This window comes from Scleropages formosus, chromosome 10 (genome assembly GCF_900964775.1).
Source record: "Scleropages formosus chromosome 10, fSclFor1.1, whole genome shotgun sequence".
Classification (NCBI taxonomy): domain Eukaryota; kingdom Metazoa; phylum Chordata; class Actinopteri; order Osteoglossiformes; family Osteoglossidae; genus Scleropages; species Scleropages formosus.
Window position 1 is genome coordinate 25,117,368 of NC_041815.1, and position 288,358 is coordinate 25,405,725.

Below are 288,358 nucleotides of genomic sequence, written 5' to 3' on the forward strand. Positions count from 1 at the left end.
TGCTTCTTAATAGCAGCGTTCTACAGTATGCGCCAGCAAATTAGGTGATCAAACAATGTAAACACGCCCCAATATCATGACAAAATGTCAAGTGTTGTAGGAAGTGTGACAAAAATTTAGGGGTTTTTAAACTGAGAACATATTTTTCTTGCTTTAAAAAGGTATATATGTGTGTGAGTGTATGTACTGTATGTATACACACATTATTCAGTTAGCTGATACTTTTCTTCAAAGCAACTTGCAAGGTTAAGCTATAATCATTTACCCATATATGTACTGTATATGTATATGTATATAAACATGCATACATACACACTTGGCTGTGTGTTATACTGACAAAAGTATCTGCTGAATTGATAAGTTTTATATTAAATGTAAACGTAAATTAAATAGGATGTTATTTTTCTTATATGAGTCTTTTGATTTGGTTTTAGTGGGGGCGTGGGGGCACAGGAGCATGGTGGAACAGTGGTGCAGCGGGTTGGACCGGGTCCTGCTCTTCAGTGGGTCTGGGGTTCGAGTCCTGCTTGGACCGCCTTGCGGTGGACTGGTGTCCTGTCCTTGGTGTGTCCCCTCTGGCCTTATGCCCTGTGTTGCCGGGTAGGCTCCGTGACCCTGTATGGGACAAATGGTTCAGTGTGTGTGTGTGTGTGTGTGTGAGAGATTTGGTTTTGACTATTTCAACACCAGGAATGTTGAGAACTGTTGCCATGAACTCCAGGTCCTCAGATTTAAAGTTCTTCTTATGTAACATCACACTTTTGAAAAAAGTGCAGACAGATCATTTATCATGTGCTGTTGTGAACTTTTGGGAACGTATAATTATAATGTAAAGAAGGATCATAATTGTGAACTGTGTTTCTTTGGGAGACACTGGTCACTACTTCACTGATCTGACTGCCATAAACAGCGCAGGGTGGCCACGTTAGCCGCGTTATAAACAACCTCAAAGCTTGACTCAGATGCAATCCATGGAAGCCCACCAAAGACACACTGCACTTTTAAACATGTACATTTACTTACACAGCAGAAACTTTTCTCCAAAGCGACTTCCAACGAACTCTGTGTAGTGTTATCGGCCCACACACCTCATTCACCGTGGTGACTTACACTGCTAGATACGCTACTTCCAATGGGTTACTCATCCATACATCAGTGGAACACACTCTCTCTGTCACACACTATGGGGGAACCTGAATAGCATGTCTTTGGAGTGTGGGAGGAAACCAGAGCACCTGGCGGAAACCCATGCAGACACGGGGAAAACATGCAAACTCCACACAGACTGAGCAGGGATCGAGCCGATGTCCTCTTGCAGCACCCAAGTGCTGTGTGATGGCAGCACTACTAGCTGTGCCACCGTGCCGCTCTTGTAAACCTAAAACCTCTGGATCAGGACGCCTCCCTGTCTTGTGGAGCAGGATGAAAGAATAGCCGTCCCGTGATGACCGAGACTTTCAATTTACATTCATTACTGTCAGTCCTTGAAACGACTCATGTCGCACGTTTTGAAAGAGGCATGAAACAGGGCTGTCATGCATAATGTCTTCCAAAAACCAAAGTCATGGGAATTTTGAGATTACGAGTGATGGGTTGTGGTGTGGTTCTGAAGTGACAGCAAAAATATACCAAGTAAAAATAATACTCTGCATTTCACGGCCATACAGTCTGTATGTTATGTGTTATACGAATGTAACTTGGTGCCGGAGTGTCAGGGTTCTAGGTCTATCTACTACGTACAAATGTATGTTTTCAATGGAAAAATACTGTCTTTCTCTAGTGTAGTCCTCTGTATTAGTGTTGGTGGTAGTTAATTTTGCTAAAGGCCACATCTGACCAACATTTTGTGTGGGTGTGGGTGTTTTTTTTTTTTTTTTTTGATGGTGCCAACTGAGATGCTCAGTGTGAATGTTTCTGTACTCTCACGCATGTGGTTCTGAGAGCACTGCAGTCTTGCACAACAGATACATAAGATTACATAACATTAGTGTGTCCACTTTGGAATCGCTGATAGTTACTAAAGCCACGTCAGCAGACATAGGAGACAGAGGGAAAGTGTTTGTGTTCAGACAAACAGACAGACTTGCACACACATATATTCTCACCCAAGGGCTATTCCACCAGAGAGAGCAGAAAACACCTAGAAATTGTTTTACAAAACTTGCTTCCAGTATCATATCCTGCCCCAGTACATTCACATGCAATTAAAATTGCCAGTTTTATAACAGCACTTTGAATATTTAATGATTGTAATTTCTTATGTTCTAGACAACAAATGGAGTGCACCTACAGCTTGTTTCTGCAAACACTAAACAGGCCCAGAGGGGAGCACGGAGAGACAATGGATGAAATTCCAAGACATCTGAAGATGAAAATTCATTAAAAAGGCGACAAACACCATTCAGACTCCTCAACTCATGCGACATCACTTAGCATTTCTGTATTATTTCTATGGAGCGCTATTTTTGCTAATGTATATTTCATGAGTATTTCTCTCCCTGTGCAGATTTGGCTCCGTGCAGCCTGCAAAAATGTTGATATCAGTGAACAGCATCACAAGGTTGGTCAGTATTAGAAAGCAGTACTTTCATATAACTTCACAAATTATTGTACATGAAAGGAAAATGCCCTGGTTCACTAAGTTGGAACTTCAGAAATGAATATCAAACCTCAACCTTGTAATCATGAGACTAATAATAATAATAGTACTGGTGATGGACCACTTTATGCGCCATATATAGATATACAGTATGTGGTGTATACATGTATATATATATATATATATATATATGTATATTTATATGTGACAGAGACTGACAAATATCAAGTCCAGCAGGAAAAGATAGCGGGGTAAAGTGCTGGATTTATTTTGTGACATTGTTTTCTTATGTAAATATGTAAAGCAGGAAACACACTTTCTGCTGCTGCGTAAAGCCAGATATAGACTGCCCTGCTTGGCCTGTCACCAACTCGAACCTCACCATGGCAGAGCTTTGATAACGGGTCTTTGGTGCAAGATGGAAACACACCAATACTGCCACTTTTTTATTTTTCACTTCCATGTTCCACAAACACGATAAGAGTCTGACATTTAATTTTGTAAACCTGTAACGGGGAGATGCCGTCCCTGTATTTACTCCATGTGATTATATTTACTTACAGCAACACTAGCGCTTAAAATAGCACACAGCGAAGGGGGAAATATTCTGCTATAATATTGGGCATAGAACATTTTCGAAAAGAATTGTCACGACTCCGGATGCGAGAGGCTGTATAACGTGTAAAGCGCTCAGCTTGGAGTTTCCACGAATAGCGAAGGCGCTCAGTGGAACCGAACTCTTTATAGGGGAGCGGAACCCAAGTTGAGCGCAGATCCGTGTGAAACGTGCGGGGAGCCGCGCTCGCAGCCAATGCAGTTCTTGGTCCATTTCGACGAGGGCAGTATTAGATTGCGTTGCAGCCCGAAGTTTGCGCGCCGCCGAAGCCGCTTCGTTCGCTGACGCCGGGAGCGGCGCTGTCCGCGGTGCTGAAACGGGGGGGCGCTGCTTGACTGCCGTCGGCGGCGCAGGAGTCTCAGCTGATCGCAGTCACACACACACACACACACACACACACACACCTCTGCCAGCTCTCCCGGCCGAGGGTCCGAAGCGCGGCTCTCCGAACACTCCCGCGCCTCTCCGCTCCCGCGACGGACGGGGAAGTGTTTCGGCACAAAGGACGTCGTTCTCCGATCCGCCAACACACTCCTGAAGACATGTGTGCGAGCGGAGATCGCGGGCTGGATCATGCGCTCCTCTCGCTCCTCGTCGTTCTCTGCGCTCTGGCAGCGGGCGCTCGAGGTAAGCTTTAATGTCGCGAATGAGAGTAACAGTACTGTAATGTCCACAGAAACACGTTCCGCCGTCCGTGCGCGTGTGCGACCCGGACCTGGCCTGCGCTGTCGGCTATGCGGTCCCGAAAACAGCCTGCTCTCCGCGCATCTCGTGAAAGCGTTCCTGATTTTTGGACATCCATGACAGACCATAGTAAGAGGCATGTATTTGTGCCGAGACCGGTGACAGTTCATCGCAGTGGCTCTTAAAGATTTGCGAAAACGTCCCTTCCCTTCCGACCGATGCGCACTTTGTCACCCTGCTACTTTGACGCTGTCCAGCACTGGCGGTATTTCAGTTCATGTTTCAGAAATAAGTTAAATATAGTGACCGGAACGGTACGGACTGGGAGTGAACCCACCGACTCTCTTAACATATTTACTAATTTTCTATAATTGCACTTGGTGACATAAAGAAAAATTAAACTTTTTTTTTTTCTTTTTTTTTTTTTTTTACTTCAACAGGTTTGTCTTAGCATCATTGCCATTATGGCAGTATCATCTTCGTACATTACCTGATGCTAAAAATTGCATTACTCTGTGGTGATTATACTCGTGCGGAAAATGTTTACCGAGGTCAGCTCCTTGAAAGTATCTAATCATAGCAAGAAAAATTTGGCCTGATTAAGTGAAATGCACAGTGTCCGGTATGGCATTTTGAATATGTTTTTCTCAATAAGTAATTGACTTTTCGGTGAACAAACAACTGGATGTAAGTTGCGTGTTAAGGTGAAGGCTGATCAGTGAGAACTCGATCACTGAGAATCCTACGCTGATTGTGTCCTGCGGTTATAACCCTGCAGAGGGTCCCGGGTTCGATTCCAGCCTCAGGTCCCTCAAGTGCGAATGAAGTTTACATTGTCCTCCTCTGTGAGCTCCAGGAGAACTGAGGAGGTGTGATTTTTCTCTTCTGGAAGTACAGGGGAGCAGTTGACAGCAGACTGTGCGTGAAACAATCTTTTATGTTTCATTTCTAAATATTAATATATGCGACTCTCGTGTGTAAAACCTAAAAACCGTTTTTTTTTTTTTTCTGTGCATGTGCATAAGTATCTGTTTATATAAGGTAGTATAAATGTATGTCTGTGTATAACTGTGTCTGTGTGTGTGGTACAGCATAGCTGTTTCAGCCAGTTAAATTTTTTACTTCAACAACACGCTTTTACTTTTATACTTTTTCTATAAAACCACCATATGTTCTGAAGCGTGAGCTGGGACTAAATTAGCGGACTGAGCAGTGAAATTATTCAATGATTTATGACTTGATTTTACTTTTTTTTCCCCTTCATTTCCTTTTGAGCTGCAAGGAAATGCAAACTTTTACCGTGATTTCTACACTCTTAGTCCCCATTCCTCCATCGAGGGGTGGTTGTTTTACTCCATCAGGCGGGATTTTTAAAAGTTTCATTATTATGGGGAAATCTGGATAAACTCTGTGTTGTGTGATGCTTTTATTGGCTTCGTTTTACAGTTTAAATCACCTGCTGGTTCATTCAGCTGGAACAGTGAATATGAAATAGCGGCTGTTTCCATAATGTAATTACAATACAGGCGTACTATTATACAGCCCTGTCCAGTTTTTACTGCATGTCAATTTAATTTACGTTTATTTTCACTCCGTGCATCTTTATAAATCAGGGACACCTACACTTATGAACAAAATATCATTTTAATTAGTGCAATTAATGATTAGTGAGTATAAATTATATGTTTAAGCATATTTGGTTTAGTTTATCCTAGTGTTTCACCATTCATCCACACTGCAGTGTTTAAAATCCCCTGGACACATAAATGGATAACTCTGTTTCGAAAATCAAATGAAAGTCCAGCGGTGGATGAAATAATGGAAACACCATAATGTAAAAGGACTCATTTAAGTCACTAAAATACAATCACAAAAGTGCCATGATACAGAGAGGAATAATCATTGCCTGGATTGCAGAGGCATTCATGACATGAAAAAAAGATAAAGTGCAAAAATGTTGAAAATCACGACATTATGTAAAACAAGAAAAATGCATCTGAAAAGAGAAATGGTGGCTGAGGGTCATGAACATGAATAGACAGTTTACTTAACAGTACAAAATCCAAAAAACAATGGCTACAGAAATCAGCGCAGTATTGACTCAACACCTGTGTGACACTGTCAAAAACTGCATATTGGGAGCTTCTCCTACCCTCTCATACCTGGCTGTTGCACTCGTCCATGGCCAGCGTAGAGACACTGTCTGCACCCCTGAACTGTGGAAAAAGTTATGCAGTGTGATGATTAGAATTTTGTTCTCTACAATATTCAGATGAATTTAATTTTGGAGGAAGTCCAAGGATGCATTCAACCCACATTGTCTATTACCTAATGTTAAACAGAAAGGAGAATCTGTGATGTAACTGCTCTACATAGTCATAGTCAAGGAACATGAACCCATGGTAGATGACCAGGTACACTCTATGTGCAGTTTCCTCATGATGTTTTAATATTCCAGCATCATAATGCTCACACACACACTGTAAAACAGGCTCCAAAGTAGTTTCATGAACCCAAGCATGAAGTCAGATGGTTCCCGTAGCTCCTCAGATTTCCAGATATAAATCAATTAACCTGTGAGGTATTTTCTGTAGTGAAGACAATTTCCGTTGCCATCATTTTCACTATAACAAAAAGCATTCCATTTCAAAGGATGATCAAAAATAAAATATAATAATATAATATATTCCTTATAAATTAAGATTCTCCTAATTTAAGATTAACATAATCTTCAATGTTTCCATGATTTCGATCACTCCATGTAACTTGGATTCACCTCACTGTTTCATTGCCTTTAGGATGTTGAACAATCAGAATAAATCCATTAAAAGACTTGCCAAAATCTGTATAAAGTTATTGTATGTTATGTTCTTTCAATTCAGTTCAGCTACTTTATTTTGTACCAGCAATTGGTCTCTTGCATAAACCTACACAATTTGTTTGCTGCCAGAGGTGGAATTACGAACTTCTAGCCATAAACACTGCAGGGAAGACTTCACATTTTCCGACTGAATAGCTAAAAAATACTTTGGTGCCAAGACAAATTTAGTCAATTTTCCTTTAAAAGCATCTAAATTCAATCTCCTTAATACTGTAAGCGCTCGAATGTTGCCAGTTCTACTAAACTGTGCAGAAAGGATTCAATGCACTTTAATGAAATAAAACATATCGTTATAATCCTATAAAATATCAAATTCTTCTCAAGAAAGATGTCTGTGTGTGTGTGTGTGTGTGTGTGTTGTCCACTGGAGAGCACTGTGAAAAGCATCCTAAACAGAATGATCCAGCATTGCTACGTAATCTTGACTTTTCGCTCTTGGGGTTCACGTCTTTCTGTCCCGATTGGTCACCATCTGTCAGGCCCGCTCTGCCTCCAGCGTTGCACTTTATTGCCGACACACCTTGGAAAGCACTCTAACTAATGCGCGGATCCATCAACAGGGCCTGGGCACCAGCAGTGACTTAAAGGCAGGAGTGGCCACAGATTGATGACATCGTATTGCTGTGTCAGATGTGGGTGAAGGTCAATAGGCTGATTTATGAATTCCCCCTGCAGCCTCGGCACGGACCGAAGGTGGTTGTTAAAAAGCAGGAGTTGCTGGGATATAAACGCTCTCCATGTTTCTTCTGTACCCTGAGAGGGGGAGCGCAGAGTATGCCTGCAGCCATCCCCGTTTCCCTGCCCCCCTTTTCATTTATTAGTGCCAGAGATGGAGGACGCTGGCGTCTCCTCAAAGGGAGCCTTGGCAACCTTCTGCTCTGAAGTCCTCAGAAAGCCTCAGCCCCCTTTCCTGGCTAGAGAAGCTAAAGACACCATACTGTTTCAGCAAAAGAAAAGGCATAGAGGAAGTGAGCATTAATACACGTCTTCAAAGTTTCTCCTTTCACATAGGCCAGAATATACCAGAATTTACAACTGCAGTTATTAAGCGAGGCAGAAGCACACGGAGGGTGGACTCATAACTCTGATCCTGTGTTTGGTGGCGTGTTAAAGTGTATATTGGCCTATAAAAGTGTCTTGGTGACACTTGTGTAGGGATACCAGTTGGTTACCTATAAAAAAACATATTTTAATCCTGCTTATTTTTTAACGATAGGAAATATACATATCCAGAAGAAAATCTCTAAAGAAATAATACTGAGCAGATGAGGGCACTGCAGGTGCACCGAGCTCCTCTAGGATGGTGTACAGTGGCTTCCAGTTCTATAGGTCTAGTGTGTTTTTTCTACACTTCTCACTTTGTTGTTTGATTGTACAAACATGATAAAATACTTCTTGGCTGTATGAATTTTAAATAAGGCCTATTTCTGCCATTGCATTTGACTACTAATATATTCAGCTTTATGTTGCAGACCAATTAGGCTACTTTGTCTCATTTACTGTCACTATTGTGATATAGACTCCGTGGCCCAGGCCTCCTTAATGTTTGCTATAAAGGCTTTGTTCCATAAAAAAAAAAAAGAAAAACATATTATGTTGCATAAGACTTTTTAATATCTTGGGTAGACCTCTTAGGATATTTATGAAAGCACAGCACTTCTTTGCATGAATGTGGCAATTTACTGCGGTATTTTCTATTTCTGTAAAAATATTTTTGGAAAGTGTTCTCTCTTGATCAGATTTTATTCATATTACTCGTGGCACCTTTATATCCTGTTATCGGTTTGTACTCCAACGGTTCAGAAATAAAACACTGTCACACATTTTATTGATTGACGGTCCCCTCATTTGTCAATAGATGACAGTAAGAAATCTGTGTCGTTTGTATCCCTGCTCGCAATCACACAGTCACCACACTAACTTTTACACTCCTGTGCGCAACGATATGTTGATTTCCTCACAAAAACATCTAAGCTACACAAAGATTCCCCAGCACTTTGCACAAGTAGAGACAAAGTCAGTTATGGGCAAAATGACAGGGAAAAATGTTCTGTGCTCTGTTAAAGGGGCCTGCTAGGTGTTTTATGGTGAAAGCACGAAATTGTATAGTTACACTGTTGTCAGTCCTTTGTCGAATTTGAAAATGCACTATGAAAAAAAATCCATGTTTGCTTTAATGAAATTCACTGCAAGCACACGTTTTTAATTAGTGGGTTTCGGGTCAGAGACGGTTATTACTTTGCTTTTCGGCGTGCTGCTGACAGCCCGTTTTAAACCAGTTAATAATAATGGATAACTTTTCTCTAAAGTAAACACTATTTTCCTTTCTATTCTGTTTCTCAGCATGGACACCCAGGAGCGTTTCCGCTCTGGGGTGGGATGACCCTTGCAGAAGGTAGTCTCGGCCGCGGAGTGCTCCCAGCCCTCACGTTTTTACCCAGCATGCTTTGGGCTGCCCATAGTCCCTGTTTCCGCTTGTGAGCCCCAGACTCAACTGGCTTCCTCTGCCCACTGTACTGGAGTCTGCTGTGTCATTATGTGCTGTGAGGAAAGAGGTGCACACCGCAGGCAGTGACGTGCACCCACCCTCCAGAACACACAATCTAGGCCTCTTCCCTCCAGGTTCCTGCATAGTAATATTTATGAGCCGTTGAGAAAAGGACGTCTGGGCCAAGATCGACTGTTTGATGCTGTTTTTGTCACCCCCTTGTTGACCTGTAAAGACTGAGGGCTGGCGCAGGGAGGGTAAGTACTGCCTTTGAGCGCGGTGGCTAGTCTCAGTTGGCCCTCTCTCCCCTGTACGATTAAGGCCCAGATTGATGACCCATATTGGAAGGGCTCCCGGGCCGATTCTGGCCGGTGCCTCCAAGGCCACGACGTTGACGGATGGTCTGACTGGGCATGCGGTGAATGGTGGTAAAAACATGGCTGTCACCTGGGCGTCTCCCGTGGGGCTGGGCTCCTCCTCTGCCCTGCCCTGCCCTTCCTCCCCCCTCCCCCCCTCCCTCGCAGCACAGACACAGTGCTTGCTGGCTGTAGCTGGGACTCCATACTTCGCAGTGTCCAGCCCTGCCAACACTTACGGTGAAGAGTCGACTCCTCTGGACTAATCTGTCCATGTGCCTGCTGCGATGACATGCCGAGATTGCAGGACGACCTGGAGGCAACAGGGAGGCATCAAAATTGCAGACACCCAGATAACCTGTTTTCCAGAGCAAAAACCTCCCAATTCTAACATCTCATAAAGGGGACATCCCACATGGACATTTTATAAAAAGCGGAGAAAAACTGCAACTGCGATACCCCGTGGGCCTTCTTAATTTACCCGTGGTTCCTGTACCGTGGTATTCCTTGATTCCAGAGTAATCAGTTACTCCCCGGGAGAGACACCAGAGCCATGGAGAACTGAAGGTTGTAGATAGTGAAGAGGCAGTGCTCAACGTGTGGCTGAGTGGTGTTGGGGAGGCTGTTTGGGAGGAACAGGGGGAATTCGCTACACTGAACACATTGCCAAGCACTTGCTATTGGAATTGATTTTGGGCAAATGAGTATAGGCATAAACCTCAGGCGGATGCTGGAGCATTGTGGACAGTCTAATTGTAAAAAGTCTCATTTCAACACTCATGACATTTTTCCCCCCATTTTCTTTCCTGCTCTCATTTCCCCACGCTTGCAGCTGACCCGAATATGCCACCCTGTGTATTCTTTTGTAATTATTTCGGATGTATTTTCCACCTGAATAAGTCTAAGAGAGCTAGAATGAACTGCGTACGGAAAAGACTGCCTCTAAACCCTGGACCTCTGCAAAAAAAAAGTTCACGGGCAAGTTTCACCCAAAATATTTTTTCCCCTGAAATTCTGCTGGAGCTTCAATCCTTGCTTCTCCTTCAGATCTCTTACTTCAAGGCTGGAGATTCTAACTCAGGAGCATCGTGCCTATTTGTTCCCATACCATGTGCTCTCTTGTAACCCCTTGGATATGTCTCCAGCCTCTGTTGTTTGATTCACCATGTTCCAGCCTTGTCGAATACATATCAATTTTTTAAAGGGCTTTGTACAATGTTTTAAGCAGCGCTGTCGTTTATAGTTAAACATTATGTGGCTTTCACCAGAATATAAGAAGAGATCTTTTGTGATTGTGATGAGATGTGCCTCATATATCCAATGGCTCATTAAAACAATTCCGAGTTGCTTCTTGCTTGAAGGAATTTTTCTTGACGCACTATTGCTGGTAAGCACATTCCGCTAAAGATGAAAGACGGGGGAATAATGACGACTATGGTGGGTGGGGGGAAAGGGGTTTGTTTTTTTCTGTTGCAGGGCCTCAAAGAATGTTTTTTTGGAGATGTTTTCAAAAACAAGAATTTATTATTGTAATGGATAAAAATCCATCTAGTTGTGTGGACATCTATTCGAATCGACCGAAAGGCGAGCGTGTCTTCCGATTGGGTTCATTGTTCCCGCTTGTCTCCTGCCCCCTCCTGCTTGGATGCCGTCTGGGATGAAATTATTTCCACCCCAAAAAGCAATGGATGATTGGAGCTCTGGCACAAACAAAAATCAGGCTGATATTGTCTGGAAATAAATATCCGCGTCAGGCGATTTTTTGCGGAAGCCCTCGTTCTGTTACAACATGGCGTGAGCTCGACACTCAGAACCGCTGCATTTGAAAATCATCTTAAATTTTTGTTTTTGTTTGAGCCGACTTTACGCACACTTGCTTTGAGCCCCTGAGAGGGACATCGGTGCCGCCGGGAGATTACACTCATCATTACTGGGTTCTTGTGATAAGCGATAACTTTCACCCTTCCCCCCATCCCTGCCGCCTCTGCCAGTGGTTGCGGAGAAAAAGCAATTTGCTCCTGGGGATCCAACGCAATCAGTACTGCTTCATAGCATTTGCGGTGGGAGGAGTGAGGAGCTGAGGACATCCCTTTAATTAAATGCCTTGCTCTCGAGTTCTGACGATCATATAATTTTGGAAATAGAAAATGTCCAACACCTGTTTTTTGGATTACTGGTGATTAACCTATTCCAGTGTGCCTGCCGCACTCATCAAGGGCTATTCGGTACTTGCATTTCATCCTGATTGTTTTCCCAAACTTCTTTTTAGTTGAATGGTTGGCAATGGTACTAAATGCATCTTTTCACACCTTTTGTGTGTCATCCTGTTCAGGTGTAGGAGCACTCCTGCATTTCTTCTCCAGCAGCATTGCCTCCAGTTTGCTCGCAATTCCCTGATTTTGCCGCTGTACGAAGTGTAGGTGAACCCTATGGGCAATGTACCTTCATAAGTACGGTTATTTATACCCTTCACTGAGCTCGTGTTGCAGTAACATCACAGTCTCGGGTGTCTTTAAACTGTCTTTAAACTGACAGGACAGGGTTTGGGCAGCTTGGATTTTCCTTTCTACTCCTGCCGGATAGCAGTGATTCACACTCTGGGCCTTCATGGTGTCTGGTATCACGTATGTAGAAAGGTGGGCTTTGGTGTTCACCTTTCGCTCATATTGACGAATATGATGCAAATTCCCCAGTGCATTTTCAACCCAGCAGAGTATGTTCCAGTTCTCCAGCTTCAGCAAATACACCTTCAAAGCCCCTCCCTCGAAAACCTCCACCACCTTGCCCCCAAGGTGCCTGGCAGGCACAGTGTGAGAATCTCCAGTTTTGCTTTCTTTACATGCTAGGTGCACTACTAAGGATGCAACCAGCACCCAAGGAGGCACCCCCTGATCATCCTCTGCTGAAAGCACGCTATTGAACTCTAAAACAGCATAAACACAATATGTTGCTGAGAGAAATGATGATGATGATGTAGTGGGGGATGTCTGCTGACTGGATCATGCAAATTAAGGGAAATCTGCCACATACAAGCTGGCTAGCATGTGTATACCTGCCTGCGGTGCCAGCCTGGTGATTATAGTCCCTTCACCGCAAACCCACCATCCACAGAATGTCCACACCCAGGGCTTAGGTCCTCACCCCACAGAGAGGAGCCATTCCACTTCTGCTTGCACACCCGAGTGGATATTAATCACGGATCAGAAACAACCCAGCTCTGAAGATTGAACAGCATGTGGCATCCAGCTCACACCAGCCTACACACCCCACTTGGACAGACTTCTTTTGTGTCCCCAGTTTCACTGCCGATGCCATGGATCATTAACACACACACACACACACACACACACACACTTTCTGAACCGCTTGTCCCATACGGGGTCGCGGGGAACCGGAGCCTACCCGGCAACACAGGGCATAAGGCCGGAGGGGACACACCCAGGACGGGACGCCAGTCCGTCGCAAGGCACCCCAAGCGGGACTCGAACCCCAGACCCACTGGAGAGCAGGACCTGGCCCAACCCACTGCGCCACCGCACCCCCCGGATCATTAACAATTTTCTACAATGTAAAATATTACCAGGGGTTTTTTTCTTCTGTGAAATAGTGGCTTCCCCCTTTTTTCCGAAGGTCTGCAGGACCAACTGTTTGGGAAACTCGAGAATTAGTCTTTTCCATAGGGAAATTTCAAAATACCAGTTCACCTAAAACACATCTTTACACTCTGCGAAGAAGTCAGAGCACCTAGAGGAAACCCACACAAATGTAGGGAGAACATGCAAACTCCACACAGACCGAGCGGGATCCCATTGAAACAAAGTCCCATTGCATTGCCCAGGAGCTAAGAGGAAAAGCACTACCTGCTGCACCGCTGTGCTGCCCCCAATGACTGAGTTTCTGACACTACTGGCAGTTTCCTTCTGGTTTGTTGATAATTTTCCAGCGCATTCAAATGCAAGCTGTCCTGTAAGACTGCATTGTGGAAAATATTTCCCCTCTAATACAAATTTTCCAAAGTGTTCACTGTATTTCAGGCTTTTAGACGCAGCATTTTTATGGAACACACAATTATTGCTGAATCAAAGCAAATGTTTGCAAATTCCTTCCAGTTAATAGAATTTAGTCTTTGTGTTAGCGGACCACTTTAGGGAAAAAAGCTGAACCGACAGACGTGTCCGATGATTCTTGTTTTGTATTCACAGGGGCCTCGTCTTGGGGAAAAAAACAGCAATAATAGAAGCTGTTCTTGCGCCCGCTTTGTTATCCAGCAGACACCCGCAGGACTCTCCGTTTTTTTAGCGTCGCCGAAATCCCCCTCAACGGCGGTCAGCACGCCAGAGATAACGGGGGGAATTGTTTTCACACTTCCGCGCTGCAAATGCCTCTAGAAAATGTGACATGCGGGATGAGGCCCAGCCATTTGTCTGGAGTCTGTCTGAAGTGGAGGTTGGGAGTGGGGGGACACGGAAGGGTGCGGGGAGGGGTGCTGAAATGCCTTTCTGCTGCCAGTAACCAGTCAGACCTGGACCTTTTTCCCATCACACTCTGCACTTGACATTTAGCACAAAACTGCAGAGTTCATATAAAGGACTGATGGATGGTTTTTTGCAGGGCAGGAAGGGGGGGGGGGGGTGGCTTGTGCCAGAATTCTCTGCCCTAAAAGGTATGTTCAATCATATAGCGGGCTCTCTCCCGACAAGCATTGTAAACAGGTTTCAATATGTCCTTTCCATTCAAAACATGCACTAATGTCGGTGTAATGATGGAATGAAAGTACGAGAGCTCACCTCCTATGACAATTGTTATATCAGAGGATACAAATTCCACCTCCTGATCACCCCGACAACCAATGCCATTCAACCCCTCTCCTGGTAATTTGAGCATCCCTTAATAACTGCCGAGTGGGATTCTTTGTGTTTGAACGCGTTCTTCCTGCAACCTCCTTGTCTGCTCATCGATTCATACGTTTTAAACACTCCAGGCACGCTGTCTAAGGGACTCACCTGTAAGTTATAACCTAAATTACTTAACCATGTCTCTTTTTTGAGAATTTAAGCCGGACAGAGTTGGGTGGACAAGCTGTCTATGCCAGTCAAACAACACTAAAACTGATTCAGAGGAGTATTTGGGATTTTTTTCTATGCTCTTTCTGGCTACTGATACTTGTTGGAGACTGAAATGTACCGGAAAAGGAATGGGCAATAAATCAAAGTTAATGCCCCCAACCCGCACTGACGACGCTTGCCGAAATGGATTTTAGATTTTTACAATTTACGCCATTATGTTGTTTTTTTTAATGCACTGTTTGCTTTGTTTAGCAGTACATTATTCACCGACGTAATGAATTAAGCCTTTCTGGCCAAAAGTGGACATAATATCTATTAGGTTTATGCAGGTCTGAACATGTGCTGACCATCAATAAAAAAAGAAATGCAGAGGGTAGGGAGAATTGATGGTGAAATTCATGGAAAGTGATCCTTTAAACCATTCCGAGGTGCCTGACGTTTTTATGGCGCTAGACATGATCCCGGAGCTTATTAAAATGCGACGTGAAGGCCGCCGGGCGTCGCGCAGTAAATTCCCACGGCAGCCCTGGGCTGCGGATCCGACGCTAATGAACAGGCCGTGCGAAGCGCCGGGTGTCACGCTCCCAGGAGCCTCGGACTGTGTGGTAATAAAGATGAATAATGCAGATCTGGGGGGCTGCTGGCCTTACCCTGAAACCACCCTCAAAGAGTCCCAGGGAGTCTCACTGAACCGCCCAGAGTTGCCAGAAATGAAACCTGCACAAATCGTAGAGTGATCTCACTGGGCTAACAAATACTTCACTACCACCAGGGTCGGGAGGGGATTCGTGAGGTCTCCATCCTGGGGTGCTGCAGTGCTGTTCGCTGCTCTCATTGCAGTGGAATTCCTCCGAAGGTCAGAATCCATCAATAAAGACTGATCCGACAGTCATTCCAGTTCTGAACGGACACAAAAGATCAGAAGCAACCAGGCACCATTCGAGCATCTGTTTCAGGAGATGGTTTTGCTGCGTGCTCAGAACATTGCTGGGCTTGCTCGGGGCCCATCTGATTTACAATCTACCCCTAATGTGCATCTGATCAAAGTATGTTTTAGCAGTTTAGAAGGTCATTTAGCACGAACTCTTTCAGCCTCCAGACTATCATTGCATCCTGCCTATACAAATAATCACCATCAGAATGCTGTTCCTAGATGTCATCAAGTCTGCACGTTATAGGTGTGGCAAATTAACGACACTCAGAACAGATCGGGAGGCAAAAATAGTAGAAATGGCCTCTGCAGGGGAACTCTTTGGAGAATGTAGTTCCATAAGTAGGGTTATTTACACCTGACTGGGGACACATTAACTCGGCAGGGGAAATTCTATGTCTGAACAGATGGAAACGGTGCTCGCAGCATGCCGGCTGCACTGCTGTAATGACAGACGCCTGCAAGAGGAAAGGATTAGCACTGTGCTTTTTTGACATCAAAATGCATTCTGTTCAGCGCAGTCCAGTTGGTCGTTTTCTGCATGGCCTCCATGCAAAGTGCATAGCAGAATTTGTGGGAGGCAGAAACAGAAAAAAATAATTTTCCATCATTTTCATCTTGTAAATTAGAGCCAGCGGGATGAATTAAAGAAGTAAGCTTAATTGCCTTGATATACACATTAAATACAGTGGGTGGGAACCTCTTGTTTTGCATTAATGATTTATTAATGATTGGAAGGCAATACCCTTGTGTGAAGGTTTTCAATCACAGGAGAAAAAGACTGTTTTTGCATCTGGTTGTTTTTTTTGTTTAACATACTCCTGGTAAATGGTAAAAAAAAAAATCTTCAGTTTGGCATCTGAATGGCTCTGGAGCGCATTCTTCCCAGTTTATGGCCATTGCCTTCTTTGTTCATAGTTACAAAAGTTGTTCACTATCCTTCAAACACATGTACTGTAGGCTCGGAAAAGTAAAAAGAATATCAGAAGAAAGCACAAAAGTATTTCATATGCTTCTTGTTGAACATACTGTAGGTGTGTAAACCACTTGTCCAACAAATGTTTTGGTCAAATTCTGACTTTCATCAGTGTGTAGTACAACAAACTACCGGCCATATCATTTACTGCTTCCTTAACCCGAGTTACTCCTGGTCAGAAAAAACAATCACTGTTTACTGTCATAAGAGAAGCAGGAATCACGGACACTCGTTTGCTTCACTCACACTGATTTGACCTTTTGTCTTGAAGGCCGAGGCCTACATGTCACACCAAAGCCTGGGTCTATCCTGAGCTGGACAGCCCATCAAAGCAGATCCAAACCTGGCCATGCCACAGCCACCTTACCCAGTTTTCCTTGTGGTAGAAAGCTACCATCCTGTCAGGGTTTGACTTGAAATCTTCGCCAGGTTTACCAGTGTGCGAGCAGTGCAACAGTGCCTGTCTGCCAGGCGGCAACAGCTGCCAGAGAGGAAGCGATCGCGTCTTAATGAAGCTACGCTGTGATGTCTGTCACATCGATTATCTATTTCAGCCCAATGCGCTAATCCGTAACTGTGTTGGCAGCCAACAAAGCAGCCTTTGATCGCGCATTTAATAAATTGCAGTATAAGCGCCTGAGGACACTGCTGCGGTTGATTTTACAGGATTACTTTTTAATTGATGATTTACAGCGCTGTATATGCTGCCCTTTATTTGACCGTTAGTGAGTGGTGCACGGCACTCCTGGTGTAAGAGTTACGTTAGGTGCCATGGTTTGGTGTTGTGTTTGATGTCCTTCTGGCTCGACCTTGAGTAATGTGCTGCTACCTGGGTGTGTGAAGCATGATCGGGGAAACAACCACCGTAGGGGCTTATAAACGAGAGCATTGCCCGTGGGAGCAGGAAGCAGGTGATCGATGCATTGCTGAAATGCAGCCACACATGGGAGTCGGTGGGCCATTTGACGGGTGACTCAGGTAATGTGACATCCGGTAGAGCTGTCAACCTGCAGAAAACTATCACTCCATTTTGCCTGCTAATGGTTCCCAGGCCAAGAGTGTCAGGAACCAGCTTGTGCTAAACAGAGGTTTTTCTGAGTTCGCTGCCAGAATCCTTTGTGTAACTTCAGTCTCGCTGCGTTGTTTCATAACCTGACTTAAAACCCACTGTGAAGGGCCTGTGGCCGCAGAAGGTACTCATTTCCGTATTGATTTCTGGGCAGAGAACATCAGATCAGCGCTTCTCTTTCAGCCCATAGCTGAGGCCAGGTCTCTGGCGGGGCTCCTAGCTGAGAGCAACGTTGGTGTTTTGGGACTGAGGGATTGTGGGAAGCCACGACCGCAGGTGCTGTTCCAAGTGAGGGAGGTGGGAGGGCTTCTATCTCTCAATGTAAGATATTGACATTTGATTTTGTGTTTGTGTGCACGTGTGAGTTTGCACACTCTTTTTTTGCAAAGTCTTACCTTCTACTTCCAACAGAAAGACTTTTCGCATTGTTCTCATTTGGAAAGAATGAAAAAAATGATGGTCTGTTGATGTGTTTTGCAAATGACCACAAATTCTAGACATTCTGGAAGGCGATGCACACATACACACACACATCATCTGAAACCACTTGTCCCATACGGGGTCACGGGGAGCCAGGGCCTAACCCAGCAACACAGGGTGAAAGGCTGGAGGGGGACAAGGACACACCCAGGATGGGATGCCAGTCCATCGCAAGGCACCCCAAGCAAGACTCGAACCCCAGACCCACTGGAGAGCAGGACCCAGTCCAACCCATTGCGCCACCACACCCCCCGAAGGCAATGCATATAGTGTAAAATGTTTTCAAAATGCCAGATGCTGTTTTACTGTTATGATGAACCATTATCAGTTTTTGTAAATCTCAGTTAACCAAGCTTGCCTGTCATACACACTTGTTTCACCAGTAGTGTAAAGAATCAAAGATGCCAGTGTGTGCCCATTCAGGGGTTTTCTAATTTTGTTTCAGGCTTTTGAAGCAAAGCAGTCTGCGTAGATGAATTTGATCTGAACAAAACCTCTGCTTGTTTTTTTAATACTCATTTCATACAAACATGAACTTGGAAAGCATCTCGTTCAAGTGACATGCTTGCATGCGTTTTAATTCTCCCGTTAATTTGAAGGGAAAAAAACCCTGCCAGATAATGGATAAATGGGGTGCTTAATGAAAACAGACACATGAGAAGATGAGAAAGGGAGATTTGTTGGAGAAATTTCTCTGCTTGCATCCGCTTGCGGTCATTTGGTGGGTTTTGACTGAACGGAGAAGCTTTTACGTAGTCAGCGTATCTCAGTGTTTGTGTCTCGCAGCAGCAGCAGCACGACTTGCTCAGGAGAATGTGGCACAGCGGGAGCATCTCTGCCTTGTTTTCCCTTTACCAGTTAGAGTCTTACTTCTCAGAACGGCGCTCCATCGTGAGCAGAACCAAGGCATGTTGGTGCTGATCCCTTTCTCCAGGAGACCCTATGGGGAATCTGTCAGAGAGTATGACCAGAGGGGATCTCCACTGTTGCCTGTTTCACAGCCTTTTGCCATGAGGAGAGCCAGCCTTCAGGTGTCAGGATACCTTTTGCATGATGCCCACTTCTTAAATGTTGACTAAACCCATCCCCCTCTGGTAGGAACTGCCGATCAATACCAACTGGAAGACGAATGCATTTAGGCTATCCACGTACCTGTTTTCCGAATGGCCCTTCCAAGGGGGAGAATGAGAGAAGGTGGGAGAGGAAAAAGTCACATACGTTTTGTTACACAAGTTTGTTTTACTGCTCTTCAGTCGTCCTTGGACTGCATTGCTGTGGGGAGGTATTTCTACTTTATAATTAGTCTCGATGGTGAAGAATATCTATAATCACATTTCATTAGGGAAGTAGCCTTTTGTAGTGGTAATACTGCCAGCTGAATCCGTCTAACTCTGCACTTTCTTCTTTTTTAAGGACTCACCAACACAATGTAAATGTGAGCACTTGTGCACAGTAATTATTGCAGAGATTATTGTCTGGATATATTCCTTGCAATATCTGGTAGGAACACTCGTTCTCTCGAGACATTTCCGAGGCTATCATGGTAGTCATCCTTTACCTAATGGACCGGAAAATCTTTTGTTTAAATGTAGTTTTTCCTGAAATTTGGAGCGCCTCCTAGTTGCTGGCTGGCTGATTGACAAAGGCTTTAATGTTGTATTTTGTTGAGACCTGTGAAGACAGCCATCCAGACGAAAGAGTTTAGAAAAGGTTAAGTTATATATTTTCGGCAGAGTGTCCAAACTACTGCAGGATCTCAGGTCTACGCTTGTCAGGATCTGGTCCTTGAAGTAATAACGGCAGGGGAGGCGACCCCTGACACTCAGTGGAAATTCGGGGTCCATGCAGTTCAGCTCCCGGGGAAATTGCCCAGCTGCTCACAGCGGCCCTCCCGGCGGCTTTCGCGGAACCCCCATTAAACACTGTGTCCTTTTTCGCACCGTGGCCGCAGCCATGGAGCGACACTGGCAGAATGCAATCTACCGCCACGCCGCCTTAATCACGGCCGGGGCGACATTTGCCCCTCGGCTGCCTGTGGTGGCAAACAGTGTGAGCTGCGTTTCAGTTCAAAAACACGGTGCAATAAAAGTTCTCGGCAAACGACTTCATGGTAAGGGTAGGGCTGTAGCAACACGTCTATTTGCATTAACACTGACGATATAAAATAGAAGATCTATGACATTGTTGGTTTATTTTCTGTTGTGATGATATAGGAGTATTCAATACATGCAACTTATGACAGCCAGAATTTATGACTGCTGTCTTATCAACTTCTATTATTTTCAAATCCCAGCATTTACTCATAACGTATAAGGACAAGCATATAAAAGACATTGGCTGGCTGTGCTGCCAAAACACACCCATATTTATTCTTGTTTGGGGCTCAGTCAGTCTTTGAACGTCTAGCAGCAATTGAATTTTGTCTACAGGACTTTTTATTTGTGATTCCCTTTAAGTTACTTTTTTATTTACAATGACTAGCAAACAAAAATATGTGTTCCTGGTGGTGCTGAAAAGAAAACAGTGGAAGATGGCCGATTTATAAATGAAAGGGAAAATAATACTGCAACATGACAAATTAAATTAGACTGTACTGTATTTATATTTCTTTTTATTAATTTTCTTTATTGTATATTAATTTATTAATTATATTTATATTATTATGGTACAATAGTATTATTTTCACAAAAATAATGTGCAAAATTACTAATTGTTTATGTGTACTGACGGTTCATACATAAAGGGATTTGCGACTTACTGTATGACAAAGTCGAGGTAAGGTTAAATTGTCGGAACGGAACCCCGTTGTAAGATGAGGACCACCTGTATGCTGTGGTTTTCTGCTGACCTGTCTAGGTCACATCTGACTTGCCTACTTTAAGACTTGGAATTAGTTTGTGGGGCATGGAACACACAAGCTCAGCAGAATGAGATAAATAAATGATGGGACTGTTTCCAAAGTCTGGGGGTGGGGCTTGGTTCTGTGCAGGTCCCAGGCTAATGCGAGGACTCGAATAGGAGCAACGAGACCGAGACTATCCTTCTGTTTTCAACTGGCTGAGTTGAGAAGCCATTTCACATTAAGGCTGCCACGAATGGAGGCAGAGACTCGTTTTTTTTTTTTGATTCGACCAGATTTTGCCTTGGCATATAGAAGGCTGTGTCATGTCTCATAGCAGACTGGCACAGACTGAAACACACCATCGGGATCCTGCTGGTAATGCAGCTGGATGGTGGAAGTATAAAAGGGCCACTGGAAACATGATGGTTGAGGAGATGGGCTTGTGATACATTTGAATTCTATAGGGCACTGTTACCCCACTTACACCCCTCAGCAGCATACTTCACCAGAGCAGTTTCAGTAAGCATCCAGCTGATTCAGTGAAGCTTATCTTAATCCTTATTGTTTTATTATGAAAAATATGCTCAATCATCAGCTAGTCTTGATGACATTTTAGAGTGCATTCCATTACTTACTTCTTATTCTTTAGATAACTGTTACTGATAATGTTCTCACACTCAAAGGAAATTAAGTTCCCCTGTTATGCATAATGCCGTAATCCACGTTATTGTAGCTTTACATACAGCGCACAGGGCAGCTTCTTTCTGAGCACAGTTTGACCTCTGACCTCCAGCTGTCCATTCATTATCCATGACCACTTGTCTAGTGCAGAATCATGGTACTTCAGAGCCTCAGAAGCACAGGGTATAAGGCAGGGTACACCTCGGACAGGACGCCAGTCCGTTGCAGCACAATCAATCACTCACACTATGGGACAGCAGACACCTCAAACACATGTCTTTGGACTGTGGGAGGAGACCAGAGCATCTAGAGAAAACCCAACTGAACATGTAAACTTCTCACAGATGGAACCAGATTTGAACCATTATCCCAGAAGCTGTGAGGCACCAGTGTTACCCACTGTGCCACCAATATAAGTATCTAATTATCTAAGTAATTTTTTCCCTAACGGTTCAGAATGGACTAGCAAAACACCAAAAATGTGTATGCACACAGGAAGGTGCAATCTCTCCCTTCATCACTTCCGTTTAGTTTTTTGCAATCTTTAGTCATAAAATATTTAAAAATCATCATTCCTAAACAAAAATAAACACTATAAAATCCATTTAATAAAACCGACCAATATAAAAACTCCATGACAGGCACTTAAATACCGAGTCACAAAGTATTTCTTTTGAGGATCATGAGGCCTTCCACCTAACCGCCCATCAGGCTGTTCACCGCAGGGGCTGGAATCCGTTTCTCTCTTGGTCCTTAAGCTCCTGGTGAGGTTGAAAATTTATTGTGTGAAATTTCACACCAAGCAAAGTCTTCTCTGCCCCAGCCTTCCATGTGGAGAGAGAATGAGCAGGGAAAACAAGGTAAATGTGGTTAAAACACAGGACTGACAGTTTGGTCCAGCACTTTACACACCCCTTCAGCCTCCTGTCCTGGGAGGTAACTTAAGAGGAGGAAACAGCTCTACCTTTGTAAATATTTCATAACTCTCTTAGACAGCCTCTCAGATTTTTAATTCATGTTCGGCACCTGAGTGAAGTTTAACTGCCACATGTGTATGCATTTAACAGCTATGGGAGGCTATGAGAGAGAATGTCATTGGTATCAATCTGTGGACCTCGCGGTCCTTGTAAAATAACGAAAATAGTGGTTTTGAAACCCAAACAACATAGACATTAAGGCTGGCAGAGAAATTCTCTGTCGCATGTGCTCTGAATCGGATGGAAGAAACAATTACGGCTGCGAGATGCCTTTGTACGCCCTGGTGCTTTTACCGGCTCGGCACGGAACAACGGATCTGAAAATGAAATGGATTGGCAGAAAGTTCATCCCCGCTTTCAAGTGCTCCCCTGGATCCTCTTCATTCATTCGGTGTCCCTTGTGTCCTCAGCAAAAACCCCAGTCATTGCCATTAATGTTTATTTTCCTGTCTTTCTAATCTTTTTCCAAGAAGACTTTTGGGATCATCTTGGGATTATTTGTAAATGAGCAGCAAAGACCGACCCGCAGCCACTATTCACGGCTTTAGTGACATGGCGTGGCGCTCTTCCAATCGCTCTCCTGCCAAAGGATTATGGGGGAGGTGGCGGAAGGGGGACGTCTGCGCCTCTTATGTTGGAATTTCCATGTGCTATAAACCTTTTTACCGAGCAGCTCCTCTTTCTCTGAGGACCTGCGGAAAAGAATAAAGCAAAGTGATGGATTTCATACCAGTAGAAGTAGAAAATCTCTAATGAGATTACAGCGTTTGCGTTGCCAGCATGCCAGGATGTCTTTTCATGGCGGGGATTGTGTGTCAGTCCCTCGGAGCGGGCAGGTTTTAATCAATTTGTGAGTGGCCGAGAGCAGTCTTCCAAAAAGGCGGACGGCCCAGGGGCTCCGTCCAGGAAGAGGAGTGATGCGAAAGGAATGCGGCTGAATGCTCGGTGTGGGATTGTTGGTCCCGCAGCCTTCCTTTGGGGACTTGTTCTGCTCGCCCCGTTTGCCCTCGCCCCGCGCTTTCGTTTGTTTGTTTGTTTGGTGCCTTTCGTGCGCCTCGAGGGCACTGCTGTTTCGTGACCTCGCACAAAGCTGTCAGGGAGGTTCCGGTGGAGCGGTCGACCGCGCGACACCCGTGACCTCTCTCTCTCGGGAGTGACAGCCTCCTGTGTGAATAATGTCTCCGCTTAATTGGTTTGGGCTAATGTATGCCTGGACGTTTTTTCTGTTTTTTTTTTTCCATAGGATCTGGCGCATTTAAATGTGTCCAGGGATCCCGATGGCACAGTGAACAACTCCCACACCCAGCAGCGGACGTGTGGCTTGAACACAATTATCTGAAGTTAATTAACAGACCTCCTACGCTAATCATGACTGTCACTCTGTGCGTGCGGCCACTTCGAGCAGTGCTGGCGTATGTTATGTGCGTCTAAACCTTTATAAGCATATCTATATGCATGAATCAGTGCTGACTGTAAAGACTAGAATAAAGTATTCAATATAATTATATATATAATATATATACTGTTATATATTATATTCTACATCATTAGTCTATTCAGGTACTCTCTGGGTAATTAACGTAAATATACATGACATCTCAATCTGAAAAGGCAGGAATATTTTTTTCTTGATTCTGATGGGAAGGATCAAAAACTTCTATCCAGGTATATTGTGATGTATAAGTAGAATCTACTGATATGGAGGTACTGAAGCGCTTATTCATATACATTCCTGGTCAGGAGGAAAATTCAGAAGGTTGTGAATAGTTTCTGTTTGCTATTTTATCTTACCCTTGTCTTATTGTCTTATATCTTTGTTCTATTTTTTGCAGGATGACAGAACAGAGCCATCAGTAAATAAAATGTGTTTCATCTCTGCCTGTTTGGCTCTAAAAAAAGGCCTGTCATACACAGCACACAACCACCAACGTGTGATTAAATCACAACACTTTTTAAAAATCTTATTTTATCCCATCTTTTTCTCATTCTGCTCTTGACAGGTTTAATTATAACCATCACTGACTGCTTTAACAATGTCTACACAAAGCGAGCAGATAAAGAAGTTTTATGCATACGGCCATAATTAATGTCTACATACGTCTATACAGTATATGGTTTATTTTTAGCATTGCGTTTTTCGATTTACATATTCTTGTAGAGTTTTACATACTTGATGTGATTTCACATCAACTTGAAATGTCTTGATGATCCTGTTTGTCTACTAAACATCTGGTGCTTGTTTGTGATTTTTGCTAGTCATTAAGTCCTTTCAAGCTTTGAGTTTTTCCTTTGTAATTTTTTTCTCGGCAGAAGCAAATAAATATTTCACACATTTTACATATCGTGACAGGATTTAATTTCCTGCTGTGTGAGACCATGTAAACTCTATACAATCAAATTATAGAATATAAAATTAATGTGTTAACATTGCAAACATCTATAGTTTCACACTCGTAGCAGTTATTCAGTTCTAAAATGTGTGCTTTACAATAAGAAGTGTAATAAATGTATTTGGTCACCGGTGACTGATTCGTAGCTGGTCAGATAATGAGCGACACACTTGGTCTGCATTGCTTGTACACAAGATGCTTATTTACTCTTGTTCAATAGCTTACACCTGTCTGTGAAAGGGTTAACTGGTTGGTGCTCACATGCACAGTACATGCAATGTCCGTGTTCCCCCGAAGAACCCTGCTTCTTTATCTGGTGGTCGTTTGGGCCAAAAGGTCACGCAGTGACCTTTTCATCCAGAAAGAGCCCCTTGCGGAACCTTATAATGGAGATCATACGATGCGACGTGGCTCTCGGCCCATGTGGCCCATCCTAGTCGCCGGAGACCAGCGAGGTATGCGAAGCCCGGGCACCATGACTGTTTCCCATAGTTTGTTCTTTTTCTCCCAGAGTGCCGCCGGGTATGTGAAGGTCAGCTCGGGAGGGGGGGTGCAAACCTGGGACTGTACTGAAGCGCTCAGTTCGCAGGGGAAGCGGGAATCAAGGCCCCACTCCAGTCTCCGGCCTTGACATTTTCAGCAAATAAGAGGACGTTTCCTGGGATGATTGCACTCTGTTCCTCTGAGCTTTTTACTGATCTTTTGTTTAACGCCAGACAGCTTTTTTCATCCTTGCCTGGCTCAGGGCTGCGATTGTTTCCATTTCCAGCCACTGATTATATTACGTTTAATTTTAATTTGGAGGTCTTGAACACACAGGTCAGTAACAGATACTATTCTGGAGACTGTGACTAATTTCAAGTTTGCTTGAAGTCCCCCGTTTCTTCCTTTCATTGAATGCACTTAACTAAAGTCTATTCTTCACTCATTCCCTCAGCTTGTAACTCCACGTTCTGTTTTTTGGGACAAATAAGTAAGAATTGGGCACCTGCTGGCATAGTGGTCAGTGTGGCCTGTTGTTTTGTACTCTAAAGGTTTCTAGTCGGAATTCGACGCCTGCTGCTGTACCCTACATAAATGCACTAACCCTGAATTGCCACACTAAGAAAACCCGGCTGTGTAAAGGGGGGGGGGTAGGCAACAGGTAGTGTAGCGCATGCGTAGAACAACATATCTGAAGGACCAAGGTTTGAATTTCAGCTCTTGGTGTGGTACCCAAGGTACTTACCATGATTTGCTCCAGTGAAAAATGCTCAGTTCTTTAAATGAGTAAGGAATTGTAACAAGTTTAATGTACGGACATAGCTTTCTAAGTTGCTTTGGAGAAAAACATCTGCTATATCAATAAATAATTAATGTATTGTCTTTGGCTAGGGGGTGCGGTGGCGCAGTGGGTTGGTCCAGGTCCTGCTCTTCGGTGGGTCTAGGGTTTGAGTCCCGCTTGGGGTGCCTTGCGATGGACTGGCGTCCTGTCCTGGGTGTGTCCCCTCCCTCTCCGGCCTTACGCCCTGTGTTGCCGGGTAGGATCCGTAACCCCGTATGTGACAAGCGGTTCAGAAAGTGTGTGTGTGTGTTGTCTTTGGATGAAGGTGCTGCCTGTGTAACAAATTCAGCGAAAAAGGGAGAGTTAAGAAATGTCCATTGGCCTTGTGCCTTTACTCCAGGGGCTTTGTTTCTGAAGCCCCCTGTACTGTCTCCCTATTACTGAGACCATGGGGGATGCAGGACACTCACTTGGCCATTGTGATTTCCTCACTTGTTAGTAATTATACATCTACCTGTCATTTAGATCTGCTGAGTTATGACTTTTAATTCACAGGCTCTTTGCTGCCAAGAAAATAAGTCCGAAGTTTCCTTACGATGACAGCTGTGGTCCATACCCACCTAGAGAGCAGGTGGTCCTGCTGTGCTTCTGACTGTGCACCCTGGGGGCTATGCTGGAGGAAACACTGTACATGGGGTTCTTGACAAAGATGGGGTTCTTAGACAACCACGTCTCTCTCATGTCAACCGCTGGGCGACTGGTTAAGCAATGATCTTGACGTGAAACGACTGCTAACAGGGAGAGGGAGATGGCTTACACATAGCCAGATGGTAAGAGAATGGTGAGAAATGAAAAAATAGGCATTTTGTCATATCTGTGGAGATGTTCCTTGGTGAAAGCTGTAGCACCCCACTGAAGTTAACATATGGGTTTCTGGGGGTCATAGCTAGCTTTTGGACAATCTACAGATTTATAAATGACAGCGTTGTGTCAAATCCTCAGTTACAGAGACCAGCAGTCCTGGGAAGCAATCCAGCAACAACACCGACTGAATTTGTCCTACTGTCTGATGAGCTTTACGGGAGGATGTCAGGCTGTTTGTCTACGCTCTGATTTGTGCACCAGACAGACCAGTGATGTTGTTTAAGAAAAGACAGCATCTCTCCACAGGGCCAAACACTTAAAGAATGACAACCTGCAGATCTTCAGCATGCCATTGGCAGACATGAACCTGATCAGATGTAACAGGCAACAGTATATTCTGCCGTCAGGTCTGCCAACCAGGATAGGCCTATCAATTCAAAATCTGCATTCAGTACAGGTGTCACCTACGCACGTGGTTAGTTCTTACATGACAGAGCTCATCACCCTGTTACTTATAGGGGGCAACAGAAGAGCTTGCAATCCAAGGACTGAGGTTTGAATCCTCACTCCTGTTGTGGTACCCTTGATCAAGCTACTTGGGTTGAAATGCCCTGGTGAAACTTACCCCATCATTTAAATGGTTAAATAATTGTAAGTAGCGTCATATACAAACCTAACATTACAAGCTGCCCAAGACAAAGGTGTCAACTAAATAATATTTAATAATTTGTTTATTTGGCAAAAAACCTTAGAGCTGATACAAGTGTGAAAAAAAATACCACATTCAAGATTCATAGATCATTGCAAGAGTAATTATAGAACAATAAACAAAAATTGAAATGTTGATCAAGCATAATCAGATTAATTATACCTTGTTGGTAGTTGCATAAAGAGTGATAGACTGGGGCTGGAAAACAAAACAACATCAACTACATTTGGTTGGACTGTATAATTGCTACACTATTATTAAGATAATTAATAATTAGCCGATGACTTTGTTCAAGCAACCTACAATGGTAAATGTACTGCACTAAGCTAGTTATAAGTATCTACTCATCCACATAACGAAACAATGCAACCCTCACACACATAAACTTCTTTAACATTTATAGTTAGTCATTTAGCAATTAATTATTTAGTCATTTATACAGCTGGGTAGTTTTAATGTATTGGTTTATGGTAAATACCATGATCATGTTACTACAGCAGAAGGTGGGATTCCAGACTGGGTCCTTCAGGTCCAAAGCAGCAGTTCTAACCAGTACACCACCTGGTGCCTCTTTTGGGGGCCATGAATCCAGATGAAGTGATTATCCAACTCATTTTGGTTGGTTGGTATTGGTTGGTTCAGGTCTCTCACTGTGTCTGGTGTGAAGTCCCAAGGCCTCAGTAGCGTTCAGGTGGCATGAATCTGCTGGGTGGAGTCGAGTTTGAGTGTCCTCTCGTATCCCATACAATGTGCATCGGCAAAGTAGCTTTTAACTGCAGCAAACTGTTGAACAGGCAGTGCAATTCAGATCCGGAGTAAAGCAAAGGAGATATGGTGTCGGAGTTTCCCCTGGAATAGCGTAAGTGCAATGGATGCACCTGAAATACAGAATAAATTTAAAAAATGTACCTCGGCCTGTGAGTGCCCCAGTAATGTCTTGTATATTAATGGTTCTAGGCTGAATTAAGACAGAAATGTGGCAAGGATGGAGCCATTCTTTGCCGGGTTGCGCACAGGTCAGGTGGCAACATTGAAGCGTCAAGGTTTTGCTGTGGTGTGATAATGGTGCGCCTCATGTCGACGCTGTGAACACGTACGACACCCCGAGTAAAGCATGCGCACCAGTAGGTGGTGCAAATATCTATTTCACACAAGGTGCCTTTTTTTATTGAAAACCAGAAAGAAGTACAGCGCATGTTTGGTCTTGGTGTTTCTACTGATACACGGGCACGTATTTATGAATGCGCGCGTGTATATAAATATATATTTGTTTCTGAGAGGATGTGAGGAAAACGCATGCTGCTTTAACTGCAGTGCCTTGCTGTTCTGAATGTTAAAAGAGGCCGTGGCTCTAAGCGTGTTCCCCTTCCCCGCTGGCAGTGCTGAGGATCATCCACCAAGCTGAGTCTGTGCTGAGCGAAAGCTAACGTTAATGGAGGGCTAGCGGCGTCCCCTACCTGGGGCAGTCACGCAGTTTGGTTCCAGAGATCATGCTGGGTGTAGTCGAGGGGGATACCTGTGGCACGCGGATCCCGGCACCATTATGAAATCAATTAAAAACGACAGTTAGTTTAAATGACATTTAAATAGAGCCCTGAATCCCAGCCTGATGCAATTAAATGGCTCACGAGCATTGGGGATGCTTGGCGCGGGTACTGGTGGCGGATACTGAGACGAGACACTCCAGGCGTGAAGGAAAACTTGTTTCCCTGCCTCCAAGGTTCACAAGTAGCACTGGCATTGGCACCCCCGAGAGTAGGCTGGCTGTCCAAGGTGGGGTAGGTGGGGTGGTCAGTGGAAGCAACAAGCAAATGCAATAAGGGCTAAAATAGTGTTTTGCTTCTGTGGCTTTATGGGTATTGGTGAATTTATTTATTTTTTCCCATTTTTTTCCCTTGAGAGGTAAAAAAAAACTCACACTTTGAGCTGTAGAATTTGAAAATCTCCTTTGTATTCCACATCTGTCCCAAACGATTTTATCCACCCGCCACTGTAAAAGCCCCGATACAGTCAGTCAGTACCAATTTCTCCATAACAGCATAAATGTCTGAAACGTGCTGCTGCAGTTGACCGCAGAAGTTTGGGCGTGGTCTCTGTGCTCAGTTTGCCTGCTTGCGGTTGCTGTCTGTGTCTATTGGTAGGCGGGATTCTGGGCTAAAATTTGCATGTCTGCAGAACCACTTCAGACTCCTGCTCAGTCAAGCTCCAGAAACTTCGGTAGGTATGTAATAACATGGTTGTACTGACCTTGCCACATCTCTCACTTGTCACGTAGGCACAACATGCTTATGTTTATTACAGGAGCTGGCAAAATTTAACCCATTGTTCTGGACAAAATGAACAAATCTGGTTGTTCACTTAGTTTTTGCTGACCTCCCAAAGCTCTCACACTAGCTTTGTTAAATTTCTGATCTATTCTCTTCAAATTGTGGTCTTCTGGAAAGATGGGTTTCAGCTGCTATGGATCCAGATGGCACCTGGGGAGCGAGAGGGCGGAGTCGTGCTGGGTTTCTCCAGGTTCGGTGGCAGGTGATTGGCAATCTGCGGCGGAGCGGAGCCATGGCCAATAGGCATGGCGTTCCGTCCAGCTTGACTGCGGGGTCTCATGGAAAATTACTTGTATTACAAATTGCATTTGCGGGAGGTTTAAACAGCTTTTTTTTTCAAGTGAGTTTGGCTAACTTCTGAAGAGCGGAAAGCAGCCTGGCTTATATTATGGAGAAGGCCTATCAGCTGCAAGGCAGAGCAACGGAATGAAATGACTTGCTTCAGGCTGACTCATTGTGCTTTTCTACCCTTATTATCTTATTATGGATTACCTCCATGTGTGCAATGCGCTGGGGATTGAGGTTTGATGCAGAGTGGCGTTAATGCGTGTTTGTGTGTGATACTGATAGATTAAATTTGGCAATACCGGTAAAAGATGGGAATGTGATGCGTGGTGTTGAATAGACATAGTGCTAATGGAGTCAGGAAGGCCTAAATCATCAGTCAAACCATTCTGTCGGTGTCATTAACCTTGTCCCAAAAAAAAAAACCACAAAATAACTAAATAAAATGTATTTCTGCAGTCAGTTTTCATGTGTGCCAGTGGATGTTGGTACAAGCAATAAAATACCAGAGAAGTTACATATGGAGTAGAAGAAGTTTCAGGAATAGCAGGTGGTCATGGATAGAGCAATCACCATCCAGGTTCAAAACCCTGCTTCTGCTGTTCTATTCTTCGACAAGTTGCCTGAACTGATGCAATGAAAATTAGTATTGCGTATATTTAATGAAGATATAATTGTAATTACTATAAAGTTGTTTTGCAGGAAAGCATCATCTAAATTAATAAATAAGCACAATAATAGCGACAATAAGGAAAAACAAAGCATGCGGCTCTGAATTCAGTTTCCCCAACCTTTGCCATGTGGTGAAAGACGCCTTTCATTATCCAAGTTGCCAAGAGTGCACTTAGTTTGTGGATTTTTAAACATCTTACCACCACTTTTCTAGTTCAGAAAATTCCTTTCATTGAGGCAGACACCAAGTCTGATGTGCCAGTCAGCCAGCCAGGCCATAGTCCAAGTAGACTTACTGTGCAGGCTTCTTAAGCAAACCAAAGGGTAGGTGCAAATCAATAGAAAAGGACTTAAAATAGACGTGGCAGTAGTTCAGCAACACCGCCCCACCACTGTAAGATGTCTGCTCATGCTGATAGCGCCATACTTCTATGACTTCCACCACCCTTTGCTTACTTCATTTGTATGGCTCATGGTTAACGGCCCTGCTGAATGTAAATTAGCTCTTGCGTAAAGAGCTATGAATAGGTCTTGGTTGAATTTTTAGATGCTATTCTCTATTTTTGCCAAGTCATGTAAGTTGAGTTGTTAGCTGGAGGTCTGGTGGAGCTTGCTGTTTCATGTCCTTGTGGCATAATTCATACGCATGTCGATATGGAAACGGTTACAGGTGTAGTGTCTGCTGATACCTGTGTGCTTCAATGGGCCTTCAATTCACCGGGCCTTCAATTCACCGCTCTCAGGCAAGTGTTTGGCTTGGATAAGTGAGCAGATTTTCCACACACTCTTGGACAACCTTATCTGTTTTTCTAGTAAATTGTTATGAGGCTCTCTGGAGCAGAGAGGCTCCTCTGGCAACTGCCCGTCCAAGGGCGATGCGAAGGCCAAGTTATCTTTGCATTTCATGCTACATTTCACGTCGCCCGCCGGACGGCGTTTAGCCCCCCACTTAGCGGAGAAGAGGATGGTGGGAGTCAGAGCAGAATGATGGGTGATTGCAGACCGCCTACGCATTATGCCATGCATGTGCCCATCCCATGAGACGTGTTTAGGAGGCACTGGCCCGTCTATGACTGCGATGTCCTCTGTTTTTCATCAGTGGTCCAATAGTCGGTTCTCAGCGTCTGCACCATGCGATGGGTTGCAAGTGGTGCTGGGGGCCTTCCTTGTTGGAGGCCAGTGTTCATTGTTTTCCACTTATACAGTCAGCAAGGCCCTCAAAACCAATTTATTCCCAGACAATTTCCCTCGTGCTGGAGGACAGCGCCTCCTCTGATTACAGAGCCTCCTCCACTTTGCTGTTTGCTGCTTCTATTTTAATCTCGTCGTTTGTCTTCGGGTGCCTCGGCTGTCACCTTAAACAAATGAAAAGGAAAGCCCGCTCTCCTTCCACCCCCCCCCCCTTTATTTATTTACAGCATATTGAGTCGACTAAACCAACAGACAATGAGGTTGGAAGGTATAGCGTGCATGTATGTTTTTTATTATTCAGGAGCAGATATTAAACAGAACCACTGGGGCACATCTGAAATCCAAAGAATTGTTTCCATGGTGATTTGGGGAAAAGAGTCAACCAAAGGAGAACCAACAGGACAGTATAAATAAACTGGCAAACTTCTCAAAGTTAACAAGGCACTGTGGGAATACTGTCTCACTCGCAGTAGTAGGGCAATAGTACCCTGGATGTTTTTATTTTATGAGAAGAAGATGTTGACTAGCGAAATATTGGCTTCATGAAAGTTTATTTGTCCGCGCCTCCGTGAAAAAGTCCAAGTTAACCATTGCTTTCATTTTTTAAAAAAATTGAACTTAGTATGAACAAAGCTTTTCTTTGCTGCAAGGCAACACTCATAATGTGGAAACTTTGAACGCCTTGGTGTAGTCAAATGGCACCGAGTTATGTCAGATTCGGGACCTCGGTGGATTGTCGATTTTAGCGGAAGAGCCATTCACCCGTGACACTTCAAAGAAGGTCAAATCTATTTATTTGAAAACCTAATACATTCCAGTTCCGCAGTTGGCTCTTTACTGCTGTGCCCCTCTGAATATCAAGGTAAACCTTCCCCCTTGATGTGCTTCCAGAGAAAGGTGTCCTCCTTACGGTGAGGACTCAGAGGCCGCGAAGAACAAAGCCAAGTCTTTCCGGAGAAGCCACGGGGGGCGAGGGGGCAGGGGGCCCTGCAGCGATATTTTCCGTTTGACAGCTTGTGGGGGGACAGGTGGACAGGCTGGAGAGAAGCAGTTCTATCACAGTGTCCATCCCCTCATCACAGGTGCCTTCCCCAAACACCCTTGGGCAACGCAAAATTGGAAAATGGTTAGGTACAAATGTCTCTGCGTTCTACCAGCTCCGCTGTCCTTGTTTCTGCATAATGAGTAAAGAGTGACATCAGCTGCACGTCCACCAGAACCGGACAGAAAAACATGGCCACCCATATTGATGGTAGCAGGCAGAGTCGAGATAGCGTTTGAATCCCATCTCCTGTTGCAGTTCCTTTGATCAAAGTACCTCACCTTGACTGATGCAGTAATAATTACCCTTTTCTATAAACAGATATACAACTGTAAGCCACTAAATGGACAACCTTAACACTGTAAGTCACCTTGGAGAAATGTTTAAGGTAAAAGTAAATTTTTTACCTGAAACAGCGGGCAAATTTCCTACCTGACAGCGGGAGAGTGTTTACCTGGAAGTGGTGGATAAACGCAGACTTTCACCGTGGAAAGGCACTTGTGAAGTGGGGAAATGAGAAGTTCTGACATTATTGTTATTTTCAAGCTGATCGTGAACAGAAAGTTTATTCAGCTCCGACTGCTCATAAGTTTGGGTGGCAGCTCGAACACGTGTACGATGGGGGAATCTATCCCCTCCGCACCCAGGGCCACGCGGCATAAGAGAGAGCCGAGCACTGAGAGACTAGCAGCTCTGTTTATTAAGCAGCTCGACTTTTGTGGGTTTTCCCTATTCCCTACGTACCGCCCGTCTGAATTATGTACAGCTTTACCATGGAAACCTGTTATGCTTCAAAGCGAACGCATGCAAGGCCTGGGAGCATCGATCGCCACGGATTTATGAAGCAGCTGACAAACACACGGCGGTCCCCAGAAATACATTGTCTGGTTGTTCCTACAGTGATCGGCGAGTGTTTGACAAGTCCTGGAGGAATTGGCAAGTGTGTGCCTACTTGAGGATGCAAGTATGTATTGAGATGAACAAGCAGAGCAGTCTGCCCCCTTCGAGTCCAGCTGTCTTGATCCACCCACCGTTTAGTCACCACTACCTATTGTAGGTCCCCGAGACTCTCCATTATTAGCTAATGTCAGCAGAAAGGCTGTCTGTCATTATATGTTTAAAAGTAGTAATGTGAACAATTAAGTGTTTTAAAACAAGCCGAACAAGAGCAACTGCTTGGACTGATGGTTCACTCTAGGCATAAACAGGATTATTAAGAGAGAGGGTAAAGTATCTCTTTGCACTGTAAAATAAATCAATCTAGGATAATGATGACATGCTTGGAGTTAGAAAGCAACGCTGTTTTTGTCTGTGTTGCAGCAATTCAGGGATTTCAGGGTGCGGGGGGGCACGCATATCGAATATTTTCCCTAGAGATGGTTATTGATTTCCCATCTGCCCCAAGTCAAACTAAATACCCGAAAGACTGGAATAAAAGAAGTGATTTATGTAATATTACTGACATCTCTACTTTTATATTCTTAAAAAATTGTGACTGTGGAGAATAGGTTGCATAGCAAAACTGCGTTGAGCTGTGCAATGTGTTGATGCAATTTATTTATGTTTAAGTAAATGATGTGGGTCGAATGAGCTCGAGCTGCAGGATTCCATGTTTGTTAACAGTGTCCAATTATAGTAATGAGGATTCTATGGTTTCATTAGAATTAAATGTACATGTGAATATTTTACACACAGAATAACAGGCAGATTCAAAAACCTCGTTGTTTGTGAGCGATTACGATAATGGAGCACTGGGGACGAAATGTCTGTTTGTCCACTTTTAACCGCGATTGCCTTCGACAGCCGATGGTTAAAAACGCAAGCAGCTGCATTGTGTTCCCGGAGCAGACGGCCATTGTTGGAGAAAACACCAATTCACATAATGGCGATGTGGCAATAATGGAGAACACGGTGCAGGCCTGGAGGATGAGATGATGTCCGTTATCGCCCAGCGCTTACCACGGGCTTCGTGAGGAGTCTCGGGCCGGACCGAGACGCGCCGCTATCCTCTGCTACATCTCATTTAACTTTAATATGTATGTGACTATGGTGATTATCCACAGGCCAATTTCAATAATTTATTTAAACACTCTTCCTGTTAAAATGGATCTGTAAATTAATTAGCAAGTTTTGAGCGTATGAATATTTTAACCGCCAAGCGACAAAAATGTTTGGCCTGTGTTGAACTGGGTCAGACCCGCTGGTTAAACGCCGCATGGCATTTTTGAACGATGACACATTAGGGGGTTAAGTGCAACTAGACAAATCGGTCCATGACTAAAATATTACTCAAGATTGCGTCTCAGGGAGTCGAGCGGAAGGACAATCCGACTGCGGATGAGCCAAGGATGTGTCGCTCAGCCCTGTCATTTTTACTTGGTTGCATTGTTTTTCTCAGAGCACCCAACGTAATTGCTTTGAACGTAAGCAAGAATGCATAGAGAACAGATACGCCAAGCGTGAATAGAAAACAACGTTCTGCTACGTTTTGAGACGTAAATGACATCGGTTTTCGATACAGGTTGCGTTTAATCACTTTGATTAATTGGCCATTGATAGCTAATCACGTAATGCTCTGGTGACTTTGACCGGGGCAGAAGCTCTAACATGACTTCATTAGTCAGAGAGGCGATTTGGCACAGGTGACAAAGCGAATCAGCCTGTTGAATTTTAAGCAATTTTTCATCAGGAGAGCAATGTCTCTGTGCCAGAAGCATGCGGGAAATGGGATCGAGTCATGATTTATGTGGGATGATCTGGGCTGACCGGTACGGGATGGGTTTTGGAGATCACAGTCTGGCTGATCAGAACGCTGGAACTCTTCCTTGAGCACTTCTGTATAAAACTCAGACTGCCAAGGCGTTCTCTGGTTTGCTCCAAAACATGCTATCCATTGTGGGAATGTTGTGTCTTCTACCAAATTATTTAAATCCTTATGTAGAATTTTTTTTTTTTGTTGTGTTAAGAACAATAAGTCAGCGCAGGGGTGCAGTGGGTAACTCCTTCTCCTGAGCTGTGATTTCAGAGGTAGGTCAGAATCTGGCTGTCTCTGTGTGGTTTACTGTGTTCTCTGTTCTCTCCGTGTTTGTGTGGGTTTCCTCCAGGTGCTCTGGTTCCCTCCCACAGCACAAAGACATGTGCTTCAGGTAAACTGGGGACTCTAAACTGCCCTATACTGTTTGTCAAGGTGGGTCCTCTGCGATTCCACATTATCTGTTCTTTTCTCCATCCTCTCTCCCCTCACTACGTGTTTCCGGGGTGTAGTCTCAGGAAAGAAGCCTCATCCCTGGCAGCAAGTCGTGGGGCCGTCTGCTCACGCTTCCGCTAATTGAATCTCCTCTCCCCAAGTGGGCTCTGTGGACTGTCTGGTCTCAGGGTGATGGTATTTGAAAAAAATACCATAGGGAGGGAGGTGTAGCGAGGGGTCAGGGGGAAGAACTGTGACCTCTGTTCATCAGCAAGACAAGAGATTAGCAAAGGTTAATGATGTCATAATGCAACATCACGTTAATATATTTTCACCAACTTTTCAGTGGATTTTCCCACCTCTTTAACTTTTGCCCTTTTTCTCGTCCTTTTCTCAAGGGTGCGGCGTAGCGACTACATTTGCAGTGATATGGAGAGTGTTTGACATCAGCTGCAGGGGCCCAGGGACCAAGGGCAGCTGAAAGTCAAACTGCCCACTCAGGCAGATGGGGGAGTCGGACATTCGCTGCTCCAAATTGCCCCTTTATCCATAAGAGGAGCAATGAAAGACAGAGATAAAGTAAACTGATGGTTCAATTAGCTGGAAAAAAAGCCAACTGCAAACTGGTGTCATGTGGACATGGAACGTGACCATTGTGGCAGTTGCTATGGAAATGATGCCACCCCCTTGGTGGTCTCCATAGATGTGGTGGCCTGTTTTTCTTTTGTTCTGTTTCAGTTAGCAACGCTAGGATGAGTTTGTCAGTCTTTCCCCTGCTGCCCCCTGCAGCTACGCCATTTACTTACTTATGTTTTCATATACATCATAAATAACACATCTATTATGCAGGATAAATACTTAAACTTCTTTATGTTTTCTTTTTGCGACTTTACTAGGAATTTATGCCTTCTAATTGTAGCAACCCTCCTGGATCGAAAATTAGCAGCCAGAATAATTAATGGGTATCAGTATAATCTGTGAATGTAAAATCTGTCTGCTTTAGAAGCCTGTAAAGGGACTCTTTGATTGTATTATACATATAATTAAGCGAAAAACTGTCAAGTTATATTATTATATGCAAAATAAAGCTCGACAAGTTTGTTTCTTGAGTTTTAAGAGTCAGATATTAATATAATACAATTTATTCTTACAGAGTAATCTGTTCTGAAGACAGACTCGGAGTGCCTTCAGAGATTACAGATTAAACAAACAACACACCTGAAACAAATGACAGTTGGCTGTCAAACACATGTAAGACGAGTCTGGAAGATTTAAATAGAATAAATAAGCCCCACTATTGCTTAGGACCTCATTCTCCTCCCGAACATGGTAAGTTTGACATTATTTTCACATTGGACTTCTATGCAAATGACACAAAAAGACAAATGTTGTGAAATACCACATTGAGATGAAACTGAAAATATCAAACATGCTTCAGATGTTTTTTTCATAATATTTCCCAGAACATTTGTGAAACGAGGGTGCTCCGTGTAACATTCTGCCTGCGAAAGATACAGCTAGATGGCTTTGTTTATCGGTCAATCAGACAACAAAGATAAATTGTATTAAAATGTTTGCTTATAATACCAGGTCACTTGTCACCCTTGTCGGAACATTATCCACTTCTCCAGGCAGCGCTTCAGCAGAAATATTTCTTTTTTTTTTAAAATGCCATGCACATAATTGCACTGAAATCTTGAGAAAAAGCAGTCAGCTTTTTTATAGAGAACATTATGAACTCCAAGGGTAAGCGCTGCAAGTTTGTTTGTTTTTTTTTTCTTCAAATCACTTCAGCGAGGGAAAGAGTTTGTCTAATTTGTCCACGTCGTCACAGCGAAGCGCTTATTTGAGTTGTACGCTGCTGACAACAGTTTTGTCCTTTGGAATGAAAATAGAGCGTTCATCTCAGCGTGATGCTTAATATAGCATGGAGGATGGTGAAGGAGAGGAGCAGCCAAGGCTGACGGGCCTGGAGCCTGCGGCGCTCCGTCTCCCAGCGCGGAGTGCGGCGGAGTCCCCGCACACACCCTGCTGCTCGCAGACAACCTCTCGGGGACACACTCGCGCACACACGCACATACGCACACACACCCTCCTGTGGTACAAGCAGGCACGTTTAACGTCGAGATCCGCGGCAGCAGTACAGCCTTTGCCGCTCAAACACACACTTAATGGAACAATGGCTCCAGCGGAGGGAACAGCCGCTTCTGCCAATCTAAATGCGGCTCAACATGCGACGTTCGCAATCGCAAACTGTTGCCAGCGTCTCGATGAGCCACCCTGTTAATTAGTAAATGCTGTGAATAAGAGCTCACTGATTACAAAAAAAGAGGTGGGAACGGATTTGCCCTCCATTTCCTTGGCAGGTTGTCATTAATATGAGGGCACGAATGTGTGTTGAATTAATACTCCGTCAGTACAGACGACAGCTCCCTGGCTGGAGCTGCTACCTGTGCCCTTGCTAGATTAAGTAGCACCTATGTTTTATTCAGGTCGCATCGGTGTCATTGTGGGCCCCATTGTCTGCTGTGATTAGTCCTGGAAGCCACCAACACGAGGGTCGGGACATGGGAGGTCACCGTGGGTCAGACAGAGACGAAGCTCGATTGGCTTCCAGTTTAGCCCCCGATCCCTTCCCTCTCGTACGAAGAAGTTGATACCGTCCTGCCTCGTGTCTTGTTCTATCTCCACTGTGTTGCTTCCTACGTACGGTGCTTGTGAAGGCCCACACTGTGAGGAGAGTGGTGTCAAAGCAGCGCAAGGGGGCTGGAGGTACACGGCATAGGCTCAGCCTCCGCCATCAACAGGACTCCTTAGGGGTGCTGCGCTGCACCTGTCACCGAACCCGCCCCCAACCCGAGTCTGGCAAAACCGAGCCCCCCCCGAGCACCCGCTCCATTGCCAGCCGCGGTGACGGCGCCTGGGATGCCGCGCTGCGAGTTGGAGGTGATTGGGGATACTCGCAGTCCGCAGCTGGCTCCTGTCCCTCGGGGAGCGAAACGGTCCTCGGGGTCTTCCGGAGAGAGGGGGCTCTTGAGAAAGCCATCTGCAAGCACAGATCGCCTCTGAAGAGACCATTCATCAATGTGACTGGAGTGCTCCATCTCCAACCCCTCAGGAGAAGCTCTGAGGCAGTGGCAGCAGAGCAATATGGCAGCCCTCTGACATCAATGTACGCATATGGCCATGCAAAGGATAGGGTAGAACGGCATACATATATACTGCACATATACATGCATTTACTGTACATAGTACAAAGATACACTGGTATATAATGACCTATACAGTGCACATATACATACAGTATAGTATACATTTACACAAAGATACAGACACCTTGAGCAACTTGGTAAATGACTGAATGGCATGACCTGAACAGAAGGGTGAAAGTGAAACAACACACAACTGTCATACATCTCTGGAAAATGCTGCTGCAGAAGACATGATATCCTGCTCAGAGCTGTTAACTGAATGCTGAATGTGGGGGAAAAAATAGTTTCTGGGGAACTTGTACTCACACTTTTCAGCGGTACTGTACATGCATACATTACAGATCTATTTATATAGATATGTGCGTGCATGTGTGTGTGCCATACATACATAAACATAAATACTGAAATGATCTAGGGGTGGTAGAGGGGTGATTGGACTCACGCCAGACTGATTCGCAGAAAGCTCATTTGAAGAGTGATGTAAAACACAGCAAAAAATGAGAAAATTGCAAAACCGATTCTTAAACTAACAGAACTCCAATGCTAATATGTATGTTATTGCTTGTACTTTTAAAAAATCAAACAAAAAGAAACCAAATTGGCTATAAGTGCATGGATGTGAACAGGACAAAGTCTGTCTGCTGTCATTGTCTTCACTGGTCTTACTGCTGCTATCCGAAAGACCATACAGTGCATACAGAACCCTAGCGCCTCCCAGTTACTTCCTGACTACCAGCTGTATTCCTTCTTCTTGCTTTAAAGTATGTTAAACTCAGTGATGTTGAATGTGACAGAACCAGATCCAGGGTATCTGAAGGGGGTTCTAATTAACTCCATGGTCCATAGTTGAACTTATGGCCCTCCTGTCCCTCTACTCATTCCACATCATTGTGAATTCATGTCCATTATGTATGTATGTATGTATGTATACATCTATTTAGACAGTATGTACACACGTACATAGATATACACAAGCACATACTCACCGTATATTTATGTACATTTGTACATACATAGGGGGGCGCAGTGGCGCAGTGGGCTGTACCAGGTCCTGCTCTCCAGTGGGTCTGGGGTTCGAGTCCCGCTTGGGGTGCCTTGCGATGGACTGGCGTCCCGTCCTGGGTGTGTCCCCTCCCCCTTACGCCCTGTGTTGCCGGGTAGGCTCCGCGACCCCGTATGGGACAAGCGGTTCCGAAAATGCGTGTGTGTGTGTGTTGTCTTTGGATGAAGGTGTACATACATACATAAGTGGACATAAATTTCTTCCGTTCATAGCCCCCATTTTAATATCTTTCATGCTTTAGGCTGAGGCCCAGCATAGAATCCCAACTTTTTATAAACCATCTGCAGGTGCCCAGGTCCTGTTAGAAGAAGGAGAAAGTTTTTTTTTTTTTTTTTTGCTGATCAGAGACTCTCAAAAAATCACGACTGGATTTTTTCCATGAAAAGTGAATGACCCAGAGCGAAAGTATGTAAGAGAAGCGATTGCTTTGCACACTGAACGTGGCTCAGTAAGCCGCTTTTGGTTAAGAACTGGGACTTAAAGTCAAGAAGTTCCAAAAAAACTTTCTTTTGCGAAAGTTTACACATTCTAATTGCTCTTTCGGTGCAGCCATTAAACAGAGAGGCATCAAAATGGATTGCAACAAGCCTAATTATATTTTGATGTAAGGCCTGGTTATTTTTAACCATTGCCTGGGACCTCTTAACAGGGAAGCAGTGCATTTTAATCAGAAGCATCTTGGTCATGATTAGCGGAGCAGTGCTAATGCTGGGTACAGTAGTCAGAAACCATTTCTTCATTAAGTGCAAGAAGCTTTCATTTGTGCTGCTGGGTAATGAAGTAACGGAGGGATTGCGCGAAGGTCCGTGTTTGAGGTATTAGCGATAACTTTGACAGATGACGTTCCTTCGGAGAGGCAGGTGTGTGCCGGATAGACGTAGCCCCGGCTTCTATCATTACTCTGGCATTAGGTGCTGTGCATTCTCTAAAGTGCTTTCCCCATGAATAAGAAATTAGTGACAAATTGACAAATGATCCTTTGGTCACACCAGACAAGGACTTGGAAAGCAACATTACAGAGGAGACGAGGCTCTTCGGCTCCTCATCCTTGTTTGGTTATTTAATAACTCTGTGTCGGCGGTTTTATCGACTGCTGGCCTGAGTTTATCTAAGGTCCTTCACCACAGTACAGGACTGCATAGCTTATTCCAAAATTCTGGTACCATTTGTGTCAAGAAATATTTTCTTGTTTCTCATGTAGACTAGTCCCTGACTAATTTCCAGATTGCATTCCCTCTTACTGTAACGCCAAATGCCGTATGTGTTCATTCAGGCTTGTAAAGACAGAGCTGCCGTCAGCTTTGACCAGAGTGGTGCTGCTCATTGATGCGGGGGGGCTAGGATGGCTTTACAAGATTCAAAGTGCTGCTATATCTGACCCACAATCCTATGGAGTGTGCTTGTGCTCCGGAGACCTGCGGACACCAGCAGAGATCCGTGCGATTAATGGAAATCTTTGCACCGCAGACCAATACGGAAGGCTTTACTTAGTGCCTCGAAAAGAGCTCGATAGCTCCGACTCGTCTCACAAGTCCTTTATAGGATCTGCTGTCCTGTCAGCTCAGCCCTGGATGGGTGGTGGGGGGGGGAGCTGCAGTGGTTCTGTAATCAGGGAAATCAGAGTGCTGGAAATGCACTAATTAGAGAAAGGTATGAAAATTCCTTGTCAGCAATGACTGCCATTGCTTGACCACATGTGCTTCATGGTAGTGTACCCAGCCCCTCAAAACCATCCCATGTGCTAAACACACACACTGGCTGAAGCCACTTGTCCCGAGTGAGGTTGCGACGAACTGGAGCCCAACCCGGCAACACAGGGTGCAAGGCTGGAGGAAGAGGGGACACCAGTCTGTCACAAGGCACCCCAAGCAGGACTCAAACCCCAAACCCACCAGAGAGCAGGACATGGCCAAGCCTGCTGCGCCACTGTGCCACTGCATCTCCCCCCTATGCTAAACATTCATGGCAAAATGAAATGCAAAGTCTGCACACAGGTGTTTCTTGAGAGCAACTCCCTCACTGGCCATGAGCACTCCCCTGCCCCTGCATACATTTTTCATATTTTTCATATTCTGAATATGATTGAAATGAGACACCCCTCTGCTTCCCCACTGCCCAACCTGTGAACCCATTTGGGTGTCTGGTTCTATTAGCTTTGTTCTCCTGGCTGAATTCAAGACCCCGTCACACTTCCACCCTTGCACTTTGTGCCTCACTGAAAATAATAATGTAAATCAGCCTTCAAAAAATAATATTTTTTTATTATTGTTATATTAACAATAAATGTGTCAAGAGCACAAAATGCAAGAGCAGACAGGACAGGCACTCAAGACTGGAACATAAACACCTATGGGACAAGACTTGGGAAACAGGTAACTCAATTTCACCAAGCGATCACAATGAAACACTGATTAAGAATCCACAATCTATCCTCAGTTGTTTGTTCCATTTATACCTCACTAACCACGAGATTGTGAACAGGTGCATGGGTCTGGGCTAGTGGCATTGAGTGGTGCATCCTCTGGCCCATCGGGGTATTGTCCCTGTGGGTCGCGGCAAAATATAGGAAATTAGCAGAAAGACTGGCTATTTCCAGGAAAATGTGAACCTTTAGTGCAGGCCATAATGGTAAATATATGCATTTTCTCAAAAGCGGTCGCTGTGGTGCTGAGGGGAGAAGTGGACCATTGAAATGTCAGGAGGATTAAGTGGCAACCCTGCATCCCCATAGTGCCCCCACATCTCTTCTCCGAGTGTCTCTCTGTACCTAAGTGATAGGTGGGTGGTGAGAGGGACCAGGAGCTTGGAAAGTTGCGGCCAACATGAAATTCATAATTGTCACCGCTCCCTGAAAGTGCCTGGAAGAATGGCATTAGGCTTGGAACGTATTGACCATGGGGCGTTTCATCTGCAGCAGGCATGGGGTCGAGCGGGAAGAGTAGGGTGAGTGGGGGGAGGGGAAGCAGAGCCTCAAAGTGCTGTGCATGTGCATAATGAGGTGAGCGGCTGCTGGAGCAGACATCTTGAAGCCGTGGAATAATTAGCATAGCAACAAGTTGCTGGAGAACTGGAGCACGGGTAGGAAGCGTTGAGCTGCATAAATACCGTGGTGCCCTTGTTACGCAATGGGCACATTGTGGGACTGTTTGTTTACCTTCCTGTTTAACCCCCTCTACCTTTTCACGGTGTTTTCATGCACACGTTTTGCACACACTAGATTCTGTTGGCCAATGATCAGCCTTGCTGTAAAATGAGTAGCAGTCACCTACTACGTTATTTATGCAGTGTACAGTCAGTTAACTAAAGGGAATGAACAATGAGTAAGCACCTTCCTCAAGGGTACTACAGCAGGAGGTTGGAGCTGAACCAGGGTCCTTCATGTCCACTGGTGCCAGTGCTAACCAGTATGCCATCTGCTGCCCCTTTTTCAGTTATTCATTTAGTGTGACCTTTAATGTGTGATGATTTTTGTATTTGGTCTGTTCGTACTGTACACGGCCTGAGAAGGAGTGAAAATAATGTTAATGGTTGAATCTTTAAAAAGGTAAAAGTGAACCGAGTGAAACGGGTTTCCGTGTGACTGTAATATATAAAATGTCTGCTAATGACAGGCAGTCAGATGCCTGTTTTTCAAGGTCTCCATTTTCCACTGGTGAGCAAACCAGCCACTTGAAAAAGCACGAATAATTGTAGGAACTGCACTCTACATTTTCACACTGTTCAGAATGAGTGACTTGGGCTAAATAGAACAGATATAGACATTTGCAAAGACGAGATGTTCTGAGAGCCTGAACAGGGCTACTAATGGTTTTGTTCTTGAGGTCCTCAGAACAGGGATATAATTTGCACTGGCCACAGATGGTCTCTGCATGCGGTAAGGTAAGTGTGGGGTTACACTATGGGTACCATTGACTAGAGTGGTGCTACACTGTATCAATGGGCCTGTTGGTTCAATGCTCAAAGTGTACTTCTGTGGGCAGATTGAGTATTGATCACTTCTTATTGTCCTCTTGGATTTCTGAGTTTGGCTCAGATAGGTAGGGTAGGGCATGAGGAGGGTAGAGGTAGCGTTGACTCTCCCAACTTGTTTCCCACATCACACTCAGGGACAAAGCAAGCCTTCACATTTCACAACATTTCACTGCCTTGAACAAAAACGTCAGAAGCACAAAATGCAAGGGTGCTTATGTATGCTGTTGCCTTGCTGTTGTCATGGCCTTTGAGAAGCACAAACATGGACAAACCATGACTTGCAACCTTGGGGGAACTAGTCTTCACCTTTTGTCAACCCCTTTCTTTCCTTTCTCTCTTTCTTCATGCCTCTATATTTGTTTGAGGTCTAGACCGTCTGCCCGGCCTCTGGGCTGCACTCCGTCAAGCTGGTAATGCTCGGCATGACCCGTCAACAAGGAATACGCCTGCAATCTTTCTGTCGTTGTCATTCCAGACACGCGGTGGGGACGCCAAGTGGGATTTGCGGTGCCTGTCCCAGGTGGATAGCCGAGAAATCCCATTAAGGCACCCATATTTCCCGAGACAAAAAGCTTCCCTAACGAGGTGCTTTCGGCAGCAAATGCACCTTATCTGCTGCTGGGGGGGTGGGGCGAGAGCTCGTTGACTCTCTTTCGGGTGTTGCTGCTTGCGTTTTAATGACGACAACAACTGTTTCTGAAATGCTCTTCAAGTGTCGAGCTCCTTTTTTTAATTGCTCTACCCTAGCCGTACAGTGCAGGAACACCCACTCAATGCTCCTCTGACAGGCGTTCGAAATAAATCGCCAAAGGAGTTCTGTGCGGGGAATAAAATAATGGAAAAAAGATATACCTGTACAGTGGGTGTTTTGTACCTTCATAATAGCTCTGGCAAATGTCACTTTAATGGGCTGTGTTTGTTTCACCTGATCGTTGACAGGTCCGAAGTTCAGGCTGTCAGATTGTACGGATTCCATTACTGGCGAAGAGGGAATTAAATTGCCTGGCTCTTGACCCTTGGCCTGCTCCGTCCTGTTGGGTTAAGGTTGGGCAATTAGAGAAGAGGGACACTGGCGTGTGGTTGCCAACACGCTAATTATCAGCCCTTGTGCCGCGATGGTGAAGGAGCTGGAGGAGGGGTGGTGGGCTTGGGGGTGGTGCTTACCTTTTTGTTTGTGGGCCCTCTATCCTGGTGCCTAATTAAGGTAATAAGCAGAAGTGTGAGAAATAAAACGCTTCTGATAAGGAGCAGAGGTACCCTAGCATCGGCTAGGTTCCCTTTAAACAGCGCAGATCAGAGGCTTAAGTGAATTATGTATAAACCTTTCGTTGTCTTTCCCCTTTTTTCCCGTTTTATCTTTGCTGGATCACTTTGTATCTGCATCAGTTTCAGAGGCAAATCCTGTAGTGGCCTGGATTAGTAGCCGAGGGCGAGAACCGGTAATTAGAACTGTGCTGCTTCTGCGATGCTCGTAATTCCTCAATCTCCCCTTGTATTCATTCCCTTCAAAATCAGTGGTGCATTTGATATAGGCTGTGGGTCATCATTTAATCTAAAGCAAAATGACAAGCTTTCGACAGGGGGTGGAGGAAAAAAGAAGGGTAGACAGACTGATGAAATGAAACTGAGGTGCGGTGTCCATGGTGACCTTATTGCTTAAGTGGCAGTTGGCTGGTGTAGCCTCAAAGAGTGAGAGGGAAAGAGCAAGACCTTGGTTCAATTTCCTTGATGGCTTGTACACATGATGAACCAGGCATGTTGTGATGATGCTTCCTTACCCCAGCCAGCAAACGAGGCTGTTCAGGAGGCTGTGTATCCATCAGCTCCTGGAGCCAGTCACACCAGAAGCTCAATGCTTCTACTTTGTGCTAATGCTGAAGTGCGAGTCAATTCGTCCTTGTTGGGTTCCTGAGACATCTGGTGTGAAGGTATCAACTCATCTGGACCTTTGGCTAACATGCACTCGAGGACAACTTTCTTCACAGCTAAGGTGCAAAGGCAGCACGAAAGGCCTCCTGAAGAGCTCTGACAGGTCAATAACACAGGAGTACTAGATCACTGGCACATAAACCAGGAAAATTATACGAATTTTACTAGCATCAAAGGAACTGCCAGTGCACATGTTTATCAAATTATTTTGAACTGTGCAATCCAAATGTACTCTTTTTAATTCCATAGCCTAGAACCACTATATTCTGTAGAGAAAAAGTAAACTAAATGATCTTCCTTTCTGCTGGCGTTATTAAAAATGTAAAGCAGTCTAAATAAAGCATGACATTGTGCTGTCTGCCATCAGGGTGCTGGAGATGAGATTCAGTGCTGATGTAAGATTTGCAGGGCGGATCCACAGACGGGGGTACGGGTGTGTTACTGCTGGGACGTTTCCATGTCAACCATAATCCCCCGCCAATTTTTTACCCTGCAAAAAAATTACTTGTACGATGATAAAAGACAGCACCGGCTCAATTGCAAATGGTGTTTGGCCAAAACAGCTTGAAATAATGAAAATACGTGGGGTTTAATATATTTTTTAATAAAGCTTTGTAAATAAATATTCTGTTTTATTCCTTGGGTCTATGAAATTTTTAATGTGTTTTACATTTTTTCATATGGTGTTTCCAGACAAACAGATTCTGTTGCAGGGTGGTTGCTGCAGGTGTCATGGATTGTAGAATCGCTGTTGCTGGGCTCATGTGGAGAAATGTTCCCCACGATTAAGGCGAGGTCTTTAAAGTGAGCAAGTGACAAACAGCTTTCCATTACTGCCCGTGATTGTGGCGCTCAAAGCAAAAGCCATCTGTTTCCACTCCTGCTTGAAATGCAGCACATTAATGTGGACCGCCTTGGACTGGATTAATGTGGACACGGGATACGGGGAGGGCGCTTAGGAAAGCTTGAGCACTATGGTCCTGCTTGGAGCAGGAGGAACAGGTGAGGGAGACTTGGCAGCAGGTGTGGGGGGCTTGAATGGTGGCGAGAGTAGGATGCTAGCCTAATTTCACATATGTGGTGGTCCAAACAGAGAGAGAGACAGAGAGAGAGAGAGAGAGAGAGACAGAGAACGACCCTCCTGTGCCACCACTTGGAAGCTCCTGTGCTCTCCTTTCCCAACCCACTCCCTCTGGGAAGCAGGTGATGGAATGGTTACACTTGAACTACCTCAGTACCTGTATGTAATTGTCATCCCCAACCCCACTAGCAGTCCTCTATTTTTCTTTGTTCCTACACTCTGGAGGGGAGGTGGTGTCAGCCTGGAGGAGGAGCTGTCCACATAGTGGGAACCCAGAGCACAAGGTCATGAATGTCACGATTGCTCCAGGTAGCGACACCAAATCACACCCGGGTATGGCCTCCTCTTGATTATTTCATATAATAATTCTGATGGGGCGAAAATGGGTGTAATGGTTGGTGCCACTGCCTTTGGACTCCAAGGAGTCAGGTTCAAATCCCACGTTCTGCTGTGTTATCCTTGAGAAAGATACTTATGTGGAATTGATACAGTAAAAATTACCCAGCTGTATAAATGGGTGAACAATTGCTAGTTGTAATTTGCTTTTGAGAAAAGTATCAGTCAAATAAGAAATGTAAAATGGGAAGCTGCAAGTAAGAGCTGCTGGGGAGGGTGGGGTCTCAAGCTTTTTGATGGCATCATGAAGGGGTTGTTCCCCAGCAGCTCCTGTGTGAATTGCAACACTGTGACTACATACATTGTCCTGTAAGACTGTGATCTACAGTGGATGCTCACAGCCACTGTAGGCCATAATGGTCAAAGATCAGTCTGCTTGGATGGGATTGGCAGACTGGGAGAATGCTCCTGTGTCAAACACAGGGAGGTAGGAGTGGCACGGCACCAGCGGAACAGCTGAAACGTGGACAGCCCATGTAACCAATCTGTTTGCACTGCTATGGTGAAGACTGTGCAAGCAAGGTGAATTTTCCCCATAATTCCTCCTGTCATGTACTTCTTCCCGCCTTGCCACAGACTGGGCCGAATATATTCCCGGTGGGCATCCGTGCTGAGGTAATGGGCCGCCTGCTGGCGCCGTCGGATCCAAGCGGAGGCTGTGAGGTTCAGTGTCTTACCGACAGATTAGAGTACTGTCATCGATCACAGCTGGGCTTCATACATTATCTCGGCGAGCATCAGAGATTCCACTCTCAGGCTCCGCTGTGTACGCCTGCTCCTACAAGAGGTGCGTTATACGCTATGGAGATACCGGCAGTCTGCGGGTCTAAGAGCTGAATGATCTCTTCTGAAGGATGGCAGGCTCTGTCATACCCCCCGCTGTCCACCGCTGCGTAAACATGAAATCTAAATAAAAACCTAAGATTCCTTTCATTTTGGACAAGAGACATCAAATGATTCACCTTTATTTATGTGCTCTGTCAGCATTACTGGACTGGTTGACATTCAATGTATTGGTTCTTTGGTTTCCTATGTGATGGTAAATATGAGGTGCAGTGTTTTGGATCTATTGAGAGAAGATTCATGAACACAAAGCATGGCTTTGCTGGAGACATATTTTTGCTGATCCCGAAAACATAACCTCTCCTCACACGGAGCATGAATCAGAAATGTCACAAGGCGCGTGACTAGGACTTATACTTCTTTAGATGTCTCTTTGTTTACTCTTATCTGTTGTTCATCATCTGAGGTTACCTCAGTGACAGGTGACCTTTCTCTTACACCTTGGATCTCTGTAAAACTTGTTTCGCCTCAAACCGGGATCCCCTCTCGAGTAAGCAACACATCTTGTTGATTTGCTGCTTTGTGGAAAACGGGCTGAAAATGGTCCCACACCTCACATTAAAGGGGAAAAATACAATCTTCTCAGGGATTAATCCGGCAAAGCCGCAATAAATGGCACCCTTCTCTCCTTCCTCTAATCCAACGCTAAGCAGCTATTTCAGAATGAGCCCGGGGACCCTGCTGGTATGGTGGAAGGAAGGCCGTAAGAGAACATAACCCATGTGACATAAGTGGTTTCATATTGCACTATTGTGGGGTGTGACCAGGGAGTGGTGGAAATGAGTGAACCTCCAAGCTCAACACCATTAGAGAGTCCCTGATCCAGTGAGAGGCGAGATCTGAGCAAAGCAGATCTACAGAGAACAGAGTTGAGGGCATCTTGATTAAAGCATACACTCGGCCCCACTGCCACCGCTTCCCCTGGGAGATCACAAAAAGCCATAATGTGAACGTTGCCTGGGTTTGTTTACCAATGGGGAGAAAGGGTCTGTTTTTGGGTTCCACAAATGGACTTTGAAGTGTCCCATTGCCACCCATTAATGGTCTTTCCCTATAACGAGTCCTCCACACCACAATGCTTTTGTGCTAATGCAAGTCATACCGCATCCATACACAACACACACACACACACACACAAAAACCACCCTTACATGCATGGATACACACTCAAAAGGACCTTGATTATGAGTAATTAATATTGTTTACCACAAACAGTGCAGAGGTGAGAGTCATTGATTTTTCACAATTTCCTTTTTTTTTTTTTTTTAAATTCTTTGAAAAGGCAACACATCTAACCTCAAAGTGTACATCTGAAACGCTTTTATTTTATCATATCATCGTCGGAACAATTTTTATTTCTTTTTTCTATGTTTGGTAAAAGACATGATAAAAGGGTACCCATTTCAAGGTGAAATGTGCTCTGTATAATGGATGCTTTGGCATTTTGCATTTCGCTTGCTGCTTCACCAAAACAAGATCTTTATCCAGCAGTACAAATGCCTATTTGGAAAGAGAATGTTCAGAAGATCAGACTTACTTAATCTGTTTAAGTGCTCATAATGACAGCAGGATTTGTCTTTGTAATTTTTATCTTTTTTAGTTCACAGGTATGTATAGCACAAAAGAAGGTAAAATAAGGTAAAGAATGCATGGAGTGCAGGAAACATTGAGTTTGTTCTTGAATGTAGACATTCCTCACCACTGAGTTTAGAAGTTGAACTTGTCATCTTGCCTCACAGAGATGGCTGGTAGAAACCTGAACTGAATAATTTTCTGAGAAATTAACCGTTTTTGAAACACAAGACAATAGCCAAGCTTCTGATTTCCAGTCTTCTACAAATACCCATCTGAGTAATGTGCATCTGGGGAATTTTTCAAATAAACAATGAACCCTTAGGTGACATAAAAGATTTTATGTCCACCAAGTGCCACTTCCTGAAGGCAGAAGACTGGGAATAAATCACAGTAATAGGGATAAACAGTTAAGTCACCTCCAAGAGGTGGACAAGTTGCATCCGTAAAGTTTTCTTTTCTATACACTGACCACTGCAACTGGCACTCCCAACATGTTCTCCTGCCTGTCTGCAGCCAGCCTCCTTGTCTGGTTTTTAGCTTCTCCTATCACAGGGGAAACTTCTGTTGAGGAGGAGTAGCATGGTGGAAGGGTGGAGACATTTAATGAGATGATGCCTTCAAGTGAACCGCTGCTGCACTACATTTCATCCCTAGCCACCTTGTACTATGCTGTTGCCAAGATCACAAATGGACTCTTTTTCACCCACAGCGAATAGCTGTTTACATACTCCCAGGAGGCACAGTGGCATGATCACCTTGAGCCTGTTTTTTCCTTGGCTCCTTAGAGTAGTTGTGCAAACCATCACAGTTAAGGTCAAATTTACAGAAATAGATGCAAAATCTCTCATCATCACCTCAGTGTACAGTCAAAATGATCACGTTTCATGTTATTACAAGGGCAGTAGAGAAAAGTAATTTTTTCTTTTCTGTTTCAGCTTTTTTAATATGAACTGAAACAAGTTTTGGCATGTTTCGGTATGTATAGGGCAATATAAGGAGACTGTATCTAAATCCTATTGTATTTGCCTTTCTATAGTTCAGTTTCAGAATATCAGAAGCTTATGTTTGGTTCTGATTAGTCCTTCTGGGCCTGAAGGCTAATATTTTGGCTTCAGAGGACAGCATTGTTTAGGGAGAGTTTTCACTGTCTATAGTGTTTGCAGAGCTTCACTGACTTTATAGCACAGTGGTGTTCCTCCTAGAACAGTACTGAGGTCCAGTAGGGTTTTGCTGCTTCATGAATGAAAGATCTGTTGTCCGTTTTGGCTTTACTTGTCTGATTCCTGCCAATGATTAACTGCTTTGTGGCTTCAGCTCAGCCTTGTTGACAAAGTGGCGAGAGTGGCTGCTCTTGATGAAGCAGATGGAGTAAATCCAAGTTACCTTCTGTGGGGGCACCCTAGAAGAAACCTGTTGGGGGAATCTGGCAAGCAAGTGGGTTTAGTCAAGACCTGGGCTTGGCCAGTGAGATGCAGACAGAAAATGTGTAAGAAAATGTACTATTCTTTTACATTTCTTTTGGCAGTAAGAATCTGGGAAAGGGTTGAGCAAATGAAGATGTCCAAAGGGGTCATTTAAACCTGACAAGGGAAGTAATGATGGAGATGATGTACTGGGCCAGACCAGCCCATCGCTCACCGTAATGCCTCCATTACCTCCGCAGGGAGAGGGCGAAGGCAGGGGAGGACGCTGCTGCCGACATATTTATGCTTCCCATTTTGACTTATTTCCAGTGACGCGCCCGGGAGACAAGGACATTTGTGACCGCAGTGGAGTAATAAAGGGGAGCAAAGCAGGGTTCTGGGGAGGACTCCGAAAACTTGCATAGTTCAACTCCCTTGCATCCTTTTTCAGCCTTTAATTTTATACACACTCAAATAACAGGAACAGGAGGGCTCTCATCACGGCACGCTACGGTGTCATGAAATAAATCACTTCTGATGACTAAATTACGGAGTGTTGATTTATCTTTTTTTTCCTTTGGGTAATAACTTACTTTCCCATTGACTCCTGGAACCTCACCACACTCAGATGGTGTACAAACAGTGCAGCCAGTGCATGTGTTAATTAATTTTGCTTGTGGTGCCAGTGTCATGCACGCAGACCCTTGCAGCTGTCACTAAGCCTTCTCAGTCTGTGGGTTAGACAATTACTTTAATAGCTTGTGGGTAAGCTGTTTTTCATTTTTAATAATTTTTAACATCTTTTTTTCAGATTCTGGAAAGGCAAGAGAGCAAAGCCCAGGAGCAGCCACTCTTAAACTGTATGGTCTGCTGAGCTTATCTGGAAACAAACATTCAGAAGAGGCGATTACACACACATACATACATAGGCTTGCATCTTTTTCATTCGATGAATGTTATAATTCTTAGCACTGATTTGCTTAATGGAGAAATTTCACATTGGCCAGACAATGTATTGGTTCAGTTGCTTGGACTAACCTTCTAGTTTGTAGAGACATCTGGGTGATGGTGAGAGGTTTCTGCCCCTGGAGGTGTCAGTATGTCAACATGTCCCTATGACATCAGTCAAACTGACAGCGCATGTTCTGGACCTGTCCTCTCTGGGTTTGGCGAGCGACCGAGGGCCAACAAGTTACGCTGCTGACAGCACTCTCATTGGACAGGCACCCTACGGTTGGTCGCTTCTTCTGATGTGATCTGCAGCAGTGTGTTTGAAACTTAAATCCTTTAGATTTGTTATCAGTACCACATCACTCCCAGGTATCTTCTTCAGAATCAGTCCTGTTTTTATCCCTAAGCAGTAAGTTTATCCACTTCCTCTAACCTCTCTCTGTTTTGTTTGTCTCATCTCCCTCTCTGTACATTTGTTTTGGTTCTCACCTCTCAAGAGAAGTAAAGATCATCTTCGCTGAACCATAAAAATCCTTTACCTTTTCTCTTCACCTCTACACCCCATCCTTTATTTTATTCTATTACCCACTTTAATAAAAACTAGCTATTTTAAAGCTTTTTTCTAAGGGCCCCTTAACATCCAGCTTAATATGATATTTGTTTAATCTTTCCCACATTCTGATGTCCACCATAAATGACTTTCCTCTGGGCAACGTGCAGAGAAGAGGTCACCTGCTATCATCCCTGCCACTCAGAGATTTCAAGCACTTTTTCTGCTCGGAGGAACAATTACGATTCCTTCTGAATTAGCCTAGCGCAGCGTGTGATTAAATTTTAATGCCTCTGTTTGTTTGTCAGTGAAGCTTTCTAGAAAGCTCTCCAAAGGCAGAAAAGTGCAATTAAACAGCCACACAAATTTAATCCATCAGAGCGTGTGCCTCTTGCACATTTTTGTGATACGTGTTTTTGCCACAAACAAATGAACTCATGTCACGTTCTGCGAAGCTAATGCTAAAAACCGTGAGCAGGAAACCCCCTGTGCTGCAACTCCTTATTGGTTCATTTCTTTATTCGCTTCGTTTGTGGTTTCCATCGTGATTGCGTTACGTGGCATTTTCCCCATGGGGTTTCTTGACTCGTTCCGCAGAGCGACGCCCGGCTAACGGTCCCATGTGCCGCCTTTGAAACGTTTTTCGGTTTGCACTGTCACAACAGCTCTTGCAATGCTGTGCGTTCTTCCTTTCAATATAAATACGGCGATTGAAGACAGTAGTTCTTTGAGGAGCTGTTTTTGCTTCGTAAATATATGTCTATGAGTGTTGCGGAAGAAAGAAGACTAATCAATGTCCGTCTGCTGAAGGAATAAACAACACGCAAACACGATAGGAGCTTTATACCATTGTGTGAAACGACTGTTTGCTTGGCACTCGTAAACCATATCATGCCTCGGTACATCTCAATTGCCTTGTCTGTTACTTCTCATTTTGTTCTGGCATGTGTGTTTTTTTCTCCCCCCACCAGTGTGTGGTTCCCTCGATGCTTGCGTAAATATCTGTTTTCGCCGAGATGTCGCATGCCGTTCATCCACGGCCTTGCTCTCAAAAGCACAAAACACACTCCCAGGAGCCCGCACACTCCACTAAAGTAATCTCTTTTCAAAGGGCCCTGAATCAAAGCGGGGACGAGAGTGTAGGATCCATGCATTTTTAATATGTGTGTTAAAGTTTTCCATTTGAAGGCGTCGTTCTACCACGCTGTACGCCAAACACAATAACTCGACATCACAAGGAATATTCCGGTACGGCAAACAGTGGAAATAATCTAACTTGCAAATGCAAATGTCTGCCCTCTGAGTACAGTGGTGTATCCTGTGGGTTGTGCATTGCTTACGCATCTTTTGCTGCAAACCCAGTTTGTGATTTAGGCTTCACCATCTCAACTTCGGTGACAGAGAGAAGGAAAGAAGGGGGAAAAAACACGCTGAAAATCCCAAGCTGGTGTAGCTGTCTACTTTCAAATCCTCTCTTGTAGGGTTCTATACATGCCGTAATTAGTTCATGCTTACTTAGAGATGAAAACCTGGCTTGCTCACCACTACTAATGTTTTTTTTTTCTTTTTTTACTTTTTTCCTACAGTAAATGTCCTTTGTCTCCCGTTTCAAATCCTCAAACAAACATGAATTTCCGTGCTGCTTTAAGCTGCAATCTGGGGAAAATGAATAATTTTTTTGCTGGTTGTAATTACTGAGGCCCTTCTAACCCTACCCTGCCACAGATTAAATCAGTTCTACAGATGTTAACACAAAACACAGCATTTCAAAATGTATTAAGCTATTTATTTTATTTAATTAATGAGATGGAATATATAGTATCGTGTGCTTAATGTAAACACAACGCATCTTTTTTCTCTTCCATGTTGTCCGAATGCACCTATGGTTCTTCTTGCTTCCCCTTGAAAGGTAAGTTGACTTTCTTGCTTCAGTCTACCTGCCAGTCAAAAAAGCTAAAAACATCGCTTAATCCTATAACATAATCAGATAATCCTAAATATGAAAACTGATGACTGTGACTGAATTTTACAGTGATATTTTGGAAATGTAGACAATGGTGACGAAAAAGAAGCCTGAGCCTGGGGCCCTTGTAGTCTTTCACGAAGCTGCTCTCCACCCCCTTCGCTCATTTACATTTAGTTATTTCACTCATGTTACCATGTCGTCCTGTCTGTTTTGCACATTGCGCACTGCAATCATCATTCTGACCCTGTTGAGCCACAATCCTGAAGTGTAACGAGTGAGTCACAGTGGAGGTGTTGACGTGTGTTCTGGTTCCAAAATGGTGACAACCCAGCCAGGATGCTACACCATAACTAAGGAGAGTGACTCAGCTGCACCCTTCACCAACAGCTCACCAGTCAGTAGAAAAACAAAGAAAACCCTCACGTTGCGGTGAGAATATTTACATAGCTCTCCTCAGCTCCTGCATTTTTTATTTACTTTTCTAATTCTCCAACTCTCTCTCTCACTTTGACAAGTTCTCACATCCCTTACCTTGTGTCCTTTAAAACCTCATGAATTATTCAACGACTGTGAGCCTTTGATAGCGCAGATGTCAGCCTACATCATTCTGGAAACAAATGGAGATTAAAAGGAAACTGAAGGTGCATATACATAGTTGTCAGAACCTGTTGATGAAAGTGTGTTTGTTAGTTTGCCCTGACTGGCAGTGCATAAGTAGAGTTAGAAAAGTGTGACCATTGCTGTTCACTGCGGTGCACCAAATGCATAAAGTCCTGTGGTTCATACTCTACAACAGACATACATGACAATCCTTATATACTCACAGTCCACTTTATTAGGCACACCTAGCAAGGACCAAGTGAGACCCTCTTTTGCCACCAGAATGGCATGAATTTAGCAACAAGGTGCTGAGCACATTCCACATGATTCTTGGTACATTCTGGGTTGACAGCTTCACACCATGCTCTTCCTAATCTCAAAGATGCTATATTTTCTTGTGATGCGGAGACAGTGCAGGCCACCGGAGTAAGGGCACAGCCATGTTTTTGGAACCATCCTAAGATGATGTGTACTGTGTGACATTGCACATTGTCCTGTAAATGACGAGGTGTACCTGACAAACTGGCCAGTGGGTGTGTGTCCTTGTGGTTTTACTGTACATTGTGTAGCTGAAACTGTAAGTAATTCAGCTTTTTTTTGACATTCAAGGTTTATTCAGGCTTAAACTGGAATTTTTGCATGGAAATGTAAGTACTGCTGATCATTGCACATTGTTACTAAGATCCCATTTTTCATTTGAACTGGATAGAAATGTAGGGGGGCTGAAGTTGGTGATGATGGATTTGATTGATGCTCTGTGAGGAGAGAGTTCTCGGATTGACTCTCTGGGAGGGGGTGTTAGAAGGTGGGGGCGGGGGTCACAGAGGCACTGTGCACCTGGAGAAGCATGGCAGCAAATTACCGGCTGTTAGGGAAGCTGAGCACAAACAGCCTTATTGAATTAAGGTTAAATATGGACCAGGCGCGGAGTGCGATAATTATAAATCCGGAGCAATCAGAGTGCCGTAATTGATTTTGCAACTGTTTGTTTTCAGGACTCGGCGGCTGGTTTTAATCAAGTTGTCGTCAGCACCACAATGTGAGCTCGCTGTGTCGCACCGCATGGCCAGCCACCAAACAGCATTAAAAGGTCACAGTTTTTACCCCCACCAAAATAGGACAACAATGAATTTGGAGTAGAAGGGTTGGAGGTGTGTGTGTGTGTGTGTGTGTGTGTGCGTGCGTGCGTGCGTGCGTGCGTGCGTGCGTGCGTGCGTGCGTGCGTGCGTGCGTGCGTACACTTGTGTGTGTGTGTGTGTTTCTTGACACCTGGTGGGGACATTTTTAAGGGGTGGGATTATTTGTATCTTTAAAGTGAGAATCAGTATGAAGGCCCTATAACAATAAGTAAACATATACCTGTATTTGTGTGGGTTTGGGGGGTAGACCTCACACCTATCAAGTCACATATGAAGTGAATGCAATTTCAAGGCTTTCTAGGAAGCCAGTCGCATAGCGCCACACGCCGTCAGATGCGATGAAGGAGTTAAGTGGCAAACTGTGAATAGATGGCCGGGGGGTGTGAGGAGCAGACAGGAAGGGGCAAGGGGAGCATTTTGTATTCCCAGCCCTATGGTATCATCCCTCCTCACGTTCTGACATTTCTATTGGAGCGGGAGAGGGTAGGTCGCAGCGGTGGCAATACAGGCCTCAGATCCTGTTTATTATTTCCTGGGAAGCGAGTCGCTGCTCCCCGTTGCTCCTGACGAGTAAACCACACATCATTTACCGTCAGCGCTGACGCTCCTCTCTTGCCCTCCTCACTTCCTCTCTTGCCCTGGCCGCTCACTCGTGGTTGCATAATGTTTTGGGGGGCCTTACTTCTATTTATTTGACATGGTTCCCTATGATGGATTTGCCCTATAGCCTCGGTAAATTCCCCCATCAGTTCGTTCTAATTGAGGCTCATGTGGAAAGCGCAGAAAGGAACACGAGGGGACAGGTAATCTTCCTGTGAAACGGGCTGCTGCGGCTGGATGTTCTCAGACCAGTGCCCATTTCAGACGACCTGGGATAATATCGCAATAGTGTCACTGTCATCCCTCGCAGTTCCTACCTTGGGATTACAAACCATTTATTAAATGTAAACATATCTAAAATCCCTGCACAAGAAAACTGCTGCTATATATTGCAGCAAAGGTTATCACCGTAGTGCATCGCTGAACTTTCACAATAAAAAGATGCAAGTGGCACCGCTTATCAAACTCACGAAAATATAGATGCATAGTAACGTCACATAGCAAGACCTATTAGACAAATAACACATTTATTTTTGCCTGATCTGAGTTACTCAGAGCCACAGATGTTGGCGCGTGTGCAATGCCTTTATTTATGCTCTGGTTTAAAGGTGGTTCTGTCGATCCGACTGATTTCACCCACGCTTGCTGTGACAGAAGTCTGCGTTCCATTGGCTGAGAAGCAAATGGTAGCAAAAACATGCATGGAGCTAGCCAGAAGTCAGCCTGAGGCCAGAACCATGCTCACAGGGTGGTGTGAAACACAGCACTGCTCTCTTGGCTGGTAGCAGTAACAAGTGACACAAAGCTCCAAGAGTCAATATGTTTACTCCTATGTCAGTGTATTGCGTTGAAAGCAAAGCATGTAGGCTAAGATGAGTAATCCAACACTTGAAGAAGGGTTCAAAATCAGCTGACCCCCTGTGGTCACATAATGGCGACATAATGACTTATTCACTGAATTGAATTCAGCTACCTTCACATGCCCTAAAAAACATCTACTTTTCAAAAGGGACTTGAATTGTCTGTTAGAATGTTATTACAAAACAGCCTCATCACTTACTACAGTAATTCTTATTGCTAGAAATATGGTTAGGAAGTATTAGGACATACTTCCCTCTCCCTCTGAGTCATGTCTAATCTTATTTCGACAGGAGCTAAGATCAGTCAACTGTATGAGGCACCTTGAACTTACGAGGTTAAAAGGTGAACCGTGTTAACATTGATTTTCCTATCAGGTGGTATCTGCTGTGGTGCAGTATCATGTTGTACAGACAGATTCTCCTGTTAGACATCATAAAACATCCCGTCTTCTTGAAAACACTTGGAAGACACAGCACTTAGATGTAGGACTGAGATCAAATGAATTTTTAATATAGATCCATATGATCCAGTGTTCTGTTTAAACAATCCTATTGCTCCATACTTACTGTAAAGTACCTTTGACTGTAGACAAGACTGACAGGCACTACTGTTTTGGTGACCTCCTTTCACTCTGCTGGTCATGTGTTTGTGCAAGGCCAACCAGAGACCAAGTGACCACAATGCATGGCTAAGGAATGTCTAGCATAGCTACTGCCTAGTGCAATCGATCAGAGATGAGATTACTCTCAGCAAATTTGCTGCAAGGACCTTCCCCGAATGTCAATGGAGGGATTGCCTTGGCAATGCGTGGCTGAGAGGGACTGGCCTTGAAATTTTATTTGTTTTGAATTAACAGCCTGTCCAAGGAAAATCTATAAGGACCGCTGGTGACTTGCCAAAGCAATTCGCGGAGACAGATTTTCATCGAGATGTGCGACAGTCATTTACGTGTTGGAACACAACACAGAAACCGCAGCTTGATTGGCATGTGCCAGACTAAGTGGACCAAAGTCAAAACCATGTCATCTTTGTTGAATTGAGTTTCAGTCAGTTGTTTTAATGGCTGCCAAGTAAAGTTGGGTATTACTTTGCTTTGACACTTTGAACCTTCAGGTCCCCTTTGGGTGTTCAAGGAGATCTCCCAGCTTTTGTCTTGAAAAAAGGACACAGGACAGGAGGTTTTGACGGAGTTCAAGAATGTGGAAAGAAGAGTAAAATTCCAGACATGTCTTTGTTCTGTGAGCAGATCATCATATTGTAGACACTTGATTCCGTGAAGTCTGGGATCATTCTGCAGCCTCCCTCCTCTCATACACATACAGATGGCTGTCATCTGTCGAGGCCTCAAAGATAAATTGAAATGCATGGCTATATTTTCAATGTTGTAATTTACTAATGTCCTGTCCTTGCCAGAAACAAAGTCCTCCAGACACTTTCTTGTCTTCTCATGGCCAGGCTGACGTTGACAAAGTCAACCTGAATTTAATCTCTTTCCGGTACAGTTGTTTTCCTCACAGGCAGCAGACTCATTATTTGGGGGTTGTCTTCTTTTTTTTTTGTTGTTTACACTTCATCTGAGGAAAAATATAATTAAAGGAAACATCTTGTATATGTATTACATCGCCTACACAAGCGACTGCTCCAACCCTGCACAGTGCATTCAGGGTCAGTCAGAAAATGCTGCAGTCTCTATATCTGCCTCAGGCCATGTATTCTACCTACTGCTCATTTGAATTTAATTTCTGATTCACAGTGAATTTTGATATCACATTTGGTTCCTCTTCTGACATTCTAATTACGGGCGCTTTGTGAAAGATTCCCTTCAGACACCATGTTTTCCTGTTTTCTTGTTGCACTATTACGCCATTTCCCAATGCCAGCTCTTTCCTCTCCGTTACGTTAAAGATCAGACGTTCAGCTGGGAAATTAAAAGAAGCTGCCACACTGGTCAGCCGAAGGGATTTTAAAACATTCAGAGTAACCTTTCATTTGCATATTCAGATGAACATCAGCATTAGTGAACTAACTTGCCGCAAACTATGGACCACCCCGCCAACCCACGACATTTCAGGATGGCTGGGAATGGCCTCTCCCTTCTCTCTTTTTCCATATGACTGCACATGAATTTTAGACCTGCCACTGACCACCGTTGCCAAGAGGACCATCCCCACTGCCATCCCCGGGCGAAACACATGGGGAAACCTCCTGCCTCATTTGCCCGAGGTCACCGGAATCAGTCCTTGGAGGCTCTGCTGGAGGGTGTCCCTGTTCCATTACATATTCATTATATTTTCATTCCACTCGGAGTCGGACGGCTTCCCGCGGCTCATCTCTATGGTAATCAGTGTCTGACGGGGAGCATAAGAGCACTGGCAGGGGGGACGTTACGGCAGAAGCCTTTGGATATTTACAGTGTTTGTTTAAAAGGGCTGGGCTTCCGTGCCGGGGACTTGAACATCACTGCATTAAAACAAGATTTCTCTTCAATCTAAAGCTTTTGCCTTCCCTTGTTCTCGCTCCCTCTCTCTCTTCCCCCTCTCTCTTTCTCTATCCAAAGAGCTAGCCAGGCTTGAAAACTAATTTTGTTACCGCTCTGTAGGAGGGGGGAAAAAAAAACACCTAATAAGCCAACATGATTCTTTTCATTACGGCAAAGCCTGTGTGAAAATGTAATCGTAATACAGCTCTATTGCGGGCTAATGCGGACAAATACATTTAATCGCAAGTTACTGGTTGCTTGTCAATGGGTCTCCTACTCTACGACATGTCTGACGATTGGCTGTACAGTTTGGTACATGTCAGTGGTCATACTTTCAATGCCATAGTATTGTTTGTCATAGTGTGCAACAAAGTGCAAGAATACAAGACAATCTCTGCAATGTTTATGATTATACTGCTACGCTACTCCACCTCTGCCTGCTTGGTGGTCCCACGCACAAAAGGTCCAAAAGCAAAAGCATGAAGGTTTTCGGTTCTGGCTACGACGTAGTCGAATGACCTCCCTCTCTCACTCGGAACTGCTGAATCTCTCTCTACATTTAAAAGGGGTCTTAAAACTCGCCTCTTCCAGACTCACTTCTGCCATGATCTCTTAAGTACATGTAATGTGTAAATGTTCATGCACTATAACGTTGACATAATAACTGTTGAATAACGGATGAAAAGTGTTTAAATAATGTGATTAGGAATTTTTGATTATTTGGAGAAACCTTTATGCATCTAATTGTGTGATGTACATTTGCTCATATGGTGGTGAAAAGTAACAAACTAACTGTGCTGTAGAATCACGTGTCTGCATCTAAGTCTCTCTTTCTGTTTATACACTGCACACATTGAATTTTCTGAGATATACGTTGCTTTGGAGAAAAGCATCTGCTTACATTACATTTACATTTTTACATATATTGCTAATTCGATAAATATAATATAAATATACTGTACCAGTCAAAAATTTCCCAAACCATGTTAGCTGAAGACCCTGTGTTTGTGAAGCTGTTACAAAGGCAAAGGGTGGTTATTTTAAGGAATTCTAAATTTCCATTTCTGCCATTTTCAACTACTACTGGAATGTACAGTACTGTGCAAAAGTTTTAGGCACCTGGGGAAAAAAGCTCTAAAGTGAGAATGATTCCAAAAATAATACTCTTAATTAATAAACTTCCTACAAAGCTCAGGAACCATCCATCGTCAACAACCGCTCGTCCCGAGGATGACCACCCTTTAAACGGGTTCCAGCAGGTGTACTCACACTTTTGACTATGTTATGGTACAAGGTTTGTTTCAGCTCTGAGGTGTTTTAAAATAAATAGATTTTTTCATATCTCTACCTTCTAAAAGACTGTTGAGGGTTGAGCCATCTTGGAGCACCCTTTCCGGGGCATCTCTTCCATGAGCTCAGTCCCCGTTGGCAGTTAATGGAGATGATAGCCTCAACCACAAAGGCCAGTAAAATGCCATCCATGTACTTGTCTGTTTGTCAAAAGTGGGCAGCGATGCTCAACGAGACCTTCGACTGCAGCGTGGCTCCGCTCTTATGTAACTCGCATCTCACGGCATCCTCATTGCGGACAGTGTTATTTCTTCAAGCTCTGGCACTTATTGATTTAGTGGTTACACGATGTGTGTTGTTTTTCCCCCCTTTATTTCTTTTGGTCCTTGAAAAATTGATTTTTGCTGCTTTTTTTGGCTGGCACTCCGACAGGCCCATGAGGTGGAAGCGGTTTGACCAGCCCATCACAGAGCTCAAGGGAGACGGGATTTGTGGGGAAGAGTAATTCCCCTCACAATTGCCCTTTATTACCTGTTGTTTTCTAACACGGATCAGCTTTCTGTTGTATCCGCACTTCAGAATCCTTCCAGTGGTGCATGAATGCACCCATGGAAATGCTGCCTCTTTCATACCGGATGTTAAACTGAATTTAATTCGTGTTAAATTTAATCATCCTGGTTCATCTTGTGCCAGCACTTCACTATGAGCATTTGGAGAGATGCAGTGAAGTGGCTCCTCGCCATCACGCACAGCTGAGAAGCATTGTGAATAGGGGAGTTAATTGGTAAAGAAAGAGAAAGAGGCAACAGTGAGACCACAATAACACAGACCAGGTGGCAATACGCGGGATGAGTGGTCGAATACCGGTGACGGCCTGGACAGCTTTCACCTACTTCTGGCCCTACGGTTGCTAATAGCTAAGGGCATACTAACTGTGTATGGGCTCCTCTGGACCTCCCCAATCAGCCTTCTGTCTCTCAGTGTGGTTGGCCCTGCCGTACACCCCGATGGCCCCACCTCAGCAACCACAACATCCCTTCCCTCACATAAGCTTCCATTTCGTCACTTAATGGCGCTGAGAAATTGCTTTCGGCGGTGCACAAGATGCTATCTCTGAGCCCCACGCGGGAAAGAGAGTGATGGCAGGACGATCCGAATCCCCACCGCCCCCCCCCCCCCACCCCCCTTGCTTTCTTTCTCTCACCGCTTTTTTTCTCATCTTACCTCCGCTACCCGAAATGAATGGCTCGGGTGCCATTGTGCTACTGAGCAAAGAAACGGGAGTGACTTTGACGTTCAGCCCCAGATTGAATTTTTTTCTTTAAATAGCATTTTAACTCGGTGCATTCTTCTATCCTCTGCAGCGCTTCTTCTTCTTCCCTCCTCTGTCCTTCCTATCCCCCCTTCTCATATTTCGCTTGCATTTTGTGGAATTTTATTTTTCCTTTTTCTGGGTTGTGAATCCAGGAACACGATGTTGCAAATTATATAAAATTGCCCAAAGAGAAACGTTACCCAAAAATGGAAAGCAAAGGCGAGAAACAAAATCTACCAGGTCAGGGTCAAAGGTTTCAATTGGTTGCAGTGCATCAATATTGCCTCCAGCAAAAACTCATTGCAGAAACACATTGCAGGGAAAAAGCATCTCGGCATGTCCCTGAGAGGATGATGATGATGTCGGCGGCATGATCATTTATTTGAGCAAAGTGGAATGGCTACAGCAGGCAATACATCAGGCATTCGTAGGGACAGGACTGTGAAGCGATGGGGAGGGTGTCACAGGGGTTGGGGGTGCTGGCGAGGGAGCACAGGGTGCTTGATCTTCCATAAAACTGCCAGACGGTGATGGGTCCCGTGTCTCTGCCCAGGACCCGCCATATTTCTTCATTTAATGGGACTGCGGGCTGTCAGGATCCAATTTGTATCCAGGACTCAATCTCGGGAGGCCTCCTTCAGCATTTCCGAGGCTCTGGTTACACATACACAGCCCACCCCATAGTCTACCTTCCCCCTTCCTCTGTTTTCATTTCTGCCGAGACATTTGAGCGCCTTCAAATTTCCCCGAATCCCGCTCATTTATTAGACACCGTTCTCTGCGTGTTTGAATTCTGCCGTTCCGCCGCGTCTCCTCGTGTTCTGTTCTGACGAGGACGTCTGCCGCTGATTAGGATGGCGGGAGCGATACAGAAAGACAGACAGAGCTATTACACGGACGTCACATGGCTGTTTCGGCGAGAATGGAAGGGTGGAATTATCACGGACGCGCTCGGCGGAGTCGGATTCTGGGGAAAGTCATGGACGATGGCATTGCAAAGGGCGTTGGCATTTTTAAGAGGCATTCCGCTCTCAGGATCAATCTAGCATCACAAGTGGCTTTAAAATATATCACGGGGTAGAAGGCTGAGTGGAAACTTGGTGTCATTCAGTTTGGGATGAAGACAGCCCTCATACACAGCAGTCCCTGCAGGCCGTAAACATTCATCAAGGGATGCTTCCTTTGTCTCCCTCTGCCAGACAGCTATTGTCCCCAAAATCCAACATGAGCCAAAACCACCCAGCAAGGGGTTGAGCCCAGCGGCACCCACTCCGATGCACTGTCATCTCCGTAGCCCATTTTCCTTAGCTGGGTTATTTGCTACTGTGGAAGTCATACAAACCAAACTCATGACTACCAGTGTATGTGAAACAAATAGTTTATAAGGCACAAATGTCTTGAATGAGATCTGTCTTCGATGCAGCATCTATATAGTAGAATCTGAATATGTCTCATGGTTCATCTAAAATCAGCAGTAGGAAAATGGGAGCTTTGTATCAGGGTGATGGGACATATTTCTGAGGAAGATCTGGAAGATTTGGTACACTTTGAAAGGTGTGCCCAGTTAAGGTGTTGTATTCTTTTAGTAAGGGTGACTGCCCTCCCTCTGCCCTTGTCCCCTTAACAAACCTTTAGAATTACAGTCAATCTACCAAAATCAGAGTCATGGGTGAATACAGAGTTCGCGGTACAAATGAGAAGGCAATGGCAGAGGATGGCTCATACCCCTTCATCATCCCTTCTGGTAGCAGATCCCGGTTGACACAATGTGGACAGATTGCTTGGTGGCTTTGCATTCCAGATAGAACACCCACACAAACCTTCAGACTCAGCCAACTCCGATAGCACGTGTGTGATTGCATGCATGTGCTTGGTGGTGTTTAAGTGTGATAATAGTTGGGGGGGGTGAGGTTCAGGAGCAATCTGGATATCCTGAATGCCAGGAGTTTGGACCAGTTTGTGCTCAGGCTAACAATTTTGTCAGGCAAGGAATAGGAAGATGCTCACTAGATGGGTGACACATGGAGGCCACGCCCACTTAATGTGAAATGAGGAGCATGGTTGAGGTTCTGGTGTAGCGGTTTAAGATCTTGTGTTTGGTAGAGGTGAGAAAGGAAAATATGAGATATGGTAAGAGACTGGCCCATTCCTCCAGACAGTTCTTCATTGCTGATATATTTCTCACAACAAAAACACTCGTTAGTGTTTCATCCTGTGCTCACCTATAGACCTGGATGGGAGCCGAAGGGGAACAATAAAACCCCAATGCGATGTGATCTGTGAGAGAGGTCTTTGAGCTAGGCAGGAGAGGGGGGCGCAGTGGTGGGCTCAACTGCAGTTCTTTCCTTTTAAAAAGCGATTATCTTCTCAGCTTTCCCTTGCGAAGGCTAATATTTTCACCCTGGTGCTCTGCGTTTATGTACAGATTTCCCACTGTGACATGAAGGGGAAAGCCGATGAGGTGGTAGTAATTCGTCCATACTCAGGTGCTTGAGAGATTTTTAATATTTCAGAAACGCAACCAGGACAACCAGTTTGCATCACAGATGAGGTTGGTAGGAGGCTGGTGAGATGGATGTGAATCAGAGTATTTTAAATTTAACCGCAATCAAATGAGTTAGTCAACAAAAAAAAAAAAGGAAACCGATAACAGCGCCGAACATTTTTCCTTTGCTACATTCTGCTTCGCTGACATCACGAAATTAGTGAATGTGACATGATATACAAGTACCAGAATTACAATGTGACTTCAACTTTTTTGAAAGAGACGGCAACCGCAGCAATCGACAAGCATCCAACAGTTGTGGCTGTTTTGTGTTGTTGGTAGGTAGGTAGACGGCATGAAATGGTTCTGTGGACCAGAGATTGCTTTGAATTCGATTAATAAATATTTGAGCCTAGAAGAGATATTTTTTTCCCTAAAACAGAGCTTTTCGTTGGTCATGCTGACCCGGGTGGTTCTGCATGGATGAACACCCATAAATAAATCAGCTGCACTGCCGTCTCAGTGCAAATGGTAAGTGGAGCTCAAAATACACAGTAGATCAGAAGTTTGGTTGAGGCGATAATGTACTGCACCAGCATAGATGCAACATCCCGCCTATAGGGGGGCTCAAGGGCTGGGGAGAAGTGCGTGCCTCTAAGATCAATCACAGTCTCGTGTATCAGAGCTCATGTGGCAAAATCTGACAGTTTGACTGAACAGACAGCTGTCGATATTCTCCCCGCATTCTCTGCACTCCCTGCAAATGGCCTTTTGAGGACACAATGTGATTACTTAACCCACCACTCAGGCTTCATTTTTTTTTAAAAAACTGATGCTTCCAGTCGGACCTGATGGTTACCTGGGTATTTGATGAAAAGTCATAGACCGCACTCCCTCTCTTCATACAGCTTGCAGGAAGAGGGAAGAAAAAGTGCTACTCTATTTGTTATTTAAAGTGATATTCCCCGTAATTTGACAAATGAAAATGAATAATGTCTGTTGAGTTATCTAGGGCAGTGGGTGCTGTTCCACAGGGTCCATCTGAGTCTAGCTGATGACAGGCCACTGGAGAGCTTTGTCATCTCTCAGTAGCAAGACATTGTGGACCCAAACTCAAGTGTTTGACAGTCAAAGGCCCCTCGGAGCCCTCAGGGCCCCAGTGGTGTATCTGGTCCCTGGAAGACACAGTCTAATCCCAGAATATACTTCTCCCCAGAATAAAAAAAAAGAAATCGCTCCATCTTAATTTTCTTAAATTGTCTCAAAAGATGCCTCTGTGGGAAGCATGTGTTTATGTTTATTAATTATATACAACAATGAAGAATAATCTTTGCTGACCACATGAGTATATAGGTGATTTGAGAAAATGTTTTCTTAATGGGCAGTCTGACTTCTTCATTTTATTCCTATTGAACTTATTACGGGGACAGTAATTTCTGGAGACAAATCATAGTGTCTTTATAACATTTGTATTATGTGTTATACTGAACATATATTCCAAATTTATGTAAAAACAGCCTTTGCACTAGTTACTAGTATACTAGTTATACCAGTTGCATAATATAACTATGTTTCTTTCTCCTAATGTAATGCACGAATTTGTATTTTCGCTGAGATGTACGCCGCTTTGGAGGAAAGTCTCTGCTAAATGAATGAATGTAAATTTAAATATAAGATTCTTATCTCTTGTAAGTGTATGAAAGGGGGGTGTCATGGTGGTGCAGCAGGTTCAGCCAGTGGCCGCTGTGTGATGGGTCTGCAGTTTGAGGCTTGCTTGGGGTGCCTTGTGATAAACCGGTGTCCCATCCTTGGTGTGTCCTCTCCCCTTCAGCCTTGTTCCCTGTGTTGGTGGGCAAGGCTCTGGCTCACTGTGACCCTGCTCAGGACAAGCAATTGTTGACAGTGGATGGAAGAGTGATAAATTTTGATTCACTAATACTTCATGAATGAAATATGTACATGTAAATCGCTCCAAAAAATTGTTTTGATGGAATGATATTTAATGGTTCTTAACACCCTTTTAAAATGTTTTACAATAACAGATTTCAGCAATTTTTGATATTATACTTTATCTGAGTTGTACAGTTTTTGCATGAAGTAACTAATTGTTTTCAGTTTGGTTTGCATTGCAACTTATCCCTGGAATATCAGCTTTTTTCATAGATAAATAGAGAACTTGAACAGGTCCTGTGTGATTTTCTCAGTCCTTTTTCGTGAACTACGGTGTGTTTTGTGCAAGATGGTGAAAAGAGGGAAATCTCGCTCTCATGCAGAAGAGATGACGGCAGGTTGTGATAACATATTCCATGGGGGAGTGTTTACCTGCATTAGTTACTCAGGGCTCCACACGAGGGGACTCTGAGTGCTGATTGGGCCCTTATTCATTTATTTCAGGTTGCTGCTAATTGATTTCGTCCACACGGGGACTCTGAGAAAACCTGTCCCTTAGGGATCTGGTGTGTGTTGGGGTGGGGGTTGGAATTAAGGGTGGCTGAAGTGGGTGGGAGGGGGGTGCAGTGGGTTGGACCACAGTCCTGCTCTCCGGTGGGTCTGGGGTTCGAGTCCCGCTTGGGGTGCCTTGCGATGGACTGGCGTCCCATCCTGGGTGTGTCCCCTCCCCCTCCGGCCTTACGCCCTGTGTTACCGGGTAGGCTCCGGTTCCCCGCGACCCCGTATGGGACATGCGGTTCTGAAAATGTGTGTGTGTATGTGAAGTGGGTGGGGGTCAGCTTGTCGGCTGAAGTGGGTGGGGGTCAGCTTGTCAGAAGAAAGTGCACTGAATCATTTCTATACAACAGTGCCACCCTTCTCCCTGCCCCCTCCCCGAGTCCAGCAGTGGTTTGTGGAAAAAGGAGGAGGTCCAGCACGCTCTGCAATGCAACATGGAGGGTCAAAAGTGGCCAGCTGTGTGTTGAGCTCCGACAGGGGGAACATTCACCGTGACCGAGGCTGTGTTCAAGTGAGAATGTCATTAAGGAGCGCACACACTGTTCTGCCGAAAAACAAAGGCGAGTGTTTAATTAGATCTCAACATTAAAGACACTAGATTAGTTCCGTTGATTGCATGGCTGCGGGTCCCAGATAGGAGTCAGCGGCATGAGGTGTTGAACCGCAGATGAACACGCTCTCTGACAACCCTCCCCTGCCCAAGATCCCTAGTGTCTTTGCGCTTCAACTCCTATTATTCCTCCCATTATGCCCACCTGCAACGACCGTGTCGCACCTTAGGCCTCGGGTGCAGAGTCATTCTCTGGAGCTGTGACCATTTGCCGGTGCGGCCCTGTGGGGTCAGTCTCATGAGCCGATGATAAATGATGTCTCTGGTGATTATTTTATTACCTAGTCTTTTACTAGTCTTCAAAACCATTTTGAAAGTTAATACCATTTTATAGTATATTGTATATTTTTCTAACAGTCTCATGACTGTAATGCATCTGGATTTGAAATACCTAACATCAAATTCATTCAAGTTTTTTAATAAATGCTTTTTTTTACAGCAATCCAAATGTAAAATAATGCCTAAATACTGTTAAAATTCTCACTCCACAGTAAATATTCAAAATATTATAAGTGAAATTATGTTGGCGCATTTCCCCTCATTGCTGTTATTGCTATTCGTTCAAGTGCCGGTCATAGTTACAGACAAGGTTTAAATAAAGTTTGACTCTTTGATGATGCTTCGTCAAAAGTGAACATTAAAGATGAAGACGCCCTGATATTTTGTTTTTCATATTTTAAAAATGTCATTTTTTTCTCTGTGAGGTTTTCATTACAGCAAGAGGCTCTTGCCAAAAATCTTAAGAAAGTTAAAATGAAATGATGAGTAATTTTGAATGATGATAAAGGGTCTAAAATGATCCCCTAATCTTAGAAAAAATTGCTGCTAAATCATTGTGACTGTTACTGCTGTGAGTACAATACTAAAGACTTCTCATTATCATAGCAGGCCATTTTTCTTCTGGTTTGGTTTAAAATGACAAGACTGACCCTGTGCCTGGTTGCTGACCTGGCCCTCCTAAAACCCACCCCTTCTGAGACAGCGGGACGCAGAGCCGTTTGCCCTTGTGTTTGAAACAGTAATTACGAATGTGCCCAGACAGATGTTTTACTTAACGTGTACCGCGGTCTCCAGTTGGCTGCAGACCGATTAATCATTTGCAGACGGAGACGCGTCAGGGTTCCCATTCCACATGCTGTCGCTCCTCTTTCGTTTCGTGTGCGAGGGGTGGTGAACAAACATTGGGCCGCATCCTCTCCCACCTGGAGAACTGCCGATGAAATTTTGTTGAAATACCGTAGGGCGTGCGATTCAGAGCCCGGCGATGATGCAGCGAAGCGTCTGGAGTGTCGGCCTGTTTTATTAGCGCATTGCAGACTGTAATGGATCTGATCTGTATTGCAAGAGCATTCCCTACGCAGCGTGGAGGAAACGCTTTCACCGAGGCTGTTCTTCGCTGTTTATTACAGCTTCAGCCACTGTGAGCGGCTCTTCCCTTGTGGGTCCAAGCAAGTAGCTCTGTGGAGGCTGGTTTGGATCATGTCTCCGAAGCAAGTCCAAAGGGTTCTGCTCCTCCGCCAGACTGGGATTGGGGATATCTGGATAAATCCATACTGAAACCTGGATCCCTGAGAGATGGGGCTCTCTAAATGGGTTTTTAAGTGCTAAAGCCTGTCTCCATGCCCCAAAGCCTCCAAGGTGCTGCCGGAGGACCAGGAAAAAAAAGAAAACAGGAGATGAAGTAAATGAACTGTGAGCAAGGACGTTTAACAAAGGATGGGCAGTGCACACATATGTCACTGTTAATCCTGATTGAAATATCAGTGGTGTTTTGTGCCCCCTTCTCCAATAAACTCATTAAGTTTTACAGTGTAATAAATAAACCATGCCCGCCCGGCATGGACCCGGCCAATTGGCCGTGACAGGAAAATGATTGCCCACCTGGGGCAGATGGGACACGGTGCGCCTGTCTCTTGCTTCCAGCAGTTCCCAGCAGACTGTGACTTTCCGTATTAAACTCGAGCACAGAGTGCCAGACGAAAAGTTTGCAGAGACAACAGTTAGCTTGAGTTTGGGGTTTTCGAGACAATTTAGACCTGGAGTTTACATCTCAGGTCCTCCAGTTCATGTGGGCTGGAGTCCAGCGGGGTTTACACCGTGCATTGTAGTTAATACCTGGCTCACGCCTGAAACACCAGAGGAGATGACTGACCCTAACAAGAACTAAAGAGGTGAAAATGAGCGAAAACCACCACACTCAGTGGTCCTTGAGCTATAGACCCCATCTGCAAATCATTCATTTATTCTGACTCTTTCACTCGTTCTTTATCAAAAGCTGCTTGTCTAATACAGGGCTGCGGTGGCCTGGAGCCTATCCAAAAAACACAGGATGCGAGTCTAGAAAATGTACACTGTGGACAGGATGCCAGTCCAGTGCAGACCAACCACACATGCTCATTCACTCAAATGGTCACTCAATAAAGACAATTTATAGTCACCAGTTCAACTGAAACACATGTCTTTGGACTGTGGGTGGAAACCAGAGCACCCGGGGGAAACCCTTCCAAACACAGCGAGAACATGGAAACGCCACGCAGTCTTGACAGGGATCCAAACTACATCCAAACACACAGCCCAGGTGCTGTGAGGCTACCAGCCACACAACTTTGCTGTCTCCCTGCAAACTGTGTCTTTTACCACACCAAAAACAGACTGGTTTTATGCAGTATCTTCTCTCCCCACTCAGACAATCGATAGAGTCTGTTAGTTTAAATTAGTTAATAATTAACGAAGCAAGCGGAGCTAATTGTTTAACTTTTAGCCCTTAAAAGCATTGCATTTTATCATTGACCCCGCATGTGCTGCCGTAGATTGTCTTCCAACTAGGAGGCCAATCAACATCGGGGGAAAAGTGCTACACAGGTTTGCTCTCCATCTCCAAAACCCCCTTGTGCTGCTCTAGATGTATCACAGTAATATGGCTTTGCGTACTGTCGCAGCGAAAGGTCACGGCTATAGGTCACCGCTGACGAGCACATTAAGTTCCATTAAGATTCAGTTTGTTCAGAGGGCCTCTAATGGATAGGGTCCAATGGACTGGAACACAGCGAGAGCGGCAGAGGCAGGAGGGTGAGCGCCACGCTAGCGGAACCGCTAATTGAGTGAGAAGGCTCAGCGGTGGCCTCGTTCACCCGGAGGGGCGGGGGGGACACACATCGTTCACATGTGTCCGGCTACAGGCTTGCATGTGCCTGTTTGTCATCATGCTCTTGTCCAGTCACGGCACAGCGGTTTTGAGGGCAGTCCTTGGACCGGTTCGGTTCTCAGCATAGGGTCCATTAACCCTGTTAGCACAATTTATGACCGGAAGTGCCACTGTGAAGGATGGTGGCGTCACACAGGCATGAATCCTGGTCTGTGTGCAGACTTTTATATGCACGCGCACACGCACGCACACACACACACCAACCACCAGCATTGCCTCTTTACATGTTACAGCAAAACACGGTAAATGCATTGCACCCTGCTGGTGAGTTATGGCAGGAATAACGGCTGTGAAATAAACCCATCACTTCCATATTTTTTGTTTTCCCGCACAGGAATAACAAACGTTTTGTGACACCTGCACTGACAACTTTTTGTTATGTATGGCAGGCACCCGTGTCGTATTGCAAGATATAAATCAAGGGAGACAGCAGCCAAACCAGGGCCAACGTCTAGCGCGGCAATGCGGGGCACAGTCTCCCTATGATTCAAGACAAAAGGCCTCGCGCCGAGAGCCGCCGCCTTTACGTGGCCTGTCACCACCTACACGTCATTCCTGTTAGAGCTGCAGCTCCGGGGCGGCTGGTGAAATGCGGTGTCGACGGATCGTGTTCTACCTCCTTGTCCCCATTTGGCCGTCGCCAAATAGCACGATAATGAAGCCGGGAAATTACCGCCTTAATGCCATTCACCCTGTTCCCCCTGCGCTTTGCCTAAAGATCCTGATTAGCCTGCCTTTTTCCACGTGAAAGTGCCTGCTGACAGCTTCATTGATATGCTGTCGGCGTAGAAGCGGGAGATGTAAAAGGGCCTCTGGGAGATGGGTAAGAGACGTAAAGGATGTCACACTGCTCCGGTGCACGAGCTGCCCCGGGTGAACCAGAGGCTCCCGCATTCAAGTCCCCACTTTAACAAGACTCTCGCTTACAGCTTGCAGTTACGCAGCCATCGCTTCAGTAATTGCAATTAGCTGTCGGCGAAACAGTACCGTCAAATACCGCACTGTGGAGCTGTGTTAGGGTGGCGGCATCATCATTCGTTCATTGTCGCTGACTGCTTCTCTAATACAGGATCACGGTGGTGCGCAGCCTCTCCTGGAAGTGTGGTGTGAAGGAGGGTACACCTTGGATGGGATCACAGGATGACATCACACGCTGCCGTGAGCGTATAAACACACTAAGTGCAATTCAGAGTTCCCGGCAAACCTAAAACACGTGTCTTTGGAGCGCTCAGAGAGAACAAGGCGAAGAAGTGCAAACTCCACACAGACCAAGCTGCAATCAAACCCATATTTGAACCCTCAGGCTGTCATGCTACCCCAGGACAGCAACACTGAATATTTTTTGACACAATAAATATGTCCTCTTTGTAGCTGTACATGCTGTTGATCTATAAAGATGTCCCTATGAAAAAGACAGACTCTAAGAGGAAATAAATATAATAAAATGGGGATTCGCTACATTTACTTATTTAGCAGACGCTTTTCTCCAAAGCGACTTCTAATGAAGTCTATATAGTGTTATCAGCCCGCACACCTTATTCGCCAAGGTGACTTACACTGCTAGATACACTCCTTACACTGTATCACTCATCCATAGATTAGTGGAACACACACACTCTCTCTGTCACTCACACAGCATGGGGCACCTGAACAGCATGTCTTTGAACTGTGGGAGGAAACCAGAGACCCCAGAAGAACCTACACAGACACAAGGCGAACATGCAAACTCCACACAGATTGAGCGGGGATCGAACCCATGCCTTCTCGTACCACCCGACTGCTGTCTGACCATAGACATAGTGAACTTAGCTTATCTCAAGCCCTCCGGTGGACCATTTTAAAAACGGGGCATACAGGGGTTCCAACGCTGACGTGGAAGGAAACCTTCGTGGCTCAGAGACGCAGCCCAGAGATGCTCCGCGATGCTGCCGTTGACTGTTGAGCTCCATTGAGAACGGTGCCAGAAATGACTCCCCGGCAAGCTGGCACCCGTGAGAGGAAAATCAACCGAAGTAAAAGCATGTCTGGATTAAAGCTCGTTACGGGAACGGAAAGCCTTAATCGCCCCTGTTTTGGGAAGACTCCCAGGGAGTCAAAATCGCTTATCTCTTGCTCGAGGGTGAACGCATCCCCATCCAAATAGAATGCACCTAGGCCCACAAAAGCCACAATTGTCAGGAAGATGATCCAAAACCACTTAAAGAGCCATCGTATTAAATAAAAGCATGAATGATGATAGGAGCCATCTATTGCTGCACACAATAATTATATTGTTATTCTCAGCGCAACGTTAATTTGTGAGCACTTGTCACAACACTTCCGTTCGTTTGGAATAGCTCTGGCGCATTTTTTGTGCAAATTTCATCATTTATAAATTTAGAGTATAAATCGTGCAGCCTTCGCCCTTCGCGCGGTGCCACCGAAACCCAGCGGAACGCAGCCAATTAGCTAAAACACCGGAGGGCACATTTCCACACTCTTTGTGTGCACACCCTGCTTGGCATACACCCATGTAACACTGATTTCTACCAGTGTTTGCCCTGGAGAGTAAAGGAGGGGATCGCAAAAAAGAGAGAAGTTTCCGGAATGCTAGCGTGACAGATACTAGTTGTAATATGTACCCAGGTACAGAGATCCAAGGAAAAAAAAAGACAAAGCAACGACAAAGAAAATGAGCTGTTTTTTGAGCTGTAGGAGGACATATCCAGCGTGGCCCATGCGTTTTATTCCTCTTAATTAAGGTAGCTGTCGTTTCTGTACAAAGTAACATAGAATATTAATTCATTCGTGCGTTTTTATCAATTGCTTGTCCTGTTCAGAGCCACAAGGGTCTGGAGCCTATCCCAGAATTATCGGGCACAAGACAGAGGGGGGGTGCACCCTGAGCGGGACAGTACAAACAACCAACCAACCAACCAATGTCAAGAACCATTTGTCCCGAATGGGGTCGCGGAGAGTCGGAGCCTATCCGGGAGACATTGTGCTCAAGGCTGAAGGGGATGGGAGGGTGGGGAGGGCACACCCTGGATGGAACGTCAGTCCGTCGCAGGGCCGCAACTATGTACCTAGTCACACAGCTGGATGGAGGTACTGGGGCAACTGAACGTCAAGCACCTTCTCAAGGACACCACAGCTGGAGGTGGGGATCGAACCGGCAACCTCTGGAGCAAAGGCAGCAACTCCTGGGACAGTACAATATAAAGCTATTTAGAATCTTTCATACACTCATGGAGTTGGGTACCGAAGGGCGAGTACATTGGTCAAGGGTACTACAGCTGCAGTGTGGTTTCAAACCCCGGTCTTTTGAGTGCAAGGTGGCAGAGGTCCTAAGTACAACTCAAACTGCTTTAGTCTTTATTTATTAAAATTAAGTAAATTTGTGTAAGTACAAAAAAATAGGTTAAAACTGTGACAAAAAGTCACCTGGATCCTTGTAAAGTGGATTTATTTTTTGACAGAGGAGGCAGGCACTCGTAATTTTGTTCCCCTGTGAATTTTGGCGGAGGAGAAGGGAAGCCGAGCGCCTTTTCGCTCTCCTCCATTTGGGCTGAAAAAGATCCGTGTTCCTTTCAGACCCCGGAAGGGGACTTTGTTTTGATGTTTGTTCTGTGATTTTCGCAGACGCCTCCCTGCACCGGGGAAGGTGTTTTCTCCGGTGCTCGAAGGAGGGTTAATTTGCTCCCGGCCCGTGGCTGCGCTTCGCTGCAGTTATGGAATAAAGGGAGGAAATTGGCCCTCCAGTTTTCTTCTTCTTGCTTCCTGGGCTGCTTATTTAAAGCATAACACAAAATGAAACCGAACAGCATAAATGGCACCAAGCGATGGCAGGAGACCGTAAAGTTTACATTTACATTTATTTATTTAGCAGACACTTTTCTTTAAATCGACTTCCAATGAACTCTATGTAGCGTCATCAGCCCACACTCCCTATTCACGGTGACTTACACTGCTAGATACACTACTTACACTGGGTCACTTATCCATACATCAGTGGAACACACTCCCTCTGTCACTCACACACCATGGGGGAACCTGAACAGCATGTCTTTGGACTTGGAGTTCACACACCATCATAGGAAGAAGTAGCTTCTGCAAAGCTGGGGTGTGTAATGTACAATACTCTCATTGCTCAGTTATGAGTTATTCACATAGGCTGCTTGTTCCTGCGAGCAGTACAATAGCAGGTCTTCTCCGTGGAGTATTTCCTTGTCCTCAGGAATTTCCTTATACCAACATTACATTAATTTCAGCTCCATCCCGATGGATGTAAATGGACATTCGTTATTGTAAGCCCCGGTTTGTCTTTATGATGAATGCAGCCGTTTATGGCTGGGAAGAAGAATGGAGTGGGATTGGAAGTGGGGCGGGGGGTCAAGGGCAGCGGAGATGGAAATTGTCCGGTTGGACTGATTAAAGGGATGGGCATGCGACCCCAAGAGAGGTCAAGCTTAACTAGCTGGTTAGGAGCGGCGATGACTGGCCCGTGTGGCATCACTTGCTCCCGTTTCCATGTGCGTGGAGAGCTTTTCGGCCAGTGGGAGTGAAGCTACCCCGAGATAAAGGGTCGGAGCTGTTTCATCTTTCAGGCTGCGGCTTCGATAAGACGAAATTACGCTGCAGTATCGCGGGAAGGCCTTTCGCCACTGGATGAATGTGAAATCAATAGCTTTGTCGCTAGCTCTAAAGGAAAGAAAGAGCTTTTTTTTGTGCTGTTATGCCGCCCCCCTCCCAGCCTCCATGCACACATACCCCTAGCTTCAGCATCCCAAAATAATTTGATGGTTTACTGCAGTGCACAGCTGTATAGCTGTGGGAAACTGTTTTGGATTCTGAACATGTGCTTTATGATAACAAGCCGGGCTTAAGGATTATAAATGACAAATGAAACCCAAATTCATAAGTGGGATAAACCTGCGACTCCTTACAAAGTATTATTTTTTACATTTTTTTGTATGTGTAATATACCAGAATATTATTGCTTAAACATAAATTCATGGCAGTAACTGCATGAAAACGCGAATCTGAATAGAGGGACAAGGTTGGAAAGGCCCTGCTCATACATTAGAGACCTAGTGACGCTGTGACATGCGTCCTGCCAGGGGTGCTGCCATGCCTGTACTCCATCTGCCCCTGCCCTGCGGCCCCCATCCAAGGCAAATTCATCTGGTCTTTCCGACTCTCCAAAAGTGATTGTGATCCCCTTGTGAATTGTTCCTGATGGCCCATCTCATCTGAGGAGCTCAAGACTTCGGTCTCCTCTTGCTCTCTCTCTCTCTCTCTCTCTCTCTCTCTCTCTCTCTCGATCTCTTGCTCCCTCGCCCAAATTCCACAGTCCTGTCACTTTTTAGTACAGAGTCAATCGTAAACCACCATTTTCGGGTTCCGGGGGCTGTTGGGACACGGCGTTCTGGAGAACTTGTACATTCCCCCCAGCGATAGCCACATTAGTCAGCGTATTACATTTTCACCTGATTGGAGCTCTGCGCCGTAGCCGACCTGACATATTTAGGTCTTGTTTTGCATGCTGTCATGGAGTGGTGAACAGAAGAAATATTTTTTAATCGTTCCACTGTTTTAGAAAGCATTCAGCTTGCTGCGGGTACTTTTCCACAGTTGTCTCGGTTTAGATGGAAAACTTCAGGACCAATTACCTTTACTTATTTAGCAGACACTTTTCTCCAAAGAGACATATAACTCATCGCAAACAAAGTGCATTTCACCAACAGATGGAGAGATATGGGTGCAGATATGGGATTCTAAAACCATTTTGTCTGAAACAGATGCTTTCTGAGACTGTTGTTGAATGTTTACAGGGATTCAGCAGCACTGAGGGGGAGAGTTCATTCCACCATGTTGGAGCCAAAACTGAGAACCTACGGACTGTTTCACTTCTCACCTCTAGTGACTGGGACCACCACACCAAACGGCCAGAGGTGGAGGAGCACTGCGCTCTTGCTGGGGTACAGGGCGTGGTCAGGTCTTATAGGTTTCGCATACAGATCCTTTCATTGTCTTATAGACAAGAACCATCATCATCATCATCATCATCATCTGAACCTCTTGTCCCATATGGGGTCGCGGGGAGCCGGAGCCGAACCCGGCAACACAGGGCATAAGGCCGGAGGGGGAGGGGACACACCCAGGACGGGACGCCAGTCCGCCGCAAGGCACCCCGAGCGGGACTCGAATAGACCAGAACCGGAATGTTGAAATTGTTACGGGAAGCCAACGTGGAGATCTTAGCAGGGGAGATACATAGGAATTTCCAGGAGAAAGTTAGAGCCACCTGTGAAAACTGAGGTTCTAGAGACCACTATAGCATCACGGTTGGTTGCTCTGTCTTCTCCGCCATGGGGAGGAGGGTCGATGGATTGAACCTGTATTCTGCTCCTCTTCATCCCCCACTCCCACCACCACGTGTGAACACCATGGTGAGAGTGCATCAGCAGCCTCGTCTCCAGCGCCGATCGATGGGTCGCCACCGATAGCAGGTGTCCTCGCATTGATCCTGGGCCGCCTGCGCTTTGCATCCGGTCGTTACGGGAACGGGCGCGTGACCTTTTCCGAAAGGGCCGGGGTGAGCAAGAGGGATGCGCCTTCAAAGGGCTGACAGGATGCCCACCATCATAAAAGAGACCCATAAGAGCTTATCTTTCCACAGCCATGGTTGGGGGCATGTTGGATAATGGATCTAGAAATGTTTGCACTGACTCTGCAGAACGGAACACCCCGAACCAGTGGCGAGGAAAATACCTCATGAAACAACTTAACACTTAGGAGGCCATACATATAATTTACATAATTAGCTTTCCCTGTCTTCGCCTGCACCGTGGCAAAACAGAACGAGCTGTCAAACCCAAGATGAGAGCTTGCGTGCATTTTTTTTCATTTTGAGGAGACAAAGCAAAAAAAACTCATAACTGGATTTTTACATGTCAACATGACTCTGCACCCCCAAAATGTATTATTCCCCCGCATTTACCTTTTTTGAACACTTTTTAACAACCACCTGAATTTTTAAAGCCTTTTGAACACTCCCTAATGCAGCGCTAAAGCAATTCAAGCTATATTATGTAAATCATAATACATATTCTCTAATATTATGCTTTTTACAACTCATACATACATATATAATACAGTTTCATAGTGTGCTAAAGCTAATTGTCTTAATTGTAAAGAGAGACCCAGCAGCAAAATATTTAAACTGTAACACAAACTGTGTCTTTCTGATTAAACTCTGTTGGCAGTTTAAATTTTTCACTGAAACGGTTGCGTAACTGAGCCCCTAAGTCGGCGACCTTCATCCCGTCACCGGCTTTGTAAGGGTACCTCATCGGCACGCCGGTGTCCTCCTGGGCCGCGGCTACCTTCCTCTCAGCGATGTCCGTACGCAGTCTTTGCAAAAAGTTCAGAAATTTGCAGTAATATGGAAACTCAATGTATCAGGAACTATTTCTTTGAAATGACAACTTCCAGCTGAGCACATGAAAAGCGGACCGAAAAAAGTCGGCCAGCCGCGTCACCCGTGTCAGAAACGGGGATATTTTTGGTTTCGTTTTTTTTTCTGTGAACAATGATTCAGTATTATTTGATGCCAGTCATGTGACTGGGGCATTTGCTGGTGGGGGGGGGGCTGAACAAAATGTCTTGATGTGAGCAGTGAAGTTGGTTGATATAAGCTTTGACGCAGGCGCTGTTTCAGTGCTTTACACTCTTTCTACCAGGAAAGGTTTCCATCGACCAGACTGTATGTGCTGTCCACTGCACTTTCCGAAAGCCTCCATCAGGCTTTTTCGGCTTCAGTGGGCTGCTGGGTTCCAGCTGTGAGAGCTGTACCGTGCCTCCCATCAGCACCAGCTGCCCCCAGCAGGGCTTGATTTGTGGGGGGAAGAAAGCCAGCCGATGGGATGTGAATCGGTGGCGGCAGGTGGCGTAGTGGTTAGGGCTGCTGCCTTCTATTAGTAATACCCTTGCTTAAGGTACTTGTTCAGAACTGATGCAGTAAAAATCACCCAGCTGTATAAATGGGTAAATCACACTAAATTAAAATCACTTGGATTCATGGAGCAAAAAATTATTTCTTAAAAAATGCTACATAAACGAAGGGACTGCTGATAGCGCAGTGGTTAGAAGTGTTGCCTTTGGCTCCAAAGGTTATAGGTGTGATTCCCACCTCCTGCTTCAGTACCTGTAAGTAAAGTACGCACACATTGTCTGAAACCACTTGTCCCAGGTGGGGTCGTGAGGAACCCCAGACCCACCAGAGAGTAGGACCCGGTCAAACCTGCTGTGCCACCGCAACCCCCCATAAGTAAAGTAATTACCCCATTTTTCACTCCAGTAAAATTGTCTTGCTTTATAAATGGGTAAATAATTGTAGGTAGGTTAACAGTATGGGGGGCCACGGTGGCGCAGCAGGTGTGGCGGGTCTGGGATTCGAATCCTGCTTGGGGTACCTTGCGGCGGACTGGAGTTCCGTCTGGGGCGTTTCCTCTCCCCCTTCAGCCTTGCGCCCTGTGTTGCCGGGTTAGGCTCCAGTTTGCAACGACCCCGCTTGGGACTAGCGGTTGTGGGCATTGCGTGTGTGTAACAGTATGTGTCACTTTTGAGAAAAGTGTCAGCTAAGTGCATAAATGTGAGTTGGAAGGAAGCACACTGGGTGGCCCTCGCTGTTTAGGGACATGTAGAAAATATGGTGGGGCGGGGGTCAGTATCTGTAACACACACACACACACACATTTTCAGAACCGCTTGTCCCATACGGGGTCACGGGGAACCGGAGCCTACCCGGCAACACAGGGCGTAAGGCCAGAGGGGGAAGGGGACACACCCAGGACGGGACGCCAGTCCGCCGCAAGGCACCCCAAGCGGGACTTGAACCCCAGACCCACCGGAGAGCAGGACTGCGGTCCAACCCACTGCGCCACCGCACCCCCTTATCTGTAACACCTGGGCAATTTTTTCAGTGCTGCCTGCTGCCGTTTCTTTTCTTCGGATTATTTTAACATGGGAAGCCGTGGCTTTGCTCACTTCCTCATCTGTACTCGACTCCCCCAGCAGGATGTTAGGCCCTTGGCTCTCACTGCCGGCATGATGCCGGGCTCACGTTTTGCATCAGTCTGGCACCTCGAGCGCAATCTGGCAATCTCTATTCCTGGAACGCAGGTCATGGACGTTCTAGTAGGACATGTTGACTTTCCAAATAAAGTCTAGTGTTTGTTTATTGCATTTATGTATAGGGAATATCGATCTGGTCTCTCGCCACTTATGCCCAGAATGATTCCCCCAACAACACAAGGAGAAGCGTTTTAGCCTTCTGTTATTTTCCCCTTTTTTTCTGGTCCGTGCTCCGAGAAGGCTGTGCGCTTTGAGGAATTGCGCACGCGGCACTTTGTGTTTTTCCAGATGTCGCAAATTACCTTTGTTATCTTTCATTGAGTCAGAGAGACGTCAAATAAATTTAGTCTGCTTTGTTGGAGATGCTGGCGCGCCTCTTGTAGTGACAGAATAAGGCTGCGAGAGAATGTGTCCCTTTCCCCCCCAGCACCGTCCTGAAATTTCAAAAAGGGCTTTGTGTTGCATCAGTCGTCGTGGAAGATAATGAACGGCACCAAATGTGTCAGCGCTTCGTCACACGTCATTTCTGTCTTGTGCCACTCTGAAAGAAGTTTTGTAAACCATTTGTTTACTTTGACACTTCAATAGTGGAATTAAAGTAGACTTTATGGATTTTTGACAACAGGATTCTTAAAATATTTCATGGAGAAAACGTTTTTAAAAAAATCTGTTGCTGTTTGCAGGGTGTACAAATAGAATGAACTTTTTAAAAGTTTGTTAGTTAAGTTTTGAAATTAGCATTTTAAATGCAATGTGAGTCAAAAGTCCAAAGTCAAAAGAGCTAAGGTTTTCGGTTCTGGCCCCAGATGTGGGATGGAAGGACCTCCCTCTCTCACTCAGAGCTGCTGAATGTCCTTCAACCTTGAAAAAGGGTCTTAAAACACATTTTTTTGCATTTCCTTCTCCCCTGATCTCCTCTGTTCTCTGTAAATGTATCATGTTTCATTATATAAAATATGCAATTTATAATATTTTATATTATACACTATATGCAGCTACTTATGCAATGTTTGCTGGTGCTTTGCATAGCGGTATGTGACAAACTGACTGGTCAAGAATCACATTTTTCCATCCAGATCACTCCTTCTGTTGAGGCAATATACTGTTAATTCTGTTGTCTGAGATATAACTTTCTGACATATCACTTTTTCATCATTTGGAGAAAAGTGTCTGCTAAATGGTAAATGTGTACCCACATACATCGTCTGAACCACTTGTCCCATATGGGGTTGCAGGGAGCCGGACCCTAACCCGGTAGCACAGGGCATAGGGGGAGGGGACACGCCCAGGAGGGGATGCCGGTCCGTCACAAGGCACCCCGAACAGGGCTCGAATCCCAGACTCACCGCAGAGCAGGACTCAGTCAAGCCCACTGCACCACCGCACCCTCCTCTTGTAAACATGTAATTTAAGGTAATTTAAGGTAAAAGGTAAATGTAAATGTGTAATTTAGTTGGAAATCAGGTATACTTAATATTATTAATTATTAATTATTTGACTTGGTCAACTTGCACTGCTAGGGTTGTATACAAAGCTACCATAGCCAGGAGAATTCGAACCCAAATCCTTCAGTTGCAAGATGAGGAATCAAGAAGCTAACAGAAATTCCACTTAATAACCTTTGACTATACACATGAGAGAATGTCTTTGGATTCATTTTTTGACCTCAATAAATTTCCAAACAATTTCTTCTTGCTATGTGACACATTTCATGATCCATGATCAAGGCACTATTTCCCACTTTGAGCTCTGTGATGAGTTTGTCACAGTCTGTGAGACTTTTCCAAATTGGGAGTTAACATTACACCGGTAAAACTTGGTGGAAAAGTCTGATATCGACAGTAACCATATTCCAGCCATGTTCTTTCTCTGCGGCCTCCATTCCAGTCAGCTACAAAGGCAATTTCCCGCTTGAGTTGTAATTTGTGTTGTACAATCTAAAAATATTAAATTCATCTAAGCAGAAAAAAAGATGGTTTTTTAGACGTTGCTCAATAAGAGTTCAAATATGAATGACTAAGGGAAAATCTATGTACAACTTCTGTATCATTTGGGAATTCGCAATAATTCCAAGTCAAATCCTTGAGAAATTGCAAGCGTTCCCATCGCTCTTTAGGGTCCCATTGGTTTTCTTGTGAGAATCTGACGAAGGATAAATGATAAATACTTAATCATAAAAATGTATCTGATTTTTCGTAAAATGTTCATCTGGTAAGACACAGCTGTGGCTTATGAACCTATGGCTGTTGGCTCATAAGACTGGTGGTTCTTCTTGCCTGCGGCTTATACCGCAAACTCCCTGACCGCCCCGCTGCGTCCAAACCCGCTTCGCTGACATTTAAAATTTATCAGAGGGCATCATCTGCTGGCTGTGATATCATGAGACTACAAGCATGATCAGGCTGATGGTCTTCTAGGTTTTAAACTAAAGCCTGGAGTGCATAGACTCACTGACAAAATGCCTTTTTCCCACTTTTACCATTTTTATGTGTCCCCCACCCCTCACTGAAACTCTAAGATATGTGACCCCCCCCCTCCCTTAACAACAGAAGAGAACCAGGTCGTAGCGACACAGACAGAATCAGTGCACCGAGAAAATGCAAATGCATAAATTTAATTACAGCACAAGGGCAAAAGGTTGAAATATTTAGCAGGGGTGGTCATGTCGAATTGACAAAGAACTTCCAAAAAGGTGACGGAATCTTCCAAAATTCATTATTGTTATCATGGAGCTTGAATATTAACTTTTCTAGTGGAAGTAGGTTATTCACTTGAATCAATTTCATATATGCAGAGGGTTCCTCTTACGTGGACCACAGCAGGGTGATACGTTCTCACCAAATGTGTAAGAATAGTCAACTTTGTAATAAGTTATATGATTAAAGTTCCATATCTTTATTAAAAATAATATTCGGATCAACAGGTACTGCATGTAGAAACAGACAAATCAGACTGTTAATAATCTTTTGAAGAGTCGAATAGTGAAGCTGTTTCCTATCACATTTACCCAATAAATGTATTTAAAACAAAGCTGGGACATCCCCTGGAATATTCTAGTAAGACGTAGTGGAAGAAAGTACATTCGGTAGATGAGCTGAAAGTTTTGTGGTTGGATACTGAGTGCAGAAGGGATGCAGTCATGTTCCAGCGTGGGATTGTGGCTCCTGAGTGACACAACAGGTGTGTTCTATAGAAAGAGCACAGCCGCCTTTCGGGGCTCATGATGTCAGACCCGCAAGTGAGATCATCTCAGATGTGGGGGTGGAACAGATACAGGAGAAGAAAACACCTCCAAAATAACCAACAAAAAACCCCAGGAGGTCTGTGTGAGCCACTTGAGGGGGACAGTTCTGAATCATTTCCAGGCTTGGGTCTGTCATTCAAGGAGGTACACCGTTCAGCACGGGCCTTTCAGCTGAGTGGGATGGTGCAGGTGTGATGATAAAATTATTAATTTATCAGACACTTTCCTCCAAATTGACTTACAATTGTTTACCTATTCATACAGCTGGGTAATTTTTACCGTATCAATTCAGGGTAAGTACCTTACTCAAGAGCACTATGGCAGGGGGCGGGATCCCAACCTGGGGGTTCAACATCGAGGTGGTAACTCTAACTACTACGCCACCTGCTGCCCGGTGCTGAACGTGTTATAGAGTGCTGTGAGTCTGCTTGTTGAACACCGCCATGATTTTCAATCATATTATGCTGACTAAAAAATCAATAACCATAGGTTTGCTCAAAGAACAGAATCTGTGAGAAAACCGGTGTGACCTTTCGATCTCAAGTACACCACAAAATTAGTGAGGCTCATGGCGAGGCAGTTTATCTGAAAAGTTTGGATGCAAGCAATAACGTAACAGCAGTCTTTAGTTTGAAGGGAACGTAGCTTCCCAAGCTCATTTAGAGACAGGAGGACAGAGCGCATTCTCAACGAGACAGCGGTGATACTTTTAGATTATAGCCGAATGAATTTCTTAGGGTGTGTTCGAGGATCAGCTGGCAGATCGATCCTTCTCAAGGTTCAGAATTTTCTGATAAATTAGTTGCTCCGGTGTGTCAGCTGCTCTCAGCGGTTTGTCATTTTTTTGCCTTATTTAATAGTGCCTGCCAGAAATGCTAGACTTCATACTGTATATACTAAAAACTCATGTGGTGTACATACAGCCAAAGGTCCGAGGTGCCAGCTGCCCACAGTGGGACTTGATCTGTGGGGGGAAAAAAAAAGCCAGCTGGTGTGATGTGAGTTGAAGGTAGCAGGTAGTGCAGCGGTAATGGCTGCATCCTTCCTTTTCAAGGAGTGGAGTTTGAATCCCAACTCCCGCTGCAGTATACTTGAGCAAGTAAAAATTGCCATTCTGTACTAATTGCTAAATAATTTTTGGTAACTTAATGCTCTAAGAGAAGAGTGTTACTCAAATTAATAAAAGGAAAGAATGTGTCTCCTTCCACTTTCTTCTTTTCCCAAGAGTGCTTCAGGAAACAATGTTTTACTACCCTGAAAATTACCATCAATATGCTTTGGAAGGTGTTGTGCTCCTGGAGCACCTGTAACCAAAGTTCAGATAGGTTGGAGTCAACAGGGTGGGATGAGAGCAGAAAAAATGAGAGTGCCTGTTGTCCGCCGCAGCTCTCCGGTGCTGGAAAAAGAATTAAAACAATTAGACCGATGTGCCGTCCCGCACCGCCCCTTCGGGCGCCTTAATTGAAATGGGGAAGGCATGCTTGGACAAGACGGCAGCGTCCAAACCCGATTAATTATGAGACCCTTGTACGCCCTGAACATGAGTAGGAGGCTCTACAACCGAGAGGACACAAATCAAAGAAATCCAGTCTGAAAATCTGTGTTCATCATGTCGCTTTTTTTCTCCCATGTACTTTTAATGCATTAGCTCTAATGGGAATCTCTTCTCAAGACGCTCAGTGCAAGTCCTCATTATGAAGGAGCTGCGAAAGATCAGACAGGGGGAGCGTGTCTCTGTTTGTTTGGCAAGGTCCCTAATTGGTCCAGAGGAATTACTTCACACAGAGTCGCCCGGGTTGCTCCTGCTGGCTTGGACTCCCCCGGCCAGTTGCTGGCTGTTGATTAGGAGTCCGAGCCGGACAATTCCTAGGCCCAGATATATGGCGGCCCTGGGACGAGGAATAATCAGATATATATCAGGCAGCATCTGAACCCGACTCGATGGCGTCGGCAGGAAAGCATCTGATTCATGAGCTTGACTGTTGCCCGGCACTAAAACACGAGGCCCAGGGGCTCTTTGGATGAAAATATGACACCGACCTGGCCAGTAATTCACCAAAGGCATTTGAAATATTGAAGGCCTCATCTGCTCCTCCACTAGTGTTTTACATTGCTTTGTGAAATATGAATCTCAGACACGGTAAAAGGTCCTTTGTTTCCCAAGACGACTTCTTGTGGAATTTTTTGGAATCTTCGGGACTGCGATGAGATTCTTCTTCTGAGATTCCCTTTTTTTCTGGGCTAAGATGTTTTTTTTTTTAAAGGGCTATGAGCAGGACCCCGGTGCAGATAGTACTCTCTCTCAGAAGTTAAATCAGCAAAGATTGTATGGAGTTTGGAGGGTGGTTTGTTCGCAATAAGCCGATTTTCTGTAACGAGTTATGAAAAAATAAACGATAAACATCAAAGTGGCCCCGGCGGCAGCTCGTTTGGTCTTCGAGTCTCGTTCTTCCAGCTTCTCGATTGCTGATGGTGAGCGAGGGTAAAACAGAGGACTGCTTGGTGAATGACCTGTCCGTTTGTTCTGTCTCCATGCCATGTGCCCTCCACGTGTCCACAGCCCTGTGTAGCTCACATTCATTGCTCACATTGTGCTTTGTCGTCTTCATCTCGTCCACCTTAAGCCGGGTGTGTGACAGACATTGGGGGTCCGCAGGGGGTGCGATCAAGTCGTGCTCCTCGCACAGCTCCCTTGCACTTCTTCCGAGTTTTTTATTTGAAATCCAGCCTTTGGTCGGGTTTCCTCTGTCCCATTGCAGGGTTATGTGGGTAAGAAGAAGAATCCTTGCAGGTTCATCTGCCAGTTTGGCGGAAGCTTTATTGTTGTTGGTTGCCTTCCATCATTTCTCATGCTGGCAGGCTGTACACACTGCAAGAGGAAAGATCATCCCCTGTTATGTCATGATCGATTTTGTCCCGCAGCCTTCTCAGACCTCCTTTCTCCCATGACCCTTGGCTCATCTGGAGGTTTTCCAAGCTCACCTCAAGCCTTGGGCCCTGTGTTGCCGGGTTAGGCTCTGGCTCGCCGCGACCCCGCTCAGGACGAGCTGTTTCAGAGAGCGTGTGTGTGTGTGTGTGTGTGTGTGTGTGTGTGTGTGTGTGTGTGTGTTGTGTGTGTGTGTGTGAGACTTGACAGGCAGGACAATGACACAGGTTGCCATGGAGATGTAAACACTTCCCCAAGACTGGGGGAGGAACCAGGTTGACAACCGACGGGGAGGCCTTGCAAACACTCCCCACCCCTGCTTCTGCTCCCCACTCCTACATCGTTGAAAAAGCAGTTAAACCTATCCTTCGGCGCAGCGTGTGTTTTTCTCCAAATTGGCAAGAGTCGCACTTTCGAGAGGGAGGATGCGCGTGAGGCGGTCGGCTTGGCTTGTAACTCGTCCGAATGATTGACTATTGTGTTCGGCGCAAAAGCCGGCGCAGCTAAAGCCCGGGAGGGCGCACGTATGTGATAATTTGCGAGATCTGGTGCCTTGCATCGCCGGCAAACCGCAGATGCCAGGTGCATGCTGGTGTGAGGGGTAATACAGACACCCGCCTGCGAACGGGCCTCAGTGCCACCGTAAAGAGACTCTCCAGAAAGAGTGAGACAGCTGTGCGCATAAATGCAGAGCGGATGCTCCACGAGAGGCGACGCTTGTCAAGGGAGCCGTGCAAAGGACAGAACGTTCGGTTCCAATTCACCTTATCTCAGCATCGTTTACCAATCTATCTCACATCCCGTTTACCATTTCGTTTGTTTCCCTGAAGAACAATGAATACTGCGATGGGGATCCTTTGGATCTTACGCCCGCTGTATTTCATTTAAAGCATATTTAGAGGACTTTTTGCATATTAAAGACTGCGGACGCCATAGCATAATGCATCTTAGGAGGCAGTAGGTAGCATAGTGGTTTAGAACCGTTGTCTTGCAACCAGAAGGTCATGAGGTTGAATCTCACTCCTAGTGCAGTACCCTTTAGCAAGGTGTTTACCCTGAACTGATGTAATACCCAGCTGTTTAAACAGGTCAGTCACTGTGAGTATCTTAATGTAGCACTTTGGACAAAGGTGCCTGACAAATAATAATATCAATGACGTTAAAGGGCAGAGATACAATAGTACTGCAGATTCAATTCTCAGGAGGGGTCCTGCTCTAGTACACTTGACACACTGAATGTGAATTTCTCCAATAAAATGTTCAGCTGTATAAACAGAGGCTGTAATTCACTTTGGGTAGAAAACTGGCCGGAATAACAATAGCTTTGGGTTTAACACTTCTGCGACTGATACTTTTCTGCGTTCCTGCCGCAGCCAAGCCGTGGTGGAGTCACAGAAAACAGGAAGTCGCATTAAATACCCGAGGCTACATGGGGGACACGGCATCAGGATTGTTTCCTTTCGGTTGGCAGTTCTCTGCCTGTTTTTGTGAGGAAGAACCTGGCGGATTGCAGCTGCTCGAGGGGTCTCGGGTTCAGTTGAAACACATTGAACCTGGATTCAGTGGGAGAAGCCAAGGGGAGTCTTGGGAGTTGTGCCCCAAACCCTGATCCCACTCTTCCCTGAACTGTCCCACAGCATACAAAGACAGTGAGGGCAGTTGTTCCCCCCTTTGTTTTAATTCCATATAATTCTGTGTCCAGCACTGGCCGTGTTTGTGGGAGTTCGTGTCCCAGTGGCAGGGGGACGCCTTGCACGTGGGAAGCGTATCAATCAGCCAGCCGTGCTTTATTTGCCGCAACGCACTTCTGCAGCAGAGCTGTCACGAAGCACTTTGCGCACGCTTTCTACAGGGAAACGAGTGGAAAAAAAAGATCAGCTGAAGCTCTGGCTCGGTTCTGGCTCCGTTGCGGTGGAATGACCTCCCCCTCTCACCTAGAAGTGCAGAAACTCTGTCTACATTCAAGAAGGGTCTAAAAACTAATCTTTTCCGGGCTCACTTCACCCAAGATGTCTCTAGCTCATGCATGGTATAAACGTTCATGCACCGTAACTTTATCATCATCCCCTGATAAGCCTTTGCACAGCCACTACTCCAGCATTGTATGTGAATGTTTATGTACCTTATATAAAAAAAAAAAAATTAGTAGGAAAGTTATCAGGATTCATCTATCCTGCGCTTTGTGCACCTACTCGAGCAATGAACGTCGGTGCTTCAAGTGGAAAGTAACAAACTAGGTCCAGTCAATGTTTGTGTGTGTCTGCAGTTATGTCTCTTTATCCTAATGTAATGCACAAATTTGTATTTTCGCTGAGATGTACGTCGCTTTGGAGAAAAGCATCTGCTAAATGAAGAAATGTAAATGCAAATGTAAGCGTGAATAAACCCTGGGAGGAACTTCCTTGTCTGTTCTGCAACTGAGCAGCCTCACTGTGTATCAATGCCGTGTGCGCTCGTATCGGGAACTGACGGCTGGTAAAAGGCTCAACCACGTTGAGGTGTTCCACTCGCCTTATTGCTCCACAATTACTCGATTCTTTTTAAAAAAAATTAAAAATAAAAACCAGCAGGGGACATTTAATAAGTGCTCATTTTTAGCGGAAAAGTGGAATTTGCATGTATGCAGTAATAACACTGGAGATCAGCCGCTTGCGTGACTTCGTGACTTCGAGACTTTGTCCTTGTGCATTAGCTTGGGAAAGCAGCTCAGAGAAGCTCCGTACTGCATGTTCAGTCGACGGTGCATGCGACCTGCCTGCGGTCTGCGTGTGATCTGCACGTTTCCTGCTTGTTTTCTGCATGCTTTGTCTCTGTGCACGGCACAGTTTCCCGGGGTTCTCTCCGCCGGCGACTACGTGGACGCACGAATTAAGATCATTTCTGTCGGCCCCTTAATGAGGGGACCAACCTTCAGATCGCCGCCTGGCGCCTGTCAGCCCCCTTAATGGCCTCCATGGGTGGGAGTCTCTGGCCTTTCTTCTCCACCCCATGATTGGATCCCAGGAATTCTGGAGCTGTTTGATCTGTAAATAACGTTGTTTTTGTAAAAAAGAGGGAAAAAACAAGGCTTTGTTTGTCAAGCTCTTTGAACCAAAGTCTGCCTTCAGCTCCGTGACAAAGTCAATATGTCCGTTTGAACTAGGAAAAGAAGGCACGCGGATAAAAAACCCAAACTTCAAAAAGTAATTACCAAACCCCACTGTTCCCCGCGAAAGCCGCCACCCAGTGTGTCTTTTGTACCGTTGCAAAGTAAATAAAAAGGATCTGTACCCCCTTTGTCCTTCCCTGATTTGTTCTCGCGTCAAATTTTTAAAACCTGAGTTCGCGAGTGATTTTTTAATTTTTAATGAGAGAAAGGCCACCTTACACAAAAACAGTTTTACAGCCTGTAGGAATCGCTAATGACAGGAATCAAACCCACAAACAGCAGGTGATTTCACACAATGGCCATCCCAAAATAAACCCATCTCTATTGTCATCCACTGCTCACCCTATTTTTTTATTTATTTATTCACTTGTGTATTTTACTTGAGCAATTCCAGGTAAGTAATATGCTTTACTGATGGTACAACAGCAGGACCCCACCTGGTGATGTGATCCCACAACCTTCGGGACACAAGGCTTTCAAGCGTTGCCCTTTTGGGAATGAATCCCATCTGCGGCACACCATGTGATATCTGAAGGGTTACAATGAACCCCACGAGCAGAAGGCACCACCTCTGCCCCCCTTCCACCTCCCACCCAGGGCATTTTACTCAGCACCTCCTGGATTGAGAGCGCTGCTTGCAGGAAATGAGATTTGAGACTGTAAATGAAAACCTGACCGGAGGTTGTGCTGTATGCCCGACTCCCACAAAGAAAGAGTCCGTTATCCGTCAATTTGGCTGGATGCATTGAAATCGCTGATTAATTCCGAGTACAATAATGAGATTGATATCGCACGCCTTGAAATCGGAGCCAGAGGAGCACCAGGGGTTGTTATGCAAAGTACAATTTGTCGAAGTTTAAGGTTCAGTAAAAGAAATAATAATTAAATGCCTGTTGAGATTGAGGGCATTAATGCACTAGGACTAAGAATGGATCATTTTATTATCGTATTTATTTATTTTCCCTGCAAAATTCGAGCATCTGCGAAGACGTGCCCGGCCAGCTTGCGCGTCCCTCAGTGGACGTGCCGTAAATTCCGAGTCTCATTCCGCAGTCCCCGTAACACGACGTGAAGGCCATCTGTACCTTTAAATGTTTCAAAATCTGCTGCTGCGTTTTAGTCTCCCTCTAAAAAAAGATGTCGGGCAGCTTAGACCCAGCCATTCGAATTTGTCCACTCTAGAAGACAAAGGTTTTTTGCCTCTCGAACTGTACGTGCTTCAGTACCGGGTCCTAAAGCTCCCTATAAAGGACAGTCTCTGCTTTTAAATGATGCCACACGTGTGGTTGCGGGGCTTGGACAACGTCCTAGAAATCCTAGAAATACACCAAATCTTTTTTTTTGCTGGGTCTCGGGAGTATAATCTAATCACTGCTCTTTTCGTGCGAAGGCAGTTAACACAGTGTCCCCTGAAACAAATGAAACGTACTTTCAGACTAAAACTCTTACCGTGCATATGCATACTTTACCGCTGACATTTTTCCAACCAGCATTTTCTGTAAGGTGGATCTGCGGCCCAGAACAACCTTCACATAGCGTCTCCTAACAAACCCCTCTAGTGCTTCGGACGCCGGACGACATTTCACAGCGAATAGTCGGGTAAAGTAAAGCCGGCGCTTCTCCTCTAAGGGCCGAGAGTCGGGCCTGCGGCGCGGGACAGAGGAAGCCGAGCGTCAGATCGCGCGAGCGGAGTGCTGAGAGACTGGAGTCGCATTTCCAACAGACAAGAGGAGCAACGGGTTCGTATTTCTGCAGCTGTAATGAAAGAAACCAGGTGCGGCTTCTCCCCAAAGCAGCCGTCAGTGTCGCTCCTCTGTTCTGTCTATCATTCGACACAGGTCGCGGTTTCAGCGTCTCCATCAGGCCCACAGCCGGCGCTCCTCAAAAGGCTACGCACGGCATTATGGAACATTTTCCGCCCGTTTCTTGTTTTGAAATCCCTTCGTCGCTTGCGTTGCTTTTTATTCTTCTATATTTCAGTTTTTTTTTTTTTTTTTTTTTTTCCGTTCCACTTCCTTTAGCCATCAGTACGCTTCACAAGGGCCGCTACGTTCAAGGAAAGAATTTGCAAAGGGAATAAATTAGAGATGGGCTGAATGTCATTGTGTCCTTCAAAACTCGCAGCGGAGAAAGCTATTCTTTCCCTTCATCGGCCTCAGATATTGACGGAACTCTGCTATTTTCACAGCACAATGCGGCGACCTTTCCGGTTCTCTCTCGGCAGCTTTCGATACCGACATTTTTTGTTCTTTTGCACGTGCTTTGCCTCCACGTTGACTGGATAATTTGTCAAAACAAAAAAATTTTGGTATTGTACTAGCGGACAATAAACGCAGCGAATGTGCAGTAGCTGAAGGCTTCATTTCCCGCTGTCATGCCCGACAGACGGATGCTCGTGCGCTAGCTGGATTTCAGCTCCTAAAATCTTAATTACACCAATAGCGATCCGGTGCCTGTAGTCTCCTGCTTGAAAGGCTGCCGTTGACTGACGCCTTCGTCTCCTTCTTCTTCTCCCCCGGAGATGTTGGCGACGCACTGTTTGCACGGCGAACGCAGATCCGATTTAATCCGAGCCCAAAGAGTCAATTCTTCACAAACCGCCCCCCCCCCCACGCTCCCCAGGGAGAGAGACGTAGAAGGAGAGACGCGTGTTCGCCTTCAACGCTTCACAGAGGACTTTGAGGGGGAGCGGGAGAAAAATTCGGAGCGCTCCGTTTCGTTCCAGCTATCATCCTTTAGTTGTAGCGTACGCTTTCTACCCCCTCCCCTTCCCCTTCCCCTGACGTTGGGAGCAATTTGTGGCGCGGCGCTGAAAGAGGCGCTCTGCGGAGCGTTGTGTTGATACAATGGGGCCTGTTGTTTGAAGCAGATTGCTATTAACGCGCAGAGAGTGCTATTAGAGCGGAAATGAGGCATTGTGGGGAAATCAGCGCTTCCCCCAGTCTAGTCGCAGCCTCCTGAAGGGCTGCTGATTATATCTTACCAGGTGCAGGTGGAGATATTTATTTTCCACGGTGCAGCTATCATATTTGCTAATTAAGGCAGTTCGGGGCTAAATCTTTACTTTTAATAATTGGCAGGGGGAGGAGAGGATGCATTCAAACGAACGATTATCGCGAGGCAGGTTATCTTTTGGGCTTCCTACGTCTAGCGGCTTTTTCAAAGGCTTCCGCGCGGTAATCCATCTACCGTGGTATTAGCGCCTTTCCGCCCCTCTTTTGTTCTTCTTCTAGGGCGCTTAACCCTCTCTCTCTGATTGCAATAAAGTTGAGCATTTTGGTATTTAAGCAGCACTGTGGGGGGGAAAGGCGTTATGTACTGGTGCGCTCACCAGTATCAGCACTGAATACATTTTGTGCTATACGGTTTGTTTCTGGGAGGAAGTGTTACATTTATTCGTTTCCTCCGGCAGCGTTGCCCAAGGTGCCTTGCAACGTCAGATTTGTACAGTAAGTTACTTACAGTGATTTCCCTGTTTATACAGCTGGGTGATTTTTACTGTATCAGTTCAGGGTAAAGTACTACAACAGCAGGAGAACCGATTCAAACTCAGGTCATTTGATTCCAAGCTGACATCTGTAACCATCATGCCACCTGCTACCCCTGCTTTCAAAGTATGGAGTTGTGACCTTGAGATTCCTGGTAAAGAGGTGCATTACTACAGTATCCTAAAATACTTGACTTGAGTTTCTCCAGTAAAATATCAAGATGTTCAAACAGGCAAAATTGTCCCTTTGGATAACAGTGTTGGCTAAGTGACAAAATGATATACCTTAAAAATGTGGTGTGTTTTTTCAACGAGACAATCAAAACGTTGGTCCAGTCTGTATATGTGTTGGGGGCGTTCCTCGAAACAGCATGGCAGTGGCAGTGGGGAGCAATTGAAACACAGACCTGGAACTTTAGTTCCAGAAGGTGCGAGATTTATTCAGGCTGACAGCCATTGATCACATGGTCACTCAATAATGATGCTTCTGAGAGCAGGTTTCAAGATTCCGAGGTCTATTCTGGTTCTCTTCTCACATGAAAAATGTTGCTTGCTAACTGGGTGTTACATGATGGGTTGGTTTAAAACACTTGTTTTTCTGGATGTGGATACTTTTTAACACCTTCCACTGTTTCTACGCTCTGGTGGTCATTTTGTTGCCCTGGCTCATGGGTTTCTGTGTGTCTGTGTGTTTTTCCCTGTATTCGCCAGGGTCCCTCCCAAAGGACATGGGTGTCACAGATGAAGATGAAGGACGCAGCCCGGCCCCTACCACACATGACGCAGACAGAGGGGCCCCAGTAGTCACCACCGCCCCCACGTTCAACATCCCCAACCACCACCCTCTCTTAAAGGGGTTTCTCCTCCCCGGCGCCCTGCTGACCAGAGACTTCCGAGGGCAGCAGCGGTTTTTTGAGGAGGGCAGAGCGATGGACGGACACCCTGAGATGCTGGCTTCCAGCTCCCACCTCGCTGAGGAAGTGCCAACCCACGTGATACCCCACGAGGATGCTCCTGCCTTCTCCAGCTTTGCTGACACCGCTGCTACTACTGCTACCACAGAAGGAGTCACCCGGCCTACAGTAAAAGCAGCCACCATTTCTCCAGAACTGTCTGTTACTGTGGCAGCGAGGACCCCGAGCTCCTCAATCACACGCGTCTCGCTCGCTTCTGCCGCACCAGCTAGAAGCAACAGCCCCAGTCCTACCACAACGATGGGTAGGAGGCTGAGCACCAGGGAGGAGGTCACCTCCGCAACCACCTTTGCTCCTCTAGGACTCACGACGGCCGTAGGGGTGGCACCACAGCGGACGGCGACAAGCAGCGGGAGCACCTCCAAAGAGATCACTGCCACAACAACAGCATCCTCAGGAGAAACAGATGAGGAAACCACCACGACCACTATCATCACCACCACTGTCATCACAACCATGCAGACCCCAGGTAAGACAGACCATTGACTTCAGTAAGGAGATTCCACATCGATGTTACAGTTTTGGTCAAAAGTCAAATCTAAACATAATTCAAAGTAAATCTGACTGATCTGTGTCACTAAAGTTCTGCTTTCTGTAATTATAGCAAGAGTACAAGAATAGACACCACTTCAGGACCGCAGGGAACCAATCAACAAGTATATTGAACGGCACCATTCATACACCTATATAGACTGCAGCGTACATACCCATAATAAATGTGTCTATATGTAAGACATGCTCAACTCCGTTTCTAATTCTGGCTAAGAGTACTAATCCACAAATAATGGCAACAAATATAATATAAGGGCGAGCACATCCGAAACAGAAAGTCTGTGAAAACTTATTGCAAATACACAGAAGCCTTTGATGTATTAAACGTTATCATAAGATTTAATATTTTGGGCGTGCTATGTTTTATATTGCTATTTTCGTGATTATAAATTGCTCTGCGAATTTGTGTCAAATCCACTTGAGTCGCGTGTTTCCCCTTTGGTGACGTCGAGATTGGTTCTACAGTGAGCCGGAGTAATTGCTGAGATGCGGGACCCTCTGATCGTGCAATTATTAGAGCAAACGCAAACCCGGGCGGTTTGAAAAGCGGCCTTGCTTCGGCCTCTCGAGCGCAGCCCCCGTCTTCGATAAGCCGCTTGCTCTTCCGTCTGTTTATGCCCTTCATATCTAAACAGCCGTGGGCCCCAAAATTAATTATATCATCAGTATTCCTTCCTGCGCTCGCGCTGAATCAAGTGCTCCTGGAGCAGAGAGCAATCTTCAGCCCCTCGTTGGGGGAAATGAGATTGAGTGGCACCGTCAGTCTGTCTCGACTTCTTTTGTAGTTTATCCACCAGGCCCCATCAGAGAACACGGATGGGAAAGTTTTCTGGAACAATCTCCTCGGCGGTCCGGGGTGGAAGGGGTCAGACAGGAGTCCGAGTGCCGCTCCGGCGCCTGTCGAGCCTTGCCGCCCCAGTCGGAGAAGCAGCAGAGACAGAGACTGAACAAGGTTACGGCCCCCTGGGGGCTTTCGTATCCTCCTTCCTTGATGAAGAGCCTTCTCCAGACAGGAAGCTGTCTAGCTGCAGCCTGGGATGAGACGGCTCTCCGGGCAGAAAGATCCGAACGCAACCGGAAAACGATCTGCGGCCGGTCTGCTCGGCTTGGCTCCCCGCTGGGTGCGACACTGCTGGACCAGAACGCTCGCCCTGATCCCAGGCCCAGAAAGAAAAGGGCTCCACAGTCAATGGAGGGGGTGGTCAGCGGAGGCTGGACAAAGAGCAGGAGCGGATCGGGGAGGACGTTGGAGGAATGCGATGAAGCCTTAGGTATGAATGATATTGATACAGGGCTTTTCTTTTACCCTGGCAGTGCCCTGCAGCACCAATTTCACTGCCCCAGAAGGCTACATAGAGGCTCCACAGCAGGCCAACCCATGGCCTTCCAGCATGGACTGCACCTACTCCGTGACGGTCTACATGGGCTACGGCGTGGAACTTCAGGTCAGTCTTGTGCATCTCATTTCCCAGAATGCTTTTCAGGACAACCCGCAGCGACGGAGTCGTTAATACTGCGGATCAGCGCCATCCCCCTATATTTCCCCCACCCACTCCAGGCTCGTCCTTCTTACGGAGTATTAAATGCTTGCGTATTTGATTTTGCAGATCCTCATAAGTACCCTTACTTGAGGTGTAAATGATTGAGGTCATCCGACTAGCTAGCTGCGCTGTTTATTTTTTACCCTGTTTTTGACAGTTTGTCACCTGTAATTATCGTTTTCATCGGTACAGTCCACAATAGAGAAAAAGTGCACGGCGGTTTAATGCCCGAGTTACCGTCAGTAGGATTTAAAAATCAATATGAAGCTGTTCCATCAATACTGATTCCATGGAACTTTTTCTATGAAAAATTAATCTGCATTTATAAAGCTATTTCTGCTTCATATACAGAGTACAAAATGCAATACAAACACCGCTGCTTCCCAGGTGCACGTTCGGCTTGGAAATGAGACTGTTGGCAACGGCATCGGTGTTTGTTCTGAGCGAGGCTGAAATAAAAGGGAATAAATCAAGAACCAACAAACTAATAAACGGTGCCAGGAGAGGGGAAGCGCTTTACGACGAGCGTTGTCTGGGAAATAAACAATGCAGCGGGATTCCCTGTTGGCATCTTTGTGGTTTTACAAAGTCGTGAAGAACGTATTATCTGTCCGCCCGAATGTTTATCAACCATCAGCGGTGGAAAAAAAAACGAGAGAGTCCCGCTACTGGAAGGTGGGGTTTAATGTTGAGTGCTTTGCTGAGCTGAATAAGCGAGAATAGAAGGTGCTTTATGTCAGGTGTGTCTGTGAGGTCAGAGCGATGACCTTTGCTGTGTGTCCCACATTCAGGGACCCCCCCCACCACGTGCCCCTTGAAGCGGCAGCGCTTATCTGCCCAAACAGATGCCCTCTTCATTATCTAGCGTGTGTGGCGCCGCAACGAGCGCACGCCCGATAAACCGTGACGCAGCGCGCCGTACCGGCTCTCAGCTTGGGGAGATTGCAGGTGCGAGTGTGTGTTTGTGTGCGAATGCGATGCAACAGCTCCCGCTCGAGAAAGCGCGGAAAAAAACCCTCCCGATACGTTTCCCCGGGGAGCGAACCGTGTATTATTGTTATGACACTTTTTATCCAAAGGGATGCGCTCATTTCGACAGCTGGATGTGCTAGCAGAGAAATTCAGGTTAAGTACCGTGCTCAAGGGTACTAAAGCAGAGCCATTCCTGGAACAGGACCCGCTATGCTGCCGGTGAGCAATAAGCTGCCCTCGCTCCTCTTTATTAGGCCCTGTCTGCAGGAGCCGTAGCCACGTCTTCGCTTTAAAAAGCCTCGTCAGCCTCACTTTTTGCACGGTCATAAATATGAAAGGGCCGATCTGCCTGCAACTGCGTCCAGCTGGTTACGCTAATATATTTCTTGTAAAAGCGGCTTCGTAAATGTTCTGCGGATCACCATCACGAGCGGCGCCTTCCGAGAGAGCAAGAAGGAGAACGTGCTGTTCCTTGTACCTCTGCCCAGTCCTTGTTAACACGGAGGACAACATATAAATATCTCCCTTACCCTCTTTATTTTAATTATTTAAAGTGGCTGATATTTAAGGAGGCCCCTCCGCTCGTCCCTTAATTAATTGCTTATGGATTAGCTGTCCTCTCCTTTTTGTTTGTTTACTGCCGCCTTTAATGCCCTCCCATTAAAATGTCTTTCAGGCGATCCTTAAGTTAATTAAAGGCGGCTCGGGCTCAACAAACGGAGAAAAAATGTTTAATTGGCAGATAATGTGGAGGCCCTGACTGTATTTATGACACTTTTATGATCTACGCTATCTAGTTACGCTTTTCATATTCACAATGCATCCCTTATGTGATGTTTTCTGCTTTAAATCGTGAATTTCTCCGATCGCTGTCTGATACGCGTCACGCCACAATTGTCTCCCCTCCAGTTCTGGAGGGCCTGGCGTGGATTACGCTGTCACGGTTGCCTTTTGATTGCGCCGAGATTTGCATTTCCACTTTATTCAATTAGCCGACACTCTTATCCAGAGTGAGGTACATGCCTGGTGCGCACCGTACGGATTGATGAACAGGTTCCATAATGAGCAGTGTCATCTTGGCCAAACAGGGGTCTCGTTGTTGTAGCTTGGCGGTTGCTATGGAGACACGGGCGGTCCTGGGGGAGAAGCTTAGTCGAAAAATTCCTGCCCATTGCCACGCCCATCGGTTGCAAGTGCGCACCTCCACCCCAGGTTTGAATAGCTCTGCAGGGGTGGTGCAGCACTCCATCGGCATTGCTGCGGAGCCGGGGATTGCGGTGCAGCCTGATTTCTTGGCTGCCCTTTTGACAGGATCCTCCTTGCTGCCTGTTGTAAAGCGATGGTGGGCAAACCCCAGATGCAGCCTGCAGTTGCTCAGCTAATGACATCCAGCTGGAGAACTATTCCCAAAGCCTCTTCCCTTTCATGTGTAAAAACTGTGGCCATTAGGGGGCACAAGCACTGTGGCTCCTAGAAGGACCGGAGGCACAAATGTGTTCATCGAGCCTGAGGTGGAGGAAACACGCTCAAACAATCAAACAGACCTGATTCCCTCTTGGGTTGCGTTTGCTCTTGTAATTGCTGTTCTAACCAAACTAACAAGCAACGGTACTGATTTCCTCCATAATCCCAGAGTGTCACGAACCGAGCCAATGCACGATGTCACACGTTGCGGTACAATTCCGGCGGGAACAAGCCACTCGGATGCTTGCTTTTTGGTGTGGCAAGTGGGTCTCGGGTTCTTGGTTGCCCGGGAGTCATTGGTTTGAACCGTATCCATCCGCAACCAGGCAGACTGTCGGCGTGGCCGGTGGATGTGGCACCTCTAACATTTAAACATATCCAATAACTGAAATTTGATTTTTTTTGCATGTCACAAGGGCCCCTGGTCCGAATCCGAAGTGGTTGCCTCCACCTCCAAGTTCTCCAGATGGAATCAAGGAATAAAAAGCACGGTTTTCCAGTGTAGGAATTTTGCTAAATTATTGCTTGATGGGCGTTAAAGACAATAAAGACCATCACTGATGTTGGAGTGCAAGATGCTCCTGTTGGCACTGGTATAAAATTCAGGTTTGCATCTGTGTACCGCGCCAACAGATCCAATAGGAGTACAGTACTCAGTGCTGTGGCGGGGGTTCTCGGGTGGGGGGAGACAGCATGCTGCTCCGGATCAGCTAAGCACTCGGCCGTGACAGTTGCCATGACTGTGTGCATTACCGTTTCTGGTAAACAATTACTTGGCTACCCATAATTCCATTTGGCACTGGCCAGAAAACAGGGTCCTGGTCCAAGGCTTTCAGATACTCTTCTGGTACACTAGGCAGCCTTCGCTACGCTGGGTTCGAGCACAAGGAAGCAGGCGTCGGATGTGCTGGAGGGAGGTGGGAGGTGGCAGGAGGAGGTGGGTGGAGGTGGGATGCTGTCTGGCCGTTTCTTCCATCTGCGAGTCCCCCGCCTGCCTGCTGGCTCGCCCAGTCAGCCACCAACATTTTAGCTGGCGCTCAAAACTCGAAGCCTGGGAGATCAGACCGGTCCCTTTACAGCAGATGCTGCAGCTATACCCCAGCCTCAGTGGTACAGATGACTGATAAGTCCAGGTTGGACGGTTGCGCTGATCCAGACAGCACTGGCATCGCATGGACAGCTTGCCAGTTAGCGCTGACAGAGAGAGCAGCAGGGAGTGAGAGAGATGGTCAGGGCTTATCCTTTGTCATATTTTCCATGTGCCGTGCAGTTATGGCAGATGGACAAAACTCCAGAATGAAAGGAAGCAACGGCATTGTTTCGCTTATCTCTTATACAGGCCCTCTCTGCACAAGGAGACCTTCTTGACAGACAAGGCGAACCTTCGGGGAGGGATAACAGACCAGCCATCCCGATACGTTTGTTCCGGAATCTCTATTTGGATTTTTAAACAGCGAAAAAAAATGAAAACGTGCAGGTGGGAATTCATTGTTCGCCAGGCCTTTCAGCGCGTCTGTGCCGCCGTTGCCGAAATTAATTGCGGCCTCGCAAATTATTTCCCGGGTTTATTTGGAAAGTGGCCTGTTTGCGATGAGCGACTTTGAAAAAAGGCTGGAGCTGCTCGCTGCCGCTCTGGAGGAGCGAGATAAGTCCGGTGTTTTTGTTTGCTCCCGTGCGTGTTGAATATGGATGTGTCCCCCCCGGCCAGCTCCTCCGGGCCTGCGCTGGAACCCGGGCAAACGAGGCTCGCAACTCGGCCGCTCCAGTTCATCCTTTGCAAAGCAAGTCTCGAATGTGTGTGCGTGCGTGCGTGCGTGCGTGTCCATGAGGACTCCGTTAAGCTGGTTCTGGACAGCATGTAGGAGACAGCGGTGTCAGTCAGAGTTTGCCCCACATAGCTCCTTTGCTTTGGGATTCCCACAGCTGAGACAAGTTGTCAGAAGCACAGAGCACCGCTAATCCAGTTAACAATACAGTTTAATATGGAATTTGTCTCATGCCGCAAGAGTTCTTGCCAGTTAGAGGTGCGAGCCTTTCAGGTCCAGTATGAAAGCAGACCCATTGTTTAGAGCCCACAGATTTGAGTGAGGAGTGTACCGGGGCCACTGCACTAAGCACCGCCCACTAATTCATAGTCTCCGCCCATCTGGATTAGTTTAAACCACCAAAGCCTGAGATGAAATACTCTTCCATCTGCGCCTGGGATGATCACAGATTGATGGTCATGTGTTCAGCAGCGTGGAGACTGACAGCATGAGAGCCATGTGGGAGACCTTGCAGGGAGAGGGCGTGGCCTATTGATTTTCTCTCCCTCTACCGTAGGTACCATCATTTATTTAGCTGATGCTTTTCTCCAAAGTAACTTACAATGGTAAACTACTTATAATTATTTCCAGATGGGTTATTTTGACTGTATCAGTTCCGGGTAAGTACTTTAATCGCGGTTACTACAGCTGGAGGTGGGATTCGAACCTTGATCCGTGTAGGGGAAGGCACCGAACGCCACGATCCCGTGCCGATGCTTCCGAGGTCAGGCAGCTGAACGTGAACCGGCTTGGTCAGGGTGACACAGCTCGAAGGCACTTTGAGGTCCCAAGAGCACCGGAGAGGCGTGGGAGGAGAGGTGGTGGTGGAGGTAGACGGGGGGGGCTCGGCAGTGCCTGAGCCTTGTTTTCCATCAGCTCTACCTCACCTCACGTGCCCTTCGGGACCGCAAGCTGCCAGGTCAGATATCCCCTCTGCGCTCTCCTACAAAGATTAAGTTTGAAGTGAGCGCGGGCCAAAAGGTGCATCTGTCGACTGCATAATATACGCCTCCAAGGTCTGAAGGTTACCTGAATTATTCAGCGCTCATAAAGCATCTATTTACTTGGCGAGGGCAGCTGCAGTCAGGCTAACCGCAAGCCTGGAGGCACCTCGCACCGCAGCCACCGGCGTCGAGGAAAGACGGGACACAGAACGTGCCCGGAGGCCAGGTTCTACTGACAGGGCAGGACGGTCCACGAAAAAAACAACGGCCCACACCTGTGCCGTGCAGCGATAGTGTTATCCGCTCCTATGCCTATCTCATTTGCATAGAACCCAGCCGCCAATGGGAGTCGATCGTGAGCGCTCCAGCATCATGTACCTGTTTTAACTGTTAGTTCAAGCAGTGATGTTGCTTGAAGGGACGAGAAAAAAACTTCATGCAAGACAGTGTTTGCCAAGATTTTTTTTTTTTTTTTTTCTTTTTTTTGGTACAGCTGCTGCCCAGCAGGATAAAATTCTCTCTGCCCAGAACCGCTACTGAAAGACTTGATATCACATGAATAGGAGCAGTAATTACCATTTCCACAAGTGCTATTAGAGAGGGTTTTTTGGCGAATGCAAAAGTAATTTTTCATCCATACATTACATATGCAGCACCTTTGCCAGTTTTGTTGCATCAGTTAATGGGTGGAATCTGTGACAAAAATGTTTGTTTTTCTTGCTTTTAGTATTAAGGAGCACAAGATTCAAAGAATATAATGTCTGGTTATTGCATGTGTACAGTTATTATTATTCTTATTATTATTATTATTATAGGTGTATGTGTTGGCACCATCCCCAGAGCAGACATAGCCTGCACTCTGCTTCCATCAAGGTCCAACTAATGACCCCCTCAGGGTGACCCCCACAGGGTGCTGTGCCGATGGGAAGGTGACACAGCAGGGGGCTTTTTATTAAAAGGCTCAGTGAGTCAGGATTTTCGTTGAATTTTCTGCCTACATAGCTTGTTTTCCGTGCTTCTTTCACCTGGGTTGCACTCTGGGTGGTTAATGTACCGCGGGACCTCTTTGTCCTAAAACCGGGCCTTTATGAGCATCCCATCCATTTTTAATGAGTCATTAGGACTTTGAGTTTGTTTCGCGGTTGTTAAAAATAGGGGTGTGTGAGGGGGTGCAGACTGTGTTACAATGGGACTCCTGTTATTTTCCATCGACCTTTGGCAACGTGCAGCGGAACGATCCGGTCGATGTGCCCCCTCCCCCCCGGGGGCCAGCGGGGTTGGCGGCACCCTATAACACCATCTAGACTAGAGGCAAGAGGTAATTACTCCTCTGTGAAACTGAGATCAATAACTCTGGACATGTTCCGATCACCCACAATTCAATCCCATCCAGGAAAGCCAAGGTAAGGAGGAGGTGGGCTTGTTAATTACCTGTCACACAGGTTATGAGCACAGCTGCAATGAGAGGGCTTCACAGCGCCCCCTAACGGCAGGCTGCAGAAAACCACCCCTCACTGAATAGCTCCAGGAAAAACTGTACTAATACTATAATTTATACAGTACTATTTTAGTAAATAAGTAATGTGCTTGTTACAGAGTGAAATAGATGTACGGGTGATAATTAGTCTGCGTTCAAGGTTAAATGAAGTAGCCTTTGCCTGGTCTAATAGGACGACCAACGGTAAAAGGCTGAAAATTTCCGCCTGTAGTTTTGAGTTGGTTAATATGTGAGGACCGATGGTGGCGGTGGCAATGACAGGAGGGGAGCTACCACGCATCCATCGACACCGCTGTTACCTCGGTGTTACCCTGAGGGCCAAACCATTTGCCTTCTTCATGCAATCACATACTGAACAGGGGTGTAACAGCTCACTTAGCCAGGGAGGAGCAGTGTGTGAGCGGTGAGTGAACTGCTCTGTGCCATGATGACAGTGATTTACCCGTGCTGCTGCTCTCCGTTTACCCCGAACAGGGGAATCTGTAGTTTGCTTTGACACCGGAGACACCAGGGGCCTCAAGAGCACCGGGACTCTGCAAAGAAATGGAAGTCAAGGGGCCGGGAGATCACGCGCTTAAGAGCAAACTTGCAGAACACCTGTTTTTAAAAAATCCTTTTGCATCTTCATTGACCCAAATCGCTTTATTCAAATATTCAGCAACACAAATAGATGAAATTCTAAGTCGGTTAAAAAAAGAAGTAAATTAATAATGCAAGTCACTCTGGAAAGTGTGCTAAATTAATAAATGTACATTTCAATAGAGACTGATATAATTCTAGGGTAAAATTATATCACCCTACCTGAAAAATTTATCATCAATGTTATATTTAAGCAACACGGCCAGTGCAGCGGAGCAGCTGCTTTTGGATAAATGCATCATACGGCTTGTTTTTAAGAGCTTCCCTTCCGTGGGCGGAGCGATCGCACCGATCGAGTGAACCTGTGATACGCTGATTGCCCAAGGCAGCAGAAAACAAATCCGTGCTGCGAGCGGGATAGACTTGCAGCGCATTGACCAGCCGTTGGATCGAACGGGTGTTTGAGATCCGCTCCCTGCACACTCCTACCCCCAACGTGCCGCAAGTCAACCTTCGAGGCAGCTGCCAATGACACCTTCATCCCGACCTTCATTAATTCACTGTTCCTATAGCACAATAAACAGGCCGAGTAGGAATGCAGCCGCGCCACCCACCCGGGGAACTCGGTTAATTTATCAGTGTCCATCGGAATAAATTAGAGCGCGAGAGTGCGGAAGTCAGTCATGGCGATTTACTTGGATGGACCTCACGTCCTGCACACCCCCCGATTAAAAAAAACACCCCCGTTTTGATTAAATGTGTAAAACTAACAAGACAGGCTGGCAGGCCACCGTTGAGCCGCCTCCCTTCACTAATTAGGTTAGTCTCGGCAATATTATTCTCTAACAACATTATTACAAGTGCCCCGCTCCCTGCTCCCCCACACCCCCTCTTTCGGTGACAGATTGGCTCTGTCATCGCCGTCGCGCTACATGGCGTCGCACGCCTCAGCGGAGACCCTTAATATCTTGTTTCTTAAGACTCGGAGGCTCCTTTTTGGTTCCACTAGGCGAGAGGGTATAGGAGAGCTAAAAAACATACCTCGGAATCTCGAAAAAAGAGCAGCTAGCTGTGTGGCAGGTGCTACTGTAGCCTGAGGTGTGTGTCATGTTTTAGTGTTTACCGGAGTGGATGAGAGATGGTCATGGGGTAGTGGACAGCTTGGTTGGTGTCTTGAGGCTCCCAAAATGCCTCTGAATGGTGTCTTCAACACGGTATAATTTCACTGCTCTTTGTGTTGCTCTTGCACAGTCTAGACCTTCAGTCATGTACAGTTGCCTGTTCCTACAGAATAAGTATCTCCTTGAGGGTTCAAGAGCAAGGCTCTTGAACAATTAATTGGCCACTTTCCATTTTTTTCCACATATTCCCTCCCCTTTCTTTGTTACCCCAGTAATTGCTAACTCATCTCTTCCAGACCAACAACCTTAACCAAGCTAAACGACAAAGGGTCAGGGTTGGGTGTGTGAAATCAACAGTCTGCAGATACTGAATCACCAATGAGGGCTTCTATGCTCTGTGTTTATCTTAACCCTAATCCTAATCGTAACCATAACCCTAACCGTAATCCTCACCTTAACCCTAAATCAGATTAGATAACAGATTCAGTTGCAACTGAGATGTCTGGGCAATGGGAGCTTCCATCTCTAAGGCTTTAGCTTTGTGTTCATGCCAGCAACTCTCTGCTCCTCACCCCATAGTCTTTGTCTCACTTTCCAAATTACAACCCTTCTTGTTCAGCACGCCTCCTCCGAACAGCGATCGTGAAGCCCACGTCCCCATGCCACCCCCAATAAGCAGTGTCTTGTGATCTCTCGGAAGTGAAGCTGGCTGGAAAAGTCACAGGTTGGTGTGAGGGTAGAGCGGAGGGAGGCTTTGTTTGGCCTTGGCTGTCTGTGGAATGTCTCGCGGGGCGACGACGGCCATACCCAGCCAATGGTTCTGTGTGTGCCGAGCACAGATCTGCGAGCGAGCGAGGACGCTTAATGAAAGGCAGGCAGTAATGAACAGTTCTGCCTTCCAGCACATTTTCCCAAACGTCTATTAAAACCGCTTTTATTTGGTGATTGCCCTCCATGCAACAGAAGCTCAAAGTGCATAAAATTATACTCCGAACATGAATCGGGATGAGCCCTGCACAAAAAATAGATCCAGACACACTAGAGCAAATGGACCAAAGTGGACACATATCTGCATGCCCTTAACTCCAGTTAATGGGTGTTGATCGGGTCAACGAAACGGTGAGCTTCTCAGAGAGAGAAATATGCCCTGTAATGAATGAGAAGATCGAGCCAAAGAGGCAAAATTGGCAAAATTGGTGGAAATGCAGGGAGATGGGTAGGATGAGATGAAGGAAACTCAGGAAAATTATTAAAACATGGGGAGATGAGCAGAGCGAGAGAAAGGATGCATGGGAACATTATTAAAACATGGAGAGATGGGTAGGATAAGATGATGGGAACACAGGAAGACAAGCAGGATGAGGAGACGAAAGCACAGGGAGATGAGCAGAAGGAGAGCGTCCAGCCCTGGCGCACTTCTCAGTGATGCCGTTGAGTCGAGCTGGAGCTGGTTAGTTATGATGTTAAGCATATTTATCCTGCAAACAAACAATGCTGCTCATAACATATTTGTCCATTACATACATAGCATATAGTAATTGCTAATTATCCTGAGGCTAATGGTCATGGCCAGAATTATATGTTCAAAAAATAAATCTGGTAACGTAAACCGAGGGAAAAAAGTGTGCCATACTTTCTGGTGGATGCAGAATGAAACATGTTTCTTCTACAGTGTAGTTTTTTTTTTTTTTAATTCATTCATTGTCAGTAATCAGTTGTTCAATACAGGGTCATGGAGGTCCAGAGCTTATTCCAAAATGTAGGGCGTGAGGCAGGGAACAACCCTGGGAGTCCATCACAGAGCAACCTTGCAGACACACACACACACACACACACACACACACACACACACACACACACACAACACACACACACACACACACACACTGCAGACAATTTGGAATCACCAGTCAACCCAAAACACACATCTTTGGGCTGTGGGAGGAAACCAGAGCACTTGGTGGAAATGCATCCAGTATGGGAAGAATGTACAAACTCTTACAAACTCTGTAGAGAGACGTCTATGTGACTCCAGTGGTACTCACTGTTCTACTGTGCTCTCCGTGATATTTTTATATACTGTAAAACCAAACTTTATTTGATAATGTTGCATTGAATAAATTTGCTAAAGTATAGGCAGTCCCTGAATTACGAACGAGTTCCGTATCCTCAGTCTGTCTTCAAGTCGGATTTTGACGTAAATCAGAACAGTTAGGTATGGTGGGTATCTAACGTCGGTTAGTAAAATGTTTGTCTTAGTATATCATATATCATGTCCCTTTCTATAAATGAAAAACATTAAAAAAACACTTCCCAATATACTAAAACATCTTTAATATAGCAACATAGTAAAAATAATAAATGCAATGATGTAATAATAATAATAATAATAATAATAATAATAATAATAATAGTAACTGTATTATTTATAGTAGTGAGAGACATAGAAAGAGATTATAAATGTTACTACTGTGGTGATGAACAGAGGACACGGAGGAGGCTGGACCCAAGTGCAGGATCGTTCATTCAGAACCAAGGGTTTAGATGCAATCTCGTGGTCAGGGATGGGCAAACGGTCGGTCGATCGGCGAATTGAACACAAGTGAGGATCCGAAATTGTGGTCGAGGGACAAGGGGCGGTTGTTATCAAAGAGACGTGGAAAGGGACTGGGGAACAATGCGTGACAGGATTTTGGACAGCAAAGCGAGGTAGCGATGCAGAGGGGGGGTTGTCTCAAGTGCGACTTCGCAACTGGGAAAAAGTGTCTTTCATAGCCGACTGCTCTCTCAGAGAGAGCGAGAAAGAGAAACGGAGAGAGCGTGTATGCAAAACATTAAAGAAACTTTAATGTTTTGATGCGGGGGGGCGCGGTGGCGCAGTGGTGCAGTGGGTTGGTCCGGGTCCTGCTCTCCCGTGGGTCTGGGGTTCGAGTCCTGCTTGGGGTGCCTTGCAGCGGACTGGCGTCCCGTCCTGGGTGGGTGGTGGGTCCCCTCCCTCTCCGGCCTTACGCCCTGTGTTACCGGGTAGGCTCCGGTTCCCCGCGACCCTGTATGGTACGAGCGGTTCCGAAAATATGTGTGTGTGTGTGTGTGTGTGTGTGTTTTGATGCGCGTCGCAAAACAGCACCCATTTGTTATTACAAGCCATTGTACGCACAGTAACTCGAATTTTTAAGATAATAGGTTTAATTATGAAGTTTTCATTTGATCGTTACTTAAGGGTGACAAAAAAATCAACTTCTAGTCAGTAAGGGGGTGGTTCGTAACTACGGGTTGTATGTAAGTCGGACGTTCGTAACTCGGGGACTGTCTGTACTACTTTGGCAGGACTGCTACACCGAAGCTCCACCGATTTCGCCTGTTAACGATGATATGGAAATAGTGTTATCTCTATAGATTTTTTTTTTTTTTCCCTCTGCCCTCTGTAAATGAGGAATTAAGCCGATCGCAAATTGTCACATTGTCCCTAAAGCGCTAAAATTTTTGCAGGAGAGCAGCTGCAAGAAGGCGTCAGAGAGGTCTTCCCGGGCACTTTGAAAACCAGGTGCTACTTTTGTCTGTCCTTAGTTTCAGAAAGAACAGTGACGTGCACGGCAGGAACAAGGAACGCAGCCTCTGCTTCAAAAGCTGGTCCCACGCCGCACCGATCTGCGGCGATTAATACTCCAGTTCTGGTGTTTACTGTCAGTTTCTGGAAGGTTCTCTTGTCATCTCGCATGCAACACAGAAACAGTTCCGCTTCCCTAGGCAACATGGCTGTTTTCTGGTCAACTGCTCTTAATGCACCGCACCGGAGAAGTCACTGCAGTTAGCCAGTCGTGCGCTCGATGCGGCGACACCTCTCGATGGATCGCTAACGTGGAGATGCACTTTCGGCAGCCTTACCTTACAGCGTCCTCTGATCCATGGAGGGCACGTGCAACGTCGCGGCAACATGCTGTTGTTGCTGGCGCCAGTTGTTCCCTGGCCCAATGCCAGCGCTGTCAACCAGGCGTCCCGCGGTGTCGGAGATAAGCCCTACTTTCGCTCCACTTCGAGCACACACGTGCATCACTAATTCAGACCGGAGCGGACGACTATTGGCAGCGCGCTCACTGCTGCAGCACGGCCACGGCTCATGGGTCTACAGCCGAACGCATGGTCCGACAACATAAACAAGATGGCTGCGCACCAGAGAAAATTCCAGCAAAGATCGGTTATTGAGCCGCTACCCCGTAACCACCCCTCCTCTCTCCACCTTCCTCAATCTCACCTCTAACTCAAGGGTTTTGCTGTTTAATGTAAATCCCTAATAGATCCAGCAGAAGAGGTAATGAGTAGAGAGTGAAAGAGACAAAATTTCCTGCCTTGCAGATCTGCTGTCCTCTGTCCGATAACCTATTAAGGCTAAGCCTATTAGGCATAAGTAGTCATTAACTGCTTTGCTGAGGGAAGTATGCAAAATACATACCGGAAGGAGGGTTGCAGCTCGTTTCCCTCAGCTGAGGCCAATTTTGTTCAAGGTACTCGAGAAAAAAATCATCCAAAGGTAGATCATTTTAATTGAATAAGTTATGCTGTGCATATTTTTATTAACCTAAGGAGGTCTTTTTGAAAGATGACGCTTGGTTTGATTCCCGGGGTCTGCGAGATGAACTCTGTGGTCTGAGGTTTATATTATTTTTAAAGATTAATTCCCTCTGCTGGCGGCTGGTCAAATTGAGGAATTAAATGAATTGATGGTAACCTTTGAGCAGAAGGCAGTGCTGCCACTTTGCAGCAATTGTGTTCAGACACCTCGTGGCTGAGATATGTTTAATGATTTGGCATATTAGCGATGGGCAAAGATTTCTAACCTGACTACCTCTATAATTATATTATATAACTGGACATGTGGTTGATTGATGCAGCTCCAATCGAGAACTCTGCAGCTCCTGTTTAAGGACTGGCTGCCTCTGCAGCTTCTGTGGAGTCATCATGTTATTCCCAGAATAAATGTGAAATAAGGAATGGGAGGTGTTAAAAAATGAAAGTATTGCGGAGGGTGGGGTTGCTTTAACATTTCCCATGATGCTTTGCTTCAGCCACCAGTATCATGACCTGGCTTTGCCGAACATATTCCCTGAGTTGCCCCATGTGACTGCGCATTTCCGTGCTGAGGACGGTGAGACAGCGGGGGGGTGCTCAGCCGCTCTCGACTTTCCCTATCTTCCCGTCACACTCCTCGACTGGACGAGCGGTGGGAACGTGAGGGTAGCCAGTCACTCAGTCCAACTTCATCATCCATCTGGTCAGATTTGACCACTAAGTCTTGAAAGCCAAGAGAGATTCTCTGCTTTCACTTCTTCAAACTGACCAACACTTTTCTTCCGAAATGAATTTGGCTTTGGGCTGGTGGTACGTGAACTTTTACCCTGGTTGATTATGGTCACGCAGCCCCTCGGGCCTCCGAGCTACACGGCAACGGCAGATTTACGGACATCAAAGTGCCGACAGAGGACTCTTTCACTTTGCAGCTCCAGCCCGTGCTTTATTAGTGTGATGGGGTTATACGCTGCTGTGTGTGGTTGAAGGGAGGGTTTTAACAGCAGTGAACTTCACAGCCCTTTCAGGTGGGCATTTTTCCCGCTCGGCCTGGCCAAGTCGGCTATCAGCTCTCTCCAGCTCTCTCGACTCCCTTTGATTCCCGCAGCGGCAACCTGCTCCCCCCTCCTGTGCCACTCACCAGAACACTCTTCCTCGGGTCACCTTCCTCTTGAAGCCGTTAGACCCTTAATGTTTTTTTGGACCTTAACACACTCTTGAAGAGAGAAGCAATCCTGGGCTCCAGCCGCCTGGACAGAGAGAGAAGTGTTATAAGTATGAACGATACAGGAAATTAGAGAGCGCTTGTTTTTTTATTTGGTGGGACATTGTGTGGAAGTGTGTATGGAGGGGTGCTTCCCAGGAGGGGAAGTCATATGTGCACTCATCCTGGAGCCAAGGAGAATGAATTGTGGGAAGCTCCAAACTTAGGATGCAGCTCTCCTGGTGGAATGCAGCAGAGCTGCCGCTCATCATTTCCTGCCGAAGGTAATATTATCTCACGGCCAACCTGCGATTAGCCCCAGCCAGTCGCCTTCTGATGTCAACACCAAGCCCGACAGCAAAGGGAGGTTGGGAGGGAAGCTCTGACCAACCCCCACCTCTTTCTTCCCACCGCTGTCCACATCGTTCACACAAGATCAATGGGAGCATCGATTCTCGGGCCCATCCTGAACAAACAGCTGGGGATTTGTCATCGAGGAGCACAGGCCAATTAAAACAACAGCTTACTGGCTTCTTCTCATTGAGACTCCTGGCGCCCGGTGTCTGACATGAAACCATAAGACCCTGGACCTCCGTGTTTCGTTTGGGTCCAAAATCAATGGGGTGACAAAGAACAGGAAACAACTGCGAATGACAAAGGGCCTATTGACTCGGGGACTGGGAAACTCCTTCTCTGAGATTGTTTGCAGACATATGTCGCTTGCACTTTAATTTTATAAGCTCTTTATCCTCTTCCCTCATCTTTAATTATCTGTAGTCCCCCTGCAGAGGGTTACATTTCAATGCCCAAGCAGCTGGTTTGAGAAGCATTGAACGAAAAGCACAGTCTTGATCAACACCCTTCTCTAAACTCATGTCAGCATTCTCTCCTAACCTTTACCCCCAGAGGCATTCTGGTCTTTGGCAAGATTTGTATTCAAGCGTAGCCTTGCAATGTTTTCCTTTGTGAGCGTTTCTCTTTAGCTCCGTTGAGAAGGCTGTTCAACAAAGCGTGCCTGGATCAGACACCCATCTTTTCACTTCAGCGATTCTGAGCTGAAGCTGCCTCATTCCACGGAGTGTGATTTACAGGTATCTCCTACAGGTGAACCGATGTGACCCGCAGCAACTTTGCGGTCAATGGCACATTAGTCATAAACAGCACCCGAAGCCGCTGAAAAAGTCCCTTTCAAATGCAAAATACGTGTATCGATTTGAGCACCCTGTCCCATTGAAAAGCTAAATGCTGACCCCTGAAAACCCTTCAGGATGAGAAACAATGCTGTGTACGATGTGCTAGGAATGTGCTGCTCTGCTCCTGGTAAACAAATTAACGGGGCATGACTGCAGAAGAAAAGGGACGCTTGCGCTTGAGAGACGGGAGAAAGGAGCTTGAGACAGTTCAGCAAAATTGCTTGTTCCTCCGGAGACAATGGGACGGAGAGAGGTTGAGCTCCGAGCTGGGTCCCTGCCATCTTGTTAGACTATCGGAACGAAAACAGAATGAAGTATGTGCGCATATAGAATGAGACAACCGACAGAGGGGTTGTTTTGAGATACTGGGATTTATGGTTGCAAGCAGAGGATAATAGATTTCTTTGCGAAATATGCTAAAAATATGCATGGAAAGTCCAGCAAGATTTTCGCTGTATTGCCAGACATTCTAAAGCAGGGCCAGAAGTGCAGAAATGTTGTCCTTCTCTGGCGTTTTCTGGATTCGTCTCTGGCTGGTTTCCTGTTTACTCCAACCACTCGAGACGGAGTTGTATAATAAGATCCGTTGGTCATGAAAACAATGTGGCAGATAAGTGGTGTGTGGGAATGCTTGTCGAGTGTACGCTGGCTAGCACGGACAGCTGGGGGAGCATATGCAACAGTTGGTGTGATCAAGAGTGAATCATCGGCCAGCCGGCCCCTTTGTGCCGGTACGTGGGTGGCTATGTGCGCGCACATATGTACTTCTTACGTCTCCCAGGTAACCAGAATCAAATGGAATTCCATGCTGATTCACAATGCAGATCCTGCATGACCTTGGTGTTCCCTGTTAGGTGGAGAGCGGTGAATAATGTATGGAGTGTTATACATTATTGTTCAAAGCTCTCCCGAGCGGGCTGAGAAATTGGACATTTCCAATTCCTTCCCACATTGCTGTGTCCTGCACCAGAGTGGAGTAATTTCATTGGCTGATGCGACAAGAAGTGCTTTGGGCTGCAGCTGGTGGGAACAGCTAGCAGAACGATGCTTAGAAAGGTGCGCTTCTTATCTGAGGTGGTGCGTCAGTGTCCAGGAAGGATTCTTACCGCTAAAAAAAAATCACATTATCCATCTACGTGGATAAAATGCAGAACTGTCATGAATTCCACATAACACAGAAGCGGATAATCTGCTGCGCAACCAATTTCTAAAAAAAATCAAGATCAACTGGGTCAAGACTGGGTACTTTGTCCTGCCTACTTTCAAGTGCCGTAAGAACGGAAAGGTTCTTCTGAGAATCACCTACTTCGTGGCTTCTATAGGTGCAGCGGAAGCCTCCGAGGTGCAGTAAGAGAGCAAGGAATACAACAGTTGCATACAAAACTATGCTTTGAAACCGGCCGCTATTACCGCATTTCAAATCTGAGAAGCCGAAAGCCTCTGATTAATAGGCACTCAAAAAATGATCTCAACATGGAACAGCTGTCTTTCTCTATTACTCATAACCACAATTAATGTGAGGGTATTAAAGAAATAGATGCGTTTTTAAACTGTATTTAGCGTAACGCTGCCTGCTGGTGAGATCATACAAATGAATCTGGAACCATTGCTGGATGTCCAACAGCTTGTTTAACTCTACATTACTTTTCTCCCTAATCTCTGGTGCCCATGCATAATACTGCTCTCAGGTTTATTTGTTTTTATTTATATCTGTTCTTAGCAATTCCAACACATTGTCGAGGTTTTGTGAGAAACGTCCAAATGAATACGACACAATTATTTCAGCGATGGCGGAGCACAGAGATGGTGCCAAGTCCACTGCCTTGTTGGGTTTTCTATTATTTGCACACAACAGAATATTGACAGTCCAGGATAATCTGGTGCTTGTTTTCGCATTGTTGAATTTCCCTTCCTCCGCAATTTACATGTTTTATTCGGCGACATCATGTAAAACCCAATTCTGGTAGCGGCCCATGCGAATTCTGAGGAGAATAGCAATCCAGTCAGCGAGGCGAATGTCTCAAGGAGATAACCTGTACGTGCGGAGCGCAAGAATGGGCCTTTTCGGCTCGTCTCCTCTGGGTGCGTCTCTAATTGAGAGTTGATTGGCTGGGTGATGCTGAGTGCGTTTAGCAGGTTATAAAAAGCAAGTCAACAAAGGGTCCAAGATGCTGGTACCTTGCATATGGGAAGTCACACTCGATTACAGCAGCAGTCCCACCACAGGTGAACTGTTCACAGCGTTGACATGTTATTAATATTATCATTTATTTATAATCATTATTGTAACAGCAGGCATGGGCTGCCTGCTGAACCAAACAATTAACATATTTAACCCAGTATTCCTTGATAACAAATAGTTCAAGTCCTATTTACAGTTTGACTCTTATTAAATTAAAAAAATTACACGATGTTGCTGGATAAGGAATTTACCTGTACATATTCCTTTGCCCTTTTCTCTCTCTCTTTGCTTGTCCTTGTGTGTGTGTGTGTGTGTGTGTGTGTGTGTGTGTGTGTGTGTGTGTGTGTGAGAGAGAGAGAGACAGAGAAAAAGAAAGAGACTCTCACACACAGGACTGATGTTAAGGCATTTGATGCTCTGATGTTGCAAACGTTTTGCAGTAAAAATTTCCAAGACGTTCCAATTAGCCAAGTGTCCTTGTGTCCTTAACTGCCGAAACTTGTTGTAGAGAAATAGATTTATTATATTTTTATTTGTGCTATAAAAATCCTAAAATAAGGCTAATAGTGGCAGCCTAAAATGACCTTATTAAAGTTGCTACTGTGGTATTTATGCTCTCCTTATGGTTAAAAAAATATTCACTTCTATTCATATACGCTGAACCATAAAGCACATTTATCTTCTCCTTATTTCCCAGGCCCTGCTTGTAGACTCAGTAAACATTTATTCTGGTGTCGGAACCTTTTTTATAGTCGACCCTAATGATGCAGAGCCGAACTCCAGGAGTTTTAATCAGTAAATAAAGATGAGTATCCATCCCCTTGGAACCTCTCATAGTGTTAGATTAACGATAGCGGAGGGTGAGAGGAAGGGGAGGGGGTGCATTGTCGGGAAAGGGTTCATCTTCCTACTGAATCAAGGGGCATCTTCAGCCCCTGCACTGAAACCGGGTGTCTCTACTGGGACGACTTCTTTATTCTCATGGGCACCAAATGGGCCAGGGTCTCTAATCCCCCCTCCGTCATGGCCCTGATCCTCAACGGGATAGGCGGATGCTGCCCCTACATCATGTATTCAGCTTGGGCCCAGTTTTCTATCACTTGCTGCCCTGATGAGCAGTAGAAGAGTGTGGAGGAAATGGAGAGAGAAGGAGTTGAGATACAAACTGAGAGAGAGGTTTCTGTAAGATGCTCCATGACACACACTCTTGGGAGCTGAACACTGGCGCCCTGCTTCGTGAAACAGGGTGAGCAAATGGAACCTGGGCATCATTCGGTAGTTTTTAAGTAGAGCTCAAGAAATGCCAAGCTCAGATGAGGAGGCCCTCAGGACCTGGCCTCAATTTTGAGTATGTGAGAACATCCTGTGCTGCGAATAAAGCAACCAGCATTGAAAGGGCCAACAGCCATAGAGCCCTAGAGCCACAGAGCCATACACTGCTGTGTGCTGCACGCTACTACTCCTTCTTTCCCCTCCTTCTGCCTATTTGTTAATCTCTTCTTGCACTTGCACCTCCATCCCTATGTTTTTCAGCCAAAACGTATGTCCATCAACTTTTCCAGTTAAGGATTTGCTGCAACTCAGGCCTGAGTCTTACGACAGGGGAGGCGGCAGCAAGGCTTTCCGAGCGCTTTTGTAACGACAGCTGTCGAGACGCTTTCCAGCGAACGCGTAAATTGTCTTTCAGAGTGTCTACAACGCTGTGAAATGTGTTTATCTGGAGTCGGCGGATTGGAATGATCGCACGTTCGGAGCCCGTCTTCTTTTTTTCCACATCCTCATTGCAAGGTGTTAGCCCGCGCCCTGTGTGTGTGTATAAACGGGATCATTTCTGGTGATGCCGTCTCATTAGTCGCTGGGTACGGGTGATTAGAGCAGATGTGCACAGGCTTTTTCTGACAGAGTCCCACCCTTTGCCTTTCTGTAGGGCTCCGGGGGAACAGAGACTTGCTCTTTTCATGTGTTTCCGGAAGCCTCTGAGAACACGTGAAACTGGCACATTTATAAATGAGGGAGCTTGCTCTACTTTCCTCCACACACCCCTTTTACTCAGTCTCACCGTCGCACCGACTTCTCATGTTTCAAAATCACGAGTTCATACTGATACCTTAACATCTGCACCAGCAGGTGGTGCAGCACTTGGACCTGTTATCGTACAATCGAAAGACCAGGGTTTCAGTCCCCACTCCAGCTGTAGTATCCTTGATCAATGTACTTACGCTAATTTACACCACTATAAATTACCCTCTTGTATAACAATAATACTACTACTACTACTAATAATAATCATAATAATAATAATTGCCAGTAGCTTAGTGTACAAACCTTATTATAAGTTGCCTTGGACAAAAGTATTGAGACCCGAACACCATTCTGTGTTTTTGTGCATGCCGTAGAAAAAATATGTCCTGTAACTGTGCGGTGAACTACCCCTCATACACTTCTGTTCCACCCCCAGGCTAACAGCACCCTGCTACACCCACACAAACCCAGATTCAGTCGTACCACAGTACCTGGACACATCACTCGATGCTGACAAGTACATGCTCCCTGACCAAGTGCAAATTTTGCCGTTAATTCTTGATTGTTCTTTATGGCTGGCAGTTAACGGATCGTTTGGGCTGCCCTCCCAGCTTCTCATGACACTCTCGGATGTGCAAATTTCACGCAGCATGTCAATCGCACTGCCATTGTCAGATGTCTCTGTGACAGACTACCTCCTGTCACCCATCTCCGAGTGAGATCTCGGAGGACGAGTGTCAAGCTGATCCACCAAACAAGCGGAGCGTCTTGGCTAAACGGGGAGTTTGGCTCTGCTCTCGCCTCCCAGGAGGTGTTCTGGAGGAGAAATAGAAGAGACTCATTGTCACTGGCAGCAGGAGGGTAAAAGGAGAGCTGCCACACACTAACCCACCAGCAAGGACCCTCCTGTTAGACCTTCTGGGAGCCTGCAGTCCATTGAGTTTGCCATATGGACGTTCATACACCTACCCCTGGTCCACCCAGTTCATACCTGTCACACTTATGCCATCAAGCTCAACAACCACACCTGCCACACCATCAAGCTCATCGGCTGCCCCTGCAAGTCAGAGTGACCGAGCATAAAAGAAGCTGCGCTGACTGGCAGGGTTGCGGAATCTCACTGAGTCCAACGCTTCGCTCGCGAAACCAAACGCAATCCACGTACCTCCTTGTCCTCCCAGTCCCTCTCTGCCCTTTGCCCTTCATCTACTGGTTCCAGTCTTCTCAGTTCTTGATCCCCTGCTTCATCTGCTTGATTCTCGCCTCGCCCTAAGGATAACATCCGCACTTTGAACGACCATTGCGTGTCCCCGGCTGCGATTCTTGCCTGTTCCCTTGTTGACGTCACGTGAATAAACCAACCTGCAACTGGGCCCTCACCCACTCGTCGGTCTCCTGTCCCCGTTCCTGACAATACCTTTCCCAACCATTCTCTCAGAACCCATTTTCCTTAAGACCAGAGCAGAATCAAGCATCCATAACAATGAAAAGATCAACAACCTCTCAGTTAATGCACACTGGTAATCACATGCATTCATGCATTCCAGAATGGTGACAAAAAAAGAAAATTAAATATCTGCATCTTTGTCCACTGCTCTGTCACATATCAACTGGAAATGAATTGCACTGTGTGAGATGCATATGAGATTAGAGGGAAGCTTGGGAAAACGCTTGTTTTGTCTCCTGCATTTAGATATCCATCCATCCATTATCAGTAACTGCTTGTCTAATGCAGGGTTGTGGCAGCCCAGAGTGCATCCCAGAAGCGTAGAGGAAACTCACTCATACATATATCCAAACTGCTCACAGACTGAGCCAGACTTAAAGTGAAGCCCAGGAGCTGTGAGGCACCAGAGCTACCTGCAGCGCCACCCAAAAGTGGACTGAGGACATCTCACCTTAGTTTTGGATATCTGATGAAATGAGATCTTCTAGACCCCCACCCCCATTTAGAGATGCGCACAGCCAAGCTGATCTGATTTGCAGCATCAAAAACTACAATGAAAGGGAAAAGGAAGAGCTGGGGGAGCTTCTTCTTCATCAACATCCGTCCGAAGTTTCTGTGCTCAGCATTTAGGTGTGGGAACATCATTCAACGCTTCCTTCCAAAACTGGGAGACACTTCCCAAAGAGCTCCAGGGTTCTGCTCGTAGACATCCTCAGCCACCGCACCTTTTCGCGCGCGCGATCGCACCGCGTCAGCGTCGGTTCTTCCCCAGCCGAAGGCTCTGCGGCCCTGCCGCGCAGACTTCGTTTCTCTAGCTGCCGTACATCGCCTCCTGATTGAGATTTTATTCTCCTGCAATTCGATTAGTCTCAGTGCATTACGCTTCAACGACTGCAATGTCAACATCTTACTCTATTAAAAAAATAAGATTCTAGTGTGTTCAGTCTGTTTATTGAATTTTAAAGAAGGAATGAAATTTTGGATTATGTGCAGAGCTGGATCTATCTCCACCGCATAACTGTTCCTCATAAACACAGCACAAGCACTTAATAATGCAATTGTCTAACGAAAGTGAGTGTATATGTGTGGATCAGCGATTGTGCGCCATGCTGAAAAAAACAATAAATTCCATGGGGAAAAGTAACTATTATGCTGGGAATTTAACAGCACAGAAATCCCCTTGTGAGGTGCTATTATAAGAACTATTTACTTTAGTTTTTGCTGTTTCTGCACAAACGTTAAGACACGCGACCTTCCGGCTGATTGATCCCACGTTGTTTCCATCAGCAAGACCCATTACTGTTTACTGAATGGAGCCAAAATTATCGAGGATGTGTGAGCAATTTGCTTTTGTATAGAAGCCGGACGGGGAATTTTATTCCTCCTGGGGTTACTGGTGTGTCCGACACAGAGCTGAGGAACGATGGTCACAGAAGAGAGGAGCAAAGCCTGTGTCATTCCAGAATGGTGACCCAGTGATGCTAGAATGGGGCATGTCTTTCAATTAATTTACATTACATTACACTTACTTTGAATTGTAAAAAAATCCTTAGCTGTATAAATTTAAAAACACTTAATATCTAAACGAAGCAGCTTAATAAAGAAGTTAACTTTGTAGTTTATCATGGAGAAAATGATCAGCTGAATGAAAATGAATAAATAATAACTAAAAACATATTTCTCCCAGTGTTCCATATTTGGGATATTTCTCAAAGTACAGTGCAAGGACTCCATGTAGAACATGAACTGGAAACATCCAGTAATCTTGATGTGTATCGTACCTGGTGTCAGTTACTGTAAGTAATAGCATCAAGCGTCTCTCTCTCTCTCTCTCTCTTTCTCTCTCTCTCTGTCTGTTCTCAGCTCAGTCTGAGTGTGTCCACAGTTTACATTGTCAAACTGCACGGTTCCATTGAAATTTAGCGGAGAGCCACTTTCGCTCGCAGCTGCTGCAGGCCCGTTGGCAAAATGAAGTGGGGCGGGGGGGAGACGGGACGAAATGGGGCCAACCGATCGAGCGACTGCCTCTTAACTACAGGACGGGGAGCCTCGCGCCGTCCCTAAATCTCTGCCCCTTGTTAAAAAAAAATATTACAAAAGACTCTTTTTATCACTCATTTGCAAAATGGGAATGCAACAGTGGAATGTGGTAGAATTATGAGGAGCTGTTGGCTGAGGAAGAGCTGGAGATGATGAACCGTGGCGGTTTTCTCAATTAATTTCATGTGTGTTGGAGCCCCGGCCACACTGGTGACAGGAGGGACGACACGGCAGCATGTTGCCACGGTTACTCTGAATTGGCCGAGGCCTGGCGGAAAGGCGGCGGGGTCGGTGCTTGCTGAGACACATGGTCCAGCTGCATATGCATCCTCAATCATCTGAGCAGTGCCAGCCCGTGTTCAGCACCTGGTGCGAGACAGAGACTAATGGCCGTATGCTGGTTGGGATGGCTTTGGGGGTCGAAAATAGCACCGAGGCATGTTGCTGAAACAGATGCAAGGCTCTCAAATCTATCTGTGGTCCAGGTGAATCCAAGCTGCTCTAGTTTGGGTTGGGCTTGGTGGTCTAGATCTGTCTTGGATGATCTCAGTCCATCTTGATTTGACCTAAATTGTTCTGGTCCGTGGAGGGCGTGGTGGCGCAGTGGGTTGGACCGGGTCCTGCTTTCTGGTGGGTCTGGGGTTCGAGTCCCCCTTGGGGTGCCTTGCGATGGACTGGTGTCCCGTCCTGGGTGTGTCCCCTCCCCCTCCGGCCTTACGTCCTGAGTTGCTGGGTAGGCTCCGGTTCTCCGTGACCCCGTATGGGACAAGTGGTTCAGAAAGTGTGTGTGTGTTTGTTTGGGGGTGCGGTGGCGCAGTGGGTTGGACCGCGGTCCTGCTTTCCGGTGGGTCTGGGGTTTGAGTCCTGCTTAGGGTGTCTTGCGATGGACTGGTGTCCCATCCTGGGTGTGTCCCCTCCCCCTCTGGCCTTATGACCTGTGTTACTGGGTAGGCTCTGGTTCTCTGTGACCCTGTATGGGACATGCAGTTCTGAAAGTGTGTGTGTGTGTGTGTGTGTGGTTGGGATGGCTTTGGGGGTTGAAAATAGCACCAAGGCATGTTGCTGAAACAGATGCAAGGTTCTAAAATCTATCTGTGGTCCAGGTGAATCCAAGCTGCTCTAGTTTGGGTTGGGCTTGGTGGTCTAGATCTGTCTTGGATGATCTCAGTCCATCTTGATTTGACCTAAATTTTTCTGGTCTCTGGAGGGTGCGGTGGCACAGTGGGTTTGGCTGAGTCTTGCTCTCTGGCAGGTCTGGGGTTTAAGTCCTGCTTAAGGTGCCTTGTGATGGACTGATGCCCTGGATGTGTCCCCTCCCCCTCCAGCTTTACATCCTGTGTTGCTGGGTTAGGCTCCTGTTTAGGACAAGCAGCTTCAGCAAGTGTGTGTGTGTGTTCTTGGCTGTTTTGGTCTAACTTGATCGGACCTGGTCTTTTTTGGTCTGATTTGGTTTCCCCAGCCTGACCTGGTTTGACTTGTTTCCCTGCATGCAGGTGCTGAACGTGAGCCTGTCCGAGGGAGAGATGGTGACGCTGGAGGACCTGGGAGGCCGGGGCCCCTCGCTATTGGCTAACGAGTCCATTCTGATGAAGGGACTGGTGGTGCGAAGCTGGAGTAACCACGTCACCATCCGCTTCCAGAGCGAGCAGCAGCTCCGGCCCGGCTTCTTCCTGCTGCGCTACCAGGGTAAGGCTGTGCCGCGACACGTTGGTCCCAGGTCTTGGGAACGGCCACTTTGCACACACTTCCCTGAGCTGAGGGACACATTGATCCATTTCATGTCAGCGTGTCTAAGCAGTGAAAGTTTACAGCCCACTGCAGGTTTGTTAGCAATAGGCTCCCATCCAAACTGCATGAAGAAGGGAAATACTTCCCGTCTAATTTAAACAATGTGTGAAATAGCCACACAAAAACACCCAGGGAAAACCCTGAAGGATGGTGGTTCCAAACCCTCCAATAAATCTGTCAATCCTATAAATGATAGAGTTGAAAAGACTACATGGGGGAAGGCAGTGTCCATTGCTCTCAAAATCCACTGATCCTGACATTTCATATTTTCATATAGTTTATTTATACTATATACATATATAATTAATTTCATTACATTAAAATGTAACAATGTACACATGTACTATATGTATGTTCCTGGAAAAAAACGCAGCTCACATTTTTAAAAATGAATTAAATTAAATTTCCAAACTTTGAGAGAGGGACTGAGCCCGGGTCATGTTCTAGTCTTGCTCTGATTGGACGATAGACTGTATAACGCAAGCTGTGATAGGTCTACACCCAAGGCTCTTCTGAAGGCATGTTTTGCAAACACAGCTACATGCCCATATGTAATTTGTGTGTACTGGGTATGTATTTATAGATTTTCAATTGCTTTTAGTGCCTATCTTTGTGTGTTTTATTGGATTTTCATTTTAATTTTGTTTCATTTTTTCATTCATTTTAAAATATATATATATATATATATATATATATATATATATATATACTGTATATTATATATATATATATATATATATATACACTTCTCAGCCGCTGTCCGTTATCCTTGAAATCCATTGTTCCAGTGTCCTCAGTGTCCTTCTGTTGATGGATTGTAATAATAAACTGGACAGAAGCATGTGTATTGTATGCCTTCTTGTTGACCTTTGCTCATACAAATGGGCCAAAACATTGAAGCTGAATGTTGGCCCACCTTGTAAAGGACGTTAATGACCTCAAAGCGCCCCACCTTGCCTCGCGACTTGTGTCCGTGTCCTGTTTGCTGCCTGTCAGCCTGATTTGTTCTCGCCGGTGTGAAAATGACAACCGCTGTCAATTGCAGACGCGGCCACATCACGAACCGCTGTGAGTGCTTAGCGCTGACAGACATTTCACAGAGATGTCAAGAGGCAGCACAAGAAGCCCAGAGAACGCGGGGGTTGTTATTTTCTCTCGCGGCAAAGCTTTCTACACGGCACATGAAAGCAATATGGCTCCGAACAAAGACGAACCCTTTTGTTTCTCTAAGCTAATGAGCCGTGGCGTGTTTGTCGCACAGCTTTGCAATCTTGAACGTCTCCGTTGAATAAGACAGGCTCTCGGACTCTTTGACGCTGTCTAGGTTATGTGGCGGATTATGGCTGTTTTGGGAAGACTTGGGGGATCTTCCATGCCACCTCTAAACACACGGCAGTCATCCTTTGGTGTTTAGGACTTTCCGCTGCCGCCCCAGTCACACCCATTGACCTCTGGCCGACGTGTCATGTTTCTCTCTGCACTTGTGGGTTGGAGATGGCAGCATCGTGGTTAGAGCCGATGCCTTTAGACCTAACATTTGAAGGTTCAGTCCTAGCTCTAGTACTCTTAAGCAAGATACTTAACCTAGAAGTGCTCCAATGAAACTGACCAGCTGTATAAATGGGTAGACAATTGTAAGATGCTTTGGAGAAAAGTGTCAGCTGGATGAGTAAATGCGGACTGTCACAAGCGCAGTTTCCATCTACCTCCAGAGATACTCAGAAAGGTAATAATAAGATCCTCCATATGAGGGTTTTTCTCTCCAGAAGAAGCCTTTCTCTCTTTGTACCCCTCTACACTGAAATCGTATTTGCTGGAGGTAATGCAGTTTGTAAAAATGATTGTAAGACTGGCTCACTTTTATTGACTAAATGCACCTCTGCACTTGGATGTTGTGCAGCACATAACCCTGGTGCCTCAAAGCTTCTGAGATGTTGCTTTGGATCTCAGTTTGAATCCTACGGAGTCGTTTTCATGTCTTCCCCATGGTCACATAGGTTTCTTTGGATGAAATACCCTCCCTACCATATTTTTACAAGTGTTTAGCTCACACCTTTGGCCAAGGTGACTAACAGTGGTAGCCACACTATAGTGAACTTCCTACAGTCAGAGCCATGTAAAACACTCACACAATCAAACACACACACACACACAGGCTAAGGACAATTTAGAGTCACCAGTTCACTTGAAACAAATTTCTTTGGACTGTAGGAGGAAACCCATGCGACTGTGCGGTGATCAAACCCACGTCCAGTTGGCACCAGTTTGACAACCATGTGAGCGTTTGCCACAAATTGACCGAACACGTAGTCACCAAACCTCATGGTTGGGAAAACTGTCCAGATCCCTGTTTGAATCTCACATGGTGTCCCACAGTGTTTCACATGGTATCCTCCAGGTTCACCTCCTCCACAGGTGGCTCAGTGCCTGTACACCTTCCCCTGTTTCAGAACTGCCCGCAAGGGGTCTAATGACCGTGGGCAGGAGCTGAGACCAGGCTAGGCATTATTATTCCTGCCTTTGTCCAGAGTAGTAGGAAGGTCAGCGCCAATGACACTGTTAATCAGGCCCTGCCGTGTGGTGGAGGCGGGGGGCAGCAGAAGGAGAACATCTTTAGCAGAACCCACGGCCCACCCCGCTAATGAATTGGCACCTCGACGCCTCCAACCACACAGTTGCGCACTTGTGCCACCTCCCACGTCCACCAGGAACGGGGGGGGCCGGTGCAGGAACTGCTGGATGTCGAGGGCTCCGAAAGGCGGGCACTTGAAAGATTCAGCGCCCTCAATAATTCAGGGGCTGAAAAAACCGCTTGACAAACCGGCACCACCACCAGGATTTGCCAAAGGTTAAGCGCAAACAAGCGAGGGTGCAGGGACGGAGAGGGCTGGAGGGACGGTGTGGGGGGAGCTACAGTGAAGTCTGGTCTTCGGCAGGAGACTGTCGGAACCGCGAAGGAACTCGCTGCGGGAAAAAATTGATGTGTCTGGATGGGCGCGAGGGAATGCCCTTAAATCGCAGAGCTCACACACAGCTGTGCTCTTTTTAGTGTGGACTGTCCTCTTCAGATCGTGTCAGAAAAGGGTTCGAGGCCCCAGGAACACGGTCTTCAGCAGGAAAGCCTTTTAAAGCAAACCGGGATCAGTTTCACCTGTCAGTCGGCTCGGTCCCCGGCGAGCGGTTGTCTTTGCTCCGGGCCTTGTGGTGGCGATGAAAGGCCCCAGGATTCGCAGCGGTGCCCTCGGAGGCACCCTTAGCCATGTCGGGATTAGCCCACAGGGTGCGAGATCGCCTAGGGAGATTTCGAGTGCCGCCTTTCTACACAAATCCAGAGAGACGTGGCTTCGTGGTGTCATGCTGCTGCGCCTCCTCTGTCTCTCTTTCTCGGCTCTGCAGCTGCTGTCCAACCTCCACTGTCCTGTCTGCCCTGGGCTGTCCAGCATGTTCAGGCACAGAGACGTGCAAATGAAACATCGGCTTATAAACTCGATTTTGTCCAAATGCGCTGTCCTCCAGGGGGGTCTCTGCGTTGGTTTTGTCCATCCAACATCAGAGGTGGGAGAGTTTCTGATTCATGTACTGCAGTGAGACACGTGTGTGTGTGCGTGCGCGCGCGTGTGTGTGTGTGAGAGAGAGAGAGAGAGAGAGAGAGAGAGAGAGAGAGAGAGAGAGAGAGAGAGAGAGAGAGACCAGCTGGCACAAATAATAGAGTCCGCAAAGGAGTGAAAAAAGTTGTAGGCCCAAGAGACATGATTTTTTGTGGAATTTTTGATAATTGGGCAATAATGAAGAAATATTAATTACCCGCACTTTAGATCTCAGCAAAAACCTGCCCGGAAACAAATCGACTTCCTAATTAGGTGGAGTCAAACGAGAGTTAAGGACCCAATAATGAAAAAAATCCGGCGCTCCGTCTGACCGGAGTATACAAATGTCCTGAAAAAAGACTTGCTGTGCCGTTGTGTTCATCCGCTCGTGAGCCTCTGGCTGTCGACTCGGTAAGACAAACTCAGCATTTCCGCAGCAAACCATCAGATGGAATTCTAGATCGGGCCAAAAGTGGACTCATAAAGCGCACGGAAAGTGGAACGGCGTAGGGCCTCCTCCACGGTACTCCTTTGCTTTTTCTCCTTGTCATCGCCATCCTGCCGAGAATCACTGTTGCCTAGGTGCTGTCAGAGTATGGTAAATACAGAGAGCTGTGTCTGCCTTGGATATGGCAGCACTGCAGTGCAGGGGGTATCAAAGTGTCTCAGTGGTGCAGCTGGACATAGATTTGAAACCCATTCAGTCAGTGTGAAATTCGAACTTTTTCTTTGGCTGCCCTGGTTTCCTCCCACAATCCAAAGAAACATGTTTCAGGTGAATAGGTGACTCTGAATTGCTCTTTTGGCAGCAGGTGGTGCAGTGTTCAGTGCTGCCACCTTTGGACTCTGCGTTTTTGGTTTGAGTCCTACTACGTTTGGGCAAAGTACTTATTCTGAAATGACAGACTCAAAATGGGTAAATTAGCATAAGCTGCTTTGGAGAAAAGTGCTTCATAAATGTGCGTTACATAGTTTTGTTGTGTAAATGGGTGAATGAATGTAGGGAGTCTTGTGCTGCGTGTCCAGCACTATTATTCGCAAAGGCATCAGCTAAATACTTATTATTATTTTTATTATTATTATTATTGGAGGGAGCGGGATGGCGCAGCGGACTTGGCCCGGGCTTGCAGTGTGGTAGGTCTGGGGATTGAGTCCTGCTTGGGGTGCCTTGTGGCAGACTGGCGTCCTGTCCAGGGTGTGTCATCTCCCCCTCCAGGCCTGCACCCTGCATTGCTGGGTTAGGTTCCGGTTCGCCGTGGCCCTGCTTGAGACAAGCAGTTATAGACATTGTGTGTATTATTATTATTATTATTATTATTATTATTATTATTATCATCACACATAAACACTGTCTGAAGCCACTTGTCCCAAGCGGGGTTGCAACGAGCCGGAGCCTAACCCGGCAACACAGGGCGCAAGGCTGGAGGGGGAGGGGACACACCCAGGACGGGACGCCAGTCCGTCACAAGGCACCTCAAGTAGGACTGGAACCCCAGACCCACCAGAGAGCAGGCAATAATAATAATAATAATACTACTAATAATAATAATAATCTCTACTTAAGAGCACAGGCCAGGATATTGTTTTGTGGATGAGCAACATGCAGCTCCCATATTTTCTGCTCTGTCATATTTATTGCTTTCCATATGACCTTCTCACATCTTTCATTACCTGGCGATCCATCAGTAGAGCTCACAAGAGCTGAATGGGCCTCGAACCGGGCTGGAAAGAAGAACAATAGAGTGGTTTTTTTTCTTTTTTTCCATGAACTCCAAGTGACCGTTTTTATGATCGATCTACAGACATTAAAGCCGCCACAAAGGTCCATCAGGAATAAAAACTGTGTTTTGAATTAATGAGTAATTTAGTTATATGGACTGAAATGTCCATCAGCGTCTCATTATTTTGACTAAGCGTGACACATCAACACTCCAGGGAGACTTTAGGCGTATTTTGTTTTGCTTCCCGATCTGCCAATTCAAATTAGGCTGATTTCACGCTGCGGCTGAGATTTGTGAAGGGCGTGACATCGGGACATTTACTTTTAATCAGCTCCCGCCTATGGTCCTGGCGCCGCGAGAGGACGGGTTTTGGTTCGTGTTAAGATAAGAGCAGGGATGTTTTAATTTGTGCTTCTTTGCGCAGCAGGATCACCTTGTCTGGAATAATGGTGTGTGAAAAATTTGATCAGACAAGCATCGAAAGACAGGCAGGACTCTTCGAGATGGGCACCGTGGGAGAGCGAGTCGGGTTATTGATATGTGCTGATCGCTTGCTCTGGCGATGATGAAAAGATTACAGAGCGACGGGCTTGAGCAGCTGGAGGGCTGTGATCAGGGCCCGCTGGACCATCAGTCAGGAGTCTTTGTTTCTGGAGCCGGATCACAGCGAGGGAAACACACCTGGACTGGTTCTGTGTGTGTGTGTGTTTGAATACCAGGGAGAGAGAGTTTCCATTTCCCCAGCTCTCGAATGTGTGTTCATGTGTGTGAGTGAACAGGGTGGAGAAATTTGCATTTGCAAAGGCTCCGAAATTAGCCGCCACATCACTTTCTCTCCTCTTCTCGCTAGTCTTTGCGGTTAAAAAGAACTGTACGGAGGAGAAGGATGAGAACGAGGAGGAGGAGGAGGAGGAGGAGGAAGACACACACACACACACACACACACACACACTCTCCCATACACCACCTCATGCTGATCAGCAATGCACTCTGGTCACCGATCCATCCACTCGGAAACCAAAGGAACACACCAGCCTCTTGGACCGGGGTAATGACCGGGTCGCTGCACCGCAAGATGAAAGGCAGTTGAAGCGCGAGGACTTCGGGCGCCCTGACATTTCTCTTCCATGCTTTGCTGTGAAGAAACATCGACCCTAGGCATGGGCGCTGACCTCCTGGGGACATTAATGGTTATGGTCTATTCCCTCAAAGCCCCTGTGGTGCTAACAACATGTCCCTCACCCTCTCTCTCCATCTGTCTCTTTCTCTCGGGAGGCCATGGGGATTACAGTGAAGCATCCTTCAGTGAACAACTGTTAGAGGTGCCCAGCTTTTTAAGAGCAAGTAATGACACAGAGATGTCGTCATCTATCAGAGAGACAGATTTGTTCGCTGGACGTACGGAGAGAGAGCTCAATTAAACGGAGAATGAATGAATACAAACTGGGACCGGAGCTACTTGTGCGTTTGAGAACTGATTAAAAGTACTTGAAGCAACAACTCACCCCAAAAGTTATTTATAACTTGTCTGTCCCTGATAAGTTGACCACTTCCGCATGCTGTTAACCCGCGGAGATACCGATTTGGCAGCCATGGTGGTTTGCGCCCTCTGGTGGTGGCGCTCTGGCACCGCAAGCTACTTAAACCTTTCGGTGCATCTTAAGGCCGGTCCTCCGGTGGTGCCGGGCAAGGAGGGACGATTGTGACAGGGGTGTGAACGGGTTTGGGGGAGGGGCACGTGGCAGTCCACTTGACAGAGACGAGTGCCTGCTCCCGCTGGGTCCGGTGCCTGTCATTCACTGTGACGCCTCTGTCCTGACAGGCACATCTGTTTGTGTCACCTCGCGTCTCCGGGCTCTGCTGGAGGCCTCTCTGGATAGCGTCTCGCAGGCTTCATCGGGCGGTTTATTTATTAATCCTCCGCCTCCTCTCCGAGTCCCTTAAAGGCTGCTGCAAAGAGGCCAAATTAGAGATGGAGATGTTGAGATAGAGCCCTAACCCCCTGCCCCCCCACTACACACACACACACACACACCTTGAAGATAAAGACCCTTTGAAAGACATTCAGCTCCTCCCTCCTCCAGCTGCGCGTCCACATTACCGTCACATATGTCTATCTCCAAGTCCCTCAACTAAACGATACACATCACTAAGTGAAGCCTACCCATAATGCTCCTCTTTCACTCGGCACTAATTATATGCATATTTCGTGCGTGGGTGTGGACGGCCAACTCAGCTGACAGCGTAGTAGTGAAAAAAAAGGGAGAATTAAAGTGCAGACCATGAATAATGTGTTGGCTTGTTACTCCACACACAGTTTCACTGGTATCCCCCACCAAACATTCCCCACCCTGGGCCAGACAGCTTTGATCACCAAAAGCTACAGACTATGGATGGCGTGGCATACCCACCCATAATTCCCTTTGAGACTCAGTGCAAGTGGAGTCATGCTCTCAGACAATGTCATTTCTGCTCTCAGTCCAGTCCCCAACTCCAAGCTCCCGCCATTAACCAGAAGGATCCGGAACCACATCATCTAAGGACCTGCGAAGGAAAAGAGTGAGTGAGTGGTGACTTGATTTCACTAAGGGTTTCCACCCATACTAAAAATACCATTATAGTTCTCCCCACTGGCAAAGTGTGCCCTTGTCCAGATAATAACCGTTCCGTCCCTTTTCAGGTTAAATAATCGGAATTATCTAAGAAAACCGCCGTAGCAGTCATCTCAGCTCCGCTTTCCCTGTAACCCACCAAATGTCTCCAGACACAAAGTCCCACAGGTCATTCTTCCGCATGAGGGCGATGTGCATTTTTTTAGGAAGAAATTCATTAAGCAAACATGTTGCGACACGATGGGGCCTCTCCTTTTGTACTTATTTATTTTACATGATCTCCGCGCTTCGCACTTTAATTCATCCAGAGCGACTCACAGGCTCGCCGTCCTCCGCAGTCTCCCGTCTACGCTGCTGCAGGTTAGGTGCAGCCCCAGCAGTGTTCCTGCGCTCACCGCTAAATCAATAAAGATTAAAAAGAGATTTGGAAAAAAAAAAGAGAACGGGTTGAGGTGGGATAGCAATGGTTCTTCAATTAAAGACGTAACGAATGACTCCAGGTACAAAGCAAATCTATAAATGCACTGATTACCCAAAGGATTCGGTCATAAATAGCTGGACGTGATGCACATGCTTCCTTGCCTCCCCCGTAAACTGAGGGGGGTGGGGGTGCCAATCTGGAGGATAATGGGAATATGAAGAGCATTAGCTCTATTTATTTTTGCTTAGACCCCACAGGAAGCTGCTACTTTGAGATCCAGTCGGCACCACCGCTCAGCGCCCAGCTCAGTCTCCGGGGCCAGTTCCTCCCTCTGGTATCCCACTAGCCTCCTTGGCCCCGCCCCCTTCTCAGTTCCCACCAATTTCCACAGAGCCCTCAGGGCCGACAGATTAATACCCTTAACCTTCCTGCAAAAGATGAGCCTTCTGAAATGGCGCCAGCTGCTATAAATAAACCTGCCATTTTTGCCGCCACCTGCACGTGGCCGGAGGGCCTGTACCTGCACCTGTACCCCAGAGCAGAGTGGTCACGCTAGCTTTCACAACGGTTGCGTTCAACGCAGGGGGTGCGGTAGGCCAAGGGATTCTCCAACAGCTAAAGGCGTCAAGGTCACAGTCACCTGGGATGGAATCAGGGTTTTGTCCTCGAGACACAGGGATGGTGCAGAGAGGACGGGGTTGTGTGGTGTCAGAAGAAGGGCGCTACCTTGCGGCTACCAGGAGACCCACATGGGACACTATCAGCCAGGCCATGGTGACGGTCCTGGAGGCAATCTCTTTCTTTCATAGTCTTTTAGATGGCGCATGTCTTATAAATTCCACATAGAAATTTTTAAATAATGATTGAGTATTATTTATTCATCCACCCGAAACTTGAATGGGGGTGTGGGGCGCGGCAGGCTCTGCCGGTGCCCGCTGTGTAGCGGGTCTGGCGTTCGAGCCCTGCTTGGGGTGCCTTGCGACGGACTGGCATCCTGTCCTGGGTGGGTCCCCTGCACCCTGTGTTGCTGGGTAGGATCCAGCTCACCGCGACCCCACCTGGGACAGGCGGTTGTAGACATTGATTGGTTGGTCACCAGAAACTTTTCTCCAAAAAAACTTACAGTAGTAAGTCTGCACACTGAATCACTTATTTTCTTATTTATACAGCAGGGTAATTTTTACTGTATTGAATCAGGATAAGTACCCTGATCAAGGGTACTGCAACAGGAACGTAGGTTTGAATCCAGGACCTTCACCTTCTGGGCCAAGGTTCTAATGAAATTTTTATAAGTCCTCATTGAAGCTGAGGCACAAATACACTTTGAAGAAGTCATAATAATATTTTATGGACTGAAGACTGTCAGTTTTCTATGATTTTCAGCACTGGTGTGTTCGTGTGAACGGGCGTTTCATGCTTGAACTTTCTCTGGTCCTACTTAATGCACACACACACACACACACACACACACACACACGCACACACACACACACACACACGCTCGCTCGCTCGCCCAGGGAGTAATAAAAGCAGGCGGCAGCTCAATATTTCAGTCCCTATCTCCTTGAGCACATGTACCATTTCAAAGTTCAGAGTACACTCCCCTTAATTACAGTGCAGCAGTGCTTTGTGCAGATTGATCCATTGCTCGGCAAAATCCATTTGATTTTAAATACCATCGCTCGCTTACAAAGCCCGAGCTATTATGCCAGCAGAACAGTTTATGTCTGAAGCTAAATATTTGTGTCCTCTGCCAAGCTCCTTAGACACAATGGGAGTAGCTGGGTATAATTTATCTTATGATGCAGGCATATATCTGTTTGTACTGAAAGTGCTTGAGGAAAGAGAGCGAGTAGGAATGGAGTGGGGCATTCTGGGAGATGGCGGGAGAGATGTTTTTAGTGTGTGAAATGGTGAAATGTCAAGCGTGTGACGGGGTGCAAGATGTCGAGATGCCTCTGACGGGTCTCCTTGATGCTTCCTAAAGGTCTGACAGTGTTGGTGTGATGTAATTGCTGGTAGCACAGTGGTTAGAGTTACTGTCTTTAGATCCAAAGGTTATACATTTGATCCTCATCCTTAGCAGTACCCTTGAGCAAAGTACTTACCCTAAATTGCTCCATTCGAAACTACCCAAATGTGTAAATAACTTTAAGCTCTGAATTTATTCCTAACAATGTAAGGTGTTTTGGAAGAAAGTGTCAGCAAAACGAATAAATCATTTGATGTCTCCTTGTCCTTGGAAGGAGTTGGAGCTGGGTTTCAGGAGCCCATGGAATGACCTGATTGGGAGGGGGGGTCTGGGAACACCGGTAAGGAGGACCAATGGACCTCCATAACTGGCAAGGATATCATTCAGGGCTGATCAAACATATTTTCTTGCTGTGATAAATTAACAAGCAGTTTTCATGTTCTTCCCATGTTCTGTGGGTTTGCTTCAGATGCTCCGGTTTCCTCCCACAGTCAAAAGACATGTGTTACAGGAGGATTGGTGGCTCTAAATTGCTCTTTGTGTGTATGAATGAATGAGTGTGTGTGATTGCCCTGTGATAGACTGGTGTTCCATCCAGGGTGTATCCTGCCTCCTGTGCTGTGCTTCCAGGATAAACTGGACCACCACAACCCTGCATTAACCATGCAGTTATCACTAATGAAGAAATGAATAACGATGAACGAATGATACTGTGATCATGGTGTGAACACAGATCTAAGCGCATCTTTATACAGCTTCTTAAAACTGAAGGTCATTACAACAAGTGATCAAACATATTTTTGTTGCTTTGCTAAATAAACAAGCATGAAGTATAATCCCATGATCATATTTTTTGATGTGTCACATTCATACCTGTATTTTCTGCATTACACAAGCCACAAGTTATATGTTCACACAGGAGTGGCCGCTTGGGCTTTCCTCCGATGTGCACTAGGTGAGACGGGACGAATGAGGTTTTTTTGATGTAAGCAGGATTCGAGCACCATAACGATAAACGCGGGAACAATGTGGAATCTGACAGCAGAGCAAAGATGCTCTTGTGTTCACAGCGCAGCAGTTCTGGGCCACAGAGCACTTTCGGGAATCACTGTGTATTTATCAAATGGGAGGTTTTGATATAAAAGGTACTTCTTAACATATATAGCATGAACTTATAATAAATTGGCTGGAGAAAGTTCTGTGGTTAATTTAATAAACTGTGTCAGCAGGTAAAATATTGTCCTTCCCGAGTCCTATTCCACTAGGGATACTGTTAAAAAACTGGGGATATTCAAATTAATCTTCTTCTGTTTACTTAGTACTTGTGAAACCCCCTTGCTAGGATTATGCTTAAGGTTATGGAACAAAATTTTCAATTTATAGCAAACTTTCCTTGGGTTCACAGAGAGACAGAGTGGTGCTGGTTGGTTGTTTGCACTTTTTTCTGTTTTCATTTAATACTGTTAATTAAAGTGTAATAAGTGTGGGCAAATTAACTTCCAAGAAATGAATGATCCTATTAATTTTTCTCCTTTTGTCAGGTAACACAAGTCACAGTGCCCTCAGTCTGGTTAATAGTTATCCATCTATCATTAGAATATGAATTATTAAACTGCTATTGGGAAGTAATGACTTAAACAAGATCTCTATCTTATTAACACAGGAGAAATGACTTCACTGATTTCTACTTAATTAACACACGGCCGGATCAGTTTTAATGGAAAAGAAATGGTACGGAATAGGAATGATGCAAATGTAATTATGCGCAAGGTGTTTAGGTGAGGAGGTGTGACATAAGCCAAGCTTGAATTGACAGCAAATCTCATGTTGTGTTAGAAAAAATGTTTCATGCATCGAATGTAGCACATCTCAGGTCTGATTTAAGGTTTTTATTCATTACGCATTCAATAAATGACACTCCACAGGACTATGCAATAATCTTGGTGGAAAATCTGAATGGGCCACATGCTGGACGTTGTAATGTATCTTTTGTATTGTCTTCTTGTCTCCCATTTAGAGTGTGTGTCATCTGGGAAAATGTATAATTTATTAACTTATCTATTTATTCATCTATCAATTCGTTCTTTTTGCTTATCGTTTTCTTATTTTCTCGGTTCGTATTCTTATTTATTAATTTTCTTTTTTGTAACATCTCTGTATGTTGCCCTGTTCTGTAATATGTCATTGTCCTGAAGGGTAGGGCTGCTTCAATTCAAAACAAATTTCAGAGAGATCTGACAATAAAGCTCGATTGTATTGTGTCGCACCATTTCATTTGAGCTGCAGCACATCAGCCGTCTAGGTCATTCCTTTGGCAAGGCTCCTTTTATTTCAAACCAGTTGGCCAGTCTCCGGAAATTTCCTCCGTGTGATTGTTATAAATTAGCTCCCCCTATAAATTAGCTCCTGTTATATATAAACACGACGACAGTCCTTTTTAGCTCCCCTCCTTTGTGCTGTCAAATCTGCGCTCGGCCTGTTTGGAAATGGGACAAATAGTATTCATTAACTGGGGTTGGTGAATTGATCGATTACCTCATTTGCATTGGCAAAATTAATTTTGAGGTTTGGCGCTAGTGAAATCAGTTTCGCGGTATCCATTAAAGGGACAGTGTGAAGGATATGTCTATGTCTTTAATGAAGCAAAATATCGATATAACAGCCATTTCAATTTTTTACTTGTCAGCGCAAGCTGGAAATCGAAGTGAAAGTGGATGCCTGCTTGCGTCCTTGGGAAGACCACAGGCTTCTCTGAAACCTTCATCTGATAAAGCTGTTTATTAACATCTAATTATTTGTAACAGTCTGTGCTGCAAAAAGAAGGAGAAATTTTACAGTCTGACTTAAAATACTGTCTGCATTTGCACTTTTTGGGAATTTATTAATTCAATTCTTGGCAGTTAGGTTAGATCCCTCAGAGGAATGTCTCAAGGGTGGGTTAAGCACATAAAACGTATTTGAAAAGCTTTAGCAGGGAGGTGAATTTATTGTGGACCACTTAATGTCATATTAGACCTCCCTTATGCTGTATATTTCATTTTTTTCTTAATTTTATTACAGATTAATCCATTAAATTCATACCAATATAGTGTATGTCTCCCAAATGTGCAGCCTATAGAGCAGAGGTGTCCAACCTTTTTTGGCCAAGGGCCATAATCATTACTGAGAACTGGTTTGAGGGCACCATGTATAAAAATCACAGTAGGTGACATATAGGAACATCTAAACTGAAAAAAGAATTAAATTTTTTAGTATACTTTATTTAGGTGCAGTGTGTGTTTAAGTGTGTGCCTGATTATGTATCATGCAATTCACACACACACACACACACACACACACGTAGGTTGAAGCAGTTTTTTTCCCAAGCGGGGGAAAAAAATGAACTGGAGGTGAACCCGGCAACACAGAGAATAAGGCTGGAGGGGGAGAGGACACACCCAGGACGGGACGCCAGTCCGTCGCAAGGCACCCCAAGCTGGACTTAAACCCCAGACCCGCTAGAAAGCAGGACCCGGCCAAACCCGCTGCACCACCGCGACCCTCTAATGCAATTCAATAAAACTTATAGTATTTATGTTAAGTATAGGAGAGTGAGTAAAGGAACAGCTGGTAGTATAGCGGTTAGGGCTGTTGCCCTTGGACCTGAAAGTTGTAGGTTAAAATCTCCAGCTGTAGTACCGTTGAAGAAGGTACTTAATGTAAAATTACGTAGCTGTGTATATGGGTAAAAAATTGTGAAGTTGCTTGACATTTTAAGTCATCTTGGAGAAAAGTGTGGGATAAATGTATAGTATATAGAGTACATATCCATAATCTTACTGTCCTTGTAACTACATAAAGCTGTAATACCTATTCCTGGCAGCAGGGGGTGCTACCTCTGACATTAGAGCGTGGCTTTGTTTGAGCCAAGCAACTTATCTGGTGTGTAATTTCGGCATTCCTCAGCTCTTGTCGCACAGGGGAGGTTAATGCGGCAACAGCGTGAAATCCGATCCCAAATTGAACGCGATTCCCCATACGGCTGCGTCCCCTCCGCGTGAGCCCCGTCACACACGATTATTTCCAACGAGCCCTGATGAGCCGGCCGCAAATGAATCCCCTCTGCGTTTTGTAATTAACGCGCATGCAAAAGGGGGGGAAGGGGTGGGGTGTGTTTTTCATCAGACCACGTTACAGTGCGAACTTTCGATAGGTGATTCATCCCCGCTTGGCGAGAGGGGGCCTTCGTGCGACTCGGCTCTAAGGAGGCCGCCCCTCCGTGTCATTCTGATCTGCAGAGCGTTGTCACCCCCACAGTCTCTTTACTCTGAAGCTGCAGGGCAAGACCCAACACATCAGTTCTTGCTAAAAGGGCCCCTGTGAACCAGACAGCTTGGGGTGGTTAAGCTGCTTCCATGGGTCTGGTCGCCGTACACTCTAATTTACAGTACCTGGGAGTCCTGCTCTCTCCTTCACCAGTGAAACATAACCCTTAAACAAAGATCAATAACACTGTCCTTGGGAGAAGGAAAATTAAACGGAGGCAACTTTACTGCTTCGGCGATGTGATGTATTGATATTTATATGGTTGGGTTAAACACTCAATTGAAATGGTCAACTGCTCAATAAATGCTGTTAAGGAAAACAGCCACGGAGCGCCGGCGTCACCTTTAACGAAGACCTCCTGGGCTCGACAAGGGGCTCCACGGCGGGCGCCATGCGGAATGAGCAACCGATGGCCACCGCCCGTCCAGACTATCGATCGAGAATGGTAGAGAAATGGAGTTGGACGACTGCTTTCTGCTGGTCATCTGTTCCTGCCACTGTGCTGAGGACTTCACGTCCTACCATCGTGGACATGCCGAGTGGGACAGAACCAGCAACCGGGCACAGAGGTTATTTCGTGTAAAAGCAGAGTAAGGCGTCTACACGAGAGGATGAGCGTAACAATCTAAGATTTATTTAACGAGTGCTTTTCTCCAAAGTGACTTACAGTATTATGCTACTTAGTATAATTTATACATTTATAAAACAGGGTGATTTTTACTGGAGAAATTCAGAGTAAGTACCTTGATCAAGGGCACTACAGCAAGAGGGGATTTGAAATCCGGGTCCTTTAAGCGCAAGGCAGCAGTTCAGACTGCTATAAAACCAGATGCCCCACAGAAGAAGTCATACAGAAGGTCAGACAGGTCAGACAGGTCAGACAGGTCAGACAGGTCAGAGGTCATGTGCCATGTATGTTGTCTTCCATGCTCCCCACAGCAGTCCACTTTCTCGATAATGATACTGAAGAAGCGTCTCCCATGGGTTGTAGCCACTGACGCCCTTTTTATTCTGCTTGATTCACAGCAAAAAAAGCCTGTAAATGGTTTTTCCCACAAACCCCTCGCTTGACTCTGGGAAACCATCTTGACACCCTGCTGAGCTGATAAGATGCACGCCGCCCCGGCCCCGCTCCTTGAATCTCGCCGAGCCGTCAAGGGGGCACATAATGGAGGACATTAACCGAGCATCTGCTGCCTACAGCCCGGCCGCCAGCTAATCTCCTCGGCTCCGGCCGCATTACTTGCGACACCAAAACAATTGCGCTTTATGGCCTATTAAGCGGCACGGCTGCAGCGGAATGGCGAGCAGCATGTGTCCCCTGATTTAACGCCCCAAGGATCGGCCCCAGCACCCCTCGGTATTAGTCTAATTGAAATGGAAACTGCATGGTAATAATGCTGTAACAACAATGCTGCTCAGCTGCCTGAACCCTGCTGCGACGATATGCCAGCAATAAACCATAAATGAAATGAATGGCTTTGGGAATGCAGGAGCACCAGCCCGCTGGCTCATTGACTCCATGAGGGAGCACTTCCCTCTCGGTCGGGAAGTTAGACAAGCGGGCCTCCCCTGTACCTCGGGCCTCCTTCTTCCAGGCCCCCAACCAAACCCCCCCCGGGGGGCAGTGAACCTGCAGTGAAAGCTGGACGGAGAATCAATACTAGCACACAGATCGCATTGACAAGTGTCCAGGTTTTTGGAACAATCCCCATGGAGCTCTTAGTTGTAACCACCCAACAACTCGCTGCACGCAATATGAACAATGGGTGGTATCATGGTGATGCAGCGGGTAGCACTGGTGCCTCAAAGGGCCCTGGAGGTGGGATCTGGCATCGGTTCGATTTGTTCTCCACATGTGTGGCGTTAACATGTTCACCCTACATTTGCATGAATTTCTTCCAGGTGCTCTGGATTCCCCCCAGTCCAAAGATATGTATTTCAGTTGAATGGGTTACTCTAAATTACCTGTTCCGTATGTTTGAGTGAGTGAGTGAGTGAGTGAGTGAGTGAGTGAGTGAGTGAGTGAGTGAGTGAGCTGCTGTTTAAGTCAAACTACAAATTGATAAATGACTGCAGAGAGTTTAGTGCCTCTCCAGTTGATCCAGAATGCGATGGCACAAGATATGTGTGACCTGCCAAAACATTCCCCTCTATCTCCCCTCCTTGTCTCTCTCCATTGGCTGCCTATACCTGCCCATGTCAAGTTCAAGACTCTGATTACGGTTACAAGACAATCTAAGGATCAGTACCCCGGTACCTACAGACACTGATCATTCTCTAGATCCCAGTGCTGCACTCCTCCACCTCTGGCCTGTTGGTGGTCCCACTCACTAGAGGTCCAAAACTGAAAGTCCAGAAGTTCTGAGTTTTGGCTCCAGTGCAGCGTAACAAACTCCCTATGTTCCTCAGAGCTACTGAATCCCTTTCAACATTCAAGAAGGGTCTGAAAATGTATCTCTTCAGATCCGCCTTTCCCCTGATCTCCTTTCTGCTCCATAAACTTGAGTCACGGCATCTGTTAAAATCACCTCTGTATTTCCTATCAATTCTACATGCCACTACTTATGTGATATACACCGGCAGAGCCGGTGCTACTGGACGAGCTGACTGCTTCGACAGTCGCATGTCTGCCTATAGCTCTTCATGTTGTAAAATGCACTGTTGTTTACTCTGAGTTTTATGTCACTTTGGAGAAAAGCATCTTCTAAATTAATAATTGTAAGGTGAGAAAATTGAGGTGGAAAAACACAAAAACTTTCATTTCCTCTGGCTTGGTTTGCCACAGTCCACAGCAACCCCACAGGGGTGGCAACCAACCTGAAATGAATCTGTCGTGGGGGCACCAGATAATTTCCTCGTCCCTTGGTAAAGGAAAACTCAAATTCAGCCATCGCTGGCAGAATCCATGACAGTTGTTTAAAAACAAACATGGGAAATGATTTCATGATACTGTGAAAAATACACACTGCGAGGAAAACGTTATTGTCCTCAAGCTGTTTGTCTTTTCAAAAAAGAAATTGTATTAACACAAGTTGTGACACTGTGATGAATAACTGCTGCCTTTAACCATTATAGCACCTTGTGCTAATGAAAGCAGAGCCCTGCTGATGGATGATGGGTACGAGGCGTTGTAATTTATTGTCAAAGTTGTCGCACGTTCGTGTTGATCCCGCCTGGCTGAATAATGAACACGGTGATAGATTTACGGTTATTAGATCAAAGAATATGGGTTTAATTAAGGTAGTTATAGGGATACAGATTGATCCATCATCAAAGGTCGTGGTTCTTTCTTACATCTTTTTACATTTGTGTGCACCCATGTGGTCCAGCTGCAGTGGGACCACCCTGCTGGAGTCTAGGACTGAACTTCATGAGCAAATATTAAAGCTAAAAAAGGGAATAAATATTTCAGATGAGATTCCTGAAAATACCCAGGTCACCGTTGGGATTGAAATTCCAACTTTTCCTCCATTGATAGCAACTGTGAAACAATCACACACGTTTCGCTCTCTGAAGTGCTCTTTGAGGGCTGGATCCGCACGAAAATTCCTGAGCTCTTGTATTGCAGCTCCTGCCGGTAGTCTATTGGCTTCTGTGGCATCGTTTACTCGAATGCCTCCAGTTGGGACACCAGGTGGCATAGCAGTTGGAGTCATGATCTTTGGACTTGAAGAACCTAGGCTTCAATCCTACCACCTGCTGTAGTAACCCTTGAGGAGGGCACTTGCCCTAGACTTGTTGCGATAAAAATTATCCAGCTGCGTAAACGGGTCATTGTAAGTTGTTTTGGAGTAAAAAGTCAGCTAAAGCCACTTTTCAGAAGCGGTGGGGTGGGACTGAAGGGAGCAGTGCGTGCCGTAGTGGTTGGAGCCACTGTCTTGCAATCTGACGATCCTGGGTTCAAAGCAGTGCTCCTGTTGTAGTACCCTTGATGAAGGTACGCAACCTGAATTGAAACAGTAAGAGAACCCTACTGTGCAAAAGAGTAAATCTCTGCATGTCACTTAGAATTCAAACCGAGTGTTGTGAGTGGCCTTGGATAAAGGTGTCACCTAAAGGTTAACGGTGACGAAAGCAGCGGCAACGACCGCTTGAACTAACAAGGCGGGAATGAAATGGGTGAAGTGAGAGCTTCTTTGTCACTGTGTTGCTGGGAAATTGACCTGTGCATGTGTCACTAGTGGGACTCATCATCGTAAGGCTCTTCATGCTGGTCTCCCAAAAAAAGCGAACTGATAGTGTAGTACAGCAGGTACAGAAAGCTAGAAGAAAAAGAGCTCATATGACACCTGTACTTGATCAATTGCAATGGTTACCTGTACGCTTTGGACCTGATTTCAAAAGGTTTTCCTGACAGTTTACAAAGCCTTAAACAGACTGGGACCAGAGTACATTATACAAAGCCTCTTAGGGTATATTCTGAACTGTGCTCTCAGATGTACAAGTGCATATTAAGTTACACATAAGATAACTGGAGATGTCACCTTCTGTTACTATGTGCAGAAGCCATGGAACAAAATCCCACCGTATTAGAGAGGCAGATTCTGAAGGTCTGTTTTAAAAGCTGTGCAAAAATGTTTTTTAAATTTTGCTTTCAATTAACCATTTAACATATTTTCATTGATCTTATTTATTATTTTAATAATAATTATCCGGTTTCTTTTCTCTTTTTCTAAAGTACTTTGAATAGCAAAACTTGTATGAAAGGTGCTATATGTATAAAGTTATTATTATTACTATTATTATTATTATTATTATTATTGAGTGACTTTCAGCTCAGCTTATCATTTCACAGACTAATTCAGACCCACATTCTCTCCTACTCAGTGGGGATGTCAGTAGAGCATCTCTGCAAGGCCGCAGGCAGGCCTCTTAACCACGACTGCAGAGGGCTTGAGGCAGGAGGCTGCAGGGTTTTAAGATGTCTTACTTTGACACTGGTGATTTCTAAGTGCTGCACATTCTTACATAGTTTCTCCCCGCTGCTTGAAAGCCATTGCTGCTCACACCTTGGCCACTAGACCTCAGTGCTCCTGCCAGTGCTCAGCCAAGGACTGAGATGAGTGTCCCACTACCGCTCCGTACACGCACAAACCCACCTTCACAAGACGAGGGTGATGTGCAAGCCCCGCCCCTGCCATAAGTCTGTTGCCTTATTGCACCAGCGCGATGGGTGCTGATGCTCAAATTATTTTCTCGTAAATGATTACCTATCCGAATGCATGCACCTTGAAGTCGATGACATCATATGGTGTGTCGGGCATGTCGGGTATTCCAGATAATGAGCCAATAACTGAGACTTTGCTGTACGTAGTTATATACGCTTTTATGCAGCAGAGTTGTTTCCACCGTATTAATTCAGGGTAACTACCATGCTTAAGGGTAATTCAGCATTAGCAGAACTCAAACCCATGTTCTTTGAGCACAAGGCAGCAGCTCCGTCCGCCATACCACCTGCTGCACTACTATCGCTTCCACCAGTGATCACAGGCTCCACAGCCAGATGCTGTTTCCATTTTATGCTGAGCATCAGCACCTCTGCAAGGCTTGTTTCATGGCTCCCATTAGGGGCGAGGTGAGCGAGATCCATCATCTGCGGCCACCGAGGATCCCTGGCTCAGCCCAAAGTGCGCAGTCCGGTTTGTTGACAGGACAGAGCGCTGGAGACAAACTAGGCCTTATCCATCTCCCTGGAGGCAGCTCTTTCACAGAGAAGGGTAATCCTTTCTCACCATCCTGTAGGCATGACAACTATGAGGCCCAGTGTGGTCTGTGTGTGTGTGTGTGTGTGTGTGTGTGTGTGTGTGTGTGTGTGTGTGTGCGTGGGGGGGGGTTGGAGTGGCTCTATGCCGAGGAGGGAATGGGTCAGCCTGCAGCCGGAGTAGAAAGGATAGAAGTTTCCCACCCCCCTCTTTGTGCTCATTTTCAGGTGTTTGGTATAAGATCAGTTCTTACCCAGCAGTGCAAAGCGTTGAGCCGGACATCGCATTGTTTCCCTCCGTGTGTCTCCGCAGCCTTCGTGCTGAGCTGTCCCTTCCCGCAGCGACCGGCCTATGGGGAGGTGTCCGTCACCAGTCTCCACGCCGGAGGAGAGGCCTACTTCTACTGCATTAGTGGCTACCAGTTGCAGGGCCTCTCAACTCTCACCTGTCGCAACGCCACCACACCGTACTGGAGCGGCAGGGAGCCTCGCTGCCTGGGTGAGCAGATGCACAGATGCACACACACACACACACACACACCCACCCAACTGGAGCAAAAGGAAGCCTCACTGCCTAGGTGAGTGGGATCATATACACAGAGGCACATCCACATCTCTACACACAGGTATGTTTAGTGTATGCAAAACACACAGTAATATACAATAGCTGCAGCAGGAGGTATATTAGTTAACTACATGGCTGTTCACATGTAAGGATGGTAATTCATGGTCCGGGATGGGCCCCTGCTGTAGTACCTCTGAGAAGGTCCTTATCTTGCATTTACATTTACATTCAGGATCTAGGATCATAGTTTATTTATCCCTGGGGGGAAACTGACAAAAAGTTAATATAATTTACATGTATTCGTTTAGCAGATGCTTTTCCTCCGAGTGGCATATAAACTGAAAATAAACAAAAGTACATTTCACTTTTAGATGCAGGGATACAGAGTGATATCTTATTAAATAAAAAATATTCAAATATGGAGATGTGTAGAATTATCTACGGATACAACAATACGACACGCACGCAAACTCAGACACACACATATACACTGAGGTATGACTATACACAAAAATATGGATGTATGATTATACACTTACACACTCAATGCATAGTCTGGGAATAATCCTCTCTTGTTTCATTCTCTCCCGCTTTTGTATCTTGATGTCATTTGACCGCAAGTGGTGCATAATTTGAACTAATTAATTTAATTGAATGGATTCTGTATTCGTAAGTTTTTATTTTCTACGCACGGGAGTCTCATTGAACCAGTCTCCCAGGCAGAAACTAACACAGCACTTAAAAGCACTTCCTGGCTGAGCCATCAATAACTCCTCTGGATCTGGAGAGAAGCTGATAACTAAATAAATATTTTCACTCGCATAGGAGTAATTAAACTTGACTGCAGTGAACACTGATATATTCTGTTTCCTTTTCCTGAAAAGCGAGTTGGGGTTTAATCATCAGTTTTGGTGTTAATGGTGTTGGCTCCACAACTTGCTTAGAAAGGGGGTGAATATTAAACACCTTCTTGTGATTTCTCCACGTGCTTGCAATGGAACATGAGAGATGGGGCTTTTAAAGAAAGTTTGCCCTTTCTTCTGCAGCAGGTAGGGGGCTGGAGGGTCTGGGCAGAATGGGCACCAACCTGTGGGCTCAGAGTCATTAAAATGGCCAATGGAGGGGGGTCAAGCTCTGCCAGCATTTAGAGTGGGGTCATTTTACAGTATAAATTCAGGGTAAGAGCCTTTATAAAGTGCACTACAGTTGGAGGAGGGATTCAAACCCGGGTCTGTGCTACCAGCTGCTAACCAGTCGGAGCCTCTTAACTTGTCTCTCTCCACCCCATTGCTTGTGCGGCTTTGAGCCTCTCTTTCGCCTTGGTTCTTCTCTTGAGGTTGTTTCTTTTGTGCGCCCCTCTTGTCCCTTACTGTGTTTCAGAATTATTTTACTGGAAACAGGTTTTTTTCTTAAGCCTGTCTCCCTGAGACTTGTGAAATGGACTTATCCTTTTCCAGACGGCTTCCTCCTGCCTTCCTTGTTTTTCACTGATCTCCCATCTCTCCCTCCCACCTGGTACCAACAGCGGCCTGCGGAGGGATGGTTAAGCACGCTACGGTGGGGCGCATCGTGTCTCCTGGCTTCCCCAGCAACTACAGCAACAACCTGACTTGCCACTGGGTGCTGGAGGCCCCAGAAGGCCACAGGCTGCATGTCCACTTCGAGAAGGTGGCCCTGGCTGAGGACGACGACAGGTGGGATTGTGGGACATCCCATTAGCATGAGTTGTCTCCATGGCAATAACAGGATTGGCATGATTGGCTTCAGATTGGCATATAGCCAGTTAGCATATAGCACATGTGATGCCTTGAACCCTTATTGTATCTGGGGAGAGGAGGGTTGAATAACCACTCAGTTCCACCTCACATACATTACACCTCATCTTAAAGGTACTGTAAAATGACTAAAAAGCATTCGATACCTCGTTGAATAATTACCGAAGTTCTACCATCCAAAGCAATAGAGCGGCCCCAGAGCCCTTCCACATACGAAATGATGCCATGGTATTGTTTCCGCGCAGCTGCTTGAAAGCAGAGGGCTACAAATCGGATATTTCAATTACTCCTTTGGCTTAGTTTGAGATCAAGCTGTCTGCAAACCGACTTCCTGAAAATCCCGCGTGGCACTGAGATCAAGGCGTTATGTTCTTTGTCACCTGCTTCCCCTTCTGGTGCATAAGGCTTCTGATCAAGAACGGGAACAACATCGACTCGCCGCCGCTGTATGACTCCTACGAGGTGGAATACCTTCCCAACGAAGGCATTGTCAGCACCTCCCGCCACCTCTTCGTAGAGCTCACAACCGACGGGTCGGGCACCTCAACGGGCATCGCCATTCGCTATGAAGGTACAAAGGAGCTGCATCTGGTCCTTCCTGGCCTGAATTTCATTCCTGCAAGTGCACATAAAGTCCACTCACAGTTAAGTTCCTCTAGGGACTCCGAGTACACTCTAGACTGCACATCCTGAACAGAAATGATGATTCGTCAAAAAAAAGACCAGATCAGATGCCCCACCATCTGCTCCAGGCTTCAGTCAGATATGAGAAGCTTTTCTTAGGCCTGACCTCCTCTATCCAACATGCTCCTCTGTTGTCTTCGATCAAGACCTCAGAGAGAGAGGTTGCTTGTCACATTCTGTCTCCATCAGCTAATGCAAATGGAGCGGAAGTGGAATGTGATCATATTCAACTCAAAGGATCTGTTGTTTACATATACTGTAATTTCAGGTATAGGCAGTCAATAGTTGTAAGAACGGCACAGATGCTCTCAGGGCAGCTTTAGCACAGGAGCCTGGAGCCTCATTAGCTAATAATATCTTTGAATCTATTTCAGGATCTGCTGTACTGGGATGTACATACTGCAGCCCATTATATTGGTATTCCATGTCTTAATGTGCCTTTTTGAGAAGCCAGTGTTACACACATTCAGCTCTAAAGTCTCAAAGGCTTGAGCAAAATGTTGTTATCTAAAGGTTTGTGAGGCTGGAGAAACACGCACTTTCTGATGATAACGTAGTGAAAAAAGCTCTGACCAAAGACAGGGACAATACACACACATTGGCTGAAGCCGCTTGTCCCGAGTGGGGTCGCGGCGAGCCGGAGCCTAACCCGACAGCGCAGGGCGCAAGGCTGGAGGGGGAGGGGACACACCCAGGACGGGACGCCAGTCCATCACAAGGCACCCCAAGCGGGACTCCAACCCCAGACCCACCAGAGAGCAGGACCTGGCCAAGCCCGCTGTGCCACCGCGCACAAGGACAATAGCCAAAACAAATCAATATTATAACTCCGACTCAAGTGGTTCATAGACAATGTGAGCATGAGCTATTGGTTAATTGGGCATCTACAGATGTTAATGCCAATTAGATAATGTTTATCTTTTTGTGCACTCAAGTACACCGTTAATGTGCAGAACATAATAACCTGTGCTCTGAACTTTAATTAGATTCGCAGACAACATTTATTTGGTATCAGGTCTGGAAAGGGATTATTGCCAGAGAAGTGCGTATTGTGCTCTTTAGAGTGGAAGAAGCGTTAATGACAAAATCCGGGTTATTTAGTGAGTTTATGGAAATAAATATGTGTGCGAGTTGTGCTTGTGACCGGGAAAAGAAAAGATTTCAGTAAATTTACCCAGAGTGGTGCGGGTGAATAATGCATGTGGAAGAGACAGAGGAGGCGGCCGTTAATTATGGAATTCATCAGCGTGCTCCGTCCACGGCTCCCTCGGCCGAGTGGAATTCGAAATGCTTACAGAGGCCCGCAGCCCGCAACTGCACTCACATGACTGGAAGAAGACCAAAGCAAGGTCCTCAAAGCCACCCCTCGTTGCTTCTCACGTAAACCCTGCGGTTTCCCATGATTTACCAAAGGCCACTAAGTAATTACTGTTCAGCCACGCGATCAGCTCCAGTTCGAAGACCACTCTTAGCAAGTTAATTTAGATTTAGCAGGTTGACAGCTGTTGCAACAGGTGCAGGAGGGAACCCGTCCGTTTCGTCCTGCCGACCAACGGAGATGTGAACGAAAAGACAGCCGATGAGGACTGCCATGCGGCATTCAAAATGAGGGCCGGCATCCAGCGAATCAAAGAGGATTAAAGCTCTGATTTACTAACAAACTTTCCTTGTTAAAGAGTGTAACTTGGACGACTTCCAAGTTAAAGCTTTGGGTTTCTGACAAGTGCTCTCTTTCTGTGTGTCCCCTCCCAAGCGTTCGCACAGGGCCACTGCTACGAGCCATTTGTCAAGTACGGCAACTTCACGAGCAGCGAGTCCGGCTTCACTGTGGGCGCCGTGGTGGAGTTCGCCTGCGAGCCAGGCTACACGCTGGAGCAGGGCTCGGTCATCATCGAGTGCATGGACCCTGAGAATCCGCAGTGGAATGAGACGGAGCCCGCTTGCAGGGGTGGGTGTGGCCAACTGGAGCAGGGCGGGGTTGAAGGTGCAAGGGGCGGGGCTTGGCTTGGGTACACCCGTTTACCAGGCTCAGCCGCATCTTCTAAGAGATGGGAAGACAGGGATGAAATCGTGCATCAATGGTCCACATAAGTGATCGCTGCATCACACGCCCTGCATGTTCTTTGATAGAAACCAAAGCCGTGAAGTGCAAAGAACACTCATCTTGTTAGTGTTTTAAAAACACAACCAGCTCCAGCTCCTCTGTTGCCCGCCCGGTCGGCCTTCCGTGGTACTTAAGCACCCGTACCCCCCAACACACTCATTCTCTCTCCGCCACACACACATACTGTGAAAGCAGATCTGAGAAAAGAAGCCATGTGTATTGTCAGCCTGTCCGCCCACATTCTCACACACTCCATTCTTACCGTGCCCTGGTCCTGCCTGCCTCCCAGTGCCAAAATGCAGCTTGTATTCAGTTAAAAGAATGAAATTGCTGTTAGCTTGGCCACCAAAACGAAAGGGTCGCTTCTGCCTTTTAAATATTTTGTAACACAGCAGAGGAAGGAAAAGTAAAATACGAGAGTATTCATACGTCTGGCTTTTGCCCCATCACGTCCTTTCCCGCTTAGTGCCCTGCATCCAAACTGAGATGTTGTGTCTTTACACAGAGGCCTTCCCAGTGGGCTGAGGAACATTGGAAGCATCATAAGTCTAAGAGTAGAAATGAAATATTATATTTTCATACTGCAGTCAGAGCAGAACTAGAACAAGTGTATTTTCTGTTGGTTTCATTAAGGGTTGCTAAGATTTTTGTGCATGTGTGTGTGTTCACAAGTGTGCGCGTGTCCTTGTATGTCCAGGGGATCGTGCATGGATCCGTGCACGTGTTGCATGTCACAGGTCATGTCAAAGTCATGTTCTATGTCATTCCTTTTGCTAAAATCCTCCTTTCCCATCCCCCCACCCTGCAGCTGTCTGCAGTGGCGAGATCACAGACTCCGCCGGAGTGGTGTTGTCCCCCAACTGGCCGGAGGCCTACGACCGTGGACAGGACTGTATCTGGGGAATCCATGTGGAGGAGGACAAGAGGATCATGCTGGACATACAAGTGTAAGTGAACCAAAAAGTACGGGCAAAACATCTCGAGGGGATCTGGAAAGGGAATGAGCCCGACTTGGGGGGGGGGGGGGGGGGGGGGTGTTTCTGGGCTGGTCAGCTGTCTGCTGTTTATGTGTGAATCAAGCCAGACATGAGAGTTAGAGCTGTGTGTAAGCCATTGCTTCCCCATTATCCACCAAGAAATGGTAAAAATCAGGGTAAAACAGGAACCATCTCCCCCTTACGTACACACTTATAATCACACACACTCATATAATCAGAACACAGAATAGTTTTTTCTTTAATGAACCTCAGAGATAAAGCGAGAGCTCTCTGCTGATGTGTTTAAAACACAAATGCTGTGTTTTTAACTCTCCTTCTCACACGGCTGGTGCCAAACTGCAAACCGCTACCTTGCTCCCACCTGACCAATTTACTCAGAAACCCCTCCGGCTGTGGTCAGTGAGCGGGTGGTCCTGCAGTGTCCGGCATGCTTTGAAATGGAGCAAGCAGTCATCTTTCTGAAGGATCTGTTAGGGCGCTCCTCACCATTCGCCGAGTGCCGAAGTCGCACCTCCTTTGCATATGAAACGAGGTTGTTTTACCCTCATTTATACAAAGTATCATTTAGTGACCTGGTCAATAAATCAGTTAATTTGTCACAGAAATATTGAGCTGGAGTTTCTCTACATAACATGCTGTATATCGATTTGAAGCCAAGCTAAAGCTGCAGCTTGTCCAAGAAGAATATAGCCGAGAAACATTGATCAGGTTATCCATTATCAATGATGCAGCGTTGCAGAAGTCCGGAGCTTATCCCGAAAGCGCAGGCCATTGGGGAAGTGAACCCTGGACAGGACATTGGTCTATCACAGGACAATCACGCACAGTCATACACGCTCACGCACGCTAAGGTCCCCAGTTCACCTGAAACACATGATTTTGGACTGTGGGAGGAAACCAGAGCAGCAGAAGGCAACCCACATAAACGCTGGGAGAACATCTACACTTCACAGACTGAACCGACCTTCAGCCGACATCCAAACCCACAGCCCAGGGACTCTGAAGCAGCAGCGCTACCTGCTGCGCAACCATACCACCCCAAGAACAAAAAAACTGAGTAATCTGCATATGTGTTGAGCCATTGGAGGGGGTGGTCAGAATGTCAAGGAACTGGCCTAGGAGGGACAAATTTTAATCCTTGATCATAACAGGTTGCTCTGCGCATTACCATAGTGACCACTAGCACCACTTGCTGATCCACACTGTGGCAGCTGCGGGATGGAAACCTCCACCAGGTCACTGCACGATGCGAACTGACTCCCCTTCCTATGCGAGGAGAGAGGAGCAGTTGGAGGAGATAAGAGCAAGAGAAAAATTACGACAAGGCGAACGAAAGATTGTTTTGCACATGAATGGGACGTGTAGTTCGCTAGCACACAAAGGTTAATAACAAAACTCCGGAGAAAACTAATTATTTCATTGGCTTTCCAACTAAGGAGGTTCTCTTCGGAATCAATTATGCCGAGCAGGGGGATGAACGTTTTTCGGGGATTGTGTTGTCAGGTGATGCTTCGGCGCACGGGGCAATGCTGTGTCAGACCCTGATAGATTATTCATGCGTTCAATAATTTTGCGTCTTTAATTAAGATTTCCTCATTTGCATATGTTTCTTTTCAACGCCGCCCCCGCCTTTCCTCTTGCAGCCCGGCAGCTCTTGGCATCGCGTTGTACTCCCGAATAATAAATGGCGTCCGCGATGTTCGGCGCGAGAAGCCGTCAACAAAATTAATTTCCCATTCATTTGTAGGGAGAAGCCGATTTGGGCAGATACAGCGTTGCGCCTGTTATCTGGAACACTGATGAGAATGTGGCGCGCTTAGCCACGCGACATCTCCTGAAAGCTAAATAAGGGGAGGCCTCTCCACACTTGGAGTATCAAAGGAGGGTTTCCTCATCGCCGCTCCTCGTTTTGCCAACAGCAAAAGCAGCGTCCCCCGAGGATCAAAAGGCAGCACTTCCCCCGAGTCTTTGGGTGCCCGGTGCTGTAATCCTCCGCACATTAAATCTCTCAAACGATCAAAGTTTAACTAATAACATAAGCCGCCGGATGGATTCGGCAGCGGAATGGCAGTCGAAACAAATGGGATCGGCGATGCATTTGCTGGGTCACTGTCGCTCACAACTTCCCGTCGAGCTGCGCGAACCCCCCCTTCGTTGTTAAATTACCAAATTTGTCATTCGGCATATGTGACATTATCAGCGAGGCACATCAAATGTGAGCTACAGATTGGGGGAGCAAAAAGGAAGAAGTAAAGCCGGAACGTGGAAGCTGTCATCGTCGCTGTCAGAGTCGGTGGATGGAGGAGTGGCTAATTCGGGTGCTCTGGTTTCCTCCCATAGTCCAAAGACATGCTGTTCAGGTTCCCCATAGTGTGTGAGTGACAGAGAGAGTGTGTTCCACTGATATATGGATGAGTGACCCACTGTAAGTAGCCTATCTAACAGTGTAAGTCTTCCAGGTGCTCTGGTTTCCTCCCACACTCCAAAGACAGGCTGTTCAGGTTCCCCACCATAGTGTGTGAGTGACAGAGAGAGTGTGTTCTACTGATGTATGGATGAGTGACCCAGTGTAAGTAGTGTATCTAGCAGTGTAAGTCACCGCGGTGAATAAGGTGTGTGGGCTGATAACACTACATAGAGTTTGTTGGAAGTCGCGTTGGAGAAAAGCGTCTGCTAAGTGAATAAATGTAAATGTAATTCCTGTCGTTATGCGGTTCGTCATACCTTTCCACCGGGTCCTGATTAATTAACTGTGGGTTGGTGTAGCAAGATTCTGCCTGTTCCTCTTTAATATCTTAACCATCTGTAAAAAAAAAGTTGCTGCCTGTCGCTAGATTTTCGGGATTTCCGGATAATCAATGTAAATGTGTAGTTCATCCATTCATTTACCATCCAACAAATCCACCCTTTTCCTTTTAACAATGTCTACAACCGCTTGTCCCAAGCGGGGTCGCAGTGAGCCGGAGCCTACCCAGCAACACAGGGCACAAGGCCAAAAGGAGAGGGGACACACCCCGGGCAGGATGCCAATCCACCACAGGGCACCCCAAGCGGGACTCAAACCCTAGACCCGCTATACAGCAGGCACAGGTCAAACCTGCCACACCACTGTGCCCCCAGAAGTTACGCTTAATATGTTAAAAAATACCATCTACAGTGACCTTTCATACCTTATAAGGTCATTACCCATTCAGAGCATGGATTCTATACGCTGTTGGACCTGGATGAGCTCTAACTTGCGGCTCATCTTTTAGTGCCTTTCCTGCTGAAATTTTTGCGGCAATATAGAGGAAAGGTATGTCTGAATCGAGTTTCCCAGCACCAAAAGGTCCAGGTCGGGACTCCCAAAGCGTCAGCTGGGCAGCCGTGGCGCCGACCTATTACTGGGATTTGGAAACACTTTACACCCTAGTAATGAGAGCACTTTCACTCCCACATAATCATCCATCGCTGTGCCCACGTTTCCCAATTACGAGAGAGCACGGTGCCTATCAACGGCTGGTTAATGAGTTCGGTCGAAACAGGAGGGCTTGCCGAGTGGGCTGCAGCTGGGTTGGCACAAGCCGGGGAGTCGCACGGGTGAAAGCCGACATGCCTCCGGGTTGGCCCGGACTACCCCCTCACCCAGAAGCCAACAGGCAGGGAGGACATGCAGAGAATGCAGTTGCCCAACTGTTTGCTGGGGGGGATAAGAGTGCCCCCTCGTGTATAGAATTGGAATGACTGTCAGACAAGTACAATGGTAGCCAAAGAAGAAATCAGTGCTGGTTAGTACGATAACCAGCCTAATAGCATATTTGACAAAAAGACAAAAGTTACCGATTGATTCCAGTCTCCATGTTCAACATTTGAAGGTGGATGAGGAAAAATCAAAACCTCATCCTCCATCACAGGAATGAGCTATGTATTCCGGCACTAAAGGTTTATTCACAGCCAACACTTACGCAGCGTCAAAAAAACTCGACAGAACTGTGCTTTTTTTTATTGAGCACAATGAGTATGATCTACTGAGGCGCCGGGGTTGCACCTATTGTGGAAGCGACATTAATCTGTGCTGTATTTACCTGCCATTCCAGAGAGTCAGCAGCATGGTTTGGGAAATGGGACTGACCGCTGGTGTTGAGACCAGAGGAAGTCAGACAAACACGTTGTCATTTAATGAACAGTGCAGCCAAAAAACACTGACCGTACCTAGAAATAGCTCTAAAAACCATTAAAAATAGCAGCCCCCCCCCAGGCTCAAGAGCCACAGCCCTCTTTGTTCTTATGAACGTGGTGCATACTGGTAACCTTTGCGCTCTAACATATATATCTAGTTACCAGACACCTAGTTACCATGACTCCCCTATTCAAGCCCCTATTTCACCGGAGAAAAAAAACAGAGGACCAGAGATCAAAATTGTAATTCTTGACTCCTTTCCGGGGGACGCGGTGGCTCAGTGGGTTGGACCGGGTCCTGCTCTCCGGTAGGTCTGGGGTTGAAGTCCCGCTTGGAGTGCCTTGTGATGGACTGGCGTCCTGTCCTGGGTGCGTCCCCTCCTCCTCCAGCTTTACGCCCTGAGTTGCTGGGTTCGGCTCTGGTTCCCTGTGACCCCGTACGGGATAAGCGGTTTAGAAAATGTGTGTGTGTGATTCCCTTCCCCCTTACACCTCATCCGACCTAAGAGTTCCAGAGTGAAGTCTGCTGAATGCAAAAACTGAGACCAGGTCATTTGTCACAGATGTGTAGAAATAACAGCATGAGGAGCAGCCAGAGTGTGACGCTGTGGTTCATAGAACCAGCTCTCTGGGAGTCTCCTTCAGAATCAGAGCGGCACCGCAGCACGGCAGCAGCGTGTAGAAAGACTGATCTCCTCAAAGCAATGCTGGCAGCTCCCTCTCGCTTCATTTGATGTATTTCAGTTGAAGGAGTCTGCTCAGAAAAAAAGACAGGCCTTTCAACCATTAAAGCACGCTTTACCCGTCTCTACGAGCAGCACAAATGTTTAAATATTAATTAATGGTGAAGGTGGGAAAAAAAAGAATTCTGATCTTCGCTTGCAGGTGCGACAGTTCAAAAAAAGTGAGCGTGCTTCTTGGTTCTCCCGCTCGATTATCGTCCACCATTTCGCGCAACGTGTTCATCCTTCATTTCGGCACGGCTGATCGATACGGAGTTTTGTAGCGTTCGACGCTCGAGACGGCCGAGGTATGAGCGGAGGCAGCACCACCGCGGTTTCATTTGTCGGCTGTCTCGTTTCACGGCCTCCCGAGCAGCTGATCCACAGGCCTATTTGGATGGGGAACGAGAGCAAAGAATAGGACGAGGTCCTGAAATCATGTGTATAAGAGTGCAAGTGAACCAGGTGTCTAGAAAGAGTGCTGAAAGTGCAAAATTTACATTTTAGTCATTTAGCAGATGCTTTTTTCCAAAAGGGCTTGCAATGTTACGCTACTTGAAATTACTCACCCATTTGTACAGCTGGGTAACTTTACTGGGGCAACTGACGGTAAGAACCTTGCTAAGGAGTTCTACAGCTGGCATTCAAACCTGCAACCTTTAGGTCCCAAGGCTGTAGCTCTAACCATTGCATTATTATGCAATCGTAACCTTGCACTGATGATTCCACCCCTTGCCCCATCTTCTTCCTCAACGGGTGTGTATTTACATTTATTCTTTGAGCTGACACTTTTCTCCGAAGCAAATTACAATTATTTACCCATTTATTCATCTGAGTAACGTTACTGGAGCAATTCTGGGTAAGCGCCTCGCTCAAAGGTACTATAGGTGGAGATGGGATTCAAACCTGCAACCTTTGGGTCCAAAAGTAGCACCTGCAACCACAACGCTACCAGCGCTCCTCTTTCGGCTCTTTTGTTTGTGTCCCCGGCTTCAGGCATCCCACGCCCTCTCCCAGAATCACACGCTCTCGTGCGTCAATACTAGCGTCTCTGTCAAGTATGAATAACAAAATGCTGAACACACAGACAAGGTATAGACGGATCAGAAGACAGCGCATCCTTCATCTTGTAAAGGTGAGGATTTACCTGCGATGCACGGAAAGCACCAAGAAGCTTAAATCCAGTGCTTAGGACTCAGGTGCAGAGGCATCCTAAATCACTTGCAGCTATACGGAGGCACCTGCAATAGGCTTCCATATCGGCGTTCCTCACATTGTGCTGAAGGGTAAAAGCGCTGTGTGATATCTAAGAGTAGAATGAGACAGGTTTCGATGGACATACTGGTGTCGTATAATGTGCTTCCAGCTCCTCGTTCTCGCCCGGTGAGACGCAGCATCGGAGCGGCCTGTGATGATACACCGGGAACCCGCCGAACTGCGGAGCCACAGCTCCGGGGACTTGTGCGCAGGGAGTCTGGAGATCCCAGGGAGCGAGGCACCGCCATGCCGGCTCAGGTGCACGAGGCCTGATTGGAAACGAGATTTTCCGACAACAGCGATCAGTCAGGCAGACGAATTTGCGTCGGGGGGGAGGGGGTCCTAATGGCTATTAAAGAGCTGCTCCTCTGGCCTGCCATCCATCATGAAGACGTTACAATCGCCACCGCATGTAAATGCAGTCTGGATGCCAGATGAATTTTACGGCAGTTTTGGGTGAGTCAGTGACAGGTGATTGATGGGTGCAACTGGATTGCTTTTACCTATGGCTCTCCCAGGGGAACAGGCAGACGGTGTTGTCACCCTCGGGGGGGGGCTTATGTACACACAGGTGTTGGTTTTTAATGCGTTGCCTTCCCAAAATGTACTTGAAGGCCTATAAAGTTTCATTCAGTCACATGCTTTGTGTTCCATCCACCCGGGGGCAGAAATGGCTTTTCCCCTTTATTTTTCTTCACTTGTTTTTTTTTTTTTTTCCTTTTTTTTGTGCCTCTTGAACAAATGTCACACTCTCCCAGACTCCCCCCCCACCCCACCCCTTTCCTCCCCCAGCTGCGAGAGGGGAACATGCCTCTCCCGATTCTCCGATTTTAAAGGTTAATGCATTTTGCGGGTGCGACGTGACAGCTGCGCCCACGAGCGAAGCCACCCCAAGCTTCGTCTTTGATTATACAAAAGTCGCATTACCGCTGCCGAACATGGAAATATGTTCGATCTTATCAGCGGACGGACGCCCAGGTGCAGCAGTCCAAGAGTGACCTGCGCGCCTCTGTCAGGACCCGTGAAATTCAGCCGCCGTTTGTACGACAATTTATCATGTGCTGTAATTAAAGCTCAAGCGGGAAAATAAAGGTTTTTCCGCTCAACATTTAAGTCTGGAGCCGCTGGGCTTTAGATGCTGAGAGATGACTGTCCTACGTGGATGAAACATGGGTGGGCTTGCAGTGTGTTCATTCGCAGCACGTTATCAATTTCCAGTTCATTTTTCAGAAACTATGACTACTATACCAAGCAGCAAGGTCCATTTTAGATGTGGCAGGAGACTCATATCAGCGCAGAGAACTCTGTCCTCTTTAACCCCTTCTGCTCCAGTAGTAGGACGCCACCCTGGTGGTGTCTGCAGTTGGCTGTGGTGGACGGCATGAAGGTCCTCCTCCGCCCGCTCATCTGGGTGACGACTCCACGGTTGCGAGGGTCACGAACAGCGAGGCCGAGGCCCTCGGTTAATTATCCGACGCACATCCATCAGCATGCACCACGTCGTCATGGAAACAAGGACTTCCCGACAAAGGTTGCTGAAATTTGTGAATCGGCTGCCTACTTGGGGATGTACAGTGGGCTGGTTGGAGGGGTTCGGAGTATCGTCAGTTATCATTCAGCTGGTTTCCAGATTGTTGGGATGCTGAAATGGCTGGGTTCCTCTCCCCGTGTTGCTCACAGCACCTCCTATGGTCAACCAGCTGAGCTGTGGGTGGAGTTGGGCAGTTAACGTGAGAGCGCTCTGGCAGAAGGAAAGAGATTATTGTATCCATGAGATTTAGGTGCTTTATATTGGCGAGAAGGAGAATAGTTATCAGAAGCACTTGGGGGTGGCCTGCCTTGTTGAACAGAGATGCTGGCGTGTCAGAGCGAGCGATGGTCTCCTTGGATCATTCTTCTTGGAGTCTGGCTACGGACGGCATTCGGAGCCAGTAAACTCCCGCGCTCCCCAGCCAGCGCATGACCACCGAGTCCCGCTCCCTTTCTACAAGGCGATCGAGCCGCCATTCGTGCGATTACATATTCATGAGCGATGTCTCTGAGAATGTTGAATTAATTATTCATTCTCCTGTATCTTTTATTCAAAATCCATCCGGCATTTTCAAACTCCAAAGTCCAAACTGCAATTGATTGGTATATCGTATATTTCACAAACAACGTGTAAAATCACGATGGCCAAAGAAGCGGACTTCAGACCCTCTTATTTTTAAAGCCGACGTCTGAAGTTCCAGTCTGGTGGTTTCTAACGGTTCACATGTGGACACGTCTGTCCGAGACCTTCGGAGACATTCACAAAACGGGACAAAATCCCATCCTGGAGGACTCTGCTGTTGTTTGGCTGCCTGGTGGAGCATCTGGGAATGAGAGCGGCAGAGAGGTATAGGTGTGGGTCACTTTATTGTGCTGCTATGCTAAAATTCGCAGTAAAAGGTGCTAAAAAATGTTCAGGTGCATAGCTTTACTACGTTGCACAGCTTTACGGAGAACTACGTGTGGGTGGTGATCCCCGACCCACTCGGTCCAGATATCAGGTCGGTCGCTGCTGCACGTCCATGGGCTCGTGCTGCACGACGATGTTGGGTGTGCGAGAAGTCGATGGCTGCGGCTCCGAGGCCTCCCGAGGCAATTTTGCAGCCTCCCGTGCCACCTTCTCCCGCTTTCGCTGAGCCGGTGTCTTTCGAATCCCAGAGGCCTCGGCTTGATCCCTAAGCGCAGCTCGTCGGTCGCGATAGTACTTTGCGTCGTGTTTCTTGGGCATCTTTGAAATGTTTAACTCGATGATCCGCCTTCGGGCCCCCTACCTCGCTCTAAATGTAGGTTTTCCTGCCGGCACGATACGTGTCCAATAGCGCGGCTCTCTAGCAACGAACTGAGGTGCTGACGTCAACGCTATGGCATGTGGTTCGAACGTGGTGACGTAGCGCAACGTGCGGCAACTCCATAACGAGCCAAACGTGGCACATTTTCGCAATCTTGCCAGCTCGCTCAGGCTGAACCGGCAGTGGCCGTTCATATCTTGTTTGATGCAGTGTTCCTTCCTCTGTCCAACGATATATGCACTATCTCTCTGTGTCTTTTCATTTGCGAGCAGTAGTGGCAAGAGGGGGTTGCATTTTTATGTGACGGTCAATTCCCAAGTTACCCCCCCCACCTTGTGAGGAGAAAGACGTAGTACTACATCAAAAGTCTTGGTTGAACACTTTCCCTTAGAAATTAGGGCTCACTTTGCTGCTCACCTCCTTATGACATAGTGACCCTGGAGACAGAAAATCAGGTGCTCAGCAGACCGGTCCAACTGAAGCTCTACAGCCTTTCAAAGCACCAGAGGGGTGTATGAAATAAACTGGGTGCAATATTTTCCGATCCATATTAATTTTTTTTTTTTTTTTGCTAAACCGACAACGCCTGACTGAGTTACAGAAGCATCTTTTCATTTTTCCCACTTCACTAAGAAGTGGCCAATTAGGAAGGAAAAATAGGACTTGGGGGATGAAAGAGAATCCTTAGTTGTCCTGGCCAAGTGTGTGAGAGAGTGAAGGGAGGATCTGTTTTAAACCCAGGGGAGGCTGCAGTGTGGCTTGGAGATTAATAAAGGCAGCGGAATAAAGACAAGAGTGGGAGACAGGAGGGAAATGTCCAAAACAGAACTGTAGCAGGCAGGACGGTGCGAGTTGGGAGTCATTCAAGGGATGGACCGTAACTCTGCCCACATTTAAAAAGGATCTGAAAACTCACCTCTTCCAGACTCACATCACCCATGATCTCCTAAGTTCATGTAAGGTGTAAATGTTCATGCACCGTAACTTTATGATCGTGCCCGGACAAGCCTTTGCACAGCCGCTCCTCCTGCATTGTACGTAAATGTTTGTGCATCTCAAAAAAAATTATCAGATGGTGATCAGGAATCGTCTGTTCTGAGTTTTATGCAGCTACTCGTGTGATGAACATAGGCGCATAGAGCGGAAAGAAACAAATTACTTAAGAATCACATGTCTGCAACTATGTCTCTTTCTCCTAATGTAATGCACAAATTGTCTTTTCTGAGATGTATGTAACTACGGAGAAAAGCACCTGCTAATTGAATAAATGTAAATGTAAATGGAGTCATGTCTACTAATTGCACAATTTTATACTGAATTTATCTAGTCCTGTCTACTAACCATGCCATACCATGCTGTATCTAACTAGTCCTGGCTACTAATCATGTAATATCATACTCTATTTAACTAACCCTGGCTACTAATTATGCCATGCCACACTATATTTAACCAGTTCACCAGGTCTGTCCACTAATTGTATCATGCCATGTTACATTTAACTAGTCCTGGCTATTAACCATGTCAAACCACACTGTATTTAACAAGTCCTGTGTACTAATCGTGCCATGTCATACTGTATTCATTTAATCCTGGCTACTAACTGTGCCATACCACCCTGCACTGTACTGCACCACTCGCTGCAGGACACCATGTGTGGATCAACCCTCTGCCACACACTGATTCGTCATCCCCGCACCATTACACTGCCACACCACTCCAGTCACCAGTACGAGACATGCAAATTCAATTTGTTCCTTGTTTACTGCCATGCTACAAGAAATTATTATTAACATTTAGTTGACACTTTTGTCCAAGGCAACCTATAATGTCAGGTTTTATTTACCAACTGGGTCTTTTTTACTGCAGCAACTCATGGTAAGTATTTCAGTCAAGGGTCCAAGAGTAGGAGGTGGGATCTAAACCCGGGTCCTTTGAGTGGAAGGCTCTAACGACTGCGCCACCCACTGGCAGAGGCATGGCACATATTCTAAATCCAGGATGAGCCAGGTAACATTTGTGGTGTAACACATTCCCATTGTCCCTGCGCAGCCTCCACGTGGGGAAGAATGACGTGCTGACCTTCTATGACGGAGATGACCTGACGGCTAAAATCCTCGGGCAGTACGCCGGCTCGCGCCCGCGCTTCAAGCTCTTCACCTCCATGGCTGACGTCACCATTCAGTTCCAGTCAGACCCCGCCACCAATATCTTTGGCTACCACAACGGCTTTGTCATCCACTTCTTTGGTACGGCCCTCCAGCCCCCATGACCGACCGAACCTCCCGCTGTATCCCTCCTTCCCGTATGACCCATCCCAGCTGTCTCCCTGCCCGTCCGTGTCTGACAGATACACCAAGAACATCCGTCTCGCAAATATGTAAAGTGGCTCAGGCCCAAACTCAGAACAACACCGTGCTGAGAAGCTGCCCACGCTGGGCTTTGCAAAACACTGTTCAATGTGCTAATTAAAACTGAAGCGTTTTTAATTAGCCTCTTGTCACAGATACGGCACCAAGCACCACAGAGCCCCCGGCTCCGCCATGAGCGTCCCCATAAATTAATTCACGGTGGGTCACCGGGTCAGTGCCATAGCGGACCGCAACGAAGGAGCAAGGCGTCCCCTCGGAGGAGACACGGGCACTTCGGTTGGGGGACATAGATCCGGAGGTTAAGGGGAAGGGAGGCAAAGGGACCTGTTCATGCATTTTGGTACCAGGCGCCAAAATTCGTCCCCGGGACCAAGTGTGAAATACTCCACCAGCAGAGCGCTGTGCCGAGCTGCAAAAAAAGATATCTGATAACACGACTGATTCCATGCAGCGAGAGACAGAGAGAGAGGGGAAGGAAGGGGGGGAGTAATAGCAGTGGAATGCAGATGACAGCGGTGGTGGTGGTGGGGTGCCACGGGGGGGCGGTGGTGGCAGGTGCTTTGTAGTCCGTTCACGCTGCGCACGGAAGCACAGCTGAGTCGCGCAGGTGCGCTTGTCAAGGGCTCACACACAATTACTGCGTGTTTGTCTGCATTAGTCTCGTTTGCAGAAGGCCGCGAACCCCGTCCCCCTCACGGGCAGCTGGGCCAGAGCCAGGATGGAGGCTGGTGCCGCCACGTGGCGCCCCCTGGTGGCGCCGCGTCGTACCACGGCGGGGCTTCGCACAGCCCGTACACACAGAAGGCACCCTTCCCTGTTTAGTGAAGGTTAATTTGCGTGCGGAATACACATGGGGGCGATCCATCTCGACTCCGCTGGGCCGTCTTGTTAGATCAGCAAGCTGCGCAACCTTAAAGCAAGATGATCTGTTATTTTAAGAGTAAATGAGATCTGTTTTGTTTTCGGATGGCGTGGGATAGCGGTTCCCACATCAAGAATGATACCCTGGGGCACTCCTGCCTATCCAGCTCTCTCTCTCCCTCTAACACGCTTTCTGTCCCTCTCACACACATCTGTGCCGCAGAGGTCCCCCGTAACGACACCTGCCCTGAGTTACCGGAAATTACCAACGGTTGGAAGAGCACCTCGCACCCGGAGCTCGTGCACGGCACGGTGATCACCTACCAGTGCTACCCCGGGTTCGAGCTGGTGGGCACCGAGATCCTCATGTGCCAGTGGGACCTCACATGGAGTGGCGACCTGCCCAGCTGCGAGAAAGGTGAGGAGGCCAACACAATCCCATAATCCCCCTCTCCCTGCCCTCCACATCAGTTGTGACTAGTGGGAGGGGGCCAGATGTCCTTCTAAATGAAGGTGAAATGCGGGCGGCTGTCCGTTTCTGTTTTCGCCGCCGCTCCCTCACAGTCGTACCCAAGGATGCCGGGAGACGGAGAGCGGCTTCATGGGTAATAACTTGGATTTTGCGTCGGGCTCCAGTCACGAGGACGTGGCTTCAATTCACAGTCCTGCGGCATTCTGTCCCTGAGCTCGGAACACGAAAACAGCCTTTGTTACCGTGTTTCAGCAAATCCCATTCCCCCCTGCCTGCCATTCAGAAAACTGGGTGGGGGACGGGGTTGAGGGATGGCTCCCTCTGTTCAAGACTCAATTTCGTTTAGCTTTTCTCATGCCTCCCCGGCGAAAGTGCGCCGACACACAAAGCACTTTATTAATGGTGCATTCCAGACACTGGACTGTTTGTGGGGAACACATCTGCAACGTATTCTGTGCAGATCGATAAGGATCCCGGCTGACTGGGCTGTTCTGGGTGGCCAACAAGGGCCCGGCACCAGCTGCATGGGAGGGTGGGAACACATAGCGACTCCTTTACACACAGCCTGGTGGGTGAGACCATGCCCCCTAGTGTCACGGCAGCACCGGGGCACCGCATGCGAGAGAAGAAACTGCCACAGTTGTTCCAGCACCGGCCCATAGAGGCGGCACAGCAGCACAGCGAGCAGCGCTGCTGTCTCACAGCACTTGGATGGCGCGAGAGAACGTGTGTTCGACCTCCACTCAGTCTGTGTGGAGTTTGCATGTTCTCCCTGTGTCTTCCTCCAGGTGCTCTGGTTTCCTCCCACAAAGACATGCAGTTCAGGTTCCCCCATAGTGTGTGAGTGACAGAGAGTGTGTGTGTTGCACTGATGTATGGATGAGTGACCCACCGTAAGTAGTGTATCTAGCAGTGTAAGTCACCGCGGTGAATAAGGTGTGTGGTCTGGTAACACTACATAGTATTGATTGTAAGTTGCTTTGGGGAAAATCATCTCCCAAATAAGTAAATATAATGTCCCTGATGGGGGAGCAGTACTGCAGGTTGTCTCTGTGCAAGCGAGGATAAGAGGGCACTGATGTGTTGGACAGAAAAGAATCTTTGAGAAGAAGAGTAGTTGCACCTGGTGTGAAGGGGAGCTGGTAGCTCTAACCCTAACCCTAAACTTACTCCTATCCCTACTCCTACTGTTACCCTACTTCTCACCCTAACCGGTGGATTCCGCACCAGCAGCGTAGGGGGGGTTGACAGGGCTACTGCGGAGCGCTGGGGCTCACTCATTTTTTCATTACCGTGTTTTATAACAGTACCAGTGTAATTTATGTCAAAACAATAGTCACGCTGCATTTAACAAGCAGACATTTAAAATCAAAACATTAATGGAAAACCGTAAATCATTTGGGCAGAGCTAATTACTCTGGTGGAAATGTGGGCTGTTGATAGGCGCTCGCGCGCTGCTCAGCCTCCCGACTGCTAATAAATGACACAGAGGCCACCTAGTGGCTGGGAGGAGAACTGCTAGTGCAGCCTTACAGTGGCGTACAGTAAGTCCCAGGTTGCAACTTTTCATCTGAAACATAATTCTGAAATACTTGTGTTTTGTCATAGAGTGAGTGGGATTTTTGTACAGACAGTAGACAATTATGTAAGTATCCCTTTTGTGCGGGTTGGATTCAGTCCTTATGAATTATTGGCATTCATCTAGAAACTCACTCACATTTATCTCTTAAAGAGGATATTTAAATGAGCCTGGCAAATACACACACACACACACTTTCATAACCGCTTGCCCCAGACGGGGTCGCGGGGAACCGGAGTCTACCCGGCAACACAGGGCGTAAGGCCGGAGGGGGAGGGGACACACCGAGGACGGGACGCCAGTCCGTCGCAAGGCACCTCAAGCGGGACTCGAACCCCAGACCCACCAGAGAGTAGGACCCGGTCCAACCCACTGCGCCACTGCGCCCCCCAGCCTGGCAAATAAATATTAATAATTATTTATTGGATAGGGGGTGCGGTGGTGCAGTGGGTTGGTCCTGGTCCTGCCCTTCAGTGGGTCTGGGGTTCGAGTCCCGCTTGGGGTGCCTTGCGACGGACTGGCATCCCGTCCTCGGTGTGTCCCCTCCCCCTCCTGCCTTACGCCCTGTGTTGCCGGGTAGACTCCGGTTCCCTGCGACCCCATATGGGACAAGCGGTTCAGAAAATGTGTGTGTTTGTGTGTGTGTGTGTGTGTGTGTGTGTGTGTGTGTGTGTGTGTGTGTGTGTGTGTGTATTTATTGGATATTTTACAAATATATAGGTTAATATACTGGTTCACCAATACAATAGGCAGGGACGAGTCCTGTGGACGGGTTCAATAGGTTACTTTGAGTACTGTGTTTTACTACAATTGTACAGTATAATGGAAGAATAAAGATATCTGTGTATGGGGTAAAGTGATGGGCAGCTGCTGCGAGAAGCTCTAGTTATGGAGGGGTGAACTGACACGCTCTTACCCATGACTGTGTTCTTAGTGCTGTCGTGCCCAGACCCCGGCAGCGTGGAGCACAGCCGCAGGGTGATGTCCGGTCATCGGCTCACGGTGGGCTCCACGGTCCAGTATGTGTGCAACAGGGGCTACATGCTGACCGGCAACAGTCTGCTCACCTGCCACAACCGCGACTCCAGGGGGCCTAAGTGGAGCGAGAGGCCGCCCAAGTGTGTCCGTGAGTGTCTGTGATCAGCATAACCCACTGGCTGTGCTCACCAGCACACGCACATGCACGCACATACTCATACACACATCCTACAAGAAGTGTTGTCACTAACAAGTCCCTGACTGAACTCGTGCTGAGATGACAGTGGGGTCAGAGAAAGACATTCCAGCCTGAACAACTTTGCCAGGTTGGGGATGTTAAAGGACAGCTGGTAATGTAGTGGTTAGAGTTGTTGCCTTTGGGCCCAAAGGTTGCTGGTTTGAATCCCAGCTGTAGTACCCTTGAGCAAGGTACTTACCCTAAATAGCTCCCATAAAAAAGTCACCCAGCTGTATAAATGGGTAAATAATTAACATCGCAAGTTCCTTTAGGGAAAAGCATCAGTTACATGATTAAATGTAAAGGACTTGTACGCTCTCCCAGACAGCAGTGAGGCTGGACCTGTCCTTTTATCACTGCTTTTACGGTTGCAGAGTGAAAAGAAGGTGAGATGTCACATATAGCTGCTGAAAATCTGTAACCGATGAGAGGTGCGGCACTACGGCCAGATGGAAACGGGGACGAGTAAACTGGGAGAAAGGAGATAATTAACAGCTGTTACACTGACCCTCTGTCTGAGCAGAGCACCTGTGAATATGGTCTGTCTCACTGCTCCATTACTGTTTCCGCTGGTGTTACTGTGATCGCTCTTTCACTATTATTAGCAAAGGCAGCATGGCGCTCAAGTGCTATAAGTGGATCGTGTAGGGGTGGAAGCCGATGCTTTTAGATCTAAATGTTGCTGGTTCAAATCACATCTCTGGCTGTAGTACCCTTGAGCAACCTCCTTACCCTGATTGCTCCACTAAAATTATCCAGCTGTATAAATGGATAAGTTGCAGGATGTAGCTTAATGTTGGACGTAGTGTTGTTGTCTCACAGCTCCTGGGTGGTGTGAGAGGACTTGGGTTTGATCCCTGCTCAGTCTGCGTGGAGTTTCCATGCTTTCTCCACGTCTCTGTGGATTTCCTCCGGGTGCTCTGGTTTCCTCCCGCAGTCCAAAGACATCCTGTTCAGGTGGATTGGTGACTCTTTTTTTAAAAAATGTCACCCATTGTAGGTGTGTGAGTGACAGAAAGTGTGTTTCATTGGTGTAGGGATGACTGATGCATTCTAAGTCACCTTGGCTGAATAAGGTGTGGGCTGATACTACTGCATATTGTTCGTTTGAAGTCACTTTGGAGAAAAGCATCTCCTAAATTGATCAATTTAAATGTTACGATACAGAAATTTTGGGGTAGCTAGTAGTGTAGTGGTTAGAGGTGCTGTTTTTGGATCCAAAAGGTTGCTGGTTCAAATCCCAGCTACAGGTATAATACCCTGCAAAACCCACCTCCTGCTGTAGTACCTGTGACCAAGGTACTTACCCATACCTGCTCCGGTGAAAACTACCCAGCTGTGCAAAGGGGGAAATCAGTGTGTATCGCTTTGGAGGAATGTGTCAGCGAATAAATAAAAAATTATAATAACTACTTGGCACGATATAATAAGAAATAATATAATTATAGATGAAGGCATCTGCTGAAAAAAATTATATTGTTTGTGCTATAAAAAGGCCTTCATAACGAATGACACATTGACATGCTGGACGAGGCTGCAGGTTGTTCTAAGGTAAAACTAAAGAGTGGACGTGTCCAGGCATCCCAGCGAGCGGCAAACGGCGGGCTCCGTCTGCGTTTTATTCTTTGAGCGAGGCCCGTTGTTTAAACAGGAAATTGGTCTGCCGGTTCCTCTCCTCGGCATTCTAATTACGCCTGTCGAAGTCTTCTGCCTTATCTGCAGGAGCTGAAGGACACGAGAGCCATTGAGGAGGACCGCCGTGACCTGCGAGATTAGGCCCGGAATGCGTGTCCTTTAATTGCCTGGGAGCTTATCACAATAAATGTGCCGATATCCACCACGCATGAGCGGTCAGTATGTGGCCGGGTTGGGATATCCCAGAATTCTGCGTGTGGTCTTGCCTGGTGTGTCTGGACCATCGAGCATCATGTGACCAGGTTCATGGGGTTACGGTTTGTTCCAGTATGTGCAATCCAACAGGCCCCTCAAACAGGGATCTCCATCCATGAATTTTTAACAGCTCCTCTACAAGCATGTGCTGCTCATGAGCGCCTTGGGGGCGATATAAGAGGGTACAGCGCAGCCATTCTGGGCAACGAACCCATGGTCTGTGTCTGCTGTGCCCTGCAGCTGAGAGCTATGAGCCTTGCCGGCACCCGGGGGCCCCACCATTCAGCATCCAGAGCCAGGAGAAGCACTCGTACCAGCCAGGGGAGACGCTGCGATTCTCTTGCCAGAGCGGCTACCAGCTGCAAGGAGAGCCGGCTCTCCGCTGCACGGCTGGACACCCCTCGCAATGGAGTCACCCGCCCCCTGTCTGCCATGGTGAGAATTGCACCCTCATGCATTCCACACATCACGCTGCAGTGTGTCCAAGTCAAAGCTTAAGTAGATGGCTGAACTGAAATTCAGTCAAAAGGCTAAATTAATTATTTTAGATTATTGACAGAATTAAAATCATTTCCTCTCTGATTCATATTCATAGGTCAATGACGTGTGCACTGATTTATTGTGGGAAAGCGCAAGGTTTTGTTTGCGCTGGTCTGTCGATGCAGCGTCTCTCATGCTGTTCGTTTATGTTCTTCTGGTCCTGTGCAGCCTCCACTATGGGTTATGTGAGCGAGCGCAGGTTAGATGGTGAGTTCTGCCACCACTGTGTGAAGACCTGTCTCTGTTTTCTTCAACTTACATGGAGGTGCATTCTGTCCATAGCATCACTGCAAAGTGCCTTTCTGATTGCCATGTCCTTACTCTGCCACTTGGTTTTGCCCAGTTGCCAATGCAGACTTTAACATAGAGGGAACAGGCATAGCAGTTGCTGTCTTCATTCCTGTCGCCATCATCTTGGCTCTGATTGTGGGAATTTACCTCTACTTCTCAAAGTAAGTTATTATTGTTAACTCTCTCAGTCAAGACCACTTACAATTTTACTCAGTTTAACAGAAAAAACCTAAATAATCTGCAACTAAATTGTACAACTCAAAGTTTTTCTGATATCAGTCAAAAGTAATACTTTTGATTTCTTTTATTTGCAATGGATGAGAAAATAAAACAGCTGAAGCGCCATCTAGTGTTTGGTTGAGGTCACTGCTGTCATTTTTCCATATGTACAAGTTTTCCATATGGTACAAACACTTCAGTCACAGATGTTGAAGATACACGTTTTTCCACTTCTACATAAACATATGTATATTTTTTTATATTTTTTAACTGCATTTTCTTTTTCTTCACTTACTGTATCTGTTTTCTGAATTTTCTTTCTGTAGCAGTGAACGGTACCTGTGTTTACATTCCCAGCCAGTAGATGCCAGTAAAGAGCACTCAAATAAAGTAGGAGTGTGGCACCACCTTAATTCAGCTCCATTCCACTGTATTTTCGGCTCGTGCCATTAGTTAGATGAATGTACTTTAGGTTTAACACCTTTTTCGGACAACAGCAGCACAACAGCAGAACCGCTCTTGTGACTTTGACCGCTAAATCTAAAGTTACAGGTCTTGTGTCCCAAATCATTGTGATATCTGCAAATCCTACACCTCCGACCTGTGACCTTACATTCTGATGTTTGCCCTGAAGCTGTATCCTGAAGGGGTTTGATGCCCAAGACCCAGGATAAAGACACAGGAGTCATCAGTGTCTGTCTTGTCCAACAGAGTCCAAGGAAAGCCCTTCCTCCTGCCAATGTCCACCGCCCTGCCGTACGACCACATTGCAGCAGACTCAGCATTCGACAACCCCATCTATGAGACTGCAGTAAGTAAAGATGTGTGTGATGGACATGCATTCCCACAAGGACACATTGTCAACAGACATCACCAACATCTGGCCGACCTCTTCCTGTTAAAAAATACTGCAACAGAACCGCATTCCTTTAGGTTACTGCCCATAAAACATCACCTTTTGGCATACCTTCTGAATGAAAATCAACCTATTTTTCATATTCCAAATGGTAGTGCTGAAAGCTACTCACTGTAAAAGTTATGTCAATGACCATCATCACAGCCCAAAACACTTGTGGTCATTCAGGGAGGGGTCACTGCATGATCACAATTTAAACCTACTAATCCTATTATTACCACCTCTCTTTGTGGGCAAAAACATCCCTCACATTCCATGTCGAACATGAAACTTTGTGCTTTTTTGCCTTTCTTTTTTTTATATTCTTGCATTGCATTTGCGGCAGAAACTAAAGTAGACAAGGTTTTTGGTTTATGTTCTGTTAAACACTGAAGCTTGCATCTGGCAAACCAAAAGATGAGCACCAGAGATAAAAACAGGCCTGTCACTTCCGGGAGAAAAACATTGTGTTGACAGGGAAGCAACTATTTGGTCTGAAGGGTAATTTAAAATCCATAAACACAGTGACGGCTGATTGATACGTCTTTCATCTGAACTCCCCAGACATTTACATTTATTTATTTAGCAGACACTTTTTCTCCAAAGCAATTTCCAATGAACTCTATGTAGTGTTATCAACCCACACACCTTATTCACCAAGGTGACTTACACTGGAAGATACATTGCTTACAATGTGTCACTCATCCATACATCAGTGGAACACACGCTCTCTCTCTGTTACTCACGCACTAGGGGGGGAACCTCAACAACATGTCTTTTGACTGTGGGAGGAAACCAGAGCACCCAGAGGAAACCCACACAGACACAGGGAGAACATGCAAACTCCACACAGAGCAGAGATCGAACCCACGTCCCCTTCCACCACCCACGTGCTGTGAGACACCAGCGATACTTGCTGTGCCACCGTGCTACCCAACATACACATGTTGGGTATAAATTGAGTGCAACATAACTTTCAGTGCGTATAAAACTTGTTGCTGCACAGCTACACTGTGTACATTTTCCAGTCAAAGTTTTCACATTTCAGTCAAGAGCTACAGCTGCGATGACTTTTATGTGCAACAGATCAGAAAATAAAAGATCAGTAAATAACTGTAACAATAGCGTGAAATAGCACCGCCTTGTGATTAGTTGAGGTCACTGCTATAATTTTTCCACAAATTTCCATATGTACCCTGGCTCTTCAGGTTACAAACACTTCAGTTACAGATTTTTGAAGATATGTACACGACATATGTATATATATATTTTTTTAAACTACATTTACTTCACCTATCTGTTTTCTAAATTTCCTGTCTGCAGCAGTGAACGGTACCTGTGTTTACATGCCCAGCCAGTAGATGGCAGTAAAAAGCACTCAAACAGAGTAGGTGCATGGCACCACTTTAATTCGGCTCCATTCCACAGTATTTTCCGCTCATATATATCATTCGTAAGTAGGAGCATACTGTTTGCTCTTACTATGGATTATAATTAAGTTGAACGAGTTTTGATTTTAATATAGCTCAAAGTTAGTAATGTTTTGCAAAGTTTTTCTTTCGTTTATTAGAAATTAATGTACTTTTACAGAAGCTAAGCCATAGATCATTCAAGGGAGAGCTGCTTTATTAAGGGGCAGCTGGTAGCGTAGTGGTTAGAGCTTCCGTTGGACCCACAGGTTGCAGGTTTGAATCCTACATCCAGCTGTAGTACCCTTGAGTAAAGTACTTACCGTACATTGCTCCAGTAAAATTGCCCGGGTGTTTGAATGAGTAAATATTTGCAGGTATCTTAACATTGTAAGTTGCCTTGGACAAAAGTGTCTTATAAATGTAAATTGAGTTTTTATTGATTGTGACTTACTGGTAGACATGACTTTGGATTTACAAACAAAGAAAAATATGAAAAATCTTATGGTCCCAGACTTATGGTTGTGTTCAGGACCTGAGGGTCCAGTGTAGTTGTTGTCTGGAGACCACAAGGTGATTGATGGTTATTTACGGAAGAGAGCCACAGAGTCCTGCCTCCCTTCCGTGGACTTCCACCTTACAGTGACACTCAGTTACAGTACATGTGTTTGAAAGCATGATTATGAAATGTAAAGATCCATAACATCCCATGAGTCTCCAGTTGATTTCCTGACCTCTGCAAGGACCTGTGAGAAAGAAAACAGTGTTTGAGCCCAGCCACAGAAGCGGGCTCCAAATAGAGGCTTGCCGAAGGACCGCTGTTGTGTTTGTCTCACTCTCTCCATTCCCATGTGCTCCTCTGCCGGATGCCATTGTGGCCGGATCCCTCTCCCCTTCCCGCTCCCATCAGCCCCGGCTCACGCTCTCTGATTACTAACGACTGTGTGTGTGTGTCTGTCCCCCCGCGGCTTCTTCCCTGAAGAACAGCGAGGTAAGCCTGCCGGCCGCCTGCAACACAACCGTGCTCCACTGTGAGCCCCAGACACTGTCCACCTGTTAGTGTGTCCTGACATATGAGCGTCTCTCTGGAAACCTGCAGAGGGTTTGCGCAACGTTAACTAGATCGCCAAAGTGAAGATGCAAACTCATTATCACCTCCCAGTCCTCTGATGTAAACGGAAACACCTCTCACATCAGGCTTTACATGTCCTGACATTCCTATTTATATCTCCATTGTAAAGAGAGAGGAGGTCCCTGAGATGCCCCCCCACAAGCACACCTCCACAGCCTTTCCTGGGGGGGTCTGGGGTGGAAGGGTGGACATGGGCAGCACACACATCAGCTGCTTCAAGTTAAACTACAGTTGAAACACTCAACCACCACACTGCATCAGTTGTTTAACACTCATCACTTCGGAATAATAGAAAGGCTGGCATTTTTGAGCTCAATATTCCTCAGTTTCATAATTCTGTATATTAATATTTGGAACATCCTCTTGATGGAGCAACCATTTCCTCAAAAAACCAGTACCCTTTGGAACAAAGGATCGCATGAGCATGGTAAAGTTATTGATATGGGCTGCTTCAGTGGAGATTATACCACAGATTCTCCTATACCGAATAGAACTTATCAGTCAGGACTCAGGTTCAAATCCCTGCTCCTGCTGAAGTACCACTGATCAAGGAACTTAACCTGGATTGCTTCCCCCAGTAAAGAGTTATACAATAATACTAGGACAGACTCAAGGGTCAACTGAATCTACACTTGAGCTACCTTATTTCCCAAACCCTCAAATCAGCTCATCTCCATTTCAGTTGACTCGGTTCACGATGAACGGATGAGCGGTCCCCTCCTTTGCTCCTATTCCACCCATATTTCCCCTTGTTTCCTCTACCTTGTCTTTCTATTATTCTTATCAGTATTGTAAGTTCCACCTTTGCAGAAGAGGTGTTTGCAGAAAGGGTGACAGCTCCACAGTGTGCTGTTTTTTTTTCCCTTCAAACAGTTGAAAGGATTGCTAAGAAATGAATGGTTGATGCAATATTAAACATTTGCTAAAGGAAATGAAGTTGCTGTCCTCTCCTGGCATTGTGGGTAAACAGACCGGTGCCTGCTCTGGGTCTTCTTGACGTCACATCGGGCTGCTGTAGTCAGTCTACTGAGAATGTCCAGTGTGCTGGAACAGTGTTTGCATGGTGCTCCATAGCAATGGGCAAATTCTACTAGTGAGTGCTTTTTTATTAAAAATAAAAAAAGTTAGAGGTCAAGACCTGCTGGGAAGGCCTGCAACTAACTGAGTTCTTCTCTGTTGATCTCTTTTCTGACTTTTTTTATTTTTCTTGCATTTCACTACTGTCTGACAGTATTCACTGTTTATTACTTCAATATCTGATCTACTTGAAAATGTTGTGTTAATTTCCAGCCATTAAAATGCATACATATCTATATCTATACATGCATCAATCTCAAATGCACCATGTCGTCTGGTTTTTTCTTTTTTCAGGAGACCAGAGAGTATGAGGTTTCCATTTAGAGACACTGCACATTTGAGCATGGGGGAAATCAAGCCATTCTTGCCTTGTGGGAATTTGTCTGCACCCTTCATCTCTCCTGTGACTCCCTTGGCGCCTCCTCTTTCCATCACGCTCTTCTCCCGCCATCCGCTGTACATATCGTTATTCTCGGAGGACTTTGTGGGAGCACTGCAAAGAGCCTGGACAACACAATATTATTTTTGTAGAGCTTGGTAGCAATGGCCCAGCCAACAGTGTTTGTACATTTTCTATCCTTTGACACAGCCCAACAGTATGAAGTACAGTCGTATGTCATAAGGGAGGGGAAAATGCAATTTTTTAGTATATTAATATTCGTCCATATACTTTGTCAATGTTACAAGGCAACGACTAAATTGTATTTAACTTAAACGTCAATCAAGACATTTAAATTGTCAGTCAAGACATGACTGAGATTCTGTGAATTCAAAGTTTGAACGTGGAACAAGTTGAGACTTGCTAACCCATTCGGGTTTCTGGATTTCATTCCATCTCAGTCAACCATCAGACAGAAAATGGATCCAGACATTACCTAAAGTGTTATTAAACTGCTTGTTGAGTATCTCAAAATGTCACTGTGGTTCTCTGTGTTTGGCATCTAAGTTTGACTAGATAATTTAGAAAATGGACTTGTACATTTCCCACATAATGTCAAATAGGTGCAGGCCCAGGCTTGTCAAAGAGTGTACATATTTCCACAGGGAACCAAGAAGATCAAACCTTGTGCTGTGTTGATTTCCATCTTTTTATTAGATGTTCTTCAGCCTTTTGTATAGGCATGAATACCTGCATGAGGTTTCTATCCTGCCGGGCTGTTAATAAACCTGTCAAATTGCAGGGAGTAAGATGTCATTCATTTATGTATGATGGGTACAGAAAAAAATGTGTTGGATGTTTGAACCGCCTATCTTTCAAATTCGACTTTTTGTTTCGAGTTCTTTCCATCCTACATGTATGTCATGTTGCCAGATTGTGGCGTTAACTGATGTGAAAATTCATTTGTCACAATGTTCTTTATATGTCATGGGGAACTGCCCGATTCATCTTAACACAATCTATACAGGACTGTTTTTTATCAAATAGCAGCAAACCCTCGTTGTCAAGAACTCTATGTGATACCTAGTGCCTCGAGTCAGTTTCTGCTATTGTCTGTTTTAGCTTCTTCAGTTCCCTCTTGGTCGGCACACTTCACACACTTTCTGAATGGCAGCGGATCCACCTTTAGTTTTGTCTGTTAAGAAACATCATTAAAAGTGATGCTGGGGCAGTGCAAAGGAGGTGTTTTTCCAAATTGTAATATAATCTCTAAGACCATTCAAGCTTACTGGTGGTGTGAACAGGATGAATGGGAGAAGAAATCAATTTGGTTCAGTAACTTCACAGAATAAAGTGAACTGAACTGAAAACATGTATGTATGTCCCATTATGTATATTCAGTACTTTGTTTTATATGCTTATGGGAATGGTATAAAAGGCAATAAACATTAAAACATACACACAATTGCAAGCTTTGAAACTGAGTCATCCATTTATACATTTTCTCCTTGATCGCAGAACTATTCTGTTAGGGTCTTCTGAAAGTTTTCTCCAAACACTTGCGGTTCAGGGAGACAGAAATATATAGCATTTCTTGTTCAGATGTGCATACTCTTCAGACCGGTTAACACAGATAGTTTCTCTTTGAAGATGAGTTGTACTGTATCCACACGCACACAACATCCCGAGTGACGGGATGGGATCCGGCTTCACTTTAGCCTTGGCAAGGATCGGAAGCGTTTGGACAACGAATAGTCCACTGCAGCCTCACAAAGTTACTACAACACTTAGTATGGAACAGAGCAGAGTGCAGGTTATACTTTATTCATATGAATCAAATTCAATGAAACACACGGTGAATTTTTCATTTCCCATGAATGCCTTCACATAGGGTCTTTCTCGGTTAACGTCAAGAGTAAAACTCTGAAGTAAAATGACTTTCACAAGGTCTGCGGTGTTCCAGCATTCCAAAATATTTCTGCATCATGTCCTTTTTCTGCCTCATTTTGGGTCAGTCAAATCAACTAAGACTTGACCTCTTTAGTCACTTGGGAGCATGAAATGTCCACTGCTCTCTGAACATTTATTGGATACAATCAACATGTAAATTTCAAATGGTGGTTCAAATCTCTGTGTGACCTGTAACAAACTCTTCTAAATATATTCACAGACCAATAGTTAGGCTGACTAATATAGATTAAACACCTGCTGGTAATGCTTCATTTTAGGCAACTGCCATCCAAGATGATTTTTATGAATTCTTTGTACATCCGTTGGGCTAATATTAAGGTGATGTGATAATATCATAAAGCAGCAAAAAATTGTCCTGATGTGAAAAATGCTACCATTGTTTGTTTTTAAGTTCAAAGAAGAGATTAACAAGTGTGAATTCTTTTCAGATAAACAAGTTGCACCCACTATCTCCTGGATAAAGTTAAATTTTTAAGTTGACTCTTTGCTGAAATATAACAGGAAAAATAACTGGTGAAAACTATTTGTATTTTTTTTCACCTACAAATCATGTGATTTTTTTTCCCCAGTACCAGACTAACATAATATAAATGACTATTCTTTATCAGTTAAAAAAATGTCTGCCCCTTAACAGCAGTCCAACATTAAAAAAATTTAATTTCTATAACAGAAGTTTTGAATGCTCTAAATGAAATTTCACATTTTAATAACCACCATCAATGTACAGGTAAAACATGTCTCAGTAACATTAAAAAAATTTTAAAAAAAATATGATGGACAAGTGTTGCTTTCCAAGAGACTGAAACTCGGTGTATATTTTATTATGTGGATTTCAAAGGACGTCAAAGATGTGTCTTCAAAAAAATGTTTTTGAGTACATTTCTGTTGATGTTCTGCTACTGATGCAATGTCTGTTTAATACAGCTATGTAAAATCAGTGATGCAACAATCAATTAAGTGCTTCAACACTGTCACTTTTCAGAGATGGACACAACAGTAGCCATGACTGAAAAGAGAAAAAGGTGTTCTGTATTCTATCTAAAATTGTTCGGTATAACCGTACACAGACACATCTCAAATAAAACAAATGATTCTGGACAATTCTGATTCTCTTCAGCTTGCAGCAGGCAGGTAATACGGTATGTGTATGATCATCATACTGATGATAATGATGTATACATACACATACATACATAATGATGATGTACTAAAAAAAATAAGTTAATTATATTATTAGGTTAACGTGGTTTTCCTCATTATCTTAATGCCACAATCGGTTCCCATAATTCGTATCTAAATCCAATATAGCCATTAAAATCATAAATTAATGTCTAAAACATGATCGCGTGATTTAATTCCATTGCCTCCATTGCAGTTGTTGACAAATACGTCACGTACAGCAGTGCTCTTTGAAGACGGTTTCAGAACCCTGCAAAAAAAAAATCGGTGTTGTCATTGGCTGTTACATGGAACACAGAGTTATCATTGGCCCCTAGAATGATGACGACACATTTTACGACATTAACAGAAAAAAAAAGCTGCTACTGGCTTCTGTTTCATGGATATTAAATCTAATATTATTTTTTCACACCCACTGAGGTGTTTTTTTTTATCCCACGCTTTCTGCAGTTTAAAAATATACAGCACAATAAGTAAGATTTTATTCGTTTTCCTTTTTCACAGTATACCCCAATAGAAAAGCGGGGACTGACGTTTCACGGTCGTCATTTGAAACATCCATACACAGGGTTTCCGTGGCTTTTTAAAGCCATACGTAGCTATTTTATATTGTTCAGGACCATTGTTTTGCAAACTGTCCAGCAATCAGAGGTTTAAACAAATGCACACCAAGTTAGGAACTGCGGCAATTTTTTTCGCATTTTCTTGGCTTTCGACGGCTTAGTAACAGTAATGGTATCATCCAAATCATAATACATTTGCCATTACCAATATGGCGTAACCAACCTTCAGTGTAAATATCCTGTGCGTACGGCGGACGAAACAGAGGGAATTAACATTTTGTTTAATTGCAAATCACAGTTTAATGCACTGCATTTCCAATCAAAATAATGCTATTATGTTTACAGAGAGGTAATCACACTGCTCATTTTTTTGTAGAAAAAGAATACGTACACACCAACCTCTACCACTATGGCCGCTCGGAAGCTCCATCGGCCATTTGGAAAAGGCGCATGCTCAAATGAGGTCTGGCGCATGCGCAGACTTCACTCTGCTCGAGTTTGCGCCAACCCTATGGAGAGGATGTAGCTAGCAGTGTCGGGATTGATGCACAGCATTTTTTCCACAATAATAATAATTATCTTGGGGGTTTCGACAATCTACTGGAGCTAAAATAACATCGAAGGAGACACATTTTTGGAAGCCAGATTTTTTCCACTTTGCGTCGCTGCGCTCGCAACTTTTTATTGTTTATTTTAACAGTTTGTTGAGAAGAAATGGGTTTGCCGACGTCCACAGCATCTTGGCGAGCAGCTAACGGGCTAATGGCAGCCGAGAGAGGAGACGTGTAGGCTAGGCCCGAGAAAGGCCGCCTGACGGAGGCCGTGCGCTCGCTTCTCCTGTTTCTCTCTGCTGTTTTATCTCTCCAAGCCGACCAGGTAGGCGCTTTTTTTTGCCGAAGAGGCTTGGGCCAGCAGCCGCGGTTTTTCGGACGCTTGGCTCGCTTGGCTCGCCCGGAGGAGCGGCTCCTTGTTAGCCACCGGGCTAGCGGGCCGTCTCTGAGGCGGTCTTTAGAAGAGGCTCCAGGGTCTGAAGTCAGTCAAGCAGCGCGTCTTTTCTGAGGAATTCCCTGTGCGCGAAGCAGCCTGGTACTCCGCACGTCCCCGAGCCGCCTGCTGTTTCGAGCGTTTCTCCACAGAGGCTTCTTCGTTGTTTTTCTTTTTTTCCGGGCGGAGGAACACTGACTGCTGTGTGGATGTGGGACAAAATGGAGACCCCGACGATTGTGTACGATCTGGACACGTCCGGGGGCCTGATGGAGGTGAGAACAGATTAGGTCCGGCCGCGGTTGTGCGTTGACGGGGCTGCGAGGGACTGTGTGGAGCCCGGTCGGACGGTCTCAGCCGCTTCTCTCAGACTGCAGTTACTGAAACCGCCAAAAACACGGTTCTCTTCCGCGGTTCGTTGCCTTACGGTTTTCCGAGGATGTCTGCTAGGTTTCCCGACCCAATCATCTCGTCGATTTTGCCTGATCTGTCTGCTCGCTCTCTGGCTCCAGCCGTGCACGGCAGACCGGGGCGGGGTGCCGGACAGGCCTCGGCTCCAGCCCATAACATAAGCCGGCTGATATACCACCCATCCGCGCTTGACTAGTCCAACAGCTATTTTAGCCAAACATAACACCGGGGTGGAGGGTGACGAGACCCTCTTTCTTTGTTGTCTTAAATCACTGCGTTCCATTGGCACGGGGCTTCTCATTATGCTAACTGGCTAGCAGCAGGAGCATGTTGTCTCCGCCATGCGCCCCGTTCGTTCCGTTCGTTACTTAGTTACTGCTGTTTGGCCCTGTTGTTTAACGCTCTTTGTTTTATGTCCCGCTTTCTTTCAGCAAATTCAAGCATTGTTGGCGCCCCCGAAGTCCGAAGAGGGTGAAAGAAGGAGCCGCAAGCCGGAGAAAGAGGTGCGGAGGAGCGGCCGGGCCACCAACCACGACACCTGCGACAGCTGCCGGGAGGGGGGAGACCTGCTGTGCTGCGATCACTGCCCGGCCGCCTTCCATCTCCAGTGCTGGTATCACCACTGTCCTTATCCTCAACTTGGCTTTCAGACATACTGTTTACACAGCAGGGTTTTCTTACTGGAGCAATTCTGTAAATACAATCCTCAAGAGTACTTTAGGAGAACTTGAGTGGGACTGGAACTCACAGCCTTCAGGTTAGGAGACCCTGTCCGTTCTTTCAGTGTCTTATTTCAATGCCCCACAGAGGGATGTTATTCTCAATCCATGCTAATAATGTGAATGCCTGCTGTCTATAGAGATTTATATTGCTTGCTTTTGTGTCACTTTGTGACATGTCTGTTTATTCATGATTGTTGGAGTTTAAAATCCCCTGCCAATAATTAGTTGTAACCTTTCAAGATGAATGATGTTGGTTTGAATCTAACTCTAGCTATAGTACCCCAAGGAACACCCTGAAATGCTACAGCAAAATGACCCAACTGTTTAAATGAGTAATTGCAATATTCTAACGTAAGTCACTTTGCACAAAAGCATCAGCTAAATAAAGAATAATTGCCGGTTTTGTGCACAAGGCCCTGCTGAGCTCCTGACGTGAATAACTTAGATATTTACATTGAGTGCCGATTAAGATGCATATAATTTTGGCTTTTTGAGCTCAGCTGTGCTTGTGATAGTGTCCCACTGGGGTCATCTCTTTGCATCCCATTGAACACAGTCCCTCAGTTTACAGTTACTGAGCTGTTTTAAAATCAAAACTCATTATCTGGTGTTTGTTCCAAAAGGTTCATTTTGAAACCATTATAATTAATACATTTTGTTAAATATTTCACAAAGTTCTGGTGACTTTTTCCTTGCATAAACTGTAAAAAGAACATGAGGCATGTGTTCACAGGAGTAAGTGAACTGAAATTTGAACATGTCATGTTAGGCTCATCAATGGTGCACGTAGTTTGTTTTACGAAGACGACGAAAAAATTTCATTAGTATAAGTTGGAAAAAGTATTATTGGACGCCACGATTCCTTACTTTTTCAAGTATGTAACGTGTTGCATACTCCTGAGTCATGTATTTTGGTATAGTCTGTATGTGTTTTCCTGTTACTGTGGCCAAAATGTACGTATCTCAGAGGAGGACTTTGCTGCTGCTATACTTTGGTGTTTCATTTACATTTATTCATTTAGCAGATGCTTTTGTCCAAAGCAACTTGTATCTCAGAAAATACAATTTGTGCATTACCTTAGGAGAAAGAGACATAGCTGCAAGTGTTTTAAGTACAGTTAGTTTCATTCACCATATGCACTGATGTTCATCACGCAAGTAGCTGTCTAAAACTTTACGAGAATATTGACAATTCCTAATCACCTTCCGAGTAGATTTTTTTATTTATTTTTTTTTTGAGACGCATATTGACATTTATGTTACGTTTCCTCATTTAAACATGCTTAAAGTTTCTCAGGTGCTTGCCATTGAGATTGCAGTGTTATATAGTGGGCCAACAGCGCTTGTTGCAGGCTGCAAAATGAATGGCTGCCATCTCTCTGTCAGAACAGAGTTTGATAAGGTTGGTGGAGCAGGCAGATGTTGGGGGGGGCAGTGTCAGCATATTTATAATCATTAATCTTGCACAGTATTCTCTGCAAACAGCCCAAAGGTGGAGAACATTCAGGCCACTAAGGGCAGGCTTGAGGGAATGAGCCTTTGTGACGTGTTGTAGTTCTTTGATTTTAATAAGTTCCACCTGTCCTCTCTGTCTTGCATGTTGTTTTTACAGTAAGTCTCATGGTGAGACATTCTCCCTTTTTGAGATTGTTTTTGTGCATGTGTCACTGCTCCCGAGTTACGGCAACTCTGCTTGTTTTTTGTGCTTTGTAGAGGAAACCCTAGAGGTTTCTCTTTTCTGTGCTCATTTTTGCACTGTTTGGCAGAGATGCTCTTTGTATTTAGTAAAGCTGAAACAAATGCATGTTCTTGCAGGCAACTAGCCTTCTTCATGTATTTCCTCAAAAAACACCAAGAGAATTCTTGCTATGAGATCTCGCCTAGAGGCTATTGGTGCCTTTTTTAGACTCTTTTGTAAAGCACTTATTTGAATTAACTTTGCTTTTGTCAGCAGTTGGCACTTAGAGGTCCATGCTAATTCTCTTCCATCATGAAAAGAACTCCCTGCTGAACTTCTCATTGTGAATGTTGTTTAGTAAAAGATTTTCTCGATGTGGAAAATTATTGGAGTTTAATAGTGGTGTGGTTATGTTCAGTGAGATTTATGGAGTTAATTGCCTTTGTTTGGGATACGAGTTTTAATGCAGTTGTGAATTAAGCAAGCGTTTCTCAATCATGTTGCCATGCTTATCGTCAAGTGTTAAGTTTCTACTGCTCCTCTGGCTTCCAAGAGATGGCCACATAAATCCACAGCACCATGTAGGGAAGGTTATTTTGCCTATGACCCCAGTGTCAGGTGGAGCTCCTGCAGGTGTGTGGGCTCTCTCAGCCTCACCTGCCAGGCTTACTGCCTCTGGTACAAAATGATTTCTGGCAACAGATAAAGGCATTCTTGCACAATGTTGGAACCTGTCCTGGAGGCATGTGGGATATGCATCGAGGGCCTCAACAAAGGGTCCCTTTATAGCTCTGATCCTCAGAGCGTTCTCTCCCACAGAGTGGGGCCCTCAGTTACCTATGTTACACCCAACAGGATGCACTGGGGTGTGCATTCAGAACTTTTTAAGCCTTTTTCCTTGGAGCTGCTGATTGACTTCAAGCCCGGTTTTCCTTTACCCCCCCCCATGCTTTTTTAAAAATGATGTACTCTGCAACCTTGTTCTTCAGATATTTGAAAGAACCATTAACACTTTATCCAAGAACATGTTTTGTGTCTATGATCTTAAGCCTCTGCAGATGCAATGTGTCTACATAGTGTTTGTGATTTCATTGTGTATGTAAACAGCTGCGTACCCTCTTCTTTTTTTACCAAAAAAAAAACAAGAAGTTTCTTGTTAATTTAAACTGAAGTTGTAGATCAACATAGCTAGGTTTTGAAGCTGGTTTTGAATGATGTTTAGCTTCTTGAAGGCCATGAGGTGACCTGCTCTGTGTGTTGTGGCTTCTTCAGTAACCCACCCCTGAGTGAAGAAATGCTGCCCCCTGGTGACTGGATGTGTCATCGTTGCAGCGTACGCAGGAAGGTGAGGTGCACTGCAGTCATGTTGTGGTTTTTGGGTTAAGGTTTCTGTGCTGCTCAAGCACTTCTGAACAGGCACATTGTATCTGCTGTGGTGCACCTGCAAACCACTGGCAAGCGACACCAGCTTTCTTGTCTTGGTGTGACAGAAGCGGGAACAAAAGTCAGAGCAGGTGAATGGCCTGCTGGAACGCCAGCAACAAAAGCGGCCCTCCTCCCCAGCAGCAGAGATGGAGCAGGCCCCTGTACGGCTGGATGGCATCCCTGGGGGAACTGGGGGGCTTCGTGTGGCTGTGGCCCAGGTGCGCCTCCTGGAGAGGAGGGCCAGTAGCCGGCCAGGCACACCCACTTCCAATGCATCCACAGACACGCCCACGCCCTCAGAACAAAACGATGTAGATGAGGACCTGCTGGACATGGAGGACGAAGCACCTGGATCAGAATCTGAAAACGCTGTTCCTCACCTGAGGAGGCCTTTCGAGCTTTTAATTGCTGCCGCCATGGAGAGGAACCCCACGCAGTTCCAGCTTCCCAATGAGCTCACCTGCACGACTGCACTTCCAGGTCGCTTAATTGAACCCTGATTGTTTGTTTATACATTTATAAATCAGCAAACCCAGTTGGTGTTGTGTATAAATTGTATTGTATGATTTTGTCAGTGTTCTTGACTTATTTTTGATCAAAACCTTGGTGCTGACGTTTCCTCTCTGTGCACCCATCTCCAGGAACAAGTAAACGGAAACGAAAAGAGGAGATGACTGGGAAAAACATGAAGAGACCACAACATGAGCTAGATCACAATGGTTTGGTTCCCCTTCCTGTGAAAGTGTGCTTTACCTGTGGCAGGTACATTCCCCATTCTGAAGTCTGTTGAGTTCATGTCCTCAAGATTAACACCTTCTGTATCTTGTATGCAGATAGTCTAGGAAGAATTTTTCCTTTGTTCCTGTAATATGAATTGCAGTCAAGTGTTTCTTCCTCTAGCACATGGAAGACACGTCTGACAAAAGTTACCGGCTCCTGAGAAGTTTCAGTAAATGCATCTCTCATTCCTCATAAGTTTTCTTTTTTACTTTTTCATCCATGTCTTTACTCCTTTTAATGAGTTCTGCTAGTAGAATTGCTTGTAATTCCAGGCAGTGACCATTCCTTGAGATTGCTCTGTGACTTCTCTGTGAAATTTGAATATAGTCCTTCAAATATAAGGAATATTAATAACACTTGAAGTCACAGCTTTCTAGGGCTTTGTTTCCTATTTTAAAGAATTCTGTTCATTTGCAATGTTACCTGCTCATTATTACTGTATTTATGAAAGGCATTTGGTGTGAACTATAGCCTTAGGTAAATTAATTTTCTGGTACAGAAATTGAAAAAAGAACAATGGACAGTTTATAGCATGATGGAATAGTCCATCTACAGTGCTAGTGCTTTTACAGAATTAAAATAATTGTGTGGTTTAACAGGTGTATCACAGCTCTGCATTGTTATACTTTCTAATTCTTATTTTTGTGGTACCTGTAGATATTTTATACTGACAATCAGACAAACCATGATTGCCTGATTGTTGGTTGTACAAAGTGGAATCATAATTATGGGGTGAAATCTTAGTTCTCTGAAATTAATCACTGGAAAAATGAAGTACATCTTAAAGAGGTTGATTTAAGTTTCGCTCTTTGGTGCAACAGACTTCAGCTTTAAGTAAAATGAGTGTCCTGTCCCCCGCCCCCAAATTCTGTTTGGTTTCTGTAATGTCAACTTCTTCTCGTATCCTAAAAAAAGGACAATAGTGAGTCCTTCGAAGGATTATTCAAGACCTTTGTCGCAATATCTAGGTGACCACCGAAGACATAAATTAAAGAGGCTCCTGGTGCTGCAGAAGTGTACAACTTTGTCTTTTCAGTTTGTCATCTAAGGGGGGTGGTAGCACCAGCAGGGGGAGGTACTGCAGTAAGCTCAGCTGCCCCAGCTTCCTTTCTAAACTTCAGCTGGACTAATTTAGAGGTCCAAAAATGCTATCTGCTAAGATGTTTAATTTTTGGAACGTGTTTTTAGCCTGTGTATGCATATTGATCTTTTACTGAGTGATTGCCTGGGTGTCCTTGGCATTGACTAATAGAGAGAGGTTGCCCAGGACCCCTCTGAGCTGCAAGTGAAACTAGTTAATTTTTTCAATTATATGTAACTGACAAACTGTTTTACTGTCTGTGTGCCCTGCAGTGGGGTGAAGGGAGTGAGCCCAGGGCACGGCCCTGTGACATTGGTAAAATAACTGACTGGTATGAACATAACAGTGGTTCTGATTAAATATAAACACTTTGGTTAGTATGTGATGTCCCCCCCCCCCCCCCCCCCCCCACAGGAGCTGCAGAGTGGCTCCACTCATCCAGTGTGACTATTGCCCCCTCCTTTTCCACATGGATTGCCTTGATCCCCCCCTCACTGCCATGCCCACTGGAAAGTGGATGTGTCCCAACCACATTGAGCACATAGTGGTGAGCAGCTCCCTGACTTTCCCCAGTTTGTGGTTCTGATGCCAATGCAGGGCCATCGAGATTTTCTACAGTATTCAGAAACATGCCGTTTATTCACTAAACTACTTGCCCTCAACTGGGCTTTGTTGTAAGTCTTTAATCTTTGTTAATTCCAGAAGCAGTTTCCATTGCTGTAGTTACTATAATTTCATGTGTTGTACTCCAAGCTTGTGAAATTTGGCCAAACTGCTTAAATTCCACTTAGTGCACTGCTGTTACTCTAATGTATAAACTTGGCCTCAGCTCCTGCAGAAAGGGCAGATCTCACACGGAGCTTTGACTGGATGCCAACGGTGACTCTCTGTTTCAGCTCAACCAGAAGAACATGACCCTCAGCAATCGCTGCCAGCTCTTTGACCAGTTCCAGGACCGCGTGTCCCAGCATGCTGTCAAGGTGGACTTCTTACGAAAGGTCCATCGGCAAAACCCACCAAACCGTCGGGGACCCCATGTGTATAAGAAGACCCTCAAGGTATGATCAAGCCTTTGATCATCCTTCAGTTCAACCACTCCTTTAATCACTGTGTGAACACTTATCTGCTACATGTTTCATGTGCTGTTAATCATCCTCTACCAGGTCCCTGATTCTATAAAGTCTCAGTACCAGTGCCCCCCACCCCTGATGGCCCCCGCTGGAATCCGCAATGGGGAGCTCATCTGCAACGGTGTGCCAGACCTGCCTTCCCAGCACCTTTCATCCTCCCAGCACTTAGCCACTGAAGCAGAGCAGCAGGAGGTATGTCTCTTCACTCAGCAGGAGGATTCACTCTGAGCTGTTCTAAGACCTTAAACTTAAGAAAAGGGAGCCCCTGTGCTTAGCATACACTGGTTTTCTTCCTGCTTGTGATCTTGCTCATAACATCTACTCCACCTTGCCCCCCTGACTCTATCCTACAGTGGCTTCGCGGTGTCATCGCACTCCAGTGCAGCATAATGAGACACTTATCTGCCAAGCAGATGCCGTCCTATTGGGACTCGGAGCAAGCGGACAAGGTCGACTTCAAGCCCTGTGTGCCACCAGCTGAGGCTGAATTCTCGTGTGCCGCAGATCGGACACTCCAGACGGCCTCCTGCTCTGAGGCCTGCAGCACTGAGCTTGGCCCCCAGGGGGCCCCTGTACTGAACTCTGTGGGCCCCTCTGAAGAGCAGGGGCTCTGCTGCTTATGTAATGAAAGATCCTGTCAGAACTGTCGGACCACCAATGGCCCCCTGGGGCAGTCGGCTAAGGCCAATGGGCCAGTGCCCTGTGGGGGGAGCTTGGAAGCCTATCAACAAACTGAGCTCCAGCAGAGGCTGGCAGCCCCTTCAGACTCAGCCCAGTCCCTGACTCCTCCAGCCTCATCCTCTACACTGCCCAACCATGTGGGAATCGTAATGGTGAAGAGTGAGAACTGTGGTGTTGTCAGCCCCTGTGCCCAGAAAGCTTCATCCCCTTGCACCAACCTCGACCCTGGACCCCCTGGGCAGCCCTATGGAGCCACTCCAGGTGCAGGAGGAGGCCAGGCTGCAGCTTTAATGAGTCGCAGTGTTTCCTCCCCTACTGCCGGGACACGTGCCCTCACGCCACCACGGGCCAGCCACGATGCAAGCGCTGCCAGGCTGGCCTCTCCCACCCCACCTTCAGGTAAGATGCTCATAATGACCACCTGCTGATGCTATTTTTTCAAAAGATTATGATTTAATGGGTATTCCTCTCCCTTTCTCCAGCGGATGGAAAGGCCAGTCCTTGTGCGTTGTCTCCTGGAAGTGGATCCCTGTTCCCAGACTCTGTGATCTCCACCATGGGAGACCTAGCTAGCTGCATGAAGGCTGTGACTGGTGAAGATGGAGGTCAGTTGGTCCCTCTAAAGCTAAGTCAAGTCTGCAGATCTTATGTTGTTCCACCACAGGAAAGAGGACAGTGTAGATCTTTTAAGTAGCTGATTGTCCTCTTTGCCTTCAGCCCACATCTTCTTTTGCACTTGCAGAGATTGAGTTGGACAAGTTGGATGAGAAATTCATCAAGCTACTAGCCTGGCAGAGGATACAGCAGCTCTTTCACCCCAAAGCGATTCCTTCTCAGAGTGGCTGCGTGAGCCCACCCCCCACTGTCATGACCACGCCCCCAACACCAACCTCACTGCATACAGGGGGTACAGCACCGTCTTCTCTCCATTGGTTTTAAGGTTGAATAATCAACTGTTGTTGAATAAATGTGTGTTGTATTGCCGTTTCATTGTGTGTGGCTTTCCTTTCAGTTGTGTTGCCACCTCCCACTCCAGTGCTGAAGACAGAGGTGCAGGCAAGAGCTGTGTTTTACCCACTGATGGGGAAGGGATTGCCTGTCAATATGTGTTACCGCAGCCTGCACATAGGAACTGGTAATGACCACTCTGATGCTCCCCTGTTAAAAAGACCTTTGTTCTTCGTTTTATGATTCCTGCTGAGCATTTTAGAACTTCTGTAACAGTTATAATTAAGCCTCTTGGCCCCTGAGTTTTCTGTAGTTATCAGATTAAAAAGGGGGAAAGAGGGAGAAATTTTTGCTTTCCAGGTCCAGGATTTTAACAGCCTTGTTTGACCGAATGCTGAAGTTGGTACCGGGGCTGTTCTGTCTTACGACATGTTTGCCTTTTCTTGCAGGTGCCGACATGGATGTGTGCCTTACAAACTACGGTTTTTGTAATTATGTGTCAGGAAAACATGCCTGTATCTTCTATGATGAGGTAAATTGCGGAGACTGGATTATTTTTACCGGTGTCCCAACTTAGTTTGCAGTGAATCAGTCCTTTTGTTAATTGTTAAATATATTCCTCTGTAAAAGCTGCGTGTTAGTTTTGCTGGGAGAAGAAAACTGGAAACATTTGCAGCTAAGCATTAATTGTTACTACCTCATTAAATACAAATAGTCTTATAAATGCTAAAGATATTTACCCCATGATTGTGTAGTGATGAATTCCCAGTTCAGCAGTAGAAGCCTTCTACAGTCTTCTGTTTACTTTGTGGCAGAACACAAAGCATTATGAGCTGCTCAACTACAGTGAGCACGGGACCACAGTGGACAATGTACTGTACTCCTGCGACTTCTCGGAGAAGACATCTCCCAGTCCCTCCAGCAGCATTGTTTCCAAAGTGCAGAACATCATCCGTGAGTATCATTCTCAGTGGGCAGGCACATAACTGTGTACATTCAGCACTTAAAGGCTGCTGTTCTGTATTCCATTGTGCTGTTCCCAAGACAGCAGCTACATTTTGTCTTTTGCAGGGAGGTGTAGGAAGAGAAAGCAGGAAGAGGATGCTTCAGAGGCAGGACCAGGGACAGTGCCACCAGAGGGTGTGATGAGCAGTCAGTCACAGGGGCCACCAAGGAGGCCCTGCAACTGCAAGGCCAGCAGCTCCAGCCTGATCGGGGGCAGCGGTGCTGGGTGGGAGGGCACAGCGCTACTACACCACGGGAGCTACGTCAAGCTGGGTTGCCTGCAGTTTGTCTTTAGCGTGACAGAGTTTGCGAACAAGCCGCTGAAGGAGGAAGAACAGGAGCAGCAGGAGGAGGAGGTGCAGGCAGGTTCAGTGTCAGCACAAACCAGCAAGGAGCTACCTGACAAGGAGGTTCTCAAAGGCCATCAGGCTCCAGTGCTGCGCTCCAATTCTGTCCCATAGCCTGTTTCCCTGGTGACACAGGTTGCCCTTCCAGCTGACTTGTATAGAGGACAAAAAAATTTTTATTTAACTGTTCATACATTTGCATGACATGAAGTATTTTTTTTTTTTTTTTTTTTTTTTTTTTTTTTTTTTTTTTTTTTTTGATGGGTTGGGGGGGGGCTCAAATTTCTAGGGCCGTAAAATCTTGCACATAGAATTTCTATCTTTTTTTATTGCAAAACCTAACAGTTATTTAGATTTCATACAAAGGGATACTTTTGATTGTCCTTGTCATTCAACTTAATGTAAAATGCCAGTTTCCATCAAACTTTTTAAGCAATCAATACTGATTCTATTTTGTGCCAGTATGGATAGTTTTTATATATCCATCCTTCTTTTTTCCTTCATTTTTTATTTTATGTATGGAATGGTAGAATTCATACTTTTTTGCTACTTTTGCACTATAAGTAGCTGCATATTCATATGTATATACATGCACATATACCTACTCCTGTGTATGTATATTTGCGTATATATTGATCCAGGTAATTTCTGCTTTCAAGGAGAGAAGCATAGGACTCCCTGTACATATACCCCCCATGGTCTGTTTTTAAACATGTACAGTACTTCCTGGGCTTCAGTCGTGATGTTCCGTGCTGTTGCAGATAAGTTTGTTGTAACATCTTGTTCTAAGTACTCTTCAATACTGTAGTTTGTGTAAATAGTGACTCGTTTTAGCTTTCATTTTGAAGTTACCTGTATTCTGTATATAAAACAACTTGACTTTCTGCTTGTCTGTTATAACATTGTAAATACATAAAGAATTTTTTTAAATGAAGCTCAAACTAAGCACTTGCCTGCTTTGGTCATTTCACTTTTCCATTTTGTAGACTGTAAAAGGTTAGACAACTCCAGTGAGGAACTTATTTGTCTCACCCCCCTGCCCACTCTACATCTGGATATCCACAAAATCAGGAAGTGTCACTGTACTTTTTCTTAACTCTACAATGTATTAAAAATGTGGTGCTGAGTCTGACAGGCCCCATTTACACTGTCAACAGACTGATGGCCCTGCTGGTTCTCTTGCCTTCATACTCAGTTGTACTTTTCATTTGTCCTCTTCAACTCTCAGTGGGGTCAACTGAAACAGGCAAACTTCCAACACAAACCATTTTCTAACCACAGCAATTATCTGTTTAGAATAACCACTTGCCAGTGTGGAGTCATGGTGGTCCAGAGCCTATCCTGGAAGCACAGTGAGGCTGTGTGCACCCTGAATGGGACATCAGTTCATAACAGGGCACTTCCATTGTCATATACACACCAAGGGTAAGCAAGTTGCCATTTGATCTCAAACATATTTTCTCCCACAGTCCAAAGACCCTTAACCACAAAAGTTACATAATGGCAAAATATCCAACTCAACCAAAGAGTTATGTGCTTTAGCTATCTACATTAAATTCAAGACTCTGGTTAGGGCCTACAAAACCATTAATGGAGTATCTACAACACCTGATCTCAGTATGGCCCAACCAGACTGCTACACTCCCCAATCTCTGTCCACTTGGTGGTCCCATGAGCTCTGAAATAAAAAAGCACAAAGGTTTTTGGTTCTGGCTCCAGTATGATGGAATGACCTCTTCCTTTCACACAGAACTGCTGAATCTCTGCCAGCATTCAAGAACAGTCTCAAAGCTCATCTTTCAGACACTCTTCTCCCCTGATTTTCTGTCTCCTTAATAAACATGGATGTGTGTTACCTGCTTAATCATTAGAGAAATAAAACATATTTTCCACTGCTATTTATACAGTATAATGCGTACTGGTTTGTACAGTGGTAGTGTGTGACACATGGCGTGTACTGAAGAATCTCGTATCAGTAAATACCGGCTGTGTGGCGCCATGCATCCGCTGGGGGGCAGTAATGCATAATAAAATGGAACTGGTAAAGTTTTTCTTTTTAACAAAACAGTATAGTAACATTATAAGAATTGAGAGGAAATGCTCTATGAATTTAACATTAGCTTAAGTCTCCTCTCCATACTGTGCTTTACGGTGCTCTTGGTGTGTGTGTGGCAAACCGGTGTTACTGTGTCAGAAGGACCGCAAAGTATAATCGCCCCCAACGATGACAAAAGGATTTCGATTTCTCAGTACTGAGAAGCAGGACACGTTTTAATTTTTTTTTACTCCCGGGGAGCAGTTCAAAAGGGGGGTACGGGGGCGTAAACACGCTATTCGCGCCACAGACCAGCTCGTGGAACGGAACTTTCAGCGCGCGCACACAGGGATCTCCGCATCATGGACGTGCTGCTGCTCGCGCTCGCCGTCGCCGCGGCTCTCTACGGCGTCATGTACCTGGTGTGTGTGAGGGCCACCTGGTGCAAGAGCAAGCGTACGCTCCACGGCAAGACAGTCATCGTCACAGGTGCGCGAGCCGCCGAAAGCGCGGGAACCGCGTCTTTTTAAGTGAAATTTAAAAATTTTAGCTACGTCCAGTTCAAGAAGTTGTCAAGACAAGTTTCTGACTGACCAAAACGGCAACTCGTACCATTATAATAAAAAAAAATGTGTCCAACTTTCTGCAAAGTGTAATTGCAGCTTATTTCTCATTAGTTTGGCTGAGCATTTTAAAACTCGCATGATCATGCAGTAAGTACCAAACGTTGTTTGTCCTCTAACTATTCAACACGATCCTTGCAGACACGTCGCCAGACCTGGAAAGTTACAAAAAACAAAACGTCTCTTTCAGGTTTTTATTTCAGCTGTTCAATTTCCTTATGGTAAAAAAAAAAAGTCTTAGAATTTAACAGCTAAATTGTATAACGCTGGTTACCGCTATCAGTTCCTTAAGTGACAGTGAGTAGTCCGTTATCTCAAGTTTAAAAAAAAAAACCCTCAAATTACCACATTTTGCAGTAAGCAGGAAACTTGATGAGGGGTTAGGTACACATCTTACTCTACAGCACTGTATGATTTTTTCAGCAATAAAAAGGGATATTCTTTGTCATCTCCTACCACATTGGTATTAGATGTACCATAATGTGTATACAGAATCAAAAATGTTTAATTGTATGTTCCATATTACTTTTAGGAGGCAACGCTGGAATTGGAAAGACCACGGCTGTGGACTTGGCACGCAGGGGCGCAAGGGTCATCCTGGCCTGCCGCAATAAACAGCGGGCCGAGGCAGCTGTCTGTGACATCATAAAGGTGAGAAAATGATGGCTAATGGGGTAGTTTCTGGTTTAATTGCTGCTAGAGCAATGAACAGATGTAAACAAGGTTAACTTTCAGGAGAGCGGGAGCAACCAGGTGGTGTACATGCAGCTGGACCTGGCGAGCCTGCAGTCGGTGCGCTCCTTTGCCGAGACCTTCCTGAAGCAGGAATCGCGGCTGGACATACTCATCAACAACGCAGGTTGGAGATCATTAAAACACTGCTGTGATTTAGCCAGGCTGGTCTGACCTACATCTCCCATGAGTTTGCTGTAGAATCACAGATAAGTCTGTTAACAGAGTTTAGAAATCAAATATTGTTTAATGTTTTTAATGCGTAAGTTTGTCCATTTGGGGAAAAAAAAAAAACGATCCACCTTACTAAAATTCTTCTCAGTCTTGTTTCATTGAAGCAGCCCACCTGTTTTGCTGCCAGAACCCTTAAAGAACTTTAAAAGAAAGAAAATCTTATTTTCTGTAGTCGTGAGCACAGTCACATGCTTGCCTGAGAAATTGTCCTGTGGACTCTGTGAAATGTTTCTCTTCCATTTTTAGCACTTCACATTCACGGGAGAACTGAGGATGGCTTTGGAATGATATTTGGTGTCAATCACATTGTCGAAATCAATATGTCCCCATCTATAGCCCAAGGATGACACGTTGATTACACAACTGGGGGCACACTCCTTCAGTCGCTCCAGTAGCAGGTGGGTCAACAGAAAGTGGCCAATGTTGATGATTGTAGAAGACAGTCAGTCAGTCACATTCCACCATATGAACCAGTAGCTACTTGCCTGATCTATACATAAAGTTGAGACTCTTCTTGAATGTTGACGGATTCAGCAGTTCTGAGGGAGCTCATTCCACCACACTGCAGCCTGAACTGAGAACTTGAAGGTCGCTGTTCGGTCATTGCATTAAAACAGCTCTTTGCCCTTGTTTGGAAGTGTTGTAATGTCCCTGTTTGTTGTCCTCAGGAGCAATCAGGACGGAGCTTGCACGTTCTTCCCTCCCCATCATCAAGATCCTGAATCGTCCCATAATTTTTCTGTTCTTCAAGGACCCGGTGGCCGGTGCACAGACCACGTTGCACTGCGCCTTGCAGGAGGGCATTGAGCCTCTGAGCGGTTGCTATTTCGACAACTGCACTGTGATGGATTTGAAGGCCAATGCACGGGATGATGCCACGGCCAAGAAGCTGTGGGAGATTAGCGAGAGGTTCTGTGGCCTTGCTTGAGGCCTTAGAGAGACCAGCAGGGAGATGGAGGCAATTTGTTATTCAGGGAATCTACATTTTTAATGATTTGGGTATTGTATGTGGTTAATTTCTTTTCAACCATAGCAGAAAAGGGTTGTGGAATGCAAATGCTTCTGTTAATTAAACAGCAGTTAATGCCAAAAAAGTGCAGGGAATGTCAGACTTGCAGATGGTGATACCAAAACTGTAATGACATAGCTGTAAGCCATAATATCCAGACACAGTTCTTTCACTATTTAATGTCTTAATCCTTTAAGTCCAGGAGCAGACATCAAGAAAAGTATTTTTGTTAAATGAATTCATAAACTGAAATAAAGATGTTTCTCAGCAGTGTGACTTCTGATGTACAGAGAGAAATTAAGTAACTGGACATCTGAGTAGGGTTTTCATTTTGGAAAAACAGGGTGTGAAAATTGACATGGCATGAGAGAGACCATGGTATTCATGCATTTAATTTCTGTACCCGAGTCTGTAATAATATGATAGAATTAAGTCATATTCTGATTTGTTTTATAGCATGGTCTTTTCACCAGGATGGGAGTGGGTACTGAACAAAGTTTAGACACAATGTCAGAATATCAGCAGTTACAGTTTAACTATTGGGATGAGCCAGTTGGCAGCTGAGACAAGGACAACAGAATTTCCAACAGGGGAGAAGGGAAATAGACTGCTGGGGGGTAATCTCTTCTCCCCCCTCCCCCATTATGTTCTTTGACAACCTGTGCTAGTAAACAAAGTATCCAACAAACTAGGGTAAAGTGTAAAATAATCACTAAAAGGACTTATTTGGTCTTGTATTCTAATACCTATACATTTAAAATATAAAAGAACTACACTGTGGTCCAGGAGCAATGCTATTTCACTCTGATGTATGTTCTAAACATACTGTGGAAGTGACAAAATTCACTTTGAACAGAACATCAATATCACTTTATTGTGCCTTAGAGCTGGACTGCACCCTTTGACAACACATACCCTCCGATCACTTAGCGTGTCTCAGCTGGGGTGAGAGAAGCCTTTCAAAAGTTGGAGTGTGAGATGCAACACAAATTATTTCAGTACAGTTTTGAATTTCTCTTGTTGAACAGATAGGGATCATCCATTTCCCACCCATAATTCCACACACACACACATACACACAGAGTCAGGACAGTGAAACCGCCTGTCCCAAGTGGGGTCACGACAAATCAGAGCCTAACCCAGCAACACAGGGCACAAGGCTCGGGGTGGGGGGGACACACCCAGGATGGAATGCCAGTTTGTCGCAGGGCACTCCCAAGACCTGCCAAAGAGCAGGACCCGGCCAAAGCCGCTGCACCACCGCGCACCCCTCTTATGTAATTATTTTTACAAAAACATCAAACGAATTTTAAGAGAAGACAACCTGTACGGTCACACTGACTGGTTTGGCAAGAACTCTGTCAAAGGTAATAAGAACTCTTATCAAGATCTGACTCAGTGGAGCTACTGTCAATGTTTCGAAGATAAAGAGCAACTAAGGTGTCCCAGACAGAACCTGGAGTAAAACATGAGCTGACCTTCTGTACCCATTATTGAACTAAAAAGATTATTTTTTTTTCTTATCTCCACAGATCAGCATAGTTACCAGCCCACCAAAGGTGTCTGGCTCCACACACTGTCCAACTCGACAGGTAAAAAATTTCTCCATTCATCGTTTCCGATGATTAAAATCTTAAAAACTGTCATGCCAGTAATAAAGTCTAAAATAAAACAACAAAATCAATGAGACCAACTAATATAAAGACTGCATGACAGGACCTTTAAAACACTAAAAAAAAAACATACCCCAGGCTTAAAACCAGAAATAATTAAAAGGAACTTACCTGGTAATGCTACCATTCAAGAGGGGTGGTCCCCTGGCCTGTTCCCAGGGTGTTACCATACACCTTACCTACCGCTCATGGGTGTTTTCCTTTTCACAACACAGGTGTCAAAAGGAAGTTAACCCCCAACATCTTGAGGGGTCTCCAGTTGGCAAGATCGGCTTTATCACCCTTCTTTTTCAACAAGGAGAGCACCCTGTCCTCATACTCTTAGTAAGCATGCCCCTGCTCACCACCTCCTCGACAACATGCAAAAACGGTGGCTCCAAAGCATCCCAAAACGTAGAATAAAATTCCACTAGTAAACTGTCGAGGCCAGGAACCTTGTACCAATTCATCTTAACAAGCACCTCTGACAGCTCAAACAAAGTGACGGGGCTCTCTAAGCCACCAAGGGCATCCTCGAGAACCTGCGATGTCAAATTCTCTAAAAAGCTCCTTTCTGTTTCTGGGTCCATTTCCCTGACTTTAAAAAGATTTCTATAAAAACAGGATGCAACCTCCAACATCTGGGCAGTGTCAGTGAGGGACTCACCCTGCTGGTTCCACAGAGAGTTACACCCTCTCTTGCATTTCAAGTCCTTCACCTTGTTAAACAAGTAGGAGGTACACTTCTCGTTCTCCTCTACCTCCTTAATTGTGGCACCAAACAGAAAGGCTTTGGCCTGCTGCTCATGTAGCCGCCTCAGTATAGCCTTTATCTCCACAGCCCTATCATAATCGAAGGTCCTGCCGTCACTGTGGCAAGAACAAATCCTCTGGAGTTCCTCCTCAAGTGAGCTGATATCCTGACGTCGCAAAACGACATGTTGGATACAATAGTTGATGGTGAGGGTCTTGGTCTTCGCCTTGACCCCCTCCCACCAATCAGCCAGCGAGGAGAAAAAATCCATAGAATCCTGCTACAATGAAAAATTCTCATAAAAAAGTTCTGTATACTCCTTTTCTTGGAGGACTTCAATATTCAGCTTCCAGTAGCTATGGCTATGGGTTGTGGCCCAAACCATCATATGGTCCATGGACCACTGGGCAGTCAAAAGAACCTTTTTAATAGTAACGGAGGGCAATGCTAAAAAGTAATCTAAACGACTGCAGGCGCTGTGGCTGTTGCACCAGTTAATGCCCGGATCAGTGGGGTTGCATTTTCAAAAACCGTCAGTAAGGTTAAAACTGCTAATAAAAGTTTTAAAATGTTTGATACTAGCATCGTTCTTGCCTTCAAAAAAGATGTTGAAGTCTCCTCCTATTACTAGATGTTTATCAGTCACACAATGAGGGACCAGGTCATCAAACAGAGCAATGTGGGGTTTGACCTCCACTGGAGCATAGACGCACAGAACGCGTATGTGCTGACTTCTCCATATGATGTCCACCCCAAAACCCAGTCAACATGAACAATACTATGGCCCTACCTTCTCAAAGGTGCCGTCCCCAAAAAGTGTTCCCACGCCTGTAGAGTGGACTCCACCTACGCGCAACAGCTGCAGGGCCTGTAGTCATTTACATTAGATTTTAGCATTGCCCTCTGTTACTTTTAAGAAGGTTCTCTTGCCTGCCCAGTGGCCCACGGACCATACAGTATGATGGTCAAGGTCACGATTTCTATCTGGAATTTTATTCCACATTTTGAGACATCTTGGGACCAGTCGAGGGGTGCTGGGCAGGGGCATGCTTACCTAGAGGATGAGAACAGGGGTGCTCTCCTTGTTGTACAAGAAAGGCGATAAAGCCAATCTTGCCAACTGGAGACCCCTTATGATGCTTTGTGTTGACGCAAAGATCATTGCGAAAGTCCTTACGGAGCGGCTGAAGAAGGTAATGGCCGACTTGGTCTATCGTGACCAGACGTACGGAGTGTCCGGGCGTTCTGCGTTCGGGAATTTGCATCTGGTCCGGGATACGATCGCCTGGGCGGAGGACCGAAAGTTCCCCCTCATACTACTCGGTTTGGACCAGGAGATGGCGTTTGACCCTATTCAACACCCTGAGCAGACTGGGCTTTGGCCCTAATTTCCTGTGGTGGGTGCACGTGCTTTACACCGAGGTAGGTAGCCAAGTTACCATAAACGCTCCCTCTGGGAGTGGGTGCCCCAGCTGAGTGGACTGAGGCAGTGTTGTCCGCTCTCACCGCTCCTTTACGTTCTTTACATTGAGCCGCTGGGGGCCGGCATTCGTGGCCACCCGGGGATCGACAGCCTGCCCCTGCCGGGGGGTGGCAGTTAGATGTTGAAGCAGGCCCAGTACACGGACGACACTACGTTTTTCCTGTGCTCAGACCGGTTGCTTGGTCGGGCACTTGGCCTGGTTCTGGCGTTTGGGTGTGCCTCAGGCTTGGCGCTGAACCTCGGCAAGTCTGTTGTAAAGTACTTTGGCAGCTGGAAAAACAGAGAGGACTGCATCGGTGCTTTTTCCTGATGTGACGGTCCTCTCAAGGTGTTGTGGGTCAATTTTTCGGAAGGTGCCGCCAAGGCCAATTAGGAAGAATGCTTGGCCAAAGCCAGACGGAAAATGGGGTGGTGGAGAAGGCTCCTCTACTTAATCAGGAAAACACTGGCGCTGAAGGCGGACATCCTCCCCATGTTGCTCTACCTTGCACAGGTGTACCCCTTGTCCCGCACAATTCGGAAAGGCCTTACGAAAGACGTTTTCAATTTCGTCTGGAGGGGCAGGAACGAATACGTGAGCATCCCCCCAGTAGTTTGTGCGTCTTTGGTTGGGCCTTCCAATGCGCCAGTTGGTTGAAATCCTGGTCCAACACCAGGCTGAATGCCGAGACATGGCCCGGTCATTACTGCCATGCTATAAAGTGGAGTAAGACCACAGCGATCGGGGTCGAGGCAGAGACCCTCCTTAAGCACAGGGCCTTGTATAAAGCCATGGTCAAGAGGAGAGGAACTCAAGTTCTTCTGGGCCTCACGGAGGACACGTGGGCCAGGATTCAGCCAAAGGAGCTTGACCACCATCTGTAAGATTTGAACTGGCGTTGTCTACGGAGTAAGTTGCTGGTCAAAGTAATCCTGTACAAGCACAAACTGACCAGTCACCTACTCTGCCCGCAACTCCAGTGCAGCGAGAGCAAAACTCTCCCACCTGCCTTTTGGGACTGTGGTCAGGTGTGGGAGGTCTGGCGTTTGGTGACTCGCCTGTGCAGGAAAATCGATCCGCAGATGGTTTTGACGTACAACAAAGCCTTAAGGTGATCCGTATGTTACTGGTCTTTGATCTTGAAGTAAGACAGCTCCTATGCCTTCAGAACTAGCATCTACTGAGAACATAGTACTTCAGTGTTGGTGCGTTTGTTGCTAATGTTTTCAGCTTTTAAAAAAATTTTTATTGTTAACTTCCCCAGTTCCATTCAGAGTCGTTTCCGAGCAGCTTTCTCGGCTGTGCACTTCCGACAAATTGGGAATGAACTTGGCTAAATACTGCAGCATACCCAGAAATCTCTGTAGAGCTTGTTTGTCTTCTGGTGGCAGTAGTTGGATTACAGGTCTCACCTTCTCATCATCTGGTTTGAGTCCATCAGCTGTGAGTACATAACAGATGTACTTGATCTGTGATGTTCTTATTTGTCATTTTTTTTATTCAATTTAAGATTGTACTCTCTTGTTCTTTGCAGGAGTTTTCTCAGTCTGCGATCATGTTTTTGTATGATTTTGCCCCACACCAACAGATCACCTACAATGCTGATTACACCATACAGATCTCCAATCATCTGTGCTACAGCTTTTTGAAATATCTCTGATGCTGATGACATTCCAAAAGGTAGACGTGGGAATCGGTATCTTCCTATGGGTGTGTTGAATGTACACATCTTGGAGCACTCATCATCCAATTTAATCTGCCGAAACCTTGGTTTGCATCTAGTACAGAGAAGATTTTGGGATTTGGAACGTCTGACATGACCTTTTCTACCGTGAGCAGTGGGCAGTGTTCTCGTTTGATTAAGTGGGTCGAGACACATACGAATTTTGTTTGGCTTAACTATCACTACCATGCTACTGACCCAATCTTTTGGTTCCGTTTGTCTGGCGATTACATCCATCTTTTACCCATCTGTGTAATTCCTCGATTATCTTGCCTTTCAAGGCAACTGGAACTTTTCGTGGCGCATGAACGACACTGGTGTGACCGTTGGATCCACTTGTATGCGATCGTGTCCTGGCATACACCCTAAACCACAAATCTAAATAATCCTTCAGCATGTCATTGTCCTCAACTGTCACTTCATGTACTCTTTTTTATCATGCCTAATGTTTGACATGTGCTTCTTCCTTGTATTGCAGGTGCATCTCTTTCTGTGATCTGGAGCTCAATTCTGTGTATTTGTCTTTTGTAGTGGGGGTGTGGTGGGTTGAACCGAGGTCCTGCTCTCCAGTGGGTCTGGGGTTCGAGTCCCGCTTGGGGTGTCTTGTGACAGACTGGCGTCCTGTCCTGGGTGTGTCCCCTCCCCCTCTAGCCTTACACCCTGTGTTGGCGGGTAGACTCCGGTTCCCTGCGACCCCGTATTGGATAAGCGGTTCTGAAAATGTGTGTGTGTGTGTGCGCATTCCTGTTGTGACGGCTTGTATATTTTTTACTTTTTTAGTCTTCGACCGTGCCAAGGGACATTCTCCGACGGTCTTTGAGCTCTCGTGAAAAACATGTGACGGATGGAAACGCGCTTGTGGCTTCTTTTTTACTAGTCTAAGTCTGCCATCATACACAAAACCACTACCTCCTACATCGTGGTCACGTCGCACGTCACGTACGTGTTTCACGTATTCTAATAGAGTACGTTACAACAGCCGGGATACGGGGCGTAAATACACCATTCGCGCCGTAGACCAGCTCGGGCTCGAGAGACGGAAGTTTCGACGCGCGCACAGAGATTTCCACGTTATGGACGTGCTGTTGCTCGCGCTGGCCGTCGGCGTTGCTGTGGCTCTCTACGGCGTCATGTACGTGGTGTGTGTGAGGGGCGCCTGGTGCAAGAGCAAGCGTACGCTTCACGGCAAGACAGTCATCGTTACAGGTGCGGTGCAGCGCGGCCAAGTTACGAACTGGATTTATAGTCTTTTTTCAAATGAAATTTAAACATGATAACTACGTCCACCACACTCACTCACTGACCACGCCTCGTACCATCGCCATCAACTTTCTGCGAAGTGCAATTGCAGCATATTTCTCAGAATTAATTAATTTGGGTGAGCACTGCTGCAGTAAACTCAGTGACAGTTAAATATGCACGACGTACTATGTTAGTAATGATACAAATGGCGCTGCGAAGTCACGCCCACTATGGTATGTTGTTTGTCCTGTGAACTAACCTTTGTGTTTCTTCAACACGAAATTCTCGCAGACACGTCGCCAGAGGGCGTATTCGAAAGTCACAAAAAAAAAAAAACAAAACAAGTGTGTGTCTTTTAAGGTTTTTATTTAAAAAACTGTTCCATTTGAAGTCTTTTGAAGAACATAACCATGATGATATTACACAATGTGTAGCTGTATTCGTTACCCACTTCCTTAAAATGACAGTACACCGTTAATCAAAAAAAAAAAAAAAAATCATCATCAAATTACCACATTTTGCAGTAAGCAAGAAACTTGAGGGGTATAGGTACACATCTTATGGGGCCAACGATTTTCCGTTTCAGAATTTGTAATTTTCCGTTTCGTATGATTGAGGCAAATTCCGTTTCAATTCCATTTCAGACATAATTCATGCAATTGATGTCAAAAACTATTTTTTAACTAAAAATGTTTTTATTTTGATACTAGTATAAAATATTTTAGAATATTCTTCATTTGAATACTTGAAACAATACATTTTATATAGAATTATTATTCTGTTTATTGAATTGTGACATTTTTTAATTACATATGAAAATGTGTACTAGTATTACTATTACACTTCTAGTAGTATCAAAAGAGCACACAACTTCCCAATAAAATTTTGGCGTCTAGACTGAGGGACAGCGAATTTCTTTATAGACTGTTTCCCTGCCTAAAAATAGATTTATCCACATCAATACTTACCGCCATTTGCTGTAATTATTAGGGGCCGATGGCGATGCTGTGAAATTTGTTGTCGAATTCGCGCCTAGTGTAACTAATTTAATCAATCAGACAGCTGTTTTTTATTTACATACTATAATTTACTACGGGCGAGTTTTTCAACGATTTGATTGGTTGTCATAAATGAACGAACGCTGCCGAAAGCTAATTTATTGACAGTCGCTTTCGTGCGAACAATACTTGACCTTCACGTTAGTTTATGGAACTGCGCAGTAACCGACTAGTCTAATTTCATTGAAATGTTTGCGCATGTGTGCATCATGTGGTAAAACAATAAAATTTCTATTCGCCAAAGAGTTCCATCACGTCACGTGGTAATGCGCAGGTGAACAATTATAATGTACACAGTATGCGCACTCAAATCGAACAGCGGAAGCTCGCAAGGGCTTCTGGGAGATTTGCGCAAGTTTGGTACGTCGCTTACTTTACACCGTGTCATATGGCAGAATTGCCAATAGCAGCAATATCTAGGGAAGAGACTTCAGAAGACTTATATTTAAGAAAATTTCAACAATTAGACACTGTTTGCTAGATTTATGTGCAAAATATGAAATTTTGCATATGAAAACCTAAATTCTGTTTCAAAATTTTAAATCCGCGAATTCCGTCCGTTTTCCGCGATCGCGGAAAATCATCGGCCCTATATACAGCACTGTGTGATTTCTTCAGCAATAAAAAGGGACATTCTTTGACACCTCCTACCACGTTGGTCTTACATGTACCATAATGTGTGTACAGAATCATAAATGTTTAATTGTATGTTTCATATTACTTTCAGGAGGCAACACTGGAATTGGAAAGCCCACGGCGTTGGACTTGGCACGCAGGGGCGCAAGGGTCATCCTGGCCTGCCGCAATAAACAGCGGGCCGAGGCAGCTGTTTGTGACATCATAAAGGTGAGAAAGTGATGGCTAATGGGGTAGTTTCTGGTTTAATTGCTGCCAGAGCTGCCACTTCAAATTTCACCTCCTGTTGTAGTACCCTTGATGAAAGTGCATATCCTAACATGGTTAACTTTCAGGAGAGTGGGAACAACCAGGTGGTGTACATGCAGCTGGACCTGGCGAGCCTGCAGTCGGTGCGCTCCTTTGCCAAGACCTTCCTGAAGCAGGAATCACGGCTGGACATACTCATCAACAACGCAGGTTGGAGATCATTAAAACACTGCTGTGATTTAGCCAGGCTTGTCTGACCTACATCTCCCATGAGTTTGCTGTAGAATCACAGATAAGTCTGTTAACAGAGTTTAGAAATCGAATATTCATTTTTAATGCTTATCTCCCAATGCAGAAGAAGTTTGTCCATTAAAAAAAAAAAAGAATCCACCTTACTAAAATTCTTCTCAGTCTTGTTTCATTGAAGCAGCCCACCTGTTTTACTGCCACCACCCTAAAAAATTTTTTTTAAAGATACCATCTTTTGTAGTCGTAAGCACAGTCTGCTCTTTGCACGAGAAATTGTCCTGTGCACTTTGTAAAATATGTTTCTCTTCCATTTTTAGGACTTCACGTTCAGGGGAGAACTGAGGATGGCCTTGGAATGATATTTGGTGTCAATCACATTGGCCACTTTCTGTTAACCCACCTGCTACTGGAGCGACTGAAGGAGTGTGCCCCCAGTCGTGTAATCAACGTATCATCCATGGCCTATAGATGGGGACATATTGATTTCGACAATGTGAAGACCCACAAAGCCCTCAGGACCAGCAGTTCTTTCATGCAGACAGTCAAGGCCTACTGCGACAGCAAGCTGTGCAACATCCTTTTCACTCGTGAGCTGGCCAAGGGGTTGCAAGGAACTGGGGTCACCTGTTACAGCCTTCACCCTGGTGAGCAGGTCCAATGTTCATATTTGCATCAACATGAAGGTGCTTGTTTATGTTATTTATTGAGCTGGAAGATGCTCTTCTCCAAAGCCATAGACAACTTGGTATAAACAAGTGTTTCACCAACTTATATAAAGAACCAGATGCAGGCACATGATTCACAAAGTATAGTAATCAGTTCAGTAACACTGTTTTCTGCCATCATATATTACATTACAAATAGCTGTGTATGTAGAATTGATATGGTCCAAACTTTTTTTTTTTGGGAACAAATAAGTACTGAAGGTTTATGGAACAGACAGGAGATGTTTGTCTGGAAGAGATGTTTTACATTTATTCATTTAGCAGATACTTTTCTCCAAAGCAACATCTAAAAAGTACAGTGCATTTTATCAGAAAAAGGAAAGAATTTGGCTGCAAACACATGATTACAGAATAGTTAATTTGTCACATTCCACCATATGAACCAGTACCTACTTGCCTGATCTCTAAATAAAGTTGACTCTTCTTGAATGTTGAGAGGGATTCAGCAGTTCTGAGGGAGCTGATTCCACCACACTGCAGCCAGAAATGAGAACTTGAAGGTCACTGTTCTGTCATTGCATTAAAACAGCTCCCTTTGCCCTTGTTTAGAAGTGTTGTGATGTCTCTTCGTTTGTTGTCCTCAGGAGCAATCAACACGGAGCTCAGTCGTTACGCCAACCCCATCATCAAGATCCTGACTCGTCCGATGACTTTTCTGTTCTTCAGGAACCCAGTGGCCGGAGCACAGACCACGTTGCATTGCGCCTTACAGGAGGGCATCGAGCCCCTGAGTGGTCGTTATTTTAGCAACTGCGCTGTGATGGATGTGAAAGCCGAGGCACGGGATGATGCCACGGCCAAGAAGCTGTGGGAGATCAGCGAGAGGTTCTGTGGCCTTTCTTGAGGCCTTAGAGAGACCAGCTGGGTATCCTCTTTGGAGCTGAGAGAGGCCAGCAGGGAGGTGGAGACAACAACTCTATGTTAGATTTACTTAAATTGTCTTTTTAAATCTAATCCTCCTTGTATTGATGAATTCAGTGGAATAATTGGTAATTTGTTTTAAAATAATTTGGACCAGCCCTGGGGGGTGCAGTGATGCAGCAGGCTTTGCTGGGTTCCACTCTCTGATGGGTCTAGGGTTCAAGTTCTGCTTGGGGTTCACTGGGATGGACTGGCATCCCTTCCTGGGTGTGTCTCCTCCTCCTCCACCCTTGCACCCTGTGTTGCTGGGTTAGGCTCTGGCTCGCCGCGACCCCTTTTGGGATGAGCGGTTTCAGGCTGTGTGTGTGTGTGTGTGTGTGTGTGTGTGTGTGTGTGTGTGTGTGGGGACTGACCACTTGTTTTTCAGGGAACCTAAATTTTTAATGATTTGGGTATTGGGTGTGTGGTTAATTTGTCAACAATAGTAGAAAAGGGTTATGGAATGCAAATGTACAGAGAGATTAAGTAACTGGACATTAAATGCTGTTCATTAAACAGCATTTAATGCCAAAAAAGTGCAGGGAATGTCAGACTTGCAGATGGTGATCCCGAACTGTAATGACATGATTGTAAGCCATAATGTCCAGACACAGTTGTTGTTCACTAGCTGATATCTTTAAAGTCCGAGAGCAGGCATTAAAAGCTTTTCTGTTAAATGAATTCATAAATTGAAATAAAGGTGTTTCTCAGCAGAGGGGAGGATGCAGTGGCGCAGCGGATTTTGCCTGTTCCTGCTGTCTGGGGTTCAAGTCCCGCTTGGGGTGCCTTTTGATGGATTGCCGTCCTGTCCTGGATGTGTCCCCTCCCCCTTCAGCCTTGCACCTTGTGTTGCTGGGTTAGGTTCCAGCTCACCGTGACCTGCTTGAGATGAGTGGTTTCAGACCGTGTGTGTGTTTCTCAGCAGCATAACTTGTGATGTCCAGTTACTCAAACGTACAGAGAGATTAAGTAAGGTTTTCATTTTGGAAAAACTGGGCAAGTGTGAAAATTTTGACTTGGCATTAAAGAGACCATGGTATTCATGCAATTAATTTTTGTATCTCAGTTTGTAATTATAATCTGACAGAACTAATAAACATTCTGGTTTGTTTTATATTTTATGGAGTACTCTTTTCACCAGGATGGCAGAACAAAGTTCCAGGGGAAGACACAGAATACCAGCAGTTAGAGTTAACTATTGGAGAGCCAACTGGCATCTGAGGAGAGGAAAAAAAAAAAAACTCCCAGCAGTGAAACGGGGGGGAATAGACCTCTGGGGGTCCAAGTATCACTGGCTGCCCACCCCTACTGGGCATTCTGATGTGGCAACAAGGGTAATCCTTTTTTCCCCCAGATATGGGACCTGTGCTAATAAGTCAAGTAGCCAACAAGCCAGGATAAAGAGTGTAAAATAATCTCTGAATGTGCTTACACTATATGGTCTTATATTCTAATATTTAAAAAATGGAAGAACCGTAGCGTGGTCCAGGAAAAACGCTATTTCACTCCAATGTATGTTCTAAACATATTGTGGAACTGACAAAGTTGACTTGGAACAGAACATCAATATCACCTTATTGTGCCTTAGAGCTGGACTATACCCTTTTACAACACACACCCTCTGATCACTTCAGTGTGTCTCAGATGGAGTGAGAGAAGCCTTTCTGAAGTTGGAGTGTGAGATACAACGCAAATTATTTGAATACAGTTTTGAATGTCTCTCGTTCAACAGGTAAGGATCATCAGTTTCCCACCTATAATTGCTTCTTATGTAATTATTTTTACAAAAATATAGAAATTTAGAAAAAGAGAAATTTACTTTTTTTTTTCAATTTTTACCAATCAGCATGGTTATCAGCCCATCAAAGGTGTCTGGATCCATACACTGTCCAACTTGACAGGTAAAAACTTCTCCATTCATCATTTCTGATGATTAAAATCTTTATTCAATAAATCCCAGAAACTGTCATGCCAATAATACAATCAATAAGACCAACTAATATAAAGACTGCATGACAGGACCTTTAAAACACTAAAAAAAAATACCCCAAAGCTTACAACCATAAATAACTGAAAGCAACTCACCTGGTGACTAGACAGCTCAAGAGGGGCAGTCCCCTGGCCTGTTGCCAGGGTCTTACCATACACCCTACCTGCCGTTCTTGGGTGTTTTCCTTTTGACAACATGTCTTCCCTATTCACAATTTAATGAAACTGGTGAATGATACAAATACATATACACAATCACAAAATTAACAAACACCCACACAGCACACTAACCTACTCTACACTGAACATAAAACAGTCAACAAATAAATAACAATGGCAGTCAATAAAATTAAACACACCACACACGTAATCATTTACAAGTAACTACTTGAAAGTGCAATAAGTGCTATAAATTATACACACACACACACATTTTCAGAACCGCTTGTCCCTTACGGGGTCACGGGGAACCGGAGCCTACCCGGCAACACAGGGCGTAAGGCCGGAGGGGGAAGGGGACACACCCAGGACGGGACGCCAGTCCGCCGCAAGGCACCCCAAGCGGGACTTGAACCCCAGACCCACCGAAGAGCAGGACTGCGGTCCAACCCACTGCGCCACCGCACCCCCCCTATAAATTATAAAAATGTGCAATTAAATGAAGTGTGTTAAAAGGATTAAAAACCCTGCACCTAACATGAAACACAATACCTCTAATGCCGATGACATTCCAAAAGGTAGACGTGGGAATCGGTATCTTCCTATGGGTGTGTTGAATGTACACATCTTGGAGCACTCATCATCCAATTTAATCTGCCGAAACCTTGGTTTGCATCTAGTACAGAGAAGATTTTGGGATTTGGAACGTCTGACATGACCTTTTCTACCGTGAGCAGTGGGCAGTGTTCTCGTTTGATTACGTGGGTCGAGACACATACGAATTTTGTTTGGCTTAACTATCACTACCATGCTACTGACCCAATCTTTTGGTTCCGTTTGTCTGGCGATTACATCCATCTTTTACCCATCTGTGTAATTCCTCGATTATCTTGCCTTTCAAGGCAACTGGAACTTTTCGTGGCGCATGAACGACACTGGTGTGACCGTTGGATCCACTTGTATGTGATCGTGTCCTGGCATACACCCTAAACCACAAATCTAAATAATCCTTCAGCATGTCATTGTCCTCAACTGTCACTTCATGTACTCTTTTTATCATGCCTAAGTTTGACATGTGCTTCTTCCTTGTATTGCAGGTGCATCTCTTTCTGTGATCTGGAGCTCAGTTCTGTGTATTTGTCCTTTGTAGTCACAGGTCAGCAGTTTCTGACCCAATGGCGACATCTGGTGTCCAGAGTAGGTAAGCAACTTGCCAGGGTATTTATTCAGTTCTCCCTTATGGCAAGTGAGTTGAAAATCTTGAAGGATAAAACACTGCATTCTGTACCATTGTTGGTTTGAATGTTATTGTTATTTATCGTCTTCACTTTCTCTGTCCACTTCTCTTTATCCTTTTGCATTCCTGTTTTGACGGCCTGTATGTTTTTTACCTTTTTAGTCATCTGAACTTCTCTTTTGTGCCCAGGAACATGCTAGTAGTGTGTTTTCCCCATTTCGTTAAAGCGCACGCATTTTTCCTGGTTGTTTCCGTTAGTTTCTGCACATTTTGGAAAAAAATGGTTCTTTTTATTGCATGATTTACACGTCTGTCCATAGGCAGGGCCTTGTCTCTGCTCATGTTTATAACCACATCTACTTTGTTTTTTTTTTTAATCGTTCTGCATTTCCTTTAGCTCGTTCCTATTCGTTCTTCGTCTGTTTTCGACAGTTTTAGTTTTGCGCATGTCTGCTTCTTCACTGAGGGTTTTTATCTGGCTAGTGATTTCACTGTCACGGCAAATATAATAATATCACCAGCTTTTGCTAATGTGAGGTCTGCCTCTTGTCATCTCGTGTTCCACAAAGTTCTATCTCTAACTAAAGAGTCACGCAGCTCTCCGAACTCACGGTCTTTTGTCTTATTCTTTAGCTTCATAATAGCCTAGGACAGGTAGAGGTATCATGTTCTCCGTTGAGCTCTCGTGAAAAAAACATGAGGAGGGTTCTTTCGGTTCGCAACACCAACACACAAACTTTTGCTTAAGTACAGCAATCAGTGTTATCTTTTTCATCGTCCTGAAATTCGACGAAAGTACTGCAAACTTAGCTTCCTCACCCACGACGTGCAAAAATTTGGCACAAATCATAATGATTGCACTTGTTGTTTCTCCGACTTCTCAGCCGCGATGCCGCTCGCGGCTTGCAGTCAGGTGACAGGTAGGAACAGGTCGAATTTTTGTAACAAACAAAGAGCTTCCAGTTTTCTGCGAGATTCCCTCGGAGACACAAGCTTGATGGTGGTTGTAGTTATGCCATGTAGCAGACTCAATTACAACTTCTGACACCATGTAACGTTTGTAGTTTTACTGAGTCATGCAATAACTAAACGTCGTTTCTTTCATTCCGCTACCACGCACACACAGCCACCACCTCCTACATCGTGCTCACGTATATCACACGTCACGTACGTTTTTCACGCATTCTAATAGAGTACATTACAGCAGCCGGGATACTAGGCGTCAACAGCATTCGCGCCACAGACGAGCTCGCGCACACGGATCTCCGCATCATGGACGTGCTGTTGCTCGCGCTTGCGGTCATCGTGCCTCTTTACGGCGTCATGTACCTGGTGTGTCGGAGAGGCGCCCAGTGCGAAAGCAAGAGTACGCTCTACGGCAAGACAGTCATCGTCACAGGTGCGCGAGCCACTGCAGCGCGGGAACAACGTACAGTGTCTTAAGAGTCTTTTTTTTTTTTTTTTTTTTTTTTTTTTAATGAAATTTAAAAAAAAGTTAGCTACCTCCACACACACTGCCTGACGGAACTCGTACCAGCCAAAAAAAAAAAAAAATGTCTCCAACTTTCCGCAGTGGGATTGCAGCTTATTTCTTCTTGTGAGCATTTTTTCAGTAAACTCACAAAATTCAATAACAAACGTCGTTGTTGTTTGTCTTCTGTGAACTAACTGTTGTTGTCTTCAACACAAACCTTGCAGACACCTCGCCAGATCTCCTGGGGTGTAGTTACCTGGAAAGTTAGTTACAAAAAACAAAACAAGTGTGTGTCTTTCAGGTTTTTGTTTAAAAAAAAAAAAAAAAAACTGTTCCATTTCCTTATGGTAAAAGTCTTTGAAGAACATAACAATGATGTTACACAATTTAGCTGTTATCTCTACCAACTTCGTTAAGTGACAGAAAAAAAAAATCCTCACATTACAACACTTTGCAATAAGAGCAAACCTTGGTGAGGGGTCATAGGTACACGTTTTATTGTACAGCACTGTGTGATTTCTTCAGCAATAAAAGGGACATTCTTTGCCACCTCCTGCCATGTTGGTATTACATGGACCATAATGTGTGTACAGAGTCAAAAATGTTTAATTGTATGTTCCATATTACTTTTAGGAGGCAACGCTGGAATTGGAAAGGCCACGGCGTTGGACTTGGCACGCAGGGGCGCAAGGGTCATCCTGGCCTGCCGCAATAAGCAGCGGGCCGAGGCAGCTGTCTGTGACATCATAAAGGTGAGAAAATGATGGCTAATAGGGCGGTTTCTGGTTTAATTGCTGCCAAGTTACAAGTTTCAAGTTTATTGTCATAGATACAAGCACCATGTACATGTATTATGAAAATCTTCCTGAATGCTTCTCCACAGACTGTGGACAAGGACAATAGAAATACTGCACAAACAAAATAATGTCAATGACAGTAAATAAGAATAGCAGTAATGACAGCAATAACAAATAATGGTAACAGTAGTAACAATAATGCCAGTTGACAGTCAGAGAACACAGAATGAGAGAATGAGAATCCTTGAAGTTACAGTGTAATTTACCAATGTGCTTGGGTGGAACAGTCCAACTCTAGTTACTAAAGGTGGCACATTGGTGAGTATTGTATACTCTTACAGCAGTGGGGTAAAAGCTGTTCCCGTACCTAGCTGTGCGGGTTCGAATAGACCTGAGCGGCTTTGCAGATGGCAGAGAAGAGAAAAGTGTTCGTGCGGGGTCACTATGATCTTTCATGATGCGCATCGTCCTTCTGAGGCAGCATGTGGTGTAAGTGTCCTGGACTGCCGGTAGCTGTGTGCCGATGATTCCCTGAGCTGTTTTGACCACCCTCTGTAGGGCTTTCTTGTCCAGAGCTGCCACTTCAAATTTCACCTCCTGTTGTAGTACCCTTGATGAAGGTGCATATCCTAAACTTCTCTGGTGAACACTACCCTGCTGTTGAAATGGTAAATAGCTGTAATTAAGTTAATATATGTTATTTTGGAGAAAAGCATCAGCTGAATGAGCAGATCTGAACATGGTTAACTTTCAGGAGAGCGGGAACAACCAGGTGGTGTACATGCAGCTGGACCTGGCAAGCTTGCAGTCGGTGCGCTCGTTCGCCGAGACCTTCCTGAAGCAGGAATCGCGGCTGGACATACTCATCAACAACGCAGGTTGGCTATCGTTAGAACACCGCTGTGATTGGGCCAGGCTTGTCTGACCTACAACACCCATGAGTTTGCTGTAGAATCACAGAAATATAAGTCTGTGAGCAGAGTTTAGAAATCACACACACACTGTCTGAAACCGCTTGTCCCAACCGGGGTCGCAGTGAACCGGACCCTAACACGGCACGGGGAGGGGACACACCCTGGACAGGATGCCAGTCCGCCACAAGGACTCGAACCCCAGACCTGCCGTTTAGAAATCAAATAGTTTAATTTTTAAAGCATATTTCCCAATGCATAAAAAAGTTTGCCTATTTAAAAAAAAAATCTATCCACCTTACTAAAATTCTTAATCTTGTTGCACTGATGCAGCACATCTGTTTTACTGCCACCGCCCTAAAAGAAATTAATTTACAAAACATGGGATCTTTTTTTTTTTTTTTTAGTCGCGAGCACAGTCAGATCTTTCCATGAGAAATTGTCCTGTGGACTTTGTAAAATATGTTTCTCTTCCATTTTTAGCACTTATGCTTCAGGGGAGAACTGAGGATGGCCTTGGAATGATATTTGGTGTCAATCACATTGGCCACTTCCTGTTAACCCACCTGCTACTGGAGCGACTGAAGGAGTGTGCCCCCAGTCGTGTAATCAATGTGTCATCCATGGCCTATAAATGGGGACATATTGATTTCAACAGTGTGGAGACCCACAAAACCCTCAGAACCAGCAATTCTTTTATGCAGTTGTTCAAGGCCTACTGTGACACCAAGCTATGCAACATCCTCTTCACTTGTGAGCTGGCCAAGATGTTGCAAGGAACTGGGGTCACCTGTTACAGCGTTCACCCTGGTGAGCGAGTCCAGTGTTCATATTTGCATAAACGTGAAGGTCCTTGTTTATGTTATTTATTCAGCTGGCAGATGCTCTTCTCCAAAGCCGTAGACAACTTGGTGTAAACAAGTGTTTCACCAACATATGGAAAGATTCAGATGGAGGCACATGATTCTCAAAGTACGGTTACTTAGTTCAATAACACTGTTTTTGCAAGCATTTATTAAATTACAAATTGCTCCCTATCAATTCTATATAGAGCCATCTTCATTTCTTTTTTTTCCCCCTTGGAACAAAATTAGTGAAGGTTTATGGAACCTTCCACCACACTGCAGCCAGAACTGAGAACTTTAAGTTCACTGTTCTGTCATTGCATTAAAACAGCTCCCTTTGCCTTTGTTTGGAAGTGTTGCGATGCCCCCCTTGTTTGTTGTCCTCAGGAGCAGTCCACACGGAGTTCACACGTAACTTCCCCACCATCGCCAAGATCTTGACTCGTCCGATGACTTTTCTGTTCTTCAAGGACCCAATGGCTGGAGCACAGACCACGTTGCATTGTGCCTTGCAGGAAGGCATCGAGCCCCTGAGCGGTCGCTATTTCGAGAACTGTGCTGTGATGGATGTGAATGCCGAGGCACGGGATGATGCCACGGCCAAGAAGCTGTGGGAGATCAGCGAGAGGTTCTGTGGCCTTTCTTGAGGCCTTAGAGAGACTAGCTGGGTATCCTCTTTGGAGCTGAGAGAGGCCAGCAGGGAGGTGGAGACAACAACTCTATGTTAGATTTACTTAAATTGTCTTTTTAAATCTAATCCTCCTTGTATTGATGAATTCAGTGGAATAATTGGTAATTTGTTTTAAAATAATTTGGACCAGCCCTGGGGGGTGCAGTGATGCAGCAGGCTTTGCTGGGTTCCACTCTCTGATGGGTCTAGGGTTCAAGTCCCGCTTGGGGTGCCTTTTGATGGATTGCCGTCCTGTCCTGGATGTGTCCCCTCCCCCTTCAGCCTTGCACCTTGTGTTGCTGGGTTAGGTTCCAGCTCACCGTGACCTGCTTGAGATGAGTGGTTTCAGACCGTGTGTGTGTTTCTCAGCAGCATAACTTGTGATGTCCAGTTACTTAATCTCTCTGTACGTTTGAGTAAGGTTTTCATTTTGGAAAAACTGGGCAAGTGTGAAAATTTTGACTTGGCATTAAAGAGACCATGGTATTCATGCAATTAATTTTTGTATCTCAGTTTGTAATTATAATCTGACAGAACTAATAAACATTCTGGTTTGTTTTATATTTTATGGAGTACTCTTTTCACCAGGATGGCAGAACAAAGTTCCAGGGGAAGACACAGAATACCAGCAGTTAGAGTTAACTATTGGAGAGCCAACTGGCATCTGAGGAGAGGAAAACAAAAAAAACTCCCAGCAGTGAAACGGGGGGGAATAGACCTCTGGGGGTCCAAGTATCACTGGCTGCCCACCCCTACTGGGCATTCTGATGTGGCAACAAGGGTAATCCTTTTTTTCCCCCAGATATGGGACCTGTGCTAATAAGTCAAGTAGCCAACAAGCCAGGATAAAGAGTGTAAAATAATCTCTGAATGTGCTTACACTATATGGTCTTATATTCTAATATTTAAAAAATGGAAGAACCGTAGCGTGGTCCAGGAAAAACGCTATTTCACTCCAATGTATGTTCTAAACATATTGTGGAACTGACAAAGTTGACTTGGAACAGAACATCAATATCACGTTATTGTGCCTTAGAGCTGGACTATACCCTTTTACAACACACACCCTCTGATCACTTCAGCGTGTCTCAGATGGAGTGAGAGAAGCCTTTCTGAAGTTGGAGTGTGAGATACAACGCAAATTATTTGAATACAGTTTTGAATGTCTCTCGTTCAACAGGTAAGGATCATCAGTTTCCCACCTATAATTGCTTCTTATGTAATTATTTTTACAAAAATATAAACAAATTTTAGGAAAAGACTCAAACTGCACAGTCATGCTGACTGGTTTGGCAAAAACTCTGCTAAACTTGATAAGAACTTTTTTCAAGACCCAGTGCAGCCACTGCCAATGCTTCGAAGATAAAGAGCAAATAAAAGTGTCACAGAGGGAACCTGGAGTAAAACATTACCTGACTTTATGTACCCATTATCGAACAAGAGAAATTTACTTTTTTTTTTTTTCAATTTTTACCAATCAGCATGGTTATCAGCCCATCAAAGGTGTCTGGATCCATACACTGTCCAACTTGACAGGTAAAAACTTCTCCATTCATCATTTCTGATGATTAAAATCTTTATTCAATAAATCCCAGAAACTGTCACGCCAATAATACAATCAATAAGACCAACTAATATAAAGACTGCATGACAGGACCTTTAAAAGACTAAAAAAAAAAAAAAAAAAATACCCCTAAGCTTACAACCATAAATAACTGAAAGCAACTCACCTGGTGACTAGACAGCTCAAGAGGGGCAGTCCCCTGGCCTGTTGCCAGGGTCTTACCATACACCCTACCTGCCGTTCTTGGGTGTTTTCCTTTTGACAACATGTCTTCCCTATTCACAATTTAATGAAACTGGTGAATGATACAAATACATATACACAATCACAAAATTAACAAACACCCACACAGCACACTAACCTACTCTACACTGAACATAAAACAGTCAACAAATAAATAACAATGGCAGTCAATAAAATTAAACACACCACACACGTAATCATTTACAAGTAACTACTTGAAAGTGCAATAAGTGCTATAAATTATAAAAATGTGCAATTAAATGAAGTGTGTTAAAAGGATTAAAAATCCTGCACCTAACATGAAACACAATACCTCTAATGCCGATGACATTCCAAAAGGTAGACGTGGGAATCGGTATCTTCCTATGGGTGTGTTGAATGTACACATCTTGGAGCACTCATCATCCAATTTAATCTGCCGAAACCTTGGTTTGCATCTAGTACAGAGAAGATTTTGGGATTTGGAACGTCTGACATGACCTTTTCTACCGTGAGCAGTGGGCAGTGTTCTCGTTTGATTAAGTGGGTCGAGACACATACGAATTTTGTTTGGCTTAACTATCACTACCATGCTACTGACCCAATCTTTTGGTTCCGTTTGTCTGGCGATTACATCCATCTTTTACCCATCTGTGTAATTCCTCGATTATCTTGCCTTTCAAGGCAACTGGAACTTTTCGTGGCGCATGAACGACACTGGTGTGACCGTTGGATCCACTTGTATGTGATCGTGTCCTGGCATACACCCTAAACCACAAATCTAAATAATCCTTCAGCATGTCATTGTCCTCAACTGTCACTTCATGTACTCTTTTTTTATCATGCCTAATGTTTGACATGTGCTTCTTCCTTGTATTGCAGGTGCATCTCTTTCTGTGATCTGGAGCTCAATTCTGTGTATTTGTCCTTTGTAGTCACAGGTCAGCAGTTTCTGACCCAATGGCGACATCTGGTGTCCAGAGTAGGTAAGCAACTTGCCAGGGTATTTATTCAGTTCTCCCTTATGGCAAGTGAGTTGAAAATCTTGAAGGATAAAACACTGCATTCTGTCCCATTGTTGGTTTGAATGTTATTTATCGTCTTCACTTTCTCTGTCCACTTCTCTTTATCCTTTTGCATTCCTGTTTTGACGGCCTGTATGTTTTTTACCTTTTTAGTCATCTGAACTTCTCTTTTGTGCCCAGGAACATGCTAGTAGTGTGTTTTCCCCATTTCGTTAAAGCGCACGCATTTTTCCTGGTTGTTTCCGTTAGTTTCTGCACATTTTGGAAAAAAATGGTTCTTTTTATTGCATGATTTACACGTCTGTCCATAGGCAGGGCCTTGTCTCTGCTCATGTTTATAACCACATCGACTTTGTTTTTTTTTAATCGTTCTGGGACAAGCGGTTCTGAAGATGCGTTCTGCATTTCCTGTAGGCTAAAGTTTAGCTCGTTCTTACTCGTTCTTCGTCTGTTTTCGACAGTTTTAATTTTGCGCATGTCTGCTTCTTCATTGGGGTTTTTTTTATCTAGCTAGTGATTTCACTGTCACGGCAAATATAATAATATCAACAGCTTTTGCTAATGTGAGGTCTGCCTCTCAGTTGTCTGGCTCTTGTCATCTCGTGTTCCACAAAGTTCTATCTCTAACTAAAGAGTCACGCTGCTCTCCGAACTCACGGTCTTTTCTTTTGTCTTATTCTTTAGCTTCATAATAGGACAGCTATTCATGTTCTTGACTGAGCTCTCGTGAAAAACATGGGGAGGGTTCTTTCGGTTCGCAAGTCTTTAAACTTTTGCTTAAGTACAGCAATCTGTTATCTTTTTCATCGTCCTGAAATTCGAAAGTACTGCAAACTTAGCCTCCTCACCCGCGACGACGTGCAAAAATTTGGCACAAATCATAATGATTGCACTTGATGTTTCTCCGACTTCTCAGCCGCGCGATGCCGCTCGCGGCTTGCAGAGTCAGGTGGGAACAGGTCGAATTTTTGTAATAAAGAGCTTCCAGTTTTCTGCGAGATTCCCTCGGAGACACAAGCTTGATGGTGGTTGTAGTTATGCCATGTGTACACACACACACACATTTTCTGAACCGCTTGTCCCATACGGGGTCACGGGGAACCGGAGCCTACCCGGCAACACAGGGCGTAAGGCCGGAGGGGGAGGGGACACACCCAGGACGGGACGCCAGTCCATCACAAGGCACCCCAAGCGGGAATCGAACCCCAGACCCACCGGAGAGCAGGACCCGGTCCAACCCACTGCGCCCCCTTGCAGTTCAATCACTGAAGTTTAAATTAGTGCCAACAAATCCAACCAAGGCTCAGTTCTTTGGGTGGCTCGCCATCTACGCCTTCGCGTAAAAATTCGTTGTTGCTCCAAAAAAAAAAAAAATTAAAACTGACTGAATCCGTGTGCAACGGAAACAGCAGTGGAGCGATTTTCTCAGTTTCTTAAATTTTATCCCAGTCAGTCAAAAAAGTTTCGCGTGTGCGTTCTATTCACGACGTTGTAGCAGACTCAATTACAACTTCTGACACCATGTAACGTTTGTAGTTTTACTGAGTCATGCAATAACTAAACGTCGTTTCTTTCATTCCGCTACCACGCACACACAGCCACCACCTCCTACATCGTGCTCACGTATATCACACGTCACGTACCTTTTTCACGCATTCTAATAGAGTACCTTACAACAGCCGGGATGCTGGGCGTCAACAGCATTCGCGCCACAGACGAACTCGCGCACAGAGATCTCCGCATCATGGACGTGCTGTTGCTCGCGCTCGCCGTCATCGTGTCTCTTTACGGCGTCATGTACCTGGTGTGTCGGAGAGGCGCCCAGTGCGAAAGCAAGAGTAAGCTCCACGGCAAGACAATCATCGTCACAGGTGCGCGAGCCGCCGAAAGCGCGGGAACAGCGTACAGAGTGTCTTAAGAGTCTTTTTTTTAATGAAATTTAAAAAGTTAGCTACCTCCACACACACTGCCTGACGGAACTCGTACCAGCCAAAAAAAAAAAATGTCTCCAACTTTCCGCAGTGGGATTGCAGCTTATTCTGAGCATTTTTTCCAGTAAACTCACAAAATTCAATAACAAACGTCGTCGTTGTTTGTCTTCTGTGAACTAACTGTTGTTGTCTTCAACACAAACCTTGCAGACACCTCGCCAGATCTCCTGGGGTGTAGTTACCTGGAAAGTTAGTTACAAGAAACAAAACAAGTGTGTGTCTTTCAGGTTTTTGTTTAAAAAAAAAAAAAAAAAAAACTGTTCCATTTCCTTATGGTAAAAGTCTTTGAAGAACATAACAATGATGTTACACAATTTAGCTGTTATCTCTACCAACTTCGTTAAAAGTGACAGAAAAAAAAAAATCCTCACATTACAACACTTTGCAATAAGAGCAAACCTTGGTGAGGGGTCATAGGTACACGTTTTATTGTACAGCACTGTGTGATTTCTTCAGCAATAAAAGGGACATTCTTTGCCACCTCCTGCCATGTTGGTATTACATGGACCACAATGTGTGTACAGAGTCAAAATGTTTAATTGTATGTTCCATATTACTTTTAGGAGGCAACGCTGGAATTGGAAAGACCACGGCTGTGGACTTGGCACGCAGGGGCGCAAGGGTCATCCTGGCCTGCCGCAATAAACAGCGGGCCGAGGCAGCTGTCTGTGACATCGTAAAGGTGAGAAAATGATGGCTAATAGGGCGGTTTCTGGTTTAATTGCTGCCAAGTTACAAGTTTCAAGTTTATTGTCATAGATACAAGCACCATGTACATGTATCATGAAAATCTTCCTGAATGCTTCTCCACAGACTGTGGACAAGGACAATAGAAATACTGCACAAACAAAACAATGTCAATGACAGTAAATAAGAATAGCAGTAATGACAGCAATAACAATAAATAATGGTAACAGTAGTAACAATAATGCCAGTTGACAGTCAGAGAACACAGAACGAGAGAATGAGAATCCTTGAAGTTACAGTGTAATTTACCAATGTGCTTGGGTGGAACAGTCCAACTCTAGTTACTAAAGGTGGCACATTGGTGAGTATTGTATACTCTTACAGCAGTGGGGTAAAAGCTGTTCCCGTACCTAGCTGTGCGGGTTCGAATAGACCTGAGCGGCTTTGCAGATGGCAGAGAAGAGAAAAGTGTTCGTGCGGGGTCACTATGATCTTTCATGATGCGCATCGTCCTTCTGAGGCAGCATGTGGTGTAAGTGTCCTGGACTGCCGGTAGCTGTGTGCCGATGATTCCCTGAGCTGTTTTGACCACCCTCTGTAGGGCTTTCTTGTCCAGAGCTGCCACTTCAAATTTCACCTCCTGTTGTAGTACCCTTGATGAAGGTGCATATCCTAAACTTCTCTGGTGAACACTACCCTGCTGTTGAAATGGTAAATTGCTGTAATTAAGTTAATATATGTTATTTTGGAGAAAAGCATCAGCTGAATGAGCAGATCTGAACATGGTTAACTTTCAGGAGAGCGGGAACAACCAGGTGGTGTACATGCAGCTGGACCTGGCAAGCTTGCAGTCGGTGCGCTCGTTCGCCGAGACCTTCCTGAAGCAGGAATCGCGGCTGGACATACTCATCAACAACGCAGGTTGGCTCTCGTTAGAACACCGCTGTGATTGGGCCAGGCTTGTCTGACCTACAACACCCATGAGTTTGCTGTAGAATCACAGAAATATAAGTCTGTGAGCAGAGTTTAGAAATCACACACACACTGTCTGAAACCGCTTGTCCCAACCGGGGTCGCAGTGAACCGGACCCTAACACGGCACGGGGAGGGGACACACCCTGGACAGGATGCCAGTCCGCCACAAGGACTCGAACCCCAGACCTGCCGTTTAGAAATCAAATATTGTTTAATTTTTAAAGCATATTTCCCAATGCATAAAAAAAGTTTGCCTATTTTAAAAAAAAAATCTATCCACCTTACTAAAATTCTTAATCTTGTTGCACTGATGCAGCACATCTGTTTTACTGCCACCGCCCTAAAAGAAATTAATTTACAAAACATGGGATCTTTTTTTTTTTTTTTTTTTTTAGTCGCGAGCACAGTCAGATCTTTCCACGAGAAATTGTCCTGTGGAGTTTGTAAAATGTTTCTCTTCCATTTTTAGCACTCTGGCTTCAAGGGAGAACTGAGGATGGCCTTGGAATGATATTTGGTGTCAAAAAATAAAAAAAAAAATCAATCCACCTTACTAAAATTCTTCTCAGTCTTGTTTCATTGAAGCAGCCCACCTGTTTTACTGTCACCATTCTAAAAAAAATTTTTAAAAAGATCCCATCTTTTGTAGTCGTGAGCACAGTCAGCTCTTTGCACGAGAAATTGTCCTGTGGACTTTGTAAAATATGTTTCTCTTCCATTTTTAGGACTTATGCTTCAGGGGAGAACTGAGGATGGCCTTGGAATGATATTTGGTGTCAATCACATTGGCCACTTCCTGTTAACCCACCTGCTACTGGAGCGACTGAAGGAGTGTGCCCCCAGTCGTGTAATCAATGTGTCATCCATGGCCTATAAATGGGGACATATTGATTTCAACAATGTGGAGACCCACAAAACCCTCAGAACCAGCAATTCTTTTATGCAGATGTTCAAGGCCTACTGTGACACCAAGCTATGCAACATCCTCTTCACTCGTGAGCTGGCCAAGATGTTGCAAGGAACTGGGGTCACCTGTTACAGCGTTCACCCTGGTGAGCGAGTCCAGTGTTCATATTTGCATAAACGTGAAGGTCCTTGTTTATGTTATTTATTCAGCTGGCAGATGCTCTTCTCCAAAGCCGTAGACAACTTGGTGTAAACAAGTGTTTCACCAACATATGGAAAGATTCAGATGGAGGCACATGATTCTCAAAGTACGGTTACTTAGTTCAATAACACTGTGTTTGCAAGCATTTATTAAATTACAAATTGCTCCCTATCAATTCTATATAGAGCCATCTTCATTTCTCTTTTTTCCCCCTTGGAACAAAATTAGTGAAGGTTTATGGAACCTTCCACCACACTGCAGCCAGAACTGAGAACTTTAAGTTCACTGTTCTGTCATTGCATTAAAACAGCTCCCTTTGCCTTTGTTTGGAAGTGTTGTGATGCCCCCCTTGTTTGTTGTCCTCAGGAACAATCAAGACGGAGCTCACACGTAACTTCCCCACCATCGCCAAGATCCTGACTCGTCCGATGACTTTTCTGTTCTTCAAGGACCCAATGGCTGGAGCACAGACCACGTTGCATTGTGCCTTGCAGGAAGGCATCGAGCCCCTGAGCGGTCGCTATTTCGAGAACTGTGCTGTGATGGATGTGAATGCCGAGGCACGGGATGATGCCACGGCCAAGAAGCTGTGGGAGATCAGCGAGAGGTTCTGTGGCCTTTCTTGAGGCCTTAGAGAGACTAGCTGGGTATCCTCTTTGGAGCTGAGAGAGGCCAGCAGGGAGGTGGAGACAACAACTCTATGTTAGATTTACTTAAATTGTCTTTTTAAATCTAATCCTCCTTGTATTGATGAATTCAGTGGAATAATTGGTAATTTGTTTTAAAATAATTTGGACCAGCCCTGGGGGGTGCAGTGATGCAGCAGGCTTTGCTGGGTTCCACTCTCTGATGGGTCTAGGGTTCAAGTTCTGCTTGGGGTGCACTGGGATGGACTGGCATCCCTTCCTGGGTGTGTCCCCTCCTCCTCCACCCTTGCACCCTGTGTTGCTGGGTTAGGCTCTGGCTCGCCGCGACCCCTTTTGGGATGAGCGGTTTCAGGCTGTGTGTGTGTGTGTGTGTGTGTGTGTGTGTGTGTGTGTGTGTGTGTGTGTGTGTGTGTGTGTGTGTGGGGACTGACCACTTGTTTTTCAGGGAACCTAAATTTTTAATGATTTGGGTATTGGGTGTGTGGTTAATTTCTTGTCAACAATAGTAGAAAAGGGTTATGGAATGCAAATGTACAGAGAGATTAAGTAACTGGACATTAAATGCTGTTCATTAAACAGCATTTAATGCCAAAAAAGTGCAGGGAATGTCAGACTTGCAGATGGTGATACCCAAACTGTAATGACATGATTGTAAGCCATAATGTCCAGACACAGTTGTTGTTCGCTATCTGATATCTTTAAAGTCCGAGAGCAGGCATTAAAAGCTTTTCTGTTAAATGAATTCATTAACTGAAATAAAGGTGTTTCTCAGCAGAGGGGAGGATGCAGTGGCACAGCGGATTTTGCCTGTTCCTGCTGTCTGGGGTTCAAGTCCCGCTTGGGGTGCCTTTTGATGGATTGCCGTCCTGTCCTGGATGTGTCCCCTCCCCCTTCAGCCTTGCACCTTGTGTTGCTGGGTTAGGTTCCAGCTCACCGTGTCCTGCTTGAGATGAGTGGTTTCAGACCGTGTGTGTGTTTCTCAGCAGCATAACTTGTGATGTCCAGTTACTTAATCTCTCTGTACGTTTGAGTAAGGTTTTCATTTTGGAAAAACTGGGCAAGTGTGAAAATTTTGACTTGGCATTAAAGAGACCATGGTATTCATGCAATTAATTTTTGTATCTCAGTTTGTAATTATAATCTGACAGAACTAATAAACATTCTGGTTTGTTTTATATTTTATGGAGTACTCTTTTCACCAGGATGGCAGAACAAAGTTCCAGGGGAAGACACAGAATACCAGCAGTTAGAGTTAACTATTGGAGAGCCAACTGGCATCTGAGGAGAGGAAAAAAAAAAAAAAAAAACTCCCAGCAGTGAAACGGGGGGGAATAGACCTCTGGGGGTCCAAGTATCACTGGCTGCCCACCCCTACTGGGCATTCTGATGTGGCAACAAGGGTAATCCTTTTTTCCCCCAGATATGGGACCTGTGCTAATAAGTCAAGTAGCCAACAAGCCAGGATAAAGAGTGTAAAATAATCTCTGAATGTGCTTACACTATATGGTCTTATATTCTAATATTTAAAAAATGGAAGAACCGTAGCGTGGTCCAGGAAAAACGCTATTTCACTCCAATGTATGTTCTAAACATATTGTGGAACTGACAAAGTTGACTTGGAACAGAACATCAATATCACCTTATTGTGCCTTAGAGCTGGACTATACCCTTTTACAACACACACCCTCTGATCACTTCAGTGTGTCTCAGATGGAGTGAGAGAAGCCTTTCTGAAGTTGGAGTGTGAGATACAACGCAAATTATTTGAATACAGTTTTGAATGTCTCTCGTTCAACAGGTAAGGATCATCAGTTTCCCACCTGTAATTGCTTCTTATGTAATTATTTTTACAAAAATATAAACAAATTTTAGGAAAAGACTCAAACTGCACAGTTATGCTGACTGGTTTGGCAAGAACTCTGCTAAACTTGATAAGAACTTTTTTCAAGACCCAGTGCAGCCACTGCCAATGCTTCGAAGATAAAGAGCAAATAAAAGTGTCACAGAGGGAACCTGGAGACTTTCTGTACCCATTATTGAACAAAAGGAATTACTTATTTATTGGTAAATGAAATTATATTTTGTAGGGGAACGCAGACCTCTGTAAGGCACCAGTTACCCCCCCAACAAGACAGCACTTAGTGTAGTGGTGAAGGACATGGCCTTGTCTTCCAGAACAATGTCATTTCGAGCCCCACTCCCTTGAACCAGGCACTAAACCTGAATTTTTCTAGGAAGAGTTTAGGTTAAACCATTGCATTTCCTACTAATGTCATGCACACATATTTTCTGTGAGAGGTACGTCGCTTTGGAGAAAAGCGTCTGCTGAATGAATACATGTAAATGTCATGTATGTAAACCACATATTAACGACAACACGGCAAAAAAACATTAGCGCCAATGTTACATTTAGGAAACAGCGACACCGCGTGGATCGACGCACACATTTACAGGGAAGAGTGACCCGGAAGTAGTTCCCCGGGAATTATGTCCGTGTGAAATAGTTGGTGTGTTTGCCCAGCAGTCGGGGAGTAGTTTGTCACCAAAACAAGTTAGAAGGTTCGATTTCGGGAGAGACAGACAGCCGGTGGAAGGATGTCCGTCTTCTTGGTTTGCCTGGCTGCAGTGGTCGCTCTTTATTTGCTCATTTATTATAATTTCCTGAAAGGTTCTCGATGTAAAAGTACTGCAATGCTGACAGGGAAAACCGCCATAGTGACAGGTAATTTTATGTATCGAGGTTAACACTGTTTTACCCATCGCGTCATTAATGAAACTGCTGTCTGCTGCAAGATTAGAAAAAAGAGAGAAAACTGTTCATGGTGAAGTTTGTCAGTTTTTTCAGGGATTTTTTTAAATTGATTTTAATTTTAAAAATAAAAACATCTTCCCATCTTTACAGAAATCATCATGTTTAATTATCAGTAGTAGTTATTATTGTAATTCTTGTATAATAACTTACAGTTATAAAATACATTCTACAGTTAAGTTCTGATGTGACACACAATTGCAAGTGGGGGGGGGGGGGGGGGGGGTCACACTGTGACCTCAGTGCCCCCCCCCTGTGCAGGTGCCAACACAGGCATTGGCAAGACCACGGCTCTGGAGCTCGCCAAGAGAGGAGCCCGGGTCATCCTGGCCTGCAGGAGCAAAGAGAGAGCCGAGGCGGCCGTCTATGACATCAGGAGGGTGAGGGGTCATAACCGTCATTCTCACTGCTGTCGTCATCAACATCATCATTGATATTTACGTTTATTCATGTAGCTACTTTCCTCCAAAGCGGCTTACAATGTTAAGCTACTTATAATTATTTACCCATTTATACAGCTGGGTAATTTTACTGGAGCAATTTAGGGTAAATACCTTGCTCAAGGGTAATATGACAAGAGATGAGATTCAAACCTGTAACCTTTGGGGCCAAAGGCAGCAGCTTTAACCTCTTTGCTACCAGCTGTCCGTATCATCCCTAGCTTTAACATCATCACCACTGCCATCATCAGCATAATCACTGTCATTGCGACGATATCATCGTTACCATTATTATGACCATCACCTTCCTCACCATTACCGTCGCCGCAGTCATCGACATCATCATCATGATCACTCATCGCTGTGATTGTGGTCATGATCATGATGATCACCATTATTCTTAGCACCACCATCATCATCATCGTCGTCGTCATCATCATCATCATCCTCCTCCTCCTCGTTATCTGAGTTTATGTGACTGATTCTGTACTTTTTAATAGTGAGACGTTGCAGGTACAAGAACTTCCACTCATGGGTGCAACAACAGGGTCTCTCTTGGGACTCAGATGAGAAACCTGAGTTGAGGTAAGTTTTCTTCACCAAACATCTCTTGTGTGATATTTCCTGCAACCCCACCCCCCTTCCAGGAGAGCGGGAACAACCAGGTGGTGTACATGCACCTGGACCTGGCGAGTCTCCGTTCGGTGCGCTCCTTTACCGAGACCTTCCTGAAGCAGGAACCACGGCTGGATCTGCTCATCAACAACGCAGGTGAGGCACACGGGACCTGCAGGACACACTCAGGGTCCACCTGTCACAGAGCTCGTTCAGAGCTGTAACGGAACCTGTCGATTCGAGGTGTGATCGGCTCCGGTCGCACGGAGGAGGGCTTTGGCCTGGCCTTCGGAGTCAACCACCTGGGCCACTTCCTGCTCACCTGCCTGCTGCTGGAGCGCCTCAAGCAGACAGGCAGCGCTCGCGTCGTTAACGTTTCGGCTCTCCTCTACCACCTTGGCTCCGTCCACTTCCCCACGCTGGCGGCGCTCAAGGACCTGGTGAGCGGGCAGTCGACCCTGGACAACATCCAGGCATACTGCAGCAGCAAGCTGTGCAATGTGCTGTTCACGCGGGAGCTCGCCAACCGCCTCGAGGGGTCCGGCGTCACCTGCTACAGTCTGCACCCAGGTGCCGTGACTACTCTCTCCTCCCACACGTGTGTTAACCGTCAGCGGCTTGGTGTCGCCCCAATGTCAGTGTCGCCCCGTTCTCCCGCCCGCAGGAGTCATCCGCACTGAGATCGGCCGCAACATGAGCCTGTGGCTGAGGCTCCTCACGGTGCCGCTCATCTGGCTTTTCTTCCTGGACGCCGAGTCGGGAGCCCAGACCACACTGCACTGCTCCCTCCAGGAGGGCATCGAATCCCTGAACGGCCGCTTCTTCTCCGACTGCGCCGTGCTTGAGGTGAACGCCAAAGCGCGCGACGACGCCTTGGCCAAGAAGCTGTGGGAGGAGAGCGAGAGGCTGTGCGGCCTTTCCTGAGGTCCACTACGTGAGGGCGCTGTCCGGAACTCGGCTCACGGCGGCCGCGATCCAGAGTGAAGATCACCGATGTTTTAATAAACAAGTCTCTGAGCCGAGCGCCTTCACAGCATCCAAACCCAAAGGCGGTTTGAGTTCAAAGTCTGCTGGTGTACTTTGTTTTTCCGCTTTCGTTCATGTAACTGACACTTACTTACTCCAAGCTGACTTAGTGTTAAGCTGCTTGTAATGAGTTACTCATTGATAAAGCAGGATAATTTTTACTGGAGCAATTCGGGGTAGTTCCTGGTCGAGTGTCTTGTCACCTGGAGATGGGATTTGGACCTTTTATATGAGTCCAAAGGGGGCACCTCTTAACCACTACGCCACCTATTGGTGGAAACCCCTCCAGTTGAGTCCACTCAGACTAAAGGGATGTGGGAGTGTCTGTGTACCTTATTGTGTGACACTAACACCATAAACTAATATTTTTATGTATTTTTTGTACGCATTCCAGGTGAAGGGATATGGAATCAATAAAGATCACTGCCGAACTAGATGTCTCTAACACTTTTTTCCTCCAAAGCAACTTAGAACATGTGGTTTGTCCACAAAGATACTTACAGTGATTTACCCATTTATGTAGCAAGGTAATTTTTGCTGTATCAGTTCAGAAAGTGTGGGGTTTTACATACAGTTACCTGATGCTTTTCTCTAAAGTGACATACAATGTTAAGCTACCTGCAGTTATTTACACCGCTGGGTAGTTTTACTATAGTAATTGAGGGTTTGTACTTTGCTTAAGGGTACTACAGCTGGAAGTGGGATTCAAACCTGCAACCTTTCGGTCTAAAGGCAGCAGCGCCAACTATTATGCTACCACCCTTCCTTATTACAGATGGATGATGTGAAAGATATGAGTATCATTATACTATAAATGGGTTTGTATTTATCTTTAAAATTTGATGCAAAATGCAGTGAGGGCGAGGTGCACGCGCTGTGTTTCCACCCGACAGTGTTGTGTTGCTGCACTCTCTCCGTCACGCTGAGCGCTAATGTGTTGTCGGGGGGAACGAGGTAAATCCCGAATCCAGGGAGGCTGCCGCTGAAGGCGCGGGGGAAGGCGCGGAGATCACCGCGGTGATTTGTATTTTGCACCTTGAGGTGTCCACCGGGTGACAGTAGCTATGAGCCACGTCTTAAGTTGTTGTTGATGGTGCCATAATTCTGGCTGCGCTTTATAAGTTAATATACAGCGAGGCCTTGGCTCCCTGCACAGCCATGATATATCAGTGTGTAAATAAGACAGAACCTTGTCAGAAGGCCTCAACGTGAGCTGATTTATGGCGCGCTTTGCATGCACGCGGCCTCGGTGACTTTGAATAGCTATTTACAGTCGGCCGTACAGCGGAGCGTTCATATGCGAAACACTGTCACTACGGTCTTCGACGTTCAGCATTTTGCTTTCCAGCTTCAACCGTATTGAATCCGCTTGGAAAAGAGATCAGGCGAATGCCAGCGGGCCGTAGTGGAGATTTTCTCAGAACGATCTGGGTCAATATCTCTTCCGGAAAAGTTCAGCTGCGGGAGGAAGACGTTTGGATCCAGTGGGTTCAGGAGGAGCCACACGAACATCTGTGGAAATGGAGTGAGTGCTGGGGGGCAGCAGAGGGTGATGTGGTTAGCACCCTTGCCTTACATACAAAAGCGCTGGGTTCAAATCCCACCTCTCCAAGTGCAGGTACCTACCCTCGACTGATCAAACAACGGTTACCCAGTTGTATAAATGGCTAAATGTTTGTGAAGCAGCTTCAGGGAACAGTGCCTTTAAATAAGGAGTTACATTTATCTGACACTCTCCTCCAGAGCAACTTATACTTATTTACCTATTTATACAGCTGGGTAATTTTACTGGAGTAATTCAGGGGAGGTACCTTTCTCAGCAGTACTACAGCTGGAGGGGGGATTTGAACCTGTGCCCTTTGGGGTCAGAGGCAGCAGTTCAAACTGCTATGCCACCAGCTATTCCTGTGCAATAACCTGGGTGTGTCCCCTCCCCCTCCAGCCTTGCACCCTGTGTTGCTGGGTTAGGCTCCAGCTCACCGTAACCCTGCTTGGGACAAGCAGCTTCAGAGAATGTGTGTGTTTGTTTGTTTGTTTCACAGCACTTGCCTTGAGGGACTTTGCTATGTGGTTGAGAACACTGGTCTGTGCTCCCTGGGATGTCCACTAGGGGGCAGTACGCCACTGTCTCAGCCTCCCTCTGCAAAGTCACACAGAGCTCTTCTCAGCTGCTAAATCTCAACTAAAGTTTCTGCAGGGCTTCAACCCTCCGTGCGTTCGCTCTCTTCTTTGGCAGCACCGGTACGGGTTCGAGCCCGAAGGAAATGCGCGGAGGCCCATCTCACGCACATGCCCGAGAAGATCCCTGCTTCCGCTGCCGACGTCGGCTGCTGCCCTTGAGCACCGGGAGAGCTGTGGGTGATTAATAGCCTCTCTTGCACCGGCACCATGGGGGACAGTGAATCAGAGGTGGCAGGTTGTTGGCACAGGGGAATGCTGGGAAGGCGAGATGACACATTGCCACTCAGCAGTGTGTGGATGACCAAGCCCGGTGCCTTCTTGTTCTTGATGGGTGAGCGACCCCCCCAAGAAAAAAAAAAAAACTCAAAGGATTGTCCATCAAAGTCCCACCAGTTCACCCACTTATGTCTGAGTTTTGGCACCAGATGGTAATAATGGGTACGAAATATCACAGATATAATATAAAGGGTGTAAAAACACTCTGTGGTAGAGCTGCAGTGTGTGTGTGTGTGTGAGTGAGACACTGCGTCTCCCCCACTATGTCCATCCCTGTCTCTGTTTCACACCCCTCTCGACACCCCACGAAACGGCTGCTGCCACTCCACAGGTGTCCCCTGTTGACCCCCAGTCTAATTAAGTCCCTGTAATGAAGCCTTATTGTGCGCCCCGTCCTTTTATCCCACTTCTGGCTCTGGGACACTTGGATCAAATCATAAAATCTCCATTTCCCACTCGCCACCTCTCTGTGGCTTAATATGATTCATATGGACTTAATTAACGGCATTAACTTATGGAATTAAATTATATATTGTGTCTAAGTGTCCTTTTTCACAAACGGGGCGGCGGATAACGTAGTGGCTATAGCAACTGCATTTGGACTTGAAGGACCCGGTTTCAAGTCCCACCTCCAGTTGTTGTGCCCTTGATCAAGGTGCTTACCCTGAACTGATAGAGTAAATTTACCCCCCTGTTTAAAAGGGGTAAATCAGTACAAGCTGCTCGATGCTGTAAGTTCCTCTGGTGAAAAACATCGGCTAAAGGGATAATTATGTAAGGAGGTGTGACAGTGCATTGTGGGTATTCTTCTGCCTGGGTCAGCGTGGGGGTTGGAGGGTTCACACCCTGTTTCTGAATGCAGATCTGTGCCTTATATGTATTCGGTGGTGGATAAGGGCATGTCGATGGCTGTCGCGAGGTGTGTGTGTGCCTTGGCCGTGCTCCCGGGCCCACTGTACAGTACTTAACGACTGGATTACAACATCAATTAGCAATCAGCGCCGGGGAGGAGGCCGATTGATCGGGGGGGTGCTGAGCTGTGACAGCCCTCATTGCTCGGAACATGTGCCTCAGCAACGCAAAGCTGCCGTTCCCCCGGCAACTGCAAGGGGAGTGTTGATGTCAAAAGAGTCCTTGACTTGCAGGGGTGTAAATTTTTGCACGTGTGTGACATCTGTGGTGTGTGTGTGTGTGTGTGTGTGTGGAGTGCGGCAATAGCTGGCCGTTTGTTTACCAGATGTGTAGTTGCACGCATGTTTCGTATCTGTCTGTCTATCTGTCTTTGTGTTCATATTTATAAAATGACACTCAGTATTTCTGCTTCCTGAAATCTGTGTTTTGCTTTCATGGATGGGCAATCTCATTTGCATTTCATCTACATTTATTCGTTTAGCTGATGCTTTTCTCCAATGCGACTTACAGTGATGTGCCCAGATATACACCTGGGTCATTCTTACTGTATCAGTTCAGGGTAAGTACCTTGATCAGGGGCACTACAGCAGGAGGTGGGGTTCGAACCTCTGAATCCAGGCAGCAGGTCTAACCACTGCGCCACCTGCTGTTCAAACTGAGACAGTTTGGACTCATGTCGCTCCTGGCTGCGAGGGATTTAATTGTATCATTGTTGCTGGGAGAGAAGCAGGTGTTTGTTCTAGAAGCGGGACTCCTCGCACCCGAGACCTCGGGTGACAGAGAGGGTTGAAGCAGGAGGTGCGATCGTAGGGGAAAGACGGGAGCCTGTCATCGGCCGGTATCGGCTCCCCTCCTCCGCTCGCACACACTTCCCCCAGCTCTTCCGCGGTGACAGCAGCAGTCAGTAAATACAACCATCCTTTGGGTCTTGTTACTTCCACAGGTGCAATTAACATCCCCATCTGCTAATCTGTGATTAACGATGTTTACAAATACGCCACGACGCACCAGAGAACTCGCGAACAGCGTCTCACTCCTCCTTCTCCTCCTCCTCCTCCTCTCTTTCCCGGGCGAGGAAGACCCGCGATCCAAAGCCCCTCCCTCCGCCGAGGATTCGCCATTGTCCCCGCTCTAATTAGCGGGAATTCTTTGGTTGTTTGATTCTTAATTATGAAGGAGAAGGAGAGACGGGTGAGTCGGGACTGTGGCCTGACAGAAGCACCGGGTTCCACGGAGTCCACCGTGTCCCCTGGTGCGATGGGTCTAGACCCTACGGACTCCAAGGCAATAGGTGGCGTCATGAATATCGGCCAGCAGGGGGCGCCGAGGTTAAAACCCCAGCCTTGCAGCTCAATGGCTGCTGTTTGTCCCCTTCTTATTAACCTCAAGTTACATTAAAATTAAAATGAGTTTTAGTGACTGAAAGTGAAAATACCATCTTTTGACAAGTTCCGGTTCAGTGCCAGATCCCGACCTTATTCGTCCCGTAAACGTGTGCAACGTCTGTCATATTATTGTCTTAACCGTAAGTGAGGAAAACCAGACAGAAACTGTGAACCTGTGCCCAGGATAAAATAAATAAATGGCAAAACTTTTGTGTCTTCGAAACCTTGCATCTGCAACTTTTATAAGGTGAAGTGTCAGCGTACCACATCGGGAGCAGGGATTAATACAGATGTGTTTTTCAATCTCGACTGCCCTAACCACTACGCCACCTGCTGGCCACTGTCCCACAGTGCTTAGAATGACAGCAGCTCGAACCGTGGTCTCAGCTCTTGTTGGGATTGGGATCACAGAAAACAATCCTTGTCATAATATTCTGTGCCGTAATTGCCATATTTAAAATGATTCGCTCTAATATGCGCCTTGTCCTAATTATACATGCGCATGTGAAATTGCACAGTGACCCAACCTGCAGGAGTTCCGTGACCTATGCTGTATGATGGCGTTATGGTGCATCCTTCATCGCTATCCTAAAAAGTTTTAATTATTTTGGATCACAGCCACCGCAGATGTCCGGCACGTGGCAAAGCCTTTGCTGAGCGCGCCCCGATCACGCACGTGTTCCTTGGACACGGAGTCTCCACGCAGACACTGCAGCGAGAGGAGGTCTTATGAAAGCTTCGTAATTCACATGCGCTCCATCGCACCACTTAGGTAAACAACGCTGCTTGGCCTGTTTGTGCAATTTTCTGGGGTGTAATGAGGGAGCGCGACTTGCCAGGGTTGCGCGTGGGGCTGAGGATATTGCTGTGATAGATATGATTTTTTTGGGGGTATTAAATCCTGCAGCTGAACTGTTAACCAGTTCGCTCCTTTGGAGGAGACAAACACTGCGTCTCCTTTAATCGGGCGCGTTGCTGAGTAATGAGGGGTGTTCGGGGGGCTGTCAGAGAGCTGGTCTCGTGCCACCAGGTGGCGTCGTGCTTAGAGCTCCTTTCGGTGCAGGGATCACAGGTTCGAATCCCACCTCTTGGTGTAGTTCCCTTGATCGAGGTACTTGCCCTGATTTGGTGCAGTAAAAATTGCTTGGCTATATAGATGGACAGGTTGCTGTGAAATATATTTAGTTATGAAATTAGTAAATATTTATAAAATTTATTAAAATCTTATAGTAAAGCGGGACAGCTGGTAGTGTAGTAATTGGAGCTACTGCCTTCGGACCCAAAGGTTGTAGGTTCAGTTCCCTCCTCTGGCTGTAGTACCCTGGAGCAAGGTACTTACCCCAGATTTTTCCAGTAAAATTACCCAGCTGTATAAATGGGCAAATAGTTGTAAGTACCTTCACATTGCAAGTTACTTTGGAGAAAAGCATCAGCTAAATTAATTAATGTGAACATAAATCCGAGTGCGTGTTTGCTGGCTGTTGAAAGGGACAAAACGGGAAAGGAGAGCTCCGATGAGTGAGGGGCACGGTCTGTCTCTCGCCCTCTCTCTTGGACCTTAGAGTCCAGGAAATCTCGGAGGATCCGAGCATCTGTCTCCTGCAGCTCATCGCAGCAGCAGCGGTGTTATCTTCCCCTACTGCGGTGAAATGCTGACCAAGAGTCAAATCTTCCCAGGTTACCTCCCTGTCCTTGGACAGCCTTTCCACTGTGGGACCAAACTGATGGAGATGTGCAGCAGTGCTGAAGGTGTGACCCACCAGCTGGAGACACTGATGTCCCTCCTCCTGCTCATCCCCAAATTAAGTTGTAGAGGTGTTTCCTAACCACTCCTTTGTCATTGCAGATGAGCTTCACACTAGAGCATTAGGTCCAGTAAATCACATAATTAACTCCAGTAATCTTACTGCGTAGATTTCTTACATCCTGTGGGCTGGGCATTTGAATTTTTTTTTCAAATGTTCACCTACTTATAATGATTTACATGTATACAGCAGGGTAATGTTTACTGTGTCAAATCAGGGTAAGTACCTTGATCAAAAGTACCACCCGAACCCAGGTACTTTAAGTGGAAGGTTCAGGTCTAACCACTACACCACCATCATATTATTATTATTATTATTATTATTATTATTATTATTATTATTATTATCAAAATAGGGATCAAATACTGCCTATTTATAATGCTTTTATGACTTTTCACACTAAAACACTCACATATATACTTGTGTAAGATACATATAACAAACAAAGCTGTCAATTTTTTAAAATTTGTAAGTCAATTTCCTTTCGAAGAAAACAAGTGGAAACGTGGAGAAGAGGAGCAGAGAACATCTCAATGGGCACCTTCACTTAGTCCCTAAAACAGTATTGAGATAGATAGATAGATACTTGTCCCACTGTTCTTGAAGGCCAGTTAAAATAATTTGCCTTATACTCAAGGGCTGATTTTCACTATTACGTTTTTGTGCATTTTTGAGTTATTTTATTTATTGACTTACTGACTGACTGTCTATTGTTTATTTGTTTGCGGTTCTTTGTTTGTACGCATAAGGCCGTGTTACGAGCGCTCGGTACCGTCAAGGGGCGTTGCGGATGCCAAAGGGAAGCGCTGGACTTGGCTCCTGACCTCCGGCGCCATTCACATTCACCGTTTTGTCTGGCTTTTGTTTGAAATTGACAGGAATATCAGGAGAGGCGCGGTTATCGATCGGCGCCCACGTGTCGGAGAGCGGCGCTCCGGATCAAAGGCGCCCATTATGCGGCACAATTAGTGTTCTGTGCCGCTTGCGGCGGGAGGCTCTGCGAGGGTCCTTTATGTTCCCCACCGCCCGTTTGTCACGTCCTTCTGGAATTTCTGCCGTGAAAAGCCTGTTTGTTCGCGGAAGGTCACCGTTGTTGTGTCTATTATGAGTCGGTGGCGATTCCGGGCAGAGAGCCGAGTGAGGACTGATGGAGAAAGACCAGCAAGACCCCCAGCACGGGGGGCCGGCAGCCTGGAGAGCACCTCCCATTGCTGCGGTCCTGTTAATTAAGGTGGCCGGCTAACGAGGGGACCACTCTGAGTTCGGATGCCATAAAAAGCTGCCGTAGATACAGACGTCGGCATCGTGCCGTTGAGCAAATCGTCAGAAAGGCCAGAGACTCGTCCTTCTCCTCTTCACCGGCTGACGCTCGCTTGGCGAGTCGCGTCTGCGCAACTTTTCATGCCTCTCCAAGTTCCCCTTTAATTTCACGTTAATTGCCTCCATTAATTGGCGCAGCTGCCGCACTCTCGCCCACCGGCCGCCGCCCCCGCTCGCCTTTGTGTCCGTGCCGCCGCCCCCCTGAACGGAGCCCTTCGACGTCCGTTTGTCTCGCGCTCGCCGGTCCGAATTGCTCATTAGACGGAGCGCGCTCCGCCATATGGGACGAGTGGGGTGCGGGGGGGGTGGGGGCACTTCCGCTGGAAAGACGAGGCCAGGAGCGGCACCTCCAGCTGGGTCCCCAAGCGACTCCTTGGCAGTCGCCCGGCTCCGGGGATACAGATTGAACTGTGTATTAAGCGGAGGAACGGCGGCCAGCTCTCTTCACCGTCGCGCACACCTGGGTTCGAGGACCCTTGCTTGGAATGCAGCTGGATTTCGGAAGATTGGCTGCCCTGTTACCCTGGTTACAGTCACAGTTCTTGGTAGTAAAGTGGTAGGAGGAGCCTGGCATTCCTGGGTGCACCTGTTCACCTCGATCTTCTCGCCAGCATCAATCAATCGTCAATCACCCTTCCTTTCTGTGCACGTTCCTCCCGCACCTCAGGTGTTTCAGGGGTCGCTACCCCGAGTGTGTGTCCGACTTGGGGTGGATCAACAAGTGGAGGGACACACATGGCATCCCTGCTGCTGGCGATCGGAGAACAGGCAGCCCTGAGCCATCAATATGAGTCGCTGGGCATTGATCGGGCGTATTGATCAGGATGTGCTGGGGGCTGGTGGGGGGGGCTGCCGATTCCCATCCCAGCAATTGTTTAGGGTCAGAGACAGATTCGTTCGCCTATCGCGGACCGATCATGGGAACAAACAGCTGCTGTCGATGCGCGGGCCCGGCCTCGTGGTAGCTGTCGCTCAGAATTACTCCTGGTTTGAGAGCATGATCCCCAGCTGGGTCAGTAGGCCAGCGGAGGATGGATCCTCACCCCAACAGGCCTCGGGTCCCCCGGCTGTCAATAGCGCTGATTCGCTTGGATCTGCTCAATTCCTCCGTTTGGGGGGAAAAAAGGCATGAAAGTTGTCTAACAACTGCTGGGAACCGGCACACGTTTTAATAATAATCTGTCATCAATTAATTTTGGTTTTGCCGCGTGCCACGGGCGTATTCAGCCCTCTTCCTTTTTCCATCCATCAGTGTTGTGCCTTCATGTGATGCTGCTGTGCTCAGATTCATTGCCTCCAATTATTACAGTTTCAGGGGGGCACAGCAGAGAACACTGGGTATCTGTCCCATTTGTCTGCAGGTGGAAAAAGTCAAAATTCTGAGTGAAGTAACTGTATTTTACTGTTATGAACTGTTTTTTACCTGGGGGGGGTTCAGCACCAGGGCGCGGCCGTTCAGCCAGCTGCACTCAAAGAGCTCAGAGCCCCTTTTTTTGACTGCATTGGTGAAAATCCACCACCTCACTGTCAAGTGGGGAAAGAAACGTGGTTAAAATGCTGCTGCTACATCCTGCCCCAAATCGCCTCCTTCGTAACTCATAACACCTACCTATGGTTTGGATGCAGGAGAGCTGACTTCCCAGCATGCAACGGTACCAGAGCATCTTGTCGGCACATGTTTGACTTCAGCTGGAAAGGGCCGTCCTGTGTGACACCGTGGTACGATGTGTGTGTGTGTGTGTGTGTGTGTGGGATTCGATTGAAAAGTTCGGCCCGGGGCACTTCGTTAACTAATTACAGAAAACAGCACCCCCAACCCCGCAGTCCCATTTCCCAGGTCCTATGCTTTTTGATAAGGCGCACACACTTGTCAACAGGCATATATTTAATTAGAGTTGATTGTTGTTCGCATGTTCAATAGTTATTAATTAGCAATGGGGGTGTGAGCTAAGGGGGCGGGGCTCCGTTGCACGCCCCAAGCTCTGAGATGTCCTGCAGCTTCACACTTTGCTGTGGCACAGATGTGGGTTGCGGGAAAGAGGGTTGGGAAGCGGCGAGAGGTCATTTTGGAGGACCGCAGAGTACGCAGAGCACTCTGATGAAGAGGGAATGTGCTACAGCTAGGTGGCGCTGTGGAGCTGCTGTGAAGCAAAGGCCGCTTACTTTAGGCCTGGTGTAACAAGCCTTGCCGAGATGTTTCCAGGCACTCCAAGAAACCCGACGGAGGCCTTTCGGCTGTGACGCCTGCCGGCGGCCACTTTGGCAGGCGAACCTGCGCTTTCCGCTCCTCAATAGCTCGAACCCGCAGCTCTGATTGTAAGGTGAGGCTCGCTGAGCCCAACACGCATTAGAAGCCATGAGAATGACCCAGTAGCACTTTGTATCAGTCATGAGCCAGCAGGTGGCCTAGTGGTTAGACCCACCACACTACAGTCAAAGGGCGTGGGTTCAAATCCTGCCTCCTGCTGTAGTAACCCTGGTCAAGGAACTTCTCCTGAGTTGTTAATACAATAAAAATGACCCAGCTGTGAATGGGTAAATCACTGTAAATAGCTTAGTGCACAAGCATAACACTGTAAGTTGCACCAGTGAAAATAATCAACTAAATTCTTCTCTGTTTAACTGAAACAATAGTGTGATGATATCTACTGCATATCATTTTGTGTTTCCAACCTAATTCTGAACTCTTGATGGAGAAGCACAGGGACTGTTTGTCGCGGCTCTTCACGGACCATCCGTCTCCTTGTCTGGACTCTCCACTGGCGTCTGTCCCGTTTTACGTCTACGGTGGGTCATTTTGGAAGTTCTGACGCCACGGAGGGCCCGGTGCGGCCCGCGCCGCCGGTTCGAGAGGGTTTCCTCTCGGTTGCGGCAGCCATGCGGAGTACTGGCCTTCTCCAGCCGCACCTTTGTTTGGTGGTTAATCACGGCGGTGATGGAACTGTCATGGTGCAGTGAGCACGGGCCGGCGGCCAGGGAATGAGAGGCCACGCGCCGGGAATCATGGGAAATCCTGAAACCTTGAAGGTGCACGTCGGGACAACATGGCACAAATGCTCACGCTGATGCCACATAAGAACAGACGATGAAGCGAACAAGAAACGTATGAAAAAAACCCTTAACATTTCAGACGTTTCAGCCAGGGTGTGTCGACCACTGAAATGTGCAGCCATAACTATTATGTATTTTTTGACAATCTATAAAAACGGTGATGATTTTGTCTTGATTGTGAACGGCAAACACGCACTGTATAATAATAAGTATAAATAAGCGACGTTCCTCAACACTTCAGCGGATGCAAAACAAAAAAAAGGCTCTGTGCTAAAAAGTCCTTTTTCCTTCAAATTTTTCTGAAGCAATTGGTCTTCACAAGGGTATCGCATGTCAATTGTCTGGGGGGTCGTTCCAAACTTCTCCTGTGGATGTGTTTCCTGCGGTTCAGCTGAGCGCACACCCTCATTCGGAGGCACTGAGCGGCGCTGCCTATTAAAATGTAAATTCCCTCTCGGTGCAGCGGGCGAGGACTGGCAGCCCGGCGGGCGAGGAGGAGGAGGAGGCCTGTGTGTGTGTGTGTGTGTGTGTGTGTGTGTGTGTGTGTGTGTGTGTGTGTGTGTGTGTGTGTGTGAGAGGGTGACTGAGGGTGTGTGTGAGAGAGAGGCCATCAGGGCGTGCGTATGTGTGCCATGCTGTATGACGATGTGTCTGTCTGAGTGTGAGTGTGATGGTGTGTGTGCACGTCCCACTGATCATGCTTTCTTCAGTTTGCATTGAAGGACCATGATGGGGATTAATTTTTAAAGCTAATTTTCTGTTTAAAATGTATGTCATTAATCAGAATATAAAACACACCAAGTACAGTAATAATACAGTAGCAGTGGCCAGAATGTCAGTGCATTTCTCAGTGATGACTGTGAAAATCACAGTTAACTCCGTTTTTCATAAGTACACGGACTTCATATCAGCAGCACATTTAATTCACTTGCCCTTTTGCAAAATGTTGTAAAATCATTTTTTTCTGAATTCTGTTACACGAGAGAAAACAATAATAAACTCTGTTATAAAGCAGCCATATAATAAAAACCACTAATAAAATAAGCAGAACACTCAATATACATCTTATAATATGCAATTTCATAAAGGAAAAATTGCTGAAAACGACAAATTGTTGATTCATAAATGCAATTTTTATTATGACTATTAGTCGTGCGCCAAATGAACAAAAGGAAATCACATCAAAGACCAGGTAAAGTGGTTTTAAAAACATTAAACAGCGGAAATGGTGTGAAACTGGAATGATCACATCCTCAAACAGACACAAAAGCTGTCTGACAGCAGCCGTAATGAAATTATTGTAAAAAATAAAATCTGATCCAGTTATAAAAGAGCAGCTCACTCAACACTTGTGCGGTCTTATTCCAGCTATTCTTTATTTTACTTTATTTTACTTATTACTGCCTTCTTCATTTGGCTTAAGTGCTGTGAGATCTTTTTCTTTGAAACGCTGGGAAAAGGTTAAAAAATTACAAACTTTCCTTTCTCTTTTCTTTTCTGTATTTGTTATTATTGTTTTCGTCTCTTGCGAATGCAGGTTAAATCCCTCTCGCGGTCCTTGTTCCGAAAACACCTGGGTGTCTCCATGCCGCACACATCACCTTCCTCGCTGCGCGGAGAGGAGGACGAGCCCCGCAGTCGCCATGGCAACCCGCATCCCGGCGCACGCTCCGCTCTCGCGCTGCCCGCGACTTTCTCCATCTTCACGCAAAACGGCACGCAACGATTTGAACAAAGTGCACCTGGGGAGGGCGACTGTTTACACTGTCTACCTGTGATCTGAACAGCCGGGAGGCCCTGGCTTGTACCCCTTAACTACCGCTTAACTTCGAGGTGATTAAGACATTTTATCTGTGTTCACCCGTGTAGTCCCTCGTTTAAGGAGTTTAATTACCGTGCACCATTCCCATTATTACTTCCTCGCCATCAAAAATGCGGCCAGAAACGATGCATGACGTAGGCAAAAATGTTGCGCAATATAGACTGGCAATGAATGATCAATCTGGTTTTCACAAGGAAAAAATAAATGTGGCCTTTAATTCACAAAACTGCACATTAACTCGCTATTGCTCGGTGGAGTCAGGATCCCATCGGGGTCTCTGAAGGAATGTGGGCGACACCAGCTGGCATCCTACCGGAGGTTTTTCGGGTCGATGCGGATGCAGATTTCCTTCGACATCCTCTTAAAACACCTCGGACGGAGAAACAGGTCATTTTTCACCCGCGCTGTGGACGTCGGCACGGCGATTCCCAACCCGGACACTAGATGGCGCTGCAGAACCACCACACAGAAAATACCACCCCATTAAATACATTTTGCGAAGCTGCATCCCTAAATTCGAATTGAGGTAAACTGTCAGGACATAATTTTACCATAAACAAATAAATAAAGTGTAAAGTAATGTAGAAAAATAAATCACATGGTTTATGGATTAATATACACAATTTATTTTACAGTACTAAATGCGCTATCTTTCACACCGCATGGCCACACTTCGTTATGTTGGAAACTAGGACCTCGATTCCATATATTAGAGAGGAGATGCTTGTAAGAGATGCGAGTTCTGAACTGTGGTCACAAGCCTGAAGAACTCAGGTAGGAATGTGGGAATCGGTTCACGTGTATGGGAAAGGCTGTGGAGGGGCCCTTCTGCGTATTAATAAACGCATTCGGCCTCGTCTTTAAAGCTTTGCCTCCACGTTCAAAGATGGTTATCAGTCCTAAACTTTAGCAAACAACTAATTATGCATATATAGTACTATATTGTTATATGTATATAGTACATTTTCATTTTAAAGTCACAATCATCCATCCATCCATCCATACACAAGGTCCAGTGCAGGGCTGCGGTGCTCCAGAGCCTGTCCCCAAAAAAACGGGGTGCAAGGCAGGGGTACGCCAGTGTGTCAAATAACGTCACTGCCAATGAGCTGTGCATGTAGGAGTGGACAGTGACCTTCTCTTCACGGGGCTCATTGCCACAGATCACAGGTGTGAAGGGGATTCATGCTGTCACTTGACGTAACTGGACTCCAAGTGATTGATTCACGTCAACTTTGACTGACATTAGAACCCAAAGCTCCATTCTACTCCCAGTTCACTGTCCACCTGCCACATCCGCCAATTAAAAAGAAAAACAAAGTTTTGTAATTTTCTTCATATCTGTGCATCGAGGTGGTAACGAGGCACTGGGATTAGGACTTAATGGAGGTTTTTTCCGGCATCCTGGTGGGGGACGGGGGACGGGGGTCCTTCCTTCAGGGGAATTGGACTCATGCAAATGGCACCACTGTCCGTTGTTTCACAATAAGTGGCACCGATTGCACATTCTTAGTTGTTCAGAGGCCCCTGCCCTCAGTCCAGATGCAGCGTTGATGAGAAAAGGCAGAAAAGCTGTGACACGAATGACGTCACGCTCCCGAGAAGGGGCGCCGAGGCCCAGCGATGATCACTGCAAACATGACGTCATATAACCCGCACACATGTCCGCTGACAGCCGGACAGGGAAGTGGACCTGCTGACCACACGTCCAGCCAGTGATCTACGTAGAAGAATCCCGCACAATAAATAAAACAAAAGCACTTCTTTCCTTCCATTTCAATTTATATTTACGCTTGGCAATTATCTAACGTCATCGCCCTTTTTTCAGTGAAAGAATTACCATGCAAATTGCGACTGCCGCTCAGCTCAATGGTTTCCTGCAAAAAAAAAAAAAAAAAAAGAAAAGAAAAGAAAAGAAAAAAACGCGGGAGCGCGCGCGGGTGCCCGGCTTCCGTCACAAGAGGGGAAGTTCAGCTGATTTCCAATTTACACGTTTCTGACGGGTGACGGGTTTGTGTGCCGATGAACGCGCACGTCCTCGTGCATCTGTACTGCCATTATTTTTGAGGGCTATTTCTAATATTTCCAATATTGCTCTGCTCTCAAACGCACTGCTGTAACAGTCCTGACTCTGTACTTGGATCAAAGGCATCAGTTTATAATGTTAACAATAAAACCAATTTATTATTATTACTGTTATTATTAAAAAATAATAAGAAGAACAACAAATTTATTATTATTATTATTATTATTATTATTATTATTATTATTATCATCATCTATGCAGGCGTTTGCTGGAAGCAGCGAATCCACGCTTTACTTCCCTTCACATAACTGTTCACTTTCGTTCTTTGCATCTCTGGCCGCTGAAGGAATTCGCGGCTCGGCCGTTATTAGTGTGTCGTAATTTAAAAGAAAAGCAACAACATAAGTGCTGAGGGACCATTTTGGACGTCGCAAACAGCCCGGGCCTCGAGTGTCGCGGCGCCTCTTTGAATGGCCGTTTCCAGCGAGTAACTATACATAGAGAGCGAGCAGCGCGGCGATTTTCAGGCCTATTGAACCCGGAGTTCAAATATCATTGTTACGGGCTCTCTGTGAGTGCCAGTTCCCAAATACTGCTGTTATTGCTGATTGAAAAACCACAAGGACCCTCATAAAAGCTCTGAAGTGCCCTAGAAAAATGATATAAAATACTCTGCTGTCCTCCTTGTCAAAATGTTGTGTTACACATCTGCGGTTCAAAGCGCTCAGCCCCCTAAACGCAATTATTTCATCCGAAGGGGAGAAAACACACACGCGCACACACGCACACACACGCGCACGCACACGCGCGCGGCTTTATTGGCACGGCAATTTGAGTTACAACGAAAGTGACTTCGGTTCTGACCGCAGACCTCGAGCGAGACCCCGGAGTTATTTGTGTTTACTATGTGTTTCGCTCGCCTCGCCGTTTGCTTCCTGTTGACGGCGAAGTGCCCTTCTTTGTCGGCGCGCGCCACGTTGCCGCGTGGTCACCGTAAGAGGCCCGCTGATTTATTATTATGCCGCCGCCGCCGCCGCCGCGGCGAGTGAGGCCCGCTCTTTAGCGCATCGCCGTCCGCGCCCAAGTGGGATTATCGAGGTATTTCATTCTCCCACTCCTCCCCGCCAAGTAATGAGGTGGTAATAGATTGTCGGCGCAGCAAAACAATGTTTAACAGGGTCCCGCACATCCATCTGCCTCTGTTCTCATTAGTTGCTCTTCAAACGTTTTGATTATTAGACGAAATTATTCAGCAGTCGAACGAAAACATTTTTTTACCACGTAGAAAAGTAAGCGGTGATGTATAAACAGCTATTTTCCAGTGCGGAGGGAAAAGTGGGGGGTGTGGGGGGCATTAATCTGCGGCTAATTAGCCGGGCGTCGGTGATTGGCAGGGGGGCGGGCTCTTTCGGTTTCGACGCCTCTAATTGGCTGATCACCGCCTTCCGTTTAAGGTTAACAGCAAGCTTAATATTTCTCCTTTCATATCATTACTTTCTTTCCGCCCCCTTTTCATTCCGCCCCCCTTCCTTGTGTGTTCAGTAAGATAGATTGCATTATAATTTTAAACATTCTAATTAACACATGAATATTTAAATAATCCACATTTTGATAATTAGATATGCGTATATATCTAGGAATATATCTTTTAGAAAGCGCTATTTCCAGTACTGAGAAGACCCTGCGGCGCGTTTACCTCGATCTGTGTTCGCACAGGTGTAGGTGCCCCATCACGTTTTTCTCCCTGGACAATCTTCATATTTGTTACTTTATTATCTTTCTTTTTTAAAAATATTATTTACTTATTTGCGTAGCTGCCTGGCGCTTTGTCAAGTGAAATCAGGCTGAGTTTTGATGCCGCTGTTGAGATGTTGTGCAGACCCATGTTGGTCACCACCTGGCCTTGACTCTAGAAACCTCCCCGAACACCCCCACCCCCACCCCCTACCAACCGGCCCCCAGGAGCGCTGGGCACAGTTAAACACATTGTGATTTATTGTGCTCTAATTTGGAGACTCTCCATTGTTTGCCGCTTGCAGTGGGGTTGCCCGCTGACAGTAATTTCTGCACCGCGTTTGGATTCTGCCCGAGCTAATAGCGCTCTCTTTTGCTCTGTGTTTAGCCCGAATGCGACAGGAGGAAGTAGGAAATAAACAGCAGTTCCTATTTACCCTGCCAATTTCACTTGACGGCGCGCGGCGTATTGAAATGAACCGGGCTCCTGTCTAATGCCGCTGAAAGGCCAGGCCGCCGGTGGCAGAGATAGATTGTAGCAGGCAATTACCGCGGTCCGGCCTCTGATTAGAGAGCCGCCCGCTCAACAGCCAGGCCCACGTCTGCCTCTTATCGTGATGAAGTCGGGGATTGGCCCGGACATTGTTTGATTGCTTTCAGACACGTTTACTAAATCCGCCGCACACGCCGGCCCCCGGCCTCTCGCGGGCCCCGCACGCAGTCCACCTGGACCATTTCCCTTCCCTCACTTCCCGCTCACGCCAACGGGGGATCCCGGTGTTTTTGGATGAGCCCGGGCGCGGTGCTGTCCGACACAGAGGAAAGCAAACCGGACGGGTTTGTAGGGGGAGGGTGAGGGGTTCGAGCGCCGTACCAGGTGCACAGCTAAGCCCTCTTCTTCGAGTGTGACGCTCCACGTCTGTGCCGGGAAGCCTGTGTATGGGAAACGGCCCACTGATGGGAGCGGCAGATCATTGTGGTGTAAGAGGGGCAGCTGGACCCGGGGCCAGGGGTGTCCTGGGTATGGGTTGGGAGCGGTTGACTCGTTCCTGCATTTTACCACCCATTTCCCTCCGCACATACGTGTGCATAAGCAATGTGGCACTTATCTGAACGTGACCTTTATGAGCGCGAGTAATGTTGTGTGTCTGAGTAGATCCGTGTCGCCGCGATGGTCGGACCCCGACCGCCCCCTCTGCCTCCGACGCCCGGGGAAGCGAGGCAGAGCCGTCGGAGTGTCCTATTACATCATAAAAAGACTTCTAGTTATTAAGAGCATAAAAACAACATTGGAGGGAAGATGGCTTTGAAATGGGAAACGATGTGTTTTGCCCCTCCGCCCTTCTCTCATTTTGATTTACCCTCATTGTGTTCCTTTGATATCGTTTTGCACATAAAACAGACCTTGGCTGGAAGGGGGCGTCTGACCACCGGAGCGCGTCGGGGACGAGAGGGTCCATATGAGCGAGGTCGCCGGCAGGAGCGTGGAGGTTCGCCGGGGCCCGTCCGGGGGCCGCACTACGGCCCTCCGAGCCCACCGTCCACCCCAGCACTTCCCCCCGGAGCGCCGGAGGCAGCCTATCGAACGTACCGTGTCGGTAGCTCAGGGGTCATTAGCCACATCCCCCTCTCAGACATGAGCAGCAGCTCTGCAGCGAGACGGAGCGTTAAACACACATCCCTGCTGGAAGTTCAATGGCAGCACATTTTGTGTCTTTTCTCTTTTATGTATTTATTATTTATTTATTTTTTTACTTTTGTTGCATCACAACTGATCCCACTTCAATTTGTTTGTTTGTTTTTGTGTGTTCGCGTCTCGTCGCGCCGGTCAGTTTGAAACACGGGCCCTTTGGCTCCCACCGCTTTTCCGCACCGACTGAGTCGCGCGCGGTGCCTCCTAAGAAGCTCCTCCACAGCCTGTGCGGCCATGAGAAATGATTTAGGCGAGCGGCACGGCGCCGAGTGCTGGCATGTTGATATACACACTTTTTAAATATAAGCCCTTAAACCGTAATTTGTATTTTTGTCGCCTTTTTTCACACAACGTTATATTTCACTTGTTCGCGCGACTCGAACATGCGTGTTTACAACTGATACAGGCCGCCAGGGTGCGGATGACAAGGAGGAGAAATTTCGGGAGATTTAGGATCTCGGTGCCGCTCGGACTGCCGAAAGGTTTCATTTCCTTATCGCTTTGCGCATGTATGTTATTATTTCCCTAAATGCCGTTTAGCGCTGCACCGCTGACTGAAGCTAAGAAACACACCCTCGCACCCGGGATCCGCAGCCCCCATCCCGACCCACCGTTAATAAAAAGGCAGCGCGGAAAGCCAGCATTTCGGGAGCAGCGCGGCCGAGAGCCACGAGCGAGCGCTGATCCCAGCTGCGTGTTCACGGGCTCCCAAATTAATCCTGAGCTCTTTTTCTGCACCACTTGTGCTGCTGATAAAGGGAGCAGAGCAGAGCATTCAAATGGACCCCTTCCTCGTAGCATGAGCTTCTCGCTGTACTGAACCAGCGCAGGGGACCAGCCCCCCAGAGCCACTACATTTGTGGGGCTGGGGGCACCGGGGGGGGGGGCACCAGTGACCCCCCGCAGCTCTGAGATTAACCCGGGGCTGCAGCTGCAGCGGAGCCCAATGACAACAGTGTCAGGTTCGGCGTCGCTTTCTATGATTTTAAGCAGCGAACGCGCCTGTCGCTGTGGACTCGTCCACAATGCCTAGAAGAACCCAGGGTCACTAATATAAATGGTTTTACCATAAGAGCGATTAAACTTAAAGCTGCTCCCGTTTCAGGTCTGCAATGCGCTTTATGTACTCGGACAGGGTTTTTTTTTTTTTCTGGAAGTTTCTGTGCGAGGGAGCGAGTTGGAGAATCACCCGCAGGTCGGTGAGAGAGGTGTGCTGCGGGAGTCACCCCGTAAGAGCAACGCGGCAGGGAAATGTGTCGGGTGGTGCGGCGCACGGACCCAGACAGAAACAGCATAAAATCACTCCAACTCCCCTATTATACGCAGCGCAATAAAATGGAATTGTCCGACGGTGCTTTTCCTCCCACTTTAAAGCAATAAAAGTCAGCAATGAAGGCCAGAACCACAGGAGGAAATTTATGTCTCGGACATTTTGCACTTTTTTTTTTCTTTTTTAGAAATGTGCCTCCTTTAATATCATAGTTTACCTTCTTGGAGTTTAGCCCTGGCCCGATTTACGTGCGTGTTCGGTGAACCGCAGGACGTGCGCTGCAATTCCTATGCGGCTTGTACTTTATTTTTGCGGAAAAGCAGTTTTTTTTTCTCATAATGGAAGGCATTTATAATGTATGCATCTAATGTTTGTTCACATATGTGCGCAAATCAGTCTAGTGTAGAAATGTGTTCTCTATATATAGCGTGATAATTGCCATGTATCTAACCTATACAGCTGGGCACTTTGACGTGTGTGAAATGAATCAAATTATCTGCGGTGCTTAAAATATATCTTATGTATATTTTAAAAATCCTTTTTCAGGTTCTCAGTTTGCATGTGTGAGACGTTACTACTGCAGACCTGTTGTCTAGCATTGCCCTTACATTTTAAATTTCCTTTTCGGTCAAGCGGGTGGCGCAGTGGTTCGAGCCGTGGTCATGCGCTCAAAGGACCTGGGTTTGAATCCCCGCCTCTACTGCACGGTGCCATTCGGCTGAAATTTACGGTCAAATTTCTCGGAAATTTCTTTTGCATCCCACCAGCTCTGTCCATTAATGTTACACGTCAAGAGCGAGAATGGAAAAATGCAAGGAGGGGAAAAAAACAATTTCAACAAACAATTAATTAATTGATAAATAAAAGAGGATGCTGATCAAATGAACATACAGTACAGTACCAATAAAGTCACACAATAATAGGAAACATCGCAATACGCGCATTACGCTGGCTAGAATGCTGCACACCCAGGCTATAGCAGACTGCAGTACCCTTGATCAAGTACTTACCTAGTAAAAATGACCCAGCTGTGAAAATGGCTAAACCGTTAGTAGTAGTAAGCAGTAGCTCAGTGCACAAATCTGACATTCTTAGTTGTTTCGGAGAAGCAAAATGAATAAATATAAGTATTTTAGTCGTAGTAATTAGCGATCTCACAAAAATACACAGGCACGTGTTGCCTTGCTGCAGTACTTTTTATGATGTTTTTACACGTCTCACTTTTCCTCTTGTTCACAGGGAGCCGGGTGGTGTCACCCATCCAGTGCTGAACCGCTTTTCTGGATGAAGTCCTCCAAACAGCATGAGGCACTAGAGTGCCAATCTCTCCGTGGAGAGCCAGGCTGATCCCCGGTGACGGCGGCTCCTAGGAAGGGACCCGAGGGCCGGGTCGGTGACCTGAGGGCTGGGGGTCCGACTGTGTCGGCTGAGGGTTCCGCAGATCGTTTGAGGATCCGCAGGGCGCAGTTCCAGTCGGGCCTCCAAATGGATGGCTTAGCATCAACACTGATCGCCCACTTAGGAGAGAACGAGGCGGCTCCTTTAAAGATAATGGTAATAGTTCATCGATTGGGCCCAGTATGGACTGCGCTGATTACCTGCACTGAAGTAGGGCACTCGAGGCAGTCCGCTTCGGCCCGTTGGGCCGTTTTACCTCGGCCTAATCGCTCCCGCTGCACCTCAACGAGAACAGCGGCGGCGACCGCAAGGTGTAGACCCCCGCCTCTTCACGGGACCCCCTCAGCGGTGCACCTCAATCACTGCCCCACTTTACTCCGTGTGTAAGTGCACCGGCGTGTTCGTGTTTTGAAGCATTTTCATGCCACGATTCCCTGCTTCGTAGCTGCGATAACCTCACTAAATTACACGCATTTGTCACGGAGGAGCCTTGTACCGAACCATTTCAAAGTTTGGAACTGTGAAAACATTGGTTTGAACTTGATAAATGACATAAAGACATTTGATATATTCAAATAATTTCTGAAATGTATGCCTTTATATGCTGCTTATATACTCACCCTATTATTCATTCTTATATATTCCTGTATAAGCTGATATACTAATGCATCTATAGGAGCAGCAGGTGGCGTAGTGGTTGGAGTTGCTGCCTGTGGATGCAGAGAATGTTGGTCTCAATCCTCCCTTCTACTGTAGCACCCTTGGACTAGGTACTTACCCTAAATTGCCCCAGGGACAATTACCCAGTAGTGTAAATGGGTAAAACATTGTAAGTTGCTTTGGAGGAACACATTAGCTGAATAAATATAATATTTCACTTCACAAGTAAAAAGTAAATTATGCAGGACCTGTGTCCATAATCAGACTCTTGTACCCACCTGTTTATTTCTGTTAGGATGATGGTAAATTCTTGTTGATAATAATCTTTAGGAAGATGGAGTTACAGCCTGATTAACAGATAATGCCACAAATTAATATTTGATCAAAAACATTTATGGATGAATTAACATAATTATTTCTCACTCGTATCAGGACTTGTAGATCATTGTGACCATATCAATTGAGATTTAATGCAGCGGTTCATTTTTTTTTTTTAAATATTTACACGTCTGTGGAATAATCTAAAGTATAAACTAAAGCTGAATTAATGCAAGATGAATATATAAATATTTGTATAAATATATATTCATACATCGAAAGTGATTAATATTTATATATTCAGTATTTTTTGTGTTTATTTTACAATTTGTCGATTTGTTCTGGACACCAGCGCACTTCATTTCTCGGGAATCTCTAAACTCCCATTGTGTGGCAGTCCTGTGAGGGTCAGGAGGGGGTTCGAATGCATGGGTGGAAATGGGACCATGGACCACCAGAGTGGAGCAGCCGCCCGTGAGAGCGGTGGTCCGGGGGAGGTGGAGGAGGGACACATACACACGACATCTGTTTGGAAATAATCTGCATGAAAAAAGGTTGCTGTGCATTTTTTCCTCCTTCTCGGATGTTGCGGCTTTGACAGAGGCCCCCACCTGACTGACATTTACAAATTACCCTGCAGAAAGTGCCCAGTCCTCTGACCCGTGTGCCTCTGTTCTGCACCCAGTGAGATTTGCGAGCATTTTGTCATATAATTACTGCAAATCCCTTGAAAATTCACCCCCCCCCCCACCCACAACCACCACCACAAAGCCCATCTGAATAGTAATGTGCGATGAGCTGCTCCCTGAGCAGGACACACACCCACGAGCTGGAGTGGGGGGGAATGAGCATGGGATCGTTCAAGGGACATGTATTAGTGGGCCATCAATGAGTGTGAATGAATGTGTATGAGTGGATATGTGGACATGCAACAATTTTTGCTCTGCGTCTTCGAAGTGTGTGAGTGCGGGTGTATGCCTGATCTCGTGTGACACCTTTCGTGTGAGTGTGTCCGAGGCTGAGTCCTGCTGACCTCCGAGAGGCTTTCTGCTTCACACACACACACACACACACACACACACTCCATGCAAGTAATTTAAACTGTGAGGAAACAGTTATTCAGAGAGTAATTTAGCAAGACTTATTAAAGGATTTCATGGGAGCCTTTTTAATAAACACATTTAATGTCGTGCATAAGTATGATACTGCAGGTAGTGTTTCTTTTATTATTATTATTATTATTATTATTATTACTAAAATGTTTTCTAATATGTTAGACTTGGTGTAATATCTCACACTGGGTATGTATAATATCCAGCATTTGTGTGCCTGTGTGCGCATGTGTGTGTTTGTCTCCTTGGCAGCGTGTACACGGGTGTGTTTGATAGCTGGTTGTATGCGTCTGCCTCCTGATTGCACACTAGACGGCAGAAATGAAAAGGATAATCTAATTGAACAACTTTAAAGCAGTGTGGCTGTTTCATGTACTCCTTTGGAACGGACGTAATTTGAGCGCCGGTGCTCACCCAAGCGTGTCTGCGCTGAAGGTCAGCCGTCTGCCAATGGGAACATGCAGAAAATGTAAAATCAGGCTCCCTCCCTCCATCTTCCCCTGCGCACATACACACCATCACATCTCAGTGTTTATTATGTTGTTATTTCCCTATTTTTGTACAAAGTTGGGAGAAACCAACTGGCTCTAATAGACTATCATGTTTAGTCCCGAGTGAAAGCAGCGGGATAATTACAGCACCTGCTTCTCTACGCCCGTTTATATGGGAGCTTCGCCATCTTGATGAATTTCAATAAGAAAATAAAATGTTTGTGTGTGTATATGTCATATATTTCCATATTATGCCATTTATAAATAGCACATCACGGTTTTTCACGTTTGCTTGCAGATCCGCTCCCCCAGTCATCGTACATCAGTGCCGTTTCCCATCATTCCATGTGACTTTGCTATATGCTGCTGGCCGAGGGTTTATGAACGTGTGATGGGTTTCTCCGTAGAGCACTGCTACGTGTGTGTGTTTTATTACCGTGTATTTGCATTTTTTTAAATAAGCAGTGGAAGGTGTCCATTCTTCCCCAGTTTGCACTGGTCCCTGGGCATCTTAATCTGCCAATACCAGTTTGCACCGGTTCTCTGTCTCGAAGTGATTGGGGAGGGAGGGGGGACAGTCCGTTGCACAGTAATTAGAGCTTCTGCCTTGTCACCAATGGACTTTGGTTCAAATCCCACCTCCTGCCATAATACCATTGACTGAGTTTCCTAACTTGAATTAATACAAAAAAATTATGCAGCAGTATAAATGGGTAAATCATTGAAAGTTAGTTTAGAGAAAAGCAGTGATTGTTAATTGATAATTGGGCTTTTTGATAAGCTCAGGCGTAGCATGTCTTCGGTCCGTACTTCCTTATTATCTTATTATTTCTACTGGTCTTTTAGCAAGGGCTCACAGTTACCAAAAACAGATCTGGATTCCATGTTTGTGTTAAGCTATCCATCTTATTATTAACAGACTCTTTTGTCCAAGCAAACTTACAGTTTCAGTTTGTACATTAAGCTACTTACATTTGTACAGTTGGGTCATTTATGCTGGAGCATTGAGGTTAAGTACCTTGATCACGGGTGCTACAGCAGGAGGTGGGATTAGAAACCATGTGTTTTTTTTCAGGGCAGCTGTTATAATTTTGCACCGTCAACCTTTAGGCCCTAGAATGTTATTTTTGCCACTTTGTAGAATGCCCTTAAATTGTCACGCATCCAAGTCTGGCTGCTGCTAAATTTTACTTTTTATCTCATGGGTTTCAGGTATCGGTTTTTGTTTGTATGCAGCATTTTGAAAGGCAGCTGTTGAATGGAGATACATAACGCCGGTGGTGTGACATAAACAGCCAGGATCCCCCATGTCTTGTGAGTGACAGGCTGTTGTTTTCATCTTTCAGGATCGGTGTGTCCTCGTTGTGACACGCATCCCCTCCCTTCCCCACCTCCACCGCCCATCTCTGCATCCCCACCCGCTAACGGTCCTTTGGCGCAGCGGTTGGGGGGGACGCACGGGCCCGCGCCGTTTCCTGCCCTTAATATGCAGGGTGAGTCGCCGGGGTTTACACACGCAATGCATCACTGTACCTTTCTAGCCCTTAAGTCCATTGAGCGTCACTTTGAATGAGGTTACCGCCCGAACACAGTAAACAAGATCTGCCAGGGAGAGTGAGCCGCTCAGAATACGGAATTCCCAGGCCCAAATAACACGGGCGCCTCGCTTCCATTAGCGCTCGGCCCGTTTCAAAGTGAATAAGCGGCGGCGCGCCGCTCCGCTCTGCCCTGGAGTCAATGACAAATCCCGGCGTCTTGGCACCGCACATCATCCGTCTGGTTGCGGATTCTCTTTCTCCCTCCTTTTTGATCCCGATTTTCTTTTATTGTCTGCTGAAGGTTCACAATGGTCACCCCAGCAGCAGGAGCATCATGCGGCCTCTGTGTTCAAGCTCCATCTTGTCAAGGCCGTGGGCCTTCAGATCGTCCCGCAGCTGAACCTCGAAGGCGCGGAAAACCCGCAGCGCTCGAACCTTGTAAACTTTTGTTGTCGGCCTGAACTGATTAGATTTTTCCCATATTGTTTCCGTCATTTGATGTCTCGTTTTTTTTTTTTTTTTCACATGTTTGGATTCATGAAAGCACTTTGATCCATTTTCATCACTTCCTGCAGATGAAATGCTTTAAAGCCACCGCCATCAATGAACGGCATTATTTATTTCTTTTCCCTTTTTGACATCAAAAGTTTCATTAATTATTCCATTATAGGGAGCGCCGGAGACACCGGGACGCGAGACGCTTTACTTGCAGAACACGATGGCAGCCGGCGCCAGCTAGCCGCCCTTCTCCAGGACGTGCACGAGGTATGCCAAGGCAGGGTGGACAGGCCAGCCGGGGCCCAGGAGAGGCGAGGCGGAGGGTGGCGGAGGGGGTGGAAATCTAATATGAAAATGAAAATGTAAATGCGGGAGCAGCGAGCGGTTTTCCAGCTGGCCTAATCTTGCCTCCGCGGGGCCCAGATAGCGATCGCTAACAGGAGACTCGTGCTGGGCTCCTTTGAAATGCAGAACGGGCTCTGTGTGTAAATTGGAGCCGGCGCGATGGGGCCGCAAGATGACACATCGAGCGGCGACCCTCTCGCCTGATTGGGGCCGAACGCAGCAAAGGTAAATCTTGCACATCAGACAATTTCATTTTCGGCACAGAGGGGACACACAACACAATGCCTGGATCTTTTCAAATGATAATACCCCCCTTTGAGGCATATCTTCATTTAGCTTTTTTATTTCTTCATATTTTTATTTTTTTTTAACATATAAACTCATAACCGAATAAGAACAATGTGTCACGTTAGTTAGGACTACGGTTCATTTTTTTCCCACCCTCTTACCTTTCTCCTTTCAACCCCGACCGTCGCTCAAAGGGTGCGATGAGCGTAAACGTGTAATAAGTATGTCCGTGCTACAGAGGTGACCTCTCTGGCTTCGCCGTGGCATCAAAGGAGAATATTAAGCCGCGTCAATTTTTTCCCTGTGTAATACGGCTCTGTGCTCCAAGTCTTTTGTGTAAATAAGAGGATGCGGGCGTGAGCCACGGCACGATGGATCTCAGTGCACCGGCGGTGTGTATGACGTACGCAAAAAAATGTCTACCACGTTTAGTCCGGTTTTAATTCGAACATATACTCACTGTAGCGTATTTGTCAAGCTGGTAATAAACAGGTCCTGCGATGAGATGCACGCAATATTTTTCCATTTTTTTCCATTACCTGTACTTAATTGATCGGCTTTCCAGCAGTCTGCGGTGCATCATCGAGATTTGCCAACGGGAAGTGGGCAAGTTCCAGTGGAACGCGGTTGTGATGGACTCCAGGCTAAAGGTGACATCACTCTCTGGAACTGAGCACCTGCATCTTCAGGACCCCCCGGGCCCGAGCCAAACATGGGGCTCTTATTCAAAAGTGCCAGATACAGGATGAGCTGGGGGGTCTGGACCACTGTAACAGTCATTTAAATCACAGGCGATCGCTGCAGCGAATGACACGGACAGATTTCCCTGCTTCCTCTGCGCGGCCTGTACCCGGGCTGGTCCGACGCTGGCCTCTTGCGTTAATGAATGTTCCGAGTGGGTGGGGTGGTGGGTGGCTGCAGCCCCTACACCGCATCGGGGGGCTAACCCGGCTCTCACCTCGCCCGCGGCGCCTTATTGATGGAAAGTGACACTGTGATTGTGTGCCGGGCTGCGCCGGGCTCAGATGAGGGTGTCACTTCTGCCTAGCCTGATTGCCACTTTCTCGGCGCAACACGGAGGAGTTAAATTGAGGGAGAAAAGGTCAGAAGCCAGTGGTCATCTGCTCTCCTCTCTCCCAAATTACTTGTCCCCCCGGACGGGAATGAAAACAGACAGCGCTGGCTGGGCCGCCAAGTGGAGATGATCCGGGCAGCAGCGGAATGCAAACGAGAAGGCGAGGGGAACGGTGAGCGAGGCTAGCTGGGGGGGGTCGTGTGGGGGAGCGATGCAGTGGGGCTACCAATTCGGTCTGGAAAAGGCAGGAGGAGCGGTGAGGGTGAAACCCAGAATGCCTCTGAAGGTCAGCGCGGCCAGAGAGACAGGTGCCTGGGTCCGAGGAGAACATCCAGCAGGGAGAAGAAACTCTCAAACGTGTCTTCTGCGTTGGACGCCCTGCACGGAACATTCCGGGTCATCCGGCGTTGACTCCAGATTGGGATGCGCGCCAAGTGACTCATACTCGTGGAGAGGCCCCGGTTATAATACGCTACACCCAGTGTCAGCTTTGTGGAACCTCGGTGCAGCCCAACGCAAGGGACCATGGGAATGCGGCAACGCAGGGGAAACGGGGAGTGGCCCAGCAGTTTGTGCTCTGCATCAGCGCTCCTTAGCGGCCCTATCAGCAACCCCGATCCCACCAATCCCACTGAGACCACCTGCTCACGAGGGTTACAGCACAATACGGTTTACAGTTAAACTAAAACGGGCTCCTCTTGCAATGTGCCGGTGGCTGGGATGGGGCAATTAACCTGCTAATACACTGGGCTATTAGCCCTCCCTGTCTCTCCACTCATCGCCCCGGGGACATGGGAGAGGCACTGGATTATGGGATATTAGAAAAGATAGTTTAATGTAATGAGCCATCATATGACTTTGACTATTAAAAATGATTTGCAGTGTATGGCTGTTGTATGAACCATCCCCTGCCCCCCACTCTTTTTTTTGCGGTTGAATATTCCTGCACTGTCATTAAGCCTTGGTGGGTCTGGACCCTCTAATGCTCATGTGAGAGTGTCCAGGACAGCGCAGGGCAACATGTGCATGGGGGCATGGAGTCTGAGCTGCTCTCGGCAGCTCCTACATCCTGCTTCCCGGTGAACAAGACCATGTTTTTCCTGGTCCCCCAGTCAGTCTCCTCCTCAAGGTTTTGCGGGAGTTTCATTGGAGACTCATCCTGTGTTTCAGACAGGTGGTGCAGTAGTTAGAGCTCCTCTGTCACATTAGTTTATTTAGCTGAAGCTTTCCTCTAAGGCAAGGGGGTGCAGTGGTGCAGTGGGTTTGACTGGGTCCTGCTATCCAGTGGGTCTGGGGTTCAAGTCCTGCTTGGGGTGCCTCATGACAGACTGGCGTCCCATCCTCGGTGTTTCCCCTCCCCCTCCAGCCTTATGCCCTAAGTTGCTGGGTTAGGCTCCGTGACCCCATATGGGACAAGTGGTTCAGAAGGGGTGTGTGTGTGTTTTCTCTGAAGTAACAATTTATATAGATGGGTAATTTTTTTTCAGGTCAATTTTTCCTTGATCAGGGGTACTACAGTAATATATGGGATTCAAACCTGTGACTTTCGAATCCAGCCACAATGAGATCAGCTTCCCCTGTATTGCACTCGAAGGCCTCAAATCTTACCTCATGCTGTAGCATCCTTGTGCGAGGTAGCTTCCCCAAACTGATTCAGTAAAAAATTACGCAGCTGTATGAATTAGTAAATTAGCATAAACTGCCTAACACTGTAAATCACCTATGAATGTAAGAAGTAAATATAACCCCCAGTAGTGCAGTGGTTAGGGCTACTGCCTTGCAAACCTCATGGTCCTGGGTTGGCCCAGCCGTATAAATGGAAAAATAATTAGTTTGTAAGTTACCTTGGATAAAGTCATCAGCTCAGTAAATAAATGTTTGCCAAACCTGATATTCTCTGGCTTTTGTAGGATGTATGAACATGTTACGGGAAATCTTTGCTCTATCTCCTGGGCGGTTAACAAATATGGTCCGTTTTTAAATTGTTGAAAAAACACTGAAAGAGATGTGAAGAAATCTCATAAAAGACAAAATATTCCTTCCAAGGATTTGCTGAAAATGTACAATTATATTGACAGCTGCACATCATTGTTGTACTTCTTGGATGAAAGGACCATGCTGGCGAAAGGGTCGTTCCGCGGACCCGGATCAGGGACGGTGGGCCGAGACGCCGGCTCCGTGGGGCGCGGACCCATCATGCGGGGTGGCCTGTTGTCATGCAGTTGGTATTCCTATTGTTAATTGCTCTCTTTCACCTGGGCCAGGCTGCCTGGTAGCGATTCAGATTGCCACGGCCCCTGCCGCCTTTCGTGGGGCTTTTTTTTAACGACCAGGAGAGAGAATAAATATTTACCATCTGTGTTTTTTTTCCCCCTCCATGCGAGATTCCAGTGTGTTTTATCAGCTCTGGAGTTCCGCCATGGGCTTTTTTAATTTTCTGCTTTTGTGTTTTTAGCGGAGATTGACAGGCCGCCCGCTCCCTGGAGCATTGTTCTATTAATCTGTTTAATATGCTACAGAAACAGTCGAGTGCTGGAACAGGCAGCCCGGTAATGGAATCGCAGCAGGTACGGCAGGCTCGCGTAGCTGACAGCGGCACAGGGCACCGGCCGCATTACTGCTATCGCCACGTGGCGGTGCACCGCCGTTACGGACCTCAGAGGGGGCGTTCCGCCCGGCCCCCCTGCCGCGACCCTCTGCGGAGACAGACAGACGGACAGATGGACGCGCCGCAGGGGGGCCTCTTCTCAGTAAACTGCCGTCCTGCTGCCGCTTCCTGCGCCTCGGCGTTGCGTGTCGCCATCCGAGGCGCTCGAAATCGACGGCTCCGCGCCTCGAACCCGGCACGCACGTGCGGGTCTTTGGCGCTGTCCTCCAAGGAAATGACTCAAAACGCTTACGGGTGGATTTCGTTTTTCGCCGCTGTGGGACGGTAACCGTAAGATGTGTTTGCACTTGAACTTTTGTCTCTGAAAATGTCGTGCTGTCAAACGGAGTCCAATAGGAACAGAGGAAACAAAGCCCATGCGCCAAAGATAAAGTGTCCTCAAAAATGGCCGGTTTGATGTAAGGCTGTTAAATGGGGCTCCGACAGCAGATGAGCTGCAGGTTAATTAACCCAGTGTTAATAGCTGTACAGCCAGAGGTGGCACGCCGCATCTCGCCGACGCGAGGCTGTCCCTTGCAGATAAGACGTGCTGCCCATTGACAGCTGCGCGGGCCACGGAATCTAGGCCGACTGCTGATAGCGGAGCGCTGCAGAACGTCGAGGTTTGGGCCTCGAGTGATGACTCGAGTTCAAGCCGATCAGCCCTCGGAAGAAGCTCCGTAGTCAAGGGAATTCTTCCTAACCAGCTGTTGTCTATCGGGGGGTTGGTCGAGTTTTTCAAGCCCACGACCTTGAACTAGTCAAGTTTTTGGCAATAATTTGACGATAATTAATTTAGGGCGTGGTAATGATGGGGTGGCAAACCGTAGGCCATGGGGGTAAGGAGGATATCATAATGGTTACCTGCTGCTTTTGGACTGGAACAACTCAAGGCACCCAGGTTCAGATCCCGCCTCCTGCTGTAGTTCCAACGATCGAGGTATTTACCCTGAATTAATACAGCAAAAATTAAATCAAAGACAGGAGGAACGCACGATCTTACCAAAATATGTTTTCTGTAATGGGACAAATACGTTCTGGCAGGATGCCTTCATCAGCGTGATCGCGTTACTTCCATATATAGCGGGGGGGGGGGGGGGGGGGGGGCGAGCACAGAAGCCCTTACATTAAGCTGAGCACATCTTCTATTTTTTCAGTTCAGTAAAAGTTTGCCAAGATTATTTTTTGGGATGAACACACTCACACTTGCTTAGTTTCATACACACTACGGGGTTCTGAGCACCTAAGCCCTAAGTTAAGTCTTATGTTTTTTCATTTTAAAAATTATCCAGCTGTATGAATGGGTAAATCAGTGTAAGTTGCTTTGGAGATCACAACACAACTAAAATAAGAAATTCAGATGGTAAGGGTGACCAGCGCTGATTTGTGTGTAAGTGCTTTAGTATGGCTAAGTATGATCATGTGAGTCCACGTACACTGGAATGGTGCAAGCGCACTATGGTCCATAGCTGCGTTTCTGTATGATTGGGATTTAGTTGACAGTAATGATGCAGCAGTGGTGAGTGATGATGATCTGAAGTTATCTTTCAGATCCACATCTCTGTTTGTTTGAGTTGGTGGCATGGTGGCACAGCGAGTAGCGCTGCTGTTTCCCAGCACCTAGGTGGTGTGAGAGGATGTGGATTCAATCCCCTTTCAGTCTGTGTGGAGTTTTTAGGTTCTTCCTGTGTCTGTGTGGGTTTCCTCCAGATGCTCTGGTTTCCTCCCACAGTCCAAAGACATGCTGTTCAGGTTTCCCTATAGTGTGTGAGTGACAAAGAGTGTGTGTTGCACTGATGTATGGATGAGTGACCCAGTGTAAGTAGTGTATCTAGCAGTGTAAGTCACTGCGGCGAATAAGTTGTGTGGGCTGATAACACTACAGAGAGTTCCTTAGAAGTTACTTTGGAGAAAAGTGTCTGCTGAATAGATAAATCTAAAGGTTTGCTGAGCTTACTGATGCCTCTGAAATGAGCGGGAACCCCAGGAGGAGCAGGCCACGACTGGGTGAGGAGCACATCCAGGTTCATGGAGCTAATTAGAGCACTGCTGAGGAACAGGCAAAAAAAACATTAGTGATTTTGCAAAATTACATGTCGAGCCCCAAAATTAGATATACTGTATGTGGACAAAGGTGCTTCGAGTTCTTGCTTGATGGCGCCATATTTTTTGTATAAATCTTCAATTTCATTTTTAAATAATACTATTTTACCCTTTGAAGTGCAAGCAATGGTGAATAAATGCCCTCTCAATGCATTCCACCACATCTGCATGTATGTTTACATGTGACCAGTCCATACGGTACCCAGAACCCCCCAGCGGTCATCGGATGGACTCACTGCAGAGAATATACCCCTGGGGCGAGCTGACTTGTGTGGACTCTCTGGACAGAGCGCCCTCCACAGTTCTGGACCCGGGTGATGCTGTAAATGTCAACGACTGTCAGGCGCTCGCACGGCCGCTGCCCTTGCCGGGGAGGAAAGTGCCGATGTTGCAGATCCCGCCTTTGATTTAGACACTAAAGGCAACTGAACAGCAGAAGCACTGAGGCATGAAGGTAAATTCTCATAATTCACTGCCGAAAGGTTAGCCGGCGCCCGCCTGCCTCCCAGTGTTAGTTACTAACAAATGTCACCTGATTGAAATAAGCACTGCTGCCTGCGTGTGTCCCCAGTGTTCCCTTTTGAAACTGATATTTTTATTTTTGCACCAGGATCAAACATAAAGGTAAATTTACCCCGGCTGGGCTGCACCCTGGGTTCTGGAGCAGCTCCTCCATCCATGTCCAGATCCAGTTCCTGGACTGCTGTCATGGGACTGTCAACCCCCATCCCCCAAGTCCCATTCTCCTGTCTCCTGCTTCACAATCCTGAACCCAGACCCTCAGTATGTACTGTGCTGTTTAGGCTCCACTCCTTATTAGCCCCACCCCTTCTACCAGCACCGTAAATGTTACGGCCTTGTTGCAGACTTATTGACCCTTGGGTTGTATTCAAGACGGATTTATATTTTTGGCATTCCTGTCCAAAATTTGGAATTGCCCGCTTTGTTTTGCACACACACATATTTTTGGAACCGCTTGTCTCATACGGGGTCGCGGGGAACCGGAGCCTACCCGGCAACACAGGGCGTAAGGCCGGAGGGGGAGGGGACACACCCAGGACGGGACGCCAGTCCGTCGCAAGGCACCCCAAGCGGGACTCGAACCCCAGACCCACCGGAGAGCAGGACCTGGTCCAACCCATTGCACCACTGTGCCCCCATGCTTTGTTTTGTAATTTTAAATTTTTTTTTTTAAATAAAATATATTAAAATTAAAATACATAATTATATGCAATGTATACATACACACACACACATTTTTGGAACCGCTTTTCCCATACGGGGTCGCGGGGACCCTGAGCCTACCCGGTAATGCAGGGCGTATGGCCAGAAGGGGAGGGGACACACCCAGGACGGGACGCCAGTCTATCGCAAGGCACCCCAAGCGGGACTCAAACCCCAGACCCACCAGAGAGCAGGACCTGGTCCAACCCACTGCGCCACCGCGCCCCCCTCTTGCAATGTATACAATAGTTTAAAAAGAAGTTACGGAGCACAGCTTTTCAACTAATGTTGCGCTGCACCTTTTAACTAGTCATTATCACAAGTTCTATACTTCTTTTTAGAATTCATGGCCTACAGAGCTCGTCTACCTGAGACGATGACGCTCGTATGTGTGAATTCTGTTTCTGATTCTCTTGGCTCTTTATTACGATTTCACCTACTCATTTCATATGTCTGACGGGACACACCACAGACACAAAAAATTCGATTGCCGTTAATTTTTTTGTATACAGATGTCTAGCGTAGAGGATGTCGTGAAGCCTTATGGCAATCAGATGAAATAAACCTTATTTATGAGAGATACACTTGTACACAGGCCACTTTTGACCAGAAAGCCATCCTAGTTAGTTTGTTATTTTTTTCCTCCAAAGCTATTTAGTGTCACACTGACTTACCAAGATATACAAACAGGTCATTTTTACTGTGCTATTCCATTTTCTCTGAGGTGTACGTCGCTTTGGAGAAAAGCGTCTTCTAAATGGATAAATGTAAATGTTTACCTTTAACTGACACTTTTCTATAAAGTACATGACAATTATTTACTCATTTTTGGGATGATTTTGCTGGAATACCTTGCTAAAGTGTACTACAGCTAGCGGCAGGATGCAAAGCTGCAACGTTTGGGTCAAAGGCTGCAGCGCTAACGGCTAAGCTACGCTACGCTAACAGCTGTGTTTCATTGTAAGTACCCTGATCACTGGCGCTACAGCAGGAGGTGGGACTCACACCTCTGTCCTGTGAGTGCAGGGTAGCAACTGTAACCACTACGCCACCTGCTGCGTGTCCTACTACATCTGCAGCCTCTGGGAAGCGAGCATGTCCAGACACAGCGATGACGCCGTACAACCTCTGATGCTAAACCCGCGTGATGATTCCACCGTATATGTAGCGGGGGTTTTCTTAGGAGCTCTTCGGGAGAACGTCCCCTCACCCACCCATCCCCCCAGCGAACCCGTGACACACCGAGGCTTTGCACGACGGAAAGGAGCTCACGTAAAGCTCAACGCGAGGAGGCTGGAAAGGCTGTTTTAGGGTCATTTTTCGCCCCTAATTTTCTCCAGCCCCCCCTCCCCCACCCCGAAATTACTCCGAGTGCTAAATGAGTCCTTCACACACAATTGAAAATACTACATAAATTTTACATGACAGTTTCTTTCGTTCATTACGGATCATGAGTTATTAGCTAATTTGCTCCGTGAAATTTGCAGTCAATTTGAGTGAGCCGGGGTGTCAGGAACGCGCTAAATGCAGTGTGTGTTTGATGTCGGTGGCGTCGTAGCGGAGGGGCATCCGTCCGATACGACTCGAGGGTGGGGGTCAGCAGAGAGTGGGTAGCTCGGGGTGGGGGTGCGATCTTCGTTCCCTCCACCCGGGGTATTTCCCTCAGTTTATCTCACCCTCGTACATTTATCATATTCAGTTCCCTTCATTACACCTCGCGCTCGCGTTTGTGTTCAAAGTTGTGCCGAGGCCACGGGTTCGAGCGAGTGCACGGTGCACTGTGGACGTGTGGCTGTTTGGGGGCATTTGGAAAGCCGGCCTTGTCAGGGTCCCACGGTTCTGACAGCAGAGCGGTTTTGACAAGGCTGCCGGTATATTTACAGTTGGCCGGGGCGAAGGCTTCATCAATCTTTGAGCCGAACGGGGGGCCCGAGTGCTCCCCCAGCACCTGCGTTCTCTCTCAACTGCTGACCTGGAAAGCTGCCCCCAGCACCGCAACCCCCACCACCCCCCAGCTCCCCACCTCTGCCACGGGCTACCCTTTGGTTTCCCAGCAGCCCCTGCTGACCCAACGCCCACCGAGGGTTCTCGCGGGGTTCTGATCAAGGGGGGAGACGAATTGCGTTCCTGTCGGCTTCTCGTTTTATCGAATGCCTTTACTGGTGTTGCGTGGGGGCGGCGTAATTTCCACATCGCCGTCTCCTTCCGCTTCACTTAAAAAAGTAATAGCGCACGATAATGGCACGGCCGGTGCTTTCCAGCTGTGCAAACAGTGACGTTTCGATGCTGATGAGTCTCTCTTTCTCTCTCTCGCTATCCCCACCCTCCAATTCTGAGCTTCGCTGCCATGTGTCATATTTTATGTCGCAGTGGGTAGGTGGGGAGCAGTGAACCCCGTGTACGTTGGAGAGGTGCCAAGATCATGCTCCACTGGGTCGGGGTATGGATGAGGGAGGTTAGACATTTACATTAATTTACCATATTTGCTCAATTCTAATATGCTGTTGATTGTAAGGCGCACCCTAGGTGCAGAGACTCATTGTTGCGGAAAAAGTAAAAACACAAGAAAAATATGAAGATTAATAACTAATGATTTGTTATTTAAGTTTTGTCTTACATATAACATACATATTTTATATATATATACATATATATATATATATAATTAACAACGAGGAGAGATTAAACAAAAATTAATGAACACACACAGTCTGAAACTGCTTGTCCTGAGTGGGTTTGCAGCGAACCGGAGCCTAACCCAGCAACACAGGGCGCAGCGCTGGAGGGGGAGGGGACACACCCAGGACAGGATGCCAGTCCATCACAAGGCACCCCAAGCAAGACTCGAACCCCACACCCACCACCAAGCAGGCCCTGGCCAAACCACCCCGCCTCCTGCATAACCGAACAATAATTTCTTTCATTTCAATGCTGCATCATACTGTACTTTCTGAAGACATTTTAAGCAGCATTTGGTGTCCAGATTTAGGGATATCTCAACACTTGTGGTACCAGCAAACAACTAAATTGGAGTGACGTATGTGACTGTGTTAGCTATTTGATGCCATCGTAAGGAAGCATCAGGATTTTCTAGTTATTAAAATTTTAACAGGTTTTTGCCTTTGATTTTAATTTGCAACGGTGCTCTTCTTTACCCATTCATGCAGCTGAATCTTTTTTACCACAGTAATTTAAGGTAAATACCTTGACAAAAGGTGCCACAGCAGGAGGGGGGATTCAGGAGTCTGGATCTTGGTTCTGTTGAATTCACTCGCTGAGTTCAGTGCCTCGATTCATCTTGAATGAAATGAACTGTTGTTTATTTTATCCCCAAACCCCACACCCCAGCTTTTGGTGGCATCCCAGGTGCTCTAGATGGCTCAGTGACCAGGTGATCCAGTCGGGGCCACTTGGCTGTGCCGCTCTCCTGGAACGTGATAAATGACAAAGGGGCTGTAAGACGGGACGCGCATGTCATCCTGAACGGCTTCCTTGTCCGCTCTCCTCGGCCGTGCCGCAATGTTAAACACGGTCCATTGGCAATGAGCTCAGCGTTGAGGGCAGAGCGCCGTGCGTTTAATCTTGTCCCATCGGAGCGCCTGCAGCACCTTCTGCCTGTTTAGGCTGCAAAGAGAGGGATGTGCCGACGTTTCCTGGACGCCTGCAATGACGACATGTTACCAACCCCCCGAGCGAGGAAGCAACTTAGCTCTCCCATCGGGTTGATGTGGCGAGGGGTCCTTTCCCCAACTGGTAGTGTGCTTCATCGCCACCGCCGCCCCGGGCTCAGCAAAAGCTGCCAGGCTGACAGGAAATTACAGCAAGGACCTGGAACTGCCCCGGGTCCTCACAGGAGCAGGGCTGTGGAGCAGCGACACCCCAGCCGGCTGAAGACTCGCAACCTCAGATTCAGAATTCCCCATCCACCATCACAGCCACAGCACTTACTGCATATCATCTGCTGGTTGAATGGTCTATTGGTTCAACATGGTTAACTTTTACTGTGCTGAAAAAGCAGAGGACGTGCTCAACTTAGTGTAAGACTCAAGTTAAGGGCTCGTGTGCTCAGAACGCACTGGTACCTATGAAACTAAAACAAGCATGCTGATGAAGGCATCCTGCAGAAACGCATCTATCCCATTATGAAAAGTATGACTATTTTGCTGTGCGCTCTCCCAGCGAGGCGTTAGTTTAGCTTTTACTGTGTCAATTCAGGGTAAGTACCTTGATCCAGTGTACTACAGCAGGAGGAGGGAGGAATTCACACTGGGGGCCTTCAGAGTGCAAGGTGATGGCAATGACCGCTACACTACCATACACTGCCTCTCATCATGGTCTCGCAGCAGGTTTGTTGGTTCACATAAAACCCTGACATGGTTGTCCATCAAAACCCGGGTCCAGACTCCCCATCGCGGTGTTCCACTCATCTGCCTGCTCCTCTCTTCACTTTTATTCATTTACCAGGCACTTTTCTTCAAAGGAACAGAGAGTTATTACTATGGAGTAATCAACTGGGGGGTGCGGTGGTGCAGCAGGCTTGGCTGGGAGCTGCTATGTGGTGGGTCTGGGGTTTGAGTCCTGCTTGGGGTGCCTTGTGACAGACTGGTGCCCTGTCTGGGGTGTGTCCCCTCCTCCCTTGGCCTTGTGCCCTGTGTTTCCAGGTGGGCTCTGGTTTACCGTGGCCCTGCTCAGGACAAGTGGTTTCAGATTGTGTGTGTGAGTATTCAGCTGACTCCTTTGTAAACAGTGACTTGCACTACCGGATACAGTCCCCACAATCATTTATCCGCCATAGTAATGTAACGTTTACATAGTCACACACCAAGGGCATATTTGAGTGAATTCATCTGAAATACATTTCTTTGGACTGTGGCAGGAAACCAGAGCACCTGGAGGAAACCCACGCAAACATGGGGAGAACACGCAAACTCCACACAAATAAGTGGGGATCAAACCTACGTGCAGTCACACAATCCAGGTCCACAGTCCACTCCAGGTGCCGTGAAGCACCAGTGCTACCCGCTGTGCCACCGTAAGTTGTACATCCAAAGTGACATACAACTCGGAGAAAAGCCGTTTCTCCTCATTATCCCTCACTGTCAATCTGAAGGAGACCTTTGACGGACCTACAACCAGTTTGAGGTCTTCCCCTAGGTTCTCGACACGAAAAAGCTCCTCTTTGGTGAGCTCGATATTTGAAGCCGGTAACCGTCCAACAGAAACACGCTTCTCATTTCAATTTGTTGTCCTACGATCTGAAAACGTCAACCCTCTTGGGTTGGTTTCCTCCAAATCGCTGGTGTTTCTTGGGTGGTCGAGGGAGAGCAGTGGTTCCCCTTGACTAACCCCACTATCCCAACATCCCAGTGCCAACCACCGCCCCTCTGGGGCAATAATCCCCCCCAATATGTATGCATGTGGCCACGGCATCCGTGCGAAAATTGAAGCCTGCAATGATGGGAATCTAATTCATCCGGTGCACAGGGAAGCAGTGGCTGCGCAGCAGTGTCTGCCTGCATGGCAGGGGGTGACAGGGCGGGGGTTGGAGGGCGAGGAGGGAGGGTGCCTAATACTCCAAATTGCTGATACACATGTAAGCAAATATCCTCTCAAATTATCCCCTCGCTGCCAGAGCAAGTCCTGCGACGGAGCGCCTTATTTAAGATGCCACCGAAGACGCGTTTTTGCCTCTGTCCTAATCTGCACCACCGACCAAAACACATGAACCGCCCCCGTCGCCGAAAGTGCTTCATGACTCCCATTGGCGTGCATTTCCTTAGCTGCATTCCGACCGGTTGTGGCCTTAATCAATGATCCTCCCGTTTATTTAGAGAAAAAAGCGGAGCTTTATTTGCACACTCTTCAGAAAGACGTACGTTGCGTATGGAAAAACACAGCGGAATCCATGCTTTCCATCACAATGTGTTCATCCTTTTTTTTTTTATTTTTTATCCCAGACAAATAAATGCACTTGAACATTCACACATTCAAATTTAGGCACTGCAGAAAACACATTTCTCGGTAGCGGGCAGCAGGTGGAAAAGTGTTTGGAGCCAAGGCCTTGTAATTGGAAAATCCTGCCGTTGTACCCTTGACAAAAGTAAAACCCTGAATTGTTCCAGTAAAAATCACCCAGTTGTATAAATGGGTTAATCAGGGTAAGTAGCTTTATGTAGAAACCTAATGTAGGACAAAGGTGTGTGGAAAAATAGATAGACAGATAGATAGATAGATAGATAGATAGATAGATAGATAGATAGATAGATAGCCTGCGCTTTGTGTGTATGCATGTATTGCCATGGAGCTGTCATCAGGTGTGCTGCCAGCCCATCAAGACAATTAGCAGCGGAGCCCCAGCCCCTGCCGAGCAGGCCACAGCACCAGCTGTTTACACTCTTCGGTCGAGGGAGGATGCGTACACACCCTCCGAGCACATGGCAGGCGCAAACGCACGTCTCGCTTCGAACGCGTCGCGCTTCGCCTTCGTTTACCATGTGGTCCTCGCTTCACAAGTTGAATGTTTGCGCGGTCGCCGTGACACCCGTGCAATTTTCCCGTAACGGACAAGCCGAACGCGAGGGCCGTCCTTTCTCATGCCCATATTTTTTCTACACGGCTGGATTTTGGTGGACGGTCCGGTCGCCCGGTGCGTATGAGCCCAGGCTGTAATTAGGGATGGCTGGCCACCGCATTTCCTCAGGTAAAGGAGGAATAAAAGGAAGAAGGGGGTGGTGATGGGGGCTGGGGGGACTGGAGGGGGGTGGCAACGGGGAGGGCTCTGTTATTTTTTCACAGGGGGCTGGGAGAAGTTGTCAGGCGGACCGTGTGAGCTGGCGAGATGATAATGTGGCATGACACTTCTGAAATGAGACACTGGTTGCCATGGCAAAGAGGCAGGAGGGACAGTCTCTCAAGAGGCCCAAATAAAACAAGCTGTAAATGATGTTTGATTAGAATTTGGATCATGTAACCATTGGGGACAAGCCTTTTGTCAGCTGCTCGCGAGCAGCGGCCTTTTGCAATTCTTCACAGGCTGTCTGCCGGGGCCCATTCTCTCTCCCTCTCCCTCTTTCATTCGCCTGCCGTTCTGTAGCCTTACCTTTTTTTCAGGCTCCCCTTCACAGACCATAATCCTTTTCTCGGCACCACGTGTGAATAAGGCAAATTTAGAGAGTCGACTTTAGGTGTAAATGAGTCTCCTGTCGTGGCTTGCCTTGCGGAAGGGGAGGTTTTCTGCGGCCTTCTGCGCCCGGCTGTCGGGACGGACGCCGCATCGGGCTCTGGGTGCTAAGGGTGCCGTCTACGAGTGGGGACATCTCCCTCGTGAGACACGCTTCATGATGACTCTTCCCGCACTCGCTTCCCGAAGGGACTCATCAATCTGATGCCCAGCGATGCTGAAATGCCCCGCAGGGCTGCACACCTTGGCGCCATGACCTAGTGCGTATGCAAATTTGCACGGTGGCCTTGGAGTAGCGAACACGAGTGAGGTAAAACGCTGTGTCTGGGGGGGATGCTCATGAGAAAGGCGCTCCTCCGAGCGGCTTCAGCCTGCGTCGGACCCTAAACGTGCTGGACGGCGAGGCATCTTCGTGCTCCTCTCCCCGCATGGCTGTCAGAGACAATGGAAGTGAGGCGTGTGGAGCAGGAGGCCCCGTTGCACTGACTCCTCTCTAGGCTGCGCCGAGACACGCCTCCATGTTTTACCAAGGGCTTAGCAGCCCCAGGGAGGGGGAGGAGTGCCGGCAGAGGAGCTGTGCGTCGTATTGTAAATAGTGCATTAGAGTGCGATTTGCCGCTGCCCCGGTGTTTGCCAGCGCGTCGCGCCCATTCTTTAATTTAAAACTTCTGTAAGTTATTTGCCCAGCAGCCCGCGCAGCCGCCACCTCTTCACCTCCCCGTCTCCGCTCCCGAAATATCCCATTAGCAGCGGAGCAACGGGGGCCCTGCCGGTCGCTGTGTACACAGCGGTGCCCCCCCGGAGCGGGTAGCGGACGGCTGGGGCAGCTGTACCCTCTACTCCCCCTGGCCAACGGTCTCCCATGCCACCCCGGCTAAAGCGGGTGACAGGCTGGCTGGCATGGGATGACATGCGGTGGTTAGCGGGAGGGTGTGTGTGTCGCTTGCTGAACCGGAAACCAGCGGACACGTGTCCCTGATGCATGAAGATCGGCGGTGAGACACACCTTCCTTCCGCAGGAAGAAGAAATAACCTGGTGGCTGCATGGTGGGTGGGTGCGGGGATGGGGGGGCAAGTGGACAAGGGAAGTGATCAGCAATGCTGTGGCTCCTCTCTGTATCCTTTAATTACGGCGCTCCCTCAAATACCGTGTCCCGCGAACGTCTCCTTACATCCTGGGACGGCGGCGGGCGGCTCCCCTTCCACTCCGTCTGCCTCGCAAGTAATGAACTGCTTACCAAGGCTGAACTAATCAAGTCTGACTGCTCTCTGTCATTGTCAATTACACAGCGGCCTCCCCTCCCAAAGGCCCGACCGAGACCATTCTATAGCTACAAATTGAAAAGTAATGTGTGGAAGGGCCTGGAATCAGATACAATCCCCGGCGTTATAGCTCTTTGATTTTTTTCCCCAGCCCTTAAAAGGCTTGCGTGCGCCTCGTACAAACTTTAGCAAACAAGACGCAAATGGAGGAGCGCAGATTGATTTTGCGCCGCATATTCATATTCCGAGGGCGTCGACCGCAGCGTCGTTTCCGGGGCAGCGAAACATTGGCTTTGCGGCTGCCGAGAAGCCCGGCAGTACGGATCCCCTGTAAGCACAGCGCGTGTGTGTGTCGAGCTGCGGTGTGTGTCCCATCCGTTTGAGCAGCCACCCCCCCATCGTGTTTGGCTAATCAATGGCCGACCTCATCAGCAGCCACGACCGTGTCGCGTGGAGAGCGGGAGGCGTCCGCAGGGTGACCAGGACCCGACCCGTCCCGCTCCATCTGTGTCCCCAACACACACATCCACGCAACCCCTGTGTTCGCACGGCGGGTGTGTCAGAGAGACCGAGAGCACGGCGCTGCTGGTGTGCAGTATTACATGTAATGGGTTTGGCTGTCACTTGGGGTTTGGGTGAATGAGATAATATGTTCATTCTTTTTATACATTCTAGCTGAGTCAGTCATTAATTGCACTCAAAAAACTCTCGCATATTCATATTTGTTTGCTAAAAATAGTTCCTGCTACAGCAGCGTTGCATTTTCCTTTTCTCTTTTCATATCTTTTTATCCATTGGAATATTTACAATTATTCATTTCCATTTATTATTTTTTTCCCGTTTAGCTGACACTTTTCTCCAGAGTGACACAACTTCCAATAACTTACACTGATTTACCCGTTTATACAACCGGATCATTTTTACTCCATCTATTCGGAGTAAGTACCTTGACCAAGGCTACTACAATAAGTAAAGATTTCAATGAGTCCTGAGTAGACGACAGCTCTAACCACCGCGCCACCTGCTGCCTACATCATTAATTCAAAAAAACTGCATAAATTATCAATATTGGTCTGAAGTTCGGGAGACCATTGTATATTATGCAGAACTGAACATAAAATATACCTCTCTGCTCATGTTAAACTAATATATCATGTTGTAGCAACTAGATATAGGCTATTAGTATCATTTTTACTTGTTTTATGAGCAAGGTGTGGGGTCCACACAAACCAGGGACTCTCACACTCGCATGTCCATGAATTGAAGAGATGGAAAGGACTTGAGATACTGTGTTTTTCTTTTTTTTTAAGTAACTGTCCTAATTTTTCCACTGTGTTCTTGTCCTTGAGCTGGAGAGCGTGCCGGGGAGGCGGTTTTGGATCGGAACCCCGGCTGCTGGGACGGCGCCGCTCTCCGGGAGGCCGTGGCCCCTGTCACGCACACACAAAGACAAGCAGGGGACCCATTCTCATGCACACGGTCCTTTTGTGTTGTTCCTTCACCGTTTTTATTGATAGGGAGACGGTTGTCGAGAAGGTACGAGGACCACGCTTTGCTCTCTGGAGAGACGACACGGAGCGCGATGTTGCTGTCCCCTCTCGGTGCAGCCTGTCAGTCCCTCGCATGTGGGATCAAGGAAGGGGCGCTCAGGACACGGCGGGGGGGGGGAGCTGTTCCGTACAGCCCGGAAAGGCGTGTTTGCGGCGCAGCTCGAGGAAGCACGTTGCGCATCGTGCGTGTGCACCTACACGCGTGCCCCCTCATGCGCAAGCACCGACGCGCACATGCGCACTTCACTGCCGCGTGTTTCCGAACGATCTGGGGATCTTAAACTCGACTTATGTTGTGTTCAAATCCTTGGACAGCTGCCCGTGTGACTCTCAGCTACGAGGCAACGGACACCTTCTCCATTCATTTAAAAGCCCACGAGAATATAACACAATTGCTTTTTTTTGTGCGCTTCCAGCTATGTTATTTAAAGTAATTAACCTTAATTTGCCAAAAAAAGAAAGAAATCTTTATTAGACCGCTGCCTCTTAACTGGAGCTTCGGCAGACCGAAGTCCATCTCCCTGCGCTCCTAATGGGGTCTCCATTTAATCAAAATTCATCCATCAGATTTCAATGTTGAATCATCTTTTAATTGGAAGTTACATTCTGGTTAATAGTTTTATAATTTGCAGGCTCTAATAGTTGCACCGCTGGGATCCGCTCCATTTTCCGGGGCCCGGTGCTGTGCTGCGGCGGGCTCCGTGCTGCGCCGCGTGTCCCCGGCTCCGGTCCGCCGGCCCGCAGAGGTGCCCGCGCTGCCGATGATAGCGGGACCGAAATGAGGTCGTGCTGCCCCAACGCCCAGCGTGCCGGAGGAGGGCATCGCCCAGCGCCACGGGCCCGGATTTGGTCCCGATGAGGAAGGCCTGCATGACGCTTGTGTGTGTGTGTTGAGGATTTGGACCTCGAAACAAATCAATGCTTCGACACCCTGCAGCGTAGACGCGTGACGCTGACGGACATAAGCCGTACGCTGGAGGCAGCGCGGCCGAAAGTCATACGGGGAGCGTGAACGAGACGTTGTCGTCGGCGGGTCGGTGCGTCGAACCAGCGCCTTTCTGCGCGTACGTCGAACCCGTGAAAATAATTCAACAGCATCAACCGCTATTAGCGCCCCCTGTCTTTGGCTTTCTTTCCAGCACGAGAAGGCTTCGAGACACTTAAGCATCAGTCGAGGAATACTTAAATCTAATTTAACTTGCTATTAACCCGCCCCCCCCCTCCCCCGCACGAAAGGAGGTCTTCTCTTCTAGGTAATCTTCGCCTAGGTTTAATGTATGAATGCATCTTCACAAAGAAGCCTGTTTGATGAGTTACCTGCAGGACAACGTGTTTAATCCTTTTTACACTTGCAGCGTCATGTCAGCAGCCTCTCTGGATTTCTTTCCGTTTCTGATCTCATTTTCATATGGATGAATTGTTCCGAATCAAAAGACACGTTTTTGATCGGAAAAGGCCTTTTTCTTATATATTTTGGAAATATATGTATGTATTTGACCAAAAACAATGTTTGGTTTGTATACTAAGTAAAGGATGATTTACCCCTATATACACACACACACACTTTCTGAACCGCTTGTCCCATACAGGGTCACGGGGACCCGGAGCCCAACCCAGCAACTCAGGGCGTAAGGCTGGAGAGAGAGGGGACACACCCAGGACAGGATGCCAGTCTGTCACAAGGCACCCCAAGTGGGACTCGAACTCCAGACCCACCGGAGAGCACGACCTGGTTTAACCCACTGCGCCTCCCTTACCCCTATATACTGCTGAGTAATTTTTACTGAATCTGTTCAGGGTAAATTCCCTGACTGAGGGTGGAACGGCAGAAGCAGGGATTCAGAGGCAGGTCCTTCGGTTGCAAGCTGATGTATGGATGAGTGACCCAGTGTAAGTAGTGTATCTAGCAGTGTAAGTCACCTTGGTGAATAAGGTGTGTGGGCTGGTAACACTACGTAGTGTTCATCGGAACTCGCTTTGGAGAAAAGCGTCTGCTAAATAAATAAATAAACGTAAATGTAAATGTAAGGTACTTTAACCGCGATGCCACCTGCTGCTGTCTGCATGCAGTTCGCCCACGGAGCTGTATGTAAACTGGAGAACAATCGTGCTGGCTCTACGGAAAGAGGCAGTTAAAAGCGTCAAAGCTGTTTTGGTCAGCCCAGTTACCGGAGAGATGGCAAGTGTAATTTTTTCATTTCATCAATATCCACAGAGACAGCCCATAATAGCGGGCTCACACAAAAACTGTCAAATTGCCGCTCGCAAGGGAGCGTGTTGACTGTTACTTCGATTTGCATAGATTCTCACGCGTCGCCTTTTCTAATTTCTCCTTATTTTTCTCGTGTAGTCTTCGGTCGCGTATAAAACGCCGAAATGTGCGTTCGCCGGGAAAAAAGAGGCAGGAGAAGGAAAAACCGAAGCAGGCCAACCTGGCGTTCGCCGCGCACACAATGGAGCCGAATTTCATGGTCTCTTTTTCACGGAATTTTAACGCAGATGAGAAAGGCAATAGGCTTTTGTGTAACCGTCACACATATGGGCAGGAACAATGCAATATTGTAGTTTTCATTCCCCTAAATGTGCGCGCAGAGGGGCTATCAGACTGCAGCCACGCTAACTCTGATAGGCGCGCCGGGTCCAATCATTCACAGGACGTGGCACATTGCGACTCCGGTGCGAACCAGCTCGCCGCTTTCTACTAATCTCTACCTCTGCTGCTTTGTTTAACTCTTTAAGTGGCCCTTTATATTCAGCCATGTGTTTATTTCCGCTCTTTGGTCTTTTACGCCTTTCTTTTGCACATCTCCAAAAATGCCATACTATATATGTATACTAAATACATATATATACACCATATATATAGTATGTCTATATATACATATATATATATATATATATATATATATATAATATACATATAGACATACTATATATATATAATACACATATAGACATACTATATATATACCATATATATAGTATGTCTATATGTGTGTGTATATATACATATATTATGTGTATATATATATATATATACATGTATATACATATAGACATACTATATATGGTATATACTGTGTATATATATATATATATAGTATGTCTATATGTATATATATATATATATATGTACAGAGAGATACTCTTCTCCTTGCAGTCAAAATCATAATAAAGTTTTTAAAACAATCAAATGTCAGAAGAATAGCTTCAGAAATAATTTGATTCCTTTTTCTTTCTAACGGTACGACTCTGTCCGAACCACGTTAAGGAAATTGGTTTTGTGCGTCTCAAGTTGTCTGAATGTGCGAATGCATTTACACTGGTATTTTCCACTGCAGCTGAGTACTTCACCCACTAACGCCTCAGCGGAAACAGAAAATATCCTGTTGATGCAGTATACCTTACACAACACCTCTGTATGTTTTATTAAAAAAATAACAATTATAGCTTGCTCATAAAGAGACAGAGGATTTTAATATGCAAACATTGAAAAAATATTTTTTCTTGTTATTTTTCTGGTGCCTTCCTTGAAGCAAATTACAGTGATATGCTACTTACCTATTTAAATAGCTGGGAAATATTTACTAGAATAAATATTAGAAAGGCGTGATTTGGGCCTGGGTCCTTCGACTATAGGGTAGCTCTAAGCCCTACAATACCTGCTGCCCCAGACTATGTTACATGTACTCTCTCTGTATATCTCTATATGTAAATGTGGAGTATATGCGATTTACACGTCCTTGTTATTTGTTACGAAATACACAGGTTTTTAATTTTTAAATGAGCTACTCTGTTTGGGTTTGTTACTCGGTGTTTCTGGGTTTTCTGCACTAACACGCGTCCGCGCTGTCGGCTCACACGTCGAAACTGCACCTGTGAGTCACGTGACAAGGGTGAGACCGGTGTCACAAATGATAGTCAGGACCCCGGCATTGATTTTCATGCAGCCAGAAATAGCAGAAATCCCGTTAGCGCACGCATATGGAGAGCAGCGTGTTGGCGAGCAGAAACCAGAGCAGCTTCAGCGTGAGCCAGTGTGGTGGGGTACATGTTACTGTGGCTGTGGGGACTTTCATGGCTTACAGCACAGGTGGGAAGATGGGGGTCCAGCAGAACAAAGCTCAGCTTTACCTGTACCCCCCCGGGAGACCACGCCCACATGACTCTACCTGTCCATCACATGCAGCTAGTACCTCCCCTTTGCCCCGCCCCCTTACACGGCTCTTCCTCTTGCTCCCGGTTCTGCTGTGGATCACGTGCTGTGCGCCTGCGCACCCAGGGTGGACCCTCACCTTCTTTATGATCTCTTTTGGTTCCGTGTCTCTTAATCACTGCGAGCGGCCTTGTCGGGAGACTGGGACCCTCAGTCGGGTCTCAGTGCGGCGTGGGCCGGGGAGCAGTCCGGACGCACGGAAGATGGATCAGGAATGTGGTTCACTTTTTCCTGCATCCCCACCCCCTATATGTACGCTCATCTCTCTCTTTCGCTCTCTCAGGCCCGGCAACAAGGACCTCATTTTCCTTTTTGGAAGTGTGTGTTGTGCGGGGCCAGCCTGGACCTGTCTCTCTCCCTGCGACACCCCGCCGCCGCCCCCCCCACCCCGCACCCCCTCACCCCTCGTCAGCAAGGGTGGTGGGCCACACTCGGCTCCGGGGCTGTAGGGTAATCTTTCACACCAGGCAGAGGGAACCAGTGGAGGGTGGAAATGAGGTTTTCAGCCCCGCTCCCGTCTCCTGTAAACCCCCCACCCGCACCCCCCCAGCCTTGCTTTGTACCCGTTGCCCCTTTTACCTTCCTCCCCGGGATGTTTTTAGCTTTCTGCCCTGCCCCCCCCACACTTACATCCATCATCTTTCTTCATATCGAATATGAATAACTCGCACACCCTCTTCTATGACATCAGCTATGAAAATATATACTGATAAATATAACGATACTTTTCAATGTCCTTTGTCGTTTCCCGATTAGGAGTGATTTCCCCCCATGCGCTGACCTATGCGTGCCCTCTAGGGGTGGAGACGGATTACTGCAGTGCCGCTGGGTCGCGTGGATGTTGGCTGAGATGTGGCTAAGAGGAGCGCCTCACAATGGGCCGCCCGTCGCCATTCCTCACCGCGCCTCGTGTGGCCGCCCGCACATTGTAATAGTTCGCACGGCGCGCTGCTTTCCCGCCGATAATGAAAGCTATTCTCGAGAAGTTTCCACTTGACTGTTCCTCTTGAATGCCCCATACAAAGTAGCTTCAATTTAGTATATCTTCTCTGTTTGTTGTTTTCTTTCCACAGTTCAATTTGCATGGTGTGTGTGTGTGTGTGTGTGTGTGCGTGTATTCTTTTAGTTCTTTCTTTATTTATTTCACTCCTGGAGATACCTTAAAGTGCGGCGCTTTATGGGACGCGGGATGACTTTGTAAGAACTATAATCGTTGTATTCCAGCGCCTGATCCTTGCGTTGCTGTGCACTGTCCCAGGTTCGAGAGGAGCTGGATGTGTCAGGGATGTACAGCACTCGCTGGCACAAATTCGGTTGTCTTATATAGACACGTCTTGCTTGAAGCAAACAGGATGCAAGCACGGCGAGGGGGGCGGGGGGGGGGGGGGGTGGTGCTCAAGTTACAAACACATGGCCCCACGGTCCTCTGTAATAGATCTTTTGGAAACCATAAGTCTGTTCGTAACTTTGATTTGTTTCTAAATGCAAAGTTCCTTTCACCACCGCGTCGCAGTCGATGAAAGCTTAATAACGCAGACATCCCCCGATTTATTCAGGGGTTAGGATGGTTAAAAAAATTCTCTGGGGACCTTTTTTATTTATACCCTTTTCTTGAACCACTTGTTCAACGCAGGGTTACATGTATATACTCGACCAGATGTGATGTACTGAAAAAAAGAGCACTTGCCCCCATCTTCTTAATCTCCTTCACTGTCCCCCCATCTCGCCAACTTCGCCCCCATCCATTTATTTCCTTCATGGCCGCCTCCCTTCCTCCGTCCATCCTTCTCTGTCTGTCTCCCCTTCCTCTCTCCCTGTCCTGCTCTCCTGCAGCTGACACTGTTGGCAGAGACAGAGTACTGACACCCGGCTTAAAAGTGGCCGCCCCTGTCCTGAAAGCCTCACGGCTGGGGAGACGGGCATCCATCACGGCGGTGGGGGGGGGGGGGGCGAGGGGCGCTCTGCCTGTCGGCAGCAGAGGAGGAGCAGGAGGGAAGATGGGACGGCAAGAGGAGGCCAGAGGAAGATGAGGAAGATGAGGAGGATGAGGATCGGCACCGCGGCCGCGGAGGAGCGAGCTGGAGAGGGAGCCGTGGAGATGGAGAGCGCCATCCGCCCGCCTGTCTGCGGGACGGAGGGGGGGCATTAATCATTATTGGCGCACACCTCCGTCCCTGACGCACCCTGACGGCCCTCCCACCCCTGAAATAAATCATAATTCCCCCACAATAGATCCCCTCTCCGCCATGCCTCGGAAAAGCGTGCTACTGCTATCGATTTTCCCTTTTTCTCCCTCTGCCTCAACCTCCCCCCCCCCCCCCAACAACCACTGCCAAATCATTATGAAACATAACTGATATGAAATTCATAGAATACTAAATAAACTTTACGAGGCCCCCGTACTGTATTTTTTTTTTTTTTACTCCATTCTTGATGCATGCGGAGCAAGGAGCAAAAAAAAAAAATGAGAACTAATGATATAAAAATTACAAAGCGTGCTTGGTGCTATTATACTTGTATTGATTTGTTTTTGAACCGCACCTAGGCATATAAGAGTCGCTGGAGGAGATTATAAATGGCCCAGAAGAGGAGCGAATGGCAGAAAGAGGGAGAGCAGTCGGTGATTCGCCCTGGCACTGTCCAGCGCTGCTTGCCCCACTGCCATCTCCTTGTGCACGCAGGGCCCTCGCCCACAAATCTCCAGCGTGACTGGCTTTAACCTTTGACCCCAGACCCCCTTGTGACCCTTCCTCTCTCCCCTAAAGGTTATTGGATTTAACTTGGGGCTCGCTGTCATCGTGGCTCTTCTTTGCCCCTGTTTTTCTCCATCGTGGAGCTATAAATGCCCCCCGGACAATGGAGTGACAAATTGCTGCTCATGATGATATACGCCACATCTCCTCTGTAATAGATCTAAATTAATAATGCCCAATATTGGACCTGTTTCTCACATTCACAAATGTTTCCTCTTTGTTTCTACTTGAAGCCCCATGTATGAGCTCCTGTTTTTATATTTAGTAAAACGGGACACGGTGCTCCAAAATAAAAAGAAAATAATAATGTGAAAGCAAAATGTATTTTTCTCTACTATGGAGCTGCATTTACAGAATAGTCTAGATACCTCATTGCAGGAGGATAACAGGAAATAGGAGTTACCCAACATGCACCAGCAGTGGAAACTGTTTTCTCGTGTCTTAATGTTCTTTCACCGGGGCGTTTATTTTCGATGGGTGTCCATTCCTGTGTTTGTTAGTTGTCGGCGCCCCTGCTCAGTCCCTCGCAGCCACCCCTGCTGCCCCGGGTGCAGGTTAGCGCCGTGCGGATAACTCGGCCACTTGACACGCGGCCGGGGCGGACCGCCGCGGGCCCAGCCGGGATGAAAGCCTGGTGGAGGGATATTAACATAAAGCGGAAGGGACAAGGGCACTCCCGTCCAATTACTCTGCACCCTGTCTCCGCTGTCCGCGCGCAAACAACGGAGGAGGAAAGGATTAATTGCCTTGGACTCTGCCCCCGCTACAGGCCCAATTATGGAAACATATTGGCTCCCAGTACCGTTGAAGCCACTGCTGTGCTGGGATATTGTGTGAAATTTCTAACCGCTTTCAGAGGTCAGGACGGGTAAGGCTGGATCGCTGTCTGCTGCGAAACCGAGGGGTGGGGGCAGGGGCGGGGGTGTAAGGAGGTGGTCAGCACGCTCTGTTTGCGGCGAGCCACTTTGGTTTTCTGCTGGACCTGCAGATCCGCCAGTGCTCATCCAACAAAGAGGGGGGAAAAAAACACATGGATGGGTTTTTGTTGTATTTCCAACCAGGAGGTTAAAAATGGGGTATATTTTTGGACAGAGTTTCAGTGAGGTTCAGCAGGTGTTGAATTATGAAACCCACGGGTGAGTGCTGTGGGCTGGTCAACCATGGTTTTCCTGCCCTTACTGCATTGGTAAATAAAAACATAGGTAGAGGATGCTATCGGTGGTCACCATGACGAAAGATACGAAAAGTTCCTGCAGGTCTCAGATTCATGCTTTTTGATGGTGTATTACCTTTGTTTTAACAAGACCCACACACACACACACACACACACGCATATATATATATATAAATAGGGGCAAAAATATTAACTATAGCACTCAACTGAGTGGAACATAAATACTGGGGTATTTATCAGTAATCAGCTACTGGGGGGATGAGAAAATATTAGTAATAATACTCAATGGAGTTATACACCAATATTCGAGGCCAAAAATATTAGCATAACATTCAGTGGAGTTTTTCACTAATTTCATATCAACTGGGCCAGTGATTGTACTCAGTGACATTATACAGAAACACTGGGGGGACATTGTCCTTGCTCTGTGCGTGTGTGACCCCTCTGTCCGCCACTGTTACACTTGTGGTACTTACGGTGTGTCTCCTGTTCAAGCTTCCATAAGGGAACTGGTCACTGTTGGAAATAATTCCCAAAGAAAAGCGTTCACAGATTCGTTTTTTAATTTTTTCCTCCTCAACCGGCAGATTTGCTCTTGTATACTTGCCAACAGCACGCATATTCATGTAAAAACATGTCTTAATAAAATTGGAAGTAATTTAGACTAAGTGTCATGGAAGAGACAAACTTTCAGACGTCTGGCTTTGAGGCTGCATGATACCTCCTGTGAGACCAGCTACGAAATCTACATCTAAAAATGGAAAGGCGGCACTGGCTACCTATTAGCGAAGTACCGGGATGCTCAAGAACTTCATTGATTGGTGCGAAGGATTGTGTTGCAGTGTGAATTTTGCCCAATATGCTCTTTAACATCTGTTCCAGTCGAATTCCAGCGGTGCCGAGAAATGAGAAGCAATGCCTTAAATCCTAAAAGGGGTTTTCAAATTGTAGTAAATCTAAATATAACTGTCTGATCTACGATGATGAGCCAAAGAACTTTGCCCAAGATTCTTCACAGCAGAACTCCTTGGATGAATCACGTACGCACAGCAGAAGAAGCCTGTTCGCATTAAGTGCAAAAATAGAAATACCAGGTGATGACCCATCCGTGTCCTGCCGGAGTGTGGAGCAGCCTCGAGTCATGCTTTAAGAATTCATGTCTTCCATTGTACTGTTGTAGCCTGTGGATGATGAAGAGCTGCACGTAGCTAGCGCCGCGCCGTGAGGACTGCGTTAACTAGCATGCGGTTCGTCTTCTCTCGCGGTTCCGAACCTCAGTCTCACTCATCGACGGCACAATTTCTTTGCGATCCACTATAACACAATTAGAGCAGACCATATGCAAAGTAAATACGAGCGAATACGGTTCGGATGGGAGCGGCGGTTTGCGCCAGGCGGGAGTGGAAGCTACGTCTATGACGCATGCTAAACTCTCCGCCACCGCGGCCGTCGGCACAGCCCTCCACTCTTTAATTGAGTTTCAGACTCTGCGCTCCCTCTTTTACGGCATGCGGCCTCGCTCTCGCCCTCGCCGCTCGCTCTTCTAATGGGCCTGAAATAGGGAATTACACAGAGTAGCCGCCCGTGGAGCCACGCTACCGCTCGAATCGCTTCCTCGCCAGCCCCGTATCCCAAAAGAATATTTTAATTGCTGCGCCGGACCCGAGGAAGACTCCCGAGGAACATCATAACTCAGGGCCTCGTCTCAAGACAAGTCAGTGGCCACACAAAGTATTTTAATGCACGTTAAGTCAAAATATTAGCAAGATAAATCTGTACAAGAAGCCATTACAAGCACGATCAATCCATGAAATGAGCTTTCTCACCTTGAAGGGTTTCCGCTACTCGGCCCCCAGTAGCAATACAGCCTTGCACATGCAAACACGGCGACGCGCACGCCGTATGGAGATGGGGTTGCATGCGCCACAAAGAGTTTGCGCGCTCGGCCTACGCGCACGGCGCAAATTGAGCATAGAAACTCGAGCCAAAGTTCCACCCGACTTGTGCACCAGATATGGAATTGGTTGAGTGTTCACAATGAACTAATTACTCCTCGGTCTGGTTTCCTGACAGATGAGGGCGTGGATTTCTGTAAGTAGGGGTCAAGGCTGATGGAGAACTGCTGCACCTTGGCCTGTCGCCCAATTGGGGCCCGCTCCTAAAAAGTGTTTTTTTTGTTATAAATCTTTCTGTCCGATTGGACGAGATACTGATCTGTCAGCCCTCCTATGAGCTACGCCGTATATCATCTGCTGGCAGAAAGAGTTAAGACATCCTAAACTCGGTATTGAACTGTAGAAGGCCAGCTGGTATTTTCTAATCAAGTTAGGAAATTCGCTTTTCTGGGCTCAGAGTTACGGATGTGCATGCGCTCGGACGGCACATGTGGCACATTGCAACTGGCAGGCTGACAAATGCAAACTTCATGAATTTTGAATTAAACCGCCACTTGATGAATCTCGCATGTGCTCCTCTCTCGTCGCAGTGCAAGAGGAATTCAATAAAGCCATACATTCCCACGGAGCTGGGAGTGAAACCGAGGTGAGGAAAAATGACTGCAGCACCAGGAAGCGAAGGAGGCTGGGGGGAGAGACGCGAACCGGCTGCAAACTCGCCCGCCCGTCCTTTGGAGCGGAAGGGATCCCATTGGGCCGACTCTGCTAAACCCCCGCCGAACCCCCACCCCACGTCTGCTTTGCACTTGCAGCTCATCAGCCAGACAGGACAGACCTGGAGTAAATCAGCACCTGCTCTCCAGGCCCGATTTCCCCTGGGGTCCCCAGCCACGACCCACTCAGATCAGCTGTCTCGCCCGCTTCCAAATGGGAAAATCTCGGGACGCCCGCTGCAGCAGATGTCCAGCCTCTCAACCGCAAGTGCGCAGGAATTAGACGATCGGGTATTTTCCCCCCGCCGCGGACGAGACGAAATTGTACCTGCAGATTGAAGATTTCAAAGTGACCGGGTGTAATGTTTATATATACTCTTTATGTTCATTGGTAGAAGTGGAAAAAAGAAGGGCGCTGAACAAATTCGACGTGGGCGAGGAATTTAAAGGAAAAGGCAGTTTGTTCAGTGAAATCATGCATTTTATTACACTTTATTACACTTATCAGCAGGGCTTCAAATAAGTCCAGCACACACTGCTGCGCACTCAAGGTACTTCAGATTTTTAACTCTCGAAGCACCACCTCCCTACATGCTTATGACATGGTTCTTTGTACAAGCAGCTTCCCTTTTTCGCTCCAGCTAATTACGCTCTGTGCCATACACAAGGGTACGGAGAGGACCACATTTTTACGGAGAAACATGCCCGCTCACCTCCGCCCAGCGCTGAGGTGACTAAGCACACTCCTTCCACCCCACCCCCACATGCATAATCTAATGTGAATAATGTTTCTTTGTAGTAATAAATGGAGTGCCATTTCCCACAATGGCAAAGTCAAGCCTGTATTGATTAACTCTCATCATCGACTCTCTCCTGCTCTTGTGATTTATGATTGTCTGTTATTTTTACATTAGCTGTCAAATTCATCTTGTCTTCTGTGGTCAGGGTCGGCCCGTGCCAACAGTAAACATATTTAACTGCCCTACAGAACCCAAGCGGTGGGTCTGGTAGCTTTGCTGGCTGGTCTCAGTGGGGCAGGGGTGAGGGGTACCTTTCCGCTTTACTCACATCCTGTCTTCCGCTGTTATAAGTAACAATATCACAAAGCATCAAGGATGCATTGCGGGCTTTCGGGAGCACAAAGTTAGTAGCTTAGCAATTTAGCACATGGACTTGTAACCTCTAGATTACCGATTGCTTGGATTTTCAGTTGAGTTCCTGCTGTTGCATCTTTCATCTTTTAACCCGAAATACCGCTGTAAAATATGCAGCGGTGTAAATTGGTATCAGTCACCTTAGACGAAGGTATGGGCTAAGGCAGTGCAACGTTCTCGATAAGAGGTTCATGTTTTTTGGGTCTAGCGGTGGGAGCACAGTCCCTGTGCTCAGTTCTCAGTGAGCTCTGCTGTTAGATTTGGTCCACTGAAGGTCACCAGCAGGCTCTACACCGACAGCAGGTCGGCGCGCCCCCTGAAGTTATATCTACTTTCTAAGGTCTTTTCTAAGCAATCATAAGGTACTCTTGGCCATTTAAACTGACAGTTGAGTAAATAGAGTTGGCCTTCTGCTGTGGAGTAAATCCCAGTTTCTTGATCTCATTCCTTTTTCCTGACTTCTTCTACCACCTAAACTGAGATTCGGTGTCGCCTTGTCTCCCAAACGCTAACATGTACAGTAGCACGGATGTCGGGGGCCTTGAAAACCTCTACAAGAGACACTTATACCAAGATCAGCGCAACCAGTGTGAGAGTCACACATCCTGGGACCAGTACAACCAGTACAAGACCTGCCAATATTTGGGGCCAGGAGTGTCCAAAAGCCTACTGCAAAAACTCTTTACAAATATCTCTGCAATTCAATTAAAATACATTCACTGTTTTAAATGCAGTTGTTTACACTTGTTTACATGTAATTTAATTTCGTTCATGCACGGCTGAAACAGTGCCACAGCTAATTTAGGTCTCCCGATACGTGATTTTCTGCAAAAGTTCTATGCAAATGTTCTCGAGGCTTTCCAAGAGCAGAACATCTTTAATGGCAACGCATCTTATGGCCCTGACATAAGAATACAGCTCTCAATTTCAGTGCTTCAATTTCTCTCTATTAAGCGGAGAGATGGGAAAATCTGATTCCCCGGCAATTTTGGCAGATTTTGTACATTAATATCATTTTCATAATTTCCTTCAGCACAGTGGTATGGAAGTGGGAGAATATATTTAAAAAGAAAATGAATGAGTAATATTTCTCTAAAGGGGGGAAAAGAAAGCGTTTTTTTGAGAAATGACAGCTGGAAAGACACCTATAGGGCAGATATCTGCGCTTGTCTGTCTGTTTATGAATCAGGATTTCAAAATAAAATTGGACATCACTGCTAGTCTACGATCAGCTATCATTTTAAACACAGCGTCCAGTGCTGTCAATTTGGAAGGCTGCTATTTCCCCCGGACCAGATCTCGGAGATGTCAAGGTACACGGCAATAAGCGATGGTAACCTCTTTTCTTCTGGGCCGTTTCCCCCCGGACGCCGGGCTCTTTGCCCAGGGAGCTTGAAGCGATAATAACAGGCATGAGTGAGAGGTGTCCGGGGGAAGGACGGTCCGGTAATGGGGGGGCCTGTCTGCCCTGATCCAGGTTCATTGAGATTCCATTATGGTTGTAGGTGTCGGCGAGAGGCCCCGAACCCCTTGGTCCCCCCCCACCCTGGTTTGGCTGACACTTGTGCATCATCACAGCAAATGGACTCTGTCATAGCAAACGGGTTTTTTTTTTTACATATTTCCTTGAGACGTGAAGGTGAAGTAAATTAAACATGCAATTGCCGCAGGAAGCCGTCGGCAAGCGGCTATCACTCTGGCCCATGCGGCCATCCACCAGCTTCCACTCCTTGCTTCTTTGTTGAAAGGCGACAAGAGCGTCCCCGTGCCTTGACCCTGTCCTGTTGCGGCCCTAGCGCTGCCCTGTGACGCAGCCGCTGTTTTCTTTTCTTTTTAACATTTGACTGCGATGAGCCGGGCAGATAGGGGCCCTCCGGGTCCCGACTCTTCTCCGTGTCTGAAAGGCCGCAGGCAAAGCGAACGATGCCGAAGAAGGGGCCGCGTGTAGAAAGCCACGCCGCCGCTCTGAACATGCCCTGCCCGCTAGCTCCCAGCATGCCTCTTTACGCAACGCTGTCAGTGCCTTCCTCTCTGGGTGATGGCACGTGGCTGTGAACCTGACCGCGGCAGGAAATGGCGGGAACCCGGCAGAGGCGCCGAGAAATTAGCCCCCGTCTTTGCAGCTGATAGCGTCTCGCCGAGCCGGTCTATCGGGCAGGTATTACCAGCACAGACTGTAATCGTTAATGAAGCCAGTGTTGAGTTTATAAGGCGCTAAATGATGCGGCCCACTCCAGATAAACATGTCCTAAATAAACGATTTGAGCGGTAATTGCACTCCGCCGGGCTCCGCTAATAGAGTCAACTCCTCTGTTGAAAGGGTTAACTCCTTTCCGAAGGATCCTCTCACTGGCTCATTGCTTTCTCATTTCTTCTGAGATCTCGCCATTCCCTTGGTTATCTGTGTACTTAAAAAGAAAACCTAATTAGACAAAAAAAGGAGTTCTTTTTTTCCTAATTAGCTCCTTAACATAATTAGCAGGTAATGTTAATAACCCTCTTTTAAAATCTATTAAAAAGCTGTTTGGAAGTAAGTGGCTGAGGAGGATGTCCTGTGGGCGGCTGGGCCTCTCTGAGGGCCGGAGGAGGGGAAAGAGCAAGGCATGCTGGGATTGAAACTTGTCCGGAACGCCGCGACGACATGCGACGTGTAGTAACGTAAACCGACGTCGCGGCGGCTCAGATGGGCCAGGAAGGTGCGCCTTAAGAAGGCGTTTCGCGCGGGGGATGGGCAGCGGGTTGCTGGGGGGGAACAGCCACCATTTAGACCCGAAAGTGACTGCAGAGAGCGTTGTTTGTGCAGGGGTGGGGCCGGGCTCCAGCAGGGGGCATTGCGCGTTCAGTAATGTTCTCAGAAATCGCCGCGGAGGGATCCGGGAATCTGGCGTCATTAGCGCGCCGCGAGCGAGCGAGCGAGCGAGCGAGCGCAACCCTCGCGCCCATGTGGGAGGCAGGCCCGGGATCCGGCAGGGGCCCGCGAGCCTCGGCGAGGAGGACGAGGGTGAGGAAGAGAGCGCCGGCGACCAGAAGAGCTCCGCGCTCGTCCTTAATTAAGTATCTGAAACATCAATTTAAATGTAAATATCTGTGGTGCATCTCCGCTCACGCGTGAACCAGGGGGCCGGCCCACTGCGTTTCCTTTCCAAGTCCCTGCTCACTTACACTGACATCTGCTCACAACTGCTGGGCCCTGGGCTGTCCTGTCTGTCACACACACGCGCGCACACACACAAGTCGTACACACTGCCTTTGTTGTCTGCTACGTGACAGCCCGGAATGAATTATCATACAGCTATTGTACGCGTTTGCTTGGTGATGTAAACGGGTATAATGTTCATTTAAAGTGGGGTGGAATAAAAATGTGCAAATCAGTTATGTTACATCACACTTTGTAATGCTATTGATTCACCCCAATGCTAAGCTACCTATGATTATTTACCCATTTAAGCAACTGAGTCATTTTTAATATATCTGTTCTGTACCTTGATCGAAGATACTGCAGGGATTCGAACCGTGATACTCCGGGTGGAAAACGGCACCTCTAACCACTACGCCTCCCACTATCCGCAGTGTAAGGCTTCGCTTCCCCTGTAGCAACATATAATGAAATATAGTAACTGCAAACTGTCACTGCAAGAAATTTTCTCCTCCAGAGTGCTGCATGAAAATATTTTAGAAACGGAATTCTTTAAACGTGGTGTTTACAGATTTTACGTATTATTGTAGGTACGTGTGCCCTTGCCAGTCAGCAGAACCACGTGCAAGTGATTTGCGTGATGTTTTTCACAGTTAAACACGCAGGCCCACGCTGACGTTCGCACTCGAGCCCGCGGAAGTCCTTTCCTCCGTGCCCCGGCACGCACCGTGACAGGACACGGCGAATGCGGGGCGGCTGCCTGCCGAACCGCCGCTCCCCGGCGCTCTTTCCTCGGCTCACGTTTCGCATCTGCTTGGCAGGCGTCGCCGCTCACAGCCTGGATTTCGGCGGCGCCTTTCGAGCCACGGGCTCCAGCACTTTCCAGCTTGCTAAACGGGCTTTGTTTGGCAGGTTCTCCGCGGCTTGTAGGATCCCGGCGGAAGACCTCCTTACCTCCGCTGCCATGACATCTTGGCTCGGGCCGGCGTAAGGCCGTGATGCGGAACCGCGCCGGGGGAGCTCTGGCTGCCGATCCCCTCCCGCCCCGCCCCGCCCCGCTGCCAGCGCCTCTCGGAGCGCTTCCAGAAATGCTGAAGTGTGAACCCGTGTAAGTGGTACATGGGTTTTCACGCCAGCGCCAGGCTGCTCTCACACGGCCCCGCCTCTGAGCTGCTGTGGAGATGTTCTCGCAGTGTGCCAGGGCGAGCAGGGGAACGGCGCGGTGATCTGCCAGGCCTGACCGGCGGACTGCGACGGCCGGCCTCCGCCTCCCCGCCTGTTAGGAGATCACGACACACCTCATAAAGGCACGTCTCGAGGTGTAATGATTTAATGGAGGACAACGGGGGAGCGGATCCTGGTTACGGTCCTCCAGAGGAATCCCAGCCCCTTATCCATTACTCCGTCCTAATGGGCAATGAGTGCCCTGCTAGGTATCACACACTGTTCCGCTACATAGCCTCCTTAACCCACAGTATAGCTGATTAAACGGCTAATATTCAATCATTTATAAGGACGGGAGGAGGGGGACAGTCTGAGCCCCTGCAAGGAAGAGGTTCATAATTATTTTTTGCGCTTTCTTTCTAGATCGCTATAATCTAGATCATCGTATTAAATGGCGACACTCTTGTAATGCCTTAAGAAAATCTTAGCAAAGCACTTAAATCTGTGCACCAAAGTGCTGGGCTGAAACGCCCCGTACCGTCAGGCTCTTTACTGAAGGAATTAACGGTGATGCTTATATGTGCGCTTCGGCCCGCCCGGCCAGCCCATGTGACTCTCCTCGAGCGATCTGATTGGTCGCCCATTGTCGGCACCATTCATTGAGTCTGCTGAAACTTTCCTCCCAAGCGACGTATGGTTGTTCACCCGTTTGTACGGCTGGGTTATTTTTAGTGCGTCAGTTCCGGATAAGTACCGTGATCGTGCGTACTGCAGCAGGGGGTGGGATTCAAACCTGGGTTCTTCGAGTGCAACGTGGCAGCTCTAACCACCACGACACCTGCTGCCCTTATGGCCCGGATTTCAGCGTGGTAAAGCAAACAGGGAAGAGGTGGCTCAGCAGTCATTTCTCAGCGGTCGTTTTGTCACCCTGACAACCACCCGAGTCCCCCGCTGCCTCATTTCAGCTGGTTTTGGCTGAAGGCTCATTTCGACGGCTACTACCTGCCAAAAAGCGTCTCCCTAATCTCTGGTAATACCTTCTTTGCCCATCTAATTGAGGCGGGGCGAGGCCTGCAGGGCCATGATCCACAAGTCGATGTCCAGCGTGGGCGAGAAGGGCCCCGCATTCCAGCTCTTCCCTCGGAGAGGGAGATCGGTCCCCGGGGGCCCTTCGGGAGAGCCCGCGTGCCAGGTCCGCGCCGGTGCCCGCTGGCAGCGAAGGCGTGTCGTCGAGGACCCCCGCCCGCAGCCCCTCGGCTCCGAGGAATTCCCCGCGCGCTCCCGGCAGACTGAGCCCGGCGACGGCTGGCAGAGCTTCCCGTGCCCATTCTTAGTCAACAGGATTAGACCTGCTTACCGCTGCCTCTGTGGGATCACCTATACTCAGCATTGTGTGGCACCACAATGGCGGCTCGCCCGTTTGGCTGCAACGGACCCCCCTCCCCCACCCTTTGTCTTTAAATTTGTTTTTGTTTGCGTGCCTGCCTGCGTGTTGGACGCGTGTTCCGGGACAACTGAGGGGAAGCGGCTCTGGCCCTTAAATACGGGGCTGAGTTCATTAGCCACGCTGTTTATAGCACATTCTCTCGGCAACACACACACGCACGCACACACACACACACACTCGCTCAGATATTTGCCTTTGGGCTCATGTGTACTGGCAAACACTGTGCTGGGGCTGATGCCATGCCTCCAGAGTATTTATTAAAAAACAGAAAACAAAAGCTTGTTTTCGTCAATTAGTTAAGGTTTTTCTTCGGCGCCCCGTGCCAGGGCACACACTTGACGCAGTCTGATCGTAACGCGGGTACGGCGGAGACAAGCCGCCCGTATTCCCGCGGCGTCTTCTCCGAACGCGCTTTTCGTCTACCTGGGATGTCGGAAACAGAAGCTCTTCGCACCGCCTCACTTCCGCATGGTGATTTCTCCTTGCGAGACTCATTTTGCAGTTTTTTTCTCACCCACCCGATGCCGACGTGGGGCCGCGTGCGCAAAGCTGGAGGTGACGCAGCTTCACGGCCGGGCAATGGCGGCAGTGCCAGGGATCGTCCCGTTGGGGGCGCCGTGAAGGCCCTCGTCCCGCTGACATCGGTGTCCAGCGGCGACCTCGCGACCCGGTCGGCGTGCTGCGTCTGGAGCGTCCGCTACAGCGTTTGAGCTTTTAAATTGTGCCAAGTGCCATTTTTGTCACATTTAAAATGCTAACAGTGTCAAGTGTCATTTACCGAATCGTGGCGTTTGCTCCAGAAAATTAATTCGGCTTACCCCCGCCATCCCCGCTCCTGTCTCCAGGCCAGTATTATGCTACTCCTTTGACAAGAGTAATATTTAATGAATAGGACTATTAATATCACCAGGGTCTCCAGGGGTGTTTCTTGGTAACCGATAGGCCCAGACAAGATTATGTGAGCGAGTGTGTATTGTGTGAAATTCCGTTTTCTGCGCACATGCTCAGTGAGGATGTGTGAATTTAAAGTACGTTTCGCCGCACAGCATAAGCGTGAGTTTGCGTGTGTTTCCCTGCGTGTATGAAACCGAGTCGACACGTGAAGGTGAACGCGGGCTTCTAACACGCCCAGGCAATCGCCCGCTTGTCTCTTACCGTTAGTGTGTTTCCTGCTGTCCGAGGGTGCGTGTGTGTGTGTGTGTGTGTGTGTGTGTGTGTGTGTTCGTGTGCGCGCGCGCATGTGTTCGTTCCTCTTTGTCTGCGTGATGATAATAATGATCACGTGATCCCGCTTAATGTTCCGTGAAAATGGAAGGCAGCAGTTTAATTATGGACCATAGGGAAAAGGCAGCCAGTGAACTTGGTAGTTATTTTAATATTCCTAATAAAGAATTTTTCATTTCCAAAAACAAATGGCATATTTACTGCAAATGAAGAAAGTCTAGCCATACCGGAGGTTCTTCGCTTAAAATTCTCCCTGCGGTATCGTGTTCAAAACGCTTCAAATTAGTGTCGGTGCTCTTGGGTTATACATCAAATAGAAATGAAATTAAAATAAATAGTAATAAAATGTTACGGTTTTGGGGGAACTCCTTGTTGTCATGTTTACTTAGTTATTTTTATTTAATTTCTATTACATATGTGTGACTAATTAAATCGCAAATAATACCCTTTAATGAACTTGTATGTATGACCCACAGTGAAGATGCTGCTCTTTTATACGTTTTTTATTAATTTCTCAGAGTGGCGTCAGGGTGTCGCGGGGTTGATGTGAGGTCCGGAACACACCCGGCTGCTGGCAGCTGGACCTCGGCGCGTCGCGGAAGACGTCTGTGTGCATTCAGGCCTTTGCGTGTCCACCGGCGCCCTCACCGCACGCACACCCCGCACTGTCTCGCTGACCCCTGGGTGTCCTTCGCGCAAAGCGGAGTCAAACTTATAACCGGGCAGGGGTGTGAGTGGGGTGGGGGGGGGCGGCTCGAACCAGCGAATAATAAAAGCCGAGAGAGATCCGGTGAATTACGAGGAAATATGGCCTTCCTTTACAGCGAGGGCTGTGAATGAAGCCATAAAATTATGAGCGGTTTTTATGACGGCCCATTGAAGGGGGATGCTTGTATATTGATGGTTCACAGCCTGTATCCCTCTTCCCCCCCGCGCGCGGGAAGAGCTGGCGAGGGGCCCCTGTGTAACTATTTTTCATGCATTTAATATATTAATTATCCGGTAAATGTTCCCCAGGTAGTGCTTGGGATGCTGGGGAGTGACAGCTTTTCGATGAAGCTCCCCTGCTGGCCCATCAGGCCGCAGTGTATTACGTGGGAAAGGTCAGCCCGGGGTTAATGTAACTTTTTATTTGCTGATTTTTCATAGGCGGGGAGGGACGCTGAGGAACAAGGCTAGTTTGGAGGGAGGAAGACGGGAAAAGGAGGGACGTGGTAATAGCGGGCTGGGTGAAGCGGCCGGGACGCAGACGGATGAGGTCCCATCCAGGCCGCCTATCGGCTCCCGTCTCAGGCCCCCCTCTCCCTGACTCAGCGCTGGGGGTCCAAACTCCTCCGCCGCTCCAACGAAAGCTTTCATTTTGCTAACTCTGACTTTTTATTTGATTTGCGTCACCTTCATTTAGGGGATTTTTCCTTCGCTAATGATTTGAGGGAGGGCTTTTTAACCTGGGGTCCGTGGATGAGCTTCAGGTGGTCTGAGAAGCATGGGCTTGCTTTGGAAACAGCACAGTCTAAAAAAAAATTACCCTGCTATTACAGCCTATGACATAATTCGAGGTGAAGATAACCAAGACTAGGTGAACTGTATCGATCGCAATTTTCCCTCCTAATTTATTTGTGGATAATTGGGGGGGGCGGGGGGTTCTTAGCTTTAATCAGATTCTTAAAGAGATTCGAGGGATAGAAAAGGTAGATAAACTCAACTAAAGATTGGTGCTATTTATTTGTTTGTTCCGAAAAGAACGCGTCTTAGCCACGATAATGGAAATCAGTTTTTTTCGAAGAAAAATGTAGAGACTACTGGTACAGATGATCCAAATCCTGACATATGCTGTACAAGCGAATATAGTGTGATCAGTGGGCGTTTTTATGAAAGAATTGCGAGTATTAGTTTTTAATGGAGCAAATTTAGCCTTTTTAGGTCCTCATTTACAGCCCCGACAATTGAAATGTTCTGAAGTGCTGTTGAAAGACAATTGAGTGGAGAGGGTCTGAAGTGATCAATTGTCTCTCTTTCTCATTTTCAACACATTCCAGCGTCTGATTGAGTTAATTACGCCGCCCTCGACTCCGCTGATTGGGCGTAAACATTAATATGCCAGAAAATGACTTTGTCGATCTTTGCCGTCGTGTTCCAGGACTCGCAAAATTGATCAGCTATTGAAGAACTTTCGCTCTGATTTGATTTCACCGTGAGCCTCGGTGGCAGAATGAACCCCCCGTGCACTTTTTTTTAGACATTTAGCATTTTTAGGGAAAAAAAATATATATACATCCGTTATGGTGATTCCAGAATTTATTTGATTCCTCTGCCCAGAAACATCCTTATGAATCAAGGCGCTTTTTCATATCTTCAGCGGTTTACTTTTCAAGTGAAATACAGGCCCGTTAACTCCAAGATGTACTGAGAAAAGGGCTTTTATAAATCTTTTGGCAAATTGAAAAGTGCTCGGTGACTTGCTGCCCGGCACCAGCCATCATCGCACATACAGAGTGGAGTTGGGACTCTTCCCAGGAGCGGACGACTCTTCCAAGCGGCACCGGAGGGCGTCGATGGTCCAGCGTCTCCTGGAGAACATACTTTGGAACTCGCCCATCAGCCTTTAAGAGACGACGCAGTCTGCCAGCCTGTGACGCCCCAAACGTGCAACAGTGCGGCGCCCGAGGCGTGTAACGGTGAAAGGTGAACCAAGTGGCCGGGACGTCAGCCCCGAACGCGGCGGCGCTCCTCCCCGTGAGGTTGCAAGGATCTTCACGCGGAGTTTGAGAAAATTATGCGCACGTTGCCCCTGTGCGGGTCCGGCCCACCAGCCCACCGCATCCCGGCACCATTAACCCTCT

General features: G+C 46.4%; 7 protein-coding genes and 1 long non-coding RNA gene across 17 annotated transcripts; 7 read left to right on the plus strand and 1 right to left on the minus strand.

Moving 5' to 3' along the window:
• Positions 1-3,386: 3,386 nt before the first annotated feature.
• On the plus strand, positions 3,387-173,543 carry sez6b (seizure related 6 homolog b). Of its 5 annotated transcripts, none has more exons than XR_001965994.2 (18): positions 3,387-3,842; positions 95,184-95,915; positions 97,313-97,443; positions 122,067-122,259; positions 142,997-143,182; positions 144,774-144,942; positions 145,428-145,594; positions 147,461-147,655; positions 148,620-148,758; positions 159,815-160,011; positions 161,219-161,413; positions 163,981-164,172; positions 166,393-166,587; positions 166,861-166,899; positions 167,036-167,144; positions 167,914-168,013; positions 170,417-170,497; positions 172,010-172,065. XR_001965994.2 is itself a non-coding variant. In XM_018748770.2 (18 exons), exons 1-18 carry the CDS (start codon positions 3,758-3,760, stop codon positions 172,037-172,039), a joined length of 3,063 nt encoding a protein of 1,020 aa, XP_018604286.2. In that variant the 5' UTR covers positions 3,387-3,757; the 3' UTR covers positions 172,040-173,543. The 5 variants fall into 5 exon arrangements, 4 of the variants coding, with proteins under 4 accessions (XP_018604286.2, XP_018604287.2, XP_018604288.2 ...); XM_018748770.2 differs by having other exon boundaries at positions 170,489-170,497; positions 172,010-173,543; XM_018748771.2 differs by lacking the exon at positions 170,417-170,497 and having other exon boundaries at positions 172,010-173,543.
• Positions 173,544-176,314: 2,771 nt separating this feature from the next.
• Positions 176,315-187,213, plus strand: phf12b (PHD finger protein 12b). Its single transcript, XM_029255433.1, has 15 exons — positions 176,315-177,066; positions 177,634-177,815; positions 180,875-180,947; positions 181,093-181,507; positions 181,669-181,789; positions 183,303-183,435; positions 183,785-183,946; positions 184,052-184,210; positions 184,372-185,098; positions 185,182-185,304; positions 185,442-185,606; positions 185,712-185,834; positions 186,097-186,179; positions 186,463-186,601; positions 186,719-187,213. The coding sequence occupies exons 1-15, from the start codon at positions 177,001-177,003 to the stop codon at positions 187,111-187,113; spliced, it is 3,066 nt and encodes a 1,021-aa protein (XP_029111266.1). The 5' UTR covers positions 176,315-177,000; the 3' UTR covers positions 187,114-187,213.
• Positions 187,214-189,319: 2,106 nt separating this feature from the next.
• Positions 189,320-191,891, plus strand: LOC108932201 (dehydrogenase/reductase SDR family member 13-like). The gene is made up of 6 exons (XM_018748444.2): positions 189,320-189,523; positions 190,190-190,308; positions 190,393-190,516; positions 190,870-190,958; positions 191,060-191,069; positions 191,292-191,891. Exons 1-6 carry the CDS (start codon positions 189,397-189,399, stop codon positions 191,549-191,551), a joined length of 729 nt encoding a protein of 242 aa, XP_018603960.2. The 5' UTR covers positions 189,320-189,396; the 3' UTR covers positions 191,552-191,891.
• A 6,307-nt stretch (positions 191,892-198,198) lies between these two features.
• Positions 198,199-202,437, plus strand: LOC108932370 (dehydrogenase/reductase SDR family member 13-like). Its single transcript, XM_018748689.1, has 5 exons — positions 198,199-198,430; positions 200,252-200,370; positions 200,496-200,619; positions 200,976-201,302; positions 201,968-202,437. Exons 1-5 carry the CDS (start codon positions 198,298-198,300, stop codon positions 202,225-202,227), a joined length of 963 nt encoding a protein of 320 aa, XP_018604205.1. The 5' UTR covers positions 198,199-198,297; the 3' UTR covers positions 202,228-202,437.
• Positions 202,438-203,139: 702 nt separating this feature from the next.
• Positions 203,140-218,773, plus strand: LOC108932371 (dehydrogenase/reductase SDR family member 13-like). Of its 4 annotated transcripts, none has more exons than XM_029255367.1 (9): positions 203,140-203,257; positions 210,787-211,146; positions 211,402-211,545; positions 211,847-211,901; positions 213,087-213,137; positions 215,731-215,849; positions 216,652-216,775; positions 217,555-217,881; positions 218,304-218,773. In XM_029255367.1, exons 3-9 carry the CDS (start codon positions 211,528-211,530, stop codon positions 218,561-218,563), a joined length of 954 nt encoding a protein of 317 aa, XP_029111200.1. In that variant the 5' UTR covers positions 203,140-203,257; positions 210,787-211,146; positions 211,402-211,527; the 3' UTR covers positions 218,564-218,773. The 4 variants fall into 4 exon arrangements, with proteins under 4 accessions (XP_029111200.1, XP_029111202.1, XP_029111201.1 ...); XM_029255369.1 differs by lacking the exon at positions 203,140-203,257 and adding an exon at positions 210,642-210,668 and having other exon boundaries at positions 210,954-211,146; XM_029255368.1 differs by lacking the exon at positions 203,140-203,257 and adding an exon at positions 210,685-210,719 and having other exon boundaries at positions 210,954-211,146.
• Positions 203,252-210,552, plus strand: LOC114911594 (dehydrogenase/reductase SDR family member 13-like). 3 transcript variants are annotated; one of them, XM_029255371.1, is made up of 8 exons: positions 203,252-203,617; positions 203,872-204,015; positions 204,130-204,184; positions 205,582-205,632; positions 207,776-207,894; positions 208,694-208,817; positions 209,334-209,660; positions 210,083-210,552. In XM_029255371.1, exons 2-8 carry the CDS (start codon positions 203,998-204,000, stop codon positions 210,340-210,342), a joined length of 954 nt encoding a protein of 317 aa, XP_029111204.1. In that variant the 5' UTR covers positions 203,252-203,617; positions 203,872-203,997; the 3' UTR covers positions 210,343-210,552. The 3 variants fall into 3 exon arrangements, with proteins under 3 accessions (XP_029111204.1, XP_029111205.1, XP_029111203.1); XM_029255372.1 differs by having other exon boundaries at positions 203,918-204,015; XM_029255370.1 differs by lacking the exons at positions 203,252-203,617; positions 203,872-204,015; positions 204,130-204,184; positions 205,582-205,632 and adding an exon at positions 206,081-207,067.
• On the minus strand, positions 204,320-205,487 carry LOC114911595 (uncharacterized). Its single transcript, XR_003797949.1, has 3 exons — positions 205,251-205,487; positions 204,984-205,107; positions 204,320-204,497 (listed from the first exon to the last, which is right to left on the minus strand). It is a non-coding gene; the product is annotated as an uncharacterized LOC114911595 (long non-coding RNA).
• Positions 218,774-221,072: 2,299 nt separating the features above from the next.
• LOC108932102 (dehydrogenase/reductase SDR family member 13-like) lies at positions 221,073-223,900 on the plus strand. The gene is made up of 5 exons (XM_018748301.2): positions 221,073-221,306; positions 221,655-221,773; positions 222,481-222,604; positions 222,692-223,018; positions 223,113-223,900. The coding sequence occupies exons 1-5, from the start codon at positions 221,180-221,182 to the stop codon at positions 223,370-223,372; spliced, it is 957 nt and encodes a 318-aa protein (XP_018603817.2). The 5' UTR covers positions 221,073-221,179; the 3' UTR covers positions 223,373-223,900.
• Positions 223,901-288,358: the final 64,458 nt, after the last annotated feature.

Bases quoted from the DNA above. Each gene is read 5' to 3' on its own strand.
- sez6b (XM_018748769.2), top strand. From the start codon at position 3,758: ATGTGTGCGAGCGGAGATCGCGGGCTGGATCATGCGCTCCTCTCGCTC. The intron at 3,843-95,183 runs GTAAGCTTTAAT...TGTATTCGCCAG, and splicing joins TCTGGCAGCGGGCGCTCGAG to GGTCCCTCCCAAAGGACATG. The intron at 122,260-142,996 runs GTAAGGCTGTGC...GTGTCTCCGCAG, and splicing joins CTTCCTGCTGCGCTACCAGG to CCTTCGTGCTGAGCTGTCCC.
- phf12b (XM_029255433.1), top strand. From the start codon at position 177,001: ATGTGGGACAAAATGGAGACCCCGACGATTGTGTACGATCTGGACACG. The intron at 183,947-184,051 runs GTATGATCAAGC...ATCCTCTACCAG, and splicing joins TGTATAAGAAGACCCTCAAG to GTCCCTGATTCTATAAAGTC. The intron at 185,835-186,096 runs GTAATGACCACT...CTTTTCTTGCAG, and splicing joins CAGCCTGCACATAGGAACTG to GTGCCGACATGGATGTGTGC.
- LOC108932201 (XM_018748444.2), top strand. From the start codon at position 189,397: ATGGACGTGCTGCTGCTCGCGCTCGCCGTCGCCGCGGCTCTCTACGGC. The intron at 190,309-190,392 runs GTGAGAAAATGA...GTTAACTTTCAG, and splicing joins CTGTCTGTGACATCATAAAG to GAGAGCGGGAGCAACCAGGT. The intron at 190,517-190,869 runs GTTGGAGATCAT...TTCCATTTTTAG, and splicing joins CATACTCATCAACAACGCAG to CACTTCACATTCACGGGAGA.
- LOC108932370 (XM_018748689.1), top strand. From the start codon at position 198,298: ATGGACGTGCTGTTGCTCGCGCTGGCCGTCGGCGTTGCTGTGGCTCTC. The intron at 198,431-200,251 runs GTGCGGTGCAGC...TATTACTTTCAG, and splicing joins CAAGACAGTCATCGTTACAG to GAGGCAACACTGGAATTGGA. The intron at 201,303-201,967 runs GTGAGCAGGTCC...TGTTGTCCTCAG, and splicing joins CTGTTACAGCCTTCACCCTG to GAGCAATCAACACGGAGCTC.
- LOC114911594 (XM_029255370.1), top strand. From the start codon at position 206,941: ATGGACGTGCTGTTGCTCGCGCTTGCGGTCATCGTGCCTCTTTACGGC. The intron at 207,068-207,775 runs GTGCGCGAGCCA...TATTACTTTTAG, and splicing joins CAAGACAGTCATCGTCACAG to GAGGCAACGCTGGAATTGGA. The intron at 209,661-210,082 runs GTGAGCGAGTCC...TGTTGTCCTCAG, and splicing joins CTGTTACAGCGTTCACCCTG to GAGCAGTCCACACGGAGTTC.
- LOC108932371 (XM_029255366.1), top strand. From the start codon at position 214,861: ATGCTGGGCGTCAACAGCATTCGCGCCACAGACGAACTCGCGCACAGA. The intron at 215,850-216,651 runs GTGAGAAAATGA...GTTAACTTTCAG, and splicing joins CTGTCTGTGACATCGTAAAG to GAGAGCGGGAACAACCAGGT. The intron at 216,776-217,554 runs GTTGGCTCTCGT...TTCCATTTTTAG, and splicing joins CATACTCATCAACAACGCAG to GACTTATGCTTCAGGGGAGA.
- LOC108932102 (XM_018748301.2), top strand. From the start codon at position 221,180: ATGTCCGTCTTCTTGGTTTGCCTGGCTGCAGTGGTCGCTCTTTATTTG. The intron at 221,774-222,480 runs GTGAGGGGTCAT...CCCCCCTTCCAG, and splicing joins CCGTCTATGACATCAGGAGG to GAGAGCGGGAACAACCAGGT. The intron at 223,019-223,112 runs GTGCCGTGACTA...TCCCGCCCGCAG, and splicing joins CTGCTACAGTCTGCACCCAG to GAGTCATCCGCACTGAGATC.